This window comes from Camellia sinensis, chromosome 6 (genome assembly GCF_055761805.1).
Source record: "Camellia sinensis isolate YWXY chromosome 6, ASM5576180v1, whole genome shotgun sequence".
In the NCBI taxonomy this organism is placed as follows: domain Eukaryota; kingdom Viridiplantae; phylum Streptophyta; class Magnoliopsida; order Ericales; family Theaceae; genus Camellia; species Camellia sinensis.
This window is the reverse complement of record NC_138966.1, coordinates 69,559,121-69,798,525: the sequence shown is the minus strand read 5'-3', so window position 1 is coordinate 69,798,525 and position 239,405 is coordinate 69,559,121. Positions and strand designations below refer to the sequence as shown.

Genomic DNA, 239,405 nt, shown 5'->3' with positions numbered 1-239,405 from the left:
CAAATAAATTACTCAGTAAATTCCCAAAAAATTCTCTGTAAATTACTCAGTAAATTTTCAGTAAATTACAAGTAAAGTCTCAGTAAATTACAAGTAAATTGCCAATAAATTCTCAGTAAATTACTTAGTAAATTTCGAGTAAATTCTCAGTAAATTCTGACTTAATTAATCAGTAAATTCTCAGAAAATTTCCAGTAAATTCCAAGGAAATTACTTTGTAAATATTCAGTAAATTCTCATTAAATTACTCAGTAAATTCGCAGTAAATTCTACGAAAATTCCAGTAAATTCTCAGTAAATTACTTAGAAATTCCCAATAGATACTCAGTAGATTACTTAGTAAGTTCCTAGTAAATTCTCAGTAAATAACTTAGTAAATTCCGAGTAATTTACCAGTAAATTACAAAGTTAATTTTCAGTAAATTACTCGGTAAATTCCTAATAAATTCTCAGTAAATTACTCAATAAATTATCAGTAAATTTCAAGTAAATTACTAAGTAAATTCTCAGTAAATTCTAAGTAAATTACTAGTTAATTCCCAGAAAATTCTCTATAAATAACTTAGTAAATTCCTAATAAATTCTCAGCAAATCACTTAGTAAATTCCTAGTAAATTCTTCGTAAATTCCCAGTAAAGTACTCAATAAATTCTCAGTGAATTACTTAGTAAATTCTCAGTAAATTCCTAGTAAAGTACTCAATAAATTCTCAGTGAATTACTCAATAAATTATCACTAAATTCTCATAAAATAACTCAGTAAATTTCCATTTAATTCTCAGTAAATTACTCAATAAATTCTCAGAAAATTACTCAGTAAATTCTTAGTAACTTACTTACTAAATTCCCAATAAATTCTAAGTAAACTACTCAGTAAATTCCCCGTAAATTCTCAGTAAATTTTCAGTAACTTACTTTGTAAACTGCTAATAAATTCTCAGTAAATTCTCAGCAAATTATCAGTAAATTATTTCGTAAATCCGCAGTAAATTCTAAGTAAATTGCAGTAAATAAATTAGTAAATTTGCAATAAATTACTCAGAAAATTACCATAAAATTTTCAGAAAATTACTCAGTAAATTCCCAGTAAATTTTTCGTAAATTACTCAGTAAATTCTCATTAAATTAGTTAGTAAATCTGCACTAAATTCTTAGTAAATTCCAGTAAATTATCATTAAATTCCCAAAAAATTACTTAGTAAATTCTGAGGAAATTCTCAGTAAATTCCAAGTAAATTCTTAACAGATTCCCAGTAAATTACTTAGTAAATTCCTAGTGCATTCCCAATTAATTTTCAGTAAATTCTCAGTAAATTACTCAATAAATTATCAGTAAATTCTCATTAAATAACTCAGTAAATTTTTAGTAAATTAATTAGTGATTTCCCATTAAATTCTCAGTAAATTACTCAGTAAATTCTCAGTAAATTAATCAGTAAATTCTCATTAAATTCTCAATAAATTACTCAGTAAAGTTCCAGTAAATTAATCAGTAAATTTCTAGTAAATTGTAAGTAAATTACTCTGTAAAGTCCCAGTAAATTCTCAGTAAATTACTCAGTAAATTTCCAGTAAATTCTAAGTAAATTACTCAGTAAATTACACTATAAATTACCCAGTAAATTCCATGTAAATTCTCAGTAAATTATTTAGTAAATTCTCAGTAAATTCCCAGTAAATTCTAACTTAATTAATCAGTAAATTCTCAGCCCACGCAGGGAAGTTTTGGTGCCTAATTGCCTTGTCTTGAACTTATCACCGGACGGATGTGAGAAATATTTTTGGATGTCCACTGGTCCTGCCGTATTGTAGTTGGTAAAAGTGGAAAAACAGATGATTTTAGGTGTCCATTTCCAGCTGTATTAATAGCCGGCAAATGTGGGAATATTTTGGTTACGAACCTAGTTATATGTATGTATTGGGACTCTTCTTAGGGACTTAATGGCTTATTTACCCTCAGTTTGGAATTTATCAAATTTTATGGAAACGGTGGATTCTTGTATTCCCTTTTATAATAACACAAATAGTTGAATTAAATATGTTTTGGGTTGTGATGATGATGCCATATGGATCTTTGAATAACTAGATACTTTGTTAAAAGTTTTTCTAATGGGTATCTAGCTCATTAATATCTAACATTTTAGGACTTTGTGATGTGCCACCGCCCCAATGAGAAGGAGGTGGAAGTTTTGTGTTGACCGGAGCGTGAACTCTCGATGATGTATTTTGTGGAAGCTCTAAGCATTCTTGTTTGGGGACCGTGAGACCATTTTATTGTAACAAGGCATGGCCTTGATATTTGTGAGCCACTACGGCATTTTGTATTAACTCCTCTAACTTCTTGAACTATGCTAATGTTGATGTAACTAAGAACTGAACATGTAAATTTGTATTTTTGAAGTAATAGTTCAATGAGAAAGAGGGTACTGGATTAATGTTGTTGGTTAGTGATGAATGGATTAACATTTATTATATTGTGAGTAATGTTTTATGATTAATAATTTAGGGGTGTTACAAATTGGTATTAGAGCTAACCAGGTTTGAATACCTTGTGCTCGTGGGAAGTGGCTAGCCGCATAATGGGTTTGCCATGCTAGGCAAGGATGTTAATTTCTTAACATGATTATGTGTTTATGTGATTATGTGTGTATGGGATCAAACTTCTAGGATACAACTTGGATTCACTGCACTTATTGAAGTCCTTTTGGAAAGGCACTTGATCAATACTTTTTCCGCTTTGAAATCTTTGAGCATTGTGGAACTTGTTGATATCTTAAAGGGATGGTTCGTATGCGCTCTATGTGACAAGGTGTTTATGTGGTTTGCTTAATGTGATTTAAATGTATGTATGGTCTCATGCTAGTGCATGTTGGACGGGTGAGACTAAGTGTGGAAAGGTGAGTCACGAATTTAATTCTATCTCTATTGCTTATAGGATGTCAGGACGTGGTAGAGGCCATGGTAGACCTCGTCGGGATTGTCGGGATATTCCGGCTCTGACAGAGATCCCTCCTTAAGAAGATTGTGGCCGCCCAATCAATCCAAGATGCAATAAAGGCTTTGGCTTGAGAGATGACAGGAGCTCTTAGAGAGTACATGGACATATTAAGAGCCGAACAAGTGGCTAGGACCGTAAAAGGAGAGACTAGAACTACTTTTCTGAAGAAGGAATTCTTCCGTTCCAACCTCACAGAGTTTAGTGGCAGGTCCGACCTTATGAAAGTAGATGAGTGGTTAGAACATGTAGTCAAATCTTTTGAGATCTTGGACATTCATGAGGGTGAGCTTCAGGTGGCATTGGTAGCCTATCAATTAAAAAGGGAGGTCGGGCAGTGGTGGAAGTATGCTAAGAACCGAATTGAGCACACCTATGAGGCATTTTGTGAAGCCCCAAATTTTGGAAACATCGATAATATAATACAACGATACACCGGGGTTTAACTATTGGATACACAACATTTTTAAGCACAAAATACAAATAATTACACTAAAAGAAAATATTAATAATAGTTATAGATAAAAATTTTCAAGTCTTTAAATACAGATCAATTTCTTGATACAAAAAGATTATCCAAAATACAGGAAATATAAAATCTAATCTCTAAGGCAGCCATGATTCCTCAAAACTTTTAGGGATTCTGTTCTTGGTGTAAAACTCGCCTTCACTTGGCATAAAATGCCATGAGCTTGGAATGCCCAATAAGCACACACACCCTGTCCATTTTTCCATTCCAAATACACAAGTAAAATAACGACATGATCATAACATACAACAAAAACAATAATTAAGCAAAGCTTATAATAAATTTCAATTCTCATGAATAACAGTCAATTTATATATATATATATATATATAGGAGATATTTGTATTTATAAACATATAATAATAGGCACAAGTACATTAATTAATAAAATACCAAGTCTAAATTTATAAAACCTTGATATTTATTATTAATATACTAACATTAGAAAACAATTAAAATAATAAATTCGGGTCTCGTTAAATTAAAGCGCAAAGAAAGGCGAGAAACCGAGTGAAAATGGCGTTATCGAGAATTAAAATTTTAAAGTAATTAATCTGTAAGTATATGGTCTAATAATTAATTCCAAGGTTTTAAAGGTGATTATTAATCTACTGAGATCAATTAGGGTTTACTCAAGTTAATCCGCGATGCTTCCCGATTCTAGGGTTTAAAATGCAATTAAGCGAAAATTCAAGGGCTTTATTGAAATAAGTTCAAGGTTAGGGATTTAATGGTAATTACAAAAATTAGGGTCTCTACACATTTACACACCCCTTTTAAGAGAAATTTTAGGTTTCAAAGCAAAATCAAAATCTCATTTAACTCCATGATTAAACTCTTTTCATGAACTCAATGTTTACAAAACTTTTGCTTTCTTTTTTTCATAGTATAAAATTGGATGACTTAAATTCCTTCAAAATTCATGCTGCATGCAAACATAAAACCCAATTACATCAAAGTGTTCAAAATCAAACTCAATCTAATGAAATCTTAAAATTATTTTTCATGTTTATTAACCTATCTCATGTTCTTCAATTTAGTCTTAATTTCTTCCAATTATATGATGTTGATTCCAAACTCATCTTTTAATTTCAAGTGTAATACAAAGATTCTACAAAAATCAAGCATAAATTTCATACCTTAAACTTTAATTTTAGCATGTTTGGTTGATTTTCCTCTATTTTCCCTTGTTCTTCTTTCAATTCACAAGCTTTGAGGTCCTTCTCTCTCTCTCTCTCTCTCTCTCAGCTCTTCTCCAGCCAAGATGAATACACTACATTCCTTTCTTTTATTCCATGTACACGTGCACATACACACTTCAATACAACAAATTAGAAGGCCCTACACACTTCTTCTCAATTGACTAAATGAATAAATTAACTTAGTTACTAATTTATGAATTAACTTAATTAAACTCCACTTAATTTTAAATAATTTTAATCAACACCACTCTGGTTCGTATATGATTGGTCGCTCGAGTGGTTTGTAATAGAGAACAAGAGCTTGTATTTATTATTAGTCACGACCCAAACCCCCCTATAGGTTAAGCATCGTAACCGATCATCTAATTAAACTTAATAGTTATAAGGTTATTGATAGAGTAAACCGCTTGAGCGCTCTGTCAGTAACCGTATAACTATTAAGTTTGAATGACTGTTCATGACCAACTACTCCAAATTTAGAATTACCGTTCTTATTTGTACACAAGATACCTATCAGAAACTAAGATAATTATTATGTGATAATATTTCCATATAAACTGAAAATTTCTGTTATAGATTGACATGTGAAACTTTGTTTGAGAATACTACATTATATGCATAACTATAAAAAAAAAACAAAAAAAAAAAAAACAAACAAACAAACAAACAAACAAACAAAACAAAAAAAACCCTTTGACATGGTCAATAAAGGTTAAATGACTATTCTTTTGGGAAATAATGGATTACGAATTGCATAGGAATAATGTCAGGACTATTATTGTAAATAGACTTGAAAGACCAAGAACTTGTATTTGTTATTAGTAATGCATTGATTATTAAATTCAATTTGAAGAATCCAGCATGTCAATAGAGAAGTACTTTGACTTATTTGAAGTTAAGAAGGATTATAAATATCATTTGTGATCAATTCTCTACTATTTGGAGACATGCGGGTTATTTGGAAATATGTGAATTATTAGAAGATATATGGTTAGCTAAATAAAGGTATATGAGTTATGTGATTAATGTGTTTTATGTTATGATGTTATAAGGTATGTTATGATGATACGAGGTGAACTTTGAGATCCACTCATCTTATTGATCATTATTGAATGGCCTTTGATGATAATAGAGACTGTGATGAAACTTCAATTTGGGTTATTAACCAACAAATAAATAAAAATGAGTTGAGCTCCTGTGATGAGAAAATCAAATGGTAAGTAAGTTACTTAGAAAAGAGAAATGAAATAAAGCAAAGCTATATGATTGGGTTTCAGGTACAAGTGCCTTAAGTTTGGAGGATCAAACTTTCTAAGGGAGAGAGACTGTGATGACCCCACCATGTATAATAATTGGCATTCGATTAATTAAGGAGATTTAGGTTTTAATTGTCCAATATTTTGAATTAGTTTGGGATTTATAAGAATTATGGAGTCTAATTCGTATATGATATGATTAAGGATTTATTTTGGAATTAGAAATTGAAAGCCTAAATGGCTTAAAAAGATAAAATTGATGAGTTGAATCAGTTTAATTGTAAGTATTAGACCATATGGGAGTTTAATTAAATATTTGATTCAGCTTAGTAAAATTAAGATTCGATTAATTGGGTCTAAATTGGAGTTAATTATGTTAATTAAGCACGAGGATTAGGAATTATGATTATTACAAATTAAATTTACGTATGAGGTGTCCAATTTGAGTATGTAATTTATTGACGGAGATTTTGAGTTTGATCTGAAATTGAAGGTTTTAATGATTTGGGAAACCAAAATTGATGATGGTAATAAGTTTAATTTGATATTTTGAACCTTTTGGGAGTTTGATTAAAAAGCTGATTCAGATTGATAAATTTAAATATAATTAATGGGGTTTTAATTGAAGTCAATTAAACTAGTTAAATTATGTGGGTTTTGTGATTAGTTATGATTAATTAAATTATATGCTAATCAAGATTTATTAAGACTAAGTGTTGCCTAATTAAGTCAATCTTAATCATAAATGGAATTATGGAATGGTCTAGAATTTGAGAGTGTATGTGGGTGTGAGTGTGCTAAGAAATATGTGTGTGCATGCATATAAGCGATGTGTTGAATTCAAAGAAGTGTGCATGTCTGCTTGTGTGGTGTCAAGAGGTGTTGTGTGTGTATATGTTATGTGCTGGTGAGTTATAGATGAATTGTTCATTTGTTTGTACTAAGAGTTCACTTTAGAGAGAGCGAGAGAGACCAACTCTAGAGAGAATAAGTTCCAAAATTGTGAAGAGAAGAAGAATTGTAGGAGAAGCTGAAGATTTGGCTACAACTCTTAAAGCTAAAGACTCTAGGTAAGATTTTAGTCCTTAATTCTTGTAGAGGAATCATCTAAAGGTTGAATTTATGAAGTAATTGGGTTTAATTACATGAAATTTGTTAAATGTCAAAAAGATGATGAATAGTAAACTAAGTTCATATCCATGGTTGTATGTCTCATGTTTCATCATTTTTGAACTTGGTTTTGAAGTTCTTGCATACATAAGAGCATATATATCTTGCATGTTTTTAGAAAAATTCATGGCTTACATGTTTAATTTTGTAATGCCTCGAAAATTAGGCAGGGTATATCTATGTATACAACAAACCCATCTAATAGTCAAATACATATATCTAGCTAACTATTTCATACATCCATTTCCATTTAATCCCAAATACCAAATACATGTTGTTCACATCTCAATGCCCCAGTTTCAATCCCAAGCATGCATTTTACAACAAGTATGAAATGGAAACCAAACAGATAATGAGTGCCCTACAATCTTACAAATTTATCCAAGAACATTCTTGGTTACACAAAATGGAGTTTCAACTCAATGCAAATACAGCCCTGGGCTTACATTCAACAAATAACAATAAAACAAAAATGAAGCCTCAGCTCCGAGTCCTCCCAAGTCAATACCTTGGCGCAGGCATAGCACCTGTACCTGAAATGGTTTCCCTTATAGGGTGAGCCATAGCCCAGTAGAGATATACTATACAACATATGAACCACGACAAGACTAAAGAGGAGTATACCCATGCCATGCTCATGATAAAACAATTTATCTCTCTTTTTATAAAGCATGCAATGCTAAGATGCAACAACAGATATAAAACCATTTCCATTTTAAACCATATCTGTTATATAAATACAGGCTCTGTGAATCTCTAGATGAGTGTCTGCAAGTAGGCCCTAATGCACTACCACTGTCATTTTTACCAGTAAACTGGAAGGCTCGACACCTAACCGCGCGGTTCTACACCTCTTACCCAGATTCACCAAGTATTCATCTTTTCGCAAATAGATACATTTCCAAACATTTCTCAAAGAACAGATACATTTCCAATGAAATAAATGTGATGCAACGTCCAATGCAACAAATGACGAATGTGGTTCAATTTACCTAAGTCTCATGCATTTCTACAACAATCGTGACTATCCTCTACCTATAGCCCAAAATAGATATTTCTAAATAGATATTTAAACAATTAAATTTCAAAAAAAAATCTGATAAATACAATATATTCCACATCTTATCAAATATGAACAACTACACTAGTTTTCATATCACAATCACGTCCGGTAACCTCTCAAGGTCCATTTCTAACCGTGTCGGTTTTATTCCAACAGATACATTAAACGAAATAATACCGTTAATGCCCAAGAAAACATCATTTTTTTCCAAACTCATTCTCCAAGCATTATTCAGTTATGATATCCTATTTTGATCGAAAGCCCCAAAAATTAAACGTAATTCCTTTGTTTTCTTTAAAAATGCTCTTTTGGTCACAAGCTGGTAAAAATTTCAAAACTAATCGAATCGAAGTCCGTTTTTGTTCAAATTTAAAACATGACTCTTTCATAACCTTACAAACATATTCCAAGTTTACACTTTCGCAATTTGGGTATTAACTTTTTATTTTTTTCAAAATTTCTCTTTTAAGCAAATAAATCACAATTTTTTCAAAAATTCTAATTAAATTATATACAGCTATAAACTCCCTATAATCAAGTAAAAGTGCATAAAGAAGTGTAGGAAAAATCCCTACCTCAAGCTATAAGGAGAAACAAGCAAAAATCTAAATTTTCGATTTTGTCGAATTTCGATCTCCACCGGTCAAAACGTTGCTCTCACCAAGCTTTTCACTTTGATCTTAAGAACTATGGTCTAAAATCTAATAGATTTTGGTAGATCAACGATTTTATATGATAGAAGTAACAAAAAAAATTAGAGAGAGAGAGAGATAGAGATAGGGAGTGAGCTGTGCAATTGAAAAGAAGAATGAAAGAAGTAAAGAAGAAGAAAGAAGGAAAAGAAAAAAAAAGAAAAGAAATGGGAGAGCAGCACCCACGTGGGTCTACCTCCTTGTTTCAATTAAATAATTTTTTTTTTTCCTTTTCAAATCAATACAATTATCTATCTATACATATATATCTATATATATATATATCAATTAAAAGTATATTTCAACATTATTAATGATAAAAAGATATAATATTTTCTCACCACAAAATATATCTTGTTTGCTTGTAAACATCACAAAGTATAATATTTTACTCACCACGAAATATACGTCCATTTTATTTACTACAAAAATATATAATTTTTCTCCATATGGTACACACCATAAAATCAACTATTAAATATTTATTATAATCCTATATAATAAATAATAACAACTCCCAATGTGGTTTTACCAATCACATTTTAAAAGGACCAAACAGTTAAACGTGAGTAATTAAATAAACTCAATTTAAATTAAATCTAAGTCACGGGTCTCACCCATAAGTTAAATATGGTCCAATTATATACCAAAATAGACCCTAACAAATTTATCTCAAATCATGGTCCGAACACCCAAAACTCAATTTTAAATTCTGTTATAAATTGAACTCAACACCAATCAGTCCGCGAATTTTCATAAAATAAATACTTATTATTAAATTCTGAAATTTTTATCCGACATTCTAGACTCATATGGGAACAACATACAAAAATTTCATAATTTTCTGAGATCGGTAACTATTTTTAAAAAATATAAAACCAAACTGCTTTCGCACAGAATTTACACGGCAATCAAATTAAAAAATTTGCTCAATTAAATTATGCGCTGGCTATTTAAAAAAAAAGGGTCATTACAAATTTCATGTTTCAAAAATCAGAAAGAAATAGAATCTAATTGTAAGAAATTTTACATATAATGAAAAGAAAAGAAAAGAATTAAGGTCAAGAACTAAGAAATGCATTTAGAAAATTTATCGATTGAGTTTAATTTGTGTTATTTTTCATGAATTTAGACTTCATCTTTACATGCATCAATGGATTTTTAAAAGATTTGAAGGATTTGAGATTTTATTCATGGAATTAGAAAGAAATTAGGTTTTGAACATGAAATGGGTTACATGCATGTTCATGGTTATGAAAACTAATTATTTTGGATTTGATTTTGAATATCTTACATGGGTTTGAGTCTAATTCCTACATGCATGAAAAAATTCTACAAATTTTGATACTCTAATTGTACATGCATAAAAGATTTCTAAGAATTGATTCCATCTCTTGATGAAGCAAGAACTAAATTTTGGAAAAATTATGAGTCTATGAAGAATGAGCATAATTTTTATATTAAAGGAGTTTTGATGTAAATGTTTAAAAATGATTAAGTTTTCTTAATTATTTAAGAGGTTCTACATTTTTAGACAAGTCATGTTTAAACCTAAGTTTTGGAATTATATTTTGAAAGTTTAGTTCATATTTTAGGACATATGAGTTTGAAATTGGGTTTGATATAAAGGAAATGAATTAAATTTCAATTTGGACAAATTAAGAAGTTTTTTGTATTAAGATTTGGAAATTAGTCATGTGTTCATATTTATTAATAATATGACATGTTTAAATTGAGTCATGCATGAATCTAAACTTGAAATGAAATTTGGAAGCTAAATCTGCAGTTATGAAAATCCAAAAAATTTACACACTGCTCGAGCGACCAATTGGTGGCTCGAGCGAACATTACGAGCTTCCAGTATTTTTACAGATAATACAGTCTACTCAAGCAACCAAGTGGTGGCTCGAGCTGTCAGGCTATTTTCAGCATGTTTTGAAAAATCACACTTTGTTCATATTGTTATCTCATCTCCTCCAAAAATTTCTAAGCAAGAATTATGACTCAATGAAGATTAATAAGCTAACAATCAACATAACTTAGTTGGTTAAAGAATAAATCATTGATTTAGTAGTAATTGATTAAGAAGCCAAGTAAGAAATCAGTTTATTTGGAAAATAACGATTCAGTAATGAAAGAATATGTGAAATGAGAATTCGATTCATTTGAATAAAGAAAGAATAAACGTAGTAAAACTTCGGATTACTTAGACAGAAAAAGACAAGAGAAGTCAAGTTTGATCAAGGAAGTGATATTGTGTTTCAATGTGTATATGTTATATGTTTGTGTAGGTCACGTGCTATCATCTGTCTAATCTATCTGATCTGCTTCTGGAGCTATCTATGAGTAACAACTTTGTAAAGATATGTTTGATTATATGTATTTTCTGATTATATGTTAAACTCTATTTTTTGAAATGTTATTTTCTGATTAGAACGAATGATTTTCTAATTTCTTAAATGTATTCGTGGCATCCTTAGCATTATGTGTATCTGTCATGTGTTATTTGTTATCTGGTACCAGGGTTTCACGTGAGTTTCATTCATGGAACTGATTAAGCGTAATCAACTATTTGATCTGCACGTGGGTCTTTATAACCAATCTGATCTGTTACTCTACACCAGGAGGTGAAAAGTCGAAACTGTCCCTGAAAAACTTGACATGACCCACTGGACCAATTCTTGTTCGGCCAGCCAATTTAGTGTCTGGCGGCCAAATAAGAGGACCAGCATAGATCTTTTGTACAGGCAGAGTCTTGTTTTGCTCAAATGGTCTTTGTTTTTATCTAGGAGGAGAAAACAGTGTTCAAATCAATTTTAGAGGATCAGTGTGCACTCTAAAAGTCAACAAAACAACGGTCGATTCCAATTTATACATAAGAAGTGTTATATTAAACACGGGAGGTTTACAAGAGGTTCACAAGGGCCTTTAGCCCATTACAGTTGGTATTTCACAAAGGGGTTTCATTATACACAAGTTTTAGCTATCAAAACTATACAAGGAACCCTTTCTCTCTGAGAGTAGAGAAAATGCACCGTTGAGGCTAGTCTAAACTGATGAGGCAAGGCTATAGTTCTCCAAAAGGTATGTGAGACCCCCCAGTGCATCTTCATCGTTACTGGAATTGCCCCAGTCATTGGGCCTTTCCCAGCATCAGAAATCACTTTCATAGTGTCCCCGTCATCGCTACTTACCACTAGGAAGTCCGGAGTAGGAGGTTAGAGTAGCTCCACGTCTTCATCCTGAAATTAAGAAAGGTGTCCATGTGAAAAGAATGAAAAATAGTGGTATTAAACCAGAAATGGGACAAAGATGAAAAATTCAAAGGAGTAACCTCCAAGAAGTTTAGGACGTATGTAGGAAAAAACCTAGAGGTGGAGGGCCTTAGCCATACCCATACTTATGTCCTAGTGCTTGATCGAGCCCATAAAAATTACCTTGAGCCTGAGCATAATTCACAGATCGTCCGTAGGCTTCATCGCGACCTCGGACCCTTCTTCCATCATTGTTATTGGTCTCTCCCAATACGACTCATGGTTCATCCCTACCTTTACGAATCAGTCTTTGCCTGCCACTACGGCCTCTAGAACGAGCTCTTGCATGCTCCAAGTCTAAGTCTAGAACTACAACGTCACCTGAGCTATCATCAGAGGAGTCATCGTTGTCTGGGTAATGAAGGAAATCAACCTTGAGAGAAGAATGAGGAGAAAGAGGAGGAGAAGTATTCCCAGCTATAAGAATATAGTGAGAGTAATGAGGCCACCCACAACAAAGGTTTCAAGTGGCTATAAGAGCCTTCAAATGGTTTCGAGCTTTTTTCATAAACAGTCAAAGGTTGAAAATTAAAATCTTCCCCGAAGGCCACCCAAATAGTTCAACCAAATTAATGTTTAACCGACCGGATAGAATTGTGTTCGGTATCTAGAAAATCTCCTTGGAGTGATTCATTGTGCTTCAATGTATAAATGGATCCAGTTTCAGCTAGAGAAGGGAAAGTGATGTGTTGTAGATCTCAGAATGACAATGTGTGTTCAAATTTGGAGCAAGACGAGAGCCAAAGGTCATCCATTTACAAAAAGTAGTTATATATATATATATTTATGAGCTACAACCGCGAAGTTGATTAAAACAAATGGCTACAAAAGATGTTCTTTGCACAAAGATAAAAAGACACATCTAACTATACAAAGGGATAAGACGCCAAAAAGGATAACAAAAACAAGACTGATCAAAGGCATGAACTAAACAGCAGGCACAATCATCCTAAGGGATAACGGAGCGCTAACTCCATCGGGCCAGTCATCGTCATCGTTGGAATCATCACCGAGGCCACCACTACTATAGGAAGGGTCATTGAAGTAACCGTCAAGCTCATCATTCTCCTCATCCTCATCGCTACTGATGACAATCACCTCTGAAGGGGAAGCAGCCTCATCATCTTGCAAAAAGAAGAAGTGAGAACCGTTAGCAGAAGAACATGTATACAAGTAGTTCGAAAAATGATCAGCTTCGGATGTTAAAGAATTTAACCTCATCAAAGAAATCAGGGAAGTGTTAAGGGAATGGACTTGGAGGCAAGGGACTTCATCCTTGTCTTCATCATCCCCCGTATCCTCGGCCTCGTCTCTCACCTAGAGATTGGCCTGGCTAATAGTATCTCCCCCTGCCACGAGCCTAGTTCTGAACAGGCTCATGACCTGCCGACCGTCTGTGATTCCTGTTACCACCACGAGCCCGTCCTAGACCATGCTTCCTTGCGTAAGTTGTGGCATAAGCAAGCTCCAAGTCCACATTCTCTGTTATGGCCATGGAGATCACTTCTGCCATAGTGTTCTTAGAGGGAGAACACATGTCCTCCAGAGTATCTGGTTCATTGAAACCAATGGGCGAATATGAAGGAAGGGGGAGGAAATCATCATTGTCCATAGGTAATGATCAGAAATGGTTTTAGAGAGAGTAAGAGTTGTTTTCAGATGAAAATGAATGGAAGCTGGATGGTCACGCCTTTTATAAACTTTCAAAGATGTGAAAAGTCAGTTTTGTCCCTGAAATGACCCGACTAAGCCAACCGGCTAAATATATTTTGAGCTGGATAATTATGATCTGGCTAAACAATCATTAGCAGTATATTGAGATGAAGATGTTTAGAATAGTTGTTATCCCCATCATATTCTAAAATGCAGTCATTTAGTGGCTCAAATGAGGGAAAGGTTTGCCCCCATTGTGTTGTGTTTTTCCTACATTTGCCTCAGCGGTAGGATGCTTCTGTTGTTGCAATCACCCTCTGCACGTGTTTGTAGACGCGCCCGAGGGCTCCCGAAGCTCCGCCCTGCGAAGGCGCAAAATTCGTTTGCTTTCTAGCTACTACAAGTTCGGACTCATATCACGGTTCTGAATCTAGTCTCACAATGTGCGATATGAGACCGATAAATCACCAAAGAGTCCAAATCCGGCAAATCGTTTTGGAAAACTGATTTTTATAAAGAAGTGCCAAACATGGATTGCTTTGCCAGATACAGAGTCGCCACCAAAATATTTTATTTTGGGAAATTTAGGAAACCCTGACTCGTGCCGAAGGCCACGTGTCCGTCATCACCAAAGTTGTCTCGGCTCGGGAACTTGGGTACGAAAGGGAAAGATCATGCAATGAGCACCCCCGCTCGCCCGATCAAAGATCGGTCTTTACTAAGCATGATATTTTGTTTTTGAAAACACATGTGTTCTTATTCCGGTTATTAACCTAGAATTACTATGTGATGCGCACAACATACAAGTATAGACTAGATCGCCCAAGTTGGAACAAAACATTGCATGTTCATTTGTTTGAAAACGGTTTGAAATTTGCTACTGGTAGGCTAAATCACGAATTTTAATGAATTGTTCCAATTCAAGTAATCCAACCTTCACCCACAGACATTCAGGCAGCTATATCAAATAAGCAATTAGCCTCATGGCAAGCATGCTTTCATGGCAACATTAACACAAATGCAATATGCTAAAGCGTAAACACTCACAGTGTACTCCGAGCCAAAACAGAAAACTAGTTAGAAATCATTCATGATCCTAGTTCATGTTAAGATGGCTAATGCAACACATGTGAAAATGCAACTGAGACAGGCTCGGCTATCTAGAATGTCATGTGAAATGCAACTTGATACATATATTCAAGTAGAAATCGAAATACAATGCAGTTAGTATGATGTGTCGAGCCCGGTGCATGCAATACAGATGAATGATGCATGCATGCAAGCATAAAGTATGCTAAACGAAATATGCCCTAAAACTAACCATCGTAAGCGGTTAAGTAAAAGGGAGAAAGAAATAGGGGTTGGAAGACATGGATCACATACACGCACGCTTATTACAACAATATGCCCTCTCAAAGGAGGGACCGAGTAAGAAGCTAACTAGCTAATCTAAGCTAATTAAACTAATTATTACACAACAAAACTAATTAACTAATCTTAGTTAACTAATTATTACAAAACGAATTGAAATAGCTAAACGCATTAACTATTAAAGTACAAAACGAATGCGTAATCTAGCTAAGCAAATTAGCTAAGGAAAGCAATAAAACAGAAGGTTCTCAGAGGGAGAAGACTGGATGCATGCTCGGTCACCTCGTTCAGAAATCCGTCGCGATGCCCTAATTTGCCTCTGTTTGCAATTGTCCTTAGAACCTTGCACAAAGCTCCAGAAAGCTTGAACTCCACCTTGGAAACCTAAAGGAGGGTGTGTAACAACCCTCACCACCGTCTACCGATTGACTACTGTTTACTGCTAAACTGAGACTGATTATGATTGGTAATTGAACTGATTGAAATACTGAACTGACTGACTGAAATCTGAAACTAATTGATTGACTGTATCTGTTTAAATGCATTTTCTATCTGTTGATTGTTAATTGATCTGTTCATGTCATTGTGTCTAAACTGCTAATTGAAGGCCTTATCGGCGGCCGAATCAAAAATTGATTGATGTTTTACGATCATTGAAATTTATATGATTTTATGGCATATTTATTTAAAATGTGATTTGTTATGATTAAGTTAGATTAACATAAGCTAAATTACATAGTTTGACATATTTACCTTAATGCCATTGTGAGTGGCCACTAGCTAAACATTTTGATCTTCATACACACTTAAACAAAAACATTTCATCAGCTCATTTCATGTCTCAACCGAAATAGAGAGAGAGAGGGAGAGAATTAAGAGAGAATTTGGCTACATCTTGTTGAATTGCTTGGAAATTGAAGGAATTGAAGTGTAGATTGCTAAATTAAGCTTCCTTGCCTATAATTCAAGACTTAAGGTTGGAGACTCACCTTCTTAATTGTGTATTTGAGTTGGTTTTACATGTTTTATGAGCCTCTAGTGATCTAAGTCAAGATTTAGTCTAATAATGTTGAATTGTAGCTTAATTGTTGCATCCATGTTGCCATTCATGAGTTTTGAGGTGTTGTTCATAAATTCCTCACATGCATGTTCATAATTTTACAATGGACCTTGATTTCATCTTGTTTTGAGACTAATGAGCTCAATAGAGCAAGTATTTGAAGCTTGAAAATGGATTAACTCATGCATGTCATGTTTGAATTATGTTTATGAAAATTGGTTTGAATTTGGGTTTAATTGAACTACCTTTGGGCCTTGATTTTACAAATTGAGCTTTAAATCATGTTATTCTATGTATTTACAAGTGTTTTCCAGGAAATGGGCCCAAAGGAATTGAATTTGATACATTTGAAGTTGAATTTGAGCTCGAGGTTCAAATCTGGGAATTCCAGATTTTGAACTCACGCTCGAGCGGGGTTACTGGCGCTCGAGCGTGAAATTCGTGCTCCCAGTACTTTGCACTGTTTTGATGTCCGCTCGAACGGGGTAATTGATGCTCGAGCGGGATCTTGTGTCTTACGCTCGAGCAGCTATCGAGTGCCCAATAGAGCGTGAATTTCACCTATCCAGTACTTTTGACTGTTTTGCAGTACGCTCGAGCGGGTAAGTCTACGCTCGAGCGGAAACCTTTGTCTGCATGTCCGCTCGAGCGGAGTAGTAGACGCTCAAGCAGGACTCCTGTTTTCTAAAAATTCTGAAAATGTTTTCTGAGTGCATCTTTGCGTCCTCATCCCATCCTAGGCATTCTTAGGCCTAATTTAAGGCATCTTAATGAGGATAGAGATGTAAAACCACACCGAGGCAAATTAGGGATTAAGTTATTATTTTTCCCAACTGTGTAGCTTAGTGTGTGTTCAATCTGTAACTGTGTAGGGTTAGCATCTGGGGACGCGCTCTAGCTTAACTGTAGCCCAGAACTCTGTGAGTAACAACTGTGTAAAGATATGTTCAAAGATGAATATTTTCTGACTGTTAACTGAACTGCTTTCTGAATTTTTACTGTTGACTGAATGAATGTATGTCCTCTATTCTGAACTGTATTGTGGCATCCTTAGCAACTACTGTTTGCTGTTACTATTACTGTTACAGAGATCTCTGTTGGTTCCCATGTTGGAACCACTACTGTTTACTGACATGATGGCCATCATTTACTGTTCGGTCTTTTAAGACCTACTGTTTACTGTACTGCTATGCTAATGAATGTACCACATATCACTGAATGACTGAATGACTGATATACTGAATCAATTGACTGTTTTCAATACTGAAAGGACATTTATTCTTAACCTCTTTACGCATCATGTTATTCACTAGGCTTTAGCTCACTGTTTATATATATATGTAGGTGTTCGGGCACCAGACTGGAGCTAAGAGCGTGGGTTAGACTCCCCTTTTTGTCAAGCCAACTACTGTGCCTCACTGAGAGGTTCCGAGCCTGCCAAGCTAAGGCTATGGGGTGTTTTAGTTTCCCCCTTTCTGTTCTGTTTCTATATAGACTGATACTGTACTGTTTTAATAGGGTTTAAGTCCCTGTCCTGAATAATTGTAAATGTTGTACATACTGTTTTGCACTGATTGTATATATGTATGAAAAATCTTTTTGCATACAGACTGTCACAGCTCATTGGACATTGTTTATTTACTGTTTTGGCTTCCACCATGCCCCTGTACTCTGTATTACTGTCTTACTGTTAAGCAGGCCTTCGGTAATCTCGGATTACTAGCCGGTTACGGTACTAAACCCATAGGGACGGATTTGGGTCGTGACGGGCTGGCTGACCACTTATTGGTGCCACCAGCCACTTGCCGACCACTTTTTGTGTTGAAAACCAGAAAAAGTGGTCGGCTAACTAGTTTTTCTGGCTGGCCGACCAATTGTTGCTACTGAATTTTAGTTTGCTGCAACAAAGAGCAAGAAAGGGCATGGCAATGTATTTGCAACATATGTGTGCACAACCACCCTCTCTATCATGTCATGAGCTCAAGGGAGTGTAGTTCTCAACCCTCGGGTCACCAATCACGCATTTCAATGCATGATGGCCGAGAAGCCAAATTGCACAATTCAATATAAAATGAATGCACACATAAACACATAAAGCCTAAAACTCTATCATGTTTGATCAAGAGCGTCGGTGACCGAGAATTGAGGCACGTTTCATCACTTCAAGTATGAAACGTCCCTCGTTTCTCGTGCTCGGATTAACACTTAATCCAAACGAATGCAAGCAAACAACGTGGCATGTTAAACAATGCAACTCAAGCATGCAAACATGCAAATGCAACTACATGGCATACTTAATGCAACTAACAACATAGCATACACAATGCAAGGAATAACATGGCATACACGATGCTAAATGCTAAGAACTAGATGGCATACTCAATGCAAGGCAATCATAAGGTTCTAAGCACAATGCAATGCATGCATGCATAATGCAATGCAACAAGGGCAACAATATGCAATACACCAAGCATGCAACAACATGCAAACCACATACTCAATGGACTTAAACCAAAATGGACAGACCTCAGTCATGCCAAAACAGTGGCCATGATGCTAAAATGAAGGCACCGAAAACACATGCAAACATGCATACTAATTGGCTCACCAATTAAGGCACTAAGGTGCAACTCTCAAGAGCACTTAAAGAGTGAAAAGTATGGAAGTGTAACAACACTAAGTGCACTGAAATTAAGCAAGAAATGGTGCCAAATCATTCAAACAAGACAAGTAAGGCCTGGTAGGGTCCTTAAAGCATGAAGCTATCAAAGAGGACTATAAAGAGGGCATGCAATGCATGACACAAATGCATGAACCAATCATGGACAGAGCTTAAATAGGTCATAACAAAGACCAAAACATGCTAAGATGAGGGCTCAAAGGCCTAGGCATGCAAGCATACAAGCTAAGCCATAAACTAGGCAACAATGCACAACACTTAAAGACACTTAAAGAGTGAATGAAGTGGGAACATGACAGCCCTATATGCTCTGAAATATCATGTTAAATAATGCCAAATCATGTACACAACACAAATGAAGCATGCTATGGTGCCCAAAGCTTGAAATTAGGATATGCACTTGTACTACAACTATACAAAACATGAATCATATGGCTAAGGCAACCCAAAACAGTCCTAGAACATGTCAAAATGATACTAAAACATGTATGGAAGGAAGCCAAAATAAGCTAGCATGAAGGGCATAAGACATGATGCATACAAGGCAAATAAGGTGGATTACACTACACCTATTAAGACAAAGCATGGAATGACTTAACCAACAAAAATCAGAGTTATATCATGGCATAATAACCCAAAAAACACACTGAAATAATAGCTCACAAGCTTAGGCATGAAGGCATACATAATGGCTCATGTTAAGGCATAAAGGACTAACCCTCTAACGCATTGAATAAGTGAAAGATGTGAGTGTATGACCACACTACATGGACTGAAATAAGATTAAAAATGATGCAAAATCATTGAAATAGGTTAAGCAATGCATGCTAATGGACTTGATACACAAAACTAACAAGCTAGAATGCATTATAGCTATACAAAGCATGGCATGCGCGACCAAAAAAAATCAAAATCAGACCTTAAACATGGTAAAACATGAACAAAATCTTCTTTAAGTTAAGCCAAAAGCATGCTAGAATAACATGTCAAAGCCTGAGACACATTAGGCTACTTCATGGAATTGCACTACAAGTGCATGGAGCATGCAAAGGGGGTAATAAACAAACCCAAAATAGATCTAAGGCATGGTAAAACAATACCAAAAACGTACTGAAATGGACTCAACACAAGCTAGAATGACATGCTACTTCATGAAGCATACAAAGTTAGTTTGTGAGATTTACACTACAAGTGTATAAGGCATGCAAGGGATGATCGAGTTAACCAAAAACAGTGGCATGCCACCTCAAAATAACCCCAAATACATGCTAAGAACTCACCCTTGTAGAACCTCTTCAAGGCTGCAACTCTAGCAGGTTTTTCAAGCTCAAACTAACCCAAGAACACCAAAACCAGCTCCTAAGCACCTCAGCAACAAAAGGATGGTGTTTGAGTGTGTGTTTGTGTGTTAAAGTAAGACAAAATGACACTTTAAGGCACAAAAATGAAGAAGAAGAGCAATATAGAGACAAAGCTATATCTATAACTCTTAAGCCAATTTTCTGAACCTAGAGGAGGGAAGGGGAGCCTCCTTCTTATAGAGAACAAAAGGCAAAGCTTCTCAAAGAAGCTAAGACTCAAACCAATCCCTCCATACACGTGTATGGAGGATGGCTCTGGTGCCTTCTAGTTGTGCCAGCTGGAGGATAATATCTCAAAAAATGTGACAAAAACAGCCGACCACTTGATATGGTCGGCCAGCTACTTAAAGTGGTCGGCCGACCACTTCAAGTGGTCTTCCAAGAAGACAACTGGTCGGACATGGTGGGAGAAGGTCTAGGGCATGAAAACAATGCAGTGGTGTGGTGGCTGACCAGAAAAGATGGCCCAAAGACCAAGAAAGCTAGTTGTTCGACCAGAAAACTGGCTGGCAGAAGGAAAAGTGATCTCCAAGGAGAAAAAGTGGTCTCCCACCCTTGTACCACCTTACAAACAAGGAAAACAAGGTTTTTACCAAAAACAAACCAAAACGGATGCAAGACGAGAGATCGGGAGGCAAGACACGTGACCGAAAGCCTCAAAAACTAGTCTACGGGCACCAAAAGTGGTATACAACCACAAAAGTGGTCTCCCGGACCACAGTGTCCCTCTAGGCAGAGGCAACAAGGTGTGGTTCAAAAACCATGCCAAACGGAGAACGTTAAGCGGTCCCGAGACAAGGTGCGAGACCTAAGGCTCCAAAAATCAGAAACTAGTCTCCAAACGGGAAAAGTGGTCTACAACCACAAAGAGACGGTCTACAAGACCTCTCTCTCATTTCGGGAAGAGAAAACAAGATTCGATCTACAAACCGAGCCAAAGCACAAAGAGTTCAGAGGCCTAGAGGCAAGGCTCTCAGCCAAAACTCCAGAAACTCGAAACGAGCACAACATGCACCATCACCGAGCGCTCAATCGATGACGTCTGAGTCTTAAGGTCGGTCAAAAATGGGGTGTCTACAGTGTGAAGTGTTTTGGTTAGCCACCCTCGATTAATACCATCTCCTTCTCGGGTTGATAGTTAGATTTTTGGGTCGGTTTGGGCCCTACTTTTTGGGGTTTTTTAACTTATTCTTTTCATTTGACTTTGGGGCTATTATTCTATTATTACCTTGCTACTATAAATAGTCTCCAAACACTTATTCATTTTACTTTTTCTCCTATTTTCTCTCGCTACATTGTAAGTTTCTCTTCTCTCTCTCTCAACTCAAACTTTTTTACTTAGATCTTTAGATCTACTCACCTAGAGTGATCTTTTCACCTTGGTCCTTTGAGAAAGATTGTAGATCTCGTCAAGAGTTTTCTTTTAATCCAAGAGTTTCGTGGTTTCGTCGCCGGTGATTTTTTGATTGTCATCTCTCTTTGCTTCAAGATGAAGGGTTGGAATAAAATGTGTTTTGTGAAGAGCTTTAATTTCTCTTAAAAATCCTAGTTTGGTCCATGAAGATAGATGATGGTTTTGCTTAAATTGAAAATAGTATTATGAAATTGAGGCGTCAAATTACACATGTACAAGTTAAATTTAAATTTTAAATAGCTGGAAAATCTATGTAAAAGTTGCGATTGAACTCTTAATGTTGATATTTTAAATTATGTTATAATATGAAACCAAACTTAGGGGAAAGAAATTACTAATGGTATGGATGATATGAGCTTTGTGATGAAATGATGATGTGAAGGTTTATGCCGAATTGTATTGAATGGTGTTGAAATGGTTGTGTTGAATTTTGTTATGTTATGTTGAATTGCATTAAGTTATGTTAAATTATGTTGAGTTTAGTTGGGCTATGTTGTGTTGAGTTTGGTTGAGTTGTATTGGGTTGAGTTAAGTTGTGTTGGGTTGTGTTGTGGTTGACATCCGCGCGGGGAGTCAAAAATGTTTTTGGGGGCCAACGTTTCACCGTATAATAGCTGGCAAATGTGGAGGTGGTTTTGAATTAAAGGTGCCCAAATGTCCTGTCTAGGCTTATCGCTGGACGAATGTGGGAAAAATATTTTTGGGTGTCCACACAGTCTCGCCGTATAATAGCCGACAAAAGTGGAAAAATATTTTTGGGTGTCTACACAGTCCCGCTGTATAATAGCTGACAAAAGTGGAAAAACAGATGGTTTTGAAAATGTTTTTGGGTGCCCACTTCCTGCTGTATAATAGCCAGCAAATGTGGGGATGGTTTTAAAGTTGAAAATGTTTTTTTTTTTGGGTTTCACGTCTTGCTATATGATAGTCGGTAAATGTGGAAAAACATGATTTTTGAAAAAATATGATTTTTGAGAAAAGCATTTTTGGGAGTTCACTTCTCGCCATATAGTAGCGGGCAAAAGGTGGAATGTGCCATGAATTGGATGCCCACTATCCCGCCGTATCAAGTCGACAAAATGTGGAATGTGTTGAGTTGGTGATAATATGTGTAACTTGTGATGAACTGATGAAATTACAATTTAATGTGTACCTTGGTATGGAAGGGGAATGCATATAGAAATTATTTGAAAAGAATGGAATAAGGAAATAGTAACTGGATAAGGGGTTGGTGATAATGAATTCACCGGGTTGTTTGCAACTATAATGAAAGACTAAGAGTTTTGTTTTGTAATTAATGAAGAATTGAATTAAAAGGGTTTATTATCCTTGTGATATGTTGAATTATAATTGATAATGCAAATGTGGATGTAATGTAGTTATGATATGTTGGAGTATAATTGATAATGCAAATGTGGATGTGATATAACTGTTAGACAAGTACGAGTTGAGTGTAGGAGAACTGTTATTGAACATAAAGGAGATTTGGATTTCTACATTAAGGAGTTACAACAAATATGAATAGACAGGTGGGAATGGAGTGTATGAGGGCTGTTTTTGAGTATTAAGGGAACTTGAACTTGAACTTGAACTTGAACTTGAGATTATGGAGTTATAATAAATGTAATTAGTAAAAAGGGAAAATGGAAATAAAAAGAGGAATATTACAATGGAGATTAAATGAGAAATATTTTGGAATTGGTTAATAAATTTAAATTGATGTTGTTCCTTAAACATATTTGTTTTTAAAAAGGATTTATGGTTTTCTGACGATAACGAATAATTTTTATGGCTGAAGGTTTTCCTTAAATGTTCAAATAAATTACAAAACATTACCTTATTATATGGTATCACCCTGCATGCATGATTATTTCTATCTATAGGATGGCTATTGTTTTAGAACTATAAGATTTTTACTGGGCAATTGTGCTCATCCCTTGTTGTTTCATTTTTTTTTTACAGGAAGAGAATTCGGATTGATTGGTTGCAGGGTTAAGAAGTTCATGTATCTTTTTTGGGTAATTCCATAGTAGATGTGAAAGAAATGAATTTTGCACATTGACGTTTATAATTATTTATTTATAATTTTGTAGCGGAAGCTTGGCATGTATTATTATTATTGTTGTATTCATTATGAGAGAGAATATGTACTATTGTGTTTATATTACTTAAGGGTAATGGATATTTGTATTAAAAAAAAAAAGACCTAAATTACAGGCTTTTGGTAATGTTTTCGAGTAATTAAAATTTGGGATGTGACAGCTTCTCCTCAACACCTTGTTATAGATAGGCTTGTGATATTTTTGTATTGCATAAAATCATGTTTTAAAGGGGAATCTGTGAAAAACATGTAGATGTGGGTTAGGGTTTTGAATCCAAGGAATAAATCTTATGTTTTAATGTTGATTATGATAAATTGATGACAATAGAATATAATTATGATAATTAAAATCAAAAGCCTTAATTTTGTCTATTTAATCATGTTGAGAAATAAGGTTAATTGCTAATATCATGAATTCTTTGAATCATATTAATTATTATGATAAAAGATGCGACATGAAAATAGGAACAAGAAATGGATTAAGTTATGTGTTTAACATGATGGTGGTTAATGTTTATATATGGTGAGCAAATGATCAACGGTCATGATTTTGAAAGAGTTATAATGTAAGATCAAAGTGTTGATTTTCACCTTCTCTTCACTTATATTGCAAGATCTAGGATGTATTCTTTGTAAAAATGAGTGAAATCAAAGGTTTGAGACTAGGGTTTTTCGGGAATGGAGGAAAGAGATAAAGGAAAAGAAAAATTTTAGAGAAAATAGGCAAAAAGTTGATTTTTGATTGGCTGAATCCGAATAGACCTCTAAAGCAGTCAATTATGCGCTCGAGCGGTGTGAGAACGAAGACTGCTCAAGCGGTAACTCCATTGCTCGAGCGGAGAACTCATTCTCCTATAATCTCAAATGTCACAACCCAAACCCGTCCTTATGAGTTTAGACTGTAACCAACTAGTAATCTCGAATTACTTGGCCTCAAAGACAGAATTAACAAAAATATTTTAATAATAAATGGGCCAAAAGTGGAAGCAGACTAACAACTTTTGTCCAATGAGCTGTGCATATATAGCATATCATAAACATCTCATTTAGTTAATAACTCACATCCATTCATACACAAAAGATACTACAAAACCAGGACCATACAAAACTTAAAACTTATGTACAGACATGGCCAAACATGACCAATAAAACGAAACAAAGGACAAAAAGCAAAAGCCTTATGCATGAGGCATCTTGGGCTAACTCCACAAAACTCAATAATTCTTTCACAAACTCACTGGGGCTGGACATCTCATTGCTCACCTACATACATATAAATATGGAGTGAGCTATAGCCTAGTGAATAGCATTAGAGTAAAGAGGTTATATGAATGAGTTCTATATACATAAGTAAAACCATAAAGTAACCTCAGTACGTAACGGAATGACCTCAAGTCCAATACATGACAGAACGACCTCGGGTCCAATGTATAACAGAGAATAGAGCAGAAAACAAAGCAGAGCAGACAGTGGCAAAAAGAGACAACCTAGGTTCCAATTCAACACAACTGTATAAAACGGCCTCCGACTTAATACATAGCAAAACAACCTTAGATCCAACATGAACAGAGATATAGAATGACCTTAGGTCCGATAGATACATTTACAAATAGCATACCGATCAGACAGATAAAAGACTCATTCATACTTTCAAAATTATCAGTATAAAAAAACTTACCACATTGTTATGGTAAAAAAATAACATAGGAGAAAATATCTTTACTAAGATATTACTCACCTTGAGTAGGTTGATGTTCTTCCACAACGTTCGAACCTACACATTACATATAAGCATACACATTGAAATATATTGTTTGAACCGAATAATTCATCTACTATTTTCTAATCCAATTATTCATGATGGTTTCTTACTTGTCAGTTCCTTAATGAGTCATAATTCATGCCTAGGAATGCTCAGAAGAATATGAGAATGAAGATGCGAACACAAAACAACATCCCAAAATGTGTTGAAAATGACATGATCGCTCAAGCCACCAAATGGTCGCTTGAGCAGACTGCATGGATTTCAAAAATATTGGGAAGGTTTGAAGTTGGCTCAAGCCAACACTCTATCGCTCAAGCAGTCCGATAACATACAAAGGGTTCGCTTGAGCCACCTTTTGGTCTCTCGATCGATCTGTAAAGACTGCAAAACTACTGGGAGCCCACGGAGTTCACTAGAGTTACTAGACGGTCGCTCGAGCGGTCAGCAAAATTTATGGGTACCAAGCTCAACAAAAATGGCTTCTAACAACTCTTCAAAACTTGGGGGTCTTGCATGGTTTGTTCAAATGCATGGAATAGTTTTAGAAAACTCAAATACAAGACCTTTGAAAAATCCTTTATTCAAATCTTCATCAATTTGTCAAAGATTTGAACCAAAATCCCATGCATGCAAGAATTTCTAACTCTTCTCTCTTATTCTTCAAAAAAATATGCAATGGTGCTTATAAATTCATGAGTTTCTGAAACAATATACAATATATGAACTCACATGCATGCAAAGGCTTCAAAACTCATACTCAAAATGATGAAATCAAAGGTTAACTACTAAGAATGTACATGCAACTCATCTTCATGCTCAAAAATCCATTTTTTTATAACTCTTATGAAAGTAGCTCAATAACTTGATGAAATCATGACGCATAGAGGATTTACTACAGAAATTGTGTTCAAGATTCTTACCTAGAGCTTCGATTTCAGAAAATATGAGATGATCCTCCTTAGTTTCTTTAATCTCTAGCACAAAAATGGGTTTTTCTCTCTAAAACAAGTTTTCAACTCTCACTCTCTTTCTAACTTGAGCTCTCAACACAAGGAGCCAATGATGAACTCAATAAAACCAAAGGAATAATACAACATTCCCTCAACTCAGCAGAATATACATACACACACTCTCACATCTTGACTCTCCTACACAAGATACACAACTCTTGCAAAGCTTCCAGCACAACACACACTCAAGGATTTTAATCCTCTACACCCAACATTACAAAATTCCCATCTCATACTACACTTAATCAGATGTTGAATCATAAATAGGATTAAATTAGATACTAATCATGTATTATCTTATATCATCTTAATTAAACACAAGTAGCCTTAATTAATCAAGGTTAGTACACAACTCAGTTAACCAAAAATAGTTCCAATTAAGGCTCAATTTAATCACATGCGATTTTACTAAACTAAATCAATTTCTAATAAAACTTCTCAAATGGTTTCAAAAATTCCATTTAGTCTACCCATATGCTCAGTTTCAGTTTCTAAAAACATTTTGGCTATCACTTTCAGATTTAGAGTAGAAATCATGGTAGATAATTTCCAAGTTTGACAGATATGCACAAATTAATCACAAGGCACATATCACAATTAATAAATAACACATAAGTAAATGAATATAATCATGATATGTATGTTGAGGTTATTACATCAGACTTGTAGAGGAAAATATTGGTTGCCTCAATTCACCGCTCGAGCGGTAACTCCACCGCTCAAGCGGCAATTTATTTCTCCAAAACTATTATAATGCTTTTGGATTCTTTGACACAGATTATATGTCAACTCAACTCAACTCAACTCAAGGAAATGTTTGTGGTTTATTTGACACATATTGAAGAGCCTTCTCCACTAATGGTATCTAATTGAGCTATTAGTTGTTGAGGCTCACTAGTTGCTATGTATTTCATCATTATAGAACAAAAAAAAAGAAAGAAAGAGAGAGCAATAAATGATAGGCATACTCCAAAATTCATCTTAAGCATTTGTTAAAAAGGCAATGCTATTATATGTAAGTTATAATATTTATGGAGTTGATTATCACAAATGTCATAACTCAATTTGTTGGGAGTCAAAATTTAAAAATATTCATAAGGTATAACTAAAAAACTTTTGAATCATAACCAAAATAATGTCATAATCAACATTATAATGAGTCATGACTAACACTCCAATAAATTATAACTAAAAATTACAAAAATCATAACTAGAGATGCATATGTATATCTATAAATTTTCCAAGGGGTGTCTCATTCGGTTCCTTGGTTGGAACGCCGACTACTTGTGGTTTTGCATAGTTGGCTGACCTGTTTGGTTGATTTTGATGTTTTGGCATTTGTAGATTTTGTGGAGGATTTGACTTGTTAATATGTTGAGCCTTTGCGGTTTCTAGTTTGTATTCTTTGCATTTTCTCGATGCTTTTCTTATAAATTTTAGTTATTTATCAAAAAAAATAAAAATAAAAATTCCTTTGTGAGATATCTTTACCCTCTTTAACGAAGTGCATGACCAACAATCAGTAGTAGTTTGGATGCAATTCTTTAGTAATTTTTAAAATTTTCAATTTTATTTTATTTTATTTTTGTTAATTTTAGTTTGGATTTTGATAAAAAGGTTGCAAGGCCACCTAAAAACTTGTAGAAAGTATTTATTGTTCATTGAAAGTGTGAACATTCGCACTATAAAAAAAATCACATTATTTTTATTTAGAACAAGTGTAAAGTTTATTTATTTATTTTTTAATTGTTGCATTTCAAATATGTGAAATTTCACATTATTAGAAATTTAAATTTAAAATTTTTCAATTTAGAAACTATATGAAATTTTAAAAATGTGAAATTCCGAAAGTTATACATTTTCATTCAAAAAGTGTTTTTTTTTTTAAAAATAATTTTATATTCAATTGAGATATTTTTTTGATAGATCTTATCAAATAATTTTCAAAAATGTAAATGTTATCAAAAATAAAGGTAACGGCCCAAATACTACTCGAAGTAACAAGGTTTAGGCAATATTTGGTCAATGATCAAGTAAGGAAAAATTGGTCTATAACCAATTATATATATGCTTTGTGCTATTAATTGTAAGATTAAAAAATTCATCAATTTTGTTAGATAGTCATTGGAATTTAAACTGAATAATAAAATTTGTAACAAAATAATAAAATGTGAGTTTCATGAATCAATAATTCAAATATTATATTATAATTCATCTGATCAAATAAGGCAACTATAAGAATTAAATTATTTAAATTAAAATAATAGAGATTAAAATAAAATTTAAATCAAATTAGAAGGATAAAAAGTGCAATTTCATCTGATCAAATAAGGCAGCTATAAGAATTAAATTATTTAAATTAAAATAATAGAGATTAAAATAAAATTTAAATCAAATTAGAAGGACAAAAAGTGTAATTAACAATTGTATTTATTTGATATATATATATATATATAAACATTATCATCAGCCGTTTTGTCTAAAGCCCTTCTAAAGCCTCCGCGCATCTCATGCTTTTTATTGGTTAAGGGTTTAGGGTTTAAACGATCACTTGCCTCAAAACCCTAGAACGTGTTTGGTTGCTTAGAAAAATTTCAGGTAAAATGGCACGACCTTCCAAGAAAATTTCAAACAAGAAATCTGAGCAGAAATTCCAGAAGCCATCTAAGAAATCATTCAAGCCCACAAGAAAAACAGACGAAACACAAGTATTGGCTATGCAACTCCAAGACGACGTCCCTGACTTCCCCAGAGCCACAGCCAGAGGTGGTTCGTATATATATATATATATATTACATGTATGTATGTATGTATGGTTTTAAATTTGTTTGTTGTTTTGTATGTGTTATTATTATTAGGTGGAAGAAGTTCACTTGGGAAAGAAGTCGATGAAGTTGATGGCGATGATGTTGATATGGAGTTTGAATCAGGAGAGAGGGAGTTGAATAATAATAATTATAAGAATAAGAATAAAAGGCTACAAAAGCGAAATCATTCAGCAGAAGAGGATGATTTGGGTTCTCTTTTTGGTGACGGCATTTCTGGAAAATTACCTAGGTTTGCCAATAAGATCACCTTGAAGGTAAATATTTGTTAGATAATTGATTGTTTGTGTTTTAAGTTATTATATGTATGGAGATAGATTATTCTATCATTAGTGTGTACTATGGTTGGTTCTCTCGGTTGCTATGCTATTGTTGACCCATCCTTGAATCATTATTATAATAGGGTTTTGATGTATAATTCATTCAAGTTTTCTTTTGTATTGTTGCTGCGACATCTGTTCTAAATGTCTGATTTTCCTAGTTTAGGAACTGGATACTCGAGTTATATGCTGAAAACAACAATGTGGTTTCGCAAGAAAACAAACAAACAAAAAAAATGGAGAGTAAGCGGGGGGAATAAAAGAGGAAATGCTTGAAAAGAAACAAGATTGTTGAGTAATGACTCAAACAATTTACAAGTTTGATTAGAGTTAGCCGATAAAACTGCGTAACTACAAAGCTGAATAGGGAATTCACTGGGTGATGGAAGTAATAAGATGGTTGGTAACAGCCGTATTTAGGTGCTAATAATGCTATTTCATTAAACTAAATTAAGTTACTGTATTTCCAGACTTGGTGAATTTTTGTTTAGTTGTTTGACAGGCCGAAAAACTGAAATCTGAGGACCTATACATCTGCAATACAATACTGAACTGACAATGTTTCAGCTTCATTCTCAGTTTGATCTATGAATTTAAGGTGCTTACATTCCTTGAAAAAGGTACAAATAACAAGGGTGGGTTAACTTAGTTGGTTACCCTGGTACATTTCTATTTGGGAGGTTAGGGGGTCAATTCTTGCATTGAGCAAGGACTGATAATTTCTTCCCGCTCTTTCGTAATATTGTTCTCTTCTTCCCCAATATGGGGTATGTTTGTAGGTTGGTTGGTTGGTTGGTTAGGCTACTTGTTTCTTTCCTATTATAGGGGCTCTTCACTAGATTAGTTGTGGGGCTTCTATTCTATAGTTGTTGGACTATGTTTGCCCCTGATATAATTCACTTCATATTGAAAAATTCTCTCTATCAATTGACCCAAAAAAAGAAAAAAGAAAGAAGGGGGGAATGTTATATACATAGACATGTACATCCGTATGACTTGATCAAACTCAATCCATGTAAAATTTTAATTAATATATATTAAAGGGTGAATGAACCATGACCATAAAATACTGAATACAAGGAGAGCTTAATTTCTAAAATTAAAGTTCTACTTGAGCTAAAATGGGAAAATAAAATTTACAAGTCTGAGCCAGGTGGTTAGATTTTGTATTTCTTCCTTTAACTTGCCCCTGATTTCATGTGAAGTTAATGGAATACCCCGATGGAAGTTGTTGGATCAACTTGACTGTCTAAGGTCTGCTAAACGTGTCAGCTGTGAGTCTTGTGACTACTTTTGCTATGCCCACTTGTTTTCTTCCTGATCATACTTTCTCCAACCCTACTTGTTTTCTTCCTGATCATACTTTCTCCAACCCTGATCATAATGTTATGATTTACTGTATAGACCTTGTCCTGTCATACGATTTCATTTTCCCTTCTCTCGTTCCATATGTGAATGTTATCTATTATACTTCTTATTATTTTTTTTTTTTGTGTATTTTTTTTCTTTATTTCTCTCTATTGAGACTGGGCAACCTGAGAATAGTACAGTGTGTGTAAACTTTATTTTGAAGATTTTAATAAAAATTGCATGAAATTTCAATAAAAGCCTAATATTGTTTTCAAAAATTCTTGTAATTATTGGTACTGCTACTTTTGTATTTCTAGCTTATCTACACTTTGAAGTTAACTTCATAGATGCCATCTGTTAATAATTTAGCATCTTAATTTTGGATATATTTTTTTTCCACATTAATTTGCTGTCTAATTTAAAGTTATGCTTTCTTTGTGCATTCCTAGAATATTTCTCCTGGAATGAAGCTTTGGGGAGTCATTGCTGAAGTAAATGAGAAAGATATCGTAATTAGTCTTCCAGGGGGCTTGCGTGGATTAGTTCGTGCAAGTGAAGCATTTGACTTGCTTCTTCTATAAAGAATATCCAAATAGTTCTTCCCTTGACATTTATTTTCTGTCTTTGTGCCATTATTATTCTACTGCTTTTGAACTAATTTTTCTCATTTAGATTTTCCCCCTCCTTCCTTACGTTTATGTGTGCTTAAAATTGTTTGTTTTCATAATTTCAGTGTAAGAAGGTTTTATTTTCTATTATCTCAGGATGTGGAGACTAATTTTCTTTCTAGCATTTATCATGTTGGGCAACTGGTTTCTTGCATTGTACTGCAATTGGGTGATGATAAGAAAGAGAAGGGGAAACGAAAGATCTGGCTTTCTTTGCGTCTTGCTTTGTTGCATAAGACCTTAACCTTGGATGTTATTCAAGAAGGAATGGTATGCATTTTTTCAAATGTTTCATTGAAGATTTAATTTTTCTTTTTGCAAGAAAATGACTCTGATACTAATATGATACTTTCTTCTTATTTTTGGTTCCTTCCTGTTTTCATTCAACTTTTTTTGACCACAATCCTATAACAAATGAATATTAATTTTAATAATGATAAATGTTACTAGTGAAAGGAAGAGGTGTAATAAAATATTTTGTGATGAGATATTGAAATTTGATATTTTGTGAGTCGAGACATGTCACTTAAGACTAACGATGTCTTAACCTTAAGCCTAGGGCTTACAGTCAATTAGTAAGGTACTTCCAATATGCTTATGTAAACATGCTCAATATGCTCCTCTCTTGCGCGTCGCCTCTCTTGCTCTCGATGCCATGCTCGATGCCTTTTGTTTGGTGGTGGAGTGATTTTTTACTATAGTGTGTTTCACCTATGCTGCGTCCCCCCTTTTCCCCCAATGGCATCCAATGCTCTTACACTAGCCTAGGGACCTCTCTGGTAGAGTTTGTTCCACGATTACAGGGCAGTTGAGTGTGACCCTATGACCCTATGCAATACCTCTCAGGTCATGTGACTTGGTGGCTAGAATTAAAGGTTGATTAAGATGCTTGCTCCACTCTCCCTCGAGGGACTTGCGCTTTTGCTTGACTTAGAGAGCGAAAGAGATAGATCTCCAAAAGGAGATGACTCATACCAAGATAAAGGCATGCTAGGAAGCATAGATACGGATACGAGATATGGATACGACACGATACGGATACGGCGATACGACAAAATCTAAAAAAATAGGATACCGGTACGGCTAGGATACGTTTGTGAAAAATATATTTTTTAAAATTATTAATAGTGAGTTACACATAAACTAAAGAACGTTGAGAAATCATAATGTAATTTTATAATGCAAAATATTAACTTTTAAGAATTTTGTTTTAATTTAAGCTAGTAGCTTGTTTACTTCTTAAATTTTTAATAGGTTTTGCAAATATTTCATTTCAAGATCAAGTTTAATATATTTATATTACAATAATAGAACAATTCACAATTTGTCCCTATGCTTTTTCCTTTGACACTAGTGAAAAATATTGTATTCAAGTTTACTTGCTTATTTATTTATTGATAATTAATTTTACCATTGTTATATTATCTTGTTAATTCTTACTTTCTATGTTGTCATAGGGGACATGCATGAAATAATTAGGATACATTAGTTTGATAAATTCTATTATTTAACTCACTATACTCTTCTTATCGAAGAACTTAACAAAGTATTAGAAAAATATTCTTATATTTATACTTGCAATTATATTATATTATATTACTATGCAAGAAATGTTACAATTCTAATTTCATAAAACAAGTAAACATGACTTGAAGTATCCGATACTTCAAAATTAAGTATCCGATACTCCAAAATTAATGAAAAAATAAAAAAGAAGTATTCGATACTTTTAATAAGTATCCGATACGTATCCGCGAGTATCCAAGGAGTATCGGTATCTGATACGGATACAATACGGATATGTCACCCTATTTGAAGTATCCGTGCTTCATAGAAGGCATGTGATGTGCTTTGTAAACATCTGAAATCTGTGTATTGGTGATTTGGTGGTCCTAGTAGTTGAGGTCCCACTATTAATGAGGTGCTAGGATAGACAAAGGCAAACCACCTGTATCTTGTACCCACTTAGGCATATGTCCTTGCTTTTTTGTGATGTAGAATCAGTGCAAATTGCACTCTACTAAGAGGAGTGACTCTTGTTCTCAAATGTATAGCAACAAAAAAAGTGCATGTGACTCTTTCGGTTAGTTTTAAAAGGCTAGATGAGTGAAAAGATACGAGGATTTTAGGGTTTTAAAAGTGAAACAAAGGGTTGGGTTTTGAGATTGAAAAATACGAGTTTTGGGGATTGGTTTGGGCTTGTTCCTACCTTGTGAACAATATCCAAAAAATAGGAATACATGTTTATTTTGCAGTTCTTTATAGGGTTGCACTTGTGATGTGAGATGTTTGAGGGTTAAAGTGCTTTAAATAAATCTGGTTTTTGGAATCACTTTTACAAGCCTTTGACATCGCACCTAGAGTTTGATTGCCACCACACCCTCTAGCTTGGCCGCCCTCTCCTCTAATTTCTTGCTTAGCTCCACAGCTTCTAGCTTTGCCTTCTCATCTGACGCAATAGAAGTCTTAGGCCAAGATGCGGGGGTCCTCTTGGAATCCTCTAAAGTAGTCAGATCATCAATGATATGCATCCTTTGTACACATTGAAGAAGACAGTCAATTAGTTGCTAACAAGGGAGAGGAAAGACTTAAATATGTACAAAAACACATTTCCACGTTTAGCATTTGGGCTATTCCCTTCATTATGTGGTTTCTTGAAGGAATGTTGTGGTTGGCCATGTCAAGTGGAAGAAGAAGATTTTCGACAGATCGAAAGCCATCTCTCGCGAATTTACAACGGAGTTAGTGGTATTGATCAGTCGGCCAGTATGCATCAAAGGCTGTTCCCACAGCTCGAGCAACTCTTTCGTTCGTTGCTCTTCAATGTGGCATCAACTAGTTCTTTGCTAGTCTCCTTATGCCTCTTCCAGGACCTCTCGGTTTGGGGAGGGGGGGGGGACTTGTTCAGTTCAACCTCAGAATAAAATAAACGTTCTTCTCCCTCAGATAAATTTCTAAACAAGCCTCTCATACTACCTAGTCTAAGGAAAGGCAAGAGAGCTGTTCCTTGTGTAGATGTGGAATTGAGCACTTTGGTCTCCAAATCAAGCATCACTCTTTGCTTCAGCATGGTTATCTCCCTAGACAGTGCTATTGGGAGCTTGGCTCGAAGAACGGGTTGGAACAAAAGAAGAGGCACTTGTGTCTAATCGAGTTGATGCTCGTCTTTATGCTCAGGAGACTCTTGAAGATAATTAGTACTTTAACTTTCTTTGTGATAGTAAACCTGTAGATTTGTATGTAACCGAGCAACTCTAGAGCTGAACGTTTTTTGTATTGAAATGTGGCTTTGATTGCTTCTACGTTCTCCGTTGTCGGCTGCCTCTTGTGTCAACTAGGACCTGAAAGGGGAACCAAACGAGTGACTTAGGCAAAATAATCAAGAATTTGAGATCAAAGGAGAGGTCAGTCCAAGACTTGGATGGCTATCGATTAGTGGTAGCCTCTCTGTTTGGTCCTTAGTATCGGCTGAAAACTCCCAATTTCTCCTAACTTGAAGGAAGTCATCATTGTGCTTGCCCTTTATCAAAGAGCTTGGTAACTAGGTGCAACTCGGCCAACCAGACACACAAGTAATATGTAGCTCGGCCGACCAAACACACAAATAATATGTGCTATAATCCTTGTTGTGGAATAAACCATTGCAATGAAAGATGTCTCAGATTTCAAGGTTAAGTCTGAGCTTGTGATTAAGGGTTGAGATTCCACAGACTATCCTAATGACATTAATAGAGACTTGCATCGAGGTAAGCATGACTTGATGGAAAAGCTGATGCAACGAAGCGTCTAATAAGAATCTAAGGCTGCCTTCAACAATGGATGCTATGGGGAAGGCGACTGTTGATTTGGTCCCCATCTGTTTAGCATCCATCTTTGCCAATGATAATGTAACGTCATTGGCAACACTGTACTCATGATGGAATCGCACCATAGCAGTGAGAGTATCCACCTTACTCCGAAACTTGTCCATGGCGTTGAAACCTCACAAAGCATGGAAATAATAAACGGCGGGGAAATCATGGCAATAGTCACTAGAATCAATGGCGGACATCGGGAGAAACCAGAACAGTATTGGAAATCAAAGCAACTAAGTGGGACTAGGAATCAAAGCTAGTGAGGAAGGACGACTTACAACAGATGGGCTCAAAGTTGGGGCTGGAACAGGCTCGTTGGAGGGGAATGATGGAATTGGAGTAAACAGAATCTGCGAGAGAGCACTCTAGATCATTAGGAAGGGGAAGACCTTATTGGAAGGAAGATGTAGTACTCATAGCTTTTGAACTAGAAGGGACATCCAAGTGTATTGGGAAACCAAAGGGTGTTGTTTAGTACTATCATTACTTGTTGGGGAAGATGAAAAATACAACGGATCATGTCACATTGAGCAAATCAAGCGGTTAAGGACAGGTTGGCTTTGCCAATTGAAAAGCGCCACGTGTGCACAAGCAGTACACAACGGATATTTGTGTCTGACCAGGGGGATGACTGAGCTAAGGAGGTAGACACTTAATATCACAAGGAGATTGCCCCTGAAGTAAGCTTCCACTTCACTAAGTACCGGTGTTTTAAAAGGCGCGCGAGTTGCAATGAGGAGCAACCTTGCGCTTCTAACAGGTCAAGGCGAGGTGTAATATGCAAGGTGCAGCTTAGGTGTTGAGGTGAGGGCTTTTTTTTTGAGGCGTGAGGTGTGGGCTCTTTTTTGAGGCGCAAGACGTGAGCTCATACCTATTTTTCTACTCCAATTGTTGATTAAGTGCTTTTTTTGTGGGAATACCCACAGGGATTCAAAACTTTTCAATATAAAATGACAAAACGTGGTCAAAAGAGAGCGAAAAGTGATAAAAGATTGAATGTTATGCTTTATATCTTTCGTTGGATATTATATTTCTAGTTTTTAGATTATTGAATGTTATGTTTAAAGATTATTGGAAATGGTTATGATTTTTGAAATTCTGTATATATTAGTTATGTTGAAAAGTTTGCCAATTTTATAATTTTGCTTTTCTTCTACTACTTGCGCTTCGCTTTGGTGAGGCGCGCACCTTGCCTCGTGCCTTGTGCTTAGGCTATAGGAGACCTTGTCGCCTCGGTGCGCCTAGAGCCTTTTAAAACACTGCTAAGTACAAGTGAAAGCTAAGGGGCAAATGAAGGTAGTTAATATGACCGAGGCAAGGCCTAGATTGGGCCGAACTCGTCACATGGGTCAAGCCCAACTAGCCTGCGTATGTGGTTAGATAAGGGCATAGGCCAAGTACACGAGATGGGCCAAACCTAGTCTAGCACCCTTGGACTGAGCCGAGCTTTGGGCTAGGGCTAGATACCGTATATTGGAATTAGGGTTGTGCGTCGAGAATGTTAGAGTTGGTCCAGCCACTATTTGGGCCAAGATAGGCAATGACCGAGCATCTGTAACTGGATCAGACCACTAAGATCATCATATTGGCTAAGCACAGAGTGGCTAGTGTGGAAGAGCTTGACCGTACAACTAAGGGAGCACTCCCAGAGAGGGCTACCTTTTGGACTAAGTAACAAGGCCTTGTCCTTGGACTCAACTTAAGGTTGTAACAGAGGAATACATGTCATCAAAATCCCCAGGTGCTGGATTAAACAATTGGGGAAGAATCTTGCATCACATAATAGGTGAGCTCACATGAAGGATGTGCCTAACAGCATTGTGGTTCCCCCACTTAGGAATGATGATGACTAGTGAGAATTGTGGTAACCCTAGTCCTAGTGTTGTGAAAGGCGCACTTAGGCTTAGGGCGCAACTAGTGTCTTGAAGGGATCCAAGGCGAGGCACGTTAAATGAGTTGCGCGCCTTGGCCAGGTGGTGAAAGGCGCAAGGTGCGAGCCTAAGAGGGCTTTTTTTGTTTTTATTTTTGTTTCTGATGCTGATCTAACGGCTCTGATCTGTGTTCAAAAGGCTCCAACCCATAGGATTACAACTCATACAATATAACTTAACTCAAATCAGTCAACAGCTTAAATCCCTAATCTATTGAAGAAATCTGTGTCGTCTCTTCCTCTGGGCTCGTTTCTCTCGACTTCGACTTCGACTTCGAAATCTTGAGGTTAGTTCTTCTTCTTCTTCGTTAGTTGCTGTTAGGTGATTCAATTCAATTTGATTCGACTTTTTTTTTTTTTTTTTTTCCCTTGTTCTTTTTCTTCGTTGGTTGCTAGGTGACTTATTTTTTCTCTCCTCCTCCTCCTCCCTCCCCTTCTACTTTGTTGCTCTCTGTTTTTTTCTTTTTCGACTTCGACTTTCTCTCTTCTTCTTCTTCTTCCTCCTCTTTGCTCTATGTTTTTTTCTTTTTCCAGCTTCTTCGACTCTCTTTCTCTCTTCCCTGCTTCTTTGCTGGGCAGGGTTCTTCTTTCTCTTCTTTTCTGTCTATTGCTGGGTTGGGTTTTTTTTCCTGTCTTTTTTTTTTTTTGCTTCTCTGTTACATGGAATAATGTAAAACGAGAATAACAACTATTTGTATAAGCAAGCACATGTCTTCTTTTTTTATTCTATGGTTTGAGAATTATTCGATAATTTGCCTTGGTTACTTTCTTCTTCTTCTTTTATTTAGTTTTTATTTTTTTATTTTTTTATTTTTTTTAATAATTTGTCTTAGTACTAGTATGAGTCATTAGTCTATGTTAATTTATTTATTTTTTACTAAGACTGCGTGCCTTGCTTCAATAAAGCCCGCACCTCACCTTGCGCCTTGCTCCTTGCGCCTTGCTCCTAAGAGACCTTTAGCGACTTGGTGCGCCGTGAGCCTTTAAAAACACTGCCTAGTCCTCTATACCAGAGGTATGCCAATACTCAAATTAAATCCTCCCTTTTCAATTACCCATGAAAAAATAAGACTCCTAAGTATTATTGCTACATTATTAATTATTATGTGCTCTTTTAGCTCTTTATTATCTAGCTTTGAAGTTGTAAAATAAAAATTTTATTCCCTTATTTGCCTATATGACAAAAGAGGCTAGGTAAGGTACTCTTTTTGGTTTGATGTGGAGTCTGTTTCTTGCGAAATTGTGTTTGAGTTGAACACTCTACTCTTAACCATATCTTTTGTTTATCTCTCATGCTTATGTTCTGGTATGATTTTTTCTTTTCTTTTTCTAATTGTGTATGATTTACAGGTTATCACTGCATATGTGAAGAGCATTGAAGACCACGGCTATATACTTCATTTTGGATTGCCTTCATTTACTGGGTTTATGTCGAAAAACAGTCAAGCTGGTAATCGCTAGTCATCCTAGCATATCCATTCTAGTCACTTTTTATCTTTTAATTAATCTTTGTTACATCTTTTTTGATAAGTAAATATGTATTAGAAAAAAACAAAAGGGCAAAGGGTACGCAACCTGTATTCAAGAGTATCAAAGAAGGCTTGATGCCAAGTTGAGCTCCTGATGAAATCTACAGTAGATGAGGATTGACAAAAAATCTTTTACACCATGAAGGAAAACTATGCAAAAGACAAATCTTGAACATAAAAGTTGCTAACACTGTTATCATAAAAAATGCACCCATTTCTTTCTTTTCATAAAACCACAAAATGCAGGGAGAAGCTTTCAATCAAGCTCTCTTTGTTCTCCTCCATTTGTAGCCTTCCCAACTTTCCAACAACTCTCTTAATCAAGCAGGGATAACTCAAAGAACCCCAAAAATGTCCTAACAACAAATCCCAAAGCTCCCTAACCACCTCACAGTTGAGAAGCCAATGATCCAGAGCTTTGTTATCAGGATCTTACGATTCACGATTCGATTCACAATTTTTACAAAATCGATATGAATCTATGGGTGAATCTATTTTGGAAGTGAGTCTCTAGTGAATCGCGCAATTCACAATCGATTTACGATTCGATTCACTTTTTACAATTCATGCAATTCTTGAAGCGATCATGTTTGACATATTTCAATTTTTTTCTTCATTTTTTTAGTTAAAATGACATAATACAACTTCTAAGAGGGTTTAGTGCGAAATAACCAATATATATATATGATTTTTTTTTTTTTTAGATGAGGGAGTTTTTAATAGGATCCAATCAGATTCAGTCAAACCCAACATGTTTTAAACATTTCTCTCTTTTTTTTTTTCTTTTTTTTTCCTTAAAAAAAAAAAACAGAATGTATATTCTAAAAATGTTTAAGGTTAAAGTAATTTCCAATATGAATTCATCTATTGCTATTTTATTGAAATAAATATATTTTAATATTACATGGATGAGGTTAGTTAAACCTAACGGTTCTACAAGTTCGTTATTATTGGGTCATTGTTACTTGTAAATGTATATATGATTATGAAATATCAACATCATTGTTAAGTTATTGTTTCTTGAAAATTAAGAGTTGATTTTAATTGAATAGATGGCTGAAATTGCAATAAAAGTATAGGGGACAAGTAGGGCTTGTTTAGGATAATATATGGTTAAGAGTTTAAGCATGAAAAGATGAGATTTGGCACTGTTTAGGGGCTGTTAAAGTGCAGAAAATACAAGAGGGAAAGAAGGAGAAGAAGAAGACAGGTTGCGGAATCACTCTTAGAATCTTTTAGGCATTACACCTAGCATTTGATTGCATCACACAATCCGTAAAGAAGCTTCAAAAGCTTTGAAAATTTTCTTAAATATCAAATCTATTGAATTAGAAGAATTACATGACTTCATATAGACTTTAAAGACTTCCTATTCCAACTATAACAAGAGAAGTGAACTACTAAAAATTCTTTTACTTCTGAAACCAATTTAAGACCAAATAAGAAAATATGAATAAAATTCAATTCAGTAATTTGACCCACATGCCAACCCCTACAACCCAAGTTAGCAAATATGAAAATTACCAAAATACCGCTACCTTAAAATCCTAGTAAATTAAAACTAGTCATAAAATAAGACTAATAATACTAGAGACATGATTATGTATCGATTTTTTTTTTGAAATCATCCTAATTTTCAAATATCATCACTTGATGGAAAAGGGAATATCTATATATAAGAGATTAGAATCACTCTTATTAAGGGTTCCCTAGCTTGCTTGCCTACTTTGTGGATAGGGGGCTTTCATCATTTTTGCCTTTTTAATCTAGCCTTGTTGGGTAAATGACTTTGGATATTCGGAGAATAGAAAGACAATCTATGGAGAAGGGTGACGATAGAGGATGGTCTGACTTTGTCAAGCACGTGAGCTTTGTGGTGATGGTCATAGTGACCTTGGATCTTCATAGTGTTGTTGTGAACTAGGAAACTTTGATAGCAGATTACATGAGACTCCGGAATGGTTTGGGAATATCTCTCATTAGATTGCTCTAGGACTAGTAATTGGAGGCTATAAGTTATTTCTTTGAGCTTCTATACAGAATTACTGTTCATAGGAGTAAGATTGGCGGAATCATGGTAATGGGATTTTCTTGGTAAAGTCCTATTATTCTCTAACATTTGGTAGGGTGAGGATCTTATTTCCTTTTGAGGTGATTTGGGAGTTGGGAGCGCCAACAAAGGTGGCATTCTTTGTATGGATGATTGCGTTAGACTCTTTTCTTACTATTGATAAACTAAAGAAGAAAGGATATAGGCTCACTAATCACTTTATTAGTGTTGTGCTGCTTACGTTAGAAAGAGGAAACAATAGATGACTATTCCTTCTATTGATAACCTAAAGAAGACAGGGTATATACATACCAATCATTGTCATTGCTTATATGAGAAAGAAGAAGAAACAATAAATTAGGAGTGTTAGCAGAGTGTCAGTGTCTGACACGACACTTCTTTCATAGAAGTGTTCCTACTTGTGGATATATGGGAGCTTCTATTTGCACCCCAAAAAGTAGATTAGGCGCCCCAATTTAATGATATATTTTTTTTATTACTATTAAGTCCCTATTTAAAATGACCAAAAAGTACTTGACTTTGGAAAAAGTGTAAATAAAAGGGTTTTGAAAACCCCATTCATCATCAGCCCCAATATTCATCTTCCCTATTCTTTTCCTACTTTCATCACTTTGCATCTTCATACCCAACCCTAACCCAACCCTATTTACTTTAATCCATCATTCTTGTATTCTATTTCATATTGAAATCAATAATGGATAATAAAGAAGACGTTTCCAAGCAATTTTCTATAGAGAAATTAAGTGTTTAATTGTTGTTCATCATTTTTCGTAGGTTAGTTTTCCGAATTGATTTGACACTGAGCATCCGAACAAACTTCACATGTTTGGAATTAAGTATCCGGACAAAATATTTTGTTCGGCACTGAGTATCCATATGAAACAACTGGCCGAAATAAACTTCACGTGTTTGGAATTAAGTATCCGGATAAATATATTTTGTTCGGCACTGAGTATCCATATGAAACAATCGGAATCAATTTTTTGTGGTTTGGGCTTGAGTATCCGAATAAACTTCATATGTTTGGAATTAAGTATGCGGACAAATATATTTTGTTCCGCATTGAGTATCCATTTGAAACAACTGGGACTAGGTAGCCGCTGGTTAGGGGTGTGCGCGGTGCGGTTCGGGTAGCTTGAGAGTGAAATTATGAACCGAATGGCGGATTGGCAGATTGATAGATTGGTAAATTGCAGTTTGAGTGGTTTTGGATGGATTGGTAGATTGAAGAATATTTTAGCCAATTATCAAGTTTTTGCATAATATATAATACTAATTTGCATAATATTTTTCATATATATGACACAAACTAATTTTACATAATATTTTTCATATATATAACTACTAATTTGTAATAAATTTCACATATTAAATATCTTTCACACTCATTTTTACTTTCATATTTTATTATAGGTTAAAAAATATATATGTATTAACTATAGCGGAGCAGAGCGGTTTCGAAGGCGGATTATAAATTTTAAAGTTTAAACCGCGGTACAATTTTAACGGATTGGGCAATATTTTGCACAGCCCTACCGTTGGTTGATGTAGGAGTAGTAGTTTGCTTTGATAGACGGATTGCATAGAGGAGTAGAGAGAGACCCTCTTCGTCTCGAATGAACTCAGAATCCCTTTTCGTCGCTTGGAATTCCAGAGACTCCAAATGTGGTTTTTGTTCCTCTGTTTATTGGTAATAGGGTGTACAAAGTAGATTTGTATAGGGTTTTAGAGCTTTTAAGATTAGGATAGGTATTATTTAGAGTGTCCAAACAAATAAATAAAATTTCAAATTTATTATTGGGGTGCTCAAAGTAATGGGGTCCTCGACCTACATTTTAGGGTGCAAATAGAAGCTCCCGTGGATATATATTAAAATATAGGGTAAATTACAAATACACCCCCTGAGGTTAATTTAAAATACAAATTCTGAAAATTACATTCCACCTGTTGAAGTTTTTAATTTCATAACAAATAGTCTCTTTTGTTAATAAATCATCAAATGAATTAACAGTTTTTAATGATGTCAGAAATTTATTTTAATTAATAATTCATGTAATTTTATTATTCTATAGAAGAGTAGTCAAAAATTTTATTTTTTTAGTTAATTCTGTTAAATAAAAAATTCTGACAAGAAGGTATTTGTAATTTTCCAAATTACAAGGGATAATCCATATTTTAAGCAAATCTTAGGAGGTATATTTGTAATTTGCTCTAAAATATAATTATATATATGAGAATTTATATGCTTGAGTTTAAGTTGCCCCTTCCCACCCAGCCCCTCCTGAACCTAATCAGATTCTACTTGCCCATTCCCAAACTCATCCCATTAAGGTTGGGATATTTTACTAAAAAAAGCATGGATGATTGTATCACGTGGTGGTTGTGGAGAGAAAGAGATGGATGCACTTTTGAGGATACAGAGTTGGTGGTGCAAAAATTAAAGATTTGTTTATTGCATAGTTCTCATTTTGGTATGAAGGATTTTTTTTTTTGTTTTTTTTTTCGAATCCTCTTTTGCCCTAGTTAGTTGATAATGTAGGAGAGCTCAATTTTTGTGCTGAGCCAATATAATGCATTTTGAATTTTTTGAAAATTTTGAACCTCATACCTTATATACAAAGGTCGTTTCTTAGAAAAAAAAGAAAAGAAAAAAGAAAAGAAAAATATTGAGATTGAAAGGTGAATACCTTACTCCGCTCCTAGAACTTTTTTCTTCTTCATGATCAAGCGTAAAACTCTGGACCCCTCTTTCTCATGTTCCTAGTAGTACTTGAACCACATTTCCCATTTGATACTTCGTGGCATGTCTTTAGCTTCTGATATTGTTGTTTCTTAGTTATGGGCAAAGTTTCAAAAAGCGGTGCTATGTAATGGTTGCGGTCTCAGGCGCCACCCGTTATGCCCACTTTTGCAGTGTGACAGAAAATTGCATGTGTAACTGCTGTAACGGTAGAGTAACAGTCTTAATGTCCCATTAAGGTGCAGGTAAGCCTCTAAATAGGCTTGGTTTGGAAAAAAACAAAGTTTTCAGGGCCCTTCAAACATCCTTGGTTTGGAAAAACAAAGTTTTTAGAGCCCTTCAACCAAAAATTATTGATATACCTCAGAATCCTCAGATGTATTATCTATAGCCTTATTTTTATCTTTGAAAGGTTTGAACAACTTTAGAATCTCGGATCAAGAGAGGGAGAGGGTTCCAAACCTGTAGATGACCTTAGAGGCCCTAGTGGGCTTTGACTTGCATGGTCAGTGGGAGATAGAGTGAGATTGACAAAGCCTGAAAGGAAAGGAGAGGAGACGAGAGACAACAGGATGCCGTTGCCATTGATGGGGTCACCTCATCAGGGAGCTTTAGCTTCTAGATATTTCTTTTAACCTTCTCTTTTATTGACTGTCTTTTGATATGATCTGGAAGAGTGCTGTCTTTTGATATGCTTTAGAGTGATGTTCTCTAGATAGATGATAGAGATGTTATACACTATCTATAACAGTCATTAATATCTACAATTCTGTTTCTACTTTTATTTATTATTTACATAGATTGTCATTTATCTGCCAATTTTTTTCCTATGCAATTTATTTAATGTGATTACATTAAATATGAAATTATAAATATAAAAACACTGCTAGTATTTTTGTTTATTGTATGATTATGAACATTGCCTTTATTTTTTAATTTTTTTTTTAAATTTTAGATTAGATCGTTGTTTTTATTTATTTAGTGAATTGAGTTTAGTTTATGGACATTAAGTGGGATGTTTGCATAATTTTATGGATGTCTTCAAATCATTCTCTTTTTAATCCAAGATTCCACATATAATTTTGTACACATTTAAATGTGAAATTGATTTTTTTTTTAACCAAATGTAATTTTGTGATATATAAAATCATTGATTATTGAAAAAATGTATTTATAGTAATTGGAAAATATTATTAAAATATGGCATATATTGTATAATACTTTAAAAAAAACAAAATTTATCAAAATCTATTTTAAATCTCAATAAATGTGATTCTGAAATAAAACAAGTGTATTGGTCAGTTTTCTTTCAATTGCATGAAGAAAAAAAATAAATTCATGGTTCTGGTTGCCGCAACCATTACACTACGGCCGTTATACTCTGCCACGTCACTGGCATCACAACCGTTACGGTAGCTGCAACCATTATTTGAAACCTTGGTTTCCATAGATGGGATCATTTGACTCTACAATTCATTGTATATATAAATTTGTTGTGCATCTCTTTTTTTTTCCAATGAGGTCTTCATTTCTTATGAAAAAATATCCCCTGAAATTATTAAGTATAAGCTTCACAATGACGATCAGGCCATTCTTTGTTTCGCAAAAATCAAACACTATTCCCTTTTATTTTTATATTTTCTCTCTCAGAATTCTCTCTTATGTTGCAATCTACTTGTAATATGTTTATGAGGACTCTCTTATGGTTGCATTAGTGGCTTGTGATTTGCAGCTCATCTAGTAACATGTTTTATTTTTTCATTTTTTTTACCCTTCTCTGGCAGAAAGCAGGGAAATTAGGGTCAATATTGGACAACTTTTACAAGGGGTTGTCAAAAGCGTCGACAAAACTCGTATAGTAGTTTATCTGAGTTCTGATGCTGATATGGTGTCTAAATGTGTGGTATGCCTTGTCATTGCTTAGTATTCTTTTATTATTAATTGTCCTGTTCTCAAGCAATTTATTTTGTTGTTTAACACTTCAATTTGTACTTCTATACAGACCAAGGAGCTTAAAGGCATTTCAATTGATCTTCTCATTCCGGGCATGATGGTTAATGCATGTGTACAATCAACCCTTGAAAACGGAATCATGTTATCATTCCTTACGTACTTTACGGGAACTGTGAGTTTGCAGTGTCTGTCATATTTTTGCAGCAATAAGATCATGATTTAACAGGTTATAAATTTGTTCAATTTAACTGTCTGCCACCGTGATCTTTCATTTCATATCTTTACAGGTTGACATATTTCACTTGCAAAAAGCATTCCCTACTTCAAATTGGAAAGATGATTACAATCAAAATAAGAAGGTTTGGGCACTTTCTCACCCATTTTTTTGGTATCTCTGGTGTAGAAATCTATAATAGGATTCTTTGCCCCCCTTTATCTAACCCATTTATTGCTGTTGTCATTTGGCGTATCTGAGCTTAAGGCTTAAGGTGTTCATGGTTGTGTACTTTTTTGCCATAAGTTTAGGTCTTGAGATTTATTTTGGATTCGAAGTTTGTTTAGAAGTTTGGGACAAGTTTGCAAAGTATTCAAGAACAATAATGAGACTTTAGACATCTGGTAAACATTGATATCATCTTTTTGGAGTGACAAGTTCAGCACAAAGACTACTGTAATTCCTAGTACAAGCGGTTGACAACAATTTCTTTTTCTAGTAAAGCATGTTAGGCTGGAATGTAATTATGTTTTGATAGTTTTGTTAATGTGAATTATGTGACATGTCCTTGAAACTCAAAACTTAGGTTAAAATCAATACTTCAATTGCATCCTATGAATCTTGAACTTACTGCAATAAAATGTTTTAATTTCATGTGTAGGAAAAGATAAGATTTGTGGACACGGGTGAAATCAGAGAATGCTATAGTGAATGATATAATATGTAGTTTATTTGATGTGACAGTATTTTGTGCCTTGCACCACATAGATACTTATATTGGAAGGCTTCAAGAGATAATTAATTGCACACTTATTAATTGTAAATTATATGATTGTACATCAACAATCCATTTTTTTATGGTGAAGCTAAATGTTCACTCATTAAATACAAGAGCCATTGTAAATATTAGAGTGTTAGACTCCAACCGAAGAAGCACAAACACGGACACAAACACTGGCAAGGGATATGGTGATTTAAAAAAAATGAGGACATGGGCATTGCAGGGATACGACAATAAAAACATATTATTTTTTATACATTTTTATTTGCTATGAAGATTAATATTAATCTCCACAAACAATCAAAATTAACAAAAACTGACCGTAATTCAATATATATATATAACTAGATTTAAATAATTAATAGACAATCCATAAAAATATCCATCAAAAGCAGTAAAGAAGAGGGGGAAAAAACTACTTGGCATGTCCCCGAAGTGTCCTCAGCCTGGCCTTGAAAAACAAATTAATTAAATAAGGTGACACATCAGCTGGTGTGTCCCGTATGTGTCCGCCTTGTCCCTGGCGTGTCCGACACTGCTACGGCACTTGTGTTGGAGTGTTTGTGCTTCATATCATAACTGGTGCTTTATAAATATAGAAGTTTCGATGGAGCAAAGCATCATAAGAGGGAATTGGCCTTATTGGAGTGATTTGTTCTCTTGCTGATTTACCTTCACTGAGATTTGTTTAAATTGCTCTTTGCAGGGATTCTATAATTTTATTTGCTTTTGTTTCTTGTGCTAGAAATATAAAATTTAATCCATTGATAGTTTTCCAGCCATGGTCTCTAAAGCCATTAATTCTTTCTCAAATTTTGATGAGTTTTCATTTTTTGTATTTTTACTAATATCTGTTACCTGGGATTAGGTCAATGCTCGGATATTATTCATTGATCCCTTCACTAGAGCTGTTGGTTTGACTCTGAATCCTCACCTTGTCCATTACAAGGCTCCACCTTTTGTAAGTTTAGTACTTATGATAATTCTGAGCTTTCTCCTGGAATATACCAAGTTGCAAGAACATTGATTGCAATCAGAGATCATTTATTTTGTGCTGTTATTTATTAAATGTTGCTTGGAGTGAATGTGATCTAGTACTTCTTAGTTCTTATATGTTCAGATTCTAAATATGATTTGGGTTGTTTCGAATTAACAGTTGAACCCTGTGCATAGGAAAAAGGTACAATTAACATGCGTGAGGCCAAGCTTCAGCTTGTGCATTCTTTTGGGCTCAAGCTTGGTATTTTTGGTTTTGAGACTTGGTTTATTACGCTTTTCCATAGTGCATTAAAAGAAATTTTTTCACTGGACAAGTTGAACAGTTTTATTAAAATCCATTTGTACATGGGGTCACCAGAATGAAGCAAAATAGTAAAAGCCTGCTTTGTACACAAAAGACTTGAAAATCTCTAGGACAGGTTTACGATTGTAGCATGCATATGCTAGTTAACTTACCTAAGCATACTTTAGCTTCGCTTATTGGCTCTTGTGCCTAAAGGGATTTGGTGCTGCTCAGGCTTCACTGACAATTCTCTTTGTTTCTGCCAATAACTTTTGTTTTCCTTCTTCTTTTGCATTCTATCTGATATATATATATATATATTATGTACTAGTTGAATGTGTTTTGGAATAGCGAAATTGATATACAATTTGCTCAGTTATGGAGTTCATTTTTTGGGTTCATTATGCAACTTGTTAAAACTGGAGATATCTTTGACCATTCAAAAGTAATCAGGGTGGATAGAGGATTCGGTCTTCTACTTGAGGTCCCTACTTCTCCAATCCCAACTCCAGCATATGTCAGTGTTAGTTCATCCTGGCATCTTAAGTTGTAGTGGTGATCTTGATTTTATTCAGCTGGGCTACTGATTTTGTAATGGTAATATTTAATTTATGAGATTCCTAGGTATCTGATGTCGCTGACAAGGATGTTAGGAAATTGGAAAAAAACTTCAAGCAAGGGAGCCATGTTCGTGTTCAGATTCTAGGATTTAGGCACTTGGAAGGGCTCGCTATGGGTGTTTTAAAGGTCACTTTTATATCTTCCATTGAATTCTATTTGAGGTTGAATATTCTAGGTTGAACTATATTTTAGTTTAGGTTGTTATTGTGGTGCTTTTGATGGTTGGACTCTTTTGTGTGTGCTTTTGTACTGGTTACATTATATGTATGTACACAAGTAAATTTCCTCCGGGACTTCATTACCATTTATGATGTTTTTATTTGTTTTACAAGAAAAGTTACATTTTTAAGAAAAGAAGCTGTAATTTTTGGCCTCAGTTTGATGAACTAATTTTTAAAAGAACTGCATATATTTTGTTGTGGCGTTGGTTTGAGTCACGAGAATTAGCCTCTCCGCTAAAAAAACCACTATAGAAAAAGAGTGGAGGGATGGCTGCCTGCCTACCTAGTACCTCTCCAAGACTCCGCTGTAATGCACTGGATACAACCTTTGTTTTCAGTTAGCATTGTGCGTTGGGTTCTTATTGGATAGCACGTCCCCATTTCTTCCACATGGTGAAGGAATATTGTTGGGGAAAAAAACATAGAAGATTTGTAGGTTTTTTTTTTTTTTTTAAATTTTAATTTTTAATTTTTTATTAACATATACCCTCTTTGAAGGTCTTTTGGGCTTTCAAAAATTTCTTGTTAACAGTTTGTTTATTGCCTTTGTTTTAGGTAACCCAGCAAGGCATGTGTACTAATGTTTTGTGTGCATTACATGTGCACCAGGGTCTCTATAAAACTTTATTTGTACTTACAGAAATATAGTCTACTTAGAAGTAGTGTTGCTGGAAAATGCCAACACCTTAGCGACGTTTTGGAATGCACGTTCCGAAACATGGTACACTTTCGTTCCAAAATGGTGAATTTAGTGGTCCCATAATTTGTTTCTATGTTTTTTATTAAAAGGTCTCCTTAATAGGGAAAATTTAAATATAATGAACTAAAATTGAGATGGAATGGAGTTTTGGATTATGAAAATGTAAAACAATGGGCTTTAATATTCATAGAAGTGTGTTGTTGAATCATCAATTTGAAGAAAAATAAACTATAATATATTGGATATTAAATTAAGAAGTCCACCTCTATCGTACCACATTTTAGAGCATGTGGTGTATTACGTTCCTGTTCCCATTCCTCGTACAGGAATGATCCACATTCTAGGTAACATAACTTAGAAGGTTAAATTCCGTTTCTCAAGTGTTGAATGGATTCATAGGATATTTTGTTTGTATAAAGAGTGCCACTTGATTGGGATCTTGGAACTATTAATGTATTTTATTTAGTGATTTCATACCCTATCATGATTATATCTCTAAGTACATTTTTCTCATTGATGCTCAATTTTGTATCCACATAAAGCTTTGGTTCATCTGTTGATTTAATCCCATCCCTTTCAATATACACCTTTCTTAGTCCACCAAATCGTATTGCACACTGTCTACAGCATCATTCTTTAATATATACTTTTCCTGTTGATTGGGTGCTGTTATTGATTGATTAGCAAAAATGTTTTAGCAAGATATGTTCTGATTTAAGGCTTTTTGATGTGCTTCTTCTAGTAATGAATTTTCTCTAATGCAAAAGAAATGATTGTTTTGGCTTACAAATTGCCTTGTTATTGCTAAAAAGTAAATATAAATAGCGGACTGGTTGGAATATATTAAGGGGATTTATATGGTTAAGTGTGAAAAAATGGTGTTTTTGCTTCCTCAATGTTACTAATGAATATGTGGCTTATCTGGTTGCATACATTCTTGTCCTTGCGTTTTTCTTTTAAGCAGAGTAGCGCCTTTGAAGGTTCAGTTTTCACTCACTCCGATGTGAAGCCTGGCATGGTGGTAAGAGCTAAAGTAACTGTTGTGGACAATTTTGGGGCCATTGTTCAATTTCCCAGTGGTGTCAAGTCACTTTGTCCCCTTCGACATATGTCAGAGTTTGAAATAGCAAAGCCTAGAAAAAAGTTTCAGGTTATTTTTAAGCAACATGTCCTCTTAAAGATGCTTTTATTACTGCATTTTTTCTGTGGGTAGTTTGCACCAGTTCATGATGTATATTGAGAGCAGAAATACTTTTTGTTTGTTTGTTTTTTTTCATCTTGTTAAAAGAGATGATTCTTTTTCTTGTCAGTTACTTTGTTTAATGTTATCTTTGGTAATTTCTGTGCAGGTTGGAGCTGAACTACAGTTCCGTGTGCTTGGATGCAAGTCCAAGAGAATCACTGTTACTCACAAGAAAACACTAGTATGCTTTTCCAGACTTACCATGAACAAGCTTATAAACTTTAAAGAACTCCTTTAAAACTTAAATTAGAAGTTCAAACCCTTTTATTGGATTGGTCCTGTTTCAAAATCTATGAATGGAATGATTGAAATTGATCAAATTTGTAATTCCAAGCTTGCCTTGTTGCACTAGAGAAGTGTCTAGCTGGTAGAAAATAATTCCTCTGCTAAACCCAAATAATTTGTATGAGGTCTTAATCATTATTGATTTGTGAATGATGCTACTCGTGTTTTTTCTGATCTGCTATATTTTCTTCTAAAGTTTTTGTTCCTTTTATCTTTCTGCTGTTTCAGTGTATTTTTCTGAGGTAATAAGACATTCACTGTTATTTGGTGTTTAAAATTACATTTTGATGTATCTATGCCCCTATCAATGAACTAGTGCACTGGGATTGTGAAACTTGTTAAAATTATGCTTTTGGTTTACGGAGTTTTTATGAAAGAAACCTTATATGCCTTTGAGGAATAACTCTATTGTTGTAAATTTAACTTGGTTGGTTTGTGTTCCTCTCTGCTGCATCTTAGCAATTCTTTTGTTCTCTTTGTCAACCATTACCAAATGGGTACATACAGGTTCACGTTGTATTAGAGAATGTGTTGAGGGGCCACACATAAGTAACACCCCTTGTATAATCAAATAAAATACAAAGAAAGAAAACAAGAAAAAGTATAGAAAATAACATCTAAAAAAAAAATTCTCTTAGTCCCTGAATTGCCTCAATAACACGCCATTTCCACAAATGGTGTTTTTTTTCTCTTTTGTGATTTCCATCCGGTTTTCGAATAACCCCATAAAATTTAATTTCCAGATATACTTTTTCTCAAATTGTCTCATGCATTCATCCAGGAAAACAGAAAGGCAGTAATATGCTTCTTTGGAAAACCTTTCCTCCAACATGGGACTGCTCGTACCCTTTAGAAGACTTCACCTCTTAGCTGAAATCAACCGGACCCCACCCCAACCTTATTCTTTACTGTCCCTGTGTATCTCACATGTCACAGCTTACCAAGTATAAATTTTAATAGCATCTCATGAGTTGAGGGTGGAAAATTCCTCCGTATTGTAGGTGCTACTGTGCTGGAAGTAGAGTTGATAATGTCATCTTATTCTTGAGCATAGCAAGCTCTCTTTGAGACCTAAGGATTTATTTTTGCAACATTTGTTTTTCATCAGCATGAATTTTGTGAATTTTTCAATTATCATAATTTGGGCTGACTGGATTGCTATGAAGTATATGATGTGTGTAGGAGGGGTCACCTTCTCAATTCACCTGTTAGTTATGCGGACTCATATTACATGCTTGTATATGCCTCTTTATTTTAAAGAGTTGCATTTCATTTCAGTCCTCATTTGTAAAAGTGAATATTTCAATTTTGAACTCAATTTTTTATTCTTTTCTATGAGTTGGTTTTTGTTGAGATCCTTTGAGTAACTCAATGAGACTTTCCCAACTACCAAGGATCAGCTCGTTGAATTGTTCTTCTTTACTCAGTGTGGTATCAGTTATGTCATTGAATGTTCATTTTCAATTTTTGTTCTTGTTCCCTCAGCAAAAAAAGAAAAATAAATAATAATCACTTGCTGCTACCTGTGCACCTGTGTTGGCAGTATTGCACATGGCAAATCATCTGAGGCTGGATTCTATTATCCTGTTTCAATTGGTGTGGTCTGTAATGTGTCCTAAATATTATCATGTCGTATTTGATCTTGTATTGCTAGTTGCTACTAATTTATCCTTGCATTGTTCAACGCCTGAATCTAGTCCCCCCATTTAATGAATCTAAATGAGAGAAATTTTGGTTACAGTGTAAGCTATTATTGTAGGTTGCATATGTCAAGAAACATGCTATCAAAATGTAGGAATAAATCTTAGAGTAACAAATTTTACTCCATTTGATACAAAATGCAAAAAAAATTTTTGGGTGCTAACAACCCTCTTCATTTCTGTTAATTTCTGTTATTCAAAATGAAAAATTAAAATAAAATTGCAATACACTCATGTATGATGTTTTGTACATTTTTTTTCTGTATCTTTTCAGGTGAAATCAATGCTTGGAATTGTTAGTTCATACTGATGCTACTGAAGGATTAATAACACATGGATGGATAACCAAGATCGAAAACCATGGATGCTTTGTGCGATTTTACAATGGAGTACAGGGATTTGCCTCAAGGTTAGTATCAGCACCTTTAATTTCAGTTCCAGTCACTTTCTTTTGCCTTGAGTGTGAATTGTGGTAATAATGTGATTGTAATTGAATGACTATTGTCTTACTTATCAAGAAAAAAAAGTAGTGTAATTACATAATGATGGTCTTTAGGCCTCTTCTCTTCTTTGAAATTAGCTATGCTAAACAATATAAAATAGCTGGTTTCTTTTGTTTCCTTTGGCTCCCAACTCCAAAGGTTTTTAGCTCTTATGCTTTTGTTTAACGTCAAATTTTTTTTTTTGCATGAATATGATTTTAGTAGTTGTCAAATAAAGCTATGGTTTTTGTCTAAGAGATGTGGAATCTAAATAATTAGTGGTTCTATATTTAGACTTTAGTTATGGCATAAGCCCGATTAACTTATTGACTTTGGGGGTTTGGATGATTTGACAACTTCTTGAGTCTCTAAATAGATATGATGTATTTATTTGGACTCTGCATTTTCTTCATTAAAATTCTTCAATTTTTTGAATGAGCAAACTATACCACGCTTGCCAAAAGTTACATTACATATATTTGGAAAACCAGATTGGTTCCATAGCGCAAAACAAAACATGCTATGACTCTTTACTTTTTTATAATCTGTTGCGAATATCATTGTCCTGTTAGAGGCCATGGAGGGTGATGTGTCAATTTTAATTACTTGCAAGTGTATGGACCATACAATAGTATAGTTTAATGAATGCGAGGTTGAACCCACAAACACTTACGATTTTTGCAAAAACTAATCAATTTCAAATTAAATAGATCCTAATGTAGTGAACAAATTTTGGTGTGATTGAAATTAATTATAAATATGCAATAAAAAAATAATTAAATAAATATAGAAATAATGGAATTGAAGAATAAATTAATCTGATGAATAGAACTAAGGTTTCAAAATCCACACTCAAGCATGCAAAATAATTAATAACATAATCTGAATGGTTTTTTTTTTTTTTTTTTAATTCTCTTCACAATAATATGGAAATCAATCTCAATTATTATGGAAAATAGGATCGTTAAATTCTTTTGAAAATAATTATCTTATGTACGTTCTTCCTCGCCTAAAAGTTAAAAATCTAATCATCTAATGCATCCGTTTGCACAAATCACAGTAGATATCCAATATACGAATTGAACAAGATAATAATCAAGGCAAACTATTAATCAGTAGATTTCAAATCATGAAAGAAACATGATTAAATTCATGTCCAAAATTTACTGAATTAATTACGAAGAGACAAGAATGATTAATCAATTAAATCACAATTCAAGAAAATACAATTAGGTTAATATTTAATTACTATGAAGCATGAGGTTTCATCTTTAACCTTAATTAATAGTTTAGTTACACATTGCTGAAGAAATAATCAAAGTCATAAAAATCCCAAGGAGTTGGTCTGGTGGCAAGGCCTTGGGTCTTGGGGGTGTGCTTCTTCGAAGGTTCAGGATCGAAACCTCTTAGGTACTAACAATTCCTTGGGGCAATTGGACTAGGGGTTAACCCTTGAATTAATTGTGGTGCACTAATGGGAAACTCCTTGCCAAGGGCCTGTGCACCCTTGGGGAGTAGTTGGGTTTTGATCTGGACACCCAAGTGTCAGTCAAAAAAAAAAAAAAAAAAAAAAATCGAAGTTATAAAACTTACTATTATTGAAGAAGATAATAGCAAAACCCTAACAATCTTTTTCTTTTTCTCTCTCTAAAAAGTCGTCCCTAAATAATAAGGGTTACATGTGTTTATATAAAAGAGAAAACCTAAACCTAATCTAATAATAATAAACTATTATTAAATAAAAATACAATTTGTAATAAAAAAAATTATTCTCCTTGCTGAGGGCCTGGGCACCACTGGGAATTAGTTGGGTTTTGATCCGGACACCCCGTGCCAATAAAAAAAAAATTGTTCTCCCGTGAGTAGTATGGCAAAAGTGGTGCAGTTTGGTTTCTGAAGATATCCACTTGATTCGAGAAATAATTTGGTGCTTTTTGGGTCTTGGTACAATTGGACAATGCCAAATTTGCTAAAAATATAGAATTGGTGTTGCTAGAATGGCTTGAACTAGGAACCTCAAGAATAGAATCACCACACTACCAACTAGGCTAGACACCTCAATGTGTTATAAATAATTCCAAAAAAGTTTTTTAATCTTTTCCTATGCATATTCCAATTTCCTTCATTTAAGAGCATTTTTCCATTAAACTTCCAGAATACCTAAAAACATAAAAATAAGTATAATAAAATAAAATAATATATAAAATAGGTCTAACAAAGAATAAATTAAAGGTATAAAATAGGCATTATAATGGACATGTCAGAGGGACCACTTCTTTGGAATTTCATAGTTGTTTGCTCGGAGGTGTTTCTAATTGTGATGGGTAGGCTGAAGTGATTACTTGGTCCTTGCTCTTATGACAATCTATTGTGAGATATCTTGGATTTTTTTGTTTATTCTCAAGGGTTTTTTGTTTTTTGGAGTCTTGGTGGCACAGGACAATAAGAAAGAAAAAGAACAGAGAAATCTTAGGATTCAGCACCTAAAGAGTTTGGTTTCAGCACCAATCATAGAGGAAATCATCCTAGGTTTCAGCACCTGAGGAGTTTGGCTTCAACACCAACCATAGCAAAAATCCTAATGATAACTATTAATTTCTTTCAAGTCCACTAAAACCTATTACGCATAGGCTTATTTGTAGGCATTCTAAATAAACCCTATCTATAATAAAACACTACACTTACTGGATCCTAGTGGAACACTAAAACCTCAAAAATAAAAAATATAGGATAATGCTAGTAAAGTAATAAATTGTAGTCTTCAATTCATCTTTATTTTTTGCCTTTTTGCCCCTATCATTTCTCTCTAGCTAAGAAAAGAACTCTTGTCCGGAGAGTTGTAATGGCTCTATTGTATACAAAGTTCAACAGTAGGCTTTATGGGCTGGAGCGGAAACAACAACTGCGACTTTGGTAGTGCTCATTATGCCAAAGATCTTGTGTGGCATAAGGATACATGCTGAGCTGGCGAACTTCATTGGGCTTGGTTTTGAATGGTTGTAGTGTGGGCTGGGTTAATGGGTTAAAGAGTTTTTGGGATTAGTCAGTCAGTTGTAATGAGATTTTGGTTTGGGCTGTTTAACGATTGATCTAATTAGTTGGATGCTACTCAAAAGATCTAATTCGTTGGATAGAATTTGGATAATACTGTCTTAGGTTGGTTCTTGGGTTAGGTTTTAAAGTGATATGGGTTTATGGGTCAAAACAGGGTTGGGTAATGGCAGTACAAGCTTTGCACATCGTTGTCTTCATGTCGATTTATTGACGAATAAGCCTTAGAATGATAACGATGGAATAGATAGAAGCTGCAACAATTGATGACAACGTGGCAACAATATCATAGTAGCATGATGGAAGCTATGTTACTATGATATCAAAGACTTGTTGGGAACTCGAAGGCATTGTGGAAAAGTTGCAGGCAATGATGTGTACAATGAAAGATTTAGGTGATGTTTTCAGACCTAAAGGTTGAATGAGATGGTAGTGCCTTTTGGGGTAAACCAAAGGTTATCTGTAATGGAAGCTATGTTACTATGACATCGAAGACTTGTTGGGAACTCGAAGGCATTGTGGAAAAGATGCAGGCAATGATGTGGACAATGAAAGATTTAGGTGATGTTGCCAGACCTGAAGGTTGAATGAGATGGTAGTGCCTTTGGGGTAAACGAGAGGTTATTTGTAACAATGACACAACACTTGTGAGATGATGTACCAGTTTGGGAGTTTAACGTTGTAAGGTAATAGATTGATTTAGTTCTTATTCCAAAATTGGTATTTTTTTTGGTTTCTGGTGGATTTTTTAGTGAGTTGGCTAAATTGATTGGGTTAGAATAAGTTGGAAAGGTATTAGGCTGGGCTAGTTTAGTTCTTAGTGGGTTGGGTGATTGGCTATAATGAGTTTTTGTGGGTTTATGTGAGAAACAAAATTTCATTTCTTTTTCATCGAAACAACGAAAATGCTTTTGTGGAATATCGAATTTCGATGTTTCCACTGAAACAAGCTGAAATGTACTAAAACACAACGAAACATACTGAAACAACGAGCTGTTTCGATACCTATTAAGGTTATTTAACAATGGTCATTTCTATTTGCTTCTTTTTGTTAAAAAAATAAAAAAATAAAAATAAAAATAAAAAAGTGGAAAAGGAAAAAAAATTAAATTTATTAGAGAATATGAGAAACTATATCTAAAAATAAGAAAATGAGAGATAGTGAGGACAAGATAAAACCTGTATGATTAAGTCACTTGTTCTTTTTCTTTGTTACTCCCAGCGCAGAGTTTTTTTTCATCCCTACTATTCCTTAATTTTTATTTAAAAAAAAAAAATTGTAAATCTCTATCCTAATTAAGCGTTTAACAAATTTTGTTTTTAATGAGCTTCTAAGGCTTTAACATAAGAAAATCAAAGTAGAAAGTAGGTAATTGATTGGGGAAATGTTGTAGTTTGCATTAGAACTGACTTATACATCAGTTGGGTGCAAATTGAAAGGACATAGAAAAAAGAATATGAAGAGTTAATTGTTCTTTAACCTTTCCAAATCAACACGGCTTTGTTTTTTTGTAGAAGGATGAAGCTGATTTTTATGGAAGTCAAGGGGTGTGTTTCTTTGAAGGAGGAGTTGCGGTTAGATTGGAAAAGTGATCCGATAGAAGGCACAAAGAACCATATGTAAATTAGTCATATGGAGGTTGGGCTGTTTGTTTGCGAATTACCATTCAAGTTATAGAACGAAGACATTTTTGAACAGATCGACATAAACTATGGAGGGCTAGTTGAGATCGATTACTTGGCTTTCGAGAATTTGTTGACAAGTAGATTGAAGGTACAAGGTTTCGATTGTTGTTTCCTTCCAACTGCGATGGAGTTTAAGGTAGCTGATGAAGTCATCAAAGTTCGTTTGAGGGTAGTTTTAAAATCAATTAAACCTAGAGCAGGCAATCGACAATGGAGTTTCGGGTGAGGAAGTGCAGTAAGCTCAAGCATCAACAATTGGGTCGTTGGGGACAGATGGTAGACAAAGCTAACATGTGGCATTGGAGTAGACAAAGGGTGGTACAATGAGGTTTACTTTCTCAAGGAACATGAGGAAGTGGAAAGGGTGGGAAACAATCAAAAAGGGAAGGTTAGTGTCGAGGGATGCAAACGATAGGTGCATGACAAAATAGGTAGTGTCTTTTTGATTCTTGCCCAAATTGTAGTCGAGAAGGAAGGATTTAAATGGGAATGGGCATATACCTTAGTTACCCATAGAGACTGGACCCACTATGATTGTCAACAATGTCCTATGTTTAATAAGGAATACAATATGAGTGATAATTCAAATGTAAAGTTTCTAGGAATCATGGGATTGAGGAAAGCACTATTCAGGGGAAAAAAGTGGATGAGACTTAGAGGTGGTTGAGTGAGATGATGAAGTTTGTGTCTTTCTCTTTAGACGAGGATGTCACATTTTAAACATTTGCTTCAAACATTGGGATTATCTTTGGTTATAGCTGGGGGGAGGTAAGGATTTGAAAAAGGGGTGGTAATAGCAGAAAAGGTTACAAGGAGTTAAAAAATTTAGCGAGCAACATTAATTATGAAGGACGTCACAAGGAGGTTACAAGTAATGTTAGTTCTCAACAAAAGATTTTAAGTTGGAATGTTATAGATATGTGGTCTCGTAAAAAGAATGGGGTAATAAATGACTTTGAAAGTTTATCAGCCAAATATAGTTATTTTTCGAGAGTCTAAAATTGAGAGTTGTGACAAGCATTTCATTAAAAGTATTTGGGAATCTAGGTTTAGAAAATAGGCTCTCTTGCTAGCTTGTGGGATGTCAAGGTGAATTTTGATTATTTGGGATGAGTGAGTGGTCACTTATTGTGAAATTCTTGTAGGGGAATTCTCATTTTTTGTTAGGTTCAAAAATGGTGATAATAATGCGTGGTGGTTGACCAAAGTCTATGGCCCAAATAGGCCTAGTGGAAGGAAGGATTGGTGGGAGGAGGTGGTACGTTTAAATTGGCTTTTTCATCCCAATTGGAGTGTGGGGGGTGATTTTAATGTGGTCAAATGTGTCAGAAAGACTCAATTAGACTTCAACAAATAGGAGCATGAGGGACTTTGACTCTTTAATAAGAGATTGTGATTTGATTGACCCCTCTTTGTGTAATGCTATATTCACTTGGGTCTAATCTTCAAAAAATTTGATATGTAGTAGGTTGGATAGGTTCTTAGTTGCTTCGGGATGGGAGGAATTATTTCCTAGTTCAAGGTAGGAGGGTCTTTCAAGAATCGTTTTAGATCATTGTCTGGCGATCATGGAGAGTTGTCCATTAATATGGGGTCCATCACCTTTTAGGTTTGAAAATATGTGCTAGGAACACCATTCTTTTAAGAAAGATTTTGGGGTGTGATGGAATAGTTGTGGATGTCATTCATGGGAGGGTTTTAGGTTTGTGAAAAAACTAAAGAAGATCAAGGAAAACTTGAAGATGTGGAATAGAGGTTTTTGGAGATTTGAAAGGAACAAAGAATTAGATTATTAGGAATATTGAGGAGTTGGATAACCATTGAGGCTAGGGAGGATTTGGTGGGGAATTTGAGATCCAAATGGGCTGATTTAAAAGTGAATTTGGAAGATTTAATTTTATGGAGCATATTTTTTTGGGCCCAAAAGGCAAAATTAAAATGGGTTAAGGAGGGTGATGTTAACTCAAGGCTCTTTCATAGAATGACTAATGGAAAGATGAAAAAGACATTCATCAAAATATTGGAGGTTGATCAAGGAGTGTATGTGGATAGGGAGGATCGACTTGTTAGTGAGATTTTAAATTTTTACTCAAGTTTTACTCTGATGGGGGAGTCGAGAAGCTAGGAATTGATGGAATTGATTGGATGTCGATTGATGAATATAGAGCAAGTTGGTTGCTGAGACCATTTGGTGAAATTGAGATTAGAGAGGTAGTCTTTGATTGTGATAGAGATGTAGCTCCAAGCCCAGATGGGTTCTCTATGGCGATCTTCCTAGATTGTTGGGCAATAGTGAAAAAGGATCTAGTGAGTGATTTTGTAAAATATTATGAGAAGGGAGTAGTTAACTTGTGCACAAATGCTTCTTTTATCTGTCTAATCCTAAAAAAGGAAAACTCAGTGAAGGTAATTCTAGACCCATCGATTTGGTTACACCCCTTTATAATTTTGGGGAAATTTCTATCACAAAGATTGGGAACCATTTTGGGGAGACTGTATCTCTAGTGTAGGGTGTTTTTGTTAAGGGCCGACATATTTTGGATATTGTTTTGGTGTCAAATGAAGCGTGGAAGAATATAGAGCTTTGAAAAAGGAGGGCCTTATTTTTGAAAAAGCATATATGGTTGGTCATATTGCTTGGAGGTTTTTGGATTTTGTGATGCAAATAAAGGGTTTGGGGGTAAGATGGAGGAAATGGATTATGGGTTGTTTGTCCACTTGTAATATGTCGGTCATTGTTAATCGAGAAGCTGGGAACACTTTTAAGGCATCTAGAGGATTAAGGTAGGGAGACCCACTTTCTCCTTTCCTTTTTATTCTGGTGGCGGTTGTGCTGGGGAGGATTGTAGATAGAGCTAGGGGCTTGTTTAGTTGATGGTTTTGTTATTGGGAGGATGAAATTTGTGTGTCTCACCTTACATTATGTGGATGACATTTTTTTTTTTTTTTTTTTTGCAAGGGAGGAAAGTATGGTAGCTAATTTTTTAGGGATTGTGAGAAGTTTTGAAATTATGCTCGGTCGTAGGTTAATTTGAACAAGAGCGGTGTGGTTGGTATTAATTTGCAACAGGACAAAATGCAGAGGTTGTGGGAGGATGTTTGGTTGGGTGAATCTTCCTTTAACAAGGTTGTTTTACACTTGTATATTGTGGTTCGTTCTCAATAAATTTTCCATTGCGTCTTTGGCTTGCTCCAATTTAGCTCCAATTATTTGGAATTTCAATTTCATCAGGAATGTTAATGATCAGGAGGCTCTTGAGTTGGCATCTTTGTTGTCTTTGCTTGATAATTTTTCATTGTCTCCAAATGTTTGTGATAGGTAGGTTTGGCTTAAATACTCTTTCGATATCTTTTCATGCAAGTCTTTTTTTTGATTCAATCATTGAGAAACCCAGGCTTTGTTTGGTAGAGCTTTTGAAGTTTCCTCTTAGTTTGAGTGTGTTGTTTGGTTACAGCTTTAGAAAATTAATTTCACACTCACTTTTCAAAACACTTTTCAAAACACCCACTTTCAATATCATGTCACATCACTCAATTAAAACTCTTTTCAAAACTCATAACCAAGCAAATTTTCTACACTCAAATCATAATTCCAAAACTCAAACTCAAAATACAACTCTATTCTCAAATCATAATTGTAAAACTCTACCAAACGCGACCCCAATGTTTCTACTTTTTGGTTGCACAAGAGGATTTGGAAAGCGGTGCTGTCTCCTGAAGTGAAGATTTTTATGTGGTCGTTGGCTCATGGAAGCTGTAAACAATGATGTATTATTGATTGATTGTATGTTGTATATTACAAATGGTGAGGGGCTCCTTATATAGGAGATGTAGTGGAGTAGGTGGTAGTAGGTGGTAGTGGTAGGTGTGTAGTAGGTGGTAGTAGGTGGTGGTAGGTGTAGTAAGTGGAGTAGGTGATGGTAGGTTTTAACAGCCCCCGCAAACTCAAGGGGGATAGGAACTAACCAACTTGAGTTTGGAGAGAGTAACAAAACAAGAAAATAATCTGAAAAATAAAAAATGGATAGGAGACACTGTATGGTCGTGTCAGACCGTTGTAGAAGACTGTATGGTTATGGCAGACCGATGTAGAAGACACTGGCTCGTGTTAGACCGATGTAGAAGACAGTTTATGGGGTCATGTCGGACCGTTGTAGCAGACAATGTTGTGACAGGACAGTTTACAGAGTCTTGTCGGACCCATGAAGGAGCTAACCGGAATCAATGTCGGGACAGTTTACAGAGTCTTGTCGGACCCATGAAGGAGCTAACCGGAATCAATGTCGGGACAGTTTACAGAGTCTTGTCGGACCCTATTAGAAACTAACCGGAATCAATGTCGGGACAGTTTACAGAGTCTTGTCGGACCCATAAAAAGTCGCACCCTCAAAAGGTGTGCCCAATCTTTCAAAAGGCGTGCCATGAAAAGGCGTGCCCAATTCATAAAAAGGCGTGCCATCAAAAGGTGAGCCCAAGTCATAAAAAGATGTGCCGGACATGATGGCGAGGCGCGTCACCACATTGGCTTGCGCGCCCGTTTTGTCGTCTGGCGTCAAGTGGCGCGCGATGCGCGTGTCTACCTTGGCTATTTAACCAAGATGGATGCTGAGGCTGAGGCAGAGGCTAAGACAAAAAACTGGCTAAAAACCTCTGAGAAACTCTTCGTTGTCTTGAGGGAGATACTCTGTAACACTCGGTAACCAACCCTTCTCTGAAACACTCAGCAACCCATAACATGGCCTCTTCGTCCCGTAGTCTGCTCACTCTCTTTCCTGACCTCAACGAGTCCACAAGAGAGGTAACTGGTGCGGTTGCCCGTGAACCTCAACCAAGCGCCCCTGAGTTTGCTCCGCTGACCTTTCCTATGCGGTTTGTGGAGCAAAGAATGGCAGCACAAACAGATATTGAGGCCAATCAGTATACTTTGAAGTCATGCGTGGAGACCATGACGGCGGTCACAAACTTGTCGCACCGGCTTCAGAGTAGGACAAATGAGGTGCAGCAGTTAAACGCCCAACTGGCTCTGCTCCAACGCATGTATAAGGATGCGCGAGCAGAGATAAGTGTGCTAAAGGCAGAAAATAAGGAGCTGAAGCGGAAGGCCACCGTGATGTTCTGATTTGAAGGGCCGCCCTATGCTGTAGTGGAGGAGCAGGGTGGAGTGAATGTGCTCGGTGGCGTGGGAAACACGGAGACAACACCGGCAAGGGCCGCCCAGGACGGAGGCAAGAAGAAAAGACCGGCGGAACAGGCGAAGAAGTGAGGTTGGTGGGTGGCCGTCTGCAGAAAACAAATCTTTGGGTGTTGTGTGTTTTTTTTTTTTTTTTTTGTTTATTTTTTTGTTTTTGTTTTTTTTTTTTGTGTGTAAAATTGTGATCGTGGTTGATCCCTGAGATGAATAAAATATGGTTTGGTGTGCAAAGCGATATGGTATGAATGGAATTTGAAAAAGATGAAAAATAATGTGAAAGAAAAAGAAAGAAAGAAATAAGAAGTTGTTTTGGTGGGAGAGATGATGATGTTTGTTTTTTTTTTTGAAAAGAAGAGATAAAAAAAAAATAATAAATAAATAAATAAAGAAACTGTCGAGAGAGTGAGTGAAAAAAAATGTGAAAGAGATTAAAAGTGGTTTTGAAATCAAACAGAGGAGATTGGGAAATAAAGAAAGTGGTTCACGTGATTGTATTTTTTTTTTTTTTTTTTTTGAAATGAAAAAGGGAAGATAAAATAAAATAAATAAAGGTAAAGTGAGGTGCAAAAGGTGAAGGAAAGGTGTTGGGGGCGGTGGTGTAATGTTCAAAAAGAAAAGATAAAAAATAAAATAACGATTTAAAAAACCAGTGATAGTGTGTGAATCTGTGAGTTAATATTACATATTATAATATATTATAATGGTATGGTGGGAACAAGCACGAGGTGACAGCGGGGAGACCACATAGGTGAGAATAAAAACAACATATATATATATATATATAAAAAGAAAATAAGAAGAAAGGTGGGTGGTGGAAACAATTATGGTGGGGGGACAAAAAGAGAGAGAGAGAAAACCGGTTTCCGATGCCATCATTGCAAAGGAACACTCAAGCTTGGCAATTACAATTCCTTCGAGGGAGTTCTGTACTGCAGACCACACTTTGATCAGCTCTTCAAAAGGACTGGAAAGAGCGTGAGTGGGTGGTGTAGAGAGAGAGAAACCGTGTCTCCCCCCTTCTCCAATGGGTGTGTGTGTATGAATCACATATATGCCTCTGTGGGAGTTCTGTGGAAGCCGAGGATTGTGAAGCGAAGTGTGTGGCCTCCTCTGCAGATCTCGGCGAAGGTGGGGAAGAAGTGCCAGAACGACGGGCCGTCCATGACGGCGTGATTGACGGTGCATCCGACGAAGATTCCGTCGCCGAGCTCCGTCACCTGCACAGCGGCCAAGGGGAAGAACTCTTTGAAGCAATGGGGAACATCAACAGGGCTTAAAAGGTGGTCGATGAAGATGTGTGTGTATGCCGAGAGGGAGAGGTGATGGGTGTGTGTGTGAGCTGCTGGGTTTGTGTAGCTTGGCTGGTTAGAGCTTTGGTCTTATGAGCCGAGGGGCGCGGGTTCGAGCCTTACGGGTTTGTGTTAGAGAGAGAAGAGAGAATGGTGTCTATGTGTGGCTGGTCTGTGTTGGGTTTGTCCGGCGGGCGGCCAAGGCGAGATTGCCACCCGCCGGTGGAACGAAAATATTAGGTTCTTAACCTAGCTCTGATACCATGTAAACAATGATGTATTATTGATTGATTGTATGTTGTATATTACAAATGGTGAGGGGGATGTAGTGGAGTAGGTGGTAGTAGGTGGTAGTGGTAGGTGTGTAGTAGGTGGTAGTAGGTGGTGGTAGGTGTAGTAAGTGGAGTAGGTGATGGTAGGTTTTAACAGAAGCATTATGACCAACGATATGTTTCAAAGGAGGAGACTGAATCATTTCCTTTATCCTCAATGGTGCATCATGTGTAGGGGATTTGGTGGATCATTTATTCTTGCATTGCCTCCTGGCTTTGAATTTATGGCATCAACTATTTTGTTTGATTGAAAACACATTGGGTGGCTGTTGGTGCATGTGCAAATTTGCTCTTAATTGATTTATGAGGTTTTGGTGGCAATTAGAAATAAAACAAATAGTGGCATTGTGTTGTCTTTGTGATCTTTTGGATAGTTTGGTTGAAAAGGAATGCAAAGATCTTTGAGGATAGGATTGAATATTTGGATATACGCCTCTCCTCCGTTTAAACGGGTTCCGCATTTTTTTTTTTTTGATTTTCAAAGATTGGAAAGCTGTTTGTGAATCTTGATTTCTTTTCTTTGTGGTGTTTCAGTGTGGTTTTTCATGTTGTGTTTGAGGACATCTTGTCCTCTCTTTTTTTTTTTTGAACACCATCTTGTCCTCTCCTTGTACCCCTTTTTTCATTATTAATAAATTTTTTATTTTAATTAATTAATTAATTAATTAATTTGTTTTTTGTAGCTGATAAAAAAAAAGTGTAATGATTTAATTATTGATAATGTATTAACATTTATATAGGTTTTTGTTTTTGATATTAAACATTTTCAAATTCTTTTATCATTTCCCTTATGGTTTCGAAATATTTTGAGAGATTTTTGAAACGTTTCCGTAATATTTCTGAAATGTTTCTAAAACATTTTCATTTCCAAGCTACCCGAAACAACATACCGAAATGAAATTTTTGATCCTTGTTATGTTTAGGCTTTGGCAGGGGCAGTTGGATTGAGTTGGGTTATTGCTTCATTATATTCTTGGATTGGAAATCTTTATTTGTAAGACAAAATGGCTGGATCAATATAATAAAGGTAGGACTTGGGTCAGTGTGGGTATTTATTGTCGTCTGGACTGTTCGGTTGGGCTAGGCTTGTTTTGCATTAAATATTCTTGGCTCTGGGTTGGACTTGTGTCTAATCAAGGGTTTTTATACTCTTTTCGTTGCACAATGTTTTCCTCATGTAGTAAATAGCAACACATAAAGGCACTATATAGCTATGATGAAACCTCAAGTGAATACAGAACACAACACTGACAATGTTGAGCAGTAACACGGCCACAGACAAGGGATCTGGCTTTTGATGGTGGCATCGGCATGAGGGAAGCATCGCCCACAGTGATGTAATAGACGATGTGGCTTTGGTGGAAGAAGTAATGACTCAACAAGGGATGTTGACAATCATTGCTATTTCCAGCAACAAGTCATGGAATTATCTGTCGCAAACAGTTCGAAATTAATGTTGTGGATTGCAGCAGTTCAGACAACCCAACAATTCTGAACTGAGAGACAGCAAAATAAATCAAAGTTAATGCCGTGGATTGCATCAGTTCAGGCTACCCCGCAATTCTAAATTGAAAGACAGTGGCAGTGAGGCACGAAGGTGTTGGTTGTGATTGACAATGGATGGTCCGGTGATTTGAGGCAGTGAAGTGACAAGGACAATGACGAAAAGTAGTGTCAATGCAATCCAAAATAGTAATTGGTCCCCAAACTTCAATATATGCGATGGGTAATGACAGTGTGATGATGTTGATTTTCAGTCCTTGTTTTGTGCTTTTAAATGCTTACTATAACTGCTTACTGTAACATCCCATGAGAAATTAAGGTTAAGTAAGTGAAATCCATGTTTAAGGATGTCTATCTGTCTAACAAGAAAAGTATCTATTACATCTAGAATGGTTGAATCAGAAATTGGAAGCCTTAACGGCTTAATTATCTAAAATTGATTATATATCTGTGATTAGCATAATTTTTACGTAATATTAAGCATGTTTACGAAATTTCAATTTCGGAATGATTAAACGATGGAATTTTGTCTTATATGCCTTTATATATATATCAAAGTCCAAGTTCTCTTAAGCTTGATCAAAAACAATTTGACATATCTCTTGGAGAGGAAAAAAACGAAAGAAGAGGAAAAACAAAAAAAAGGAGAACAAGGGCAAGGTTCAACAAGGAAGGGAATTGAGATTAAATTAGGACATCCTTGCCATTTTTAAAGCTTAAGGTATGTTAAATTTAGTGTATATGGGAATTCTCCTTTTAATTGTGAAGAATGATTTGTTTATGATTTATGTTTGATGATTTAGGGTTGTAATGGAGAATTGTTCATAATTTATGTTTGATTGAAGAGGATACTCATCAATTGGTTGCTTTGACATGAAATTTATACCTCAATCTTTGTTTCTCATGTCAAACCCATGAAACTATATTTAAGTAAGGTATGATGTTTTGATAAACATGAGGAACTTGAATTAAAGATAGAATTTAGACGGTTTGTAACTGGAATAAGCTTCTATTCATGTGTATTTTATGATGCTCAAGTTCTAGTACATGCTATGGTGCAATTTATACTTCAATCCTTGGTTTTTATGCCATAATGTGTTATGTTTTATGAACAAAAGGAAGTTAACTTAAAGGATGAAATTTGGAAGAATAGTGAGTTGATCAAGCTTTTAATCATGTTAACTTTTGATATTTCAATGATAAATTTTGTTATAGTGAAGTTGGGTTCAAGTATTGCCTTAATTTCATCTTGGGTTGCATGAGAAATGAAGTGATGATGCTTAAAATTGAGTTGAAACCGAGCTGCCCCAAAACAGGGCCATGGCCGCTCGAGCGGAGGCCTTGGGCGCTCGAGCGGAGAAAGAAGAAAAACCTGGAAATGCCTACTGTCTACGGCCGCTCGAGCAGAGGGGGATGACCGCACGTGCGGTGCTTGGCCGCTCGAGCGGAGGGTCCGGCCGCACGTGCGGCCCGGGCTGGAAAAGTGGTTCGCTTAGTTTTGCGTGCTTGACTCACTGGTATTTTTAGAATATTTTCTGATGATTTTAAGAGGGTTGTAAATTCGTGAAAAGTGTAATGATTCAGGAAATGATTTAAGAAAGAAAAGAGAACTAATGTGCAAGTTTTGCGTGTGTGCAGGACACACTCCGGGAGGAAGTAACACGTCATCACAACACTGTGAGTAATAGTACGGAAATGTATATTTTATCTACCATTGGTAATTATTGTCACTAACACTCTGTTCCTCGTAAGTGTTACACGCATAGTTATGACGATTGGAAATCAATGTGAATGTTGAAGGATTGGCACATATCGGTATGACTTTGCAATCATTCTATTCTGTCAATAACGAACATGTCACCTATGAAACCTAGATCGTTCAGATCCTATGGCATGTATGCAAAGGTTTAATGTTACGATGTGACCGCATTAGAATGTAAATTGGTCTATCCTTATTAAATGTAATGGAATGACATATATGCCTCTATTAATGGTACATTCGCCTTTGATCCTCATTAATGTTATCCATTGCTATTTATGAAGTCCAACCCGTTAATAGCTGCTATTAGCACTCTGTTGAATGTAACGTAACTATGTTAACTCATGTGAATAATTAGAAGGAACTATGTGCTTCTTTATAAACTATTAGGCCAGAGGCCATTATGTATTTCTGATATGGAGCAAAGTGCTGTACGGAACTAAGTGCTACACTTTGGTGGGAGCCACCTCTAGAATTCGTACGAGCCACCTCTTGAGTCCATACATATGTAACTGGGCTTAAAGCCGATGTGAAAGTTATGAGGCCTATGGCCATTCTGTGAAAGTTATGAGGCCTATGGCCGTTATGTGAAAGTTATGAGGCCTATGGCCATTTTGTCTGATCTGTTAGCATGAAACAAAGTGCTGTACGGAGCTAAGTGCTACACTTTGGTGGGAGCCACCTCTAGAATCCGTGCAAGCCACCTCTTGAGTTCATGCGTACATGAAAGGGCTATATGCCATTCTGGGCTTAATGTCGTTCTGTTTAAGGGCTAATTTGTGAAATTATGAATATTTGTGATATTGTGAACCTATGAAGCTGAGGGCCAATTTGTGATATTGTGAACTTATGAGGCCGAGGGCCAATTTGTGAACTTGTGAACCTATTAGGCCAAGGGCCAATTTGTGAAATCTTTGGAAATAAAGCCACTTTGTTTTAAAGGCCGGATCCAAAGCCGTTGTGACATTAGTACAGAATCAGATTAACTACCTCCCTTTTATATTATATACGCTCTGATTTGCATTATTATTCAAGTTGAACATTGAATTATTCAAGTACTATTATTCACTGAGGTTATCTCACTCTGTATTTCGTCTGATTCCGTAGGTCCTGCGTTTGGAGGTCAGCCACAACTCTTAATGCTCGTCTCCCTTTGTTAGCCCCTGTGTATCCAAGCATTTGGGTGAAGCTTACTCGTTTTGTGAAGTTTTAGCTTACATTCTGATTGTCCATAATATGTTGTAAATTCTAATGTTTTTGTTATATGCCCAAACACGGGCGGGGTTGTATATGTGTGTGTAACTATTATTATCTGTCTGTTTGTGATCCTGGCATGATAGTGGTCGCTCAATGGATGTAGCTCTTTTCTTGCATGTTATTATATAAAAATTTATGCTTCCATTTAGGCCCCATATGTCATATATAACAGGTTAAGTGTCCGTTTCTGTAGTGGTCATGCCCAAACTTCTAGGGGCGGGTTTGAGGTGTGACAGTTTCAGACATAGCAGCAATCACCCTAGGCTTTCACATCAATCATAAGTCAAAATGATAATTATTAATTGTTTTCCAAGTCAGCTAAACCATTACATAAAAGATTAATTTATAAGCATGCCTAACTAATCCTAAACAAACTCGACTTCCTAGATAGATAAAATTCTTAGATAAATAGCTTGTAGATAAATAGAACTTTTATTCTTATCCTTATCCGATGCATTCTCCATCACATGAGTTGGACAATAAAGAGGCAATAGAACTTTTTTTCTTAAATTTTATGGACATAGCTATAGAAGTCACCCATGGGTCAGTATATCGGTCATTTGATCGTTTTGAGTCTCTGAATTTGTTTGAATTGGGTTAGATAGGCTTTTTAGAACTCGATGCCTCAAGCTTTAAATTTTGGAATCTTAATCTTTTGTTTGAATTGGGAGTTCTTTTAAGTCTGTATATAAGAGGTTGTGTCCTGGTGTGATGCAAGTGATATCCACCTTCAGCCTTGTGGCTCGGGTTCTAGTCATGGGAAAAATATGGGGGGAAGGTGTGCATTGGCCTCTGTGTTCATGGGTAGGTGTGTTAGCTTGTGCATGTTTTAATCATATTTTGTGCAGTTTGTTTAATTGATTGGAGTTTCTTCTATAAGTGTTACTGTTTCTTTCTCCTTATCCCTTTGCCCCCCATGCACTGGGAAAAAAATAAAAAAGAGAGAGGAAGAAGAAAGAATTGTACCTGAAACAAAAAAAAAAAAAAAGAATTATTATTTGTAGCAAATTTCTGTTTGACTATCATCTTATTGGATGTTGTGTGTCCTTATCTGATTATTGAAAGAAACTAACTGATTGTATCTGACCCAGATCTGAGCTTGGTTTAGAACCTGGTGATGACCCAACTTTGCTGTATCATGTTGAACAAGTTGTCAAATGCAGAGTTACAAGTTCTGTTCCTGCTTCACGGCGCATCAACCTTAGTTTTGTTATGACACCTGCAAGGTAATCTTTGACATCATTAGTTGAAGTGTTTATTATTATAGTTGGGTGCAAATTTTTCGCAAAATACCTAGCTTTATAATAAAACCATAACATAATTGAGCAGTCAGAATATTTTTTCATAATTTGATTCAATAGTTAATGCATGTTTGACATATAATGACACACAACTCACAAAGGATCAGGATCTTTTAACATAATCTGTGAAACCTTGAAAAGTAACTGAAAAAAAAAGGAAAAAGAAAGAAGATATGATTTGTTTAGAATGATGAAACATATTTTTCATAGGAAAAGTGGTTGAAAATTTATGTCAGAAACAGTGCCTAGGTGTTGTAACTTGTGTGAAGGTTGTTTAAATAAGAAAAAAAAGAAAGAGATAAAGAGGGTGGAGAGTGAACAAGAAGGGTATGGGAGACCAACGCCATGGCTTCTGCACAACTCATTCATATTTTTCAGTCCTACCCTAGAATGGAAGGACATGATTTGCATTTTTGTAACTGGATACCTACGTGTGTAGTTAGTTGGCAGCAGAAACTGTATTTACTTGGTCAATAATTCAATGGCTACTATCTTTTGGTAAGGTAACTTGGTTGCATGAGTGTGAACTAATATTTATATTACTTACCAATCACCCACCCGTTTTTTTCCTCATGGAAAACTTGTTAGAAGAGGAAATGTGCCTACTATTCATACATGTAATATGCATCCAATTTTATCGGAACCTGTACATTTTAAAAGAATTATGGACTGAAAATAACATTGCTTCATACGTGGACAATTATCTTCTCAAACATTGTTTAGTGAGCCGCCTTCCTTAGAAAGCTCTTTTATGCTTTGAACAGTAACACTCTGTTTGGATTGTGAGGTGAGGTGAGAAAAGAAATGATTATGGTTTCTCACCATCTACATTTCATGGACTCGGGTACGAGTGTTGGGTGCGGGTATATATTTAGAGGTCGGACTCAACAAACCTCTAAATGAGGGATACGCGGGTACGGCTAAAAAGTACCCAAAAATTAGACACGGGTATGTGGATACGGTTAAACATGGCTTTGCAAAAAAATATTTTGTATTTTTCTAATTAAATTTTATGTATTTTTTTGGTAACATGGCGGTTCTATTATAATTTCTTCCCAAACCAAAAGTACCACACCTAATAATTTCTCTTTATAATATTTTTAATTTATCTGTATATGTTATCTTTAATTGACATCTATATATATTATAAATAAAACATTATAACAAAATAAGAAATAACAAATTATGTTGAAAGAAATAAAAAATAAAAATTAGATGATTTGTTTGACTAACGAAATGGCCTTGGATAGAGTTGAGTGGAAAAGAAGGATTCATGTAGCCGATCCCATTTGATGGGACTTAAGGTTTGGTTATGATTTATTTTATAGATTTTTTATTATTATTATTATATATATATATAATTTTATTAGTTTTTTTTTTCATAAAAATAAATGATCTATTTTATTCATTATTATCTATTAAATAGATGATTTTATTAGGGTTTTTTTTTTATTTATTTTATTTATTATCTGAGAGAGAGAGAGAGAGAGAAGAAAAGGAGACGGGACTCGTTGAAGACGAAGGGGAAGTTGAAGAGGAGATCGACAGAGAGAAGAAGAGATCAATGTCTTCACCCTTTTGAAGTTGGTGACCAGGTTGTCTCCTTGCTCTCTCTTCTTTCTCTTTTGCAATTAGGGCTCTTTCGTATCTGTTTGTAAATAGCCGTGTCCCGGTCGTATTTGTTAGAATAGTATATGATTATTTGGGTTATTATTTTGTAATTATTTTATGCCTTAGGGCTTCCTTGTAATTATTAATCTTCATTAATATAAATAGGGAATGATATCCTAATCATTCCCTAATCTGATATTCTCTAAAATTAACATGGTATCAGAGCTAACCGTAAAACCTAAATTCCTCTAAGCATACAGTACCCACCGGAGCCACCATCCCACTTCCGGAGCCAACCAAGCCGAATCACATTCGAATCATCGTCATTATTGGTTTCGTTGGCTTCGTTCGTGTCAAGCCTGAGGGGTTTCGGTTCACCTAGGGTTCGGAACTCACCTGGTGTGATGAACGTGGACCACTGAATCACCCTCGGCTCATTGTTGTCGTCTGTGCTATCTTCGTCGACCACTGGATGACTCAGCGGACAGCTCCTCAGTCTTCGTTGGCTTCAGCCGACTGCCTTGCCCCTTCCGCTACCCTACCTCGCTTCTCTCAACTGCTCAACTCTTCCTCTGCTTTGCTTCTCTTGTTGTCTTCCTCTCTCTGTCTGTCTCGTTTCTCTGTCTCTCACTCTTGAGTTGTTTGTTTGCTCTGTGTTTATATAACCTAGGTATATAACCCAGCACTATTTGTTTTATTTTTCTAAAAAAAAAAAAAAAAGAAAAAGAAGAAGAAAATAGTAAGAGTTGTTAATTCTTTACTGTCATAGTGGTTGTTTGTTTTTCCTTCTACCACCACCACCACCTTCCAGGTTTGTGATTGACACTAGTTTTGTTGTGGGTTCGGTACTTCTCAGACACCCAGGAGTGAGAGTTTCCCTATACCTACTACTATGACTGATAACCCCAACCCTAGTCTTAAAATCACCACCTCTTTATTTAATGGTCAGAACTATCTCGCGTGGTCGTAGAGTTTGACTATGTTTTTGAAGAGCAGGGGGAAGATGGGGTATGTGGATGGCAGGATACAGGCACCCAGTACAACTGACCCGGGTTATGACTAATGGGAGATTACCAACTCTTTGATTATGGGTTGGCTTATTCATTCGATGGTACCAGACATTGGCGAGGGCTACTTGTGTATAGAGACTGTCCAAGATGTTTGGGATGCTGTGGCTACCACCTATTCCCGCAAAGGGAATTTCTCCCAGGCATTTGAGTTACGTCGCTCTACTGAGAGCTCTATTCAGGGGGAGCAGACGGTTCTTCAGTACTTCACCTTCCTCCCCAACGGCTGGAAACGTCTTGATCACCTGCAGGACTATAAGCCTGTTTGCACTGCTGATTCTGTCGGGTACAGGAAGTTTATTGCACAGGAAAAGGGTCTTCTAGTTTCTGGCCGGTCTCAATGTGGAGTATGATTCGGTTCGGAGTCGGGTTCTGAGTATGGATACTCTTCCTTCACTTCAAGAGGCATTTGCCTATGTCCAGAATGAGGAGTCGCCGGTCTGCTATGATGTCCCCTGTCTCTACTGACTGCTTAGCATTACTGTCTACCTCTCGAGATGGCCTTAGCCCGACTCCCATTCCTTCGTCTGCCGCTAAGGAGTTTGTATTCTGTGATTACTGTAAGAAGCTGTGGCATACTCGTGAGATGTGTTAGAAGCTTCATGGGACTCCATCCGGGTGTCGAGGTGATCGGTCTGGTTCTAGAGGAGGTCGGTCAGGCCAGTCTAGAGGACGTGGCTCCTATCCCCGAGCTCATCAGTCTAGTGTCGTTGATACACTTTATTCTAATTCTGCTTCCGTTTGCCAGGCTTCTGATGATCTCTCTGGCATGACTACTCATGAGCTTGAGAATGTTCTGCATCAATTGCTAGACCGCCGGTCTTTTGCTGCTCTCAGTACATCTTCCTCGTCATTTGCCCGCTCAGGTAACTTAGTCTCTTCTCCTTGTGTTTTCCTGTCTCATAAGTTTTTGCCTTGGATTATTGATTCTGGTGCTTCAGATCATATGTCTGGCTCCTCTGATCTCTTCTCTGCCTATAAGCCCTCTTCAGGTCAGGACAAAGTTAGGATTGCAAATGGTGCTGTTTCTTTTATTTCTGGGAAAGGTTTAGTCCATGTCACTCCTACTTTATCTCTCTCTTCTGTTCTTCATGTTCTCAATTTTTCTGTTAACCTGCTATCCTTGAGTCGTATTACAAAGGATTTGAATTGTAGTGTGACATTTTTTCCCGATAATTGTCTTCTTCAGGATCTTGTCATGAGGAGGACGATTGACAGTGGTAGTGCAGAAAATGGTCTTTACTTCCTGGATCAACCGGACAAGCTTGCTCATTCTTCCACCATGCGTCCTACTACCACCGATGATATATGGCTGTGGCATTGGCGTCTTGGGCATCATTCTTTTTCTTTACTTAAGCATTTATTTCTATCTATTTTTTCAAACAATAATGTGTTTGAATTTCTTTTGTGAGTCTTGTCAGCTTGGCAAGCAACACAGAGCTTCTTTTGCTCCCAGTTTTAATAATAGTTTAGTTCCTTTCTCATTAATACATTCTGATGTTTGGGATCCATCTCGTGTTGTGTCTATGAAAGGTCATCGTTGGTTTGTTATATTTATTGATGATTTTTCTCGTACTACTTGGGTGTATCTCATGAAAGACAAGAGTGAGGTTTTCTCTGTGTTCCACAATTTTCATAGGATGATTTGTACTCAGTTTGGGGCCACTGTCAAAATATTCCATTCTGATAATGGGGGTGAATACATAGATTCTGGGTTAGGGCAATATTTTTCTACTCATGGCATTATCCATCAGACCTCTTGCACCTATATCCCTTAACAAAATGGGGTGGCGGAATGCAAGAATTGCAATCTTCTTGACATGGCTCGGTGCATGTGTTTTTCTATGAGTATGCCTCGGTCCTACTGGGGCGACGCCGTTCTCACCGTTGCCCATCTTATTAATCATCTCCCTACTCACATCTTGTAAAAACAAGCTCCTCTTCAAGTCCTCCTAGGTTCCCAGTCCTTGTTTTCTATTCCTCATAAAATATTTGGTTGTGTCTGTTTTGTCCATAATCACTCTCCTACTCGTGGTAAGTTGGACCCTCGCTCCCTCAAATGTGTTTTCCTTGGGTACTCTCCTACTCAAAAAGGATATAAGTGTTACCACCCTCCTTCTCGTAACCGGTTTGTGTCCATGGATGTCACATTCTTTGAGTCCCAGTCCTATTTCTTGTCCTCTCCGGTGTCACAGTCCTCCCTTCAGGGGGAGCTTTGGTGTGAAGTGATTCCTATGGTGGAACCAGTTGTTCTTACACCACCATGTCATACTGGGACTGCAGAACCCAATGTCACCAAGGATAGGGAATGACAAGTTTTTGTCAGGGACAAAGACGGACAGAAAGTTAACTGCATACAAGAGACCACTTCTGCTCTTCCACTGTCATCTCCTGTTTCTGATGAGAGTCCAGGTAACTTTGAATCTCTCGAGTCCATTGATCTTGATGTTCCGATTGCCAAGAGAAAGGGTGTGAGGTCTTGTACTCAACATCCTATCTCAAATTTTGTGTCCTACTCTCATTTGTCGTCCTCATATAAAGCGTTTGTGTCCAATATTTCATCTGTTAGCATTCCTAACCATTTTCAGGATGCTCTTGCTAGTAGCTACCTCTGAGTGGAAACTTGCCATGATTGAGGAAATGAAAACATTTAGGAAGAATGGTACTTGGGAATTGACTGAGTTATCTAAGGGCAAACGACCGGTGGGATTCAAATGGGTGTATACTGTGAAACACAAAGCGGATGGTTCTATTGAGCGTTACAAGGCTAGACTTGTGGCAAAAAGGTTTACTCAAACGTATGGCATTGACTATTAGGAGACCTTTGCATCCATGGCTAAGATGAATTCAGTCAGAGTGCTTCTCTCTTTAGCAGCTAATCTAGATTGGCCACTTCATTAGTTTGATGTAAAGAATGTCTTTATCCATGGTGACCTCGAAGAAGAGGTATATATGGACATTCCTCCTGGTTTTGAGGATCTCGAAAGTCATTATATGGACTCAAGCAGTCTCCGAGAGCTTGGTTTGAGAGATTCACTCAAGCTATGCTTAAATATGGCTTCAAACAGAGTCAGGCAGATCACACCTTATTTGTGAAACATTCCTCACTTGGTAAGACTACAACCCTCATTGTTTATGTAGATGACATAGTTCTTACGGGTGATGATAGTGAGGAAATTCCTCTGTTGAAAAAATATTTAGCCCGTGAGTTTGAGATCAAAGACTTGGGGAGCTTGAAGTATTTTTTGGAAATTGAAGTTGCTCGCTCCAAGGATGAGATATTTATCTCACAGAGGAAGTATGTGCTTGATTTGTTGAAGGAAACTGGGATGCTTGGCTGCAAGGCCTGGGACACTTCACTAGAACCCAATCAGAAATTAGGGGATGATGAAGGAGGAGCAACTGTTGACAGGGGGAGCTATCGGCGATTAGTGGGTAAACTCATTTACTTATCTCACTCTCGTCCTAATATTGCTGTTGCTGTCAGTGTGGTTAGCCAGTTTATGCATGCTCCTCATCAGATTCACTTCGAGGCTGTCATGCGAATTTTCAGGTACTTGAAGTCTACCCCTGGTAAGGGTCTTTATTTTTCAAGGTATGATCATCTTCGTGTAGAAGCCTATACAGATGCTGACTGGGCTGGATCAGTGACTGATAGGAGATCGACTTCAGGGTATTGCACCTTTGTTGGAGGCAACCTAGTTACTTGGAGGAGTAAGAAACAAAATGTGGTTGCCAGGTCGAGTGCAGAAGCTGAGTTTAGAGCTATGGCACAAGGGGTGTGTGAGCTCTTATGGATCAGGTTATTGTTGAGTGATCTAGGTATTGATCAGACAGACTCCATGCGGTTATACTGTGATAATAAGGCCGGTATCAACATTGCATACAATCCGGTTCAACATGACAGGACAAAACATGTTGAGATTGATCACCACTTCATTAAGGAGAAACTCACTAACTAGTGGCGCAATATGTACTCCCTTTGTGCAGCCTGGTGAACAACTTGCTGACATCCTCACCAAGGGAGTTGGGAGTAAGCCATTTCATGACATCTTACACAAGTAGGGCATGAGAGATATCTTCACACCAGCTTGAGGGGGAGTGTTAGAATAATATATGATTATTTGGGTTATTATTTTGTAATTATTTTATGCCTTAGGGCTTCCTTGTAATTATTAATCTTCATTAATATAGATAGGGAATGATATCCTAATCATTCCCTAATATGGTATTCTCTAAAATTAACAGTATTCAGCACCCGTACCCATATTGTGTCATGTCAACACGGGTACCTCTCAAAAAACAAAGAGTCCGTGTAACGTAGCTCACCATTATATTTGGATGAATAAAAGAGAAGATAATGTGGTTTCTCACCTCTCTTGTTTGGATAGAGTAAATAAGAAAAAAGAAAGGAAAGTGTTGTGTTTCATTTCACTAAAATAACCGTCCATATTAATAAGCTATGTTTTTTCATAAGGGTAATTTTGGTATCTTAGAAAAGTTTCATTAAATCAATTCCTTTCTCACCAAATCTCACCGCTTTTGGTGAGAAACAAAACATAGGTTTGGTGAGAATCTTTTTCTCACCATCTCTCATCATTTCTCACCTACTTAACCATCCACACAAGTAAAGGGGTTTCCTATTCTCACTATTTCTTTTCTTTTCTCACCAAATCCCTCCTTCCAAATGGAACGTAATAGTATGTAACTGTGTAATAATATTGGTTGTATATTTAAAATGGATCTACAAGATTTGCTAAAATCTTGTGTTTACTTTCTAACATGATAAGTGACCAAAAAGCATGTGACTTGTTAAATATGGTTACTTTGTAACCAGGGGTCAAATTTGTTTCAACGTGTCAGTTTGGAAATGGAAATGTTTGGGAAATTTGAGGGAAATCGTAAACATTTTTGGAAAAGCACAATAATGTTTGATGGAAAAACTAAAAGCTATCCAAATGCATATGTAGCCTAACGATTAAAACGTAGTTGAGGTCTACTCATCCATTCTTATTAAACTTGGTAGTAAATGTTAATATAAACAAAAAAAATTCAATTAAAGTCAAATAAATCCACAAGTCTTTAACGTTAGCATTTATAATTCTAAATGTACATTAAATCCCTTCCAAACAAGGTTTACATGTTAGTCTGATTTGGGAGTTCCAGCATTTTAAGGAGGCATGTCATTAATGCATTCAATTTAAAATCAAACAACATGGTTTCCCAAATAGCAATTATATTCCCACTCTTAAATCTATTCCTAGTCACTTATAAGAGATAATTTTGGAAAATTGTAAAATCTTATGCTTTGAGTTTTCAAAGAGGAGACATTGCGGGACATTCCAAATGGGAAATAAGGATGAACAATGTGGGATGAAGGGAGCAATAAATGAATGCCAAAGGGGTTCTAAGGTGTAAGGAGGCCTTTAGCGATAAGATTAGAAGTTTCTTTCTAACAAGTTAAAAAACAATGTTTCAACAATGATCAATAAATATTGATAGATGATCTATGAAGCATCGACAATTGAAAATAAGTGTTGTAGTCGTGTTAGACACGGGGACATGGCGGGGACACGCATTGGACACGTTACGAGGTGTGCCCCTTTATTTAATTGATTTCTTTTTAGGGGACACACTGGGGACACAGCAAGGACACTCTGGGGCAGTGTTTTAAAATACATGCCTAAGCGCGCACTTAGGCGCAAAGTGCACTGAGGTGCCTTAGACAACTTGAGGCAAGGTGCTATAGGAATGGCGGATTTGAGGTCCGTGACTTAGGATTTGGCGTGAGGTGCCTGCCTCATTCATTTTTTTGCTCCATCCTTATTCTTTGTGTGTGTGTGCCATAGGGAATCATAACCCCTTTAATTTATTTTATTTTATTTAATTTTATTTATGATAAATAAACTAAATTTATCGAGCGAGCATCAAGATGATGCAAAAGAATACAAAAAGAGCCTCGGCATGGGGTGAAAAACTAACAACACCTAAACAATAACATCATCCAAAAAATCAAAAAAGAACAAACAAATCCGAACCTGTCCTCCTTTCCAACCAACAAATAATAAACGACTCTAGCCAGGACACACAATGATGAACCTCTTGAAACGTTCGTCGATTCCGTTCCAACCAAACCAACCACATCAAACTTAGTGGCACCAACAACCAAACCTGCCGCCGCCGCCGACAAACATAAACATGTACTTTGAGCCCCAATTTTTATATTAAAAAACCCTTAGGGATTGAGAAAAAGCTCTTGGATTGCAATATGGATATATGACTTTGGCATTCCTTTCAATGTAGTGAATTAGGACAACGTTGGGCCAATGATTGAAGCTATCAGGCAATTTGGTCCCGGTTTAAAATCAAAACCACTAAGGTACTATATGTTGCAAGTTTCTTATCTAAAAAAGAAGTGAATCACGTCAATAAATTAATGAAGGAAGATAGGTAGTATTGGATAAAGTAAGGTTGAATATTATTTTTGAGAAATTTTCGGAACGTTGAATGTTATTTTTATGATTTTTAGAATATTGAAAGTTCTATGTTTTTTGAAATTTTAGAAATAGTTGCTTATGTTGAAAACTTTGCCTATATTAAAATTTTACTCATAGTCTACGACTTGTGCCTCACTTTGATGAGGCACGTGCCTCGCCTTGCACCTCACACCTAGAGCTTTTTAAAACACTGCTCTGGGGACATGCCGGGGACATGCGAAGTAGTTTTTTTTCTCGCTTGCTTTAGTGCTTTTGATGTATGTTGGATGTTGGATGTTGAATGTTTATTTCTTTTTGCTTAGATTTAAATACTTCATCTATCATCCATAAAAAAAGATACAAACGATAAGTGTTAATTTAAAGGTGATTTATTTATTTATTTTAATATTGAATTAGTATTAGTTTTTGTTAATTTTGATTGTTTCCGGATGTAATATTAATCTACATAGAAAATTAAAATATATGAAAAATATTTTATTGCCTTGTCCCGCAGTATCCGTGTCCCTATTTTTTTTAAAATGAGCATGTCTTGTGTCCACATCCTTATCTGTGTCTATGATTCTTTGCAAATGATAAATGAAATGGTTGGGTTGGGGAGTGGGGATTGTCTTTGTTAAGAGAAAAACTAAAAGTACTAGGGAAGAGGGGGAGAAGAAGATATCTGTGAATACAGTAGAAGACAATAAATAGCTCAAAAATGTCCTGTTTCTATTCTCTTTATCTCTCTATTTCTCTATTCTACTTTCTCATATTTCTTTTATCACATTTGACATGTTTTATTTGTTTCTAAACTTCTTGTTTCTTTTTCTTTACAAAATGGAAAAACACAAACAATTTTGGCTAGGGACTCCTAATGGGTCTCTAACAAATTGTTCCCGTGTATTTCGTAGTGTTTTGGTGAGTTTCAATGTGTTTTGGTGGAAACACTAGAATTTTGGTTTTCAACCAGTTTTGTGTTGGTTTCTTGGAAAACTGAAATGTTTCGGTCATTTTCATTGAAACAAAATGAAATCTTGTTCCTTGTTTGTTACATAAAATGTTGATACTCATAATCTACAGTCATGTATGGTAATGGAAATATATGTCAATTCCTGAATTGCATTTTTCACATTGAACAGTGTACCGCAACTGAGATTTTCTACTGGCAGGGTTACTGATGATGATGTGGCCAAGTTGGGCACTATTGTTTCTGGAGTGGTTGAGTGAGTAACCCCTCATGCAGCAATAGTAGGTGTCAATGCAAAAGGTTACACCAAGGGTACAATTTCTGCAGAACATTTGTCAGATCACCAAGGTATATTTTCTGTCTTCAAGAAGAAAGGGTTGTTCAAGGCTGCCTTCTTTCATTGTTTACTGACTTTCAAGGCACTGCTGCACAGGGCTTGTGGGTTTGATGAAATCTGTCTTGAAGCCAGGATGTGAGTTTGATCAACTATTGGTTCTTGGTACTCAGTTTCTTTCTTTTCAATACTTGTATCAAGGACACATCTTGTTTTCTCGTTAAATTGTTTTCCTTAGTTTTAATTTTTCTTTTGCTTTTGCTTTTATTATTATTATTATTATTATTATTATTATTGTTTTTTATGTTTTATGTTTCAATATGTACACTCTTTCTTATATTTTCAGTTTGTTTTATGCTTGTTCAAATAAGCCTTTTTATTATGACATAATAATGATACTGGCTGGTCTAAAACTTAGAAAATATGAGGAAGAAGAACTCCGAAAATATGAGGAAGAAGGAATATATTTCTGTTATATTCAAAACTTCTTATCTTACAAGACCAAATGACACTCCTTATATAGGAGATATTACAAACATCATTATAACCCATTATATGCCACTTACATATTATGTATTACTACTATCTACCACTATCATATTATATACATGCCACTATCTGCCACCAACACCACTATCATATTCTATACATGCCACTATCTGTCACCAACACCACTATCATATTATATACATGCCACTATCTTATTATATACATTAACACAAATTTCCAGCACTCCCCCTCAAGCTGGTGTGAAGATATCTTCCATAGCCAGCTTGCTAGTCAGCTTATCAAATTGCTTCTTGTGTAGTCCCTTCGTTAGCACATCAGCTAATTGTTCACCTGTTGGAAGGTAGGTCATACAGATTATGTCAGCATTGATTTTCTCCTTGATGAAATGTTTATCCACTTCTATATGTTTTGTGCGATCATGTAGAACTGGATTATGAGCTATAGATATAGCTGCTTTGTTGTCACAATAGACCTTCATAGGTGTCGAGTGAGAAAGCTTTAATTCTTCAAGAATTCTTTTAATCCACATTACTTCACAGATTCCATGGGCAACAGCTCTGAACTCTGCTTCTGCACTACTTCTAGCTACCACATTCTGTTTTTTACTCCGCCATGTAACTAGGTTCCCACCTACAAAGGAGCAGTATCCGGATGTTGATCTCCTGTCTGTAACACTTCCTGCCCAGTCTGCATCTGTGTATACTTCAACTTGAAGATGTCCATGTTTCTTGAACAGTAAGCCTCTTCCTAGAGTTCCTTTCAAATATCTTAAGATCTTATAAACGGCCTCAAAGTGCTCTGCCGCTGGTGAGTGCATGAACTGACTTACCATGCTGACTGCAAAGGCAATATCAGGCCGCGTATGAGACAAGTGAATCAATTTCCCTACAAGTCGCTGATATTGTTCCCTCTCTTTGACTTCTTCAGCCTTAACAGCTTGTAACTTCAAGTTAGGCTCGATCGGAGTCTCCACCATCTTACAACCAAGCATACCTGTTTCTCTAAGGAGATCAAGAACATATTTTCTCTGATTAACGAATATACCTTCCTTGGATCTTGCAAATTCCATTCCGAGGAAATACTTGAGGGTTCCCAGATCCTTAATGTGAAATTGTTTTGCGAGTTTCTCTTTGAGGGCTGCTAACTCTGCTTCATCATTACCAGTTAAAATGATGTCATCAACATAAACAATCAAAATTGTAATTTTACTGCCTTTTGAATGTTTATAAAATATTGTGTGATCTGCTTGACTCTGCGAGAAGCCACAACTGATAACTGCCTTTCCAAAGCGTTCAAACCACGCTCTTGGTGATTGTTTGAGTCCGTATAATGACTTGTTCAATCTGCATACTCTGTCGCTTCCACGTCTCTGCTCAAATCCCGGTGGTAGGCTCATGAACACCTCCTCTTCAAGATCACCATTGAGAAATGCATTTTTAATGTCAAGTTGATGTAGAGGCCAATCTGAATTTACTGCAAGAGATAACAGTACTCTGATGGAATTTATTTTAGCAACAGGAGCAAACGTCTCCTGATAGTCGATCCCATAAGTTTGAGTGAAGCCTTTAGCCACCAGTCTCGCCTTGTATCTCTCAACGCTTCCATCTGCGTTACATTTTATCGTAAACACCCATTTACACCCAACTGTTTTCTTGTCTTTGGGTAGATCAACTATCTCCCAAGTACCGCTTCTCCTTAAAGCATTCATCTCCTCCATGACTGCTAATTTTCAATTCGGATCATCCAATGCTTCCTGTATATTCCTTGGAACAAACAAGTGTGAAATCCTAGATGTGAAAGCTCTATGGTTTTTAGACAGTCTTTGATAGGAGAGGTAATTTGCAATAGGATGTTTAATGCAATTTCGGACACCTTTCCTAATTGCTATAGGAACATCAAGGTCGGAAATAGAAGGAATAGGATTACCTAAAATTTCGATGCCAGAACTCGGGTGGACATTCGGGTCATTAGGATGGACATTCGGGTCATTATTCCTCAGATGAAATCGCTTCCTAGTATAAACCTGAAGCTCAGAATTTAGATCATTTTGTAGTACTTCTCCCCCTAAACAAGAATCTTCTTGACTAGGCACCATAGAACTTGGTTCTCCTAAGTGATCATTATCAGACAGATGTGGTTTTTGTGGAGGATAAATGACATTGGGGAGCGGGATAGAAATATCCCAAAAATGCTCTTCTACTCCACTTGTCTCCCCCTGAAGAGAAGTGTTGGGGAAATAGGATTTTGTTTCCACAAATGACACATCCATACTCACATGAAATTTCTTGGTTTGAGGATCGAAACACTTATGCCCCTTTTTGTTTGAGGAATAACCCAAAAAAACACATTTTATAGCACGGGGGTCAAGTTTTGAACGAAATTGACTGGGAACATGAACATAGGCAGTACATCCAAAAACTTTGGCGGGTAAATCAGAAAACAACCTCGTATCAGGAAAAAAAGTTTTGAGACAATCAAAAGGTGTTTTGTATGTTCACACCTTTGTAGGCATCCTGTTTATCAAATAAGAGGCTGTTAAAATTGCTTCACCCCATAAATATTTAGAAACATGCATGTAAAACATTATAGCACGTGCTACTTCAAGTAAATGTTTATTTTTTCGTTCTGCAATGCCATTTTGTTGAGGGGTATCCCGACATGTAGATTGATGAAAAATCTCCTTTTTTTCCAAAAACTCACCCAACTGCTCATTGAAATATTCTGTTCCATTATCAGAATGTAAAATACCAATTTTGGTTTGAAATTGGTTTTCAATCATATTGTAAAAATTTGTGAATAAATTTGTCACGTCAGATTTTTTATTCATCAAATAAATCCAACATAAGCGGGTATGGTCATCAATAAATATAACAAACCGTCTTTTACCAGAAAGAGTAGTGATTTTAGAAGGGCCCCAAACATCACTATGAATCAAATAAAAAGGTTTGAAAGCCTGGTAAGGTTTTGGCAAATAAGTAGAGCGATGAAATTTTGTAAAAATGCAACTTTCACAATGAAAAGAAGAACAATCAATCCCTTTAAATAATTCTGGAAATAAATGTTTCAGATAAAGAAAACTAGGATGTCCTAGCCTATAGTGCCATAGCATTATTTTTTCTCGAACAGAGATTGAACTAGTACTATTAAAGGTCTGAGCTTTTTTATTACTAACAGGTACTTCATCAAAGTAGTAAAGACCTTCAAGCATCCTAGCACGCCCAATCATCATCCCCGAGTTCTGGTCCTGAAATTCACAATGGGATTCAAAAAATGTAACACGACAATTAGAATCCTTAGATAGTTTACTGACAGACAAAAGGTTACAGGCTAAGTTGGGGACGTGAAGAACAACATTGAGATTAATTTTCTCAGTTAGTTTAATAAATCCTTTTCCTGCAATAGGTGAAAAACTACCATCGGCTACTCTGATTTTGTCATGACCAGAACAAGGGAAATAGGTACTAAATAAATGGGAAAACTAGTCATGTGATCGGAGGCACCGGAATCTATGATCCACGGAGAGAAGTTTAGGCAAGAGAAGGCTTTAGGATTTCTACCTGTTTGTGCCAACAAAACACTAGGAGTACCGGATGAGGAGTTGGATTTTATCAGCTTTAAGAGTTGATCAATCTGCTCTTTGTTGAAGGGACCTGAATCGGCTTCATTAGCGGTAGGAAAGCCACGATTCTTCTCTCCTTGTTTGCTGCTTTTCCAGTTGACAGGTTTGCCATGGATCTTCCAACACGTTTCGCGTGTATGGCGAGGCTTGTTGCAAAAATCACACCAGACCCGTGGCTTACATCAAACCTGCGCTGGTAATTTGCAGCCTTGTTGGCTGCAGCATCGCTAATTAAAGCAGAAATTTCAGTCGATTCACCAGTACCTTTTTTCTTAAGCATGACGCTCCTTCGGCTCTCTTCCCTTCTGACTTCGGCAAATACTTCGCCAATGGATGGGAGAGGAGGTCTGCCAATAATTCTTCCTCGCACTTCATCGAACTCAATGTTGAGGCCGGCAAGAAACTTGTAAATACGGCTGTCTTCCACAGTTTTGTTGTGGTGGTTGCAGTCGTCAACCGATTTCCATTCGTATGTGTTGAAGATGTCAAGATCCTGCCACAACCTTTTCAACGAATTGAAATATTTGGTGGCGGAATCATCTCCTTGACGAATCTCTCCCAACTTCAAAGTTAATTCGAAAACTTGAGATTGATTTCCTAGGTCAGAATACATCTGACTAACATTATCCCACAACTCTTGTGCAGTAGTATAGCACATGTAATTAGAGCTTATATCCTCCTCCATGGAATTGACCAACCATGTCATAACCATGGAGTTTTCAGCGTCCCAACTGTCGAACAGCGGATCATTAACAGCAGGAGCCTTCTTGTCACCAGTGATGTAACCGATCTTTCCTTGCCCACGGATATACATCCGGACAGATTGTGACCAGCGGAGAAAATGATCACCATTTAGGCGGATGGTGGTGATTTGGACAGAGTGAGAGTTGGACGTTTTCACCGGAATGGCAGCGGCAGGGGTTGAAGTGGTTTCGGACGTGACTTCCGACATGACTATGACGGTTTTAGGGCTGCTGTGTTTTTTGTTGCTCTGATACCAACTTAGAAAATATGAGGAAGAAGAACTCCGAAAATATGAGGAAGAAGGAATATATTTCTGTTATATTCAAAACTTCTTATCTTACAAGACCAAATGACACTCCTTATATAGGAGATATTACAAACATCATTATAACCTATTATATACCACTTACCTATTATATATTACCACTATCTACCACTATCATATTATATACATGCCACTATCTGCCACCAACACCACTATCATATTCTATACATGCCACTATCTGTCACCAACACCACTATCATATTATATACATGCCACTATCTTATTATATACATTAACACAAATTTCCAGCACTCCCCCTCAAGCTGGTGTGAAGATATCTTCCATAGCCAGCTTGCTAGTCAGCTTATCAAATTGCTTCTTGTGTAGTCCCTTCGTTAGCACATCAGCTAATTGTTCACCTGTTGGAAGGTAGGTCATACAGATTATGCCAGCATTGATTTTCTCCTTGATGGAATGTTTATCCACTTTTATATGTTTTGTGCGATCATGTAGAACTGGATTATGAGCTATAGATATAGCTGCTTTGTTGTCACAATAGACCTTCATAGATGTCGGGTGAGAAAGCTTTAATTCTTCAAGAATTCTTTTAATCCACATTACTTCACAGATTCCATGGGCAACAGCTCTGAACTCTGGATTGCACTATTGGATCTTTAGTTGATGACTTTATATTGGTTATATGGATTGCACTAGCAAGCATATAAAATTTTAAATTTGGATTCTAAATCCTACTGAAGTTAGGATTCTATGTTACATTGACTAAAAAGAAACCAAATACTTATGTTGGACACCCGACCCTTGGGCAATGGTGTGGGATATATGTCCGATACTTCTCATCAGACACTCCATACATATTTTTATTGAACACTATTATTATATGTATATATTGTTGTATTATTGCTATAAAATAAATAAAATGCTTTTTTGACATTGTATGTTACATATAAGTTAACATTGTTTTATCTCATATAATAGATTAAAAATATAAAATTTGACCTTTTATACCGAGTCAGTATACCCTTAAATTTGACGTTTGCTGGGTCTGACCTCTAGATACCCTCCCGCACCCGATACCTGTATCTGAGTCCGCGTAACATAGGTTAGGATTATCTACTAGTCTACATATAATACCTACTAGATGCATTCAGTTCAATACAGAGTAGTTCTCGAGGAATTTTCTAGCAATTTATTAGGGAATGTGTGGTGCAATTCCAAGCCTAAGTCTGACCTTTAAGGATTTTTAGAATTGCCTCCTAGCATCTACTTCTACTGAAATTGTTTTTTTGGTCTTAGTTTATGACCCGTAACCACTTTTAACCCTTGTAAAATCTTCTCTGTTGAGCTTATTTGCTTTCCTTTTGAAATAATTAGCCATAGCAATGACACCAACTGTAATTGTCTGGGCACTGTTCACATCCTCAAAGTTTTGTATCTCTTTCCTGATTAAAGGCACCCAAACAAAATGTTTTTCTTTTTCTTTTTACCTCTTTTATTATTTTATGCTTCATTGAGGTTGTGTCCCCAAGTCAGTTGCTATTAGTTTGAACATTGAAGATTTATTAGTTTTAACATGGATAGTTCATTGGCCTTCAGAAATACATTCAAGATTTATTTTGCCCATTTGTTTTTGTATGTGAGAACAGAGGGAAGACAGTTGATCATCTCTTTACTGCTTGATTTAGACCAAGTTTGACAAGTTGTAAAAAAGTCAAAAACCCAAAAAATTACTCAAAAAGTTAAAAAGTTATCACTATTCACCCAAAAGTCAAAAATTACGGCTGAACAACTCCGGATTCTAATTTTCTCCTACACACTAATTTATACAATTTTTTAATACACATTTTCCCATAAAAAGTCAAAAAGTTAACCCAAACAATCATAATTTTTTCCTCAACTTTTTAGTCTAAAAAGTCAAAAAGTGCACTTATTTAGGACATCCCAAACAACCCCTACGGTCCCTTTATTTTTTTTCCCTCTTTACACTCCCCTCCAAGAAACCATGATGAATTGGGACCAGCATTTGGGGAAGGGAATGGGTTCATTGAATTATCAGAGACTAGTATTAGGTGTTGGGAGGTTGTCAAGGGGTGTATACGTTAATGGAGCAGACGTTTTGGAGTTGCGCCCTTGCTGCTTGTGGGTGAATAACTGGAGAGGGGGAGAGAGCGAGTTTTTGGCAGTCATCATTTTTATTTCTTAGTCATTTTCTTCTACTTGAAAGGATATTTCTTGTATGTATGCTTGTTTCTTGCTTAGATGCTATTAAATTTTCATTGCCAGAAAGTCTTTATGACAATTATGAATTGCTGATCCAAATTTTAAAATTTCCTCTTGAATGTTGTAGACGCTGAGAGCAACAATTTAATTCTCACTGCAAAGTATTCACTTATTAAATCTGCTAAACAGCTTCCTGCAGAAGTTTCTCAAATTTGTCCTCATTCAATAATCCATGTAAGAATTTATTTACTAGTTTATTTCTGAGCCCTGTTTTTTTCTATTTTTTTTATATATATTTTTTTGTAGGAAAACTCATCACATATTAATGCAGCCCCCTATTCTGCTGCATTTTTAAAAGTAATTTCTTAAAAGATATATATATTGAGGGAGAAGCTAGAGAATATGCATTGTTGGTGTCATTGGTTTTCAAAACAGAACTGAAAATGGCCAAAAAAAGAATGAAATTATAAGATGATAGGATGAAAAAGTATGAAAAGTAAATCTTGTCAACCCCTTTTCACATTTTCTTCGTTTGTGTTTGCCTAAGCCCACCCCTTGTCTTCATTCTCTTCCAATCCTAAACCATTGCCGACCTTGCCCAATCTTCATTTATAAAATATTATACTCACACCTGCACTGTCCAACAAGAGAAAAAATTAAACTCCAGCTTGCCACTAGACTATTCAGCCACTTAACTCCTCCATACAGTTCGCACTCACTATGTTCCCTTTGATTAACCCACTTCCCGTGCCAAACAACTGGATCATCATCTCCAACAACTTAGATTACCTACAAATGAAGCCCATGGAAAGTTGGAAGTTAAAAGTATACGAAATATTATCAAAGTGTCCCATAGCTTTAAAAGATCAATTGCGGATATTTTGCAGTTGAATTTTATTGACTAATACTACTTCGGATGTTTGAACCAGGGGTACGTGTGTAACTTGATTGAATCTGGTTGTTTTGTTCGATATATTGAGCGTTTAACTGGTTTTGCTCTTAGAAGCAAGGTAGTTACCTTCATTATTTCTGTCATTTCTTTTTTTCTTCCGGCCATTACTTTCTCTGGACAGGTTTGGTTGAGACTATTTTAACCTAAGTAAGAAAAATCAGCTTATTTTTGTCTTATTAGGACATTTTTCATATTTGATCAATTTTTTTCCTAGTTTTTTATTTTATTTTATTTTATTATTATTTTTTTAAAAGCTAAAAATCAAAAAACATTTTGATTGAATTTTAAAATGTCCTTTTAAGACAAAAATTAGGCATCATTTGCCCAAAAATTGGCTTTATTTTACCTTAATTGAATTTTTTTTCTTTCAAATTTGATCATTTTTTATTTAAATTTTTTAGGTTCCTAAAAATAATAAATATGATCAAATTTTTAAAGAGTCTTAATAAGACGAAAATAAGCTATCTTTTACCCAAAAAATTGGCTTAATTTTTGCTCATATGAATTTTTTCAAATTGGATCATTTTTTAAAATTTGTTTTTAGGTTCCCTCTACTCGAGGAACCTAAAATCAAAAAAATTCGATGAAATGTTTCTTAGGCTAAAATGGCCTGAACCAGACAAGGCCCAAGTGTCCTGTTTAATTTAGTAGTATTCTCCCTCATTTTGGGTTTTCTTTTGTTTTTTGTTTTTTGAAGGCAACGGATGACCGAAGAACTAATCTGTCTGAAGCCTTCTACATTGGGCAATCTGTTCGCAGTTACATACTTGATGTAGGTTGACAATTTGAGAATGGAATCTCTTATGCTATTGAAGAATCTCAGTTACAAGCTTCTGTTTGTTTTCTTTCCAGGTTAGTAGTGAAACTGGCAGAGTAACATTATCTTTGAAGCAATCATTATGCTCTTCGATGGATGCATCCTTTATCCAAGAATACTTTCTCTTGGAAGAAAAGGTAAACACTGAAGTCACCATATTTTTAACATATCAAAAATGATTTTGTTTACAAATTTAACTCTTTAGTTAAATAATCCAAACTTAGAGAAAAGATAATTCTTCTTTAAATTCTATGTACTAAGAAGGAAACAAAATAGAAATGCAACCACATTGGATTCGTGAGTGTGAAATTTTTTATTTCTGTTTTTTGTGTCGTTATTCTAATTACAGAACAACTCGAAAGTTTCCCATGGAAGAAAGGGTTATTCAACTCTTTTTGTCAAGGACTTCCAAATCATTAGAAATGCACTTATCATATGTGCTAATTCCATATCTGGCTCAACTGTTTAGGAAATCATGGGCATGTTTCTAATTGATGTACAAAATGCAATTCTTATTTGATAGGTTTCAAACAAAATTGATTTTCCTGTCTTGTTGAGGATGCTTTTGTCCATTGGTTTGGTATACTCATTTACTGTAGCCTGGATAAGATTCTTGAAATAGCTGATGGTTTCTGGTTCGCTGAACTGATAAAAACAAGAGGTAATGATTTCTTGAAATAGCTGATGATGTTCACTGTACGTATAAGGTTCTTGAAACAGCTGATGAAAGGTTTACTAGTGGACTAACTTATATCAGCTTCTGAATTGCTCGATGATGGGAAAAAGTTGCGCTTCAACTACAAGTTTGAGGGCTTACAATGGCCAGCAAAAGCAGTTCTATTTATTATCTATATTTTTTGTGAGTAAAAGATTTATTAGAGAAAGCATTAAAGGGGTACTAACCAATGTCAACAGCCAGACTTGTCACAAAAGCCAAAATGCCTATTATCACTCCTCAGTTATCTAGCGCTCTACAAAAACAGGAAGAATTGTGAATGTGATAGAAATTGAAGGACACCAAAAACGATTGTCATGCTTTAAGGCTAACTATGTCATTTTCTTGTAGTATTGCTCATGAGTTAGCACAGGAAATGTATCAATGTACACTATAGGAAAATTGTCTAAACTATTCCTAATTGCACATGCAGAATTGTCTTAACTATACTTATTTTTATTTATTTATTTATTTTTATTATTATTAAAGTTGCCATCAAAGTTTTAGGGTTGGAAAGTGGTTCAAGGTGGACAAGGAAAGGACGGCATTTCTTTTTGTTATGTTTGATCTGATCTGATGTCATTTGCGAATGAATTTTCCTTTGAAATCTTAGGTTGCGTTTGGTAGAGCTTTCTAACTATGATTTGAGAGTAGGAGTTATATTTTGAGTTTGTGAGTTTTGGAATTATGATTTGAGTGTGGAAAATTTGTTTGGTGAAAGAGTTTTGAATTGAGTGGGGAATTTTTGATGTGTCATTTGATATTTGATACAAAAACTTACAACTCATAATCAAACATACAACTCAAAATTCTATTAAAACACATAATTTTTTTTTAAAAATTCGGAAAATATTTTTTTCGAATATATAAAAATTAAAATATGTCAATTGCAAAAAAAAAAAAAAAATAGTACTATTCCGGTCAACCAGCCGGACAATCGGTGGGACGACCGGTTAGGCCAAATTCAAAAAAAAAAAAATTAAAAATCGCGCCTCACACACAGAGTTTTCTGCGGAGTTGTGGAAAATTAGTTCCAAATGCCTATCCAAACATCATATTGGAACGTGGGGGTAGAATCAATGTTTGGAAATCGTTTCAAACACAGCCTTAATTTTCCAGCTGAAACCATATGGGCATTGGGTGGGGTGGGATCTTAATTGTGGGATAACTCACTTGTCTTGTTTGGTAAGGATAGCTTAGTGAATAAGCTAAGGGAAAAATGCCATCCCTTGGAAAAGAAAAGAAGCCCCTGTGGAAAATGTAGAACAGCTTTGCGGAACTTACTTCAAAGAATGATGTCTTTGGAACCTTTCACTGGTTGGTTTAGTTGTTCAAGCATTTTGGTGGAAATTCTTTATATTCTTCCTAAAAATTTTAAAGTACCTTCCACATTCCTCCTTTTATGTTCCTTATTCTTCAGAACGCTCATATGATATATGAGCAAAAAAAAAAAAAAAAACACACATTACTGTTTTCTGTATCTTTTACCTTTTTTGCTTGAAACTGTACAGTGTGTTGTAAATTGAATTTATTCATTTAGCATTTGAGGTTCCTATGTAAGATGTTACTTCTGCTCTGTAACTATCATGCATATTTGTTTCGATGCTGCTGTTGACTCTCTTGACCATGTTCTGGATATGTAATATTTTCATCTTTGAACTGATCTTACTTTATGATCCAGATTGCTAAGCTGCAGTTATCTGACTCAAAAAGTCTTGGGTTAAATTGGGTTGAAGATTTTAGCATTGGCAGTGTTGTTGAAGGAAAAGTTAGTGATGTGAAAGATTTTGGAGTTGTCGTCAGCTTTGAGAAGTATAATGATGTTTTTGCTTTTGTTACGCACTATCAGTGTAAGTCCTTTATTTGAAAATTTCATGAATCAGTTATTTATTATCTCTCAAGATGTAATACATCTGTTTGGTGCAACAAATCTTTTGCAGTAGGTGGAATTACTGTGGAAACTGGGTCCATCGTTCGAGCTGTGGTTCTTGATGTTGCCAAGATTGAACACCTTGTGGATTTGTCTTTAAGGGCAGCATTTGTTGATATATTGAGAGAAGAAACTTCTAAAGTTGATATTAACAAGAAGGTTTGCCTCAAGTTTGGTGTCTAAATGTTGATGTACTGTTGATGTACCAGATGTTGTCTGTTCCCTTGCTTCTTCCACCTCTTCCTCAGTCACATATTATCATTGGGGGTGTTTGGGAAGATGAGTTTGAGGCTAAAATAGCCTCAAACTAAAAAAAAGCCAAAAAGCTCCTAAATTAACACTTTATAAAAAAAATAGCTGCAACCACGAATTGACAAGTTGTCCCATCCCTTGGTAAATGACGATTTTGCCCCTTTACATTAATTTTGAAAAATGTGATGTTAGGGGTAAATTTGTCATTTTAACTTTAAACATCATTTCAACACATTTTTCAATACAACAACTCAAATAAAAATCCATCCCATCTTCCCAAACACAAAAACTAAAATAGCCTACTAAAATAGCCAAAAAGCTAAAAAACCTCTAAAATAGTCACTTTCCAAACACCCACATTGTGATTTGAGATGATCTTTCTCAGTTCTGATATTCTTCTTCTTCCAGCTCTGTTAATGCTTTTGGTCTCTGGTGAATACGTTTCGCTGCACATTGAGTGCAATTATATTGTTGCGCTTTCACGTCTTAGGGAATCTCCATACACCTATATTTCATTTGTTAAAGTTTATAGGATGAGGTGTGATGTTATATTTTAAATTTAGCTACTGTCTTAGACATTTCACTTCTCATGGTTCACTAATGAAGATCATCTGTAGTTCCCTTCTCTTTCTCCTCCTTGACTTTTTAAACATGAATTATGCAATTGTTTATTCCAGAAACGCAAAAAGGAATCACACAAAGAACTGGAGGTACATCAAACTGTTGATGCAATGGTGGAGATTGTGAAAGATACTTACTTGGCAAGTGTTTGATGTTTTTGTTTAGTCTCACAAGAATTCACTGTTAGTGATCTATACTTATTTTGATCTCTCTCTTCCTATTGTGTTACTTGTGGAGCAGGTTCTGTCAATACCACAATATAACTTTGCTGTTGGATATGCCTCACTGACCGACTACAGCACACAAAAGTTCCCTCCAAGACAATATGTTAATGGCCAAAGGTGAAACATGATTTCTGGTGTAATTTAATCAATACTTTGTGCATGCCATTTCTTTGTTTCTTCTTTTTTAATTTTATTTTAAAATTCAAATCAAATATTCTTTGACAGCACTTGAAAATTAGAATACTGCGGCCTATAGTTGAATATTTGGCGAGATTAGGTTTTGGTAAACTTGTGTTTTGAGGATTTTTGAAAAGGTAGGTTTTATGGATAAAAATGGATTGGATTTTTTGAATTTTCAAAGGATGGCTTGCTGAAATTTTTGCATGGCAACTTTTTTAGGGTTTTGTAGGAGAACATGCTAAGATGGTTTGATCATATACAACAAAGATGGATAGATGCAATGATAAAAGAAAAAAATTATGTGATCACCACAAATGAATAACTTAGGGGGAGGGGAAGACTTAGACTGGTTTGGTTTCGTTAGTGTATGAAAGAGGCTTGTGGGGTAGGAATAAGGCAAAGTAGCTGCTTAAGTTATGACTAGTGAAACTTATCTTAACACACTTAAGGCCAAAACAAGGGACCCAATAACACATCTATTAACAAAATGTAAACCACATTTTAGCACTACAGCCCATGTCTGGAAAATGTGGATATGCTGAATAATTTTTTACTCCTAAAACATAACATAACTTAAGATACGCAAAACTGAAGCAGTAGTGCTTGAAGGAAATATAAAAAAAAAACTCGACATTATTTAGAACTTAATTATGAAAAGCTTAAAGTGGATCCGGCCTTGAAATGGAACCATGGTTTCATAGTTTATGATTTTTTAAATTTATTTTTTCTTAAGTATGATATGGATTATGTGATCCTCTATACTGAAGTATCTGACAGAATCTGACAATAGCTGTAGCCTGTATTCATGTGCTCGCCCTCTACTATTATTGAAGTCTGATTGCTTTATTTTGGCATGAAAGTTCTGTAGTAGTATGATGTGGCTTAAGAAGTCCACAGTTGTCACGATTGCATTCCACCCCAAACTGAGATAGAGTAGTGACCAGCCAATAGTCAACGGCCTAACTAAACAAAAGCATTGTACTTACGGAAAATTTGGGGAAAAACTGCTTTGAGTAGCGGAAGCCACTAAATTGGAAGACCTGTTTATTCCACGACATCCATTCAGAGGAAGTGCATAAGTAAATGAAATGAAACATACATTATTATTTTTTATGCCTTTTACAGACTCAGTCACAAGGAGTACACAATTTTACAAGAGAACGTCATGTTCTTTCCAAAGATAAACGTGTACAAAGCTTTCAAACTTCAGGGCTTTGTCTTTTATCCAACAACTATGCATACAAACTTTCTTGTCTATTCACATAAACACTTAGCTTCAAACATGAAATCTTCATGCTCTATCATCATCTCCTTCATATATATAGGGAAGCGAGGTGAACTAAAGCCCAATGAATTGTGATGTATCAAAGCTATTTAGAGACAAGGATATCTTCATTTCCAATAATTATAAGTTGTTCAAAACTTAAAAGCTAAATTTGCATTTGAAATTTAACATATCTTTTGCATTTCGATGGTGATAATGCCCATCCAGAAAATACAAAACAAAACATAACTAGGTTGACTTCGATGATGTCAAGACCGCATTCTAAGATAACTTTCACAATACCAATACGATTAGTAGATTAATGTATCCAAATAGCTTCCGGGACGAATATTATTAGTAGATTAATGTTCCCCAATAGCAGCCCAGGACAAAAGCTGATATGTAGGATCCAGGAGGTGACTTGTAAAAATTCTAGAGGTGGCTTCCATTGTATTTCACAATACAATGTAGCACTTAGTTTCATGTAGTACTTTGCTCCCAAAACAGTTAAAACCATAACCAAAACCATAGATATCATCTTTATACATTAAATGTAATAAACATATGATATCCTTGATTAAACATTTTATATTCGAAGAATACAGGGTAGATTTAATTTTCAAAGAAGTTGTACTGCAAAATAAATTGTGATTTATCGCCACTCACCTCTTTTCCCCCTTAAAATGTAGGTTAGTCCAAATATAATTCAACCTGCATCATATAAAACAATGCAGGTTGGTGTACACAATCCATTTCAACAAAATTAGAGCAATTTTAATTCGGTTTGAAATTCATTTTCTTAAATTAACTTGTTTGAGGTATATCGAAGGTTTGACCATGTTGCTTAGGCCCTTGCTAATATCTCAAAACATGTTTGAGTTAAATTCTGTGTGATTTGGGGCTGAATTAGATGAAGAAAATAAGTTTGAAACCATTTTAATGCGATTCGAATTGAGTGGGCAGCAGTAGGTGAAATCAGTCTGGTTCAGTCTGGTTTTGCATGTTTTTTTGACAGAATTGTTAAAATCGGTTTTCTACAACTATGGCACCAAACAGACTGACTAGAACAAGTAAACCGGACCGGACCAGTAAATTCGGTTTCGTTTGATTCGGTGCAGTTTACCGGTTTGTGCATTTGTTTAAAAAAAATAAATAATTGCCTTTATATATATATATATATATATTTTATAGATCAATCTAATTAAAATATAAGGCTTGTTTTTACCTAACAAACAACAACATAATTGCACCAAGACTAATTCATCAAATATCAAATTCAACAACAGTAAGAGGTAATGCTTGTATATTATTTGAATGTTCGGTAAATTTGGTATAATCCGTTAAGTTCGGTTCTATCCGGGTGAAATCTCCAAAACCGAACACTGAACCGATTTCCAGGAAAAAAAAAAAATCCCAACACAGTCCAACGGTGCAGAAAACAGACCAAAAACCGGGATCTGGTCAGTGTAGGCAGTTTTTCCTTCACCCCTAGGCAGCACCGACACCTTTTAGTGAAACAATCATATCTCTCACTACAAAACTTGAAATCAAGCTCCGTTTGATGTGTTAGAAACTAGACTCCTATATGTTTCCAATGGTATAGGCCATGCCATTTATTTCTTTCCCAAGTAATACAGATTTGCAATCAAAATTGACCCAAAACTTTTGCTGCCTGTGCACTGATTTTCAGCACAGGTAAGTTACTTTCAAATGAGCATAACTCCTTCACACAAACATGGGTTTGGGCAAAATTGACTCTAAATTGAACTCCCATAAGTCTAGTTTCTAATAGTAGTAATTTCACATCAAAATTTCACATATTTTAGGAGATATGGTCAAAAGAGTGCAACCTGTTCAGATTCTACTTGTCAAGAACTCAGTTATTTTCCTACTCAAAAGCTTAAATTCAATTAGAGTAAGTGTCAAAGCATAAAATCAACCAATTAAAGGTAACAATAAGGTGAACATGAATTTTACCTATCAAAAATAATAATAATAATAATAAAAATAATTTTTTTTACCTCAATTCAAACTAGGGGCAAGTTTAGGTTCTTCTTTTCTCTCTCTCTCTCTCTCTCTATTTTTCGTTGTTTTTTATTACTGGACAGACACTTGCCTCTCCTATATATGTATCTATCTATTCAAGTATGAGGTTTCACACTCCTAAGTGAGGTGTGTGCTTGGATGTCTCTACCAATACATGATTAATATTAATTAATCAAGTTTACACTAATTAAGCTAGGTTAGTACTGATTAATCAAGTTCAAGCAACTAATCACACTTGACTTAATTATTCCTGTTTAAGCTTAATTAATCTTGATTAAATTCACTAATCACACTTAAATTACCACTAATCCTGATTATGTTTTCCACACATTGCATATAAATGTTAAGAACATTAGACCATGCCACTTAAGCATCTTGATGAGGGGAATATAATTATATGTATGCAAATATAATTCTTCCTTTCTTGTCTCTATGTTTTCTTTCATTTCACATCAAATGACAGAACTTCAAGGCTATAAACATTGGATAGCAAAACATGTGTATTTTATTCAAAGAACAAATCTTTCTAGTCATGCCAAAGGACCATCAAAGTATGTCTTTTAAGTGTATCATACACTGAAGAAGGAAAATTTAATTCCAGGCATCTCAAGCATTGAAATGAGAAATATGTATGTGTCAGTTAATGGAAATACCTAGGGTGTTACAACAGCAGTTGGTGGTTGACAGAATGCGTGGGTTCAGTGAACAAGGATTACATGAGAAGAGACAGTAGAAACAGTGAGGAAATCCTGAAGCAATTCCCCCTAGACTCTTTTGGCATCACATCTGCAAGAGGTTGCATCACATACTACTAGTAACTGTCTTCCAACAAATTCCTCATTCAGGGGGCTTCAAAGTAATTCCACTGCATCACTTTTATGGAGGATTCAATTTTGAAAATTTGGAGCCAAGTAGTCTTGAAAATTAAGTAAAGCTAAGGGTTGGACCTATACAGAATCATACTCATGATCTTGAAAGCTTACCTGAGTAATAAAGAACAAAAGACAATCAGAATATAACTGAAAAGTAAAATTAGCAAAATACCCTAATATGCAAATTAAAAAGTAAAAAGAAAAGCTGTAATCAAACTTAAAGAATAAACCAACTTTACTAATCCAATTCTAGGAGAGGTTCTTTCCAAATATTTTTGAAACTCTATAGGTTCAAAATTATATATGCTTTTTTGTGGATTCACAAGTTGAAATTGTTTATGTAATGTAGTGTCATTGCCACCATCATGGCTTTGCCAAGCCCTGCAACAGCTGGGAGGTTGCTGTTGCTACTTAAATCTATAAGTGAGGTTACAGAGACTTCTAGTTCAAAAAGAGCAAAAAAGAAGTCTGGCTATGATGTGGGAGCTGTTGTTCAGGCAGAGGTAGAAATATCTATTTTTGTTGGATTTCCATCTTGGTGTTAATATTTAAAGGCTTCATTTGACCACAAAAACCTGTTATCATGGTTTCTTTATTTTTTAAGATTATTTATATGCAATTATGTTTTATTGCTAGATTACTGAAATAAAGACTTTGGAACTGAAATTGAAATTTGGATCTGGTTTCCATGGGAGGGTACATATCACAGAGGTGAATATTTTTCAATTATTATTTTTTATTTTTTTGACACAATGGCACAGTACAGTCATCTATGATCATTGTTTCTAGATTTATATGGGTTTCGAATTACTTGGCTGTATATACTAGTTAAACTTGTGTTGTGGCAGGCAAATGATGATAATGCTGTCGAAAATCCCTTTAAAGACTTCAGAATTGGACAAACACTGACCGCAGTAATTGTTTCAAAGACCAATAAATCAGAAAATAATAGGAAAAACTATCAGTGGGAATTGTCTATCAGACCTTCTCTCGTTTCAGGTAAGGTAATGTCTAAAGTTTCTTTATTTATAGTCTATATCAAAGCTTTCAGTCACTGGGTTCCCTCAACAGCATACTTGTCCTTTCAATATGTTAACATATCACCCAAAGTTGGCTGACATTTATTCCAAGTAGTTGAATTGGCAACGCAACTTGTTTTTTTCATTCTTTCTTATCTAAGTACACCATTCTTTTCTTGTAACCTTGAATCATTTTCTACACTTCTACTCCTCCCCTTTGTGCAAGCAGTGTCTTGAACTTGGACTATAACCCCAGCACTAGAGCCGTTAAACTTTTTTTTCCATCACAAATTGTGTTCCATCATATCTACTTATCATAGTGTTCTTCCATCTCAAAATAGTTCATCCCAGTAATACTACTTTGTATCCTTTATTGTAGTATTTTTTTGATCAATAACAAAGAGATTTATTAATGAACAAAAAGAAACGAGGATAAGGCATCCTCTACAAAGAGGATAAAAAAGAAAGAAAGTACACAACCCAAACAAGACTACATCAAAATCCTTCTACATGTCACACATCGACAACCAATCTCTAAAAAGTGGAACCCCTCTAAAAAGAGCATTCACATGACAAATTTTATCCCACAAAAAATCCACATCCCGAAATTTATATTCGAAAACCCGTGCATTCCTTTCCAACCAAATGACCCAAAAAGTTGCGAAGATGGCACAATACCAATGCACGTTGGCCTTCTTCGATGCACCCAAAGCTCGAAAGTCAATTAGTAGCATATGCACACTGCCTTTTGGGGTCACCCACGTAGCATTCTTCAAAAGAAACAATCTATGCCATAAATTTAAAGCAACTGGACAGTGCAAAAATAAATGATCCATGAACCAAGGACCACATGAATACCTTTACCTTAAGAGGAGCACAAGTCTTTCAAATTATTTTATTAAAAGGAAACTGAGGAACTTGGGGATTATTAATGATTTTGCCAAAAAAGACTTGCAAGAAAAAATACCTGATGAATGAAGAGCCCAAACCTTCTGTCTTCCGAAAGAGAAGCCAAAGAAATATGATTAACTTTTGACAACAAAGACATCAACTCTTCAGCTTCCCTATCATTGAGATTCCTAAAAAAATTGAAATTTTAAGAAATTGGAGCCAAAAAGAAACAAGCCATGGAAGCTATAGAACTATTATAAGACCGGGCCACTCTATATAAATGTGGAAAATTTGAAACAAAGGAAGAAGAGCCCACCCAAACATCCTCCCAGAATCTAACAAGTTCCCATTATCCACCATCATAGAATGATAATGAGACCAAAGTGTGTAGAGATGAGAAATTGATTTCCAAGGAGCACGACAACTACCCCTAAAGACCACCTGTGAATCCCTACCATTACCTTGAATCCCATACTTGCTTCTAATAACAGAATGCCATAGTGTGTCACATTCATTTGGAAATCTCTATAACCACTTGCCAAGTAGTCATGTTTCTAGCCACGATGTTACCAATGGCCAAATCCCCCTTCTCCTTTGGGAAGGAAACTATTTCCTAGTTCACTAGATGATCCTTCTTACCCTCATCCTTACCTTCCCAGAGGATCTTATCAACTTTTCTAATGATCTTGCAACCTTAATTGGAATCCTAAACAGATAAAAAAAAAAAATAGAAATACCGCTTAAAACTGTCTTACTAGAGTATATCTACCCCCACGTGAGAGGAAAGCCTTGCTTCACCCTTTCAACCTCTTGCCAATCTTTTCCACAACTGGATTCCAAAAAGATTCACTCCTAGGAGTATCCCTCAGTGGAAGTCCCAGGTACTTGAACGGAAGTACCTCAATACCACATCCTAGAAGCGAAGCCATTCGTTGAAGCTTATTACGTTGCAAATTGATGCCCACCACACTACTTTTTGCCAAATTAGCCCTGAGATCACCCCAAAAATTCTCAAAACCAAAAAAAGATCAACTATCTGGCTCTCATCCCTGGTGGAAAAAAAGACGGTATCCTTTATTGTAGCATGACTCACCTTATGCTATTAATTGTCTTTGTAGTTATCCCACTTGAAGATAAATTCGTTGAAATGCTTACATCTTGTAATATGTTTAACTCAGAAACAGAAAAGCTTACACCTTATGTGTCTGTTAATAGTTGTTGGGCATTGCTCTAGGGATCATCCTCATCCATATAAATTCAACTATATGGCTAATATATTAAAAAAGTAGATATTTTTTTATCTGCTGGGTGCAGTTTTTATCCTTTTTCTCTGGTTGGGTCTATTCAAAGCAATGCTCGGTGAGATCCAAGGCCACTCCCTTAACCCATGTCCTCTGTTTTCCTCTGTGTTCTGTTTGAGACTGCAACATGTATCAAATCAGCCCTTGCTGGTGCATTAGTTGGTCTAAGTTGCACATGACCCAAACTTTGTTCTAGTATCTGTTTTATCACTCAAGTTGATCCAAATGCAATTGCTTATCCAGGTTCTACAGAAATGGGAGTTAAGCTTGGCAATGAAGATTTCAGTTATTCAATTTGGGCAACATGTTACTGGATTTGTCTATAAATTGGATAGTGAATGGATCTGGTTAACAATGTCTCGACATGTGAAGGCTCAGCTCTACGTTCTTGACAGTTCATGTGAACCTACTGAACTTCAGGAATTCCAGAAGCGCTATACTGTGGGGAAAGCAATATCTGGTTATATTTTAAGTGCTAATAAGGAGAAAAAGCTGTTACGTTTCGTGCTGCGTCTAATTTATTCTGCTCCTGATAGAACACTTGGTTGTGAAACTACTAAGATAGATGACACAAGCAATCACTTGAATGGGAATGTAGCATACCATATTCACGAAGGTGATGTTGTGGGCGGCAGGATTTCCAAAATTCTTCCTGGTGTGGGTGGAATGCTCATCAAAATAGATCCACACCGGTATGGAAAGGTCCATTTTATTGAATTGACAGACTTATGGGTTTCTGACCCATTGTCTGGATATCATGAGGGACAATTTGTCAAATGCAAAGTCCTAGAAATCAGCCATTCAGTTAAGGGAACTTTCCAGGTTGATTTGTCATTACGCACAACTTCAGATGGCATTCATTCTCAGAAGTCTACTACTGTCAGCAACAGTGAACTCAACAACACTGTAAGTATTTAGAATTACTGGTGCTTTCTTGCATCACCAAGTCCGTATATAATTAAAATTCTATTTCGTTCTTTTGCACTTATCATTTTGCATTATTATTGTAACCCTTCAACTGACCACCAAACACCCCCCCCCCCTCCTTCTTTTCTTGTTTAGTGGGTGCTGCAAGCAGTCAGCAAACACCCAACAAAAAATAGGAACTAATATCACCAAATCATATTAGAAAATTGCAAAACAATGTTGAACTGACCCAAAAAAATTAACTGTCAAACAGCACACCAGGGACCTGAATACCAATGGGGCCCAGAGCTTAACATTACGCTCCAATAAACCTGGCTGGTGATCCCAATCGGCCAGTCAGCACCTTCAATATCCGATGGAACTGAAAATTGCTCCACACAAAGCTGGCAATTTAGATTTCAGAAAAACTGCCCCTTTTTCTGGAAAATCATATGATATATAATAGTCAGCTCTCTAGTATTGAATCACTTGTCTTTTTTCGATGAAGTAGTTATTTAAGATGTATGGTTAATAGGCCTTATTTAAATAGTTAATAGGACTTATTTAAGCTGGCAATTTAGATTTCCGAAAAACTGCCCCCTTTGCTGGAAAATCATATGAAATCAAGGTTTTAAAAAGCGGTTGCGGTCGCCGTAACGGTGGCGGTGGCGCGGTTGCGGTTGCGGGGTGTAAAGGCCGTAGTGTAACGGTTGCGGTAACCGGAATCGTGAATTTTTTTATTTTTCGCACACTTTGAAACAAACTTACGGATACGCATATTTTTTTTCCATGATCATATTTATTGGGTTAAAAATAAATATTGATTAATTTTTATAAATTTTTAAGTATGATCTAATATATTTCATATTTTTAAATTACTATAAACTGAGTTTTTTTCATTTTATTTTAATAATTAATGACTTTATATTATACAAAAAATCAATCACTAGCTATTATATATAAGATAAACAATGACAAAAGTAAAAGAATAAATAAAAGCCTAAATATATATATACATATTTTAACCAACCCAAATAGATAATGACCACACTCATTATTATTATTATTTTCAAACAATATATAGATAGACACACACAAACAAAATGGTTGAGTGATAGCAGCTGAATAGAATAACATAGGTCTTACAACTTCAACGAATCAATAACATGTTCTTCATCTTCCCTCTTCTCTCTTTCTATCTCTTGCTTCTCCATTTTCTCTCTTTATCTTCTCTCTTCTCTCTATCCCTCTTCCCCCATTTTCAGCTTTTTTTTGTGTGTTTTTTGGAAAGAAACAATTTGGAACCGTTACGTAACAGTGCGTAACAGGCCGTTACGGCTGTTACGGCACCGTTAAGACCGCTACGGTAGCCGCTGCGGCCGACACACCTGTGAATCTCAATCACACTGCAAAAGCGGCCGTAACGGGTGGCGGTAACATCTGGCCCATCAACTTCTGTCACTATAATAATAAGCCAGTTTGTACAATCATCACATTTGTTTGATTTTACCAAACTTTGAATATAGGATGTGTTTTATGGGTAGGTGTGCCCCAACTCTTTTTAGGTTATGTAACACATGGTATCCTGCTCTGGCAGCGGACTGCATATTAGTTTGGGTTTATAATTGCATTCTTCTTCTGCCTAGGTTGGATTATGCCATATTTCCGAGCTTTCTGATGATCATGTTGACAATATTGAAACTAAATACAGAGCAGGGGAGAGAGTTACATCAAAGGTTTTGAAGGTAAACAATTGCATGTCAAGCTTTGCAAGCAGTGTGGTTGTTGTGTTATGATTGCTGAATGGTGATTATTGTAACCTCTTTCTACACTCTGGAGAACATGTATATTGATTCAAATGAATAATTTCTCTAAATATTATCTAAAATAGGAACAGCTGCTATGGAACTTCTGCCAGTTTGAGTAACTCTCTGTGGCTACAGAAGCTGTATTTTTTATTTTCTTCTGTTTTTCAAACTATTATCAGGTGGATGAGGATAGACAACGAGTTTCTCTTAGGATGAAGAATTCTTATTTTATGAGCAATTATGACATTCAAGCTCCTTCAAAGCAGAAGTATGATGATGCCATTGAGGAAAAAGATCACATGGTGGGTACTAGGTTAACAATGTTGCCAGATAGAGGCTCATTCGGGATGTAGAATTTGGACTTTGAATGTGAAAATGGGCAGCATCCTCTTCCTGCTGAAGTGGAAGCGAGGGCTTCTATTCTTCCACTTGAGGTCCCTCTCGATGATATAGAGAAATCAGACATGGTTAATGCTGCTTGTCAAAATATAGAGCACGTTGATGATGCTGATGCTGTAGATCAAAAGAATAAAAGCCAGGCAAAGAAGAAAGCCAATGAAGAGAGGTAATTTTTTTATTCACATATTTTCATGATTTTCTTATTAAAGGCTGTCTGTCTCAGTTTTCCTGTTAAGAATGGAAATTGTTCTGCTCAGGGAACGAGAAATTAGGGCTGCTGAAGAAAGGCTATTAGAGAAAGATATTCCAAGAAGTGCTGATGAATTTGAGAAAGTGGTTAGAATTTCCCCAAATAGCAGCTTTGTCTGGATAAAGTACATGGCATTTATGCTTTCTTTGGCTGATGTTGAGAAAGCCTGCTCAATTGCTGAGAGGTAATCATTTAGCTGTATTATTAGTTTCTAGTTTGCTCTGGCAAAAACATATGGAGTGTTTTTTTTTTTTTTTCTGCATTTGTATTTTTATTTTATTTTTTAAATCTTATTTGAAATTCTTGCTTCAAGCAAAACATTTTGTCCCTAAATGTGTCTTTTTATTGTTATTATTCTCCTTGTTATGATTTATTTTTTAACAGGAAATACTAAAAGTTATTAACAATGGGATCCAATCCACTGCCTGCTTTAATCAATGTTATAATAAGCATTTCTCTGGTAGTATGAAGAAAGAAAATATTCAAATTGAGCTGAGATAATTGAGACAAAGGCTTGTTTAATTTGAGTTGAAAAGTAAATGCTAAACCTTAAATTTTCAAAATAATGAGACTGATTTGTTGAGTGAATAGCCACATGGAACATATGAGTGCATGGTCTTGTGTGTAAGCTTTTGTTTGTCAAGAAAAAGCGAGAATATCTGAACAGGATGTGAAAGTGGATTAGTGATCTTGGACTTGAAGCAGAGAATTGACGGGCTTGTTTGGTTTGTATTTGAGAAACATGTTTTGAGATAAAAAGTACGAAAATTTGTTTGGTTTGGTTTTTTTTCAAAAGATGTTTTGAAAAATTATTTTGAGAGAGAGTTTTGGAAAAAGTGATTGATTTAATGTGTATGAGAGAGAGATTTGTTTGGAAAACTTGTAAACCAAACAAGTTTTGGAAAAAAATTTTGAGAAAATTTGTTTGGTTTGATTACTTTTGAAAACTTATTTGTAGAGAATTTTTCCCAAAATTTTTTGAGAAACACAAACCAAACAAGGCCGACATTATTGTGGGTCCTGAATTGCATTTCAGCTTTCTGGTCACGTGATGTCTTATTGTATTGATTTGTTCTTTTTTTTTTTCTTTGTTTCTTTCTTCTTTGGTTTCATTTTTCTCTACATTCAAATTTTTTGGTTTTACCTTATATTCCCTTCATCAAATATGCTGTGGTTGAACCAACGAGCCATTTTTTGTGTCAGCAGTAGCTAGTTGCATCAAAAAAATAAAATAAATGCACATCCACAAATTGGCTTTTATGTTCATAATGTGTGCTAGTTTGCTTCTCACTCTATGTCTCTGTTGTGTTCTTTAGGGCTTTGAAGACAATAAACATCCGAGAAGAATCTGAGAAGTTGAATGTATGGGTGGCTTATTTTAATTTAGAGAATGAATATGGATATCCTCCAGAGGTAAAATATATATACTATACATGTATATCCTTTTGCCTTGTTTCCAAAAAAACTCTCTCACCATCAGTATCATTTCAATAGCTTCTAGGAGTTTTCTTACTTTAGTTTTTCTTTACAGGACGCTGTTTCAAAAATATTTGGAAGAGCATTGCAGTATTGTGATCCCAAAAAGGTGCATCTGGCACTGTTGGGAATGTATGAAAGGACTGAGCAACACAAGTTGGCTGACGAGCTTCTCAGCAAAATGAGCAAGAAATTCAAAGCATTCATGCAAGGTATTTTTATGATATAATAAACTAGAGTATTGTTATTGTTTTTTCCTCGAGTGGCGGAGCTATCAAATTAATCTACTAGACTTCACCATACGTTTTTTATTAATTATTATTTTTTATAGGTTTGGTTAAGGCGGATTCAGTGGCTTTTGAATCAAAATCAGGATGAAGTTCAGTCTATTGTAAAATGAGCTGTTGTATGCCTTCCCCGGCATAAGCACATTAAGTTCCTCTCGCAAGCAGCTATTCTAGAGTTCAAATGTGGGGTTCCTGATAGAGGGCGATGGGAATGCTTCGCGAGTACCCAAAGAGAACAGATTTGTGGAGCATTTATCTTGATCAAGTAAAAATCCTTTTCTTCTATTTTTGTTGTTTATTTTTAACAATGAATGATAAAAAAATATAGTTTGCTTTATGCATTAAAATTTGTCTTAAAAAAAAAAATTAACAAACAGGAAATTCGACTTGGTGATGTGGATGTGATTCGTGCATTATTTGAGAGGGCAACAAGTTTGAGCCTTCCACCTAAAAAGATGAAGGTGTGTGCAACCTAACTGGTTGGTTGTGTTTGTTTTTGTTTTGTTTTGTTTTTTTTTTTTTTTTTTCGTGCTCATGCTGAAGATTTAGTTTTTGAGACTTTCCTTGTCACATGAGTGAGTGAATAAGTGTGGTTTGTTGGAAATGCAGTTCTTATTCAAAAAGTATGAAAGTCTGTAGGTGATGAAGAAAGGATTGAATCTGTTAAGAGGAAGGCGATGGAATATGTTGAGAGGTAGTCTTGCTTGATGAGGATGAAGATGAAGATGAAGATGAAGATGAGGATGAGGTTGAGGTTGTTTCGCATTTCAACGGGAATCATCCATTGGGTATAGTCCAAAGTATTATGACATCCGCTCGTTCACTCACCCACTCAATATTTGCAATAGGAGGATGAGTAGCAGCAACACGACAGTTAGAAATAGATGGCATAAATAACTTATAACCATCCCCCTGTTTGTCTCATGATTGTGTACGCTTTTTGTTTAATTAATTATTCACTGAACGTCTTTGTTCTCTCTCTCTCTACATTAAGGTTTCTTTTATTTTTTATTTTTGTTTCGGTGTCCTGAACAACACTTCATATATATATATATATATATACACACTAGTGGGTGAGTGTCACCCAATAAATGTCATGTTAAATCTATAAAATATACATTTTGATTTTGAATTAAAAATATAGTGTCTATTGCTTTAGTGGTAGAAGTATTGTTTATTAAACCAATGATTTTAGGTTCAAGTGCCTTTTATCACCTTAATATTTAATTTTATATTTCTCTAAGAAATATGGGACACGTGGCATAAAAAGAAGGTTTGGACATCAAGTAATTTGTTCACTTTATGGGGGTGTTTGGCAAGTTGAATTTTAGCTTTTTTTTGGGGTTAAAATTTACAATAGGACAAAATATGCTAAAATAATTAATAAAATAAAATGTTAAAATTTATAATCATTTCACTTTTTCTCTTACAAACATCACATTCAACTACAAAAAAAATCTATCTTCTTAAACACAGATTTTTAGCTTACTAAAATAGCTAAAAATTAAAATATCTTACTAAAATAGCTAAAAATTAAAATATCTTACTAAAATAGCAACATTCCAAACACCCACTATATATAGTTGAATAAAAATAACACGGGTAACCATATTACTTGATGTGAAAACGATCTAGATCGGACACTTGAATTACAAGCCTCATTTGGAAAACCCTTTGTCAATTAAGACCCAACATTGATTCAGTGCTCTAAAATAGTAGTATTAATGTCAGCTCTAATGAGCTAGCAGTGCAAGAAGAAAAAAATAAAAGTAAAAATAAAAAACAAAGGCCAAATTATCATATCAGTGATGGAGTCCACATGGTGTCATATCATTAGTGGTGTATTAGTGGTATTGAATTAGTGGTCTGAAACATTTTTCATTAAGAAGTTATTAGAGTTTCTTAATATTATATCCACACTCCAAATCCTTAGATTTTACAATGGTGACATAGGAGGGAAGAACAAAGAGAAATATTTTGTAGAGATTTTTTTTTTTTTTTTTTTTTTGGGTGAATAAGTCATAAAATAAAACAGAAGAAAATACAGGAATACAAGGGGCATGCCCCAGGATCTAGCCAACTATACAAACAAATAGTGACAAGCAAAACAAAAAAGAAGTAGAACAAAGAACTATAAACTATTAACAAAAGCATCGGCCCAACAGATAAAGGGGTGATGAACAGGGGAGAACCAACTTTGTAGCAAAGGCAAGAAGAAACCTAGCAAAGTCAACATGTCCAAAATGCCAAACGGTTCCAACAAAAGAGAAAGAAAAGAGAACAAAAAAAAGAGCTTTACCCTACATAGCCCGCAGGGATAGGACAATTACCATAATAAAAGAGCTATACCATTCAAAACTGTGTAAATCAAAACATAAACAAAAGAGCCAACTATCATAATAAGAACAACGAATTTCCAACTAGATTCCACTAGGTTTGGCGCACCTATGCAGCCTCAACCATGAGAGTCTTCAAACCGGATACTGCAAACTACACAGCAAACAACGCAGCAAACACTACCTCCATCGATTAATAAAACCTAACAACCAAAGCAAGTGTAAGAACCTTGATTACCCTGATCCAATTCAGATTAGTAAACAGCGATGAAGCTATATATAATCACGAATAAGAATATGAAAATAAAGAAAACCCGCAACAATTCTCACTTATGTAAATTCCTTGGTCACTCAACCCACAAATAAAGGACACTCAACAATTAACAGCAAGTTAGAGAAGAAACCCTAATTAACCAACAAATTATACACTCAATCACTCAACCCTCAACAATGGATATCCCTAAAAATTGTACCAGCATATGTACCTGCAGCAGTATTAGAAAATATTATAGGGCTATTTCACTCAACCCACACCTTACAACACTCCTCACAGGATTTATAAACTCACTGCACTCAACCCTCCTATTGCTATACTCTTTACTCCACTGGAATGGCCTGCAAATCTGCAACAACACACATTAGAACCAAACAAATATAATGATTAGATTTAAAAACCTCACTATATGGCTCACATCACTAGGCCCTCTTATACTGGCTCACCAACAACTCAACCCACAACACAACACTCATTTAAGGATAGAGGCAGGAAGCCTCCACTCTTGGAGGAACCATTCCTCAGTTTGAGTTCTTGATGTTGGAGATAGCCAAAAGTCTGTATCTGACAAGAGACACAATGCCTTTGACCACCACTTCTTCAGGTTTCTTTTCATGGGAAAATATTCTATTATTTCTTTCTAGCCACATATGGTAAACTGAGCTACAAAGCTCAATCGTCTAATGATGGTAGCTAAGGATTTTCCTTTACAGTCAGCAGCCACTACCTGAGGTAGGTCACTCCATGGAATATTCTGCCAATTTACTTGGCATTTGTCTTAGATAGCAGTCCACACTCGCAAGGCAAATGGACATTGAAAGAATAGATGTTGGTGATCTTCCCCATTATGGGTACAAAATTGACAATTGGAGACCCCATTAATGCCAAAGGTGGCAAGTCTGTCCCCAGTATTCAGTCTCCCTAAGATAGCCATCCAAACAACAAAGCTAGCTTTAGGGATGTTGTAAGGACCCCACAAAAGATCAGCCCAAGATACCTTAGGCCACTTCTTTCTCCAAAGATTCCAAACAGACCCAATAGTAAACAACCCACTCTTATTTGGCAGCCAAATTACCTCATCCCTACTACCAATGGTTGGCACCATGATAGGAGGAGAGTGCCCCACAATTTCCTGCACTTCCCAAGAGGAAGCATTAGGCCAATGCCAACCAGTAACAGAAATCACAAAGTCAACCTTGGATTGGCTCAGGAGACCAGTATCATACACAAATCTAGCACCATATTTCTCTCACAGGGAACCAAAAGGATGCCAATTATCATGCCAAAGGAAAACCTTACTACCAGGACCAACCACCCATTTAACAAGGGGATAGATCCTTTCTCTCAATGATAGTAACTTCCTCCAAACCCAGGAAGGATTACTTGGGGTTTTGATACCCCAAAAGCAGTTTTCTTTTAAGAGGTAGGATTTAACCCATTGGCACCACGCAGACTGCTCTCCACTAGAGATTAAGAACCAAACATGTTTAGACACAACAGCCTTATTCCACACCTCCATATTTTTAAAACCAAGGCCCCATTCATTAACAGGAGCACTAATTTTATCCCAAGCCACTTTAGGCGCAGTTTGTTTAAGATCCAAACCAATCCAAAGAAAAGCTCTACATAATGATTCAATCTCTTTAATCACTTTTTTTGGAAGGATAAAAAGAGAGGACCAGTAAACTTGCATAGAGAATAAGATTGTCTTGATAAGCTGGGCCCTCCCAGCATAAGACAAGACCTTGTTGGTCCAAGATTTCAACATTTTAGTAATTCTAGTGTCTAAACTCCTACAGTCACTAGCTCGCAATCTAGTGGTGATCAAAGGAACTCCCAAATACCTTACAGGCAACTCTTCCTTAATGAATTGGGTAAGATCCAAAATATCCTTCCTCAGGAGGTGTTTGCGGTGTTCCCCGGGCCTTCTCGTGATAGTTACCCGATTTTGGCCCTCGATGGCCTATTTACAAGCTTAAATGTGAAAAAAAATGCATTTTTTGATATAGTTTTCAAACCAGGAGTCCCGTACTAGTTCCGTAAGTTTTCTCAACTTACATCGGTCCCTCCCGAGGTGTTTGAGGTGTTCCACGGGCCTACTCGTGACTGTTACACGATTTTGGTCCCCGATGGCCTATTTTGTAGCTTAAGTGTGAGAAAAATGTCTTTTTCAAATTAGTTTTCAAACCGGAAGTCCCGTGCTAGTTCCGTAAGTTTCCACAACTTACATTGGTCCCTCCCGAGTTGTTTGATGTGTTCCATGGGCCTTCTCGTGACTATTACACGATTTTGGCCCCCTGATGGCCAATTTTCAAGCTTAAGTGTGAGAAACGTGCCTTTTTCGGCTTAGTTTTCAAACCGGCAGTCACGTGCTAGTTCTGTAAGTTTCAATAACATACATTGATCCCTCCCAAGGCGTTCCCCGGGTGTTCTACTGAATGCTACACGATTTTGGCCCCCGATGGCTTATTTTTAACCTTAAGTGTGAAAAAAGTGCATTTTTGACTTAGTTTTCAAACCGGGAGTCCTGTGCCAGTTCCGTAAGTTTGCACAACTTGCATTGGTCCCTACCGAGGTGTTTGACGTGTTCCCCACACCTTCTCGTGACCGTTACGCGATTTTGGCCCCCTGATGGCCTATTTTCGAACTTAAGTTTGAAAAAAGTGTCTTTTTCCACTTAGTTTTCAAACCGGGACTCCCGTGCTAGTTCTGTAAATTTCTACCACTTATATTTGTCCCTCTTGAGGTGTTTGAGGGGTTTCGCTAGGGTTCTCGTGACTGTTACACAATTTTGGCCCCTGATGGCCTATTTTCAAGATTAAGTGTGAAAAAAGTGCAATTTTTGACTTAGTTTTGAAACGAGGAGTCCCGTGCAAGTTCCGTAAATTTTCACAACCTGCATTGGTCCCCCCCGAGGTGTTTGAGGTGTTGCTTGGGCCTTCTCGTGACTGTTACACGAATTTGGCCACTGATGGTCTATTTTCAAGCCTAAGTGTGAAAAAAAGTGCATTTTTTTGACTTAGATTTCAAACCGGAAGTCCCTTGCTAGTTCCGTAAGTTTCCACAACTTCTATTGGTCCTTCCTGAGGTGTTTGATGCGTTTCCTGGGCCTTCCCGTGACTGTTACACGATTTTGGCTCCTGATGTCCTATTTTTAAGCTTAAGTGTGAAAAAAGTGACTTTTCCGACATAGTTTTCAAACCGGGAGCCCCATGCTAGTTCGGTGAGTTCCCACAACTTACATTGGTTGCTCTCGAGGTGTGAGGTGTTCCCCGGGCCTTCTCGTGACTGTTACACAATTTTGGCCCTCGATGGCCTATTTTCAGGATTAAGTGTGAAAAAAAGTGCATTTTTTGGCTTCGTTTTCAAGTCGGGAGTCCCGTTGAAGTTCCGTAAGTTTCCGCAACTTACAATGGTCTCTCCTGAGGTGTTTGAGGTATTCCTCGGACATTCTCGTGATTGATACATTGTTTTCAAACCGGAAGTCCCGTGCTAGTTCTGTAAGTTTTTACAACTTACATTGGTCCCTCCCAAGGTGTTCAAGGCGTTCATTGGGCCTTCTCGTGACTGTTACACGATTTTGGCACCCGATGGCCTATTTTCAAGCTTAAGTATGAAAAAAGTGTCTTCCTCGACTTAGTTTTCAAACCGGAAGTCTCGTGCTAGTTCCATAAGTTTCCACAACTTACATTGGTGCCTCCCGAGTTGTTTGATGTGTTCCTTGGGCCTTGTCGTGATTGTTACACGATTTTGGCCCGCGATGGCCTATTTTCACAATTAAGTTTGAGAAAATTGCCTTTTTGGACTTATTTTTCAAATCGGGAGTCCCGTGCTAGTTCCTTTGAGGTGTTCCCCGGGCCTTCTCATGACTGTTACACGATTTTAGCCTCCGATGGCCTATTTTCAACCTTAAGTGTGAAAAAATTACATTTTTTGACTTAGTTTTCAAACCGGAATCTCGTGCCAGTTCTATAAGTTTCCACAACTTACATTGGTCCTTCCCAAGGTGTTCGAGGTATTCCCTGAGCCTTCTCGTGACTGTTACACGATTGTGGCCCCTAATGGACTATTTTCAAGCTTAAGTGTGAAAAATGTGTCTTTTTTGTCTTAGTTTTCAAACCGGGAGTCCCGTGCTACTTCTGTAAGTTTCCACAACTTACATTGGTCCCTCTTGAGGTATTTGAGGTGTTCCCCACACCTACTCGAGACTGTTACACGATTTTGGCTCCCGATGGCCTATTTTCAACCTTAAGTGTGAAAAAAATGCATCTTTTGACTTAGTTTTGAAACCGGGAGTCCCGTGCTAGTTTCGTAAGTTTCCACAACTTACATTGGTCCCTTCCGAGGTGTTTGATGTGTTTCCTGTGCCTTCTCATGACTGTTACATGATGTTGGCCCCTGATGGCCAATTTTCAAGCTTAAATGCGAGAAAAGTGGAGAAAAGTGGCTTTTTGGACTTAGTTTTCAAATCGGAAGTTCCGGGGTAATTCCGTAAGTTTCCAAAACTTATATTGGTCCCTCCCGAGGTGTTTGAGGTGTTCCCCGAGCCTTCTCGTGACTGTTAATCGATTTTGGCCATCGATGGCCTATTTTCAACCTTAAGTGTAAAAAAAGTGCTTGTTTTGGTTTAGTTTTCAAATCGGGGAGTCCCGTGGCAGTTTCATAAATTTCCACAACTTACATTGGTCCCTCCCGAGGTGTTTGAGGTGTTCCCCGGGACTTCTCCTGACTGTTAATCGATTTCGTTCCCCGATGACCTATTTTCAACGTTAAGTGTGAAAAAAAGTGTCTTTTTCGACTCAGTTTTCAAATCGGGAGTCCTGCGCCTGTTCTGTAAGTTTTCAAAACTTACATCAGTCCCTCTCGAGGCGTCTGAGGTGTTCCCCGGGCCTTCTCGTGGCTGTTACAAAAATTTGGCCCCCGATGGCCTATTTTCAAGCTTTAAGTGAAAAACATGCATTTTTTGACTTAGTTTTCAAACTGGGAGTCCCATGCTTGTTCTGTAACTTTCCACAACTTACATTGGTCCCTCTAGAGGTGTTTGAGGTGTTCCCCGGAAAGTCTCGCGCCTGTTATACGATTTTGGCCCCCGATGGCCTATTTTCAAGCTTAAGTGTGAAAAAAGTGGCTTTTTCGACTTAGTTTTCAAACCGGAAGTGTCGTGCTAGTTCCGTAAATTTCCACAACTTACATTGGTCCGTCCTAAGGTGTTTGATGTGTTCCCCGGGCCATCTCGTGACTGTTACACGATTTTGGCCCCCGATGGCCTATTTTCAAGCTTAAGTGTGAAAAAAGTGCCTTTTTCGACTTAGTTTCAAACCGGTAGTCCTGTGCTAGTTCTGTAAGTTTCCACAACTTACATTGGTCCCCCTGGAGGTGTTCAAGGTATTCTCTGGGCTTTCTCGTGACTGTTACACAACTTTGGCGCCCAATGGCCTATTTTCATGATTAAGTGGGAAACAGTGCATTTTTTGACTTAATTTTCAAACCAGGAGTCCCGTGCAAGTTCCGTAAGCTTTCACAACTTGCATTAGTCCATCCCGAGGTGTTTGCGGTGTTCCCCGGGCCTTCTCGTGATAGTTACCCGATTTTGGCCCCCGATGGCCTATTTACAAGCTTAAATGTGAAAAAAAGTGCATTTTTTGATATAGTTTTCAAACCAGGAGTCCCGTACTAGTTCCGTAAGTTTTCTCAACTTACATCGGTCCCTCCCGAGGTGTTTGAGGTGTTCCACGGGCCTACTCGTGACTGTTACACGATTTTGGTCCCCGATGGCTTATTTTGTAGCTTAAGTGTGAGAAAAATGTCTTTTTCAAATTAGTTTTCAAACCGGAAGTCCCGTGCTAGTTCCGTAAGTTTCCACAACTTACATTGGTCCCTCCCAAGTTGTTTGATGTGTTCCATGGGCCTTCTCGTGACTATTACACGATTTTGGCCCCCTGATGGCCAATTTTCAAGCTTAAGTGTGAGAAACGTGCCTTTTTCGGCTTAGTTTTCAAACCGGCAGTCACATGCTAGTTCTGTAAGTTTCAATAACATACATTGATCCCTCCCAAGGCGTTCCCCGGGTGTTCTACTGAATGCTACACGATTTTGGCCCCCGATGGCTTATTTTTAACCTTAAGTGTGAAAAAAGTGCATTTTTGGCTTAGTTTTCAAACCGGGAGTCCTATGCCAGTTCCGTAAGTTTGCACAACTTACATTGGTCCCTACCAAGGTGTTTGACGTGTTCCCACGCCTTCTCGTGACCGTTACGCGATTTTGGCCCCCTGATGGCCTATTTTCGAACTTAAGTTTGAAAAAAGTGTCTTTTTCCACTTAGTTTTCAAACCGGGACTCCCGTGCTAGTTCTGTAAATTTCTACCACTTATATTTGTCCCTCTTGAGGTGTTTGAGGGGTTTCGCTAGGGTTCTCGTGACTGTTACACAATTTTGGCCCCTGATGGCCTATTTTCAAGATTAAGTGTGAAAAAAGTGCAATTTTTGACTTAGTTTTGAAACGAGGAGTCCCGTGCAAGTTCCGTAAATTTTCACAACCTGCATTGGTCCCCCCCGAGGTGTTTGAGGTGTTGCTTGGGCCTTCTCGTGACTGTTACACGAATTTGGCCACTGATGGTCTATTTTCAAGCCTAAGTGTGAAAAAAAGTGCATTTTTTTGACTTAGATTTCAAACCGGAAGTCCCTTGCTAGTTCCGTAAGTTTCCACAACTTCTATTGGTCCTTCCTGAGGTGTTTGATGCGTTTCCTGGGCCTTCCCGTGACTGTTACACGATTTTGGCTCCTGATGTCCTATTTTTAAGCTTAAGTGTGAAAAAAGTGACTTTTCCGACATAGTTTTCAAACCGGGAGCCCCATGCTAGTTCGGTGAGTTCCCACAACTTACATTGGTTGCTCTCGAGGTGTGAGGTGTTCCCCGGGCCTTCTCGTGACTGTTACACAATTTTGGCCCTCGATGGCCTATTTTCAGGATTAAGTGTGAAAAAAAGTGCATTTTTTGGCTTCGTTTTCAAGTCGGGAGTCCCGTTGAAGTTCCGTAAGTTTCCGCAACTTACAATGGTCTCTCCTGAGGTGTTTGAGGTATTCCTCGGACATTCTCGTGATTGATACATTGTTTTCAAACCGGAAGTCCCGTGCTAGTTCTGTAAGTTTTTACAACTTACATTGGTCCCTCCCAAGGTGTTCAGGCGTTCATTGGGCCTTCTCGTGACTGTTACACGATTTTGGCACCCGATGGCCTATTTTCAAGCTTAAGTATGAAAAAAGTGTCTTCCTCGACTTAGTTTTCAAACCGGAAGTCTCGTGCTAGTTCCATAAGTTTCCACAACTTACATTGGTGCCTCCCGAGTTGTTTGATGTGTTCCTTGGGCCTTGTCGTGATTGTTACACGATTTTGGCCCGCGATGGCCTATTTTCACAATTAAGTTTGAGAAAATTGCCTTTTTGGACTTATTTTTCAAATCGGGAGTCCCGTGCTAGTTCCTTTGAGGTGTTCCCCGGGCCTTCTCATGACTGTTACACGATTTTAGCCTCCGATGGCCTATTTTCAACCTTAAGTGTGAAAAAATTACATTTTTTGACTTAGTTTTCAAACCGGAATCTCGTGCCAGTTCTATAAGTTTCCACAACTTACATTGGTCCTTCCCAAGGTGTTCGAGGTATTCCCTGAGCCTTCTCGTGACTGTTACACGATTGTGGCCCCTAATGGACTATTTTCAAGCTTAAGTGTGAAAAATGTGTCTTTTTTGTCTTAGTTTTCAAACCGGGAGTCCCGTGCTACTTCTGTAAGTTTCCACAGCTTACATTGGTCCCTCTTGAGGTATTTGAGGTGTTCCCCACACCTACTCGAGACTGTTACACGATTTTGGCTCCCGATGGCCTATTTTCAACCTTAAGTGTGAAAAAAATGCATCTTTTGACTTAGTTTTGAAACCGGGAGTCCCGTGCTAGTTTCGTAAGTTTCCACAACTTACATTGGTCCCTTCCGAGGTGTTTGATGTGTTTCCTGTGCCTTCTCATGACTGTTACATGATGTTGGCCCCTGATGGCCAATTTTCAAGCTTAAATGCGAGAAAAGTGGAGAAAAGTGGCTTTTTGGACTTAGTTTTCAAATCGGAAGTTCCGGGGTAATTCCGTAAGTTTCCAAAACTTATATTGGTCCCTCCCGAGGTGTTTGAGGTGTTCCCCGAGCCTTCTCGTGACTGTTAATCGATTTTGGCCATCGATGGCCTATTTTCAACCTTAAGTGTAAAAAAAGTGCTTGTTTTGGTTTAGTTTTCAAATCGGGGAGTCCCGTGGCAGTTTCATAAATTTCCACAACTTACATTGGTCCCTCCCGAGGTGTTTGAGGTGTTCCCCGGGACTTCTCCTGACTGTTAATCGATTTCGTTCCCCGATGACCTATTTTCAACGTTAAGTGTGAAAAAAAGTGTCTTTTTCGACTCAGTTTTCAAATCGGGAGTCCTGCGCCTGTTCTGTAAGTTTTCAAAACTTACATCAGTCCCTCTCGAGGCGTCTGAGGTGTTCCCCGGGCCTTCTCGTGGCTGTTACAAAAATTTGGCCCCCGATGGCCTATTTTCAAGCTTTAAGTGAAAAACATGCATTTTTTGACTTAGTTTTCAAACTGGGAGTCCCATGCTTGTTCTGTAACTTTCCACAACTTACATTGGTCCCTCTAGAGGTGTTTGAGGTGTTCCCCGGAAAGTCTCGCGCCTGTTATACGATTTTGGCCCCCGATGGCCTATTTTCAAGCTTAAGTGTGAAAAAAGTGGCTTTTTCGACTTAGTTTTCAAACCGGAAGTGTCGTGCTAGTTCCGTAAATTTCCACAACTTACATTGGTCCGTCCTAAGGTGTTTGATGTGTTCCCCGGGCCATCTCGTGACTGTTACACGATTTTGGCCCCCGATGGCCTATTTTCAAGCTTAAGTGTGAAAAAAGTGCCTTTTTCGACTTAGTTTCAAACCGGTAGTCCTGTGCTAGTTCTGTAAGTTTCCACAACTTACATTGGTCCCCCTGGAGGTGTTCAAGGTATTCTCTGGGCTTTCTCGTGACTGTTACACAACTTTGGCGCCCAATGGCCTATTTTCATGATTAAGTGGGAAACAGTGCATTTTTTGACTTAATTTTCAAACCAGGAGTCCCGTGCAAGTTCCGTAAGCTTTCACAACTTGCATTAGTCCATCCCGAGGTGTTTGCGGTGTTCCCCGGGCCTTCTCGTGATAGTTACCCGATTTTGGCCCCCGATGGCCTATTTACAAGCTTAAATGTGAAAAAAAGTGCATTTTTTGATATAGTTTTCAAACCAGGAGTCCCGTACTAGTTCCGTAAGTTTTCTCAACTTACATCGGTCCCTCCCGAGGTGTTTGAGGTGTTCCACGGGCCTACTCGTGACTGTTACACGATTTTGGTCCCCGATGGCTTATTTTGTAGCTTAAGTGTGAGAAAAATGTCTTTTTCAAATTAGTTTTCAAACCGGAAGTCCCGTGCTAGTTCCGTAAGTTTCCACAACTTACATTGGTCCCTCCCAAGTTGTTTGATGTGTTCCATGGGCCTTCTCGTGACTATTACACGATTTTGGCCCCCTGATGGCCAATTTTCAAGCTTAAGTGTGAGAAACGTGCCTTTTTCGGCTTAGTTTTCAAACCGGCAGTCACATGCTAGTTCTGTAAGTTTCAATAACATACATTGATCCCTCCCAAGGCGTTCCCCGGGTGTTCTACTGAATGCTACACGATTTTGGCCCCCGATGGCTTATTTTTAACCTTAAGTGTGAAAAAAGTGCATTTTTGGCTTAGTTTTCAAACCGGGAGTCCTATGCCAGTTCCGTAAGTTTGCACAACTTACATTGGTCCCTACCAAGGTGTTTGACGTGTTCCCACGCCTTCTCGTGACCGTTACGCGATTTTGGCCCCCTGATGGCCTATTTTCGAACTTAAGTTTGAAAAAAGTGTCTTTTTCCACTTAGTTTTCAAACCGGGACTCCCGTGCTAGTTCTGTAAATTTCTACCACTTATATTTGTCCCTCTTGAGGTGTTTGAGGGGTTTCGCTAGGGTTCTCGTGACTGTTACACAATTTTGGCCCCTGATGGCCTATTTTCAAGATTAAGTGTGAAAAAAGTGCAATTTTTGACTTAGTTTTGAAACGAGGAGTCCCGTGCAAGTTCCGTAAATTTTCACAACCTGCATTGGTCCCCCCCGAGGTGTTTGAGGTGTTGCTTGGGCCTTCTCGTGACTGTTACACGAATTTGGCCACTGATGGTCTATTTTCAAGCCTAAGTGTGAAAAAAAGTGCATTTTTTTGACTTAGATTTCAAACCGGAAGTCCCTTGCTAGTTCCGTAAGTTTCCACAACTTCTATTGGTCCTTCCTGAGGTGTTTGATGCGTTTCCTGGGCCTTCCCGTGACTGTTACACGATTTTGGCTCCTGATGTCCTATTTTTAAGCTTAAGTGTGAAAAAAGTGACTTTTCCGACATAGTTTTCAAACCGGGAGCCCCATGCTAGTTCGGTGAGTTCCCACAACTTACATTGGTTGCTCTCGAGGTGTGAGGTGTTCCCCGGGCCTTCTCGTGACTGTTACACAATTTTGGCCCTCGATGGCCTATTTTCAGGATTAAGTGTGAAAAAAAGTGCATTTTTTGGCTTCGTTTTCAAGTCGGGAGTCCCGTTGAAGTTCCGTAAGTTTCCGCAACTTACAATGGTCTCTCCTGAGGTGTTTGAGGTATTCCTCGGACATTCTCGTGATTGATACATTGTTTTCAAACCGGAAGTCCCGTGCTAGTTCTGTAAGTTTTTACAACTTACATTGGTCCCTCCCAAGGTGTTCAAGGCGTTCATTGGGCCTTCTCGTGACTGTTACACGATTTTGGCACCCGATGGCCTATTTTCAAGCTTAAGTATGAAAAAAGTGTCTTCCTCGACTTAGTTTTCAAACCGGAAGTCTCGTGCTAGTTCCATAAGTTTCCACAACTTACATTGGTGCCTCCCGAGTTGTTTGATGTGTTCCTTGGGCCTTGTCGTGATTGTTACACGATTTTGGCCCGCGATGGCCTATTTTCACAATTAAGTTTGAGAAAATTGCCTTTTTGGACTTATTTTTCAAATCGGGAGTCCCGTGCTAGTTCCTTTGAGGTGTTCCCCGGGCCTTCTCATGACTGTTACACGATTTTAGCCTCCGATGGCCTATTTTCAACCTTAAGTGTGAAAAAATTACATTTTTTGACTTAGTTTTCAAACCGGAATCTCGTGCCAGTTCTATAAGTTTCCACAACTTACATTGGTCCTTCCCAAGGTGTTCGAGGTATTCCCTGAGCCTTCTCGTGACTGTTACACGATTGTGGCCCCTAATGGACTATTTTCAAGCTTAAGTGTGAAAAATGTGTCTTTTTTGTCTTAGTTTTCAAACCGGGAGTCCCGTGCTACTTCTGTAAGTTTCCACAGCTTACATTGGTCCCTCTTGAGGTATTTGAGGTGTTCCCCACACCTACTCGAGACTGTTACACGATTTTGGCTCCCGATGGCCTATTTTCAACCTTAAGTGTGAAAAAAATGCATCTTTTGACTTAGTTTTGAAACCGGGAGTCCCGTGCTAGTTTCGTAAGTTTCCACAACTTACATTGGTCCCTTCCGAGGTGTTTGATGTGTTTCCTGTGCCTTCTCATGACTGTTACATGATGTTGGCCCCTGATGGCCAATTTTCAAGCTTAAATGCGAGAAAAGTGGAGAAAAGTGGCTTTTTGGACTTAGTTTTCAAATCGGAAGTTCCGGGGTAATTCCGTAAGTTTCCAAAACTTATATTGGTCCCTCCCGAGGTGTTTGAGGTGTTCCCCGAGCCTTCTCGTGACTGTTAATCGATTTTGGCCATCGATGGCCTATTTTCAACCTTAAGTGTAAAAAAAGTGCTTGTTTTGGTTTAGTTTTCAAATCGGGGAGTCCCGTGGCAGTTTCATAAATTTCCACAACTTACATTGGTCCCTCCCGAGGTGTTTGAGGTGTTCCCCGAGACTTCTCCTGACTGTTAATCGATTTCGTTCCCCGATGACCTATTTTCAACGTTAAGTGTGAAAAAAAGTGTCTTTTTCGACTCAGTTTTCAAATCGGGAGTCCTGCGCCTGTTCTGTAAGTTTTCAAAACTTACATCAGTCCCTCTCGAGGCGTCTGAGGTGTTCCCCGGGCCTTCTCGTGGCTGTTACAAAAATTTGGCCCCCGATGGCCTATTTTCAAGCTTTAAGTGAAAAACATGCATTTTTTGACTTAGTTTTCAAACTGGGAGTCCCATGCTTGTTCTGTAACTTTCCACAACTTACATTGGTCCCTCTAGAGGTGTTTGAGGTGTTCCCCGGAAAGTCTCGCGCCTGTTATACGATTTTGGCCCCCGATGGCCTATTTTCAAGCTTAAGTGTGAAAAAAGTGGCTTTTTCGACTTAGTTTTCAAACCGGAAGTGTCGTGCTAGTTCCGTAAATTTCCACAACTTACATTGGTCCGTCCTAAGGTGTTTGATGTGTTCCCCGGGCCATCTCGTGACTGTTACACGATTTTGGCCCCCGATGGCCTATTTTCAAGCTTAAGTGTGAAAAAAGTGCCTTTTTCGACTTAGTTTCAAACCGGTAGTCCTGTGCTAGTTCTGTAAGTTTCCACAACTTACATTGGTCCCCCTGGAGGTGTTCAAGGTATTCTCTGGGCTTTCTCGTGACTGTTACACAACTTTGGCGCCCAATGGCCTATTTTCATGATTAAGTGGGAAACAGTGCATTTTTTGACTTAATTTTCAAACCAGGAGTCCCGTGCAAGTTCCGTAAGCTTTCACAACTTGCATTAGTCCATCCCGAGGTGTTTGCGGTGTTCCCCGGGCCTTCTCGTGATAGTTACCCGATTTTGGCCCCCGATGGCCTATTTACAAGCTTAAATGTGAAAAAAAGTGCATTTTTTGATATAGTTTTCAAACCAGGAGTCCCGTACTAGTTCCGTAAGTTTTCTCAACTTACATCGGTCCCTCCCGAGGTGTTTGAGGTGTTCCACGGGCCTACTCGTGACTGTTACACGATTTTGGTCCCCGATGGCTTATTTTGTAGCTTAAGTGTGAGAAAAATGTCTTTTTCAAATTAGTTTTCAAACCGGAAGTCCCGTGCTAGTTCCGTAAGTTTCCACAACTTACATTGGTCCCTCCCAAGTTGTTTGATGTGTTCCATGGGCCTTCTCGTGACTATTACACGATTTTGGCCCCCCGATGGCCAATTTTCAAGCTTAAGTGTGAGAAACGTGCCTTTTTCGGCTTAGTTTTCAAACCGGCAGTCACATGCTAGTTCTGTAAGTTTCAATAACATACATTGATCCCTCCCAAGGCGTTCCCCGGGTGTTCTACTGAATGCTACACGATTTTGGCCCCCGATGGCTTATTTTTAACCTTAAGTGTGAAAAAAGTGCATTTTTGGCTTAGTTTTCAAACCGGGAGTCCTATGCCAGTTCCGTAAGTTTGCACAACTTACATTGGTCCCTACCAAGGTGTTTGACGTGTTCCCACGCCTTCTCGTGACCGTTACGCGATTTTGGCCCCCTGATGGCCTATTTTCGAACTTAAGTTTGAAAAAAGTGTCTTTTTCCACTTAGTTTTCAAACCGGGACTCCCGTGCTAGTTCTGTAAATTTCTACCACTTATATTTGTCCCTCTTGAGGTGTTTGAGGGGTTTCGCTAGGGTTCTCGTGACTGTTACACAATTTTGGCCCCTGATGGCCTATTTTCAAGATTAAGTGTGAAAAAAGTGCAATTTTTGACTTAGTTTTGAAACGAGGAGTCCCGTGCAAGTTCCGTAAATTTTCACAACCTGCATTGGTCCCCCCCGAGGTGTTTGAGGTGTTGCTTGGGCCTTCTCGTGACTGTTACACGAATTTGGCCACTGATGGTCTATTTTCAAGCCTAAGTGTGAAAAAAAGTGCATTTTTTTGACTTAGATTTCAAACCGGAAGTCCCTTGCTAGTTCCGTAAGTTTCCACAACTTCTATTGGTCCTTCCTGAGGTGTTTGATGCGTTTCCTGGGCCTTCCCGTGACTGTTACACGATTTTGGCTCCTGATGTCCTATTTTTAAGCTTAAGTGTGAAAAAAGTGACTTTTCCGACATAGTTTTCAAACCGGGAGCCCCATGCTAGTTCGGTGAGTTCCCACAACTTACATTGGTTGCTCTCGAGGTGTGAGGTGTTCCCCGGGCCTTCTCGTGACTGTTACACAATTTTGGCCCTCGATGGCCTATTTTCAGGATTAAGTGTGAAAAAAAGTGCATTTTTTGGCTTCGTTTTCAAGTCGGGAGTCCCGTTGAAGTTCCGTAAGTTTCCGCAACTTACAATGGTCTCTCCTGAGGTGTTTGAGGTATTCCTCGGACATTCTCGTGATTGATACATTGTTTTCAAACCGGAAGTCCCGTGCTAGTTCTGTAAGTTTTTACAACTTACATTGGTCCCTCCCAAGGTGTTCAAGGCGTTCATTGGGCCTTCTCGTGACTGTTACACGATTTTGGCACCCGATGGCCTATTTTCAAGCTTAAGTATGAAAAAAGTGTCTTCCTCGACTTAGTTTTCAAACCGGAAGTCTCGTGCTAGTTCCATAAGTTTCCACAACTTACATTGGTGCCTCCCGAGTTGTTTGATGTGTTCCTTGGGCCTTGTCGTGATTGTTACACGATTTTGGCCCGCGATGGCCTATTTTCACAATTAAGTTTGAGAAAATTGCCTTTTTGGACTTATTTTTCAAATCGGGAGTCCCGTGCTAGTTCCTTTGAGGTGTTCCCCGGGCCTTCTCATGACTGTTACACGATTTTAGCCTCCGATGGCCTATTTTCAACCTTAAGTGTGAAAAAATTACATTTTTTGACTTAGTTTTCAAACCGGAATCTCGTGCCAGTTCTATAAGTTTCCACAACTTACATTGGTCCTTCCCAAGGTGTTCGAGGTATTCCCTGAGCCTTCTCGTGACTGTTACACGATTGTGGCCCCTAATGGACTATTTTCAAGCTTAAGTGTGAAAAATGTGTCTTTTTTGTCTTAGTTTTCAAACCGGGAGTCCCGTGCTACTTCTGTAAGTTTCCACAGCTTACATTGGTCCCTCTTGAGGTATTTGAGGTGTTCCCCACACCTACTCGAGACTGTTACACGATTTTGGCTCCCGATGGCCTATTTTCAACCTTAAGTGTGAAAAAAATGCATCTTTTGACTTAGTTTTGAAACCGGGAGTCCCGTGCTAGTTTCGTAAGTTTCCACAACTTACATTGGTCCCTTCCGAGGTGTTTGATGTGTTTCCTGTGCCTTCTCATGACTGTTACATGATGTTGGCCCCTGATGGCCAATTTTCAAGCTTAAATGCGAGAAAAGTGGAGAAAAGTGGCTTTTTGGACTTAGTTTTCAAATCGGAAGTTCCGGGGTAATTCCGTAAGTTTCCAAAACTTATATTGGTCCCTCCCGAGGTGTTTGAGGTGTTCCCCGAGCCTTCTCGTGACTGTTAATCGATTTTGGCCATCGATGGCCTATTTTCAACCTTAAGTGTAAAAAAAGTGCTTGTTTTGGTTTAGTTTTCAAATCGGGGAGTCCCGTGGCAGTTTCATAAATTTCCACAACTTACATTGGTCCCTCCCGAGGTGTTTGAGGTGTTCCCCGAGACTTCTCCTGACTGTTAATCGATTTCGTTCCCCGATGACCTATTTTCAACGTTAAGTGTGAAAAAAAGTGTCTTTTTCGACTCAGTTTTCAAATCGGGAGTCCTGCGCCTGTTCTGTAAGTTTTCAAAACTTACATCAGTCCCTCTCGAGGCGTCTGAGGTGTTCCCCGGGCCTTCTCGTGGCTGTTACAAAAATTTGGCCCCCGATGGCCTATTTTCAAGCTTTAAGTGAAAAACATGCATTTTTTGACTTAGTTTTCAAACTGGGAGTCCCATGCTTGTTCTGTAACTTTCCACAACTTACATTGGTCCCTCTAGAGGTGTTTGAGGTGTTCCCCGGAAAGTCTCGCGCCTGTTATACGATTTTGGCCCCCGATGGCCTATTTTCAAGCTTAAGTGTGAAAAAAGTGGCTTTTTCGACTTAGTTTTCAAACCGGAAGTGTCGTGCTAGTTCCGTAAATTTCCACAACTTACATTGGTCCGTCCTAAGGTGTTTGATGTGTTCCCCGGGCCATCTCGTGACTGTTACACGATTTTGGCCCCCGATGGCCTATTTTCAAGCTTAAGTGTGAAAAAAGTGCCTTTTTCGACTTAGTTTCAAACCGGTAGTCCTGTGCTAGTTCTGTAAGTTTCCACAACTTACATTGGTCCCCCTGGAGGTGTTCAAGGTATTCTCTGGGCTTTCTCGTGACTGTTACACAACTTTGGCGCCCAATGGCCTATTTTCATGATTAAGTGGGAAACAGTGCATTTTTTGACTTAATTTTCAAACCAGGAGTCCCGTGCAAGTTCCGTAAGCTTTCACAACTTGCATTAGTCCATCCCGAGGTGTTTGCGGTGTTCCCCGGGCCTTCTCGTGATAGTTACCCGATTTTGGCCCCCGATGGCCTATTTACAAGCTTAAATGTGAAAAAAAGTGCATTTTTTGATATAGTTTTCAAACCAGGAGTCCCGTACTAGTTCCGTAAGTTTTCTCAACTTACATCGGTCCCTCCCGAGGTGTTTGAGGTGTTCCACGGGCCTACTCGTGACTGTTACACGATTTTGGTCCCCGATGGCTTATTTTGTAGCTTAAGTGTGAGAAAAATGTCTTTTTCAAATTAGTTTTCAAACCGGAAGTCCCGTGCTAGTTCCGTAAGTTTCCACAACTTACATTGGTCCCTCCCAAGTTGTTTGATGTGTTCCATGGGCCTTCTCGTGACTATTACACGATTTTGGCCCCCTGATGGCCAATTTTCAAGCTTAAGTGTGAGAAACGTGCCTTTTTCGGCTTAGTTTTCAAACCGGCAGTCACATGCTAGTTCTGTAAGTTTCAATAACATACATTGATCCCTCCCAAGGCGTTCCCCGGGTGTTCTACTGAATGCTACACGATTTTGGCCCCCGATGGCTTATTTTTAACCTTAAGTGTGAAAAAAGTGCATTTTTGACTTAGTTTTCAAACCGGGAGTCCTATGCCAGTTCCGTAAGTTTGCACAACTTACATTGGTCCCTACCAAGGTGTTTGACGTGTTCCCACGCCTTCTCGTGACCGTTACGCGATTTTGGCCCCCTGATGGCCTATTTTCGAACTTAAGTTTGAAAAAAGTGTCTTTTTCCACTTAGTTTTCAAACCGGGACTCCCGTGCTAGTTCTGTAAATTTCTACCACTTATATTTGTCCCTCTTGAGGTGTTTGAGGGGTTTCGCTAGGGTTCTCGTGACTGTTACACAATTTTGGCCCTTGATGGCCTATTTTCAAGATTAAGTGTGAAAAAAGTGCAATTTTTGACTTAGTTTTGAAACGAGGAGTCCCGTGCAAGTTCCGTAAATTTTCACAACCTGCATTGGTCCCCCCCGAGGTGTTTGAGGTGTTGCTTGGGCCTTCTCGTGACTGTTACACGAATTTGGCCACTGATGGTCTATTTTCAAGCCTAAGTGTGAAAAAAAGTGCATTTTTTTGACTTAGATTTCAAACCGGAAGTCCCTTGCTAGTTCCGTAAGTTTCCACAACTTCTATTGGTCCTTCCTGAGGTGTTTGATGCGTTTCCTGGGCCTTCCCGTGACTGTTACACGATTTTGGCTCCTGATGTCCTATTTTTAAGCTTAAGTGTGAAAAAAGTGACTTTTCCGACATAGTTTTCAAACCGGGAGCCCCATGCTAGTTCGGTGAGTTCCCACAACTTACATTGGTTGCTCTCGAGGTGTGAGGTGTTCCCCGGGCCTTCTCGTGACTGTTACACAATTTTGGCCCTCGATGGCCTATTTTCAGGATTAAGTGTGAAAAAAAGTGCATTTTTTGGCTTCGTTTTCAAGTCGGGAGTCCCGTTGAAGTTCCGTAAGTTTCCGCAACTTACAATGGTCTCTCCTGAGGTGTTTGAGGTATTCCTCGGACATTCTCGTGATTGATACATTGTTTTCAAACCGGAAGTCCCGTGCTAGTTCTGTAAGTTTTTACAACTTACATTGGTCCCTCCCAAGGTGTTCAGGCGTTCATTGGGCCTTCTCGTGACTGTTACACGATTTTGGCACCCGATGGCCTATTTTCAAGCTTAAGTATGAAAAAAGTGTCTTCCTCGACTTAGTTTTCAAACCGGAAGTCTCGTGCTAGTTCCATAAGTTTCCACAACTTACATTGGTGCCTCCCGAGTTGTTTGATGTGTTCCTTGGGCCTTGTCGTGATTGTTACACGATTTTGGCCCGCGATGGCCTATTTTCACAATTAAGTTTGAGAAAATTGCCTTTTTGGACTTATTTTTCAAATCGGGAGTCCCGTGCTAGTTCCTTTGAGGTGTTCCCCGGGCCTTCTCATGACTGTTACACGATTTTAGCCTCCGATGGCCTATTTTCAACCTTAAGTGTGAAAAAATTACATTTTTTGACTTAGTTTTCAAACCGGAATCTCGTGCCAGTTCTATAAGTTTCCACAACTTACATTGGTCCTTCCCAAGGTGTTCGAGGTATTCCCTGGGCCTTCTCGTGACTGTTACACGATTGTGGCCCCTAATGGACTATTTTCAAGCTTAAATGTGAAAAAGGTGTCTTTTTTGTCTTAGTTTTCAAACCGGAAGTCCCGTGCTACTTCTGTAAGTTTCCACAACTTACATTGGTCCCTCTTGAGGTATTTGAGGTGTTCCCCACACCTACTCGAGACTGTTACACGATTTTGGCTCCCGATGGCCTATTTTCAACCTTAAGTGTGAAAAAAATGCATCTTTTGACTTAGTTTTGAAACCGGGAGTCCCGTGCTAGTTTCGTAAGTTTCCACAACTTACATTGGTCCCTTCCGAGGTGTTTGATGTGTTTCCTGTGCCTTCTCATGACTGTTACATGATGTTGGCCCCTGATGGCCAATTTTCAAGCTTAAATGCGAGAAAAGTGGAGAAAAGTGGCTTTTTGGACTTAGTTTTCAAATCGGAAGTTCCGGGGTAATTCCGTAAGTTTCCAAAACTTATATTGGTCCCTCCCGAGGTGTTTGAGGTGTTCCCCGAGCCTTCTCGTGACTGTTAATCGATTTTGGCCATCGATGGCCTATTTTCAACCTTAAGTGTAAAAAAAGTGCTTGTTTTGGTTTAGTTTTCAAATCGGGGAGTCCCGTGGCAGTTTCATAAATTTCCACAACTTACATTGGTCCCTCCCGAGGTGTTTGAGGTGTTCCCCGAGACTTCTCCTGACTGTTAATCGATTTCGTTCCCCGATGACCTATTTTCAACGTTAAGTGTGAAAAAAAGTGTCTTTTTCGACTCAGTTTTCAAATCGGGAGTCCTGCGCCTGTTCTGTAAGTTTTCAAAACTTACATCAGTCCCTCTCGAGGCGTCTGAGGTGTTCCCCGGGCCTTCTCGTGGTTGTTACAAAAATTTGGCCCCCGATGGCCTATTTTCAAGCTTTAAGTGAAAAACATGCATTTTTTGACTTAGTTTTCAAACTGGGAGTCCCATGCTTGTTCTGTAACTTTCCACAACTTACATTGGTCCCTCTAGAGGTGTTTGAGGTGTTCCCCGGAAAGTCTCGCGCCTGTTATACGATTTTGGCCCCCGATGGCCTATTTTCAAGCTTAAGTGTGAAAAAAGTGGCTTTTTCGACTTAGTTTTCAAACCGGAAGTGTCGTGCTAGTTCCGTAAATTTCCACAACTTACATTGGTCCGTCCTAAGGTGTTTGATGTGTTCCCCGGGCCATCTCGTGACTGTTACACGATTTTGGCCCCCGATGGCCTATTTTCAAGCTTAAGTGTGAAAAAAGTGCCTTTTTCGACTTAGTTTCAAACCGGTAGTCCTGTGCTAGTTCTGTAAGTTTCCACAACTTACATTGGTCCCCCTGGAGGTGTTCAAGGTATTCTCTGGGCTTTCTCGTGACTGTTACACAACTTTGGCGCCCAATGGCCTATTTTCATGATTAAGTGGGAAACAGTGCATTTTTTGACTTAATTTTCAAACCAGGAGTCCCGTGCAAGTTCCGTAAGCTTTCACAACTTGCATTAGTCCATCCCGAGGTGTTTGCGGTGTTCCCCGGGCCTTCTCGTGATAGTTACCCGATTTTGGCCCCCGATGGCCTATTTACAAGCTTAAATGTGAAAAAAAGTGCATTTTTTGATATAGTTTTCAAACCAGGAGTCCCGTACTAGTTCCGTAAGTTTTCTCAACTTACATCGGTCCCTCCCGAGGTGTTTGAGGTGTTCCACGGGCCTACTCGTGACTGTTACACGATTTTGGTCCCCGATGGCTTATTTTGTAGCTTAAGTGTGAGAAAAATGTCTTTTTCAAATTAGTTTTCAAACCGGAAGTCCCGTGCTAGTTCCGTAAGTTTCCACAACTTACATTGGTCCCTCCCAAGTTGTTTGATGTGTTCCATGGGCCTTCTCGTGACTATTACACGATTTTGGCCCCCTGATGGCCAATTTTCAAGCTTAAGTGTGAGAAACGTGCCTTTTTCGGCTTAGTTTTCAAACCGGCAGTCACATGCTAGTTCTGTAAGTTTCAATAACATACATTGATCCCTCCCAAGGCGTTCCCCGGGTGTTCTACTGAATGCTACACGATTTTGGCCCCCGATGGCTTATTTTTAACCTTAAGTGTGAAAAAAGTGCATTTTTGGCTTAGTTTTCAAACCGGGAGTCCTATGCCAGTTCCGTAAGTTTGCACAACTTACATTGGTCCCTACCAAGGTGTTTGACGTGTTCCCACGCCTTCTCGTGACCGTTACGCGATTTTGGCCCCCTGATGGCCTATTTTCGAACTTAAGTTTGAAAAAAGTGTCTTTTTCCACTTAGTTTTCAAACCGGGACTCCCGTGCTAGTTCTGTAAATTTCTACCACTTATATTTGTCCCTCTTGAGGTGTTTGAGGGGTTTCGCTAGGGTTCTCGTGACTGTTACACAATTTTGGCCCCTGATGGCCTATTTTCAAGATTAAGTGTGAAAAAAGTGCAATTTTTGACTTAGTTTTGAAACGAGGAGTCCCGTGCAAGTTCCGTAAATTTTCACAACCTGCATTGGTCCCCCCCGAGGTGTTTGAGGTGTTGCTTGGGCCTTCTCGTGACTGTTACACGAATTTGGCCACTGATGGTCTATTTTCAAGCCTAAGTGTGAAAAAAAGTGCATTTTTTTGACTTAGATTTCAAACCGGAAGTCCCTTGCTAGTTCCGTAAGTTTCCACAACTTCTATTGGTCCTTCCTGAGGTGTTTGATGCGTTTCCTGGGCCTTCCCGTGACTGTTACACGATTTTGGCTCCTGATGTCCTATTTTTAAGCTTAAGTGTGAAAAAAGTGACTTTTCCGACATAGTTTTCAAACCGGGAGCCCCATGCTAGTTCGGTGAGTTCCCACAACTTACATTGGTTGCTCTCGAGGTGTGAGGTGTTCCCCGGGCCTTCTCGTGACTGTTACACAATTTTGGCCCTCGATGGCCTATTTTCAGGATTAAGTGTGAAAAAAAGTGCATTTTTTGGCTTCGTTTTCAAGTCGGGAGTCCCGTTGAAGTTCCGTAAGTTTCCGCAACTTACAATGGTCTCTCCTGAGGTGTTTGAGGTATTCCTCGGACATTCTCGTGATTGATACATTGTTTTCAAACCGGAAGTCCCGTGCTAGTTCTGTAAGTTTTTACAACTTACATTGGTCCCTCCCAAGGTGTTCAAGGCGTTCATTGGGCCTTCTCGTGACTGTTACACGATTTTGGCACCCGATGGCCTATTTTCAAGCTTAAGTATGAAAAAAGTGTCTTCCTCGACTTAGTTTTCAAACCGGAAGTCTCGTGCTAGTTCCATAAGTTTCCACAACTTACATTGGTGCCTCCCGAGTTGTTTGATGTGTTCCTTGGGCCTTGTCGTGATTGTTACACGATTTTGGCCCGCGATGGCCTATTTTCACAATTAAGTTTGAGAAAATTGCCTTTTTGGACTTATTTTTCAAATCGGGAGTCCCGTGCTAGTTCCTTTGAGGTGTTCCCCGGGCCTTCTCATGACTGTTACACGATTTTAGCCTCCGATGGCCTATTTTCAACCTTAAGTGTGAAAAAATTACATTTTTTGACTTAGTTTTCAAACCGGAATCTCGTGCCAGTTCTATAAGTTTCCACAACTTACATTGGTCCTTCCCAAGGTGTTCGAGGTATTCCCTGAGCCTTCTCGTGACTGTTACACGATTGTGGCCCCTAATGGACTATTTTCAAGCTTAAGTGTGAAAAATGTGTCTTTTTTGTCTTAGTTTTCAAACCGGGAGTCCCGTGCTACTTCTGTAAGTTTCCACAGCTTACATTGGTCCCTCTTGAGGTATTTGAGGTGTTCCCCACACCTACTCGAGACTGTTACACGATTTTGGCTCCCGATGGCCTATTTTCAACCTTAAGTGTGAAAAAAATGCATCTTTTGACTTAGTTTTGAAACCGGGAGTCCCGTGCTAGTTTCGTAAGTTTCCACAACTTACATTGGTCCCTTCCGAGGTGTTTGATGTGTTTCCTGTGCCTTCTCATGACTGTTACATGATGTTGGCCCCTGATGGCCAATTTTCAAGCTTAAATGCGAGAAAAGTGGAGAAAAGTGGCTTTTTGGACTTAGTTTTCAAATCGGAAGTTCCGGGGTAATTCCGTAAGTTTCCAAAACTTATATTGGTCCCTCCCGAGGTGTTTGAGGTGTTCCCCGAGCCTTCTCGTGACTGTTAATCGATTTTGGCCATCGATGGCCTATTTTCAACCTTAAGTGTAAAAAAAGTGCTTGTTTTGGTTTAGTTTTCAAATCGGGGAGTCCCGTGGCAGTTTCATAAATTTCCACAACTTACATTGGTCCCTCCCGAGGTGTTTGAGGTGTTCCCCGAGACTTCTCCTGACTGTTAATCGATTTCGTTCCCCGATGACCTATTTTCAACGTTAAGTGTGAAAAAAAGTGTCTTTTTCGACTCAGTTTTCAAATCGGGAGTCCTGCGCCTGTTCTGTAAGTTTTCAAAACTTACATCAGTCCCTCTCGAGGCGTCTGAGGTGTTCCCCGGGCCTTCTCGTGGCTGTTACAAAAATTTGGCCCCCGATGGCCTATTTTCAAGCTTTAAGTGAAAAACATGCATTTTTTGACTTAGTTTTCAAACTGGGAGTCCCATGCTTGTTCTGTAACTTTCCACAACTTACATTGGTCCCTCTAGAGGTGTTTGAGGTGTTCCCCGGAAAGTCTCGCGCCTGTTATACGATTTTGGCCCCCGATGGCCTATTTTCAAGCTTAAGTGTGAAAAAAGTGGCTTTTTCGACTTAGTTTTCAAACCGGAAGTGTCGTGCTAGTTCCGTAAATTTCCACAACTTACATTGGTCCGTCCTAAGGTGTTTGATGTGTTCCCCGGGCCATCTCGTGACTGTTACACGATTTTGGCCCCCGATGGCCTATTTTCAAGCTTAAGTGTGAAAAAAGTGCCTTTTTCGACTTAGTTTCAAACCGGTAGTCCTGTGCTAGTTCTGTAAGTTTCCACAACTTACATTGGTCCCCCTGGAGGTGTTCAAGGTATTCTCTGGGCTTTCTCGTGACTGTTACACAACTTTGGCGCCCAATGGCCTATTTTCATGATTAAGTGGGAAACAGTGCATTTTTTGACTTAATTTTCAAACCAGGAGTCCCGTGCAAGTTCCGTAAGCTTTCACAACTTGCATTAGTCCATCCCGAGGTGTTTGCGGTGTTCCCCGGGCCTTCTCGTGATAGTTACCCGATTTTGGCCCCCGATGGCCTATTTACAAGCTTAAATGTGAAAAAAAGTGCATTTTTTGATATAGTTTTCAAACCAGGAGTCCCGTACTAGTTCCGTAAGTTTTCTCAACTTACATCGGTCCCTCCCGAGGTGTTTGAGGTGTTCCACGGGCCTACTCGTGACTGTTACACGATTTTGGTCCCCGATGGCTTATTTTGTAGCTTAAGTGTGAGAAAAATGTCTTTTTCAAATTAGTTTTCAAACCGGAAGTCCCGTGCTAGTTCCGTAAGTTTCCACAACTTACATTGGTCCCTCCCAAGTTGTTTGATGTGTTCCATGGGCCTTCTCGTGACTATTACACGATTTTGGCCCCCCGATGGCCAATTTTCAAGCTTAAGTGTGAGAAACGTGCCTTTTTCGGCTTAGTTTTCAAACCGGCAGTCACATGCTAGTTCTGTAAGTTTCAATAACATACATTGATCCCTCCCAAGGCGTTCCCCGGGTGTTCTACTGAATGCTACACGATTTTGGCCCCCGATGGCTTATTTTTAACCTTAAGTGTGAAAAAAGTGCATTTTTGGCTTAGTTTTCAAACCGGGAGTCCTATGCCAGTTCCGTAAGTTTGCACAACTTACATTGGTCCCTACCAAGGTGTTTGACGTGTTCCCACGCCTTCTCGTGACCGTTACGCGATTTTGGCCCCCTGATGGCCTATTTTCGAACTTAAGTTTGAAAAAAGTGTCTTTTTCCACTTAGTTTTCAAACCGGGACTCCCGTGCTAGTTCTGTAAATTTCTACCACTTATATTTGTCCCTCTTGAGGTGTTTGAGGGGTTTCGCTAGGGTTCTCGTGACTGTTACACAATTTTGGCCCCTGATGGCCTATTTTCAAGATTAAGTGTGAAAAAAGTGCAATTTTTGACTTAGTTTTGAAACGAGGAGTCCCGTGCAAGTTCCGTAAATTTTCACAACCTGCATTGGTCCCCCCCGAGGTGTTTGAGGTGTTGCTTGGGCCTTCTCGTGACTGTTACACGAATTTGGCCACTGATGGTCTATTTTCAAGCCTAAGTGTGAAAAAAAGTGCATTTTTTTGACTTAGATTTCAAACCGGAAGTCCCTTGCTAGTTCCGTAAGTTTCCACAACTTCTATTGGTCCTTCCTGAGGTGTTTGATGCGTTTCCTGGGCCTTCCCGTGACTGTTACACGATTTTGGCTCCTGATGTCCTATTTTTAAGCTTAAGTGTGAAAAAAGTGACTTTTCCGACATAGTTTTCAAACCGGGAGCCCCATGCTAGTTCGGTGAGTTCCCACAACTTACATTGGTTGCTCTTGAGGTGTGAGGTGTTCCCCGGGCCTTCTCGTGACTGTTACACAATTTTGGCCCTCGATGGCCTATTTTCAGGATTAAGTGTGAAAAAAAGTGCATTTTTTGGCTTCGTTTTCAAGTCGGGAGTCCCGTTGAAGTTCCGTAAGTTTCCGCAACTTACAATGGTCTCTCCTGAGGTGTTTGAGGTATTCCTCGGACATTCTCGTGATTGATACATTGTTTTCAAACCGGAAGTCCCGTGCTAGTTCTGTAAGTTTTTACAACTTACATTGGTCCCTCCCAAGGTGTTCAAGGCGTTCATTGGGCCTTCTCGTGACTGTTACACGATTTTGGCACCCGATGGCCTATTTTCAAGCTTAAGTATGAAAAAAGTGTCTTCCTCGACTTAGTTTTCAAACCGGAAGTCTCGTGCTAGTTCCATAAGTTTCCACAACTTACATTGGTGCCTCCCGAGTTGTTTGATGTGTTCCTTGGGCCTTGTCGTGATTGTTACACGATTTTGGCCCGCGATGGCCTATTTTCACAATTAAGTTTGAGAAAATTGCCTTTTTGGACTTATTTTTCAAATCGGGAGTCCCGTGCTAGTTCCTTTGAGGTGTTCCCCGGGCCTTCTCATGACTGTTACACGATTTTAGCCTCCGATGGCCTATTTTCAACCTTAAGTGTGAAAAAATTACATTTTTTGACTTAGTTTTCAAACCGGAATCTCGTGCCAGTTCTATAAGTTTCCACAACTTACATTGGTCCTTCCCAAGGTGTTCGAGGTATTCCCTGAGCCTTCTCGTGACTGTTACACGATTGTGGCCCCTAATGGACTATTTTCAAGCTTAAGTGTGAAAAATGTGTCTTTTTTGTCTTAGTTTTCAAACCGGGAGTCCCGTGCTACTTCTGTAAGTTTCCACAGCTTACATTGGTCCCTCTTGAGGTATTTGAGGTGTTCCCCACACCTACTCGAGACTGTTACACGATTTTGGCTCCCGATGGCCTATTTTCAACCTTAAGTGTGAAAAAAATGCATCTTTTGACTTAGTTTTGAAACCGGGAGTCCCGTGCTAGTTTCGTAAGTTTCCACAACTTACATTGGTCCCTTCCGAGGTGTTTGATGTGTTTCCTGTGCCTTCTCATGACTGTTACATGATGTTGGCCCCTGATGGCCAATTTTCAAGCTTAAATGCGAGAAAAGTGGAGAAAAGTGGCTTTTTGGACTTAGTTTTCAAATCGGAAGTTCCGGGGTAATTCCGTAAGTTTCCAAAACTTATATTGGTCCCTCCCGAGGTGTTTGAGGTGTTCCCCGAGCCTTCTCGTGACTGTTAATCGATTTTGGCCATCGATGGCCTATTTTCAACCTTAAGTGTAAAAAAAGTGCTTGTTTTGGTTTAGTTTTCAAATCGGGGAGTCCCGTGGCAGTTTCATAAATTTCCACAACTTACATTGGTCCCTCCCGAGGTGTTTGAGGTGTTCCCCGAGACTTCTCCTGACTGTTAATCGATTTCGTTCCCCGATGACCTATTTTCAACGTTAAGTGTGAAAAAAAGTGTCTTTTTCGACTCAGTTTTCAAATCGGGAGTCCTGCGCCTGTTCTGTAAGTTTTCAAAACTTACATCAGTCCCTCTCGAGGCGTCTGAGGTGTTCCCCGGGCCTTCTCGTGGCTGTTACAAAAATTTGGCCCCCGATGGCCTATTTTCAAGCTTTAAGTGAAAAACATGCATTTTTTGACTTAGTTTTCAAACTGGGAGTCCCATGCTTGTTCTGTAACTTTCCACAACTTACATTGGTCCCTCTAGAGGTGTTTGAGGTGTTCCCCGGAAAGTCTCGCGCCTGTTATACGATTTTGGCCCCCGATGGCCTATTTTCAAGCTTAAGTGTGAAAAAAGTGGCTTTTTCGACTTAGTTTTCAAACCGGAAGTGTCGTGCTAGTTCCGTAAATTTCCACAACTTACATTGGTCCGTCCTAAGGTGTTTGATGTGTTCCCCGGGCCATCTCGTGACTGTTACACGATTTTGGCCCCCGATGGCCTATTTTCAAGCTTAAGTGTGAAAAAAGTGCCTTTTTCGACTTAGTTTCAAACCGGTAGTCCTGTGCTAGTTCTGTAAGTTTCCACAACTTACATTGGTCCCCCTGGAGGTGTTCAAGGTATTCTCTGGGCTTTCTCGTGACTGTTACACAACTTTGGCGCCCAATGGCCTATTTTCATGATTAAGTGGGAAACAGTGCATTTTTTGACTTAATTTTCAAACCAGGAGTCCCGTGCAAGTTCCGTAAGCTTTCACAACTTGCATTAGTCCATCCCGAGGTGTTTGCGGTGTTCCCCGGGCCTTCTCGTGATAGTTACCCGATTTTGGCCCCCGATGGCCTATTTACAAGCTTAAATGTGAAAAAAAGTGCATTTTTTGATATAGTTTTCAAACCAGGAGTCCCGTACTAGTTCCGTAAGTTTTCTCAACTTACATCGGTCCCTCCCGAGGTGTTTGAGGTGTTCCACGGGCCTACTCGTGACTGTTACACGATTTTGGTCCCCGATGGCTTATTTTGTAGCTTAAGTGTGAGAAAAATGTCTTTTTCAAATTAGTTTTCAAACCGGAAGTCCCGTGCTAGTTCCGTAAGTTTCCACAACTTACATTGGTCCCTCCCAAGTTGTTTGATGTGTTCCATGGGCCTTCTCGTGACTATTACACGATTTTGGCCCCCTGATGGCCAATTTTCAAGCTTAAGTGTGAGAAACGTGCCTTTTTCGGCTTAGTTTTCAAACCGGCAGTCACATGCTAGTTCTGTAAGTTTCAATAACATACATTGATCCCTCCCAAGGCGTTCCCCGGGTGTTCTACTGAATGCTACACGATTTTGGCCCCCGATGGCTTATTTTTAACCTTAAGTGTGAAAAAAGTGCATTTTTGACTTAGTTTTCAAACCGGGAGTCCTATGCCAGTTCCGTAAGTTTGCACAACTTACATTGGTCCCTACCAAGGTGTTTGACGTGTTCCCACGCCTTCTCGTGACCGTTACGCGATTTTGGCCCCCTGATGGCCTATTTTCGAACTTAAGTTTGAAAAAAGTGTCTTTTTCCACTTAGTTTTCAAACCGGGACTCCCGTGCTAGTTCTGTAAATTTCTACCACTTATATTTGTCCCTCTTGAGGTGTTTGAGGGGTTTCGCTAGGGTTCTCGTGACTGTTACACAATTTTGGCCCTTGATGGCCTATTTTCAAGATTAAGTGTGAAAAAAGTGCAATTTTTGACTTAGTTTTGAAACGAGGAGTCCCGTGCAAGTTCCGTAAATTTTCACAACCTGCATTGGTCCCCCCCGAGGTGTTTGAGGTGTTGCTTGGGCCTTCTCGTGACTGTTACACGAATTTGGCCACTGATGGTCTATTTTCAAGCCTAAGTGTGAAAAAAAATGCATTTTTTTGACTTAGATTTCAAACCGGAAGTCCCTTGCTAGTTCCGTAAGTTTCCACAACTTCTATTGGTCCTTCCTGAGGTGTTTGATGCGTTTCCTGGGCCTTCCCGTGACTGTTACACGATTTTGGCTCCTGATGTCCTATTTTTAAGCTTAAGTGTGAAAAAAGTGACTTTTCCGACATAGTTTTCAAACCGGGAGCCCCATGCTAGTTCGGTGAGTTCCCACAACTTACATTGGTTGCTCTCGAGGTGTGAGGTGTTCCCCGGGCCTTCTCGTGACTGTTACACAATTTTGGCCCTCGATGGCCTATTTTCAGGATTAAGTGTGAAAAAAAGTGCATTTTTTGGCTTCGTTTTCAAGTCGGGAGTCCCGTTGAAGTTCCGTAAGTTTCCGCAACTTACAATGGTCTCTCCTGAGGTGTTTGAGGTATTCCTCGGACATTCTCGTGATTGATACATTGTTTTCAAACCGGAAGTCCCGTGCTAGTTCTGTAAGTTTTTACAACTTACATTGGTCCCTCCCAAGGTGTTCAGGCGTTCATTGGGCCTTCTCGTGACTGTTACACGATTTTGGCACCCGATGGCCTATTTTCAAGCTTAAGTATGAAAAAAGTGTCTTCCTCGACTTAGTTTTCAAACCGGAAGTCTCGTGCTAGTTCCATAAGTTTCCACAACTTACATTGGTGCCTCCCGAGTTGTTTGATGTGTTCCTTGGGCCTTGTCGTGATTGTTACACGATTTTGGCCCGCGATGGCCTATTTTCACAATTAAGTTTGAGAAAATTGCCTTTTTGGACTTATTTTTCAAATCGGGAGTCCCGTGCTAGTTCCTTTGAGGTGTTCCCCGGGCCTTCTCATGACTGTTACACGATTTTAGCCTCCGATGGCCTATTTTCAACCTTAAGTGTGAAAAAATTACATTTTTTGACTTAGTTTTCAAACCGGAATCTCGTGCCAGTTCTATAAGTTTCCACAACTTACATTGGTCCTTCCCAAGGTGTTCGAGGTATTCCCTGGGCCTTCTCGTGACTGTTACACGATTGTGGCCCCTAATGGACTATTTTCAAGCTTAAATGTGAAAAAGGTGTCTTTTTTGTCTTAGTTTTCAAACCGGAAGTCCCGTGCTACTTCTGTAAGTTTCCACAACTTACATTGGTCCCTCTTGAGGTATTTGAGGTGTTCCCCACACCTACTCGAGACTGTTACACGATTTTGGCTCCCGATGGCCTATTTTCAACCTTAAGTGTGAAAAAAATGCATCTTTTGACTTAGTTTTGAAACCGGGAGTCCCGTGCTAGTTTCGTAAGTTTCCACAACTTACATTGGTCCCTTCCGAGGTGTTTGATGTGTTTCCTGTGCCTTCTCATGACTGTTACATGATGTTGGCCCCTGATGGCCAATTTTCAAGCTTAAATGCGAGAAAAGTGGAGAAAAGTGGCTTTTTGGACTTAGTTTTCAAATCGGAAGTTCCGGGGTAATTCCGTAAGTTTCCAAAACTTATATTGGTCCCTCCCGAGGTGTTTGAGGTGTTCCCCGAGCCTTCTCGTGACTGTTAATCGATTTTGGCCATCGATGGCCTATTTTCAACCTTAAGTGTAAAAAAAGTGCTTGTTTTGGTTTAGTTTTCAAATCGGGGAGTCCCGTGGCAGTTTCATAAATTTCCACAACTTACATTGGTCCCTCCCGAGGTGTTTGAGGTGTTCCCCGAGACTTCTCCTGACTGTTAATCGATTTCGTTCCCCGATGACCTATTTTCAACGTTAAGTGTGAAAAAAAGTGTCTTTTTCGACTCAGTTTTCAAATCGGGAGTCCTGCGCCTGTTCTGTAAGTTTTCAAAACTTACATCAGTCCCTCTCGAGGCGTCTGAGGTGTTCCCCGGGCCTTCTCGTGGCTGTTACAAAAATTTGGCCCCCGATGGCCTATTTTCAAGCTTTAAGTGAAAAACATGCATTTTTTGACTTAGTTTTCAAACTGGGAGTCCCATGCTTGTTCTGTAACTTTCCACAACTTACATTGGTCCCTCTAGAGGTGTTTGAGGTGTTCCCCGGAAAGTCTCGCGCCTGTTATACGATTTTGGCCCCCGATGGCCTATTTTCAAGCTTAAGTGTGAAAAAAGTGGCTTTTTCGACTTAGTTTTCAAACCGGAAGTGTCGTGCTAGTTCCGTAAATTTCCACAACTTACATTGGTCCGTCCTAAGGTGTTTGATGTGTTCCCCGGGCCATCTCGTGACTGTTACACGATTTTGGCCCCCGATGGCCTATTTTCAAGCTTAAGTGTGAAAAAAGTGCCTTTTTCCACTTAGTTTCAAACCGGTAGTCCTGTGCTAGTTCTGTAAGTTTCCACAACTTACATTGGTCCCCCTGGAGGTGTTCAAGGTATTCTCTGGGCTTTCTCGTGACTGTTACACAACTTTGGCGCCCAATGGCCTATTTTCATGATTAAGTGGGAAACAGTGCATTTTTTGACTTAATTTTCAAACCAGGAGTCCCGTGCAAGTTCCGTAAGCTTTCACAACTTGCATTAGTCCATCCCGAGGTGTTTGCGGTGTTCCCCGGGCCTTCTCGTGATAGTTACCCGATTTTGGCCCCCGATGGCCTATTTACAAGCTTAAATGTGAAAAAAAGTGCATTTTTTGATATAGTTTTCAAACCAGGAGTCCCGTACTAGTTCCGTAAGTTTTCTCAACTTACATCGGTCCCTCCCGAGGTGTTTGAGGTGTTCCACGGGCCTACTCGTGACTGTTACACGATTTTGGTCCCCGATGGCTTATTTTGTAGCTTAAGTGTGAGAAAAATGTCTTTTTCAAATTAGTTTTCAAACCGGAAGTCCCGTGCTAGTTCCGTAAGTTTCCACAACTTACATTGGTCCCTCCCAAGTTGTTTGATGTGTTCCATGGGCCTTCTCGTGACTATTACACGATTTTGGCCCCCTGATGGCCAATTTTCAAGCTTAAGTGTGAGAAACGTGCCTTTTTCGGCTTAGTTTTCAAACCGGCAGTCACATGCTAGTTCTGTAAGTTTCAATAACATACATTGATCCCTCCCAAGGCGTTCCCCGGGTGTTCTACTGAATGCTACACGATTTTGGCCCCCGATGGCTTATTTTTAACCTTAAGTGTGAAAAAAGTGCATTTTTGACTTAGTTTTCAAACCGGGAGTCCTATGCCAGTTCCGTAAGTTTGCACAACTTACATTGGTCCCTACCAAGGTGTTTGACGTGTTCCCACGCCTTCTCGTGACCGTTACGCGATTTTGGCCCCCTGATGGCCTATTTTCGAACTTAAGTTTGAAAAAAGTGTCTTTTTCCACTTAGTTTTCAAACCGGGACTCCCGTGCTAGTTCTGTAAATTTCTACCACTTATATTTGTCCCTCTTGAGGTGTTTGAGGGGTTTCGCTAGGGTTCTCGTGACTGTTACACAATTTTGGCCCTTGATGGCCTATTTTCAAGATTAAGTGTGAAAAAAGTGCAATTTTTGACTTAGTTTTGAAACGAGGAGTCCCGTGCAAGTTCCGTAAATTTTCACAACCTGCATTGGTCCCCCCCGAGGTGTTTGAGGTGTTGCTTGGGCCTTCTCGTGACTGTTACACGAATTTGGCCACTGATGGTCTATTTTCAAGCCTAAGTGTGAAAAAAAGTGCATTTTTTTGACTTAGATTTCAAACCGGAAGTCCCTTGCTAGTTCCGTAAGTTTCCACAACTTCTATTGGTCCTTCCTGAGGTGTTTGATGCGTTTCCTGGGCCTTCCCGTGACTGTTACACGATTTTGGCTCCTGATGTCCTATTTTTAAGCTTAAGTGTGAAAAAAGTGACTTTTCCGACATAGTTTTCAAACCGGGAGCCCCATGCTAGTTCGGTGAGTTCCCACAACTTACATTGGTTGCTCTCGAGGTGTGAGGTGTTCCCCGGGCCTTCTCGTGACTGTTACACAATTTTGGCCCTCGATGGCCTATTTTCAGGATTAAGTGTGAAAAAAAGTGCATTTTTTGGCTTCGTTTTCAAGTCGGGAGTCCCGTTGAAGTTCCGTAAGTTTCCGCAACTTACAATGGTCTCTCCTGAGGTGTTTGAGGTATTCCTCGGACATTCTCGTGATTGATACATTGTTTTCAAACCGGAAGTCCCGTGCTAGTTCTGTAAGTTTTTACAACTTACATTGGTCCCTCCCAAGGTGTTCAGGCGTTCATTGGGCCTTCTCGTGACTGTTACACGATTTTGGCACCCGATGGCCTATTTTCAAGCTTAAGTATGAAAAAAGTGTCTTCCTCGACTTAGTTTTCAAACCGGAAGTCTCGTGCTAGTTCCATAAGTTTCCACAACTTACATTGGTGCCTCCCGAGTTGTTTGATGTGTTCCTTGGGCCTTGTCGTGATTGTTACACGATTTTGGCCCGCGATGGCCTATTTTCACAATTAAGTTTGAGAAAATTGCCTTTTTGGACTTATTTTTCAAATCGGGAGTCCTGTGCTAGTTCCTTTGAGGTGTTCCCCGGGCCTTCTCATGACTGTTACACGATTTTAGCCTCCGATGGCCTATTTTCAACCTTAAGTGTGAAAAAATTACATTTTTTGACTTAGTTTTCAAACCGGAATCTCGTGCCAGTTCTATAAGTTTCCACAACTTACATTGGTCCTTCCCAAGGTGTTCGAGGTATTCCCTGGGCCTTCTCGTGACTGTTACACGATTGTGGCCCCTAATGGACTATTTTCAAGCTTAAATGTGAAAAAGGTGTCTTTTTTGTCTTAGTTTTCAAACCGGAAGTCCCGTGCTACTTCTGTAAGTTTCCACAACTTACATTGGTCCCTCTTGAGGTATTTGAGGTGTTCCCCACACCTACTCGAGACTGTTACACGATTTTGGCTCCCGATGGCCTATTTTCAACCTTAAGTGTGAAAAAAATGCATCTTTTGACTTAGTTTTGAAACCGGGAGTCCCGTGCTAGTTTCGTAAGTTTCCACAACTTACATTGGTCCCTTCCGAGGTGTTTGATGTGTTTCCTGTGCCTTCTCATGACTGTTACATGATGTTGGCCCCTGATGGCCAATTTTCAAGCTTAAATGCGAGAAAAGTGGCTTTATGGACTTAGTTTTCAAACCGGAAGTTCCGGGGTAATTCCGTAAGTTTCCAAAACTTATATTGGTCCCTCCCGTGGTGTTTGAGGTGTTCCCCTGGACTTCTCCTGACTGTTAATCGATTTCGTTCCCCGATGGCCTATTTTCAACGTTAAGTGTGAAAAAAAGTGTCTTTTTCGACTCAGTTTTCAAACCGGGAGTCCTGCGCCTGTTCTGTAAGTTTCCAAAACTTACATTAGTCCCTCTCGAGGCATCTGAGGTGTTCCCCGGGCCTTCTCGTGATTGTTACAAAAATTTGGCCCCCGATGGCCTATTTTCAAGCTTTAAGTGAAAAACATGCATTTTTTGACTTAGTTTTCAAACTGGGAGTCCCATGCTTGTTCTGTAACTTTCCACAACTTACATTGGTCCCTCTAGAGGTGTTTAAGGTGTTCCCCGGAAAGTATCGCGCCTGTTATACGATTTTGGCCCCCGATGGCCTATTTTCAAGCTTAAGTGTGAAAAAAATGGCTTTTTCGACTTAGTTTTCAAACCGGAAGTGTCGTGCTAGTTCCGTAAATTTCCACAACTTACATTAGTCCGTCCTAAGGTGTTTGATGTGTTCCCCGGGCCATCTCGTGACTGTTACACAATTTTGGCCCCCGATGCCTATTTTCAAGCTTAAGTGTGAAAAAAGTGTCTTTTTCGACTTAGTTTTCAAACCGGTAGTCCTGTGCTAGTTCTGTAAGTTTCCACAACTTACATTGGTCCCCCTGGAGGTGTTCAAGGTATTCTCTGGGCTTTCTCGTGATTGTTACACAACTTTGGCGCCCAATGGCCTATTTTCATGATTAAGTGGGAAACAGTACATTTTTTGACTTAATTTTCAAACCAGGAGTCCCGTGCAAGTTCCGTAAGCTTTCACAACTTGCGTTAGTCCATCCCGAGGTGTTTGCGGTGTTCCCTAGGCCTTCTCGTGATAGTTACCCGATTTTGGCCCCCGATGGCCTATTTACAAGCTTAAATGTGAAAAAAATTGCATTTTTTGATATAGTTTTCAAACCAGGAGTCCCGTACTAGTTCCGTAAGTTTTCTCAACTTACATCGGTCCCTCCCGAGGTGTTTGAGGCTTTCCACGGGCCTACTCGTGACTGTTACACGATTTTGGTCCCCGATGGCCTATTTTGTAGCTTAAGTGTGAGAAAAATGCCTTTTTCAAATTAGTTTTCAAACCGGAAGTCCCGTGCTAGTTCCGTAAGTTTCCACAACTTACATTGGTCCCTCCCAAGTTGTTTGATGTGTTCCATGGGCCTTCTCGTGACTATTACACGATTTTGGCCCCCTGATGGCCAATTTTCAAGCTTAAGTGTGAGAAACGTGCCTTTTTCGGCTTAGTTTTCAAACCGGCAGTCACGTGCTAGTTCTGTAAGTTTCAATAACATACATTGATCCCTCCCAAGGCGTTCCCCGGGTGTTCTACTGAATGCTACACGATTTTGGCCCCCGATGGCTTATTTTTAACCTTAAGTGTGAAAAAATTACATTTTTTGACTTAGTTTTCAAACTGGAATCTTGTGCCAGTTCCATAAGTTTCCACAACTTAATTGGTCCTTCCCAAGGTGTTTGAGGTATTCCTTGGGCCTTCTCTTGACTGTTACACGATTTTGGCCCCTAATGGACTATTTTCAAGCTTAAATGTGAAAAATGTGTCTTTTTTGTCTTAGTTTTCAAACCGGGAGTCCCGTACTAGTTCCGTAAGTTTCCACAACTTCTATTGGTCCTTCGCAAGGTGTTTGAGGTATTCCCTGGAAAATCTCCATAAGACGGCTGCATGGCATATGCTATACCGTACAAAATGTTGGATTACAATAAAAAGCAAATGTAAAAATGAGGATATAGACACAGACACAGACACAGACAGGAGGGGGGCACAACAATAAGAAATGACTACATTTCTCTAAAGCTACAAGTAGCACGAAGCATAGACAATATGAGGTGCTACATTTCTCTAGAGCTACAAGTAGGCATGAAGCATAGACAATATGAGGTGAAGGAGCACAGGATGGTTTAAGAGTAGCAACGAAGCCAGAAAATATTGTCAAGAAGGAATAACAGAAACTAAGTTATAGGTGCTTCAAAGACAGAAAAAAAACACACACAAAAAAAAAAAAAAAATGAGAATTGAGACCATGAGAAAGGACATAGTTATTCTAAAATTGAAAAAAATATATATGTACATATATATATATATATGTGTGTGTGTGTGTGTGTACTCTAAGAACAACCATACGTAAGAGCAACCATGTTGCCAACCTCAACCCAAGTAACCATGATTAGTCTGAGTTCAGTACATTGGAGTATAAGAAACATCTGAACTATGAAGAATACCAAAATGCTAGAAACACTAAAAAAAAAAAAATACCAACAGAGCGCTTGTACATAGGTCCCACCACTTGGTATGGGATTCACCAAATATTTTGTCTAGTTGGTACGCTTGTTAGTTGTCCTAACATTTTTGTCAAAAATTAAGTGATAGAGATTATATGCTATAAACCATGGAACTATTCCTTGAAAATAAACCAAATATTACAAATAGCATGTGGAATACTTAATATAAGAACAGCCCTTCAGACCTCCAAATGACACGCTGCTTCCATATTGTCAATTGGAACAATTTAAAATTTTCCAAGTCAAACCACACTAGAACCAAGATAACTCCATTTGTGGCATTTTGTTAAAGTGGATCTACTTCAAATTAAACAAAAAGTTAGCTTTTTTCAGAAAAACATCCAATCATGCCTCTTAGCTTATTGGTTGTTTTGGGCCCACTGATACTTGCATTGAATTTAAGAACAACAATAAAAGAATTTATCAACAAAAAAAAATTAAAAAAAATACTTGCATTGTAGTATATTAACTTTAAAACTTGGCCCCTGGCAAAAGTTATAATTCTATATGTGACCCAATTGTAGCACTTTTTAAACAACCTTTGCCTAACACATCCCCAGCTGATTTTGTCAGTGTACCTAAATAAGCACCTTCAAATAGGTCTAGCAACCCCAAACGGACCCTCAAAGACAGTTCTAGATAAAAAAATTCAAGTTTTGATACTTGTTGCCTGCTTATCTAATACCTGTGAACTCACATAACCCAACCATCTAAATAAGGGGAACCAACAGGTCAGTTATTCCCCTGAATCTTTCTATATACCAAATCCACATCGTTAATTTTCTTAAAGCATCAGATAGTTCTAGAATATAGCAAAAAGTAGACAATCATACATTGATAAAGAAAAAAACCATTTTGTAATGTAGTTTTGGTGTTTAAATTTGTAGCACATTTCTGATAACTTCAATTGTAAGACATCTGTATTACATAAGGCTGCAGTCCTGAATTTTACTTCTGCCTAAGAATTGCAAACTAGTTTCAATTGGTGTAGTAAAGCTTATCTAAAGGACCATCTAAAGTTGTGAAGCAAAGATTTTGTCACATGACATATATGAAACTACATCAATCATCCTCAATACAAATTATCGTGACAAACATATATACATATTCCACTAATTGGGACTGAAGTGGGTGTACTTTAAAGGGGACGATTGGATTAGTGGTTTTAAATGCAGGCCTAATAACCTTCAAGTAGTGAGTGTGAATACAAGGCAGCTATTTTGTACATAATGATTAAAGGTCAGCTCTGTACCTAGAACCCCATTAATAGGAACTAAACTATGTGTATTTCTATATATAAATATATATATATACCTTTATTGATCACTTCATTATAAGATCAAAATCAAAACTCAAGAGAATTGCTTACCTCTTCTAACACCAATTTGATCCAAGAATGGCCCAGATTGCCTAACTAAATATGCCAAAAGTTCTGGTACATCGAGCGGTGGAACTTCCTACATCAGATATATAAGAAAAGCAAAAGAAAAGAAAACATTCAGCATAGTGTATTATAGATTGTAGGAAACTAGAATCATCAATATATCCAATCTATGACAAATGTCAATCAATCCTAAGGAACAAACATACTACACCACCACATATGAAATTTTGACTATGCCTATTGGTCTATAATTAAACCTAAGCCTGAGGTTTAGGCATCTACATACGTGAGATGTTAGAATGTGATAAATATTGCAACATGGAACACATATCAAGGACACAATGGCATGTCAATATCCATTACAAAATGGTGTTGAACACAACCACCTTGATAAAAGAAGAAGACGAAGAAGAAAAATGGCATTCATGTCCAATACAAACACCATATTGCAAAAAAATTTGTTTTCCCTGAAGAATGAAACACAATGCTAGCCTTTCAGTCTGCACAACTACAGCAGCATGAACTCCAACAGGACATGACCCTCCCAATTAATGAGTACAACCACATATCATCCAACTAACAACTCAAACATAGGATGTAGGAAAAGGATTACAATAAACGTTGGAATCATAAGATTCATATTATTGACGGCTGAGAAAACAACATCCAGTCAACAGTGCTTATATGACTATTACGTCATTGTTGAAACAACTCTCCATTTTTTAGAAAATAAATAAATATATATTAAATAAAATTCAATATTTTATCTCCTTTTCTTCCCCTAGTGCCTTCAGAAAGAAAATATAGATTATAGACTCAAAAAAAAAAAGTTTTAAAAAAATTAACACATTAACGAATGATACATGAAGAGGAGTAGTTCAATACTAACCTTTGAATCAGTTGGGTCCTTGTAGATTGCTTTCTGCAAAATAAATAATTGGGTAACAGATTAATAACGAACATATGAATCCAGCTTGCAATTCTAACGTAAAATGAAAAATAAGTAGATATGCATCAATTACTAACAAAGATAATGATCAGGAAATTCTATCATCTAGAAACAAGTTTATACATTATTACCAAGCATTCACTTCCTATATTGGAATGAATCAAAACACATGTTATAGTTAGCAGCAACATTCGCACTAATCCTATGTTCTGGCCTTCCTTTTAATGAAAAAATGTTTATGCCTTAGGACATAACTAGTTCCATGCATACCTTCAATGGACATGGTATGCCACTTGATGCATAAATATTGATCCCAAATAATAGCCAGCCTCGAAAGAACATAACAAGAGTACAAGACTGACAATGTATGAAACTTAATAGTCAAAACTACTGCATTTACTGCCATGCCAAAAAATCTCAATTCAAATTATAATGGATCTACAATGTTGACTTTCAGAAAACAACTAGTTGCGTCTCTCAAAAACGGAAGGAGTGATAAGAGTAGTAAAAACATTTTTACGCAGTTTGAACAGGGTGACAAGAGAAGTAAAAACATTTTTATGTAGTTTAATTTAAACAGGAAGATCCAACCTTGTGAGATCATTCCCTGTTGAATAAACCATGTTGGGAACTTTTAGAGATGCATACTTAGGTGATATACGTCGCAATGTCCCGTATTACCTTGCATGGACCAAGGATGGAAGAATAAACAGCAATCTACAACTTTAAGAAGATCATTTTTTATTGAAAATCGTAAAAGGCAATGAGTCTCATGAAGAGCCAACAAAAAATATACATAGTTTTGTAAATAAGAAAAATCCAAAAGAGCTTCAACAGGGTGCAAACCGGAGTACATGCAGAGAAGCAAAAATGACACACAAAAAATATCTTTAGAATTGACCAAAAAAGTCCAATGATCGTAGCAAACCCCTATAGGCCACACAAATAAACTGCTTAAAAGAAGGGAAAAAAATGCGTCCATGGTCACAAACACCTCACTCCTTGAAATGAAGTCCTATACCTCTCCTTCCATAGACAACAAAAGAGGCATTAAGGGGACACTTCTTAAACTACATCCTCACTTGCTCACTCTAGACCAGCAACTGGAGTCCAACAACTCTTAACACAAACTTTGGCATAAAACACGCCATTTGACAGAGGCAAAATGTAGCACGGACACGGGACATGACACGGACACGACACGGACACTCCATTCTTACATTGTGCTAATCTAACATGTATCGCCCTTAATACCAGCCATGCTTCGCCGTGGAAAAAATCATCGCAGCCACTCTATGGGAACATTTACTCTGGTGAAAGTTTCCTGCAGTTGAAATGCAAAATGTCATGCTTTTTGGTAACTATACAGTGCCATTCCTAAGGATCAAAATCTACGTATATCCCATGATCTACGTATATCCCAAATTTTAGTTGACTTGTATAAATCTTTCTTAGCCAGGCTTAAAATATAACCCTAATAAGCCCTCATCTATAAACAGGGTTTTATTTCACATCTTTTGGTCAAACGACTATTGCAGTAACATTTCAAATCAAAAATTAATTTGACAATGCTAAAGATCTAGTGATTCAGATAAAGTGCTAATGCTTCACATTTAAAATGTTGTTTGGCACTTGAATAAGGTCTAGAGGAGATTTAGCCCTCAAAATGGAAAAGAATTTGCTTAGGATTGATAAAATAACATGACAGAGATTATGAATTGTTCATTTTATTCAATTAAACTAGTACAAATTTGCTTTATGCCAATCAATTCTGCAATCAATATAATAATCAATTAGACACACAAAAGGATTCCCTTTTTCTTTTCTTTTTTGCTTCTTCCTGTCGAAAATCAAAATGGACAAAAACCACAGGACCCCGTAGCCAACCAATTCACCATTAGTAAGGGAAAAAAAAAAAAGAAACAACCCAACCCTAACCCAGTTCATATGCCTTAGGTGTTGAATCCTAAAACTTGTTAGCGTGTTTCTTATACCACTAGAAATCGGTGATGTTTGTTCCTGAATGGTTGGTAGAGTATCAAGCATCCATGATACTCTGTGAATTCACCACAAATTAAACGCGATCCACCATTGACTAGGAAATCACCAAAACAAACTTGAAATGTATTAAAGTGATGTAAAACGCATATTAATCTATTGATAGTGCAAGCGAATATGGATGCTTCTCTTATTTGACAAATTTATTTTGGTTACAACTAGTTTAATTCTCCTCCCATACGAAATTGCTGGTCCATTTTAACTATTCCAAACATCCCAAAAAAATCATCTATGTTTTTTTATTTATTCTTTCTTTCAATTTGTAGGGAAAAAAATACATTATTTATTGACCCTACTAAAAGGCATGAATGCTGAAAATTGACAAACAGTTGGGGATGGAACGAGTATTTATAAATGAGATGACTTGAAGACCAATCCCATCCAAAATCCAAGTTAAAACCACCTTAGACTTTGCAAAATCGTTGGCCACTGCTCGAGCCATGAAAATCCCTAGAGATTGGGTGTCTGCTTCCACTTGAGATCTCAGTTTTTTAATAGATGGAAACAAAGTTGATTGAAAACTCACAATTTTCATACAATGGAAGATTTTTTCTTTCAAGCTTGTCCCTTAGCTATCCTTCAAGTCAAAATTTTCCTATAAAAAATTGGATATGTTGTGGCTAAAATTTTTCTTTATACTTTTGTTTGGATTTGACTTGCTTTCATATGTATTTTTTCTTCTATGATTTTGCTAAGCAGTCAAGTCACACAAGGAGGGTTCTTTCCATTCTAGTTGCTCCCAATATGTATTATTATTTCTTCTATGATTTTGCTAAGCAGACACAAAGGAGGAATAAAATGATTGATATTTGCTCCCAATAGGTATTATTTCTTCAATTGTGATTTTGAAGGTTGGAGCTAGTCCTCCTATGCATTTATACATCAACTTCTCAGCACACCAAAATCCCATCCAATCAATTTCCATTTGATTCAAATTCTTGTTAGCCCTCCAACACATAGGAGAATATAATGATTGATGTTGGCCCTCCAGTACTACTAAATCAGTGACAGCCTAAGTTTTCTAATCCAAGATTAAATAGTCTGAGAATTCAACATGACCAGCCTTAAGACAACCAACTTTATTTTGTTCATGTTATATCTCAAGGGGGAATAATGAAGGAGAATTTTCCTCTTCCCGGTAGATAAAATCCAGAACGAGACACAAGGAGAAATCCCGGGCAAAAATTACATAACAGGGAAAAAGGCCAAACTATACATCAACCCATAAGTTAAATTCTTTCGGCAAATCAATCAAGAAACAAAAGAAAGAGATTCCTAATAGTATTTATCAAAAGAGAGAGAGAGAGAGAGAGATTCCTAACAGTAATCTACGTTACACGGACTCGGGTGCGGATATCGGGTATGGGTGTGCATCTAAGGGTCGGACACTTTAAAATTAAAAATTAAAAATACGTGGATACGGATCCAAATTAGGATACGGATACGGAGATACACGTTAAATAGTTATTTTTAAATATATTTATTATATGAAGATGAGTTTAAAAAGTTTAAGGAATAACAAATTTTATTAAAAAAATAACAAATAAATAATGAATAAAAATTATAAACATTATTTTAGACATAAAATAAATTATATTATATATGATAAAATAAATTATTTTAATTTTAGACATAAAAGTTATGTTATTTATGATATATTATATTATATAATATTTTTTTGAATAAATAATATTATATAATATGAATAATATTATATTAATATAATTTATATTATATATAATTCAAATTATATAAAAAGGAAAAGTCAGAGACCTATAGAAATAAAAATTGTGTTAGCTTCGCAGAGACGACGGAAGGGGAAGACCTAGAAAATTGGTTGGTAGAGCAATGACTTCGCAGAGACGACGGAAGGGGAAGACGACGAAGAGAGTCCGAGATCGAGATCAAAGGGGAAGACGACGAAGCACAGTACATCGACTTCGGAGATCAAGCTTCGCAGATCGATCAACTTCACAGATCGATCGATGATCTGCAACCGATTGAAGTCGAAGGCCAGGTTCTCTCCTTGCTCTCTTCTCTTTCGATTCTTCTGCCGTATCCGTTTCTAAGAAGCTGTATCCCGGCCGTATCCCGCACCCGTACCCATGTTGTCTCGACACAGGTACCTTCGAAATTCCAAAGAGTCCGTGTAACATAGGTAGAGGGAAAGAAACTTAAGGCAAAAGAAGATGGGCAACCCACCACAGGAGCCGAAATACATAAAGAGAGGCTAGGACAACCCTAACAAGGGTCGACTAGGCCAGAGGAGCCTTTGGCTGAAGTCGAAACAGCTCTGTGGGACCTTGGCTGGTTCCCACAGAGACTCAGAGGCAACAAAAGATGGGCAACCCACAAACACTCATCTACAAGAGCCAAAATACATAAAGAGAGGCTAGGACAACCCTCACGAGGGTCAACTAGGCCAGAGGGGCATTCGGCTGAAGTCGAAACAGCTATATGGGACCTTGGTTGGTTCCGACAGAGACTCATACAGGATGGGTGGTGATAGGTGATGGCTGGTTGGTGGTAGCGGCTGTGTGAGTGACGGTTTTTAGGGTTTTGGCTACCATATAATTTAAGAGAATACAAAGCTTGAGTGATGATTATGAAATCATCACCTTTTATATTAATCAATCAACTATTACAAAAGGAAGCCCTAAGGCAATGATTAAGGAATCACCTTTTATATTGATTGATTGACTGACTGATTAAGGAATCACAATCAATCAATCACAATCACAATCACAATCTAATCTAAATAAGGAAATATTCTAACAGCTTCTGCTACTATAACACCCATCTCAAATCATAACAATTGTTCACTTTGAGCTAGGCCCTCAAGGGTTTAAAGCATGTTGTTACTTGGAAGGAATATGAACTCATTTATATAGCCCAGGAACTTCTCCTACCTAGACGATGTGGGATGGAATGTGATGTACAATAATGAAAGTGAATTCACTTATATAGCATACTTAACCTAAAATAATAACCATATAAAAATTCTTTGACAAGGAGGAGTAATGCCCTTGGACTACTGCACGCACTTGAGTCAATAAAGGTGAACACTTTTGCAAGTGTCCCAACAATTGTTGGGCAAGAATGGACATAAGAGCATAGTCAACAAGTATTCATTATTGTCTAAACATCTATTCAACATCAAAATTGCCAAGTGAAAGAAATGTCCTCAATATCATTACCTTCTATTTGGGCAAGTGTACTAATGAAGTTTTACCAGTAAATACACTAGCTATGTACTAAACGGAGACGAGGGAAAGATGAATTGAGCACTCACAATACCCATAATTACTGTAAAATCCAATGACAAATTAGCTGACGTTAATCAAGTTTTTGAATATTCTACTGAAATCAAACCTTCAAGTAGCAAGGCAAGACATTGTTGATTGCCTAAATTTCAGTTTTCCCATCCTTTCTGGATAGTTCCTAGCATCCTAAATTTCTAGATGAAATAAATGAACATTCACCTTAAACATGCTTTCATATTATGCCAGCCAAACCACATGTTATGAGTATACTTGAAACAATGGCATTTGGATCCTGTATGCACAGCGACATGCAAATTGTCTTATTATTGACTATATTGACACTTACGATATTTAACTCGCAAAGACAACAATTCTATCAAAAACTTTATTAGTCACATTACTCTCTGGATAGTTTCTGATCCAACTGAAGATGAAGCATTTTCCATGTGTCTTTTCAATAAAGTAGGTATATAAGAACAACATGCAATCATTTATTTATCTGAGCTGTGAACTCCCGTCTCTGTTATTTGTTCATAGCGTGTAATGGACCTCTCTAATAATAACTAAAACAAACATGCAATGTATAACAAGTATTGCAGGCATGCACAGAGTGATCTTGTATGCTCTGTCTAAACTGAAGTCTAAATGCTTCATTAGCATGTTTTTGAACAGATACTTCATTAGCCTGTTTACTAATGCCAAAATTAAGGACATTTTGCATCATCGATACTAAATGTACGTCCTGGACAAAACAAATATATAAAGGGAAGGAAGTGTCAATCATAACATATGTATCAGTCATATAGTAAGTTAGAGCTTCTCGGAGCAGCAATGAACTCACCTAACATTGTTTGGGGTAAGCTCATTGAGTGTTGATTCAATAATGGTTGGGCTGAATTTAGGGGGCAGGGATGACCCCACTAGCCAATCATTAGGAGGATACAACTGCAAAATAATTTCAAACGAACAGTTGATGTCAGCAAAGCAAGTGACTGCTGACTGAGTTTGAACAGGATGAAGATGGGGAAAGAGAACAAAAATTCAACTATTTAATTTCATGTATTTGTTTAGCAGGAGAAGGGTGGAAAATACAACAAAGTTAAATATCTTATACAACCCACACCAGAATGGCAACTTTGCTTCTAGATTCTTACAAAAAAATACAGTCACTTTTTTCTCTCATTAAAGTAGACAACTATTGTAACTTTTTCACAAAAAATTAAACCAAATACAAATGAGAAAATAAATTTTCCTTTCACCTTTTCTTTCACTTCACTATCTATCACTTTTGTTTTCCATCATATTTTTTACTTAATCAAATGGACCCTCAAGATTCTCATTGAAAAGTTGAAGTGCAAAGCAAGAAGCCAAAGAAAGAGAACCAGAGAAAAGCTAAACTTCTTAACTACATCTTGTAAAAAAATAAATAAAAAGTGAAAAAAAAAAAAAAAAAGAAGAAGAAGAAGAGAGAATCAAAAGCTACACTCCAGTCAATCAAAGAAACGTCTCCAGGAAATATCGAATTAGTAGTGGCTTATCTCCAAAAACCGGCTTTGTATGAATTTCACTTGTCAAAACAAGTCTAAGCTGAGATTGAGCCTAGCTCCTATGCTACTGAACCAAGCTCAAGCTCCTTGTACTTGGCCGGCTTCATCTCATTTACAGTCTAGATGAAGTGGGAACCTTCACCTTCATCTAGCACAAGTTAGCATAATAAACTGACTCAGCTTGCTTAATATTCAATGATCCAAACTCATCAAGGCAAGTGGTGGGTTGCTCTTAAATTATCCTCCAACAATGCTTCACTGCAAAAAGTAGCATCAATCTTTTCCTACTTAAATGGTACAAATAAAATTCCACATAAAGACTTAAATATATAAATAAAACCATCAAAGCAATCATGGCTTACTAAGCCAAACCAAGCCTTAGCAAGCTCATCAAATAAATTGAATTCTACACCATTTATAAGTGAACTGAAGCTTGTACCCTATACAGCTTTCTGTAAAGAATGCACCACGGACAGTAAAAAACAATAAACATCAGGAAAAGAAGAAATTATACCATTCAAAACCAATCAACCACCTCTGAATTCAAATGACAAAACTTTTTTTTTTTTTTTTTTTTTGATCAGCAAAAGCAGAATTTATTGAATAGATCAAAAAAGAGGCAAGGATGAGGCATCCTCTACAAGTAAGAAAACACAGAAAGAAAATGCATCTCCACAAAACAAAAAATAAAATCCAAAAACAACTCCTAATCCAATAACCACTTGCATATTCATGCCACCGTCATCCATCTAAGAATAATCATGGGGAGAATTTGGCTAACCATGGGCCATGCAACTTTTCAACCCCCAATTAGTAGATAAGTGGGATCTCAAGGATGAAAAGTTCAAAGGATAAATTATTTATCAAAAAAAAGTTCAAAGGACAAATCAAAAGATGCGCAGCTTATTCATTATTTCATCCTCTTGGAAAGAAGATTAAAAAAAGAAGACTATCAAGACATAGCACAAGGATGGTAACTGAGACTGGTACAACATCCAAAAAAATGAACATTCTGTCGACAAAAGAATTTGAAGAGGGTTGCACATGCTACTTTTATAAGTATGGTGGGAACCGTATGTTAAAAATGAAATTGCAATTGACATTTCCTTTTTCCATTGTTATAAAATCCTGTTTTCTCATAAAGTTTGTACAAGAGACTATCAGGTTTGAAAAAATTTTGGTCATCATTGAAAAGAATATACAAAATAAAAATAAAGAAGATAATCCAAATTCTTAATTAAAAATCGACACAAAAATAAGAAGAAAAACATCTCCACAAAGGTAAATAGCCTAAAATTGCAATGCTTTCTAATGCAATATCATGCACAAGGATCAAAATTTTGTTGCAGCACGACATTTAAAGACTCCGAAAAAGGAATATCTAGTAAACATGCCACAAATGCAATGGAAATAGCAAAAAAAACTTTGAAAGACAGGTGAACACTTGAAGCACAGAAGAAGATTTATTAATGCATATTAAAATAATTTCCAACAGCGCTATTACAGCAAAAGCACACTTAGAACAGTTTCAAAGCTGATATTCTTTTGTACTATAAAATAATCATAGACAAAATATAACGTTGTCATATGAACTCAACATTTTAACACAAGTAAAACAATTCAAAATAAAGGTCATAGCAATTAGAAACTAATATTCCAAAAGATCTTCCAGTTATTCTGATATTGGTTCACCTCTTCTCCTTATCTACTTATTCTCAAAGAAATTCGAGAATTTTTTATGCATGTGCTTTTGGGTTCTAAAAACTCAACAATAAGGCTAAAATAATAATAACCTTTTGTTCTTTTTAGACTATATTGCTGTCGACAATAAATTCAAAATAATAATAATAATAACCATCCCAAACATTTTACGAGCAGTTTTCAGTTTTTTATGAAAAGTTTATTTTTATGAATATCAGCATTTTGGTTTTGCAACCAAGCTTTATTGTACTAGAAAGAAAAGACATTCAGCTAATTCCATGCAAAGAGAATTTTCATTTCTGTACAAATAAAATAGATTCAAAGAAACTTTGATGTCAAATGCGTTGTCTAATTCCCCTGCTAAAATGAATATAGAGACCATCACTCTGGTCCACTATTGCCATATATGACCAAGCTTTGAAACCATACTGTTTAAAGTCTCATTTTCAAAAGAGATGCCTACAAAATTAGGGCCACCATTATACAGAAGCTCCAACAACTCAAGGAACTAGACTATCTAAACCAGTAAAGATCAAGTTATTGCCCATAAACTACGCATGATACGAATATGCCGACACAGGAAATTTCCAAAATATCAAGACATAACACAATAGTAATCCAAAAAAGGGTTCAATATCAAATGTTTCGACTCCAAAATAAAAACTACACCTCCATTAAAGATTCTCCTGTTGTGCTCCTAGATGCATCACCAAAAACAAATCACTAAAGACTCCGGCCCATTTCTTTCTTCTTCCCTTTTTTTTTTTTGACAAGTAAATATATTAGGAAGGTGCCAAAAAAAGGAGCACAGTCACCACTTTACACCGGCTATGTTTGATTTCGGTTTGGATTAGGCAGATAAGATACCCCCGAATGTGTAAGCCAGGCAAAGGCATTTTAGTCATTCACATGCAAAAGAGTTATCCCCGGTTTAACTGTCCCACCCCTAGGACAAAATAATCCCTCATATGTAGGTAAAGGGGTCACGTGGGATTAGCTATTCTGAGCAACTTTTGCAGTACCAAATGTGGGATTATTTACGAAACAACACAAGGATGAGGGAGGAGTCACAAGTCACTACATCTTAGTTGCCAACTTCATATGCAAATGGAAATACAGCATGAGTTACGTCAGACAGATCAGTAACAAAGGCACATACGCTTCCACAGTCCACCATTAACAGTTGGCCTCTGAAAACTCTCACTAATAAAAGCCAACATAACTTGATCATTCATTTAAGAATGGAAGTCAATGGCTTTCATGGATGAAATAAATAGACTTGGTTATCAAAAAGAGGACAAAACATGTTCTTCTTCTCATGCAATATATATATATATATATATATCGAGCTTTTTTTCTCTTGCTAAAAAAATAAAAGAACAGAATTCGATGTACATCATGTACTAAACAAGCTCTTAAATACTTAACACTGATAATTAAACAGCCAAGACATAGATAAAAGATACTTGCAAACTGCCTTCAGACACAAAGAAAGAAAGAAAGAAAAAAAAAATTCAATGAAAAGGAAACCACAGTGCAATCAATTTAAGAGTTGGGAATTTACGAGATTACTAGAATGTTCTACGAGAATTTCACACAAATTCTACAGATACAAGTTGAGAATTCAAACAACTAAATTTGGCACAATTAATATGTATATATGTAAATATATAGCACATATTTATTGATAAGGATGGGGGCCTATTAAACTACTGCCATCAACATCAAATTGCAAAATTAACACCAACTTATATTTACATATGTATCCACCGAAATTTTCCATTATTAGGGTGAGCAAGTTTGATTATCATGCCATGTCAAGTTTTGATGCATTTTTTTTTGAAACATGATTTAATTTTTATTTTTAAATAGATCCGGCTGTATAAATAAATAATGTAACAAAAGGACATAATGTTGAGATTAGGATTTATGGAAACTAGTACTAAGTACATAAGGTTGAGATTAGGGTTTCAAGGAAATGGATTCCCCAAAATCAAATTATGAAAGGTTGGTCCCCCTAATGCAATCCTTGAAGTCTGCAACTTTTCCTCAAGTCACAAAAGAGATAATCATAGTAAACCAAAAGCATTTTAGATTCTCAAAAGCCTATACCCCAAGCCCATTAAACTAAAATAATCAACCCAAACAAACTTTTTAATCCCAACTAAAAAAAATCTCAACTCTAAAAAGCCAATTAAAATTTTTTTTGCCAAACCACAACATAATATAGATATAATATTTATTGGTGGGCCAGTTTTCTAATTGAATCTTTGTGTAATGGGTGCAAGCCACGCACCCATTAAACTGAAAGACTAAAATCTTTATTATCTGCTTGGTTTGTATGATATTTGGTAGCTTACCTAACTTAGTGTGATTTGATTGTTTCCATCATGTAAACAAAAATTGGATGTGAAACACAGAAAATTTTCTATTGTTGATAGATTACCCTTTGGGGCTTTGTCATTGAAAAGATGAATATTATCAGAATTTGATATGGAAAAACAAAACCATGGTGTATTAATTTGTTAATCTACTCTCAGAAAGACACAGCAGCGTGGGGATCAAAGGGCTGAACCTGTCAAACTTTGAGCAGTCAATGGCACCAACAACAAGTGTAATTCAAGATTTCCGGTATATATATGAACTATCGTTTTTATTCCGTTTTTATTATGTCCATGTTATCTTAGGTTAACAACAATGTGATTTGGGATTGCAGGATTCAAAATAAAGGTGAAAAAGATACTTGCAAACTGCAATCAATTTCAGACACAAAGAAACAAAGAAAAAAAAAAAATCAATGAAAAGGAAACCACAGTGGAATCAATTTCAGAGTAGGGAATTTACGAGATTACCAGAATGTTCTACGAGAATTTCACACAAATTCTACAGATACAAGTTGAGAATTCAAACAATTAAATTTGGCACAATTAATATGTATATATGTAAATATATAGCACATATTATTTATGTAAAATTACTAACCTTGTCAACTGTGGCGAAAATGGACATGTTCCGTGACCTCCCAATCCCCATCCGGGTGGATGCTGCCACAGCAGGAAGAAGCGATTTCCTCCCAATCGTTTTTTTAAATTTTTTTTCCCCTAAACGTCTCTCTCTCCCCTCCCCCATTCCCCCCTCTCTCTCTCCCCCCTCTCTGTTTCTCTCTCTAGGGTTTCCCTGCCCTCCCATGGCTTCTCACCTCACTTCTCTGTGCAGGTTTCTCTTCAAATCTCTCCTTCTTCGAAGCCGTTTTGGGAATCTTCAACGTTTATGGAGTGAGAGACATGGTGAATTCACATAATTTGACGGGGGACGATGCTGGATCTATCGTTGGGAAGAAGAGAACGGAGAGGACGTTGAATTGGGGGTTCCGTTGCCGAAGAAGGCGAGGGATGGAGGCGGATTGGTTGGGAATGTGAAGAAAGTGAAGGAGGAGGAGGAGTGGTTCTCACTGTCCATTCTAGAGAGAGAGAGAAACCCTAACCAAAACTTTTCAGAGAGCGATAGTGGGTTCGGGATGTGAGGTTAATCGCAAATGAGGAGAGAGGAGGATAAAAAGATATAGCCGTTGTTGGGTGCCAAACACACCCCTCAAAATTCTAATAAAAATCCTCATAACCAAATTCTTTTGAAATTGTAATTCTAATAAAAAAAAATCAAAATTCAAAATTCTTTTTTAAATGTGTAACCAAAAACACAACTTAAAATTTAATTTAAAATTCTTTTCAATTAAACTCTTTTTAAAATTTTATTTAAAGAAAAATTTTAAAAAATATTTTTTTATTTTATGTTTTAAGATAATGATTTTATTTTTTAAAATATTTAATTTTTTTTAATTTCAAACAAAAATTGGATGGCCATATATATCTAAACCACAACAAATTATTTGGCCAATACTTAAAAAAATAAGGGCAAATTACAAACACCCTCTCGAGGTTTGGTGAAAATACAGACTCCCCCTGAGGTTTGAGAAATTAAATCCTGCCTCCTGAAGTTTATATTTCCATAACAAATTGCCCCCTGAGGTTTTTATTTTCATACAAATTTCTCCCTAATTTGATATGCAAATTTGACCTTCAGGGAGCAATTTGTAATTTCTCAAACCTTAGGGAGAATCTGTATTTTCACCAAACCTCGAGGGGGTGTTTGTAATTTGCCCAAAAAATAACAAAAAATATTTTTCAATAAAATAATAAAATAAAAAAATATATTTTGATTAAAAAGTTTTTGAATTGAGTTTTTAGTTTTGAGTTATATATTTGGTTATGAGTTTTAAAAATAGTTTTTGAATTGAATTTGGAGTTATGTGGTTGCTTATGATTTGAGTGTGGAGTTGTGTTTTGAATTTAAAAAATTTACAAAAATGAAATAAAATATTTAAAATGAAAAATAAATTTTTCTTAAACGTTTTTAAATATTTAAAAGAAATAAATTCGAAAAATTTCAAAATACAACTCAAAATTCAAAAATTTAAAACTCAAAAATACAACTTAAAACTCTTTTCAAAACTCAAAATTCTTTTCAAAATTCAAAATTCAAAAACTCAAAAATATTTTCAAAACTCATAACCAAATAAATTTTTATTTTTTAAAAACTGAACTCACAACTCCACACTTAAAATCACAATTTCACATTTAAATCATAATTATAAAATTAAACTAAACGGATTTTACCCTTAACTCTTACACTCATTAATATGCCTTGCACATACTCTCTCTCTCTTTCTCTCTCTCTCTCTCTCATACAGAGATGAAATTAGGATTTTATTACTACAGGGGTTAAAAGATAAATAATATTTTTTTACCGTATAGACAAATACACATATATGTGCAATATGATATATAAATTATATATATACACATAAAAAAATTTAGGGCAAATTACATATACACCCCTCGAGGTTTGGCTAAATTACAGATACCCCCCTGAGGTTTCGGAAATTACATCCCGCCCCCTGAGGTTTGTATTTTCATAACAATTTGCCCCCTGAGGTTTATATTTCATAACAAATAACCCCCTAATTTCTTATGCAAATATAGTATTCAGGGGGGAATTCGTAATTTCTCAAACCTCAGGGGGGCATCTGTAATTTGGCCAAACCTCGAGGGGTGTATATGTAATTTGCCCAAAAATTTAAATATCATATAAACAATCTCTAATAAAATGAATAAATTTTTTTCTAGAAAAATAACAGAGAATAAAAGATGAGAAAGGAATGAAGTATATATCTTTTATACTAAGATGCTATTTTATTTATAAAATAATACATACATATATATATATATATTTAGAAGTACTACGAAAAATAAAATTTTCACAGAGACAGAAGGGTCATGACCCCTCATAATCTTCTCCTAGTTCTATCCCAGCACTCATACACTCACTTCATTCTTTTAATAAAAAAAAAATTATCTTTATATTTTTAAATTTATTTTGTTTTATTAAAATATATCTAATATTTAATATACAAATTCTATTTTTATAAAATTGATATTGTTCTAAAAATATATTTAAAATTTTAAAATGCAACTAATATTTCACATATTTAATAAAAATTTAAATTAATAATCTAAAATATATAAAAATTTATAGAATTAAAATAATTTGTATGACTTAAGTTAATATAAATAATAAATTACTTTTCTAATTAATATATATATATATATATATTGGTAGGAGAAAACGTTTAGAATAATACAATTGTAAATAAAAATATATTAATTCAAACCACGCAAATAATAACTCAAACCAAAATAATAATATAATAAAAAAAATAGTGGTCGTGTTTGATCCCACGCACAAAGTAAGACTTACACCCACACAAACTAAACTTACACTTCACATAGACTAGACTTGTATCCCTACGCATATTAGACTTACACCCCACACTCTACATAGATTAAACTCGTGTCCTACATAGATTAGACTTGTATCCCTACACAGATTCAACTTGCACCCCTCACAAATTAAACTTGCACTTCACACTAACTAAACTTTCACCTCCACACAGATTCAATATACACGCCAACACAGACTAGACTTGCACTACTACACAGATTTGACTTGCACACCCTACGCATACTGAATATGCATCCCTACATAGACTAAGGTCTCGTTTGGCAAGTGGTGATTTTAGTCAAAAAGTCAAAAAGTCACTAAAAAAAACAAAAAATCAACAACTTATACCAAAAAGTCAAATATTTCATTTTCCTCTCTATTTATTGCACATCTTTTCATAAAAAAACCAAAAACTCATCCCAAACATTCTAGTTTTTTTTATGTCATTTTTAGCCAAAAAGTCAAAAATTACTAAAAAAGCCTGTTCCCAAACGAGGCTTAAACATGCACCCCACACAAATTAGATTTGCACCCTTACACAAATTCAACTTGCACCTTTCATAGATTTAATTGCACCCTACACAGACTAAGCTTGTACTCCCATATAGATTTGACTTGCACGCCAACACAGACTAGACTTGCGCAACTACAAAGATTTGATTTGCATACCACATAGACTAAACTTGCACCCTTATGTAGATTCGACTTGCATGCTAACACAGACTAGACTTGCACCACTACATAGGTTTAACTTGGACACCACACATACTAAACTTGCACCTACACATAATGAAAATGTACCCCCACACATAATAGACTTGCACCCTACAAAGTACTTTAAAAAATATATATACATCTGAGTTATTTATAAATGAAAAAGATATTACAAAAATATTTCTAATATTTTATATTATTTTTTTAAAATTATTTTTTAAATAAAAAATATTATTTTATCTGCGAAGAAAAAACGTAGAGACTAATAAAAATATTAACTCAAATTATACAATTAATATAAAAATATTATTCAAGCATACAAATATTATTTTCATTAAAAACAAAAATAGAATCATATGAAAATGAAAACGATATTTTTTTTATCAAGCCACTTTTAATTTTTTTTAAAAAAATAAAAGACAAAATTTAAAAATTCAACCAAACAGTTTACAAAAACTTAAAACTAGTTTAAAAAAATTAATCGCACAGCATATTTCAATTTTATAAATAGTTGTAAAAATTAGTCACGGGGAAAAAAAAATCACATAATATTGTAGACACCCCATTTTGACCGGCTCTAAGACTTGGGTGCTTTCTTTTGATTACCTGATGATGACAATCAGAATGTGAAGAAGGGGTATACCTCATAGAATAGAATCTCCCAAACTTTTAGGAAGAAGGGGTACCTGCTGAGCACAATCGAATTTGTTATGGGGCCAAACAGTATCGCTTTGGTGCTCTTTAAGCCCATTTGGTGCTTTTTAAACCCCATTTTATTTTTGGCCACTTTGAGGCAAAAAATATATAATATTTATCATAAAAATATATAACAAAAGCGCATATGGTTTACATATTTTAGCATTACCCTAACAACATTTGCATGTGATGTCTCTTGTTATTCATAGCCCTTTCAGACCGTCATGTAGAAAAGATAAAGAGAAAGAAGAGAATTTAGAAGTGGACAACTAACACGAGATATCGTGGATTAATATATATATATATATATATTTCACTATTGCGTTATTTCAATAAAAAAAAGACGATGATAGTTAATTTTTTTTATACATTACGTAGTTGTACCTTATAAAGAATGACTTTTATGTATAAATTGAAAGAGATATTTATATGGTGTAATCAAAAGCTTCTTAGAAATAGAAATACAGATAACGACCCTTTGCTAGGGGTGTAAAATCGACCTGGCTTGGCCCATCTAGCTTGGTCCTGCTCGGGCTCTTGCCAAAAATTAGGGTCAGATCGGGGCCAGTCCAGTTCAAAAAAATTTAGGCCTAGGCCCAAGTCTAATCCTAGGGTTAATCAGACCTTGGGCCTGGGTTTGGACTTGGTCTTGGGCTTAGCTTGCAAGTGATGTTGGGCGTCAGACGGTTTGGGCCTCAAGTTGGGCTGTTCAGGCTAGGTCAAGCCCAAAAAAGCATAGACCAAGCCTTAGATTGGGGGGTCGGGTTGTGTCGAATATCGGGCCAGCAGACCATTTTTACACTCATTCCCTTCCCCCTCTCCTTATTTATTTTGCTTTTGCTTTAATTTTAATTTTTTTAATTATTTTTTTTGCTTTTATTTATTTATTTGCAAAAGTTAGTGATTAATTGTTAGATTAACACCATGGAGAACTCACACCCTCTCCTTGATTAGATTAATGGTTAAACCAATGACTTGGTATGAATACAACCAAATACCATTAATCTTATCTTCCCATCTTTCAATTTTCCTTTGGCAAGTGATTTTTTTAGTAAATTTTTTAAGTTAAAATATGATGTGAAAAAATTAAAGTAATTGGAAAATTAAAGCACTTCAATTTTTTTTTTTTTAGAATAAATGTGTAAAAGAAATGAAAAAGAATTTTAAAATTTTTTATATGATTTTTTTACTTTTTTATTTTTTTTCAATTTGTTTTTAACTATTTTAACACCAAACAATTTCTTTTCAATCACAAAAGCATTGTAAACATTATTTGGCTGATTTATAGTTAAATGCTATGCACAATAAAATTACAAGAAAATTTATAGTTGTGGGCCCTGCTAGATAAAGAAAATTCTGCGTTATTAAATGTACAGATTTGGTTTTTCCCAAATCAGTAATGATACATCCCTTTAATTTGGGAGTTCTAAAAGAGCACTAATAATGTGAGAAATAAAAAAAAAAAAAAAAAAAAACCAAAATCAAAAATCACATCACATGAGACCTACACACCAATTAAAACTATTAAAACTCTTAATTTAGAGTTCCCAATATTTTTTTCTTCCCCAAATACATAAGAATGTTTTGTTAATGATTTATAGCGGTGTTTGATTATCACATGTATTGGTTGCCTTTTTTTTATTTTATTTTTTCATTTGAGTGTAGTGGTCGTCTTTGTTTTTAAATTTAGTGATGCTAGCTTATGATATAGTGGTGATAGTTGTGAAACACATAAATGGACACATTAATTTTCAAATATTTAAGGGTTAGAATTAGAGATTCTTATGGTGTGATTATTTTTTTTAAAGGGTGTGTACACTAGTCATTTCTTGAATTTTTAGATGTTTAGGTCCAAATTAACATAATGTTTTTACAAGAAAAATGATATGTCACCATAATTTTTATATAAAATTTACTCTCAAAATGATGTAACAATGATAAAAATTACACCCATATAGCATTACTTATTTTGTTTTTATTGCAATATTTGTGTACAATTTTTTATTTATATTTTTTATATAGCACTACTTGTTCTATAATATGAAAAAAGTATCCATATAATATTATTTTCTTTTCTATTTTTTGTTTTGCAAATATACATCTATTTTAATATTGATTGGGAAAATTATTGCAAATTTAATGATATTCTTTTTTTAATTTTTTTTATAATTATAAAATGTATATTTTAATATATTTACATACAATATTTTCGCTATTTCCTTCCCCTCTCTTCTCATTTATTTTACTTTTTCTTCCATCTTCAACCCTTCTTTTTTCATTGTTTTTCTGCTTTTATTTTTTATTTTCTTATTAGCAAAAATTAATAATTAGTTATTAGATTAACATCTAAGGGAGTTGAACTCACACCTTTTACTTTTTCTTCCATCTTCAACCCTTCTTTTTTCATTGTTTTTCTGCTTTTATTTTTTATTTTCTTATTAGCAAAAATTAGTAATTAGTTATTAGATTAACATCTAAGGGAGTTGAACTCACACCTTCTCCTAACAAACACTAAGGCCTCGTTTGGGAAGTGGCTATTTTAGTAGGCTATTTGGCTTTTTGGCTATTTTAGTAGGCTATTTTAGTTTTGTGTTTGGGAAGATGAAATGAATTTTTAGTTGAGTTGTTGTATTGGAAAGTGTGTTGAAATGATGTTTAAATTTAAAATGACAGATTTATCCCTAACTTTTTTATTTTTAAAATTGATATAAAGGGGCAAAATGGTAATTTTGCCCTTGATGTTACACTTTGCAGTTGTGACAGTGTAGGCTGTGCCTACACTGTCCCGTGCCTGAGCCTATTTTTTTTTTTTTTTTTTTGAAAATCAGAGAGAGTTGCTACAGTGGGGCTTATGGGCTAATTTCCAAAAAGAGGCTATAATAGCCTGCCAACCGTGATGCCAAACACCGCCTAAGTCTTGCCTCCTATTATACTCCTAAGAGTGTAACTCAAAATTTCTCCTTAAGAGAGACTTAGTGACCAAAGGACTAGTCACGCAAGTGGTTTAACATAGTGACTACATTGGTACAAATACAATCAAATACCATTACTCGTCTTCCCATCTTTTAATTTTCTTTTGGGAATGATTTATTTTTAGTAATTTTTTTATTAAAATATGAAGTGAAAAATGAAAGTGTTTGTAAATGACTCTAATTTTTATTTTATTTTTTATAGAAAATATGCAAAAAAATAAAAAATGAGTTTTTATTTTTTATATGACTTCTAAGCTTTTTGATTTTTTAATAAGTTTTTAACTATTTTAATACCAAACTTCTCCCCGATCACAAAGCATTGCAAATATCATTTCGGTCGTTTATAGTTTAAAGCTATGCACAATAAAATTACAAGAAAATCTATAGCCGTGCCCCTAGTTAGAGTAAAGAAAAATCTTGTTGTCCTTGTTTGTCATCCTCTAAAAAAATTAAAAAGTCAAAAAGTCACTATCCTATTTAAGTCATATCATCTTATTTAAGTCATATCACCTCTCTATCACATCACTTCAAACCCAATCCATACCCAACTCATATTTTATAAAAAGTCAAAAAATGCACTTATTTAGAAGTCATATCACCTCTCTATCACATCACTTAAACCCAACCCATACCCAACTCATATTTTATAAAAAGTCAAAAAGTGCACTTATTTAGAATATCCCAAAAGTGTATTGTTTTGATTTTCCTCAAATATTTAGGTTGTATTCGGTTGATAAATTTTAGTAAGGATTTGAAAAGAAAAAGGAAAAGTTCTGTGAAATGTAGATAAAATGTAACTATATTTTATTCGCATTTTACATACTTTTTCCCTTTCATTTGCTAAATCTCCAACCAAATTTATTAACCAAGATAACATTAGGAATGTTTGGTTAATGATTTATAGTTGTGTTTGATTATCACGAATAGTAGTGGTTGTTATTTTTTGTTTTTTTGTTTTTAGAATTGTGTATAGTAGTTGTCTTGGTTTAGAAATTTTGTGATCCTAGATTATGATATAGTAGTGATGGTTATGAACCAAATAAATGGCAGACATTAATTTTTACTGCTAGAGGGTGGGTCTAGCGAAAAGCTGAGGAGTTCGCAACAGCTAAATCATGATCTTCGGACAAGCTCATATTGACACAAGGTTGCCTATTTTCAATGCTGGGAGTGAAGCAAGAAAAATCTCTCATTTGAGGCCTTTCACAGCCAGAATAATATCAACAAGCCTGAAACTCTAGTTAATAAATCAAAAGAGGGATGAACCTGAGAGATAATAAGAAGAGGAAATATCTTTACGCTTTACTAATATAATTATATAGGTTTTCTTACTTTCTTCGCATGCTTTCGGCGTCGTGCTCATGTCGTGACATTTTGAATGTGTCAAAATTATCTTAATAATAACCTAACTCATGTATTATTTCGTGTTATTGTGTCATGTCATTTCTGATTTGTATCCGATTTGTATAGTATTAACGTGTCATGTAAAAATATTTTACCATAAGCTAAAAATATCAAGCGTACAAAAAATTAAAAAAAAAAATTTCTTCACAATTTAATTTTTATGAAACTAATCTATATTGAATGAAATTATTCATAAGAATATTTGATTTCAATTCAATTTGATTTTCTTAATTTACAAAAACAATATCTTATTATTATATATATATATATTTTTACTAAATTAACTCAAACAGTAGACAAATAGATTTTCAATTGAAAACAAAAACAAAACCTTTATTAGCTTTAAAATCCTATTTTACATGCTTTTTTCTTAGTTAGATGGAGTTATATAAGAGATTAAAAAATGTCATAACACCCTTTAATAGAAATAATATTAAATATGTAACTAATTTTTCATTATATCGATTATTCGTGTCAGCTTTGTTCAATACAAATTCGACAGTAATCCAACCTATTTAATATTCGTGCTAACGAGTCGTACCATATACATATTCATGTAGATTTGAATCGTATTATCATATCAAAAATTCCTGCCTTAATCATGTAGTACAGTTTAATTTTAATGAAGTGTTCATGCCTTTTGGGGAGAGAGAGAGAGAGTGTGTGTGCGCGCGCGCGCACTGTGAACACATTAAACATCTATTAACAATATTATTCCATACATGCACATTGAAATCCAATAATACAAGCATATGCTTTGTGTAGTTTCCCACTAAAAATAAATGTACACATACAATTTCCACAAGACGAGGAGGTAAACCTTTTCCTACCACCTCTGGTTCATTTCCATGTCTCACTAAAATTAATTTCATAGATACAAAACAATTTGTATAAGAATACCATCAAACCTAGTAAATCCTCTCTGCAGTAGATACAGGATGCAGGAAAACGACAATAACAGTTATATTATCTTTGCTTCCACGTTCAGCAGCCTCGGTTGCCAATCTCTTTGAGCACATCCTAGGCTCTTTCACTGTGTCCTTTATTATGCAAACAATCTCTGCGTTGCTCATAACATCCCAGAGCCATCGCTAGCCATAACCTGACAGTCGAACACATATTGTTACTCTCTCTATAAAAATGTGATATGCTAACAAGTCACAACCATCCGTCATAAATAAAGCAAAATTTTGAAAATGGTCTGATTACAAATGAAACATACATCATAAGCATTTGAATTAAATAAGAATTATTGGGAAAAGCATAAAGGTCGCAAAATTATCTAGGGTTTTACTTCCTACCCCCCTTTTCAGCCACTGTAATTTTTTTCAAAAGATCATTTTTTAGAGATCACTAAACTAAAAGAATATAACTCCAAGTTCAGAAATATGAGAAGCATGTGAAGGTAGGTGTTAATAGTTGCTATTGGTAATATGACAAGAAGGTTGAATATGAAGAGATAATAAAAATAGAAAAGAGAGAAGAAAGAACACAAGAAGTTAATGTGGTTCAGTCAATCTTGGCCTACGTTCACACATACAAAGCCCTATGGGCTACATCTTTTATTCACACTACTTAATCCTCTTGATTACATGGTACACCATATATATAAAGTGGGAGATACAATCAAATCCCTTCAGTTATGGATCTTCATATATTCTGATATCTTTAACACTATAATGTTATCTCAAACTTAACCAGTCCCAAATATACTAGAGAGGTTATCTTCCTAATATTAGGTACGGACTGTCTCACTTTTACATGTAGTTCTATGGAAGTTCAATCGTCAGAACACTCTCTCATTCTAGGCTTACTCCACACCCTCCCTGTATTGTCTTATTTCAATGCTTTGAAACCATGAGGTGTGAATGGGGAGGGAAGAGATAGGGCAAGGTCGCTAGAATTTTTTTATTTTTAGAACCGAAAAACAAAGGCATAAACCATAATCGTTCAAATTGTGGTATACGATCTCTTTTGAATAAGTTTGATCTGAGTGCCTACCTGTGTTATGCACTAACAAACGAAAAGCATAATACAAATTAGAATAATTACAAGTCTGCCAAGATAATTTTTTTTTTTTTTTTTTGATAACTCAGCATCTGGCCCACTAGACCGACTACTCCGGAAGACCAATCCCACCATCCACTAGTGGGGGGTCGGGGCAAAGTCCCAGAAATTGTTTGCACTTAGAAGATTTTGAAGGGAGCACACCCCAGGCCCAGGTCTTGACCACTAGGCCAACCCCTTGGGGTTAGTCTGCCAAGATACTTGTATTCTATTTTAACTGTAAACATAACAAAAGAATAAGGGTTGAATTCAAGAAGCCTCAAAATGCTTCAAATGAAAGAGAAATTAGACCTATGGTTTAGTTTTGATATTGTCTATGATGCTTTTGTTGGTTGTGTTTTACAGTGATATATGTTTGATATTTCACAATACAAAATTAGTGAGTGGCTAGCAAATGATAAACTTGTACTTTGAATTGTCAATATCCTTTGGTGTTGGCAATAGCTTAATGAAATATGAGAATGTAACATGATTTTGTCATGAGTATTTGATGAATAATTCATTACAAAAGGAGTACAAGTGTTTTAAAAGTTTTACATTTTTCCTGCTGTGATGATTGAGATTAAAAAGCTCCAAAATAAGTCTTTGATATTTGTTTTGTGATTAAATGTTCATTATCTAAATTATTTTGGAGTTAGAAAGGGTTTTGGATGAGTTTGAGATGCTTAACACGTGAAAATCTTAAAAACATTGAAGGTCTTGAGTCGACCTCAAATAAATGATTCAACCCTGAACTCCAGTTGTCGTGCAGATAAAAGGATTAGTCAACTCCTTGACAAAATAAATCGAATCCCTTAAGAAAAGTTCTGAGAGCTTCAGATTTCACCTAGATTCAAAATAAGTTGACTCCTTCGTCGCGAAATTTAAATTCTAAAATATGCAACAGCTACTTCGTTTCAACTGCTAGAGACGCCTTTACTGCACTGGAATGACCAAAATGAGACGAAGGGCTAGAAAACAAGATTTTTACATGTCTACAAACATGGGATGAAGGATTAAATGTAATACCCATCAAGATCTTTCAAGTTTTGAGCTTCAACTTCCATATTCTTTTGCTTTTGAGCTTTGTTGTTTAAATTCAACTCCTTAAAAGTTTATTGTTCTAAAACCTTGTGTTACTTCTTTTCCACATCATTCGTAAAAGGGTTTTTAAACTATTGGGATTAATGGAGTGTTTGTGGGAAACACTTGGAGAAAGTCTTGTTCTGTAAGGCTACAGATTTCAAACTTCAATAATATATCTCAGGATTATTCAATTGTCTTGCTAATAACATTTCCAAGTACGGGACCTCCTAAATTGGGGGCCTACAAATTTCAAATTGCAAGAACATGAATTGTGCTATGATCATCCAGGCACTACAGAAAATTGTGTTTGGTAATGGCATATAGAACAAATGCTTTTAAAGTGATTAAAGCAGATGCAACTGCAGTTATTTAAAATTTCTGATTTCCCTGGAAACTGTACATAAAAGTCTATTTAGAAGCCACAAATCCATTTATTAGTTTCTCGTAGCACACAAATAATAAACCCCAGATAACAGAAGATTATCAGATTAAAGGACCTTACCAAGTATTCATCTTCTACAAACAGTATGGTCTCAGTTATCTCAGGTTCTGCAATCATAGCAGGCTTCAGATCATCATCACCAATAGACTGCGTAACCTGTACAAAATATGTAATTAATAAACTTCAAATTCAACCACAAATTATTGATTATTGCTTTCACATCATGTTGAATACTGGAAGCACGGGCAAAGAGTGGGGCCGGGCAGGGACCATGTGTTCCTGTTTACCCATCCTCTTCTTGTTTCTTTATTTTTTAAATCTAGTTTACAGAAACCTCATTAAATAGAAACCAACCTTTTGTTTCTAATTCATTATTTAGAATTTAAAAAATAAAATAAATAAAATATCAGCTATTAGCTCAGTGCTATCTCTTAATACCCAAAAAGATAAGGTGCAAGGTTCAGGCCTTCACAAGACATGAAGGAAAAATAAAAATAAAGGAATATATAACTTTAACAAATTAAAGAAAAAATGTTTGCCTACTGTAGGTGTGCTTTGTTGGTGGACATGCTAGCAAGTTTGGTTGAGAATTATGAATCTTCCTATACTTTAGCTACACCACACAAAGAACAAAAATCAATGTTTTAGGGTAAATTATATTAATATATATACATACATAGATACATATATATACACATATGTAGGTTTAGAGAAAAGAAAGAGTTAGGAAATGAGTTAGACTTCATTCCCTTTTATATTGATAATTCTGATCAATTACAGGCATAATTCAAGCAACTAAAAGAGGAATAAATAAGAATACAATTCATTATTTCCTATTCTACCAATTTCCTATTCTAACAACATATATATTTTTAGGGTAAATTACAGTAAACCCCTCTCAACTATGACCCATTGTCAAGTTAAAAATCAATGTTTAAAATTCAACACTCAACCCGCTTATAGTTTTGTTTTGTAACTCTAAACCTCTTCTGTCATCACACCGGTAGTCATTTGGCATAAATGTATCATACTGTAATTAAAAATTTATGACTAAAAAAGCCTTATTATATATACATACATTGTATATATATACACAACCAGCAACTCTACATGGCCAGAAATGCCCAGCCATAACTAGAAACTCTCATGGCTAACACCAACTAGAGAACCCTTATTAGCCAAGCGATTATGATTTGATAAAAAAGTTTCACAGCAAAAGAATTGAGGGTTTTGATGGTGATACGTTGATTAGGTGGGGCGATTTTAGTGGGCATATGTTGAATTAATATAGGGCTTTTAGTGTTGAGGGGTTTCAATGTATATTGGGGTGTTTGATCAATGGGAGGGAGGCTGTGGGCAAGGGGTTTCGGCTTGGTGGGAATCGAAAGGGGAGGTGGTGAGTGGTGGGGGAAATAAGGTGGTGGTGCAGAGATGGGAGGAGGGAGGAACAATGAAGGAGATGCCATTGGTTAAAGAAAGAAAAAAAAAGGAGTTGGTGTAGGCTGGAAGAGGAGTTGCATGTGGCGAGTGAGATGAAGAGAGGTGGGCCATTGTCTTCAACCACCGTTGTCACCATTGCCATTGCCATTGCCATAAGCTGTTGTAGCCACTGCCAACCCCTCATCTCTCTCTCTCTCTCTCTCTCTTCAATGAGTTCAAAACCCCAAGCCCTTAAACAACAACCCTATATCCATTGCCACCCCCAAACTTCACTCCCTTTGTTGATCATTAGGTCCTGCAAAAATATGGGATTGTTGTGGTGATTCATAGTGGCTGACTTTACTCCCTTTGTCAAATGAATTTGTTGTGTTTGTTAATCGGAATTGTGGAGACACTGTGGAATCAAGGGTTTGGGATTGAATTGATTTAATTAGGGTTTGGAAGAAATTAGGTAGTGGTTGAAGAAGATAATGGTAGTCTGGTAGCAATACAATTGAAGGGTAAAAGGGTAACTTAATAATTTCTGTTAACAGTGTTAATGACTTTTGCAATTCATATACTACAAGGGGGGTAAGTGTTGCCTTTAAAACATTAAGGGGGCAACTCAAAAATAGGTCATAGTTGAGGGGGGTTTAATGTAATTTACCGTATTTTTTTATTGTACTGTTGTGAGCTGATTGTAAAGTGTAATGTATATACCTAAAAGTTGTACCTGTACTATTTCTTTTGTGTAATGTAATGGGATTTAAGTAGGGAGGAAAGAGAGTTCGGTGTGTGCTACTTTTATACACTAGGATTATAAACACACACACATATGAAGCAAGTCTTGTTATTGAAATTTAAATCATTTGCTTTGCTATTCGTTTCCATTTTTGTTGTTGAACCCTTGAACACTAAATTAGGCTTTAAAACATACATCAATCACCCTACTCTTTTGAATCAGTCCACATCTAATATGAACTTACAATAGAAGATCTCACTATTTTAACTTAATAATCTTAACTAGCCTTAAACCCTTAACCATCATGCCTTAGATTTCTAATCTGAAATTGGGGTGTGACAACCTGCCACTGATTTGCCCCAAAAATCCTAACCTCAAGGAGCAACCACTCCTATTCACCAGTCTCTAGACCTCCAAAAGCCTATGCGCCCTCTGAGAGGTTGAGACTGCCCAAAAGACCTCTCTTCAGGAATTAAGAAGCTTCTTTTGAGCCAACAAAGGAACTTCAAATCCCAACATCAGGGATCTTTGCAGAGATCTACCCTTTTTTGCGACCCACATCTTCTTGCGATCAACCCCGTCAACAACCACATCGAATGCTTTGAGCCCAACTTGCATAATGTTCCTCTTCATGGTGACAACTGATGAACCCTCCATACAACTACCAGCCGATGCAGGACACAAGGAGCCTCCTCGCTACGCTCAGAAGTTGGAGTAGGATTCGAGGACCAACTCCTTACCTTTTATATTTTCGCTCATGTTTTAGTGATCATAAGTATTTTTGATAATCATAATGCTCAAGATATCCCTAGATATGGGTTGTAGTGGTGGTTCATGTGTCTTAACACTTGGTGCAAAAAGAATTTGACGAAACAAATAAGTTTATATTATATACTTCCTCACAATAGACAACCATATTAGAAGACAATAGTCTACACATTTTTCTAGAATATCGTTAAGCAAAGGATAAGAAGAAAACCTGGAGAGCAGCAGGCCCAACCCTCCACGTGTCAACTTGCCATTTGACCTGTCTCCCTTCACTGATAATACGTTCTCTCTCCTCAGGACAACTTGCAACATGATCCTACAGCGTCAAGTTGAATTAGTTGGAGAACAATTTAACCCATTTGGGTAAGCAAAGGAGACAATTTTTAATAAAATAAGTTAAAAAAAGGTCCCATGTTTTATTCTAATAGAATGTTTCAACTACACAGTCATTTAGTTGATAAATCAAGTCCGATCTCACCTTACTTAGAGCATAAGCACTGCCAGCTCGGCATAGCATTGCCCTGCAATCGCCAGCATTAGCAACAAAAAGCTTGTTTCTGACTATAAGAGCCACAATGGCTGTGCAACCAGGATGCCAGTCTTTCTGAATAACTCCCTTAGATTTACGATGGGAATCCAATTCATTCCTGAATGCAACATCTATCTTGACAAATGCTTCTAGTAATGCATCGGACGGACTGCATTGTTATCAAATACAAAATAAAAATATGTACTTCTTATTAAATACATTCATATATAGATTATAGAATGTAAAGAGCCCACGAGAATAATAGAATGGAAGAAACCTTTTTATGGAACCAAGACTTTGCAAAAATCCTGGTAGAGCTCGAGCAGAAAACTCAGCAGCTGCTGCACCTGCATTTGATCTTGCCATTTTTATTGTAATCTAGAGCAACTAATGCACGACACATAGGCTATGTTTGGAAACAACCAAAAAGAATTATAAAAAAAAAAAGAAAAAAAAAAGGAATTCTTCAAGAATTTAAACATTAATTTCTTAAAACTAATTTCCAAATAATTCCATTTTGTAATAGTTGGGCTTTGTAATGCTCATTATGTCATTCTGGTTTCATTAAGAAACACTTCAAGGGATGCCCAAGCAATTGTTTATTAATTAATATTGTGATCACCCACATGAGCTTTAGTTCTCATTAAAATCCACTGTTGCTTGAGTTTGGTACCAAATACACCAATAGGATGAAAATAAGTAGCTCTTAATTTATGACGCACCTCGATGACCATCAAAGATTCCAAACACATGGATATCCTTCTCACCGCACATACGGGGGCATAAGAAAGTGAGTGTCCTCCATTGTCTCCCTTCTCCCACAAGTACCGAAGGATCCCCAAGACAACACTGGATGGTATGCTGAAGGATCAGTAAAAGGATCAGGCCAAATTCTGACACCAGAATCAGCTGCGAGACAAGATCTCTTTGACAGGTTTTCACCCTCAGTAAACCAGTTAATACTTTTTTGATAAGCAAGAAGGCTCGGGATGCCCTCATCACCAAGAGGGATAGAGGGGTCAACAAGTGCCTTTTCCTTTTCGTCTTCCTCTACTCTCTTTCTGCATTCCAAGATGGGATCAAGTTCCAGAATAATATCATCAAAAGAAGGCCTATTTTGGGGATTTGCATCCCAACATCTCTGTATCAAGGACGGGAAACCTGTTGGTGCAGACGAGCTGTGACCAGCAAGAGCAGGTCGCAATCCTTCAGACACCACGGCTGCTGTAAGTTGCTGTTCAGTATAGTTCATTTCCAGCACAGCGTGGGCCTGCAAGCAGATCACATGATGCACAACCATGTTAAAAAGCATAGTTGACAGGTCAAATGATTAGGGGGCATTCAGTCAGATTAAGATGTAAGATATTATCTGTGAAGAATTGGACGTCCAGAAGAAACTTAACTTCAACAGAAACCTTTTTTCTGTAATACAATTTTTAGAATATGAAAATTATATGGGAAACCTGAACCCTGATAAGCAGTTATATGCATGAACATATGTGTGCTCATAAACTGAATGACAAGAAAAATGAGGAATGGTATGAGAAGTAATCTAGAAAGCAGGAAGAGAAATACCACTAGATGTTAAATGAGATTGAACAACACAGAGTGGCTGAAAATGAGAGAGCTTAGCGTGGTGGTCAAACTACATGACCTTCAACACAGAGTGGCAGGAAATATACCCCAAGTCCCAGAAAATGAGTTCATGCCACGCTTGCCTGAAACTGCTGTGGTTAAACTGCAGGATTCAAGTGTTCCACTTGTCTTAATCACCATGGTGGTCAAACTACATGTCCTTCAACTCTGCGATAGTAACACTGTGCCATTCGTCCAATAGCCAAGTCAAAGAGGCAGGACTTATATATGCTGAAGTATTCAACATAGCACCTCGGAAGATTTTGTGGTTTGGTGGCTAGAGACTAAAGTGTTGATCACTACGACACCCCCGTGAGTGCCACTTAAGCCAGCCTTACTGAGAGAGAGATACCACACCATTGGACCTTTTGTGTGGATGCTCAGGGATCAAGGCAAATCCTAAGGGATTGATACACAACCACATGTTGTGGCATATCCTAATGGAATACAGAAATATCTAGGAAATTTGTTATGGGTCTTGTGACCCCCCTCTTATAAATAGGAGTTAGCACCCCTTACATCACCAGCACTTTCGGGGCACGTAACATCAACATCAAGGAGGTGCCAAACTCCTCAGACATTTACTTCATCTATGCTATTACTGGCCCACACACATTTCTACACCTCCACTCGCAAGAGTGATAATTTAACAGCCATATAGCCATGTAAACAGTGAGTTATAGTAAAAGGAAAAAGTCAAACCTGCGCTTCTGCACGAAGATCCGTATATGGGACAACACCAGTAAGCAGTTCACTGCAACACATCGAAATCAAATTTCATGTTTATATGAAATTATATAAAATAAATTCTTCTACATGTCATTGCAAATGATAATGATCTATCAAATCCCAAGTTCTACGACAAGGTAGGACTGTAAGAGAAATAAGCTGCCTAGATAACAAAGCAAAAGACTCGGTCTATACATACTATCTAGCATTGAAATGTTATCCCCGAATCTAACAATATAAAGTACATGCATACCCTTCTTGTTATTACATTGCCACGAAATTTGTTAGATAAAGTGAATTAAGGCATTCATGAATGATCAAGATGACCAATCATTCTATTTGCTTTTCGACAAGTACGACATGAAAATAGTCAGCCCAAGAAAATAGTGTTTAATCCATTATTAGACACTCTAAGAAGTATGGACATGGACAAGAGACACGATAGAGATATGACATGGACACGCTAGCACAACAAATTTCAAAAAATGCAAGATGCAACACGTGAAGGACACCCGCAACTATATACATCTGACTTTTCATTATGTATCTCCTTTCTCAATATTTCAGGCGCCATATAAATGAGTGTGCCGACCATATTCTTTTTATGGAAACCACCAGTTGGCTTTCCAAATGACCTCCAGTTCTCCATAGAAACTCGTTTAAGATCTTTCTTATATTCTGCTAAACCAAAGTCTGCCAGATGTGGACGAAGGTTTTCATCAAGCTGCCAAAAAAAAAAAACTGAGGCACCAGCAACATATTATTCAACCACTTCAATAGGAAACACAAAATCTTACCCACAAAAAGATCAGAAACAAAACAAATCAGAAAATGATGATGGCCTTTACAAGAATATTTGCTGGTTTTACATCCCTGTGTACAATCCCAAGTTTATGTAGATGTTGCAGAGCTTTAGCTGTAAAATAGGAAACATGATCATTATAACTTTAGTATAAACCTTATCATACGTTCATAAAACAGAGAATCAAAACAAAGGGACAGACATACAGCAATAAGCTTATCCAATGCCAATAATCAGCAATCAATCTTTTCCTATGGGACCACATTACATCAAACCCCTCTTGTCGGAGAAAACCCATCTCGAGTTTGAAGAGATGTTTACGTTTCAAAAAATTGCTCCAAAGTTTCATCAAAGAGATGTACTCGGATTTAGCTTAGTTTGGTACTTTGGTTAGAAAAAATTTCAAGTGATATAACTCAAATGGAGAACTTTACTACATTCAGCCCAAACTCCCAAACAAGTAAACTGGTTTCTCATAGGAATTCCATCAAAACACATGTGGTACCAAGCAAAGAGTAAACAAATTAAGTAATTGGACACGGATGAAATCCTCATCATCATCATCATCATCATCATCAGCAGCAGCAGTAGAGAAGAAAGAGAGAAGGCAACATCAGTGACAGAGGAAAGATCCAACAACAGTTAGGGAGAAGAGAAAACAACAGCTACAACAGAGAACAGACAGATCAGCAGTAGCAGGAGTAGTAGCAGACGCGGGGAAGTAGATAATAGATTCAAAGAAGAAGCGGAGAATAGAAGCAACATCAGTGAAGAAGAAGAAAGAGAAAGCAACAGGGGAGAGGAAGAAGAAACCAGCTGGGAAGATGAAGAAGAAGAAAGCAGTAAAGAAGAGGAAGAAGAAGCGAAGCTAAGCTATGCAGAGAAGGAGAAAGAACCAGGGAAGATGCAGAAAAGAGAAGAATATGCAGAGAAGAGAGAGACAAAGGAAGCAGAAGATGTTGAGAGAAAGAAACAGAGAAGAAGCAGCGAGAGCTGAAACCAAAACAAATTTGGAATTTCTAAATTAATGAGACAAGTAATTTGAAGAGGTTCAGTAGTTACCATTAAATCCATAAAGTAATTCCAAGAATTTTCAGCTGAAACTTAAAGAGGTATCTAATTAGGACGTCTACCTAAGATGCTGAGTAGCAATACCAAATTTTAAAATTGGCGAGGTTTTTTTCCTTTTGGATGATGAAGAACCTCTCCAAGACAGGGTCTAGATGCCAGCAAGAGCTGAACCCAAAACATCTGAGTTTATATCTCACTCCTTTGACTACTAGGCTATCCATGCAGGTTAAATTGGTGAGATGTTGGAAATAATTTAGAAAAATTAATATTATTTGCATTATTTATTCATGAATGTTTTAAAAATTGAAATCATATTCCACGTTAGCTATTCCCATGTTTTACAGAAATTCAAGGATATTTATCAAAATTTTTGAAGAGCATTATGTCCATCGTGACATAAATACTTCATTATCATCACTCATATGTTTAGACATTCTTATAAATCTTGTGCAACATGCTAAAACTTACCAATAAGTTAATCTCTTTATTTTATTTTGGTCAATGGTCAATAACCTAATCTAAGTTTGGGTTCCCTTCTCTAGATGCATCAGGAATAATCTATTCAAAATTGACAAAAAACACTACTAATTCCTATATGTTGAAAAAAACAATACTTAAGAACACAACATGGTAGTAGATTGCACATCCTTAATCATTGACAACGTATGTTTTATGGAATGTGTGTAAAATCTAAGCCAATGCTATCAAAAGCGTGCTTAGGCACGCACCTAGGCACAAAGTGTAGTAAGGTGCACCTGAGGGCCAGGGTAGGGTAAACTATAGCGGTAGGTAGGTCAAAATTGTCAGGTTTATAGTAAAGTAAAGTATAAAATTGTATCACTAAATTAATTAAGTTTAAAAGCAAGAATTCACACTCAAAACCCGATCCATTGCCATCCTTGAGGTGAGATGACATTAACGAAGCGCATCCGAGGCATGCGCCTATTTCAATTGCTCCTAATTTGTTAAAGACATGATATCAACCCTTCAATCAAATGAAGTCCATTGTAATTTCATTTGTTCCTATAAAAGCCTCTCGAATAAATAGAAAACTCCAACCTTAATCAACAAAATAAAGTTACATACCAAAGCATTTACATTTTGATTTTCATATCATTTTTTTAAATTTTTTTATTACCTTTTTTCCCTCTAGACGGTGACAATCGTCAAATAGTAATTTGCAGCCTTAAGTGTTTATCTATGAAGCATGGGTGCGGGTACGGGTACGATATGGGTACACCGATACGGAAAATTCTTTAAAAAGTAGGGTACTAGTACGGCTGGGTACATCAATTTTACGTCAATTTTTTTTAATTTTTTTAAAAATTTATAGCCAAACATCCAACATACAAATCAAAATTTCAATATCAAAACTAAAATGAGAACAACTTGTAAAAGTTATACAATTATTTTTTTTTCTTTTTTGATCGTCTAAAACAGGATACAAAAGAGACCAAAACCATGACTCATAGGTAAAGAGTGTTGGAAATAAATTACTTGATATTTTCAAAATTGAAAGAATAATAATAAAGGCTGCAATAAATTCTAGCATCTGAGGGGAAAAAAAAAAAATTTCATTTTGCCGTACTGGTGTCGTACCCATGCCATACCCACAATGTACCCATGACGTACCCAAATGTATTTGCCGTACACGGCATTTATTCGGCGTACCCGGTATGTGTACTGCCGTACCGGTACTCGTACCCGCACCCGGTAAGTACCCAGTACTCGTACGACACCATTTTTGGAGTATCGTACTTCATAGGTGTTTATTGTTTAATGGCTTAATTTTTATAATTGTTATTATTATTTTTTTTGATAAATATTATTATTATCATTATTATTATTATTATTATTGCTAGGGGTTGTTGGAGTTTTGCTCCTGACACAAATCTATGATTTAAGTTACAATTTTACTCCTTCAATTGCATCTAAACAAAAACTAGGGCTAAAATTTTTGTTTTCGTCCAGAATTGAAAAGATGCTTCGAAAACAATTTAGGTTCAATAGAAGGCTCTGTTTAAAGGATTTACTACATTTCTTTATTTATTATTTTTCCAAAAAAGACTAAATGTCCAAGAATTTCGAAAATTTATCATTTGTAATAATTGTGACAGAGCACGAGTAGTACCATTAGCAACACTCAAAGTAAAAAAGACTTCAAGCAAGAAAAACACCAATGGAAAGATTCACTATATAACTTTACAGTAGTTAGAAACCTAAACCTGAAATCTACACCACATCACTAACATGTCATCAATGTGAACTAAGCACCTATAAGAATCATCTCAAGTAATTTCATATTACCTAAACAAATCATAACAGGTAATAAAACACTATGAGTTTATGAGTGTCATGTTCAGCCTAACCTATACTACTTATTTACCCTTAATAAGAGGAATTTTGCACATAATATCACAAAGAAAATACAAAGAATTTCAATGACGAGTAAGGAATTAAGGTTTACTTCACAAAATTAAAACAAACTCAAATGAAGCCAAGATCATCAAAGACATACCTAACTGGACTGAGATGGTGAGCACTTGATCAAAAGTTGGATTCCACTCTTCCATGTGTAGTTTCTCTGCCAAATTTAGGGACTCATAGAATTTGAAGAAAAACATGTAATTTGGAGGCTTTGCATGTGCTGCAACCAATGTGGCGATTCCTGGATGATCTAACTTGCTTCATCATCACATCATATAACCAAATTGTCAAAAAAGAATCCCGCATATCACATGTAGACATTCAAATAAACAAACCAAATACACATACATAAACATCTACACACATAAATTCATATATAAGCGCATATTTTATACTATTATTAGAAGGAAACACCTTAATTGATGTCCCTGACAGATTTTTAGTATGCCTGAATTACCCTGTGCTCAAACATCTTTGGATTCTATTTTGATTTGCACAGAATGATAAAATGGTAAAACTACCTAAAACCACCTCAACATCCTTTTCCAGAACCAATATCCCTCTCCTCCCCCAAATGCATCATGGCCAGCCCCAACCTTGAGGCAAGACCACCAAGGGCCTCCAAATTTTAACAAAATTTAGGGGCCCCTAATTAATTTTAACTCTTATAGCATTAGTAGGCTCAAAAATAAGGATTCAGTACAACTAATCTAACTTCACAATCTAAACTAAAGGGTCCTTCTAGATTATGCAAGCTTAATTAGTAATTTTGCATTAAAAAATGTGAGAAAAGTAATATTTAACTGATACACTGTTGTAGTTGGTTCAATTTTTATTTGGTATTATTTAACTGATACCTTTTTGTAAACTGAATTTGGTCAAATTATAAAACTAACAAGACAATATTCTTATCATTTTGAGCTCTTGTAATGATTTTTCTTCGTGTCTTAATTTGTGTAAGTAAATTTTAGTAATTATATCTGCAAGCTAAATTTGTGTGGGTAATAGCAAATTTAAATATATATATATATATATATATATAAAATGTAAATACTTACTATTTTACATGCAATTTTTTTAATGATTATATATAAAAGGCTCCAATTTCAAGAGTCCTCTTAGGGCTCCAACAACTCAGGGTAGGCCTTGATCATCGCACTATAGTTGGTTACTTACATAGTGAGACACACACACACATGTATATACACACAAAAAGGGGTTTTGTTAATTTGGAATTCACGTAAGGCAGAGATAGAAAATGAGAAAAGGTGGAGAATATTTGTGTGCTAAATAGGACAAAATGAGCTACTGTATATATGGAGAGAGAGAGAGAGAGAGTAGAAATGACCACCGCATTTGCAATTCCTTGTGGAATTTATCAATGTGATCAGAGGTAGACAAAATGGGTTTTTTCATAGCAACCTTGTTTCCATCCAAAACAGCTTCATAAACCACACTTTCTGCTCCTGAAACAGAATGAATACACACCAATTCAGTTTCACATTCACAACAACAAAGCCAATGTGAGAGCAAAGCCAAAGAGGGGTACAAATTAAGGGCCACAAATTAAGCTTTCTCTTTGAATTGCAATTGAGAAACAAAAAAACAAATACACACATATATACATTGATTGATACCTCGAGCAATTGGGTTTAAGAGAGAGTAGGAAGAAGGTGGGAGATGCAGAGGAATTGAGTCGCTCCGGCAGCAACCCCGAATGCATGTGTTTGGCTCCACAATCTCCACCCCCATATCTCTCTCTCTCGCCTCTCACCCATGTATATATTTATATGTTTATGTATATGTAGAAGAGGGTGGAAAAACGAAGCTTCGGGTTGGGCTGGGATGGAGAGGATGAAGATAGATTATTTTGGTAGCTCGGTTAAAAAGTTGAATTTTTATTTTATTTTATTAAAATTGTACGAGCACGAAATAATCTGTCTCGTATAATTCTGTTGATTAAGTTTACACTCCTTCAAACGTCCTCGTCTTATCACTTGAAAATACAAACGTGAGTTAGCTGGTGGGTGTGTGCCGGAAACCCTTCCGATGCCTAAGTCAGCAAATAGACTATAGACACAAAAGCTCTGTGTATTTGAGAATAAGAATTGTGATACCTGTACGTAGGTCCTATCATGAGCTTTTATAGATTCCACCTGGCACAACCTTAGTAGGACTCCAGCTCTCCTTATAAGAGTCCTCCTAATAATCACACTCCCAAGGATAATCCCTATCCTCATAACATCCTACTCACTACCAACCAAGTGAGACGGCTCTAACCTCCTGCCTTAGCTCGGTAGTACACTCAATTGAGCTAGCCTGCCCCTGCTCTACATTGGATAGAACCAAGATGGTATTCGACTGAGATAACCTTCAGTCCAGTATGCTACAAATATACCCCAGTCCGAGTTGCTGTTTACATCTAGCCAATCTGCTCCAGTCCTTGGACTGATATCTGTACACCACAAGACCGAGCTATAAAAGCTCTTAGCTCGGCCGCAAGCGTGCCCTTACGAATTGTGGAGTCTACTTAGCTAGGCCCAATACTTAAATCAAATGGACCTAGCTCGGCCCGGTTTATGCATATAAATTATCCTCTCAATTGGCCCTTAGTTCCATCTGCGAAGCATGACTAGGATTATTACCTTCAAACCATGCTAAGATATTAGCCAAAGGGAAGTACTTCGGCTAGTCGAGCTACAAAACCCACTCGGTTTTCCCGTCTTTGACGTAGTACAACCCGCTTTTCCACGCTGCTGACACCACGCCCTTACTGGGATACGTGGCTCCCCTTGATTGCCTCTACCGCTGTGACAGCCGTCAATCATAACTTCCAAAATTTGAATAGTCCCGCCTTTTTACTTCCATTTTGCACTTATTCCCTTAGTCTTCAAACGTCCATTGTTACTGTTCATCTGCCCTCTGGAAAACCTCTCACATTTTTAACTCCAAATCCTTATCTTCTACCGCCCAGTCTCAATCCCAGTCGCAGGGGCTTGTTTGATTGAATTCTACTTTCACGCCCTTAATCTGTAAGTTCCTCATGCCATTTTCTCTGTTTTAACTGATACGCCTTTCTTTAAAGAATAGCAATTAATCTCCCATATATGCGTGTTATATGCAATAGAGACTTGAGCAAATACCATAAACCCAAAAAACCTCACGCTCAAACCTAAAGACACACTCAACTGGATTTTGAATCAGTTTAGAACATGATTTTTGATCCAAAATCGTGCTGTGACCGAACTATGAACTTGTTTGTGACCCTTAGGATAGTACTCGACTGAACTAGAAATGCATAGAACACCAACCGTGCTATAAACCTTGAGTCGGCCTTGTTTCATGGCCGAATTAGAAATGGTATGTAACGCAACTGTAACCAAGCTAGGCTGATATTACTCTGCCTATTTACTTAGCGCGGTCCAATTATCTGGGCATAACACTTTTATTTCCACTTTGTAGACTTGACTAGGTTGGCCAGGCACACCCTTGCACTTTGCCCCTGGGCGAGTTTGCTCAGCCGAGCCATCCAAAGTCACACCAGGGCCGAGCAAGGCTACCGTTCATAACAATTTTTAAACCAATGGGAAAATACCGGTTTCTGGTGGACTTGCATGGTGCCATGGCTGAATTTTGAAGGGACTACCATATTTTGTGGAAACTAGCGCGGGACTTCCGCTTTGAAAACTAAGTCGGAAAAGGTACTTTTTTCGCACTGAAGCTTGAAAACAGCCCCCGGCGGGCCGGAATGGTGTAACAATCACGAGAAGGCCCGGGGAACACCCCGAACATCTCAAGAGGGACCAATTTGAGCCGTGAAAGCTTAACGAACAGGCACGGGGACTCCCGATTTGAAAACTAGGTCGGAAAACACACTTTTCTAACACTTAGGTTTGGAAGTAGGCCATCGGGGGGCCAAAATTATGTAACAATCACAACAAGGCCCGGGAACACCTCAAAAACCTCGGGAGTGAAAGACGCGAGTTGTAAAAGCTTAGGGAGCTAGCACGGGGACTCCCGGTTTGAAAATTAAGTTGGAAAGAGACACTTTTTCCACGCTTAGGCTTGGAAATAGGACACCGGGGGGGCCCAAAACTGTGTCATAGTCGCGAGAAGGACCGAGAAATGCCCCAGACACCTCGGGAGGGTCCAAGAGGTAAGTTGCGGAGACTCACAGAACTAGCACAGGGCTCTCGGCTTGAGAACTAAATCAAAAAATGCACTTTTTTCACACTTAAGCTCGAAAATAAGCCGTCGGGGGCCAAAATCGTGTAACAGTCACGAGAAGGCTCGGGGAACACGTCAAACACCCCGGGAGGGACCGATGTAAGTTGTGAAAACTTACGGAACTAGCACGGCTCTCCCGGTTTGGAAACTAAGTCCGAAACGACACTTTTCTCGCACCAAAGCTTGAAAATAGTCCATCGGGGGGGCCAAAATCGGGTGACAGCCAAGAGAAGGTCCGGGGAACACCTCAAAACACCTAGGGAGGGACCAACGTGAGTTGTGAAAACTTACGAAACTCGCATGGGACTAACAGTTTGGAAACTAAGTCAAAAAATGCATTTCCTAAACACTTAAGTTTGAAAATAGGCCATCGGGGGCAAAAAAAATCCTGTAACAGTCCTGAGAAGACCCATGGAACACCTCCAACACCTCGGGAGAAACCAATGTAAGTTGTGGAAACTAGCGCAGGACTTCCGGTTTGAAAACTAGGTCGGAAAAGGTACTTTTTTCACACTGAAGCTTGAAAACAGGCCTCGGGTGGCCGGAATCGTGTAACAATCACGAGAAGGCTAGGGGAACACCCCGAACATCTCAGGAGGGACCAATTTGAGCCGTGAAAACATAACGAACAGGCACGGGGACTCTCGATTTGAAAACTAGGTCGGAAAACACACTTTTCTAACACTTAAGTTTGGAAGTAGGCCATCGGGGGGCCAAAATCATGTAACAGACGCAACAAGGGCCGGGAACATCTCAAACACCTCGCGAGTGACAGACGCGAGTTGTGAAAGCTTACGGAACTAACACGGAGACTCCGGGTTTGAAAACTAAGTTGGAAAGAGACTTTTTCCACGCTTAGGCTTGGAAATAGGACACCGGGCAGGGGGCTAAAACCGTGTCACAGTCGCGAGAAGGACAGGAAAATGCCCCAAACACCTCAGGAGGGTCCAAGAGGTAAGTTGCGGAGACTTACGGAACTAGCACGGGACTCTCGGCTTGAGAACTATATCAAAAAATGCACTTTTTTCACACTTAAGCTCGAAAATAAGCCGTCGGGGGCCAAAATCGTGTAACAGTCACGAGAAGGCTCGGGGAACACGTCAAACACCCCAGGAGGGACCGATGTAAGTTGTGAAAACTTACGGAACTAGCACGGGTCTCCCGGTATGGAAACTATGTCCGAAACGGCACTTTTCTTGCACCTAAGCTTGAAAACAGTCCATCGCGGGGGCCAAAATCGGGTGACAGCCAAGAGAAGGTCCGAAAAACACCTCAAAACACCTAGGGAGGGACCAACGTGAGTTGTGGAAACTTATCGAATTCGCATGGGACTCCCGGTTTGGAAACTAAGTCAAAAAATGCATTTCCTAAACACTTATGTTTGAAAATAGGCCATCGTGGGCCAAAAAAATTCTGTAACAGTCTCGAGAAGGCCCGTGAAACACCTGCAACACCTCGGGAGAAACCAATGTAAGTTGTGGAAACTAGCGCGGGACTTCCGGTTTGAAAACTAGGTCGGAAAAGGTACTTTTTTCACACTGAAGCTTGAAAACAGGCCTCGGCGGGCCTGAATCGTGTAACAATCACGAGAAGGCCCGGGGAACACCCCGAACATCTCAGGAGGGACCAATTTGAGCCGTGAAAACTTAACGAACAGGCACGGGGACTCCCGATTTGAAAACTAGGTCGGAAAACACACTTTTCTAACACTTAAGCTTGGAAGTAGGCCATCGGGGGGCCAAAATCATGTAACAGTCGCAACAAGGGCCGGGAACACCTCAAACACCTCGGGAGTGACAGACACGAGTTGTGCAAGCTTACGGAGCTAGCACGGGGACTCCCGGTTTGAAAACTAAGTTGGAAAGAGACACTTTTTCCAAGCTTAGGCTTGGAAATAGGACACTGGGGGGGCCCAAAGCCGTGTCACAGTCACGAGAAGGACCGGGAAATGCCCCAAACACCTCGGGAGGGTCCAAGAGGTAAGTTGCGGAGACTTACGGAACTAGCACGGGACTCTCGGCTTGAGAACTAAATCAAAAAATGCACTTTTTTCACACTAAAGCTCAAAAATAAGCCGTCGGTGGCCAAAATTGTGTAACAGTCACGAGAAGGCCCGGGGAACACGTCAAACACCCCGGGAGGGACCGATGTAAGTTGTGAAAACTTACGGAACTAGCACGGGACTCCCGGTTTGGAAACTAAGTCCGAAACGGCACTTGTCTCGCACCTAAGCTTAAAAATAGTCCATCGGGGGGGGGGCCAAAATCGAGTGACAGCCAAGAGAAGGTCCGGGGAACAACTCAAAACACCGAGGGAGGGACCAACGTGAGTTGTGTAAACTTAAGAAACTCGCATGGGACTCCCGGTTTGGAAACTAAGTCAAAAAATGCACTTCCTAAACACTTAAGTTTGAAAATAGGCCATTGGGGGCCAAAAAAATTCCTGTAACAGTCCTGAGAAGGCCCGTGGAACACCTCCAACACCTCGAGAGAAACCAATGTAAGCTGTGGAAACTAGCGCAGGACTTCCGGTTTGAAAACTAGGTCGGAAAAGGTACTTTTTTCCCACTGAAGTTTGAAAACAGGCCTCAGCGGGCAGGAATCGTGAAACAGCCACGAGAAGGCCGAGGAACACCCCGAACATCTCAGGAGGGACCAATTTGAGCCGTGAAAACTTAACGAACAGGCACGGGCACTCCCGATTTGAAAACTAGGTCGGAAAACACACTTTTCTAACACTTAAGCTTGGAAGTAGGCCATCGGGGGCCCAAAATCATGTAACAGTCGCAACAAGGGCCGGGAACACCTTAAACACCGCGGCAGTGACAGACGCGAGTTGTGAAAGCTTACGGAGCTAGCATGGGGACTCCCGGTTTGAAAACTAAGTTGGAAAGAGTTACTTTTTCCACGCTTAGGCTTGGAAATAGGACACCGGGGGGGCCCAAAACCGTGTCACAGTCGCGAGAAGGACTGGGAAATGCCCCAAACACCTCGGGAGGGTCCAAGAGGTAAGTTGCAGAGACTTACGGAACTAGCACGGGACTCTCGGCTTGAGAACTAAATCAAAAAATGCACTTTTTTCACACTTAAGCTCGATAATAAGCCGTCGGGGGACAAAATTGTGTAACAGTCACGAGAAGGTCCGGGGAACACGTCACACACCCCGGGAGGGACCGATGTAAGTTGTGAAAACTTACGGAACTAGCACGGGACTCCCGGTTTGGAAACTAAGTCCGAAACGGCACTTTTCTCGCACCTAAGCTTGAAAATAGTGCATCGGGGGGGCCAAAATCGGGTGACAACCAAGAGAAGGTCCGGGGAACACCTCAAAACACCTAGGGAGGGACAAACGTGGGTTGTGGAAACTAACGAAACTCGCATGGGACTCCCGGTTTGGAAACTAAGTCAAAAAATGCACTTCCTAAACACTTCAGTTTGAAAATAGGCCATCGGGCGCAAAAAAAATCCTGTACCAGTCCCGAGAAGGCCCGTGGAACACCTCCAACACCTCGAGAGAAACCAATGTAAGTTGTGGAAACTAGCGCGGGACTTCCGGTTTGAAAACTAAGTCGGAAAAGGTAATTTTTTCACACCGAAGCTTGAAAACAGGCCTCGGCGGGCCGGAATCGTGTAACAATCACGAGAAGGCCCGGGGAACACACCGAAAATCTTAGGAGGGACCAATTTGAGCCGTGAAAACATAACAAACAGGCACGGGGACTCCCGATTTGAAAACTAGGTCGGAAAACACACTTTTCTAACACTTAAGCTTGGAAGTAGGCCATCGGGGGACCAAAATCATGTAACAGTCGCAACAAGGGCCGGGAATATCTCAAACACCTCGAGAGTGACTGACGCGAGTTGTGAAAGCTGACGGAACAAGCACGGGGACTCTCTGTTTGAAAACTAAGTTGGAAAGAGACACTTTTTCCATGCTTAGGCTTGGAAATAGGACACCGGGGGGGGCCAAAACCATGTCACAGTCGCTAGAAGGACCGGGAAATGACCCAAAAACCTCGAGAGGGTCCAAGAGGTAAGTTGCGGAGACTTACGGAACTAGCACGGGACACTAGGCTTGAGAACTAAATCAAAAAATGCACTTTTTTCACACTTAAGCTCGAAAATAAGCCGTCGGGGGCCAAAATCGTGTAACAGTCACGAGAAGGCCCGGGGAACACGTCAAACATCCCGGGAGGAATCGATGTAAGTTGTGAATACTTACGGAACTAGCACGGGACTCCCGGTTTGGAAACTCTGTCCGAAACGGCACTTTTCTTGCACCTAAGTTTGAAAATAGTCAGTCGGCGGGGCCAAAATCGGGCGACAGCCAAGAGAAGGTCCGAGGAACACCTCAAAACACCTAGGGACGGACCAACGTGAGCGGTGGAAACTTACGGAACTTGCATGGGACTCCCGGTTTGGAAACTAAGTCAAAAAATGCACTTCCTAAACACTTAAGTTTGACAATAGGCAATCGGGGCCCAAAAAAATTCTGCAACAGTCCCGAGAAAGCCCGTGGATCAACTCAAACACATCGGGAGAAACCAATGTAAGTTGTGGAAACTTGCGCGGGACTTCCGGTTTGAAAACTAGGTCGGAAAAGGTAATTTTTTCACAGTGAAACTTGAAAACAGGCCCCGGCAGGCCGGAATCGTGTAACAATCACGAGAAAGCCCAGGGAACACCCCGAACATCTTAGGAGAGACCAATTTTAGCCATGAAAACTTAAAGAACAGGCACGAGGACTCCCGATTTGAAAACTATATTGGAAAACACACTTTTCTAGCACTTAAGCTTGGAAGTAGGCCATCGGGGGGACAAAATCATGTAACAGTCGCAACAAGGGACGGGAAAACCTCAAACACCTCGGGAGTAACAGACGCGAGTTGTGAAAGCTTACGGAACTAACACGAGGACTCCCGGTTTGAAAACTAACTTGGAAAGAGACACTTTTTCCACGCTTAGGCTTGGAAATAGGACACCGGGGGGAGGGGCCAAAACCGTGTCACAGTCGCGACAAGGACCGGAAAATGCCCAAAACACCTCGGGAGGGTCCAAGAGGTAAGTTGCGGAGACTTATGGAACTAGCACGGGAATCTCGGCTTGAGAACTAAATCAAAAAATGCACTTTTTTCACACTTAAGCTCGAAAATAAGCCGTCGGGGGCCAAAATCGTGTAACAGTCACGAGAAGGCCCGGGGAACACGTCAAACACCTCGGGAGGGACCGACGTAAGTTGTGAAAACTTACGGAACTAGCACGGGACTCCCGGTTTGGAAACTAAGTCCGAAACGGCACTTTTCTCGCACCTAAGCATGAAAATAGTGCATCGGGGGGGCCAAATTCGGGTGATAGCCAAGAGAAGGTCCGGGGAACACCTCAAAACACCTAGGGAAGGACCAATGTGAGCTGTGGAAACTTACAGAACCCGCATGGGACTCCTGGTTTGGAAACTAAGTCAAAAAATGCACTTCCTAAACACGTAAGTTTAAAAATAGGCCATCGGGGGCCAAAAAAATCCTGTAATAGTCCCGAGAAGGCCCGTGGAACACCTCCAACACCTCTGGAGAAACCAATGTAAGTTGTGGAAACAAGCGTGGGACTTTCGGTTTGAAAAGTAGGTCGGAAAAGGTACTTTTTTCACACTCAAGCTTGAAAACAGGCCTTGGGGAACCGGAATCGTGTAACAATCACGAGAAAGCCCGGGGAACACTCCGAACATCTCAGGAGGGACCAATTTGAGCCGTGAAAACATAACGAACAGGCACGGGCACTCCCGATTTAAAAACTAGGTCGGAAAACACACTTTTCTAACACTTAAGCTTTGAAGTAGGCCATTGGGGGGCCAAAATCATGTAACAGTCGCGACAAGGGCCGGGAACACCTCAAACACCTCGGGAGTGACAGACGCGAGTTGTGAAAGCTTACGAAACTAACACGGAGACTCCCGGTTTGAAAACTAAGTTGGAAAGAGACACTTTTTGCACGCTTGGGCATGAAAATAGGACACCGGGGGAGGCCAAAAATGTGTCACAGTCGCGAGAAGGACCGAGAAATGCCCAAAACACCTCGGGAGGGTCCAAGAGGAAAGTTGCGAAGACTTACGGAACTAGTACAAGACTCTCGGCTTGAGAACTAAATCAAAAAATGCACTTTTTTTACACTTCAGCTCGAAAATAAGCCGTCGGGGGCCAAAATCGTGTAACAGTCACGAGAAGGCCCGGGAAACACGTCAAACCCCCCGGGAGGGACCGATGTAAGTTGTGAAAACTTACGGAACTAGCACGGGACTCCCGGTTTGGAAACTAAGTCCGAAACGGCACTTTTCTCGCACCTAAGCTTGAAAAAAGTGCATCGGGGGGGCCAAAATCGGGTGACAGCCAAGAGAAGGTCCGGGGAACACCTCAAAACACCTAGGGAGGGACAAACGTGAGTTGTGGAAACTAATGAAATTCGCATGGGACTCCCGGTTTGGAAATTATGTCAAAAAACGCACTTCCTAAACACTTAAGTTTGAAAATAGGCCATCGGGGGCCAAAAAAATCCTATAACAGTCCCGAGAAGGCCCGTCGAACACCTCCAACACCTCGGGAGAAACCAATGTAAGTTGTGGAAACTAGCGCGGGCCTTCCGGTTTGAAAAATAAGTCGGAAAAGGTAATTTTTTCACACTGAAGCTTGCAAAAACGCCTCGGCGGGCCGGAATCATGTAACAATGACAAGAAGGACTGGGGAACACCCCGAACATCTCAGGAGGGACCAAATTGAGCCGTGAAAACATAACGAACAGGCACGGGGACTCCCGATTTGAAAACTAGGTCGGAAAACACAGTTTTCTAACACTTAAGCTTGGAAGTAGGCCATCGGGGGGCCAAAATCACGTAACAGTCGCAACAACGGCCGGGAACACCTCAAACACCTCGGGAATGACAGACGCGAGTTGTGAAAGCTTACGGAACTAGCAGGGGGACTCCCGGTTTGAAAACTAAGTTGGAAAGAGACACTTTTTCCACGCTTAGGCTTGGAAATAGGACACTGGGGAGGAGGCCAAAAACGTGTCACAGTCATAAGAAGGACCGAGAAATGCCAAAAACACCTCGGGAGGGTCCAAGAGGTAAGTTGCGGAGTCTTAGGGAACTAGCACGGGACTCTCGAATTGAGAACTAAATCAAAAAATGCACTTTTTTCACACTTAAGCTCGAAAATAAGCCGTCGGGGGCCAAAATCGTGTAACAGTCACGAGAAGGCCCAGGGAACACGTCAAACACCCCGGGAGGGACCGATGTAAGTTGTGAAAACTTACGGAACTAGCACGGGACTCCCGGTTTGGAAACTAAGTCCGAAACGGCACTTTTCTCGCATCTAAGCTTCAAAATAGCCCATCGGGGGGGCCAAAATCGGGTGACAGCCAAGAGAAGGTCCGGGGAACACCTCAAAACACCTAGGGAGGGACCAACGTGAGCTTTGAAAACTTACGGAACTCGCATGGGACTGACGGTTTGGAAACAAAGTCAAAAAATGCACTTCCTAAACACTTAAGTTTGAAAATAGGCAAACGGGGCCCAAGAAAATCCTACAACAGTCCCGAGAAGGCCCGTGGATTACCTCCAACACATCGAGAGAAACCAACGCAAGTTGTGGAAACTAGCGCGGGACTACTGGTTTGAAAACTAGGTCGGAAAAGGTACTCTTTTCACACCGAAGCTTGAAAACAGGCCCCGGCGGGCCGGAATCGTGTAACAATCACGAGAAGGCCCGGGGAACACCCCGAACATCTCAAGAGGGGCCAATTTGAGACGTGAAAACATAACGAACAGGCACGGGGACTCCCGATTTGAAAACTAGGTCGGAAAACACACTTTTCTAACACTTAAGCTTGGAAGCAGGCCATCGGGGGCCTAAAATCATGTAACAGTCGCAACAAGGGCCGGGAGCGCCTCAAACACCTCGGGAGTGACAGACGCGAGTTGTGAAAGCTTACGGAACTAGCACGGGGACTCCCGGTTTGAAAACTAAGTTGGAAAGGGACACTTTTTCCACGCTTAGGCTTGGAAATAGGACACCGGGGGGGAGACCAAAAACGTGTCACAGTCGCGAGAAGGACCGAGAAATGCCCAAAACACCTCGGGAGGGTCCAAGAGGTAAGCTGCGGAGACTTACGGAACTAGCACGGGACTCTCGGCTTGAGAACTAAATCAAAAAATGCACTTTTTTCGCACTTAAGCTCGAAAATAAGCCGTCGAGGGCCAAAATCGTGTAACAGTCACGAGAAGGCCCGGGGAACACGTCACACACCCCGGGAGGGACCGATGTAAGTTGTGAAAACTTACGGAACTAGCACGGGACTCCCGGTTTGGAAACTAAGTCCGAAACGGCACTTTTCTCGCACCTAAGCTTGAAAATAGTGGATCGGGTGACAGCCAAGAGAGGGTCCGGGGAACACCTCAAAACACCTAGGGAGGGACAAACGTGGGTTGTGGAAACTAACGAAACTCGCATGGGACTCCCGGTTTGGAAACTTAGTCAAAAAATGCACTTCCTAAACACTTAAGTTTGAAAATAGGCCATCGGGCGCCAAAAAAATCTTCTACCAGTCCCGAGAAGGCCCGTGGAACACCTCCAACACCTCGAGAGAAACTAAAGTAAGTTGTGGAAACTAGCGCGGGACTTCCGGTTTGAAAACTAGGTCGGAAAAGGTACTCTTTTCACACCGAAGCTTGAAAACAGGCCTCGGCGGGCCGGAATCGTGTAACAATCACGAGAAGGCCCGGGGGACACCCCGAACATCCCCGGAGGGACCAATTGGAGCCGTGAAAACATAACGAACAGGCACGGGGACTCTCGATTTGAAAACTAGGTCGGAAAACACGCTTTTCTAACAATTAAGCTTGGAAGTAGGCCATCGGGGGTCCAAAATTATGTAACAGTCGCAACAAGGGCCGGGAACACCTCAAACACCTCGGGAGTGACAGACGCAAGTTGTGAAAGCTTACGGAACTAGCACGGGGACTCCCGGTTTGAAAACTAAGTTGAAAAGAGACACTTTTTCCACGCTTAGGCTTGGAAATAGGACACCGGGGAGGAGGCCAAAAACGTGTCACAGTCGCAAGAAGGACCGAGAAACGCCAAAAACACCTCGGGAGGGTCCAAGAGGTAAGTTGCGGAGCCTTACGGAACTAGCACGGGACTCTCGGCTTGAGAACTAAATCAAAAAATGCACTTTTTTCACACTTAAGCTCGAAAATAAGCCGTCGGGGGCCAAAATCGTGTAACAGTCACGAGAAGGCCCAGGGAACACGTCAAACACCCCGGGAGGGACCGATGTAAGTTGTAAAAACTTACGAAACTAGCACGGGACTCCCGGTTTGGAAACTAAGTCCTAAACGGCACATTTCTCGCACCTAAGCTTGAAAATAGTGCATCGGGGGGGCCAAAATCGGGTGACAGCCAAGAGAAGGTCCGGGGAACACCTCAAAACACCTAGGGAGGGACAAACGTGAGTTGTGGAAACTAACGAAACTCGCACGGGACACTCGGTTTGGAAACTAACTCAAAAAATACACTTCCTAAACACTTACGTTTGAAAATAGGCCATCGGGGGCCAAAAAAACCCTGTAACAGTCCTGAGAAGGCCCGTGGAACACCTCCAACACCTCGAGAGAAACCAATGTAAGTTATGGAAACTAGCGCGGGACTTCCGGTTTGAAAACTAGGTCAGAAAATGTACTTTTTTCACACTGAAGCTTGAAAACAGGCCTCGGCGGGCCGGAATCGTGTAACAATCACGAGAAGGCCCGGGGAACACCCCGAACATCTCAGGAGGGACCAATTTAAGCCGTGAAAACACAACGAACAGGCACGGGGACTCCCGATTTGAAAACTAGGTCAGAAAACACACTTTTCGAACACTTAAGCTTGGGGGGGGGGCCAAAACCGTGTCACAGTCGCGAGAAGGACCGAGAAATGCCCCAAACACCTCCAGAGGGTCCAAGAGGTAAGTTGCGGAGACTTACGGAACTAGCACGGGACACTCGGCTTGAGAACTAAATCAAAAAATGCACTTTTTTCACACTTAAGCTCGAAAATAAGCCGTCGGGGGCCAAAATCGTGTAACAGTCACGAGAAGGCCCAGGGAACACGTCAAACACCCCGGGAGGGACCGATGTAAGTTGTGAAAACTTACGGAACTAGCACGGGACTCCCGGTTTGGAAACTAAGTCTGAAACGGCACTTTTCTCGCATCTAAGCTTCAAAATAGCCCATCGGGGGGGCCAAAATCGGGTGACAGCCAAGAGAAGGTCCGGGGAACACCTCAAAACACCTAGGAAGGGACCAACGTGAGCTTTGAAAACTTACGGAACTCGCATGGGACTGACGGTTTGGAAACAAAGTCAAAAAATGCACTTCCTAAACACTTAAGTTTGAAAATAGGCAAACGGGGCCCAAGAAAATCCTACAACAGTCCCGAGAAGGCCCGTGGATTACCTCCAACACATCGAGAGAAACCAACGCAAGTTGTGGAAACTAGCGCGGGACTACTGGTTTGAAAACTAGGTCGGAAAAGGTACTCTTTTCACACCGAAGCTTGAAAACAGGCCCCGGCGGGCCGGAATCGTGTAACAATCACGAGAAGGCCCGGGGAACACCCCGAACATCTCAAGAGGGGCCAATTTGAGACGTGAAAACATAACGAACAGGCACGGGGACTCCCGATTTGAAAACTAGGTCGGAAAACACACTTTTCTAACACTTAAGCTTGGAAGCAGGCCATCGGGGGCCTAAAATCATGTAACAGTCGCAACAAGGGCCGGGAGCGCCTCAAACACCTCGGGAGTGACAGACGCGAGTTGTGAAAGCTTACGGAACTAGCACGGGGACTCCCGGTTTGAAAACTAAGTTGGAAAGGGACACTTTTTCCACGCTTAGGCTTGGAAATAGGACACCGGGGGGGAGACCAAAAACGTGTCACAGTCGCGAGAAGGACCGAGAAATGCCCAAAACACCTCGGGAGGGTCCAAGAGGTAAGCTGCGGAGACTTACGGAACTAGCACGGGACTCTCGGCTTGAGAACTAAATCAAAAAATGCACTTTTTTCGCACTTAAGCTCGAAAATAAGCCGTCGAGGGCCAAAATCGTGTAACAGTCACGAGAAGGCCCGGGGAACACGTCACACACCCCGGGAGGGACCGATGTAAGTTGTGAAAACTTACGGAACTAGCACGGGACTCCCGGTTTGGAAACTAAGTCCGAAACGGCACTTTTCTCGCACCTAAGCTTGAAAATAGTGGATCGGGTGACAGCCAAGAGAGGGTCCGGGGAACACCTCAAAACACCTAGGGAGGGACAAACGTGGGTTGTGGAAACTAACGAAACTCGCATGGGACTCCCGGTTTGGAAACTTAGTCAAAAAATGCACTTCCTAAACACTTAAGTTTGAAAATAGGCCATCGGGCGCCAAAAAAATCTTCTACCAGTCCCGAGAAGGCCCGTGGAACACCTCCAACACCTCGAGAGAAACTAAAGTAAGTTGTGGAAACTAGCGCGGGACTTCCGGTTTGAAAACTAGGTCGGAAAAGGTACTCTTTTCACACCGAAGCTTGAAAACAGGCCTCGGCGGGCCGGAATCGTGTAACAATCACGAGAAGGCCCGGGGGACACCCCGAACATCCCAGGAGGGACCAATTGGAGCCGTGAAAACATAACGAACAGGCACGGGGACTCTCGATTTGAAAACTAGGTCGGAAAACACGCTTTTCTAACAATTAAGCTTGGAAGTAGGCCATCGGGGGTCCAAAATTATGTAACAGTCGCAACAAGGGCCGGGAACACCTCAAACACCTCGGGAGTGACAGACGCAAGTTGTGAAAGCTTACGGAACTAGCACGGGGACTCCCGGTTTGAAAACTAAGTTGAAAAGAGACACTTTTTCCACGCTTAGGCTTGGAAATAGGACACCGGGGAGGAGGCCAAAAACGTGTCACAGTCGCAAGAAGGACCGAGAAACGCCAAAAACACCCCGGGAGGGTCCAAGAGGTAAGTTGCGGAGCCTTACGGAACTAGCACGGGACTCTCGGCTTGAGAACTAAATCAAAAAATGCACTTTTTTCACACTTAAGCTCGAAAATAAGCCGTCGGGGGCCAAAATCGTGTAACAGTCACGAGAAGGCCCAGGGAACACGTCAAACACCCCGGGAGGGACCGATGTAAGTTGTAAAAACTTACGAAACTAGCACGGGACTCCCGGTTTGGAAACTAAGTCCTAAACTGCACATTTCTCGCACCTAAGCTTGAAAATAGTGCATCGGGTGGGCCAAAATCGGGTGACAGCCAAGAGAAGGTCCGGGGAACCCCTCAAAACACCTAGGGAGGGACAAACGTGAGTTGTGGAAACTAACGAAACTCGCACGGGACACTCGGTTTGGAAACTAACTCAAAAAATACACTTCCTAAACACTTACGTTTGAAAATAGGCCATCGGGGGCCAAAAAAACCCTGTAACAGTCCTGAGAAGGCCCGTGGAACACCTCCAACACCTCGAGAGAAACCAATGTAAGTTATGGAAACTAGCGCGGGACTTCCGGTTTGAAAACTAGGTCAGAAAATGTACTTTTTTCACACTGAAGCTTGAAAACAGGCCTTGGCGGGCCGGAATCGTGTAACAATCACGAGAAGGCCTGGGGAACACCCCGAACATCTCAGGAGGGACCAATTTAAGCCGTGAAAACACAACGAACAGGCACGGGGACTCCCGATTTGAAAACTAGGTCAGAAAACACACTTTTCGAACACTTAAGCTTCGGGGGGGCCAAAACCGTGTCACAGTCGCGAGAAGGACCGAGAAATGCCCCAAACACCTCCAGAGGGTCCAAGAGGTAAGTTGCGGAGACTTACGGAACTAGCACGGGACACTCGGCTTGAGAACTAAATCAAAAAATGCACTTTTTTCACACTTAAGCTCGAAAATAAGCCGTCGGGGGCCAAAATCGTGTAACAATCACGAGAAGGCCCAGGGAACACGTCAAACACCCCGGGAGGGACCGATGTAAGTTGTGAAAACTTACGGAACTAGCACGGGACTCCCGGTTTGGAAACTAAATCCGAAACGGCACTTTTCTCGCATCTAAGCTTCAAAATAGCCCATCGGGGGGGCCAAAATCGGGTGACAGCCAAGAGAAGGTCCGGGGAACACCTCAAAACACCTAGGGAGGGACCAACGTGAGCTTTGAAAACTTACGGAACTCGCATGGGACTGACGGTTTGGAAACTAAGTCAAAAAATGCACTTCCTAAACACTTAAGTTTGAAAATAGGCAATCGGGGCCCAAGAAAATCCTACAACAGTCCCGAGAAGGCCCGTGGATTACCTCCAACACATCGAGAGAAACCAACGCAAGTTGTGGAAACTAGCGCGGGACTACTGGTTTGAAAACTAGGTCGGAAAAGGTACTCTTTTCACACCGAATCTTGAAAACAGGCCCCGGCGGGCCGGAATCGTGTAACAATCACGAGAAGGCCCGGGGAACACCCCGAACATCTCAGGAGGGGCCAATTTGAGACGTGAAAACATAACGAACAGGCACGGGGACTCCCGATTTGAAAACTAGGTCGGAAAACACACTTTTCTAACACTTAAGCTTGGAAGCAGGCCATCGGGGGCCTAAAATCATGTAACAGTCGCAACAAGGGCCGGGAGCGCCTCAAACACCTCGGGAGTGACAGACGCGAGTTGTGAAAGCTTACGGAACTAGCACGGGGACTCCCGGTTTGAAAACTAAGTTGGAAAGGGACACTTTTTCCACGCTTAGGCTTGGAAATAGGACACCGGGAGGGAGACCAAAAACGTGTCACAGTCGCGAGAAGGACCGAGAAATGCCCAAAACACCTCGGGAGGGTCCAAGAGGTAAGCTGCGGAGACTTACGGAACTAGCACGGGACTCTCGGCTTGAGAACTAAATCAAAAAATGCACTTTTTTCGCACTTAAGCTCGAAAATAAGCCGTCGAGGGCCAAAATCGTGTAACAGTCACGAGAAGGCCCGGGGAACACGTCACACACCCCGGGAGGGACCGATGTAAGTTGTGAAAACTTACGGAACTAGCACGGGACTCCCGGTTTGGAAACTAAGTCCGAAACGGCACTTTTCTCGCACCTAAGCTTGAAAATAGTGGATCGGGTGACAGCCAAGAGAAGGTCCGGGGAACACCTCAAAACACCTAGGGAGGGACAAACGTGGGTTGTGGAAACTAACGAAACTCGCATGGGACTCCCGGTTTGGAAACTTAGTCAAAAAATGCACATCCTAAACACTTAAGTTTGAAAATAGGCCATCGGGCGCCAAAAAAATCTTCTACCAGTCCCGAGAAGGCCCGTGGAACACCTCCAACACCTCGAGAGAAACTAAAGTAAGTTGTGGAAACTAGCGCGGGACTTCCGGTTTGAAAACTAGGTCGGAAAAGGTACTCTTTTCACACCGAAGCTTGGAAACAGGCCTCGGCGGGCCGGAATCGTGTAACAATCACGAGAAGGCCCGGGGGACACCCCGAACATCCCAGGAGGGACCAATTGGAGCCGTGAAAACATAACGAACAGGCACGGGGACTCTCGATTTGAAAACTAGGTCGGAAAACACGCTTTTCTAACAATTAAGCTTGGAAGTAGGCCATCGGGGGTCCAAAATTATGTAACAGTCGCAACAAGGGCCGGGAACACCTCAAACACCTCGGGAGTGACAGACGCAAGTTGTGAAAGCTTACGGAACTAGCACGGGGACTCCCGGTTTGAAAACTAAGTTGAAAAGAGACACTTTTTCCACGCTTAGGCTTGGAAATAGGACACCGGGGAGGAGGCCAAAAACGTGTCACAGTCGCAAGAAGGACCGAGAAATGCCATAAACACCTCGGGAGGGTCCAAGAGGTAAGTTGCGGAGCCTTACGGAACTAGCACGGGACTCTCGGCTTGAGAACTAAATCAAAAAATGCACTTTTTTCACACTTAAGCTCGAAAATAAGCCGTCGGGGGCCAAAATCGTGTAACAGTCACGAGAAGGCCCAGGGAACACGTCAAACACCCCGGGAGGGACCGATGTAAGTTGTAAAAACTTACGAAACTAGCACGGGACTCCCGGTTTGGAAACTAAGTCCTAAACGGCACATTTCTCGCACCTAAGCTTGAAAATAGTGCATCGGGGGGGCCAAAATCGGGTGATAGCCAAGAGAAGGTCCGGGGAACACCTCAAAACACCTAGGGAGGGACAAACGTGAGTTGTGGAAACTAACGAAACTCGCACGGGACACTCGGTTTGGAAACTAACTCAAAAAATACACTTCCTAAACACTTACGTTTGAAAATAGGCCATCGGGGGCCAAAAAAACCCTGTAACAATCCTGAGAAGGCCCGTGGAACACCTCCAACACCTCGAGAGAAACCAATGTAAGTTATGGAAACTAGCGCGGGACTTCCGGTTTGAAAACTAGGTCAGAAAATGTACTTTTTTCACACTGAAGCTTGAAAACAGGCCTCGGCGGGCCGGAATCGTGTAACAATCACGAGAAGGCCCGGGGAACACCCTGAACATCTCAGGAGGGACCAATTTAAGCCGTGAAAACACAACGAACAGGCACGGGGACTCCCGATTTGAAAACTAGGTCAGAAAACACACTTTTCGAACACTTAAGCTTGGGGGAGGGGGGCCAAAACCGTGTCACAGTCGCGAGAAGGACCGAGAAATGCACCAAACACCTCCAGAGGGTCCAAGAGGTAAGTTGCGGAGACTTACGGAACTAGCACGGGACACTCGGCTTGAGAACTAAATCAAAAAATGCACTTTTTTCACACTTAAGCTCGAAAATAAGCCGTCGGGGGCCAAAATCGTGTAACAGTCACGAGAATGCCCAGGGAACACGTCAAACACCCCGGGAGGGACCGATGTAAGTTTGTGAAAACTTACGGAACTAGCACGGGACTCCCGGTTTGGAAACTAAGTCCGAAACGGCACTTTCTCGCATCTAAGCTTCAAAATAGCCCATCGGGGGGGCCAAAATCGGGTGACAGCCAAGAGAAGGTCCGGGGAACACCTCAAAACACCTAGGGAGGGACCAACGTGAGCTTTGAAAACTTACGGAACTCGCATGGGACTGACGGTTTGGAAACTAAGTCAAAAAATGCACTTTCTAAACACTTAAGTTTGAAAATAGGCAATCGGGGCCCAAGAAAATCCTACAACAGTCCCGAGAAGGCCCGTGGATTACCTCCAACACATCGAGAGAAACCAACGCAAGTTGTGGAAACTAGCGCGGGACTACTGGTTTGAAAACTAGGTCGGAAAAGGTACTCTTTTCACACCGAAGCTTGAAAACAGGCTCCGGCGGGCCGGAATCGTGTAACAATCACGAGAAGGCCCGGGGAACACCCCGAACATCTCAGGAGGGGCCAATTTGAGACGTGAAAACATAACGAACAGGCACGGGGACTCCCGATTTGAAAACTAGGTCGGAAAACACACTTTTCTAACACTTAAGCTTGGAAGTAGGCCATCGGGGGCCTAAAATCATGTAACAGTCGCAACAAGGGCCGGGAGCGCCTCAAACACCTCGGGAGTGATAGACGCGAGTTGTGAAAGCTTACGGAACTAGCACGGGGACTCCCGGTTTGAAAACTAAGTTGGAAAGGGACACTTTTTCCACGCTTAGGCTTGGAAATAGGACACCGGGGGGAGACCAAAAACGTGTCACAGTCGCGAGAAGGACCGAGAAATGCCCAAAACACCTCGGGAGGGTCCAAGAGGTAAGCTGCGGAGACATACGGAACTAGCACGGGACTCTCGGCTTGAGAACTAAATCAAAAAATGCACTTTTTTCGCACTTAAGCTCGAAAATAAGCCGTCGAGGGCCAAAATCGTGTAACAGTCACGAGAAGGCCCGGGGAACACGTCACACACCCCGGGAGGGACCGATGTAAGTTGTGCAAACTTACGGAACTAGCACGGGACTCCCGGTTTGGAAACTAAGTCCGAAACGGCGCTTTTCTCGCACCTAAGCTTGAAAATAGTGCATCGGGTCGGCCAAAATCTGGTGACAGCCAAGAGAAGGTCTGGGGAACACCTCAAAACACCTAGGGAGGGACAAACGTGGGTTGTGGAAACTAACGAAACTCGCATGGGACTCCCGGTTTGGAAACTTAGTCAAAAAATGCACTTCCTAAACACTTAAGTTTGAAAATAGGCCATCGGGCGCCAAAAAAATCTTCTACCAGTCCCGAGAAGACCCGTGGAACACCTCCAACACCTCGAGAGAAACTAAAGTAAGTTGTGGAAACTAGCGCGGGACTTCCGGTTTGAAAACTAGGTCGGAAAAGGTACTCTTTTCACACCGAAGCTTGAAAACAGGCCTCGGCGGGCCGGAATCGTGTAACAATCACGAGAAGGCCCGGGGGACACCCCGAACATCCCAGGAGGGACCAATTGGAGCCCTGAAAACATAACGAACAGGCACGAGGACTCTCGATTTGAAAACTAGGTCGGAAAACACACTTTTCTAACAATTAAGCTTGGAAGTAGGCCATCGGGGGGCCAAAATTATGTAACAGTCGCAACAAGGGCCGGGAACACCTCAAACACCTCGGGAGTGACAGACGCAAGTTGTGAAAGCTTACGGAACTAGCACGGGGACTCCCGGTTTGAAAACTAAGTTGAAAAGAGACACTTTTTCCACGCTTAGGCTTGGAAATAGGACACCGGGGAGGAGGCCAAAAACGTGTCACAGTCGCAAGAAGGACCGAGAAACACCAAAAACACCTCGGGAGGGTCCAAGAGGTAAGTTGCGGAGCCTTACGGAACTAGCACGGGACTCTCGGCTTGAGAACTAAATCAAAAAATGCACTTTTTTCACACTTAAGCTCGAAAATAAGCCGTCGGGGGCCAAAATCGTGTAACAGTCACGAGAAGGCCCACGGAACACGTCAAACACCCCGGGAGGGACCGATGTAAGTTGTAAAAACTTACGAAACTAGCATGGGACTCCCGGTTTGGAAACTAAGTCCTAAACGGCACATTTCTCGCACCTAAGCTTGAAAATAGTGCATCGGGGGGGCCAAAATCGGGTGACAGCCAAGAGAAGGTCCGGGGAACACCTCAAAACACCTAGGGAGGGACAAACGTGAGTTGTGGAAACTAACGAAACTCGCACGGGACACTCGGTTTGGAAACTAACTCAAAAAATACACTTCCTAAACACTTACGCTTGAAAATAGGCCATCGGGGGCCAAAAAAACCCTGTAACAGTCCTGAGAAGGCCCGTGGAACACCTCCAACACCTCGAGAGAAACCAATGTAAGTTATGGAAACTAGCGCGGGACTTCCGGTTTGAAAACTAGGTCAGAAAATGTACTTTTTTCACACTGAAGCTTGAAAACAGGCCTCGGCGGGCCGGAATCGTGTAACAATCACGAGAAGGCCCGGGGAACACCCCGAACATCTCAGGAGGGACGAATTTAAGCCGTGAAAACACAACGAACAGGCACGGGGACTCCCGATTTGAAAACTAGGTCAGAAAACACACTTTTCGAACACTTAAGCTTGGGGGGGGCAAAACCGTGTCACAGTCGCAAGAAGGACCGAGAAATGCCCCAAACACCTCCAGAGGGTCCAAGAGGTAAGTTGCGGAGACTTACGGAACTAGCACGGGACACTCGGCTTGAGAACTAAATCAAAAAATGCACTTTTTTCACACTTAAGCTTGAAAATAAGCCGTCGGGGGCCAAAATCGTGTAACAATCACGAGAAGGCCCAGGGAACACGTCAAACACCCCGGGAGGGACCGATGTAAGTTGTGAAAACTTACGGAACTAGCACGGGACTCCCGGTTTGGAAACTAAGTCCGAAACGGCACTTTTCTCGCATCGAAGCTTCAAAATAGCCCATCGGGGGGGCCAAAATCGGGTGACAGCCAAGAGAAGGTCCGGGGAACACCTCAAAACACCTAGGGAGGGACCAACGTGAGCTTTGAAAACTTACGGAACTCGCATGGGACTGACGGTTTGGAAACTAAGTCAAAAAATGCACTTCCTAAATACTTAAGTTTGAAAATAGGCAATCGGGGCCCAAGAAAATCCTACAACAGTCCCGAGAAGGCCCGTGGATTACCTCCAACACATCGAGAGAAACCAACGCAAGTTGTGGAAACTAGCGCGGGACTACTGGTTTGAAAACTAGGTCGGAAAAGGTACTCTTTTCACACCGAAGCTTGAAAACAGGTCCCGGCGGGCCGGAATCGTGTAACAATCACGAGAAGGCCCAGGGAACACCCCGTACATCTCAGGAGGGGCCAATTTGAGACGTGAAAACATAACGAACAGGCACGGAGACTCCCGATTTGAAAACTAGGTCGGAAAACACACTTTTCTAACACTTAAGCTTGGAAGCAGGCCATCGGGGGCCTAAAATCATGTAACAGTCGCAACAAGGGCCGGGAGCGCCTCAAACACCTCGGGAGTGACAGACGCGAGTTGTGAAAGCTTACGGAACTAGCACGGGGACTCCCGGTTTGAAAACTAAGTTGGAAAGGGACACTTTTTCCACGCTTAGGCTTGGAAATAGGACACCGGGGGAGAGACCAAAAACGTGTCACAGTCGCGAGAAGGACCGAGAAATGCCCAAAACACCTCGGGAGGGTCCAAGAGGTAAGCTGCGGAGACTTACGGAACTAGCACGGGACTCTCGGCTTGAGAACTAAATCAAAAAATGCACTTTTTCGCACTTAAGCTCGAAAATAAGCCGTCGAGGGCCAAAATCGTGTAACAGTCACGAGAAGGCCCGGGGAACACGTCACACACCCCGGGAGGGACCGATGTAAGTTGTGAAAACTTACGGAACTAGCACGGGACTCCCGGTTTGGAAACTAAGTCCGAAACGGCACTTTTCTCGCACCTAAGCTTGAAAATAGTGCATCGGGTGACAGCCAAGAGAGGGTCCGGGGAACACCTCAAAACACCTAGGGAGGGACAAACGTGGGTTGTGGAAACTAACGAAACTCGCATGGGACTCCCGGTTTGGAAACTTAGTCAAAAAATGCACTTCCTAAACACTTAAGTTTGAAAATAGGCCATCGGGCGCCAAAAAAATCTTCTACCAGTCCCGAGAAGGCCCGTGGAACACCTCCAACACCTCGAGAGAAACTAAAGTAAGTTGTGGAAACTAGCGCGGGACTTCCGGTTTGAAAACTAGGTCGGAAAAGGTACTCTTTTCACACCGAAGCTTGAAAACAGGCCTCGGCGAGCCGGAATCGTGTAACAATCACGAGAAGGCCCGGGGGACACCCCGAACATCCCAGGAGGGACCAATTGGAGGCATGAAAACATAACGAACAGGCACGAGGACTCTCGATTTGAAAACTAGGTCGGAAAACACACTTTTCTAACAATTAAGCTTGGAAGTACGCCATCGGGGGGCCAAAATTATGTAACAGTCGCAACAAGGGCCGGGAACACCTCAAACACCTCGGGAGTGACAGACGCAAGTTGTGAAAGCTTACGGAACTAGCACGGGGACTCCCGGTTTGAAAACTAAGTTGAAAAGAGACACTTTTTCCACGCTTAGGCTTGGAAATAGGACACCGGGGAGGAGGCCAAAAACGTGTCACAGTCGCAAGAAGGACCGAGAAACGCCAAAAACACCTCGGAAGGGTCCAAGAGGTAAGTTGCGGAGCCTTACGGAACTAGCACGGGACTCTCGGCTTGAGAACTAAATCAAAAAATGCACTTTTTTCACACTTAAGCTCGAAAATAAGCCGTCGGGGGCCAAAATCGTGTAACAGTCACGAGAAGGCCCAGGGAACACGTCAAACACCCCGGGAGGGACCGATGTAAGTTGTAAAAACTTACGAAACTAGCACGGGACTCCCGGTTTGGAAACTAAGTCCTAAACGGCACATTTCTCGCACCTAAGCTTGAAAATAGTGCATCGGGGGGGCCAAAATCGGGTGACAGCCAAGAGAAGGTCCGGGGAACACCTCAAAACACCTAGGGAGGGACAAACGTGAGTTGTGGAAACTAACGAAACTCGCACGGGACACTCGGTTTGGAAACTAACTCAAAAAATACACTTCCTAAACACTTACGTTTGAAAATAGGCCATCGGGGGCCAAAAAAACCCTGTAACAGTCCTGAGAAGGCCCGTGGAACACCTCCAACACCTCGAGAGAAACCAATGTAAGTTATGGAAACTAGCGCGGGACTTCCGGTTTGAAAACTAGGTCAGAAAATGTACTTTTTTCACACTGAAGCTTGAAAACAGGCCTCGGCGGGCCGGAATCGTGTAACAATCACGAGAAGGCCCGGGGAACACCCCGAACATCTCAGGAGGGACCACTTTAAGCCGTGAAAACACAACGAACAGGCACGGGGACTCCCGATTTGAAAACTAGGTCAGAAAACACACTTTTCGAACACTTAAGCTTGGGGGGGGGGCAAAACCGTGTCACAGTCGCGAGAAGGACCGAGAAATGCCCCAAACACCTCCAGAGGGTCCAAGAGGTAAGTTGCGGAGACTTACGGAACTAGCACGGGACACTCGGCTTGAGAACTAAATCAAAAAATGCACTTTTTTCACACTTAAGCTTGAAAATAAGCCGTCGGGGGCCAAAATCGTGTAACAGTCACGAGAAGGCCCAGGGAACACGTCAAACACCCCGGGAGGGACCGATGTAAGTTGTGAAAACTTACGGAACTAGCACGGGACTCCCGGTTTGGAAACTAAGTCCGAAACGGCACTTTTCTCGCATCTAAGCTTCAAAATAGCCCATCGGGGGGGCCAAAATCGGGTGACAGCCAAGAGAAGGTCCGGGGAACACCTCAAAACACCTAGGGAGGGACCAACGTGAGCTTTGAAAACTTACGGAACTCGCATGGGACTGACGGTTTGGAAACTAAGTCAAAAAATGCACTTCCTAAACACTTAAGTTTGAAAATAGGCAATCGGGGCCCAAGAAAATCCTACAACAGTCCCGAGAAGGCCCGTGGATTACCTCCAACACATCGAGAGAAACCAACGCAAGTTGTGGAAACTAGCGCGGGACTACTGGTTTGAAAACTAGGTCGGAAAAGGTACTCTTTTCACACCGAAGCTAGAAAACAGGTCCCGGCGGGCCGGAATCGTGTAACAATCACGAGAAGGCCCGGGGAACACCCCGAACATCTCAGGAGGGGCCAATTTGAGACGTGAAAACATAACGAACAGGCACGGGGACTCCCGATTTGAAAACTAGGTCGGAAAACACACTTTTCTAACACTTAAGCTTGGAAGCAGGCCATCGGGGGCCTAAAATCATGTAACAGTCGCAACAAGGGCCGGGAGCGCCTCAAACACCTCGGGAGTGACAGACGCGAGTTGTGAAAGCTTACGGAACTAGCACGGGGACTCCCGGTTTGAAAATTAAGTTGGAAAGGGACACTTTTTCCACGCTTAGGCTTGGAAATAGGACACCGGAGGAGAGACCAAAAACGTGTCACAGTCGCGAGAAGGACCGAGAAATGCCCAAAACACCTCGGGAGGGTCCAAGAGGTAAGCTGCGGAGACTTACGGAACTAGCACGGGACTCTCGGCTTGAGAACAAAATCAAAAAATGCACTTTTTTCGCACTTAAGCTCGAAAATAAGCCGTCGAGGGCCAAAATCGTGTAACAGTCACGAGAAGGCCCGGGGAACACGTCACACACCCCGGGAGGGACCGATGTAAGTTGTGAAAACTTACGGAACTAGCACGGGACTCCCGGTTTGGAAACTAAGTCCGAAACGGCACTTTTCTCGCACCTAAGCTTGAAAATAGTGCATCGGGTGACAGCCAAGAGAGGGTCCGGGGAACACCTCAAAACACCTAGGGAGGGACAAACGTGGGTTGTGGAAACTAACGAAACTCGCATGGGACTCCCGGTTTGGAAACTTAGTCAAAAAATGCACTTCCTAAACACTTAAGTTTGAAAATAGGCCATCGGGCGCCAAAAAAATCTTCTACCAGTCCCGAGAAGGCCCGTGGAACACCTCCAACACCTCGAGAGAAACTAAAGTAAGTTGTGGAAACTAGCGCGGGACTTCCGGTTTGAAAACTAGGTCGGAAAAGGTACTCTTTTCACACCGAAGCTTGAAAACAGGCCTCGGCGAGCCGGAATCGTGTAACAATCACGAGAAGGCCCGGGGGACACCCCGAACATCCCAGGAGGGACCAATTGGAGCCATGAAAACATAACGAACAGGCACGAGGACTCTCGATTTGAAAACTAGGTCGGAAAACACACTTTTCTAACAATTAAGCTTGGAAGTAGGCCATCGGGGGGCCAAAATTATGTAACAGTCGCAACAAGGGCCGGGAACACCTCAAACACCTCGGGAGTGACAGACGCAAGTTGTGAAAGCTTACGGAACTAGCACGGGGACTCCCGGTTTGAAAACTAAGTTGAAAAGAGACACTTTTTCCACGCTTAGGCTTGGAAATAGGACACCGGGGAGGAGGCCAAAAACGTGTCACAGTCGCAAGAAGGACCGAGAAACGCCAAAAACACCTCGGGAGGGTCCAAGAGGTAAGTTGCAGAGCCTTACGGAACTAGCACGGGACTCTCGGCTTGAGAACTAAATCAAAAAATGCACTTTTTTCACACTTAAGCTCGAAAATAAGCCGTCGGGGGCCAAAATCGTGTAACAGTCACGAGAAGGCCCAGGGAACACGTCAAACACCCCGGGAGGGACCGATGTAAGTTGTAAAAACTTACGAAACTAGCACGGGACTCCCGGTTTGGAAACTAAGTCCTAAACGGCACATTTCTCGCACCTAAGCTTGAAAATAGTGCATCGGGTGGGCCAAAATCGGGTGACAGCCAAGAGAAGGTCCGGGGAACACCTCAAAACACCTAGGGAGGGACAAACGTGAGTTGTGGAAACTAACGAAACTCGCACGGGACACTCGGTTTGGAAACTAACTCAAAAAATACACTTCCTAAACACTTACGTTTGAAAATAGGCCATCGGGGGCCAAAAAAACCCTGTAACAGTCCTGAGAAGGCCCGTGGAACACCTCCAACACCTCGAGAGAAACCAATGTAAGTTATGGAAACTAGCGCGGGACTTCCGGTTTGAAAACTAGGTCAGAAAATGTACTTTTTTCACACTGAAGCTTGAAAACAGGCCTCGGCGGGCCGGAATCGTGTAACAATCACGAGAAGGCCCGGGGAACACCCCGAACATCTCAGGAGGGACCAATTTAAGCCGTGAAAACACAACGAACAGGCACGGGGACTCCCGATTTGAAAACTAGGTCAGAAAACACACTTTTCGAACACTTAAGCTTGGGGGGGGGGGCCAAAACCGTGTCACAGTCGCGAGAAGGACCGAGAAATGCCCCAAACACCTCCAGAGGGTCCAAGAGGTAAGTTGCGGAGACTTACGGAACTAGCACGGGACACTCGGCTTGAGAACTAAATCAAAAAATGCACTTTTTTCACACTTAAGCTCGAAAATAAGCCGTCGGGGGCCAAAATCGTGTAACAGTCACGAGAAGGCCCAGGGAACACGTCAAACACCCCGGGAGGGACCGATGTAAGTTGTGAAAACTTACGGAACTAGCACGGGACTCCCGGTTTGGAAACTAAGTCCGAAACGGCACTTTTCTCGCATCTAAGCTTCAAAATAGCCCATCGGGGGGGCCAAAATCAGGTGACAGCCAAGAGAAGGTCCGGGGAACACCTCAAAACACCTAGGGAGGGACCAACGTGAGCTTTGAAAACTTACGGAACTCGCATGGGACTGACGGTTTGGAAACTAAGTCAAAAAATGCACTTCCTAAACACTTAAGTTTGAAAATAGGCAATCGGGGCCCAAGAAAATCCTACAACAGTCCCGAGAAGGCCCGTGGATTACCTCCAACACATCGAGAGAAACCAACGCAAGTTGTGGAAACTAGCGCGGGACTACTGGTTTGAAAACTAGGTCGGAAAAGGTACTCTTTTCACACCGAAGCTAGAAAACAGGTCCCGGCGGGCCGGAATCGTGTAACAATCACGAGAAGGCCCGGGGAACACCCCGAACATCTCAGGAGGGGCCAATTTGAGACGTGAAAACATAACGAACAGGCACGGGGACTCCCGATTTGAAAACTAGGTCGGAAAACACACTTTTCTAACACTTAAGCTTGGAAGCAGGCCATCGGAGGCCTAAAATCATGGAACAGTCGCAACAAGGGCCGGGAGCGCCTCAAACACCTCGGGAGTGACAGACGCGAGTTGTGAAAGCTTACGGAACTAGCACGGGGACTCCCGGTTTGAAAACTAGGTTGGAAAGGGACACTTTTTCCACGCTTAGGCTTGGAAATAGGACACCGGGGGGGAGACCAAAAACGTGTCACAGTCGCGAGAAGGACCAAGAAATGCCCAAAACACCTCGGGAGGGTCCAAGAGGTAGGCTGCGGAGACTTACGGAACTAGCACGGGACTCTCGGCTTGAGAACTAAATCAAAAAATGCACTTTTTTCGCACTTAAGCTCGAAAATAAGCCGTCAAGGGCCAAAATCGTGTAACAGTCACGAGAAGGCCCGGGGAACACGTCACACACCCCGGGAGGGACCGATGTAAGTTGTGAAAACTTACGGAACTAGCACGGGACTCCCGGTTTGGAAACTAAGTCCGAAACGGCACTTTTCTCGCACCTAAGCTTGAAAATAGTGCATCGGGTGACAGCCAAGAGAGGGTCCGGGGAACACCTCAAAACACCTAGGGAGGGACAAACGTGGGTTGTGGAAACTAACGAAACTCGCATGGGACTCCCGGTTTGGAAACTTAGTCAAAAAATGCACTTCCTAAACACTTAAGTTTGAAAATAGGCCATCGGGCGCCAAAAAAATCTTCTACCAGTCCCGAGAAGGCCCGTGGAACACCTCCAACACCTCGAGAGAAACTAAAGTAAGTTGTGGAAACTAGCGCGGGACTTCCGGTTTGAAAACTAGGTCGGAAAAGGTACTCTTTTCACACCGAAGCTTGAAAACAGGCCTCGGCGAGCCGGAATCGTGTAACAATCACGAGAAGGCCCGGGGGACACCCCGAACATCCCAGGAGGGACCAATTGGAGCCATGAAAACATAACGAACAGGCACGAGGACTCTCGATTTGAAAACTAGGTCGGAAAACACACTTTTCTAACAATTAAGCTTGGAAGTAGGCCATCGGGGGGCCAAAATTATGTAACAGTCGCAACAAGGGCCGGGAACACCTCAAACACCTCGGGAGTGACAGACGCAAGTTGTGAAAGCTTACGGAACTAGCACGGGGACTCCCGGTTTGAAAACTAAGTTGAAAAGAGACACTTTTTCCACGCTTAGGCTTGGAAATAGGACACCGGGGAGGAGGCCAAAAACGTGTCACAGTCGCAAGAAGGACCGAGAAACGCCAAAAACACCTCGGGAGGGTCCAAGAGGTAAGTTGCAGAGCCTTACGGAACTAGCACGGGACTCTCGGCTTGAGAACTAAATCAAAAAATGCACTTTTTTCACACTTAAGCTCGAAAATAAGCCGTCGGGGGCCAAAATCGTGTAACAGTCACGAGAAGGCCCAGGGAACACGTCAAACACCCCGGGAGGGACCGATGTAAGTTGTAAAAACTTACGAAACTAGCACGGGACTCCCGGTTTGGAAACTAAGTCCTAAACGGCACATTTCTCGCACCTAAGCTTGAAAATAGTGCATCGGGGGGGCCAAAATCGGGTGACAGCCAAGAGAAGGTCCGGGGAACACCTCAAAACACCTAGGGAGGGACAAACGTGAGTTGTGGAAACTAACGAAACTCGCACGGGACACTCGGTTTGGAAACTAACTCAAAAAATACACTTCCTAAACACTACGTTTGAAAATAGGCCATCGGGGGCCAAAAAAACCCTGTAACAGTCCTGAGAAGGCCCGTGGAACACCTCCAACACCTCGAGAGAAACCAATGTAAGTTATGGAAACTAGCGCGGGACTTCCGGTTTGAAAACTAGGTCAGAAAATGTACTTTTTTCACACTGAAGCTTGAAAACAGGCCTCGGCGGGCCGGAATCGTGTAACAATCACGAGAAGGCCCGGGGAACACCCCGAACATCTCAGGAGGGACCAATTTAAGCCGTGAAAACACAACGAACAGGCACGGGGACTCCCGATTTGAAAACTAGGTCAGAAAACACACTTTTCGAACACTTAAGCTTGGGGGGGGCAAAACCGTGTCACAGTCGCGAGAAGGACCGAGAAATGCCCCAAACACCTCCAGAGGGTCCAAGAGGTAAGTTGCGGAGACTTACGGAACTAGCACGGGACACTCGGCTTGAGAACTAAATCAAAAAATGCACTTTTTTCACACTTAAGCTCGAAAATAAGCCGTCGGGGGCCAAAATCGTGTAACAGTCACGAGAAGGCCCAGGGAACACGTCAAACACCCCGGGAGGGACCGATGTAAGTTGTGAAAACTTACGGAACTAGCACGGGACTCCCGGTTTGGAAACTAAGTCCGAAACGGCACTTTTCTCGCATCTAAGCTTCAAAATAGCCCATCGGGGGGGCCAAAATCGGGTGACAGCCAAGAGAAGGTCCGGGGAACACCTCAAAACACCTAGGGAGGGACCAACGTGAGCTTTGAAAACTTACGGAACTCGCATGGGACTGACGGTTTGGAAACTAAGTCAAAAAATGCACTTCCTAAACACTTAAGTTTGAAAATAGGCAATCGGGGCCCAAGAAAATCCTACAACAGTCCCGAGAAGGCCCGTGGATTACCTCCAACACATCGAGAGAAACCAACGCAAGTTGTGGAAACTAGCGCGGGACTACTGGTTTGAAAACTAGGTCGGAAAAGGTACTCTTTTCACACCGAAGCTTGAAAACAGGCCCCGACGGGCCGGAATCGTGTAACAATCACGAGAAGGCCCGGGGAACACCCCGAACATCTCAGGAGGGGCCAATTTGAGACGTGAAAACATAACGAACAGGCACGGGGACTCCCGATTTGAAAACTAGGTCGGAAAACACACTTTTCTAACACTTAAGCTTGGAAGCAGGCCATCGGGGGCCTAAAATCATGTAACAGTCGCAACAAGGGCCGGGAGCGCCTCAAACACCTCGGGAGTGACAGACGCGAGTTGTGAAAGCTTACGGAACTAGAACGGGGACTCCCGGTTTGAAAACTAAGTTGGAAAGGGATACTTTTTCCACGCTTAGGCTTGGAAATAGGACACCGGGGGGGAGACCAAAAACGTGTCACAGTCGCGAGAAGGACCGAGAAATGCCCAAAACACCTCGGGAGGGTCCAAGAGGTAAGCTGCGGAGACTTACGGAACTAGCACGGGACTCTCGGCTTGAGAACTAAATCAAAAAATGCACTTTTTTCGCACTTAAGCTCGAAAATAAGCCGTCGAGGGCCAAAATCGTGTAACAGCCACGAGAAGGCCCGGGGAACACGTCACACACCCCGGGAGGGACCGATGTAAGTTGTGAAAACTTACGGAACTAGCACGGGACTCCCGGTTTGGAAACTAAGTCCGAAACGGCACTTTTCTCGCACCTAAGCTTGAAAATAGTGGATCGGGTGACAGCCAAGAGAAGGTCCGGGGAACACCTCAAAACACCTAGGGAGGGACAAACGTGGGTTGTGGAAACTAACGAAACTCGCATGGGACTCCCGGTTTGGAAACTTAATCAAAAAATGCACTTCCTAAACACTTAAGTTTGAAAATAGGCCATCGGGCGCCAAAAAAATCTTTACCAGTCCCGAGAAGGCCCGTGGAACACCTCCAACACCTCGAGAGAAACTAAAGTAAGTTGTGGAAACTAGCGCGGGACTTCCGGTTTGAAAACTAGGTCGGAAAAGGTACTCTTTTCACACCGAAGCTTGAAAACAGGCCTCGGCGGGCCGGAATCGTGTAACAATCACGAGAAGGCCCGGGGGACACCCCGAACATCCCAGGAGGGACCAATTGGAGCCGTGAAAACATAACGAACAGGCACGGGGACTCTCGATTTGAAAACTAGGTCGGAAAACACGCTTTTCTAACAATTAAGCTTGGAAGTAGGCCATCGGGGGTCCAAAATTATGTAACAGTCGCAACAAGGGCCGGGAACACCTCAAACACCTCGGGAGTGACAGACGCAAGTTGTGAAAGCTTACGGAACTAGCACGGGGACTCCCGGTTTGAAAACTAAGTTGAAAAGAGACACTTTTTCCACGCTTATGCTTGGAAATAGGACACCGGGGAGGAGGCCAAAAACGTGTCACAGTCGCAAGAAGGACCGAGAAATGCCATAAACACCTCGGGAGGGTCCAAGAGGTAAGTTGCGGAGCCTTACGGAACTAGCACGGGACTCTCGGCTTGAGAACTAAATCAAAAAATGCACTTTTTTCACACTTAAGCTCGAAAATAAGCCGTCGGGGGCCAAAATCGTGTAACAGTCACGAGAAGGCCCAGGGAACACGTCAAACACCCCGGGAGGGACCAATGTAAGTTGTAAAAACTTACGAAACTAGCACGGGACTCCCGGTTTGGAAACTAAGTCCTAAACGGCACATTTCTCGCACCTAAGCTTGAAAATAGTGCATCGGGGGGGCCAAAATCGGGTGACAGCCAAGAGAAGGTCCGGGGAACACCTCAAAACACCTAGGGAGGGACAAACGTGAGTTGTGGAAACTAACGAAACTCGCACGGGACACTCAGTTTGGAAACTAACTCAAAAAATACACTTCCTAAACACTTACGTTTGAAAATAGGCCATCGGGGGCCAAAAAAACCCTGTAACAGTCCTGAGAAGGCCCGTGGAACACCTCCAACACCTCGAGAGAAACCAATGTAAGTTATGGAAACTAGCGCGGGACTTCCGGTTTGAAAACTAGGTCAGAAAATGTACTTTTTCACACTGAAGCTTGAAAACAGGCCTCGGCGGGCCGGAATCGTGTAACAATCACGAGAAGGCCCGGGGAACACCCCGAACATCTCAGGAGGGACCAATTTAAGCCGTGAAAACACAACGAACAGGCACGGGGACTCCCGATTTGAAAACTAGGTCAGAAAACACACTTTTCGAACACTTAAGCTTGGGGGGGGGCCAAAACCGTGTCACAGTCGCGAGAAGGACCGAGAAATGCACCAAACACCTCCAGAGGGTCCAAGAGGTAAGTTGCGGAGACTTACGGAACTAGCACGGGACACTCGGCTTGAGAACTAAATCAAAAAATGCACTTTTTTCACACTTAAGCTCGAAAATAAGCCGTCGGGGGCCAAAATCGTGTAACAGTCACGAGAATGCCCAGGGAACACGTCAAACACCCCGGGAGGGACCGATGTAAGTTTGTGAAAACTTACGGAACTAGCACGGGACTCCCGGTTTGGAAACTAAGTCCGAAACGGCACTTTTCTCGCATCTAAGCTTCAAAATAGCCCATCGGGGGGGCCAAAATCGGGTGACAGCCAAGAGAAGGTCCGGGGAACACCTCAAAACACCTAGGGAGGGACCAACGTGAGCTTTGAAAACTTACGGAACTCGCATGGGACTGACGGTTTGGAAACTAAGTCAAAAAATGCACTTTCTAAACACTTAAGTTTGAAAATAGGCAATCGGGGCCCAAGAAAATCCTACAACAGTCCCGAGAAGGCCCGTGGATTACCTCCAACACATCGAGAGAAACCAACGCAAGTTGTGGAAACTAGCGCGGGACTACTGGTTTGAAAACTAGGTCGGAAAAGGTACTCTTTTCACACCGAAGCTTGAAAACAGGCTCCGGCGGGCCGGAATCGTGTAACAATCACGAGAAGGCCCGGGGAACACCCCGAACATCTCAGGAGGGGCCAATTTGAGACGTGAAAACATAACGAACAGGCACGGGGACTCCCGATTTGAAAACTAGGTCGGAAAACACACTTTTCTAACACTTAAGCTTGGAAGTAGGCCATCGGGGGCCTAAAATCATGTAACAGTCGCAACAAGGGCCGGGAGCGCCTCAAACACCTCGGGAGTGATAGACGCGAGTTGTGAAAGCTTACGGAACTAGCACGGGGACTCCCGGTTTGAAAACTAAGTTGGAAAGGGACACTTTTTCCACGCTTAGGCTTGGAAATAGGACACCGGGGGGAGACCAAAAACGTGTCACAGTCGCGAGAAGGACCGAGAAATGCCCAAAACACCTCGGGAGGGTCCAAGAGGTAAGCTGCGGAGACTTACGGAACTAGCACGGGACTCTCGGCTTGAGAACTAAATCAAAAAATGCACTTTTTTCGCACTTAAGCTCGAAAATAAGCCGTCGAGGGCCAAAATCGTGTAACAGTCACGAGAAGGCCCGGGGAACACGTCACACACCCCGGGAGGGACCGATGTAAGTTGTGCAAACTTACGGAACTAGCACGGGACTCCCGGTTTGGAAACTAAGTCCGAAACGGCGCTTTTCTCGCACCTAAGCTTGAAAATAGTGCATCGGGTCGGCCAAAATCGGGTGACAGCCAAGAGAAGGTCCGGGGAACACCTCAAAACACCTAGGGAGGGACAAACGTGGGTTGTGGAAACTAACGAAACTCGCATGGGACTCCCGGTTTGGAAACTTAGTCAAAAAATGCACTTCCTAAACAATTAAGTTTGAAAATAAGCCATCGGGCGCCAAAAAAATCTTCTACCAGTCCCGAGAAGGCCCGTGGAACACCTCCAACACCTCGAGAGAAACTAAAGTAAGTTGTGGAAACTAGCGCGGGACTTCCGGTTTGAAAACTAGGTCGGAAAAGGTACTCTTTTCACACCGAAGCTTGAAAACAGGCCTCGGCGGGCCGGAATCGTGTAACAATCACGAGAAGGCCCGGGGGACACCCCGAACATCCCAGGAGGGACCAATTGGAGCCATGAAAACATAACGAACAGGCACGAGGACTCTCGATTTGAAAACTAGGTCGGAAAACACACTTTTCTAACAATTAAGCTTGGAAGTAGGCCATCGGGGGGCCAAAATTATGTAACAGTCGCAACAAGGGCCGGGAACACCTCAAACACCTCGGGAGTGACAGACGCAAGTTGTGAAAGCTTACGGAACTAGCACGGGGACTCCCGGTTTGAAAACTAAGTTGAAAAGAGACACTTTTTCCACGCTTAGGCTTGGAAATAGGACACCGGGGAGGAGGCCAAAAACGTGTCACAGTCGCAAGAAGGACCGAGAAACGCCAAAAACACCTCGGGAGGGTCCAAGAGGTAAGTTGCGGAGCCTTACGGAACTAGCACGGGACTCTCGGCTTGAGAACTAAATCAAAAAATGCACTTTTTTCACACTTAAGCTCGAAAATAAGCCGTCGGGGGCCAAAATCGTGTAACAGTCACGAGAAGGCCCAGGGAACACGTCAAACACCCCGGGAGGGACCGATGTAAGTTGTAAAAACTTACGAAACTAGCACGGGACTCCCGGTTTGGAAACTAAGTCCTAAACGGCACATTTCTCGCACCTAAGCTTGAAAATAGTGCATCGGGGGGGCCAAAATCGGGTGACAGCCAAGAGAAGGTCCGGGGAACACCTCAAAACACCTAGGGAGGGACAAACGTGAGTTGTGGAAACTAACGAAACTCGCACGGGACACTCGGTTTGGAAACTAACTCAAAAAATACACTTCCTAAACACTTACGTTTGAAAATAGGCCATCGGGGGCCAAAAAAACCCTGTAACAGTCCTGAGAAGGCCCGTGGAACACCTCCAACACCTCGAGAGAAACCAATGTAAGTTATGGAAACTAGCGCGGGACTTCCGGTTTGAAAACTAGGTCAGAAAATGTACTTTTTTCACACTGAAGCTTGAAAACAGGCCTCGGCGGGCCGGAATCGTGTAACAATCACGAGAAGGCCCGGGGAACACCCCGAACATCTCAGGAGGGACCAATTTAAGCCGTGAAAACACAACGAACAGGCACGGGGACTCCCGATTTGAAAACTAGGTCAGAAAACACACTTTTCGAACACTTAAGCTTGGGGGGGGGCCAAAACCGTGTCACAGTCGCGAGAAGGACCGAGAAATGCCCCAAACACCTCCAGAGGGTCCAAGAGGTAAGTTGCGGAGACTTACGGAACTAGCACGGGACACTCGGCTTGAGAACTAAATCAAAAAATGCACTTTTTTCACACTTAAGCTCGAAAATAAGCCGTCGGGGGCCAAAATCGTGTAACAGTCACGAGAAGGCCCAGGGAACACGTCAAACACCCCGGGAGGGACCGATGTAAGTTGTGAAAACTTACGGAACTAGCACGGGACTCCCGGTTTGGAAACTAAGTCCGAAACGGCACTTTTCTCGCATCTAAGCTTCAAAATAGCCCATCGGGGGGGCCAAAATCAGGTGACAGCCAAGAGAAGGTCCGGGGAACACCTCAAAACACCTAGGGAGGGACCAACGTGAGCTTTGAAAACTTACGGAACTCGCATGGGACTGACGGTTTGGAAACTAAGTCAAAAAATGCACTTCCTAAACACTTAAGTTTGAAAATAGGCAATCGGGGCCCAAGAAAATCCTACAACAGTCCCGAGAAGGCCCGTGGATTACCTCCAACACATCGAGAGAAACCAACGCAAGTTGTGGAAACTAGCGCGGGACTACTGGTTTGAAAACTAGGTCGGAAAAGGTACTCTTTTCACACCGAAGCTTGAAAACAGGTCCCGGCGGGCCGGAATCGTGTAACAATCACGAGAAGGCCCGGGGAACACCCCGAACATCTCAGGAGGGGCCAATTTGAGACGTGAAAACATAACGAACAGGCACGGGGACTCCCGATTTGAAAACTAGGTCGGAAAACACACTTTTCTAACACTTAAGCTTGGAAGCAGGCCATCGGGGGCCTAAAATCATGTAACAGTCGCAACAAGGGCCGGGAGCGCCTCAAACACCTCGGGAGTGACAGACGCGAGTTGTGAAAGCTTACGGAACTAGCACGGGGACTCCCGGTTTGAAAACTAAGTTGGAAAGGGACACTTTTTCCACGCTTAGGCTTGGAAATAGGACACCGGGGGAGAGACCAAAAACGTGTCACAGTCGCGAGAAGGACCGAGAAATGCCCAAAACACCTCGGGAGGGTCCAAGAGGTAAGCTGCGGAGACTTACGGAACTAGCACGGGACTCTCGGCTTGAGAACTAAATCAAAAAATGCACTTTTTTCGCACTTAAGCTCGAAAATAAGCCGTCGAGGGCCAAAATCGTGTAACAGTCACGAGAAGGCCCGGGGAACACGTCACACACCCCGGGAGGGACCGATGTAAGTTGTGAAAACTTACGGAACTAGCACGGGACTCCCGGTTTGGAAACTAAGTCCGAAACGGCACTTTTCTCGCACCTAAGCTTGAAAATAGTGCATCGGGTGACAGCCAAGAGAGGGTCCGGGGAACACCTCAAAACACCTAGGGAGGGACAAACGTGGGTTGTGGAAACTAACGAAACTCGCATGGGACTCCCGGTTTGGAAACTTAGTCAAAAAATGCACTTCCTAAACACTTAAGTTTGAAAATAGGCCATCGGGCGCCAAAAAAATCTTCTACCAGTCCCGAGAAGGCCCGTGGAACACCTCCAACACCTCGAGAGAAACTAAAGTAAGTTGTGGAAACTAGCGCGGGACTTCCGGTTTGAAAACTAGGTCGGAAAAGGTACTCTTTTCACACCGAAGCTTGAAAACAGGCCTCGGCGGGCCGGAATCGTGTAACAATCACGAGAAGGCCCGGGGGACACCCCGAACATCCCAGGAGGGACCAATTGGAGCCATGAAAACATAACGAACAGGCACGAGGACTCTCGATTTGAAAACTAGGTCGGAAAACACACTTTTCTAACAATTAAGCTTGGAAGTAGGCCATCGGGGGGCCAAAATTATGTAACAGTCGCAACAAGGGCCGGGAACACCTCAAACACCTCGGGAGTGACAGGCGCAAGTTGTGAAAGCTTACGGAACTAGCACGGGGACTCCCGGTTTGAAAACTAAGTTGAAAAGAGACACTTTTTCCACGCTTAGGCTTGGAAATAGGACACCGGGGAGGAGGCCAAAAACGTGTCACAGTCGCAAGAAGGACCGAGAAACGCCAAAAACACCTCGGGAGGGTCCAAGAGGTAAGTTGCGGAGCCTTACGGAACTAGCACGGGACTCTCGGCTTGAGAACTAAATCAAAAAATGCACTTTTTTCACACTTAAGCTCGAAAATAAGCCGTCGGGGGCCAAAATCGTGTAACAGTCACGAGAAGGCCCAGGGAACACGTCAAACACCCCGGGAGGGACCGATGTAAGTTGTAAAAACTTACGAAACTAGTACGGGACTCCCGGTTTGGAAACTAAGTCCTAAACGGCACATTTCTCGCACCTAAGCTTGAAAATAGTGCATCGGGGGGGCCAAAATCAGGTGACAGCCAAGAGAAGGTCCGGGGAACACCTCAAAACACCTAGGGAGGGACAAACGTGAGTTGTGGAAACTAACGAAACTCGCACGGGACACTCGGTTTGGAAACTAACTCAAAAAATACACTTCCTAAACACTTACGTTTGAAAATAGGCCATCGGGGGCCAAAAAAACCCTGTAACAGTCCTGAGAAGGCCCGTGGAACACCTCCAACACCTCGAGAGAAACCAATGTAAGTTATGGAAACTAGCGCGGGACTTCCGGTTTGAAAACTAGGTCAGAAAATGTACTTTTTTCACACTGAAGCTTGAAAACAGGCCTCGGCGGGCCGGAATCGTGTAACAATCACGAGAAGGCCCGGGGAACACCCCGAACATCTCAGGAGGGACCAATTTAAGCCGTGAAAACACAACGAACAGGCACGGGGACTCCCGATTTGAAAACTAGGTCAGAAAACACACTTTTCGAACACTTAAGCTTGGGGGGGGGGGCCAAAACCGTGTCACAGTCGCGAGAAGGACCGAGAAATGCCCCAAACACCTCCAGAGGGTCCAAGAGGTAAGTTGCGGAGACTTACGGAACTAGCACGGGACACTCGGCTTGAGAACTAAATCAAAAAATGCACTTTTTTCACACTTAAGCTCGAAAATAAGCCGTCGGGGGCCAAAATCGTGTAACAGTCACGAGAAGGCCCAGGGAACACGTCAAACACCCCGGGAGGGACCGATGTAAGTTGTGAAAACTTACGGAACTAGCACGGGACTCCCGGTTTGGAAACTAAGTCCGAAACGGCCCTTTTCTCGCATCTAAGCTTCAAAATAGCCCATCGGGGGGGCCAAAATCGGGTGACAGCCAAGAGAAGGTCCGGGGAACACCTCAAAACACCTAGGGAGGGACCAACGTGAGCTTTGAAAACTTACGGAACTCGCATGGGACTGACGGTTTGGAAACTAAGTCAAAAAATGCACTTCCTAAACACTTAAGTTTGAAAATAGGCAATCGGGGCCCAAGAAAATCCTACAAAAGTCCCGAGAAGGCCCGTGGATTACCTCCAACACATCGAGAGAAACCAACGCAAGTTGTGGAAACTAGCGCGGGACTACTGGTTTGAAAACTAGGTCGGAAAAGGTACTCTTTTCACACCGAAGCTTGAAAACAGGTCCCGGCGGGCCGGAATCGTGTAACAATCACGAGAAGGCCCGGGGAACACCCCGAACATCTCAGGAGGGGCCAATTTGAGACGTGAAAACATAACGAACAGGCACGGGGACTCCCGATTTGAAAACTAGGTCGGAAAACACACTTTTCTAACACTTAAGCTTGGAAGCAGGCCATCGGGGGCCTAAAATCATGTAACAGTCGCAACAAGGGCCGGGAGCGCCTCAAACACCTCGGGAGTGACAGACGCGAGTTGTGAAAGCTTACGGAACTAGAACGGGGACTCCCGGTTTGAAAACTAAGTTGGAAAGGGACACTTTTTCCACGCTTAGGCTTGGAAATAGGACACCGGGGGGGACACCAAAAACGTGTCACAGTCGCGAGAAGGACCGAGAAATGCCCAAAACACCTCGGGAGGGTCCAAGAGGTAAGCTGCGGAGACTTACGGAACTAGCACGGGACTCTCGGCTTGAGAACTAAATCAAAAAATGCACTTTTTTCGCACTTAAGCTCGAAAATAAGCCGTCGAGGGCCAAAATCGTGTAACAGTCACGAGAAGGCCCGGGGAACACGTCACACACCCCGGGAGGGACCGATGTAAGTTGTGAAAACTTACGGAACTAGCACGGGACTCCCGGTTTGGAAACTAAGTCCGAAACGGCACTTTTCTCGCACCTAAGCTTGAAAATAGTGGATCGGGTGACAGCCAAGAGAAGGTCCGGGGAACACCTCAAAACACCTAGGGAGGGACAAACGTGGGTTGTGGAAACTAACGAAACTCGCATGGGACTCCCGGTTTGGAAACTTAATCAAAAAATGCACTTCCTAAACACTTAAGTTTGAAAATAGGCCATCGGGCGCCAAAAAAATCTTTACCAGTCCCGAGAAGGCCCGTGGAACACCTCCAACACCTCGAGAGAAACTAAAGTAAGTTGTGGAAACTAGCGCGGGACTTCCGGTTTGAAAACTAGGTCGGAAAAGGTACTCTTTTCACACCGAAGCTTGAAAACAGGCCTCGGCGGGCCGGAATCGTGTAACAATCACGAGAAGGCCCGGGGGACACCCCGAACATCCCAGGAGGGACCAATTGGAGCCGTGAAAACATAACGAACAGGCACGGGGACTCTCGATTTGAAAACTAGGTCGGAAAACACGCTTTTCTAACAATTAAGCTTGGAAGTAGGCCATCGGGGGTCCAAAATTATGTAACAGTCGCAACAAGGGCCGGGAACACCTCAAACACCTCGGGAGTGACAGACGCAAGTTGTGAAAGCTTACGGAACTAGCACGGGGACTCCCGGTTTGAAAACTAAGTTGAAAAGAGACACTTTTTCCACGCTTAGGCTTGGAAATAGGACACCGGGGAGGAGGCCAAAAACGTGTCACAGTCGCAAGAAGGACCGAGAAATGCCATAAACACCTCGGGAGGGTCCAAGAGGTAAGTTGCGGAGCCTTACGGAACTAGCACGGGACTCTCGGCTTGAGAACTAAATCAAAAAATGCACTTTTTTCACACTTAAGCTCGAAAATAAGCCGTCGGGGGCCAAAATCGTGTAACAGTCACGAGAAGGCCCAGGGAACACGTCAAACACCCCGGGAGGGACCGATGTAAGTTGTAAAAACTTACGAAACTAGCACGGGACTCCCGGTTTGGAAACTAAGTCCTAAACGGCACATTTCTCGCACCTAAGCTTGAAAATAGTGCATCGGGGGGGCCAAAATCGGGTGACAGCCAAGAGAAGGTCCGGGGAACACCTCAAAACACCTAGGGAGGGACAAACGTGAGTTGTGGAAACTAACGAAACTCGCACGGGACACTCGGTTTGGAAACTAACTCAAAAAATACACTTCCTAAACACTTACGTTTGAAAATAGGCCATCGGGGGCCAAAAAAACCCTGTAACAGTCCTGAGAAGGCCCGTGGAACACCTCCAACACCTCGAGAGAAACCAATGTAAGTTATGGAAACTAGCGCGGGACTTCTGGTTTGAAAACTAGGTCAGAAAATGTACTTTTTTCACAATGAAGCTTGAAAACAGGCCTCGGCGGGCCGGAATCGTGTAACAATCACGAGAAGGCCCGGGGAACACCCCGAACATCTCAGGAGGGACCAATTTAAGCCGTGAAAACACAACGAACAGGCACGGGGACTCCCGATTTGAAAACTAGGTCAGAAAACACACTTTTCGAACACTTAAGCTTGGGGGGGGGCCAAAACCGTGTCACAGTCGCGAGAAGGACCGAGAAATGCACCAAACACCTCCAGAGGGTCCAAGAGGTAAGTTGCGGAGACTTACGGAACTAGCACGGGACACTCGGCTTGAGAACTAAATCAAAAAATGCACTTTTTTCACACTTAAGCTCGAAAATAAGCCGTCGGGGGCCAAAATCGTGTAACAGTCACGAGAATGCCCAGGGAACACGTCAAACACCCCGGGAGGGACCGATGTAAGTTTGTGAAAACTTACGGAACTAGCACGGGACTCCCGGTTTGGAAACTAAGTCCGAAACGGCACTTTTCTCGCATCTAAGCTTCAAAATAGCCCATCGGGGGGGCCAAAATCGGGTGACAGCCAAGAGAAGGTCCGGGGAACACCTCAAAACACCTAGGGAGGGACCAACGTGAGCTTTGAAAACTTACGGAACTCGCATGGGACTGACGGTTTGGAAACTAAGTCAAAAAATGCACTTCCTAAACACTTAAGTTTGAAAATAGGCAATCGGGGCCCAAGAAAATCCTACAACAGTCCCGAGAAGGCCCGTGGATTACCTCCAACACATCGAGAGAAACCAACGCAAGTTGTGGAAACTAGCGCGGGACTACTGGTTTGAAAACTAGGTCGGAAAAGGTACTCTTTTCACACCGAAGCTTGAAAACAGGCTCCGGCGGGCCGGAATCGTGTAACAATCACGAGAAGGCCCGGGGAACACCCCGAACATCTCAGGAGGGGCCAATTTGAGACGTGAAAACATAACGAACAGGCACGGGGACTCCCGATTTGAAAACTAGGTCGGAAAACACACTTTTCTAACACTTAAGCTTGGAAGTAGGCCATCGGGGGCCTAAAATCATGTAACAGTCGCAACAAGGGCCGGGAGCGCCTCAAACACCTCGGGAGTGATAGACGCGAGTTGTGAAAGCTTACGGAACTAGCACGGGGACTCCCGGTTTGAAAACTAAGTTGGAAAGGGACACTTTTTCCACGCTTAGGCTTGGAAATAGGACACCGGGGGGAGACCAAAAACGTGTCACAGTCGCGAGAAGGACCGAGAAATGCCCAAAACACCTCGGGAGGGTCCAAGAGGTAAGCTGCGGAGACTTACGGAACTAGCACGGGACTCTCGGCTTGAGAACTAAATCAAAAAATGCACTTTTTTCGCACTTATGCTCGAAAATAAGCCGTCGAGGACCAAAATCGTGTAACAGTCACGAGAAGGCCCGGGGAACACGTCACACACCCCGGGAGGGACCGATGTAAGTTGTGCAAACTTACGGAACTAGCACGGGACTCCCGGTTTGGAAACTAAGTCCGAAACGGCGCTTTTCTCGCACCTAAGCTTGAAAATAGTGCATCGGGTGGGCCAAAATCGGGTGACAGCCAAGAGAAGGTCTGGGGAACACCTCAAAACACCTAGGGAGGGACAAACGTGGGTTGTGGAAACTAACGAAACTCGCATGGGACTCCCGGTTTGGAAACTTAGTCAAAAAATGCACTTCCTAAACACTTGAGTTTGAAAATAGGCCATCGGGCGCCAAAAAAATCTTCTACCAGTCCCGAGAAGGCCCGTGGAACACCTCCAACACCTCGAGAGAAACTAAAGTAAGTTGTGGAAACTAGCGCGGGACTTCCGGTTTGAAAACTAGGTCGGAAAAGGTACTCTTTTCACACCGAAGCTTGAAAACAGGCCTCGGCGGGCCGGAATCGTGTAACAATCACGAGAAGGCCCGGGGGACACCCCGAACATCCCAGGAGGGACCAATTGGAGCCGTGAAAACATAACGAACAGGCACGAGGACTCTCGATTTGAAAACTAGGTCGGAAAACACACTTTTCTAACAATTAAGCTTGGAAGTAGGCCATCGGGGGGCCAAAATTATGTAACAGTCGCAACAAGGGCCGGGAACACCTCAAACACCTCGGGAGTGACAGACGCAAGTTGTGAAAGCTTACGGAACTAGCACGGGGGCTCCCGGTTTGAAAACTAATTGAAAAGAGACACTTTTTCCACGCTTAGGCTTGGAAATAGGACACCGGGGAGGAGGCCAAAAACGTGTCACAGTCGCAAGAAGGACCGAGAAACGCCAAAAACACCTCGGGAGGGTCAAAGAGGTAAGTTGCGGAGCCTTACGGAACTAGCACGGGACTCTCGGCTTGAGAACTAAATCAAAAAATGCACTTTTTTCACACTTAAGCTCGAAAATAAGCCGTCGGGGGCCAAAATCGTGTAACAGTCACGAGAAGGCCCAGGGAACACGTCAAACACCCCGGGAGGGACCGATGTAAGTTGTAAAAACTTACGAAACTAGCACGGGACTCCCGGTTTGGAAACTAAGTCCTAAACGGCACATTTCTCGCACCTAAGCTTGAAAATAGTGCATCGGGGGGGCCAAAATCGGGTGACAGCCAAGAGAAGGTCCGGGGAACACCTCAAAACACCTAGGGAGGGACAAACGTGAGTTGTGGAAACTAACGAAACTCGCACAGGACACTCGGTTTGGAAACTAACTCAAAAAATACACTTCCTAAACACTTACGTTTGAAAATAGGCCATCGGGGGCCAAAAAAACCCTGTAACAGTCCTGAGAAGGCCCGTGGAACACCTCCAACACCTCGAGAGAAACCAATGTAAGTTATGGAAACTAGCGCGGGACTTCCGGTTTGAAAACTAGGTCAGAAAATGTACTTTTTTCACACTGAAGCTTGAAAACAGGCCTTGGCGGGCCGGAATCGTGTAACAATCACGAGAAGGCCTGGGGAACACCCCGAACATCTCAGGAGGGACCAATTTAAGCCGTGAAAACACAACGAACAGGCACGGGGACTCCCGATTTGAAAACTAGGTCAGAAAACACACTTTTCGAACACTTAAGCTTGGGGGGGCCAAAACCGTGTCACAGTCGCGAGAAGGACCGAGAAATGCCCCAAACACCTCCAGAGGGTCCAAGAGGTAAGTTGCGGAGACTTACGGAACTAGCACGGGACACTCGGCTTGAGAACTAAATCAAAAAATGCACTTTTTTCACACTTAAGCTCGAAAATAAGCCGTCGGGGGCCAAAATCGTGTAACAGTCACGAGAAGGCCCAGGGAACACGTCAAACACCCCGGGAGGGACCGATGTAAGTTGTGAAAACTTACGGAACTAGCACGGGACTCCCGGTTTGGAAACTAAGTCCGAAACGGCACTTTTCTCGCATCTAAGCTTCAAAATAGCCCATCGGGGGGGCCAAAATCGGGTGACAGCCAAGAGAAGGTTCGGGGAACACCTCAAAACACCTAGGGAGGGACCAACGTGAGCTTTGAAAACTTACGGAACTCGCATGGGACTGACGGTTTGGAAACTAAGTCAAAAAATGCACTTCCTAAACACTTAAGTTTGAAAATAGGCAATCGGGGCCCAAGAAAATCCTACAACAGTCCCGAGAAGGCCCGTGGATTACCTCCAACACATCGAGAGAAACCAACGCAAGTTGTGGAAACTAGCGCGGGACTACTGGTTTGAAAACTAGGTCGGAAAAGGTACTCTTTTCACACCGAAGCTTGAAAACAGGTCCCGGCGGGCCGGAATCGTGTAACAATCACGAGAAGGCCCGGGGAACACCCCGAACATCTCAGGAGGGGCCAATTTGAGACGTGAAAACATAACGAACAGGCACGGGGACTCCCGATTTGAAAACTAGGTCGGAAAACACACTTTTCTAACACTTAATCTTGGAAGCAGGCCATCGGGGGCCTAAAATCATGTAACAGTCGCAACAAGGGCCGGGAGCGCCTCAAACACCTCGGGAGTGACAGACGCGAGTTGTGAAAGCTTACGGAACTAGCACGGGGACTCCCGGTTTGAAAACTAAGTTGGAAAGGGACACTTTTTCCACGCTTAGGCTTGGAAATAGGACACCGGGGGGGAGACCAAAAACGTGTCACAGTCGCGAGAAGGACCGAGAAATGCCCAAAACACCTCGGGAGGGTCCAAGAGGTAAGCTGCGGAGACTTACGGAACTAGCACGGGACTCTCGGCTTGAGAACTAAATCAAAAAATGCACTTTTTTCGCACTTAAGCTCGAAAATAAGCCGTCGAGGGCCAAAATCGTGTAACAGTCACGAGAAGGCCCGGGGAACACGTCACACACCCCGGGAGGGACCGATGTAAGTTGTGAAAACTTACGGAACTAGCACGGGACTCCCGGTTTGGAAACTAAGTCCGAAACGGCACTTTTCTCGCACCTAAGCTTGAAAATAGTGCATCGGGTGACAGCCAAGAGAAGGTCCGGGGAACACCTCAAAACACCTAGGGAGGGACAAACGTGGGTTGTGGAAACTAACGAAACTCGCATGGGACTCCCGGTTTGGAAACTTAGTCAAAAAATGCACTTCCTAAACACTTGAGTTTGAAAATAGGCCATCGGGCGCCAAAAAAATCTTCTACCAGTCCCGAGAAGGCCCGTGGAACACCTCCAACACCTCGAGAGAAACTAAAGTAAGTTGTGGAAACTAGCGCGGGACTTCCGGTTTGAAAACTAGGTCGGAAAAGGTACTCTTTTCACACCGAAGCTTGAAAACAGGCCTCGGCGGGCCGGAATCGTGTAACAATCACGAGAAGGCCCGGGGGACACCCCGAACATCCCAGGAGGGACCAATTGGAGCCGTGAAAACATAACGAACAGGCACGAGGACTCTCGATTTGAAAACTAGGTCGGAAAACACACTTTTCTAACAATTAAGCTTGGAAGTAGGCCATCGGGGGGCCAAAATTATGTAACAGTCGCAACAAGGGCCGGGAACACCTCAAACACCTCGGGAGTGACAGACGCAAGTTGTGAAAGCTTACGGAACTAGCACGGGGACTCCCGGTTTGAAAACTAAGTTGAAAAGAGACACTTTTTCCACGCTTAGGCTTGGAAATAGGACACCGGGGAGGAGGCCAAAAACGTGTCACAGTCGCAAGAAGGACCGAGAAATGCCAAAAACACCTCGGGAGGGTCCAAGAGGTAAGTTGCGGAGCCTTACGGAACTAGCACGGGACTCTCGGCTTAAGAACTAAATCAAAAAATGCACTTTTTTCACACTTAAGCTCGAAAATAAGCCGTCGGGGGCCAAAATCGTGTAACAGTCACGAGAAGGCCCAGGGAACACGTCAAACACCCCGGGAGGGACCGATGTAAGTTGTAAAAACTTACGAAACTAGCACGGGACTCCCGGTTTGGAAACTAAGTCCTAAACGGCACATTTCTCGCACCTAAGCTTGAAAATAGTGCATCGGGGGGGCCAAAATCGGGTGACAGCCAAGAGAAGGTCCGGGGAACACCTCAAAACACCTAGGGAGGGACAAACGTGAGTTGTGGAAACTAACGAAACTCGCACGGGACACTCGGTTTGGAAACTAACTCAAAAAATACACTTCCTAAACACTTACGTTTGAAAATAGGCCATCGGGGGCCAAAAAAACCCTGTAACAGTCCTGAGAAGGCCCGTGGAACACCTCCAACACCTCGAGAGAAACCAATGTAAGTTATGGAAACTAGCGCGGGACTTCCGGTTTGAAAACTAGGTCAGAAAATGTACTTTTTTCACACTGAAGCTTGAAAACAGGCCTTGGTGGGCCGGAATCGTGTAACAATCACGAGAAGGCCCGGGGAACACCCCGAACATCTCAGGAGGGACCAATTTAAGCCGTGAAAACACAACGAACAGGCACGGGGACTCCCGATTTGAAAACTAGGTCAGAAAACACACTTTTCGAACACTTAAGCTTGGGGGGGCCAAAACCGTGTCACAGTCGCGAGAAGGACCGAGAAATGCCCCAAACACCTCCAGAGGGTCCAAGAGGTAAGTTGCGGAGACTTACGGAACTAGCACGGGACACTCGGCTTGAGAACTAAATCAAAAAATGCACTTTTTTCACACTTAAGCTCGAAAATAAGCCGTCGGGGGCCAAAATCGTGTAACAGTCACGAGAAGGCCCAGGGAACACGTCAAACACCCCGGGAGGGACCGATGTAAGTTGTGAAAACTTACGGAACTAGCACGGGACTCCCGGTTTGGAAACTAAGTCCGAAACGGCACTTTTCTCGCATCTAAGCTTCAAAATAGCCCATCGGGGGGCCCAAAATCAGGTGACAGCCAAGAGAAGGTCCGGGGAACACCTCAAAACACCTAGGGAGGGACCAACGTGAGCTTTGAAAACTTACGGAACTCGCATGGGACTGACGGTTTGGAAACTAAGTCAAAAAATGCACTTCCTAAACACTTAAGTTTGAAAATAGGCAATCGGGGCCCAAGAAAATCCTACAACAGTCCCGAGAAGGCCCGTGGATTACCTCCAACACATCGAGAGAAACCAACGCAAGTTGTGGAAACTAGCGCGGGACTACTGGTTTGAAAACTAGGTCGGAAAAGGTACTCTTTTCACACCGAAGCTTGAAAACAGGCCCCGACGGGCCGGAATCGTGTAACAATCACGAGAAGGCCCGGGGAACACCCCGAACATCTCAGGAGGGGCCAATTTGAGACGTGAAAACATAACGAACAGGCACGGGGACTCCCGATTTGAAAACTAGGTCGGAAAACATACTTTTCTAACACTTAAGCTTGGAAGCAGGCCATCGGGGGCCTAAAATCATGTAACAGTCGCAACAAGGGCCGGGAGCGCCTCAAACACCTCGGGAGTGACAGACGCGAGTTGTGAAAGCTTACGGAACTAGAACGGGGACTCCCGGTTTGAAAACTAAGTTGGAAAGGGACACTTTTTCCACGCTTAGGCTTGGAAATAGGACACCGGGGGGGAGACCAAAAACGTGTCACAGTCGCGAGAAGGACCGAGAAATGCCCAAAACACCTCGGGAGGGTCCAAGAGGTAAGCTGCGGAGACTTACGGAACTAGCACGGGACTCTCGGCTTGAGAACTAAATCAAAAAATGCACTTTTTCGCACTTAAGCTCGAAAATAAGCCGTCGAGGGCCAAAATCGTGTAACAGCCACGAGAAGGCCCGGGGAACACGTCACACACCCCGGGAGGGACCGATGTAAGTTGTGAAAACTTACGGAACTAGCACGGGACTCCCGGTTTGGAAACTAAGTCCGAAACGGCACTTTTCTCGCACCTAAGCTTGAAAATAGTGGATCGGGTGACAGCCAAGAGAAGGTCCGGGGAACACCTCAAAACACCTAGGGAGGGACAAACGTCGGTTGTGGAAACTAACGAAACTCGCATGGGACTCCCGGTTTGGAAACTTAATCAAAAAATGCACTTCCTAAACACTTAAGTTTGAAAATAGGCCATCGGGCGCCAAAAAAATCTTTACCAGTCCCGAGAAGGCCCGTGGAACACCTCCAACACCTCGAGAGAAACTAAAGTAAGTTGTGGAAACTAGCGCGGGACTTCCGGTTTGAAAACTAGGTCGGAAAAGGTACTCTTTTCACACCGAAGCTTGAAAACAGGCCTCGGCGGGCCGGAATCGTGTAACAATCACGAGAAGGCCCGGGGGACACCCCGAACATCCCAGAAGGGACCAATTGGAGCCGTGAAAACATAACGAACAGGCACGGGGACTCTCGATTTGAAAACTAGGTCGGAAAACACGCTTTTCTAACAATTAAGCTTGGAAGTAGGCCATCGGGGGTCCAAAATTATGTAACAGTCGCAACAAGGGCCGGGAACACCTCAAACACCTCGGGAGTGACAGACGCAAGTTGTGAAAGCTTACGGAACTAGCACGGGGACTCCCGGTTTGAAAACTAAGTTGAAAAGAGACACTTTTTCCACGCTTAGGCTTGGAAATAAGACACCGGGGAGGAGGCCAAAAACGTGTCACAGTCGCAAGAAGGACCGAGAAATGCCAAAAACACCTCGGGAGGGTCCAAGAGGTAAGTTGCGGAGCCTTACGGAACTAGCACGGGACTCTCGGCTTGAGAACTAAATCAAAAAATGCACTTTTTTCACACTTAAGCTCGAAAATAAGCCGTCGGGGGCCAAAATCGTGTAACAGTCACGAGAAGGCCCAGGGAACACGTCAAACACCCCGGGAGGGACCGATGTAAGTTGTAAAAACTTACGAAACTAGCACGGGACTCCCGGTTTGGAAACTAAGTCCTAAACGGCACATTTCTCGCACCTAAGCTTGAAAATAGTGCATCGGGGGGGCCAAAATCGGGTGACAGCCAAGAGAAGGTCCGGGGAACACCTCAAAACACCTAGGGAGGGACAAACGTGAGTTGTGGAAACTAACGAAACTCGCACGGGACACTCGGTTTGGAAACTAACTCAAAAAATACACTTCCTAAACACTTACGTTTGAAAATAGGCCATCGGGGGCCAAAAAAACCCTGTAACAGTCCTGAGAAGGCCCGTGGAACACCTCCAACACCTCGAGAGAAACCAATGTAAGTTATGGAAACTAGCGCGGGACTTCCGGTTTGAAAACTAGGTCAGAAAATGTACTTTTTTCACAATGAAGCTTGAAAACAGGCCTCGGCGGGCCGGAATCGTGTAACAATCACGAGAAGGCCCGGGGAACACCCCGAACATCTCAGGAGGGACCAATTTAAGCCGTGAAAACACAACGAACAGGCACGGGGACTCCCGATTTGAAAACTAGGTCAGAAAACACACTTTTCGAACACTTAAGCTTGGGGGGGGCCAAAACCGTGTCACAGTCGCGAGAAGGACCGAGAAATGCACCAAACACCTCCAGAGGGTCCAAGAGGTAAGTTGCGGAGACTTACGGAACTAGCACGGGACACTCGGCTTGAAAACTAAATCAAAAAATGCACTTTTTTCACACTTAAGCTCGAAAATAAGCCGTCGGGGGCCAAAATCGTGTAACAGTCACGAGAAGGCCCAGGGAACACGTCAAACACCCCGGGAGGGACCGATGTAAGTTGTGAAAACTTACGGAACTAGCACGGGACTCCCGGTTTGGAAACTAAGTCCGAAACGGCACTTTTCTCGCATCTAAGCTTCAAAATAGCCCATCGGGGGGGCCAAAATCGGGTGACAGCCAAGAGAAGGTCCGGGGAACACCTCAAAACACCTAGGGAGGGACCAACGTGAGCTTTGAAAACTTACGGAACTCGCATGGGACTGACGGTTTGGAAACTAAGTCAAAAAATGCACTTCCTAAACACTTAAGTTTGAAAATAGGCAATCGGGGCCCAAGAAAATCCTACAACAGTCCCGAGAAGGCCCGTGGATTACCTCCAACACATCGAGAGAAACCAACGCAAGTTGTGGAAACTAGCGCGGGACTACTGGTTTGAAAACTAGGTCGGAAAAGGTACTCTTTTCACACCGAAGCTTGAAAACAGGCTCCGGCGGGCCAGAATCGTGTAACAATCACGAGAAGGCCCGGGGAACACCCCGAACATCTCAGGAGGGGCCAATTTGAGACGTGAAAACATAACGAACAGGCACGGGGACTCCCGATTTGAAAACTAGGTCGGAAAACACACTTTTCTAACACTTAAGCTTGGAAGTAGGCCATTGGGGGCCTAAAATCATGTAACAGTCGCAACAAGGGCCGGGAGCGCCTCAAACACCTCGGGAGTGATAGACGCGAGTTGTGAAAGCTTACGGAACTAGCACGGGGACTCCCGGTTTGAAAACTAAGTTGGAAAGGGACACTTTTTCCACGCTTAGGCTTGGAAATAGGACACCGGGGGGGAGACCAAAAACGTGTCACAGTCGCGAGAAGGACCGAGAAATGCCCAAAACACCTCGGGAGGGTCCAAGAGGTAAGTTGCGGAGACTTACGGAACTAGCACGGGACTCTCGGCTTGAGAACTAAATCAAAAAATGCACTTTTTTCGCACTTAAGCTCGAAAATAAGCCGTCGAGGGCCAAAATCGTGTAACAGTCACGAGAAGGCCCGGGGAACACGTCACACACCCCAGGAGGGACCAATGTAAGTTGTGCAAACTTACGGAACTAGCACGGGACTCCCGGTTTGGAAACTAAGTCCGAAACGGCGCTTTTCTCGCACCTAAGCTTGAAAATAGTGCATCGGGTGGGCCAAAATCGGGTGACAGCCAAGAGAAGGTCTGGGGAACACCTCAAAACACCTAGGGAGGGACAAACGTGGGTTGTGGAAACTAACGAAACTCGCATGGGACTCCCGGTTTGGAAACTTAGTCAAAAAATGCACTTCCTAAACACTTAAGTTTGAAAATAGGCCATCGGGCGCCAAAAAAATCTTCTACCAGTCCCGAGAAGGCCCGTGGAACACCTCCAACACCTCGAGAGAAACTAAAGTAAGTTGTGGAAACTAGCGCGGGACTTCCGGTTTGAAAACTAGGTCGGAAAAGGTACTTTTTCACACCGAAGCTTGAAAAAGGGCCTCGGCGGGCCGGAATCGTGTAACAATCACGAGAAGGCCCGGGGGACACCCCGAACATCCCAGGAGGGACCAATTGGAGCCGTGAAAACATAACGAACAGGCACGGGGACTCTCGATTTGAAAACTAGGTCGGAAAACACACTTTTCTAACAATTAAGCTTGGAAGTAGGCCATCGGGGGGCCAAAATTATGTAACAGTCGCAACAAGGGCCGGGAACACCTCAAACACCTCGGGAGTGACAGACGCAAGTTGTGAAAGCTTACGGAACTAGCACGGGGACTCCCGGTTTGAAAACTAAGTTGAAAAGAGACACTTTTTCCACGCTTAGGCTTGGAAATAGGACACCGGGGAGGAAGCCAAAAACGTGTCACAGTCGCAAGAAGGACCGAGAAATGCCAAAAACACCTCGGGAGGGTCCAAGAGGTAAGTTGCGGAGCCTTACGGAACTAGTACGGGACTCTCGGCTTGAGAACTAAATCAAAAAATGCACTTTTTTCACACTTAAGCTCGAAAATAAGCCGTCGGGGGCCAAAATCGTGTAACAGTCACGAGAAGGCCCAGGGAACACGTCAAACACCCCGGGAGGGACCGATGTAAGTTGTAAAAACTTACGAAACTAGCACGGGACTCCCGATTTGAAAACTAGGTCGGAAAACACACTTTTCTAACACTTAAGCACGAGCCCTCTATCAATATACGTAAGTAGAGAGATACATACATACTTATTTAGTATAAAGAAGGAAGAGCCCTCTATCAGTGTAGGTAGCAAAGAATAGAGACATGAATGTGAGTAGTGACCTATCGTTGATTATGTTATTAATGGTGGTTTAATTGGAGATAATAGGATGGTGATATAATGGTAGTTCACCTTGATGATGGACGGATATTTTGGAGGCTGTCGAAAACACACATACAATTTGGTTTGCTTGCTATGCTTTTGATTCACTTTGTCTGGTGGAGGGAGGGAGAGAGAGAGAGAGAGAGAGAACTAATCCATAATGTTCAGATTAATTAAGTGCTTTCTTGTACATCACCAACACACCTTATTGAACCAATTATAGCTTTCTAATTTGAACCAAATCTACTTAAGCCAAGCACACGTATCTTGCCTCAACCCCAAATTATTTAACGCTTAACCCCAGTCCCAGGCTGAACAAGCAGGCTCTGTGCCAACTCCAGGTCATTATGGTCCTAAAGCTATAACAAGTGGATGATAAGGAGAAGTGCTTCTGAAGCAGTCATGTAATTGGATAGGAATTTATGGAAAATCTCCATAAGACTGCTGCATGGCATATGCTATACCGTACAAAATGTTGGATGACAATAAAAAGCAAATGTAAAAATGAGGATATAGACACAGACACAGACAGGAGGGGGGCACAACAATAAGAAATGACTACATTTCTCTAAAGCTACAAGTAGTACGAAGCATAGACAATATGAGGTGCTACATTTCTCTAGAGCTACAAGTAACATGAAGCATAGACAATATGAGGTGAAGGAGCACAGGATGGTTTAAGAGTAGCAACGAAGGCATAAAATATTGTCAAGAAGGAATAACAGAAACTAAGTTATAGGTGCCTCAAAGACAGAAGAAAAACACACACACAAAAAAAATGAGAATTGAGACCATGAGAAAGGGCATAGTTATTCTAAAATTGAAAAAAATATATATGTATATATATATATATATATGTATGTATGTGTGTGTACTCTAAGAACAACCATACGCAAGAGGAACCATGTTGCCAACCTCAACCCAAGTAACCATGATTAGTCTGAGTTCAATACATTGGAGTATAAGAAACATCTGAACTATCAATAATACAAAAATGCTAGAAACACTTAAAAAAAAAAAATACCAACAGAGCGCTTGTACATAGGTCCCACCATTTGGTATGGGATTCACCAAATATTTTGTCTAGTTGGTATGCTTGTTAGTTGTCCTAACATTTTTGTCAATAATTAAGTAATAGAGATTATATGCTATAAACCATGGAACTATTCCTTGAAAATAAACCAAATATTACAAATAGCATGTGGAATACTTAATATAAGAACAGCCCTTCAGACCTCCAAATGACACGCTGCTTCCATATTGTCAATTGGAACAATTTAAAATTTTCCAAGTCAAACCACAATAGAACCAAGACAACTCCATTTGTGGCATTTGGTTAAAGTGGATCTACTTCAAATTAAACAAAAAGTTAGCTTTTTTCAAAAAAACATCCAATCATGCCTCTTAGCTTATTGGTTGTTTTGGGCCCACTGATACTTGCATTGAATTTATCAACAACAAAAAAAGAATTTATCAACAAAAAAAAATAAAAAAAAAATACTTGCATTGTAGTATATTAACTTTAAAACTTGGCCCCTGGCAAAAGTTATAATTCTATATGTGACCCAATTGTAGCACTTTTTAAACAACCTTTGCCTAACACATTCCCAGCTGATTTTGTCAGCGTACCTAAATAAGCACCTTCAAATAGGTCTAGCAACCCCAAACGGACCCTCAAAGACAGTTCTAGATAAAAAATTTCAAGTTTTGATACTTGTTGCCTGCTTATCATGTGAACTCACATAACCCAACCATCTAAATAAGGGGAACCAACAGGTCAGTTATTCCCCTGAACCTTTCTATATACCAAATCCACATCGTTAATTTTCTTAAAGCATCAGATAGTTCTAGAATATAGCAAAAAGCAGACAATCATACATTGATAAAGAAAAAAACCATTTTGTAATGTAGTTCTGGTGTTTAGATTTGTAGCACATTTCTGATAATTTCAATTGTAAGGCATCTGTATTACATAAGGCTGCAGTCCTGAATTTTACTTCTGCCTAAGAATTGCAAACTAGTTTCAATTGGTGTAGTAAAGCTTATCTAAAGGACCATCTAAAGTTGTGAAGCAAAGATTTTGTCACATGACATATATGAAACTACATCAATCATCCTCAATACAAATTATCGTGACAAACATATATATATATATATATTCCATTAATTGGGACTGAAGTGGGTGTACTTTAAAGGGGACGATTGGTTTAGTGGTTTTAAATTCAGGCCTAATAACCTTGAAGTAGTGAGTGTGAATACAAGGCAGCTACTTTGTACATAATGATTAAAGGTCAGCTTTGTGCCTAGAACCCCATTAATAGGAACTAAACTATGTGTATTTCTATATATAAATATGTATATATACCTTTATTTTATCAATATAAAGTTCAAAATATTATTGATCACTTCATTATAAAATCAAAATCAAAACTCAAGAGAATTGCTTACCTCTTCTAACACCAATTTGATCCAAGAATGGCCCAGATTGCCTAACTAAAAATGCCAAAAGTTCTGGTACATCGAGCGGTGGAACTTCCTACATCATATATATAAGAAAAGCAGAAGAAAAGAAAACATTCAGCATAGTGTATTATAGATTGTAGGAAACTAGAATCATCAATATATCCAATCTATGACAAATGTCAATCAATCCTAAGGAACAAACATACTACACCACCACATATGAAATTTTGACTATGCCTATTGGTCTGTAATTAAACCTAGGCCTGAGGTTCAGGCATCTACGTACGTGAGATGTTAGAATGTGATAAATACTGCAACATGAAACACATATCAAGGACACAATGGCATGTCAATATCCGTTACAAAATGGTGTTTAACAGAACCACCTTGATAAAAGAAGAAGAAGAAGAAGAAGAAGAAGAAGAAGAATGGCATTCATGTCCAATACAAACACCACATTGCAAAAAAATTTGTTTTCCCTGAAGAATGAAACACAATGCTAGCCTTTCAGTATGCACAACTACAGCAACATGAACTCCAACAGGACATGACCCTCCCAATTAATGAGTACAAACCACATATCATCCAACTAACAACTCAAACATAGGATGTAGGAAAAGGATTACAATAAACGTTGGAATCATAAGATTCATATTATTGACGGCTGAGAAAACAACTTCCAGTCAACAGTGCTTATATGACTATTACGTCATTGTTGAAACAACTCTCCATTTTTTAGAAAATAAATAAATATAGATATATATTAAATAAAATTCAATATTTTATCTCCTTTTCTTCCCCTAGTGCCTTCAGAAAGAAAATATAGATTATAGACTCAAAAAAAAAAGTTCTAAAAAAATTAACACAATAATGAATGATACATGAAGAGTAGTTCAATACTAACCTTTAAATCAGTTGGGTCCTTGCAAATTGCTTTCTGCAAAATAAATAATTGGGTAACAGATTAATAACGAACATATGAATCCAGCTTGCAATTCTAACGTGAAATGAAAAATAAGTAGATACGCATCAATTACTAACAAAGATAATGATCAGGAAATTCTATCATCTAGAAACAAGTATATACATTATTACCAAGCATTCACTTCCTATATTGGAATGAATCAAAACACATGTTATAGTTAGCAGCAACATTCGCA

General features: G+C 39.6%; 1 protein-coding gene and 2 pseudogenes across 3 annotated transcripts; 1 reads left to right on the top strand and 2 right to left on the bottom strand.

Annotated features, from left to right (window-relative positions):
• The first annotated feature begins 29,113 nt into the window (after nucleotides 1–29,113).
• On the top strand, nucleotides 29,114–107,954 carry LOC145789341 (rRNA biogenesis protein RRP5-like; annotated as a pseudogene). Its single transcript, XR_014332426.1, has 35 exons — nucleotides 29,114–29,405; nucleotides 29,495–29,718; nucleotides 31,581–31,679; nucleotides 31,896–32,069; nucleotides 38,934–39,033; nucleotides 45,708–45,826; nucleotides 45,926–46,048; nucleotides 46,164–46,235; nucleotides 47,740–47,832; nucleotides 48,778–48,900; nucleotides 50,660–50,845; nucleotides 51,045–51,119; nucleotides 53,198–53,332; nucleotides 70,565–70,699; nucleotides 81,098–81,243; nucleotides 81,329–81,394; nucleotides 88,733–88,839; nucleotides 89,535–89,615; nucleotides 90,255–90,329; nucleotides 90,410–90,511; nucleotides 92,771–92,939; nucleotides 93,030–93,178; nucleotides 93,949–94,233; nucleotides 98,828–98,981; nucleotides 99,115–99,189; nucleotides 99,327–99,482; nucleotides 101,933–102,595; nucleotides 104,242–104,340; nucleotides 104,583–104,968; nucleotides 105,060–105,236; nucleotides 106,369–106,465; nucleotides 106,584–106,740; nucleotides 106,860–107,080; nucleotides 107,193–107,276; nucleotides 107,425–107,954. The product of XR_014332426.1 is annotated as an rRNA biogenesis protein RRP5-like (transcript).
• Nucleotides 107,955–108,989: 1,035 nt separating this feature from the next.
• Nucleotides 108,990–159,875, bottom strand: LOC145792681 (uncharacterized). The gene is made up of 5 exons (XM_082873928.1): nucleotides 159,298–159,875; nucleotides 153,909–154,012; nucleotides 147,687–147,719; nucleotides 146,783–146,870; nucleotides 108,990–109,354 (listed from the first exon to the last, which is right to left on the bottom strand). Exons 1-4 carry the CDS (start codon nucleotides 159,502–159,504, stop codon nucleotides 146,828–146,830), a joined length of 387 nt encoding a protein of 128 aa, XP_082730054.1. The 5' UTR covers nucleotides 159,505–159,875; the 3' UTR covers nucleotides 108,990–109,354; nucleotides 146,783–146,827.
• Nucleotides 159,876–168,668: 8,793 nt separating this feature from the next.
• Nucleotides 168,669–183,402, bottom strand: LOC145792682 (protein kinase and PP2C-like domain-containing protein; annotated as a pseudogene). The gene is made up of 13 exons (XR_014332427.1): nucleotides 183,273–183,402; nucleotides 182,984–183,101; nucleotides 181,727–181,893; nucleotides 178,184–178,251; nucleotides 177,848–178,059; nucleotides 177,467–177,478; nucleotides 177,309–177,360; nucleotides 175,694–176,241; nucleotides 175,249–175,318; nucleotides 174,921–175,140; nucleotides 174,654–174,758; nucleotides 171,574–171,669; nucleotides 168,669–169,041 (listed from the first exon to the last, which is right to left on the bottom strand). The product of XR_014332427.1 is annotated as a protein kinase and PP2C-like domain-containing protein (transcript).
• Nucleotides 183,403–239,405: the final 56,003 nt, after the last annotated feature.

Excerpts from the sequence above, each read along its gene's own strand:
- LOC145792681 (XM_082873928.1), bottom strand. The coding sequence starts at position 159,504 with ATGGGAGGGCAGGGAAACCCTAGAGAGAGAAACAGAGAGGGGGGAGAG. Across the intron at positions 154,013-159,297 it reads TTTTCGCCACAGTTGACAAG|TTGTATCCTCCTAATGATTG; the intron begins GTTAGTAATTTT and ends ATTATTTTGCAG. Across the intron at positions 147,720-153,908 it reads CTTACCCCAAACAATGTTAG|AAAGCAATCTACAAGGACCC; the intron begins GTGAGTTCATTG and ends TTTATTTTGCAG.